Below are 244,253 nucleotides of genomic sequence, written 5' to 3'. Positions count from 1 at the left end.
AGCAAAGGAATTACTAGGTTAGGAATCACAGCCACATAATAGCATAGAATTTCCAGAACACTTTAACTATAAATGTGAATGGAATTTTTATTTCTAATGTGTGAAATTCTCCCCCAAGATTGAATTGTAATATTTTTTTCCAGAGCAGTATCTCCATAGAGATAAGACGCAAAAGATTTGTTGAGCTTAATTTAACATCTGTGACCAATTCACAGTTTTGCCAGCAGGTTATTTCATGTACCTATCTTCTTGCAACTCCTCCAGTGGTGACCAAGGTTTCTGTCATCTTTGGCAGTTTTCTGGATATGACATGAAATTTCATCACTTTAATTTGCAGTTTTCATGGTGACTGAATGATTTTATTTTTTATTGATATCTCTGAAGACAACATCTCTCGATCATTTATCTCTGGAAAATGGTTCTTGGCCTTCTTTTATTCTTATGTCTTAGATATCAGAATTTCACTAATATTTGATAGTGATATTTTTCACTCACCACTTTCTCCTCTTATTCTCCAGACATTGTTTTATTTCTGTAAAACAAATTGTCTTTTGTCTTCTAGCCTTGTTTCAATTCTCCCTTGACCTCATGCCCCAGCTACAGGTCACAACCTGTCTGAGATGGGCAGGTGGTGGAAAAGCCTACCACCATTAGAAGCATCGCTACCCATAGTCCCCCCACCTTGACTGCTCACAGAGCTTGAATAAGATGGGAGTCACCAATTCTATGCCTAACCCTAACCGTTAGGTTTTACTGTCTGCCCTGACATCCTCTCTGACATCCTCCTGACATCTTATCAGTCCCTGTCATTTGACCCACTAACGTAACCAAAGGATTCAACTTGCCATTCTCTGTGATGTGAACCCTTAAGATTTCAAAGTCTTTCCATCTACCATGAAGCTGAATTTTCTTACATATGTTGTCTCCTCCAATTAGAGTGTGTTCTTTTTGAGAGCAAGAGCTGTCCTCTGATTTAACACAGTGCCCAGATGTTTAAACGTAATAAGTGCTTTTAATGAGCATTTTTTTCATTCATTATTTTATTCACTTTTCTCTAGAGATAACCTTGGAACATACCTCCTTCCATTTTTTTCATGTGACCTTTAATATTCTATTATATGTGCATTTTGAGCTTATTATGTTGTATGTTATAAGATGCTGGTTTAAACCAATTTTCTTCAAGGCTTAATTTTACCAGCAATTCTTGCTAAATGTGGAGTTCCCCACCAGAAACATACATTTATGAATTTATCAAATTATCATTTTTTATTCATTTTGTTCGTTGTTTGTCTAATCTGCTCCCTTAATATACTTTTTCTGTTTTAACCAATATCAAATAATTTTGATTATTACTGTTGTATAATGTAGCTTAAAGGTTGGTAATGCTTCATTTTGAGGGGTAATTTTTTGTAGATTTTTTTTTGTTTGTCATTACTTTGTCCAACTCTGTAAGGTTTCTCCTTGTTACTTATTAGTCTAGCACTAAATAAGTAAATTAATTTGGGTAGTTTTGTAATTGTTATTTGGACACAGCATAATCATGAGCACGAGGATTTTTTTAACTTGTATTTCCTCTTTTCATTATCAACTTGAAAAGCAATAAACACGACCATTTCAATGTATAAAGAATAGAAAGGTTTGTATATGAAACTTTCTGTGAAGTACAATTTTTTTGAAGTATGTATTAAATTTCACTTAACAATGATATAAAACTTCTCTGCTTATGTGTTTCCTTCTTTCTTCAGTGTGCATTTAAAAATTTTTTATTAATACTATTGTTCTTTTTTTTTCACATCACTATCATTACCCACCAGCTTCTTCCCCCTACAAACCCCACCCTCAAAGAGATGAGCCATTCCTTTTAACTATAGTATAGTCAAGTCAAATCCTCAGATTGACCTTGCATGAAAATATACATCTCATTTTATAAACCTAGTTTATTCCTCCATGTTAAGAGTTGGCAGTGTATTTCACGATCTGTCTCCTAGTCATTGCTTTGATTATGGTTCTTAAATTTTTTAAAGTACTTTTCTTTTACATTATAGCAGTTATATAGATTGCCCTTATTTTTCTCACTGCATTATGGATCAGTTAATACATGTTTCCCAGGTTTCTTTGAATCAAACATTTTTATCATTTCTTACAATAGTTCATTACATATTCTTATCCCATTTACTTATCACTTCCCAAATAATAGGCACTCATTTCCAAGAACAGCTGAAAAAATTATATTTTATGAATGCAATGGACCATGTTGAAAGGGACAGAATTTTACAGAACAAATTCTGAATGAATGGGCAGAACCAGGAGAACAGTGTTGTAAAGGAAAACAACTGTTTGGATCAGTCCGAATTCCAAAAGACTGGTGATGAACCATATTTTGGCAGAGAAATGATGGATCAAAGGTATAGAATCAGACATGGCTAATGTGTACATTTGTTTTACTTGCCTATACTTATTTGTTACAAGGGGGAGAGGGCTTATAATGGGGAGTGATAGTAATATTTTGTTTTTAAAAGGGTTACTGGAACTTTTTTTTAATAGAAGAGGGCAGAAAGAAGCCTGTAAGAGAATACACAAGCAGGGCAATGTTGGAACTACCAAGTTAACTGAAGTGTGTAACAGCACCCTGTCAGGATGGCCTTCTAAAGAAACAAGTGGAAGAGTAGCACAGGATACGCAACTGTGGAGGGGGTTGAAATCTGCGCTGCTGGTGGGAGCTCTTGAATGGACGTGATCGTGGATCCACTTGAATATACTAAAACAAAACAAACCTGAAGCTGTATATGATGAAGAGTCACGGTATCATGTGTCAATCAATACATAGTTCTTACACATTTACTAAGAACTCCTGTTCTGGGTGCTGAGGATACAAAGATACTATCCTCATACTTACTGTAATTGGGGGAGGGAAGTAGAAAAGAGGAGAAATCAAAAAAAGAGGGAAAGGACTGATATGTGCAAAAATTTGTATAGCAATCTGTGTGTGATTGAAAAATGCAAACTAAGGTGACATTCATCAGCTGGGGAATGGTTAAACCAATTATGGCCTAATAATGTAATGCAGCGTTTTTGTGCTGTTAAGAAATTAGGAAGGAAGATTTGTATGAACCTATGCAGCTTGAAGTAAGCAAAACCAGGAGAACAATTTATACAATAACAACATTTTAAAGACAACTTTGAAAGACTTAGGGACTTTTACCAACACAATGACCAGCCATTATTTTAGAGAACATCCTGACAAAGGTGATATAATCTTAAGGGTACAGAATTAAGCATTTTTGGTTATGAGTAATGCAGGAATTGGTTTTGTTTCACTGTGTATGTTTTTATTTACATAGATTTTTTTTTTCCTCAAGGTCAGAGAGAAAATAGATATTTGCTAATTGAAAAAAATTTAAATTCTAATGGGGACAAGTACATGTATAGATACATTGTTCAGTCACTTTTTAGTTGTGTCTGACTCTTCACGACTCCCGTTTGGGGTTTTCTTAGCAAAAAATACTGGAGTAGTTTGCCATTTGCTTCTCCAACTCATTTTACGGATGAGGAAACTAAGGCGAACAAGGTTAAGTGACTTGCTCCAGGTCACACGGCTAGTTAGTGTCTAAGGACAGATTTGAACTCAGGAAGATGAGTGTCTTTGACTCCAGGCCTCGCACTATTACTGTGCCTTCTAGCTGCACCCACATAGGTATACATTGCATACTTAGATTCAAATTTGGGTAGTTTGGGGGAGTAGGCATCTGGTGGGGGAGGGAGATCAAGAAAGACAATGCAGAAGGAAAAGAAGAACTGATGGATCTAAGAAGGAAGTACATTTCAGGCATGGAGGACAGCCACTACGAAGGCATGTTCATACGGTACAATGGGAATATGATTAACAGTACAAGTTTACAAGGCATTGGAGAAACAAAACAACTCCTGCTTTCAAAGGGCTTTCCTGCCACTTCTAGTGAGAGCTGTAGCCACTTTGCTAAAATCTCTTGAGATGTCGAGGGTGCTCATTTGGATAGAGCTGTGATCTTACCTGTGTGGCTATGCAGTTTACAACCCTCTGCCCCAACGGTTTCTCATCTTTGGTGATTTGTGTCCGTGTTTTTCACATATATGTGCTAGAGCATCTACAACTAAGAGCCTTCTTATTCCAAAACCACATGAGTATCTCAGTAGTGGCAGAAAAAGGCCTTTGACAAAACATAACTCAATTATACTAAAAACCTACAAAGTATAGGTGTAGAAGGACGTTTTTAATATTAAAATTATCAAAAACCAAAAGCAAGCATTATATAATGGGGATACGCTAGAATTTTTTCAGTAAATTCAGGGGTAAAGCAAGTATGTTCACTGTCCCTGCTTTTTTTATATATTGTTCTGGAAATGCTAGCAACATCAGTAAAATAAGAGAAGGAATTAAAAGTCATAAAGATAGGTAAAGAGGAGATGTAATTATCTCTGTCTTGCTGCGATATTTGGAAAATTCTAGAGAACCAGAAAAGGTGCTAATTGAGACAATTAGTAGCTTTAGCAGAGTTGCAGATTACAAAATAAATAGGAAAAAATCAACAGCATTTCTTTATGATAATAAAATCCAAGAAGCAAAAATAGGGAAATCTCTTTCCAAATAACTGCAAAATAAAGTGTCTGAAGATCAGTCTGCAAAGCACACAAAAGACTTGCATAGATTCAACTACAAACTGGCCCTTAACGAAATAATCACTTGAATAGTTAGAATATTCAGTGCTCGTGGTGAATTGTGCCAATATAATCAAATTGACAATACTTATGAAGTTAAATTATAGTTTTAATGCTATGTTATCAATCTATCATAGGTATACTTTCTAGAACTGAATAAAATAATAGTTCACTTGAAAAATCAAAAGATCTATAATATCAAAGGATATGATGAAAAGATGTAAGGATGAAGGGGGGACAGCACTTTTAGACCTCAGACATCAATACCATCTAATACTGGTTTTTAAAAATAGATAAGACCAATGAAACAGATTAGGCAATGGAGAATAAAAAATAATCGAACTTAACCCAGTGTTTGATAAAGTGGAAAACAAATTACCTAGGAAAGAACTCTTTATTTGATTAAATAAATAAAAAAAAACTAACTTTTGGGAAAATTGGAAAACAGACTGGCAGAAATTAGACTGAGATCAACAAACATCATACCCTATATTCCACAATACATTCTAAATGGATAGGGGACCTTAATATTAAAGATCACACTTAAAAAATTTAGGAGATAAATAGATCATATATCTCTTACAGTTATGGGTAAGGAGATATATTCTTAACCAAGCAATTACATGATTTGTATAATTACAGTAAATACATGAAATATATAACTTCAGTTATATGAAACTAGCTCTGCACAGACAAAATTAATGCACCTATATGATGTTTGTTGTGGGCAGCTAGGTAGCACAGTGGATAGAGTGCTGGCCCTGGAGTCAGGAGGAGCTGAGTTCAAATCTGGCTTTAGGCACTTACTAGCTGTGTGACTGAGCAAGTCACTTAACACTGTTTGCCTCAGTTTCCTTATCTGTAAAATAAGGTCACAAAGAGACAATAACAAATATAATGTACCTAAGGAAGCAGTCAAATGGGAAAACATTTTTGTTTCAGATTTCCATGATAAGTATTTGGTATCCAAGATATATAAAAAATTTATATCTATACAATAATTGTGTATATACATACACATTATATATACATGTGTGTAGTATGTGTATATGTGCAAAAACACATAAAATACCAAGAACCATACCCCAATAGCTAAGTGTTCAAACAGTACTCAACACAAGAATTGGTAACAACCATTTTGGAAAGCTTTTTGAAATTATGCAAATAGAGTGACTAAAATGTTTGTGCATTTGACCTACATACAGACTCCATTATTGAGTTTCTTATACCCCGAAGAGGTCATTGATAGGAAGAAAGATACTTTTTGTGATAGCAAAGAATTGTCAATAAAGGTGATGAAAAAATGTAGAACGTGAATGTAATGGACTATCGTGCTGTAAGAAATGCTGTTCGATGTATACAGAGAAGCATGGAAAGACCTACACCAACTTTTTTTTTCTTCCCTCCCTTTTCCCACCCAGCCCTAGAGAGCTACTGTTAGACACAAATAGGTACATAGATATAGATATATACATGTATATACATACATATGTATATACATACACATGTATGTATGTATGTATATATATATATATAAGGTATATACATATATGTGTAAGATTATTCTATACATCTATTTATCAGTTCTTTCTCTGGATGCAGATAGCATCTTTCTTCATATGTCCTAGTCCTGTATTTATTGAATAAGTTCTAATGTATCCCCATTGCATATGATGCTTGCTTTTGATTTTTGATAGATAATTTTAATGTTAAAAAATGTCCCTCTGTGCCTATACTTTGTAGGTTTTTGGTATAATTGAGTGTTATATTTTGTCAAAGACTTTTTCTGCCACTGTTGAGATACTCATGTGGTTTTAGAATAATAAGAAGGCGCTTAGGGTATAGTTAGATTCTCTAGCACATGTATGCAAAAACCATGGACACGAATCACCACAGATAAGAAACCATTGGGACAGAGGGTTGTAAACTGCACAGATAAGATCACAGCTCCATCCAAATGAGCGCCCTCAACATCTCAGACATTTTAGCATAGTGGCTACAGCATGAGCTGATATTAGAAGTAGCAGAAAAGCCCTTTGAAAGCTTGAGTTGTTTTGCATCTCCAGTGCCTTGTAAACTTGTACTGTTAATCATATTCTCATTGTACCATATGAACATGCCTTTGTACTGGCTGTCCTGCATACCTGAAATGTACTTCCTTCTTAGCTTCTGCGTTGTCTTTCCTGATCTCCCTCCCCACCAGATGCCTACTCTTCCAGACTACCCTGTATTTGAATTTATTCACTGTAAGTATGCAGTATATACCTATGAGGGCAGCTAGGTGGTACAGCGAATAGAGTGCTGGGCCTGGAGTCACCACCACACATGCAAAATTTAGAAGTGAATGCAACAAAACTATAAAGAACAGGTATGCCTTGAAAAAAGAGATATGAAAAGACACTCCCAAACAACCCTTTTGGGAAGTCCTCAAGCATTGAACATTACACGTATTTTTAGACGTTTTCCATATATATATTGATCACTTATGCTGATGTTTTCATCTTTTTTTTTTGTCTTAAAAATATTTGTTAAATAAGATGGCTTTATGGGAGAGATACTGGGGGGAGCTATAGTGATGTAAAAAAAAAAAAGGCATCAATGAAAACCTTTTTTCAAGCATAAGGAAGTCCTGAAACCAAAAACACAAGAGCAAAACACAAACAGTAAGACACGTTTATTTTATGGACAGAACACTGGGCTTGGAGTAAGGAGACCCGAGTTTGTCAGACTGTCATTTCCCTTAATGTGGGCTAGGGTTTGGGGTAGGGGTGGGGGCCAGGTAGGGATGGCTGCACCTATGACTTAATAGAAATTGAAAGGCAGATTAATTATTAATTTAACAGAACTGTTTGGGGCACCAGAAGTGAAACGACAGGGTCACTCAGCCGACATGCGTAACAGACAAGACTTGAACCCAAGAGTTCAAGCTCCCCTCTCTCTACCCACTACACCCCTCTACCTCTCAAACTGGGGCTACAGGTTAGTTAACGGCGAACAGATTTTTAAAGGTGCATGTTCATCATGGTCGAATGCCCTTGTGCCGACAAAATAAGAAACATGAGTTTGGGGGCGGGCGGGTAGCGGGGTTCGGATGCGTCATCGAAGTGGCTGGAGCGCGCCCGGGCAGGTGGGTCCGAACGGCCCTATTGCTCCTTGAGTCAGTTTCAAAAGCAGCAGCGGCAGCCCTAGGATAGACAGCTAGGAGACTCCCGGGACTCATAATGCCTGCCAAGGTCTTAAACTGGAGCTTCATCACCAACCAGCGGATTCAGCAGCTGAAGAGTCAAGTTCGGGTGAGCCCGAGAGCTGCTCAGTGGTCATGTCCAAGGGCCTTTGCCCCTTGCCAGGCTGGTGATTTAAAATATCCTTTCCAGGAGGTGCGCCCTCCCCTTCAGCCTCCAGACTGGTCCCTCCGCCCCCACCAGCCTGGAGTCCTTTTTAGGCTTAGAACCACAGAATTTCAGAGGGCCTCAGGCCCATCTCTTTGATTTTACAGAGGAGGAAACTGAGGCCCAGAGAAGTCACTAGAGTGACTTCCCCAAAGTCATACAGCTGATTCGTGGTAATGACAGGAGCAGAACTTCTCTTCAAGTAGCATTTGCAGGATTTGGTTCTGGAAACTTTGGGTCTGGATTTGGACGTTGCTGGGCTTAGGGGTCTCTTTTTTTTGTTTTGTTTTGGTTCATTTTGTTGGTGGAGCTGGGGCTAAGGGTCATAGGATCATAGATCTACACCTGGAAAGGATCCCAGAGCTCATCCCGTTATTTTACAGTTGAAGTAGGGGACAAATAGCCAAAGAGACATTGGGCCAAGGTCACACAGGGAGAATCAGCTATGAAATTTGAACCCAGGCCTTCGATTTGCAAAGTCTTTGCAAACCTCAAAGCTCTTTACGTGAATGTTGTTGTTGTTATAATAATAATGGTTATTATTATTATTTAGTTCCTTAATGCTTACAAAGGGTTTTCACCAGTCCAGAACCTCACAATTGCCCTATGTGGTCAGTAGGGGAGGCCTTCTCTTTTTACAGGTGACAGAACCTGCAGTTCAGAAACATGAAGTTATTTGCTCGTGGTCACAAGGCTAGAAAGTGGCAGCCAGGAAACCTGATAACTAGTGGCATTTCCACCACAGTAGGATAAATTGGGGTGAGAGAGGGAGAGAGAGAGAGAGAAAGGGAGAGAGAGACAGAGAGTTGAATGTAGCTGACCTTACCTGACTCTAAAGCTGTGAACTACCTGAGGACAATCCAATTAAAGGACTATCAAAACCAGTTAATAAAAAAGAAAAAGGAGCCCACCATTTAGACCAGATATTGCTACTCCAGAACCTCCGTTGGCCTATTCTATGGACTTTCAGTTTTGCAAAACAACTTATGTAACAGCTTCCTCAGCCTGTACCTCCCATAAGTCTCCATCCCTGTTCAAATATATTTAACCCTGCCCCCTTCTTTTCCTCTCAGGCACTTGTACACTGGTGCTATGTGATAATCCCAAAGTGCAATTCCCTTGTTTCCAGTAAAGATCCTAGTTTTTGCTGTTTTAGTAGTCTTCTTTATTTCAGGTTGACTATATCTCTCTATATGTCTATATGGGTCTTCATGTAGTTATACACACACATATGTATATATCACTTTGCAAACCCTAAGTTGGTACATAGATGTTAGCTATCTTTATTGGTAGCTTCCACCCTCAGGTGAAATTAAGGTAAGCAGCGTCGCAGGGTGTGAGAGAAAACAAGGGACCTCGAATGAATCCCAGAACATCTGCTCTCCAAAGCAGGGTATTTTGTGTTATGTTGGACACGTCCCATTGAAGCCTCTAAGTCATCTTGTGTCCAGGAGTATAAAAAAGACATACATTTCAGATCTTGCCTGGGGACAAAAAAAAATTTACCTTATGGGGAATCTGCTTGTTTGATTTCTCTCTTGGTTAGCAGAAGAAGGAGCCAGACGTTCACAGAACATGCAACTTCAGGAACAGGGGGGTGTGAGAAGTGCCATCCCTTCCATTCCTAGCTTCTTCCTTCACTATCATTAACTAGAGGGTTGAATATTTACTACTTATGTGACTTTATATAGGTTCCATGGCATAATGGTTAGCACTGTGGAGTCTGAATCCAGCCATCCGAGTTCAAATGTCAGTGGAATCTTGATGTGCAGTTGCTTTGAGCAACTAGGTGGCACAGTAGATAGAGCTCTAGCCTTGGAGTCAGGAGGTCCTGAGTTCAAATCTGGCCTCAGACATTTACTAATTGTGTGACTCTAGACAAGTCACTTAACCCTGTTTGCCTCAGTTCCTCAGTTCTGTAAAATGAGTTGGAGAGGGAAATAGCAAACTACTCCAGTGTCATTGCTGAGAAAATCCCAAATGGAGTAATGGAGAATTGGACATGACTGAAATAACTCAACGACAACAAACTTATATGACCACTGATCTCCTTTTAGCTTCAGATCCCTGGCTTGTAAAGTACAGTGTTAGAGAGGGTGACTTCTACATTCCCTTTTGGTTTTAAATACTGTGACACTATGTTCAGGTAGCCCCTATCCTGAAAACAAACAAATAAAACCATCAGCATATGTGAAGTTATTTGCCAACCTTAAAGCACTACTGTATGTGAATGCCAGCTGTTGTTATGATTGTTAACTCTCTTCCCTCAATCCCTCTTCTGCCACCTTTTTGATCCCCCCCCAGCCCCACCTCCTCAGCTACCATCTAATCTTCCTTTCTTCACTGCCAACTTTTTCTTTTTAAGTTTTTAATTAGAACATTTCCAGGCAATGAAAAGACAGACAAAATTGTGAGATCTGTAGAGCCTTTTGAGAATATTCCAAGAAATGCACTTTTCCCACACATGAGTTGCAGTAAACTGCATCCCAAACTACAGTCCTTCAGAAATTTGTCAACCTGTACCAGCCAGTACAGAAATAAGAAATTCCCTTGGCATCATTCACTAGCAATCTGACCTCAATATAACATATACATTCTAGATTGTATTATTTTATTATTTTTTTCCTGGCTTTGTATCATAGCTATAGCAAACTCCTGTCCATGCGAAAGACAGTCCCAAATATTAGTTGGCCCCACTGTATTTGCTGTAAGAAACAGTGGCAGCTACTGGGGAAAACAAACCTCGCTGCCAGCTTCTTGAAAGGGGAGTCTAAATTTACAATATTGCTTCCTCTTCACCGCTTACAAGTTCCTTGTGAACGTGTGTTTGTATTTCTTGACAGAGTCTAGAAATCGCCATTTAGAATGATCAGATCTGTCTCAACCTGTTCAAGGCAATTAGGTGGTGCAGTAGATAGAGCCTGGAATCAGGAAAACCTGCATTCAGATTCCGCCTCAGACACTTATTGGTGATGTAACCCTGGACAAGTCACTTAACCTTCATTTGCCTCAGTTTCCTCATCTATAAAATGGGGATAATAAGCACCTACTTTGCAAGGTTGTTGTGAGGATCAACTGATATGATGTTTGTAGAGTGCTTAGCATGGTGCCTGTCACATAGTAGGCAACACATAAATGCTTATTCTATTCCCTTTATCTCCAAGTGTTCCCCCAGGCATTAAAATTCACATCTGTAGCTATGCTTTTGGACATCTTCATTTGGATGTCCTGCAAATACCACAAACACAACAGAACTGAAAAACTGAAAGTGGCATTTTCCCTGCCAAACCAGCTACTTCTCCTATCATCACCATCTCTTACTGTGACCACCATTGCCTACTCACCTAGGCTAGAAACATTCGCGTCTTTGATTTTTCCCATATCTCAGAAACTATCCAGCTATGTCCAGTTACCAAGTCTTGTTATTTCTACTCTTAAAGTGTCTCTTAAATTAACTGCCTCCTTTCTATTCCCACTGTTCACACCGTATTTTTACACCCTTGCACCTTTCACTTAGGTGGCAGGTTTCTTCCTTTCCAGTACATTCTGTGCACTGCTGCCTTATTAATCTTCTTAAAGTTAAGAGCTTATCAGATGACTCCCTTGCTCATTTGAAAAGGACTATTAGCTTGATCCATTTCCTCTTTGCCTCAGCACTTTTGGAGAAGCTTGGTACCTCCTTTGCTCATAGTGACAAGTAAGGAGAATAGGGTCTGTGGCCTCCTGAATTCAAAAGGGTCAGGGTACTCCCAGCATTCCAGAATTTGGGTTTATAGCCAGCACTGCATTGATGTCCTGAGGATCAAGAGTGACGCTCAGGAGTAACCTTCAGGACCCTAGTCCCACAGTAACTGAGACAATGACTCATCTAGCAGTGATGGCATAAACTCGGATGGGATGGAAGCTATGTAGGAACTGAGATAAGTTGAGCCTCCTCTACTTAGAGACTGAAGTGGTATAGATGACAGCATGTCTTCAAAGTGTTGGGGGGAAATGTTAGTGCTTTGTTCTTGTTATGTCTTATAATATATCTCCTTGGAAAAGCTAATTGTTGTTAAGTGGTTAAATGGAATTGGGGCACTAGTCAGCCCCCGATAATGGGGAAAATACAGAGGGTGGGAAATTGAACCAATGAAAGTAGAAAAGAGATGCTCCACAAGCCCTTTGGGTACCCTAGATATAGCCTTCCTGGCCTTGGGATAAAAAGGCCAGAACATAATACACCAAAGAGGAATATGTTGAATTGATTTACAAGTTCTTGTCAAGGTCTTGCTAGGATTTTGTTACTTCTTCCTCCTCTGCAACAGATCCTAGCATATAATTACCATTTTATAATGATCACTACATTTTTTGAGAAAATATATTCTTAGTTCTATGGAGCTGACTTTTTTTGTTTGTTTTTTTGGTGAGGTGATTGGGGTTAAGTGACTTGCCCACAGCTGCCCCATAGCTAGTAAGTGTCAAGTGTCTGAGGTCATATTTGAACTCAGGTCCTCCTGACTCCAAGGCTGGAGCTCTATGCATTGTGCCATCTAGCTGCCCCGATGGCTTTTTTCTGGAATAAGACTGGATGGTAAATTGGGGAATATATGTATTTTGAGTGGAAAAAAATATCACTGAATGGAAAACATTATTCCTATTGGCACAGTCTGATGTTTATTGACTACTGACAACGTAGTAGCTGACATGCAGACCACAGACTTTGGGGTAGGTCCTCTTTATTATGTATATGATGTTAAATCACTCTGGTGGAAATTTAAGGAAAAATAAGAAGAAGAAAAATGTTTACACTGCCTTGGAATTGCCTTTTGATCTCTTCAGACTTGGGATACATTTCATCCTTAAAACATCAAATTCTACTCATTCTTTCATATCATATCTCCTTTCTTCCCTAATTCTGCCTGCTAACCCACTGACAGATTCAATTGCATTGCACTTTTGACAACTGGCTATGTCAGCTATGTGTTTCTGCTCTGATTTTATTCTGAAAATATACTTATAATTGAATGGTTTCATGTTTCTTTTTTTTCCTTACTCCCTTTTCTTAACTGCTGCTTTGGTGGAAGTAGGTGTTCTTAGAGATGTAGCGATTAAGGGCTGCCTCCAGGACATGCATGTTTCCCCTTTTATATTGTCAGAAAAAAAGTGAACATTTCTCAGTATTAACCAAATTAGCTGTAAAGATCTCTGTGCCCTACTGAGCACAAAAATCATATAAATTAATTATGAAAAACACCTACTGGAAGAAGAGTGGGATTTATTACAATAGAACTATGCAGATAGGTGTTGACTTAGATTTTTAAAAAACTCATTCAGGACATAGAATTTGAGTTGAATATGAAAGAATGGTAGGAGTCTGAAGGATAACTAAAATACTTCAGTTAGGATGGTGACCTAGGAGGTCCTCGTCTAACCCAGACTTCCTAACAAATACTCCATCAGAGACTTAAAAGGGCACCAGATGAAGTAATGATTGGATATAAAACCAAAAGGAAGCACCGTCTGGTCCAGGGATTCATAAATTGACGGCCAGAATTCTGTGACCACTCTCCAGAATATGCTTAAAGGGGGCCTAAAACAAGCATGACCTCTATGATCCTACAGCCAGGGGGCCTAAAACAAGCATGACCTCTATAAACTGATCCTACAGCCAGTGAAATCTTGGCCCTGGCCTGTCCAAGCCACAGCAAAGGATAAAGCTAGTCCCCGCTGGGGCAATATTTAGGAAAATGGAGAGGCACAGTGCCCAGGCAGCCTGTCCGGAGAAATACCTCTAGGACGCCTGAAGCCAGCATGATCTTCATCTGATACCTGATTAGAATCTGTTAGGACTGCATAAGGAGACAAAGCCAACTTCAGATTGGTAATTATAGAAGAAGGAAATAGAGACAGGGCTGATGCCAGCACCCATACTGAGTCACCAGGAACCAGATGCCAGGGATTGTGGCAGATGGAAAGGCCTGTTCTCAGCCCCTCTATCCAGAAGTGTGCATCAAGGCCGGATTGCAGAAGGGAGAAGAATTAGGAGGGCCTCCCCATCACATCCAAGAGGGTGGGAAGGGCTGGAGTCTGGCTCGGGCACAAGACTTGCTAAAACTCAGAACATTCTGAGGTAGGTGAGGAAAGGCATTATTTGTACCAATATGGAGAAAATAGGAGGATCGATAGAGAGAGAGTTTCAATTCTCAGGGTAGAAAGGACAATGATAATAGATGGAAGAAAGAAAGGACTCTTCATTTTTTAAAATTGTGTTTCTATTTTCTCTCTGCCAAAGGAGAATGATTTTTGGACTAAAAGGCATAGAACAAAAATAGCAGAAAGTTGATACTCAAGGTAAGCAGAAAAGATAGTAAGACAGCACCTAGCTGCCCTTTAGGAGTTCACATTGCCTGGCCCAGATGAACTTCATCCCAGAGTGCTGAAAGAAATAGCAGAAATGATTGCTGAACAGTTATCCAGATATCTGCTGTAGAGCACACTGTTTTTCTGTTTTCTCTGTCTCTCTCTCTCTACGTCTCTGTCTCTGTCTCTGTCTCTTTCTGTCTCTGTGTCTGTCTCTGTCTGTCTCTCTCACTGCCAAAAACAGAGCAGCCAATCATTCCTTGAGTTTCCTTATGGATAATTTCATCCTCCAAAAGGTAGAGGAAACAAAAGGGGGAAGGTTGATGTAAAATCTGATGGTCACCATCAAAGGAAACCTGTTCCTTGGGTGGAAATGATGATGAAATAACTATTCCGTTTTAAGATTTGTGATAAAGAGGAAAGCCAGCAATAATCTGATATGATAGGACTGCTGCTTGGGGTGGATGGAGCAATGAGAATGGATGATGGAAAGGAAACAAATAAACAAACAAAAATGCTCTGTTCAACTTTTAATTTACTTCTATTTTCCCCGGCAAAGAGAATCTTTGGGCTCCAAAGCATAGAACAAAAGATAGCTAATAGGAAGCTAATATCAATTAAGTAAGGAGCTAGTTAAGAAAGGATAGCTTCTTACATTTGATGCATTCCAGGCACGAGGCCTACACAAACTATGTCCTTGGATATTGAAAGAACTGGCAAGTGTGATCAGGTAGCCTTGGCCAGTATTCTTTGAAAGATCACAGAGAACAAGAGTAGTCCCTCAGCATTAAAGAAGGGCTGAAGTCTTGATTTTCAGATATAAGAAGAGAATGGAGTCTGTACCTATAGGTCAATGAACTTGACCTTGGGACTAGAATATTTTATCAAAAGGAAATGGCAACCTCAAAGAGCCAGCATAATTCAGAAGCAAATGATGTCAGACTAACCTTCTTTTCATTTTTTGACATGGTTATTAGACGAGTATGATCAGGGAATGCTATCAATATAGTTTACTGAGATTTGCCCTAAGCATTTCACAAAGTCTGTCATGCTACATGCAAAAAGATGGTGAATGATGGTTTCCAGGAGTGGGGAACCTGCAGCCTCGAGGCCACATGTGGCCCTCTAGGTCCTCAAGCGCAACCCTTTGATCCCCTTAATAAACAAAATAAACAGCAATAATAAACAATAAAAAACAAACCCCTTTAATAAAAGGATTTGTTCTGTAAAACTTGGACTCAGACCAAGAGATTCACTTGAGGACCTAAAGGGCCACATGTGTCCTCAAGGGGCGGGTTCCCCACCCTTTAGACAATCAAATACAGTTAGGTAGATTTTTGGGAACTGGTTCAATGGCCAAACCCAAAGAGAATGTCAATTTAGGTGGTGTCTGGTGGAGTGCCCTAGAATTGTGTACTGAGACACCTATCTTGGATCCCATCAAAAAGATATACTAGGGGCAGCTAGGTGGCTTAGGGGATAGAGCATCAGCCCTGGAGTCAGGACGACCTGAGTCCAAATCTGGTCTCAGACCAGACACTTGACACTTACTAGCCATGTAACCCTGGGCAAGTCACTTAACCCCATTGCCTAGGGGAAAAAAAGGATATACTGAAACACCAAAAGAATCTCTTTAAAATATAGTTTCTCCTACATAAAGATGTTTGATCAGTTAAGGACTATCTTACTCATCTTTTAATATCTCTGAAAGAACTTTATACCTTCTACAATTATCCTGTACATAAAGGCAACCAACTGAAGAATGAACAAGGCATTCTAGAGTGTTAATAATTTTTAAAAATTCAATATAAACATGCTTTCTAAATACAAAAGTCCTGTCTCATATTTATTGTGTTTTTAAATAAAAGACTTCCAACATTCCATACAGATGCTTAAAAAAGAGTTTGGGAAAAGAAAATTTCACTCAAAAATAAATTCTCAAAATGTTATGTCTGTAGCCAACATCATTTTGCTTGATTTGCTCCCTTGTAATTTACTTATTAAAAGGGAGGATTCTAATGTGAGTGTATTTGGGTTGGGATGTGTGTGTGTGTGTGTGTGTGTGTGTGTGTAGGGGGAGAAGAGTCACTTCATTGGGAAGTGACAAGGATGCTTTTTAAAAAATAAGAAAGAAAGAAAAGAAAAGAACAAAGACACTGAAAGAGGAGAAGCTGAATGGAAAATTTGGAGTTTGAGGTTGAGTTCATCCTCTATCTTTGGCACTGCGTGAACTTTCCAGAATCAAGTGCTTTGTGAGATCTACTCTGTGCTCCTCTGCCCTTCCCCACAAAGACTATGGAATGTGGTGTCCATACTGCTGCTTGGGGCCTTAGGGGTGGTTGCTATGTAGATCAAACCCGGTTTGGTGATACGACCCAACCATCCCTCAGAGAAAACACATCTCTCCCTGACTCACACTCAGCCGATAAAACGGCAATTTTAGTTGCCCCACTCCTCCAAGATTTTGTCTAGTTTCCCTCAGAGACAGAGAGTTAAAGCAAGGAGGGGAATAGTCCCTGGGGTATGTAGTACTGCCCAGTATTGACTTCATTTATTCACAGCCCATTCCCTTCACCCTGTACTCCCTGTCCTTCCTTGCTAATATTTAGTCTTACTGTTATATAAGAAAAATAGCAGCCCCCTCCCAGAAGAGAAAGAAAAGAAGTGCGCATCAACAAAACATTTTAAGAGGGGGGAAGAAGACATATACAAAAGTTTTGGGTTTGTTAATGCTATGTCTTGGCTAAAGCAGGATAATGATGAAAATATGTTTTGATTTCTAGAACTATTTTTGAATTAGGAAAGCAATCTAAGAATAATTATGTCTTATTCTTTCAGCTACATCTCCCTTTGTATTATAAATTTTCTTTTTATAAGCAGACTCTCCTCTGTAATTCCTGCTGTCTACAAAAATGCCCCTGCTAATTCACTGGTTTATCTCTTTTTTCCCCCCCCTTTTTTTTTTTGATGAGGTAGTCAGGGTTAAGTGACCTGCCCCAGGTCACACAGCTAGTAGGTGTCAAGTCTCTGAGGTCGAATTTGAACTCAGGTCCTCCTGACTCCAGAGCCAGCCTATCCATTGCACCAGCTAGCTGCTCCTCCCTAGTTTATCTTTATGTGTTCCTCCACTCTGACTTCAACTCATCACCTATCTCACCCCCATCACATTTCAGATTTGTTTTTTAAGAGAATAAAAGCTTCAAATGTCTCCTCGTTCATGAATGTTGTGAGGCAAGCATGTAGATTTGTGAACAGTCAATGTGAAATGTATCATATCTGGACTCATGCCAGATAAAATTGTGATGATTCTAAGAGCAATAGGTCCCTGATATTAAATATATATATATATATATATGTATATATATATATATATATTAATCAACCAATCAGCAAATATTTATTAAGAGCTTCTTGTGTGCCACCAATGTGTGAGGTGTTGCAGACACGAGTACAGAGAATGAAACTCACAATATCCTCAGCGCGGTGGGCATGGTATGGTATTTAAAAAATATATTAGAATTTCATATACTGAGATTATTTGTGATTGAAGTGACCTATTTTCTGTGCTCCTTCTTTCCCTTCTTCTGGTAATAGCTTTTCTATTGACTGGGACTTGGCATTTGTGCTTCCGATCAGGTCCTTCCTCACTACTGTGACTTCTACCAGGGTCAGTCCCACAGCTGTTATCAGCTTCAACTCTTCTTTCCTAGGCAAAGCCTTGAGACTGTGGTCCTTGGCTGTTATCAGAACAGTAGCAGGACCGAGAGTCATCATAGTAACAGAAAAAGCAGCAGCTGAATGGACTTGGGCCATAGGAGATGGTCACATTAGGTAGAATGGAGCCAGAACCAGAGACCATGGAATATAGGGAAAGGCAGACTATGTATTGGAGGAACAAGGTCCAGCCAGAAGCAAACTTCAGCCCAGAAGTCTTTGTTGTCAACCCCTACCTAAAGCGTTCCAAATAGCCCAGAGACTCAGACCTGGTGGGTGAGATTGAGCTGCAATCTGGCCGGAAGGAGTTTATCTGAAGCCTTCCATACGTTCTATGTTCTGTTCAACAGCAAGAATGAGTGTCATTGAATGAAACTGCTGTAATTTTAAAACGACCAAAGTAAATGATCTCTTGGTGATGTTTCCTTTCTGGGTCCTTGGTTTTAGGCCAAAGAAGAAAGAATAATTGAACTGGAAACTGAAAATGCTGTTCTTCATCTGAAACTGGCTGAGGTAACTATATTTTCATATATATATTTGTGTGTGTACATGTGTATATGCATGTTTGTGTATGTGTGCATGTGTATATATGTATATGCATACATATACTCACATATACATATATATGTAGCACACTACTTTTAAATTAAAAAGAAAATGTTTCTCATCTTTAGATTTTACAGTATCTTTATTTCTCAGTATGTCCCTATATCCTTCTATACTTGAGAGCCAACACTCCTAAAAAAAAATTCAAGAAAGAGGGAAAAAAGAGTTGTGCAAATCTCACCAACATATCAGTCAAGTCCAACAGTATATGGCGATGTACCCTACCTACAGTTATCACCTCTGCAGAGAAAGAAAAAAGATACTTTCTCACATCTCTTCTTTGGGGGTCAAACATGATCATTAGGGTTGCCCACCATTGATTTAGCTTTTTGTTGTCATGCTCTCCATTTACATTGTTGTACTTGTATACATTGTTTTATTGACCCTTCCTATCAGTTATACAAGTCTTCTCATGTCTTTGCATTCTTCACGGTCATTGTTTCATATGGTGCAATGGTACTCCAGCACATACATGTGCCACCATCTTTTTAGCCATCCTCCAATAGACTGTTATCTACTTTGCCTCTTGTACTTTGCAATTTCAAAAAGTATTGCTATAAATATTTTGATGTATGTTGGACTGTTCTTAATCATATGCTTTTAATATTTTAATAATGCATCTTATTTATACCCAGACTTACTGATTTGATGTTAGACCAGTTTTTAACCTATCAGCTAATAGGTTGCAATTTGAGATGACCCTCAATCCTTATCTTATTTCTTACCCAGTGAATTGGTTAAAATATCAACTTTTAGAAAGTCATAGTTTAATCCTTTGTCCTATTTTTGTATTTATTCTTTTAAGAACTTGAGTCGTTCCCTGATAATAAGTTAGGTGCTATTATGAATGACAACCTGATATACTAGAGTGTTTGTATAGTACATTAGTACAAAAATTACCAAATGTTTCATTTTATGAATTTCCTGAAGGCTCTCAGGACCATTCCACATCATCTCTGTACATAAAACAAAAGGAAATCAATTCCCTAACTTTCCTCACAGAAAAGTTCCTCAAAGCCTGGAAGGGAGAGCATCAACAAAGAAATTACTCCAGACATTAGAAGATGCATGTTTACTCCAGTCTTATAGACTGCCACTGTTACTACAAAAATGTCTGCATGCCCCAGATTTAGCCTTTAATCTCTACCACATTCTCAGAATACTCATCACATTCTCATATGGGTCCCAGTTAGAACAGAACAAACCCAAATTGTATCTGAAATTCCCGACTCTACTTCCCATCACTTCTATTAACATTATCTGCTTTCTGCCACGGCCTCCACACCCACTGCAGAAAACAGTGTGAGCAGGACAGACATTCTGAATTCTCAGACCTCCGGTCATGAAACCTATGTGTCATCCTCAACTCTTCATGATCTCTCATCCCCCATGTTCAGACTGTTGCCAGGGCCCGTTGATTTCGCCTTTGCAACGTCTTTCAAATACACATCCTTCTCTCCTCTGACATTGCCACTACTCTGGTGCAGCCCCTTATCATCTCAGTAGGCTATTGCAATAGCCCACTGGTGGAGCTGCTGTCCCTAGCCTCTCTCTGCTCCAACTTATCCTCCAAAGTGATTTTTCTAAAACAAAGGTCCTTCTCCCTACTCAATAAACTGGTGGCTCCCTATCACCTGTGTGATCAAATATTAAATCCTCTGGGGTTCAAAGCACTTTATAACCCAGCCCCACCCTCCTTATCTTTCCAGTATTCTTATACCTTACACCCTCTCCTCCCCACATATTCTGCGATTTGATGACAATGGCCTTCTAGCTGTTCTTCACACACAATACTCTACCTCTCAGCTGCGGGCGTTGTCCCTGGCTGTCCCTCCTCCCTGGCACTCTCCCTCCTCATCTCTACCTCCTGGCATCCTGAGCTTTCTTCAAGTCTCAGCTAAAATCTCACATTGTACAGGAAGCCTTTTCCTATCCCTCTTGATTCTGGTTTCTTCCCCTTCTTGATTATTTCCAGTGTATCCTGTCTACATCTTGTTTGCACACAGTTGTTTGTGTATTGTCTCCCCCGTTAGACTGTGAGTGCCTAGAGAGCAGGGACTGTTTTTTACCTTTCTGGTATCCCTAGTGCTTAGCACAGTGCCTGGAACACAGTAAGGGCTTAACAATTGTTTATTGACTAGATGCCTGGTCGCAGATGCCACCTCGTTCCACCCATACCCAAACAAAAATTCCCCCTACTTATACAGTACCTGAGAAATGTTCAGTCTCAGATGAGGCAGAACTCCTCACCTCCCAGTGCAGCTTGTTCCACTTTGGGATGGCTTGGCCTGCTGAGCTCTTCCTTACATCAAGCTCAAGTCTACCTTGATGGAACTTCTCCCAAATGCTCCTAGTTCTGCCCTTGGATACTAAGTAGCACCACTCTAAAGGGGCTTCCAGACGACAGCTGTTATGTCCTTCCCGACCCTTCTCCAAGACAAATATCCTTAGTCCCTTTAACTCACCCTCATAAGGGCGTGGTCTTAAGACCTCTCATTATTCTAGCTGTCTTCCCTCAGTCTTAAAAATGTTCTCATGAAGATGTCTACTCCAGAAATGAACGTGATATTCTAAGCAGTCTAACCAGCATTATAATCACCTCCCCGGTACTGGACACTGAAGAATCACAGAATTTGAGAGTTGGGAGGGCCCTCAAGAGCTATCTAGTCCAACCCATACATTTTTTATATTAATTTATTTTGATTTATCAACAATCACTTCCATAAGCTTTTGAGTTTAAAGTTTTTCTTCTCCTTCCTCCCCACCATCCTCCCCAAGATGGAGCACAATCTGAGACAGGCTATACACATACATTCCTATTAAACATATTTTCACATTAGTGATGAGTCCAACACATACATGAAAGGAAACCCTACCGTAATATACCCACCAAGTGATTGTCCAGTTTCTGCCTGAAGATCTCCAATGTTGGGTTGGGGCTATCACCTATAGAGGTAGCCCATTCCACTTTTGGATAGCTATAGTTGTCAGCAAGATTTTCCTAATGTCAAGCCTAAATTGATCTCTTTGTAACTTCCACTCATTTAAATCCCTTCTTGCCCTTTGAAGCCAAACTCAAGTATTGCTTTTGCTACAGAGGCTTTTTCTATCCTGATCTTCCTCTTCTCTGGAGTTCCATTAGCATAGGCATTGCCACACTTGTTCTCATGCAGGGCAGCATTGTGTAATGGAAAGAGTACTAGATATGGAGTCAGAAGGTCTAGGTTTGAATCCTGACTCTGCCATTTAATGCCCATGTGACTTGGGCCAAGTCACATCATCATCACCATCTCTTCTTTTATATAGAGCTATAAATTTTGCAAAATACTTTACATAGTTTATCTCATCTGATCCTCACACTAACCCTGGGAAGTATGTGTAATTATTATTCCCATTTTATGGATGAGAACACTAAGGCAGAGAGAAGTTATATGTTTCCCAGGGCCACACAGCTAGGAAGTATTTGAGGCAGGATTTGAATTCAAGTCACCCTGATTTCAAGCCCAGCACTATTACCTATCTCTATAACTACCTCTGTAGACCTCAGCTTCCTCATTTGTAAAATGAGTTTGAAGCCTACAATAAATCCTCTAATTCTATGTTCTGTCTTTCTAGGGAAACTAAATTCTTTGAGCGCATCATATCTTTTTGTATTGCTTTAGCTATGGAATAAACAAGTTGAATTAAAGTTGCCCTTTAGTGTTCTTACAATATTAAAATTCTGTGATTCTACAATTATACTTCTATGCTATGATATACCTAGCATATCATAATCTCTAACACTTGTTAACTGGTTGAAAAAAGTCAAATCTCTCTAAATTGAGTCTTTTTTTATAATTTTCCTTCATTCAACTAATTCTTTACAATTATCAATATTCTTTCCAATCACATATGAATAGGTTCTCCAAAGAATTAATTAGTGACCCTTCTTAATCACTCCTTTACTTTCAGTATATTCTCAGTGATTACGCTGAGGTTTTTGGGGGTGTTCAGGAAGACTAGCACCTTAAGTGTAGGGCTCACTGAGCCCTTCTCAGGGCTATTCATCCACCTTTGGTGTCTACTTAGCACCAAACTCTTGCCTATGACTCGAAGAAGCTATAGAATACACAGCATCCACACCCCAGGTAAAACTTTCTTAGCAGACAGACTAAACCAGATTGAGGGTAACTGACAGGCCTCAGACCTATAGGTGAGCTAAGGGGCTGTGTACACCAAGCACGTATGAAGACTTCCCCCAGCAGGCAAATAAGAGCAACTCATTCCAATGGCCATGAAGGCAACTGAAGCAGGTGCTACAGAGTGCTTAAAGCTTGGCCAGACATGGAAGATGCCAAGGTTATCTACTGCACCCTCAGCCACTGCCAGTCATCTTGACTTTTGTCTTACCACCGGACTTAGATGATTTTGGAAGAGGGAGCGAGGCTGACAACTTGGTGTGACTTTGCCTCACTTAAATCTAATTCAAACACAAGGTAAAACATCAGTCTGTATGTCATTGGTCCTCTTTGAAAACAAAGGAAAAACAACAACAGTGACTATACATCCCATAGCTTAATATAACCACAGCCTTTTTATTGAAACAAGGCAGAAGTTCAGTCTGGTAGTTAAATAAATGAAATTTACTGTGTTTATTGGCTTTAGAATTCAGTAAGCATTTATTAATTGCTTTCATATGCAAAGGACTGTGCTAGGTAGAGTGCATCGAAAGGAATGCTCATGGTGATTTTGAGGAATGTAAAGTATAGCACGAGCGGAGAATAGATTCAATCCTCTATTTTTAAGGATGGAAAAAGATTACAGCTTTAGACAATGATAGTGAAACTGCAGAACTCTCTGACTTTCTATTCAGTGATTCAAAGAAATATAAATTGGCATCTACCAATATCGAATCTGTCACTCGGCTATTGAAGTGGACATTAAAAGAATAAGCTATAATGGTAGGTATCAGAATTCTCCCTCTACTTTGCTCTTTTTGATGGCATTCATTTCTCGAATATCAGATTGCTTTTGCTACCTTCAAGGTGTCAACTGAAATTAAATCTATGGCTTTAGGATGACCTTCAAAGTAAATGAATTGAATTAGATAAAATTACTATCTGGTTTATTTCATTCTTGTCACCAGAAGTGCCATTATTGCCCTGCCTATCTGCTGTTGTTCTGACACAGTGAAAGCGATGCCTTGAATTCTGAAACCTCTTCCTTCCAAGGACTTCATGTATTCTTTCACTTCTCATCACATCTGTGTGAGATAAGCATCATCCCTAATTCTTTTTGACAGATGGGGAATTAGGAAACAAGGCAGACGATTTACCTGTGGTCATGGAGATAGAGATCTGGGATAAAGACCTCTTGTCTAGTAGGCTTCCCATCTTAATTAAACTTGCAAGAGTCATATCAATTCATCCTGTATTGTATATAAATAACGTGTGAAGTAAATTCAATAACAAATGAAATTGTGTTTGGGAGCACAGGAAAGGATAAGAAACATATCAGCGGCTGGTTGAGCAGGAATAAACAAGATCCAGGCTGCTATTCATTAAGAGACTGCCATTTACATGGTACAGCTATCAACAGTGGAAAATATTTTTTTTCTTACAAATGTGGCAAATGCTGCAATAACTCTCTCTGAAAGAAACAATACAGGGAGGTCCAGATGTCCTACAGAATTTTGGAAACTGCTTTCTGCAGCTATTTTATTTTCTGGCCACTTTTACTGGAGTAATTAAAATGGTAAGCATATTTCCTTTTATAGATGCAGTTTTCTTTGGGAAATTCCAACTGTAGGACATTGGAAATTATATCTTCATTTCCATTTCCTCCCTGACCTTTCCTAATAGGGAGGGTTTTTTCCGCCTTTTTCTTAGAAAGTCATGTACAACAAAACTTGCCTATGGGAATATCCTTAGAACTTTTTTTTTTTTTACAAATGACACTAACCACTGCTTTTAGTGAGTAAAGTGAACACCTGTTTCAATGCCTCACTTAATCCTGAAATTCAGCTGTTGAAAAAATATTAGGTCTTTCATCACAGTTATCATGGAATCATGTATGATCTTACCATATGTGTGGGACATTTTTTATTATTATTTAATTATTTAAAAATTTTAAACTTAACACCAAACAAAATTGCATTGGGGACACCAAGTAAAACGGAAAAAAGAGGATTCTGTGTGAAAACATGAATATCTATTACATACCATTTGCTTTTTCCTTTATAAGTATTTAATAAATTCAACATGTAGCTTCCAAAGTTGACCCACTTGTGCATTAATCCTTCTGGTCTTCTTTCTGTTCTCTTCTGTACATTTTGAAAAAAAAAAAACAACTTCAATTAGCCTCCTTTTTGAAGGCTGCTCTATCACTATTTCTCCCTTTCTACCACCTCCTCCCCCCAGCACACCCATTTGAAATTGGAAAAAAAAAAGAAAATGAAAACCCTTTTAACAAATATACTTAATGGGGCAGCTAGGTGGTGCAGTGGATAGGGCACCAGCCCTGAAGTCAGGAGGACCTGAGCTCAAATTCGGCCTCAGACCAAGCACTTGACACTTACTAGCTGTGTGACCCTGGGCAAGTCACTTAACCCCAATTGCCTAAATATATATATATATATATATATATATATATATATATATATATATATATATATATATATATACATGTATATATATATGTATATATATGTATATATATATGTATGTATATATATATATGTACATATAAAATAAATAAACACATTTCTACACAGTTGCATCTTAAAATATGCAGCTTCTATTGCATCTTGAGACCATCACCTCTCTGTCAGGAGGTGGGTAAGGAGTTTTCATTATCATTCTTGTGGAATCATGCTTAGTTGTTGCATTGATTAGAGTTCTGCTCATTTTACTCTGAATCAGTTCATGCATCATTTGCAGGTTCTTCTGAAACCATGTGAGATTGCCATCTTGTTTGACAAAACCTTTAAGACCAGATGAATTTTGGTTGTGGTTTAACAGACCAGTTATCTCATGTTTCCATCAAAATATCTAAGAAATAAAAAAATAAAAAATCAGTTTAACACTCAATGATCATTCAAGTGGCATGCTTTATTCCACATACCTCTCACCCAGTACTAGTGTGACTGATTATGGTTTGGCACCAGTTTTTCTGGGGAAAGATCTGGGGCTTTCAGTGAACCATAACCTTGATATGGATAAACAGTATGAAATGGCGGCCCTCCCCCCAAAAAGCTAATGAAGCGTTGGGGCTACACTGACAAAGACAAAGCTTCATGGAGTTTCATGACGGCCCTGGTGTACTTTGTCCTGGTCATCCAAATCTGCAGTATTTTGTTCGGTTCAGGATGCCAGATTTAGGAAAGATATGGGTAAACTGAAGACAAGTCATTCTCCTTTGGATGCAAAGAAGAGCAGCCAGAATGGTGAGTGAACATATGGAGATCAGAGCTGGACATGTTTAGCTTGGAGAAGAGAATGCTGTAGGAGAACATGATAGCCATCTTCAAGTATTCAAAGGGCTGACATTTGCAAGGGGGAGAAGAGTTGTTTTGCTTGATCCCAGAGGAAAGAAAGAACTAGGAACAATGAAAGTTGCAGAGAGGAACGTTTGATCTTCTGTTAAAAAAAAGCTTTTGGGGGCAGTGAGGTGGTGCAGTGGATAGATGACCAGTCCTGGAGTCAGGAGGACCTGAGTTCAAATCTGCACTCAGACACTTCCTAGCTGTGCAACCATGGGCAAGTCACTTAACTCTGATTGTCTCCAAAAAGCCGAAAGCTTTCTAAGAATTAGAACTGTCCAAATTTGGGATGGGCTGCCTAGAGAGGGTGGCAGGTTCCTCCTCATTGGAGGGCTTCAGGCAGAGGCTAGCTGCCCCCTTATTGTCTAGGTTGTGGTGGAAATTCTTTCTCAGGTGTGGGTTGGACTAGATGACCATAGAGGTCCTGTTGAACTCTGAGTTTTGTCATTCTTTGCAGATATTATTTGCTGTACTAAAGAAAGTAACAATTATCATGGAAAAATTGAAATCTATCAACAACCACATAAAATTGCTCCAAATCACTAATAGTAAAAGTGATGAAAATCAAAACAACTCCCAGTTTTCACCACCCACCCAACAAATTGGTAAAGATATATACCCTATTGGCAGAGCTGTGAGTTGATCCAGTTATTGCCGACAATGTAGGTACTGTAAAGATAAAAGATGTCAATAAAATTTTATCTTTAAAAGACATTGGAAATAAACTTTAAAAAGATTTTTATGGAGCTATAAAAAAGGTGCTTGTCAGTATTGGGACAAGTGAAAATGTGAGAAGATAAACACACTAATGTACTTTTGGTGTAACTTTGAAGGGATCCATCAATTTGGAATCATGCAAGAAAACTTACTTCCTTAGAGATCCCATTACTGGGCATATACCCCAAAGGGAGTCAAAGTCACAAACCGGGTTCAGTATATACCAAAATGTCTGTGGCAGCACTCTTTATGGTAGTGAAGAGCTAGAAACAAAATGAGTGTCATTAAAAGTGGAAAATAAATAAATCTGTGGCATATAAATATAATGGGACATTACTTATGCTGCAAGAAATGATGAAAGTGAGGAATTCAGAGAAATCAGAGAAGACTTGTATAAATTAAAACAGAATGAAACAGAACTAAGAGAACAATAACCCCAATGACTAGAGCAATGTAAACTTTTTGTTAAAGTTGAACTCTCAGTAATGGAAAAACCAAAAAAGGTCTCAGAGAATAGAGAGTAAAACATGCCTCTTTACATAAGAGAGGTGGAAGACTACTAAAACTTCAGTGATTAATTATTTTTCTTTGTTAAAAGGGAAGGTTCACTCTTACTAGGGGGATAAGAAATGACTGAAGTAATGAGAAAAGTTTCAAAAATATATCTTAAAAGATCTTATGGAAGTGGCAAATTAAACATACGGATAATGCTTCTCAATTGCCTTTTTTTTCCCCCAAAAGCCCTATCCATTTTTCATTCATTTGAAATCTTCCCCTCTTTGAGACATCTTGGAAAACAATCTCTGTCTGCCTTTAAAATGGTCACTTCTAGGGTGCATTTTATGTGTGGGTATTTAGTCAGGACCAGTGGCTCTTTTCAGACTTGACTTTCTTAAGTGCCATTGATTTTCTCACATAAGGACACCATAAAATTTCAAAGGCTGTACTTTCAGTGTCATGGTGAATGAGAATAGATTGCCACAAAAATGCCAGTAGGTCTTTCTGATTTCATGTCTTTTTGTCCCCCTCTCAGTTTCATCTACACATGCTCTCAGCACTTAGTTGGGTCTCACATCAAGCTTTCTGCAATTTGAATAAATCACCTAGCAAGCATTAAGTACCTGCTATATCCTAGATGCTAGGGCTTTGAAAGTGAGGTAATCCTGGGGCAGCTAGGTGGCACAGTGGATAGAGCACTGGCCCTGGATTCAGGAGGACCTGAGTTCAAATCTGGCCTCAGACACATAACACTTACTAGCTGTGTGACTCTGGGCAAGTCACTTAACCCCCACTGCCTAGCCAAAAAAAAAAAGTGAGGTAATCCCTGCCCTCAAGCAGCTTATATTCTTCATATTTACCTGCCATTGTCTTAGCTATATTTAAGACAATACTGCTTATAATCTTCCATCATCTTCCTCAGTATTAAAGTCAGTTTATAATTGGATCTATATTTTACATATTCTGGTGAATTCCAACTAGATGAGAGACTTAAAGATTAAAAAGGAAAGAAAACAAAATAAAATTTTTGTCTCAATTGTGGATGAGAAGTGAATTTTTAAAAAATTAATCAAATGGAAAGAATTATCGAGGACAAGAATAATGTGCTTGATTACATTGGAATCCATTTCTTTATACCAAAACCCAAAATAATTAAAAGAAAAAGAAAAAAATGGATTGGGAAACTATGGGGAAAAGACAAACAAAAACTCGACACTTGAAATGTATAAATAATTGTTAAAAAGTCATAGTGCTAACTTCCAGCACTCAAAGGATAAACGGTCAATGGATAAGAATAGACAATTTTCAAAAGAGGACACACTAATTGTCAAAAATGTAGCACTGTACAATGGAAGAACACTGACTCTAGAATCACAAGTCTTAGGGTCAAATTCCACTTCTGACACTACCTATGTAACTTCAGGCAATTTAACCTTCTTGGGGCTTGGTTTCCTCATTTTTAAAAATGAGGTGTCTGACTGGATAATCTTTCCAGCCTTACAGCTATGATCCTAGAATTCTACTTGCAAAAAAATTCTACTTGCAAAAAAAAAAAAGTTTAACCTCACTAATACTCAAAGAGATGGAAATTAGAACAACTTGGAGGTATAACCTCACACCCACCAAATTGAAAAAAAAAATATTTAAAACAGCAAAAGTCAATGCTGGCAGAGCAATGGAGAAACAATTACACTGACTCTTTGCTGGTGGAATCTTTTTTTTGGTGATAAAAGAAATGATTTATTGGACCCCTATTTTATTTCAATCAGTATTAATCAATTCAGTGTGATTCCATAGGAGTAACGATTGTTAGCAATTATTAGTGATGTATTCATCTAGTAATACACATTTTAGTCAGTCTAGGCAACTAACACAAGCATAAGAATTACATATATCAATACATATTTTACATATCTTAGATAAATGAATAACTAGACAAGGTTGGATAGATTCTTTCTTATAGTAGGCTTTCAACTTTAAAACCTATAAAATTCACTGTTCACCACTTTTTTTACTCATTATAAAGTGCATTTGCCTAACCACAAGAATGCTGGTGACCAAACCCAGTGTGGGTGGGATGTCTTGACATGATATGGAAAGTCCCCCAACTTATTTTTGTACCTCTGGGTCACTTTGTCTTGCCCAACATGAGGAGGAAACCATCTTATGACCGCTCAGTAAGTAGAGATGGCCTTTACCTTGTCTGTCCTATGACCGCCCTTGCTGATGCATCACTTCTGGCCCTCTTGGAAGGTCAAAAGCAAGATCTATGAACCAACGAGACTTCATGTATTACTTTGCTTCTTGAGTGTCTATGTATCAAGCCATATACAAATAAGGCCCTGGGGACTAAGGGGCATCTCAGATAGTGAGGAAGATCCGAGGTTCCATTTATTGAAGGGGTATGGTCCCTTTAACAAATGGTTAATGGCTTGGAGTTCTGACTCAATGTTTTTTCCTGTAGATTGGATACTTTTGAACCCTATAGTGAGCAATTTGGCAGTAAGAAGTAAAATTTTTAAAGCAATATTTTATTTTATTCAATAATCTCATTATTGAGAATATCCCTTGAAAATGTTTTCCAAAGCAAAAAAAAAAAGTCTCTCTGCTTAAAAATTTGCATAGCAACATTATATACAATTGCAAAAAACAAAAACTGAAAACTGAAAACAACCTAAATGTCTGACTAAATAAATTGTAGTATATTAATAGAATAGAATAGAATAGTAGAATGCAATTAATACCAACAAGTATAATGACTAATATAGAAATATATTTAATATGATTATACACGTACAGCCTATATCAGATTGCTTGCCATCTTGGGGAGGAAAGAGAAGAGGGAAGGAGGGAGAAAAAAAAATTAGAACTCAAAATCTTATAAAAATGAATGTTGAGAACTAAAAATTAATTAAAATTTTAAAAATCAAATTTTAAAAAATCAAAAAGACCAGCAAGCATGAGGAATACAACAATGATCATCTGAAATAAGGCAAAATGAAAAAAAGCAGATCTAGAAGACTAGAACATATACAGCAATTACAAGCCTATGAAGGTAAGTAGATGAGAATGAATGGACAGAGAATTTGGTTGGGGACTTCAGGAGGTAACTAAAATCATGTTATGTTGCTTTAGGTGCTGAAGTTAATTTAAATATAAATAATCAGTAAGCTAGTTGAGTTTGTATTCATATTAAATGTTAAGTTAAAAATATTTTTTTAAATGCGCTTGTATTCTATTGCCTTGAGGTCTGGAACATTGCAGGGCGTTTTCAGTGAAATCTATGGGCACTCAAAAGAGACCTTAATTATCTATGGTGAAAAATAAAGTGGATGAAGAGCAGTTATTACAAATATTAATACTTGCCCATAGAGCTCATGGCTAGAATACATAGGCAGAGAGAATAAGCTAACACTTTTTTTTTTTTATGAAGCACCTTCTATGTGCCAGGAATTGTGGTAAATGCTTTACAAAAATTATCTTATTTGATTCTCACAACAACCCTGGGATGGGAACCTAATCCATCCCTAATTACGATCCCCATTTTACAGTTGAAGAAACTAAGGCAGACAGATATTATGTAATTTGCACAAGATCATATAGCTTGTAGATATCTGAAGTCACATTTGAACTCAGATCTTCTGACTCCAGGCCTATCCCTCTATCCGCTGCATCTCCTAGCTGTCTCTGAAATATGGCTTTGAAAGGGTATATGTTGCTTAAAGGAAATATGAGGTGAGGAAGGGATAGAGTAACATAAATTTTAAAGGTGTAGTCCTGTGAAATAATCAAGAAATCATATAGGCAATCATGATGAAGGCAATGTAGGTGAAAATCAACAAAGGTAAGAGTGATAGCATTATCTTTAGAATATACTACTGACCTAAAAAGAAAGAAGAAATAGGTGAGGAGTCTGGGAAATAGCTTGTCACAGAAGCTATATATGATCCAGCAGTGACGAGGAACTTCAGTTATTCAGACATCTGCTAAAGCTTTCTGCGAAAAGTCCACTGTAGCATCTCATTGTTATAAACTGTGTCTGTTTTAATATATATTTCTTTTGGTGAATGAAATAGATGTAAAGAAATAAATTCAATAGTGATTGTTCTTCCCTTTTTGCTCCATATGCACCTTCAGGATGTTTCTTGGTACAATACCTCTCATCATGACCTCCAGGTACTATGGTGAACCCTGAACTTTCTTCTTTTAAAGTCATAAATTTTAACCAGAACATTGTACAGAGTAACAACCACATTATGAGATGACTAACTTTGATAGACTTATCTCTTCTTAGCCGTGCAAGGATCTGAGACAACTACGAAAGACTCATGATGGAAAATGCTATCCATATCCAGAGAAAGAACTATGGAGTCTGAATGCAGATCAAAGCATACCATTTGCTCTCTCTTTTTTTTTTTCCATCTTTTTTTTGTTTGTTTCTTCTTTCTCATGGTTTCTCCCATTGGTTCTACTTCTTCTTGACAATATGACTAATGTAAAAATTGGTTTAATATGAATGTATATGAAGAGCCTATATCAAATTACATGCCATCTTGGGGAGGGGGGAGGGGAGAGATGGGGGAGAAAAATTAGAACTCAAAATCTTATGGAAGTGAATGTTGAAAACTAAAAATAAATTTATAAATTTATAAAAAAGGCATAACTTTTTAAAATGTTAACATCAGATTTTTTTTCTTTCTCTTAAAAGTATCATGGAATAATTAGGAGAAGCAACAGTCAGACTATGAAGCTTTCCTCTCTTTATAATGAACAACAAGAATTGAGAAGAAATACATACTCAAGCCTAACCCAGATCTACCAGGAAGTACAGGTAAAGAAGCTTAGTCACAAGCCAAGGGTGCTGTTTGCATGGTAGTTTTTATATGTAAATAATCTAAGTAAACAAATAAAAATATGTATATATTGTATTTTACGTACATATACATTTATATTTATACATACACACACATTTACATCATATCAGAAGAGACCACACTTACAAATTTAAGTGTGAACAAATAAATACAAGGTAGTTTGGGGAGGAAGGCACTGTCAGTGGGAGGGGGTATCAAGAAACTAAATTATTCCAAGAGACGAAAGAAAGGAGGCATGGAAAGGCATAGAGATAGTAGATGACATGCCGTGTATGAGGAACAGTAAGTCAGTCTGACTGGACCACAGAATGCTTGAAGGGGGATCGATGTATGATAAGTGTGGAAAGGTAGAATGGGGTGAGATTTTCAAGGACTTTAAATACCTAACAGAAGATTTTTTTTAAATTTTATCACAGAGTTAATAGGGAACCACTATGCTTCTCGGAACAAGAAAGTAATATAATCAGACTTGTACTTCAGGACTATCCCTTTAGCAGCCGTGTGGAAGGTGAAGTGGAGAAAGGAGAGACGAGGCAGAGGGGCCAATTAGAAGGCTAATTTGAAAGTTCAGGTGAAAGGTGATGAGGAGGTGAACTAGAGCGATTGGCCTTGAGAGTAGAGGGAAGCAGACGGGTGTGAGAGATGTTATAGATGCAGAATTGACAAGAACTTGGTTACTGATTGGATATGTGGGAATAAGGAATTGAGGATGACAGAGAATTTATGAACTTGGGTAACTGGTACCCTCCACAAAAAAGAGAGGCTTGGGAAACAGGAGGGCTTGGGAGGGAGAGGGGAAGATAAGCTCAGTTTCAGACATCATGAATCTGAGATGCCTACAGGACATGGTTTGAAACATCCAATAGGAAGTCATGAGGAGAGATTGGAGCTTAGGAGAGAAACTAGGGCTGAATATATACAGATCTGCAAATGTTTGTGTATGGGTGGTCACTGGAAGTTAATGAAGTCACTAAGAGAGTAAGTATAGAATAGAGAATAGTGTCCAGGATAGAGCCTTGGGACATACCAACAGTTAGGAAGTGCATTATGGATGATAATCGAGCAAAAGGAGACTGAAAAGGAACACGCAGGGAAGTAGAGAGAACCAAGACAGAATGGTGTCACAAAAGCCAGATAGAAAAGAATATAGGGGTGGGGTGGGAAAGGAAGGAGCATCACCACTGTCAAATGATACAAAAAGGTGTAGAAGGGTGACGACTGAAAAAAGGCCATGAGAATTGATCATTGAGAGATCATTGGGGGGGCAGCTAGGTGGAGCAGTGGATGGAGCCCCGGCGCTGAAGTCAGAAGGAGGTGAATTCAAATCCGACCTTGGAAACATAACACTCACTAGCTGTGTGACTCTGGGCAAGTTACTTAACCCCAACTACCTCACAAAAAAAAAATATTGGAACTTTGGAGAGAGAGTGTAAGAGTAGGGATTGGGAACAAAAGGAAGACTGTAAGAGGATGACCTTATTTGAAAGATAATTGCTACCATATTTTGGATTGGGTGGTGTATCTGGATAGACTGAATCTCAAAGAAGGAAAGGTTGCCGGGTGATGGTGGGAGAGGGAGGGTCTAGAAAACAAGGAGAACAAAAAGTATGCTGATTTTCCCTTCAGGACCAGTGTGTTCAGGAGGCATTAAGGAAGGTGCAAAAAAGTGTAGGCAGGAGTTCAATGTGAACTGAACCAGGTAACCAGGTTTCAATGAGTGCCAGAATATGGAGGTGAGCACAAGAAGAAAATGTGTGACGTGAAGGGAAGGTTGATAATGATAATCTAGAATGTACAACAGAAATGGGTTTTCAGAGCTGAAGAGGCCAGGCTAAGGTGAATGAGGCTGACAGACTGGAAAGTGATGGCAGGGGTGGGGGCGTGGTTTATGCTTTGGCAGCTAGGGATTCTTTTCATGCTTGGATTGGAAAAATAAGAGTTTGTGAGCCATAGGAATTTAGTCTCTTTTAACTGGGCTTTCACCCTCAAGGGTCCAGGGAATGACTCAGTGAGCTCTCTTAAAAGTGTAGGAGCACAGATACTCTGTACATCCTGGAAAGAGTGGTGGACAGAAGGGGGCCCGATGTCTGAAGATCAGGTCCTTAGTCGCATCCAAGAGGGGAAAGGTAAAGTACATGAGCAGGATCCAGGAGGATATATATAATCCTGAGCTATGTAATCTGAATCCAGGAGGCAAAAGGCAAGGAATGTGAGCTAAATTGAGCTTGAATTGTGAAATATAAAAGAGCCTTGTCTTTATGGCACTCAAAAGAAATATAATTGAAGCTAATTCATGTGTGTTAAATAACATTCCCTTCTTTAAAGCCTACTGATTGATACTAGTTGAAAAATTTGCTCAAATTTAGTATGCATGTCCCACATAGAGGACAACCTCCTTGCTTTGCAGCACTTACAGAATCAAGAGCAAAAGTTTGTAAAGTCACCCAGATCTAGTCTGCTTCTGAATAAAAAAGAAAAAAAGGAAAAGGCACTTAAGAAATAGAATAAATAGTTTCAGCAGCCAATTCTGGTGATATGCTCCCTCCAAAGGGATAATAATTTTCTAGGCTGATGTTAAATCTGTCTTGATTTTTAAGAAAAAATTAAATGCTAGAAAGATGGTTGCATTTAGATGTTTTATTAAAACCAAGGCTAGGACAGCATGTCATTTCATAGGAAAGGTTCCCTTCAAAATACTGACAGCTTCTGGGATAGTATCAGAATAAAAATTAGGTTTCCATATTGTTTTGCTGGCGATTCTCCAAGTAAAACTGTGCTAAGTTATTTTTAAATCTCTGGTTCAAGGTATTGTTTTTCTTTTTCATTGTAGCCAAACAATGTGTCCAGCGTCAAAACTCTGAAATGTAGTCATTGTTACGACAATAAAAACACCACCTGTAAATGTGATTAGTGGGCTGTCATGCTTAATAAGGCTATAAATTAATCAGATGGAAATGGTGTCTTTACTTTTTTTATGAGGTACTTTAGCATTTTAAAAGTGTACTTTAAGATTTTTAAGTTAAAATCTTTGAAATGAATCAAATTGGTTGGTCTCTAGTTATTTGTGGAGCAGCTCAAATAGAGAACAGGGAGAACAAGACATATTTATAAGCAGATAATTAGCCAGAGCTGAGTGGATCATAGGATTAATAAATCAAGAATTCTGGATTCTTACCCTGTTACGGATCAATTTCCATCATGTGTCTATGTCTTATGAACAGATTGTCCCCATAGTGATCTAGTTTTTGCCAAGGCAGACCAGGTAAAAGTGTAACTGGGTCAGCAAAAATCCATAAGTATTATTAGGAAAAAATAACCAAAGTGTGTAATTAAAATATTTGCTTTCTACACATCTACTGAATGTTGGTCAGTAAAGTTATCATCATAGATGATGCCTTGATTATGGTAAAAATACAATAAATATTAGAACAATAAATATATTTTATATCAAATTGCTATTCTGTCTTCCATAATAATTTCTAAGCTTTTTTCAGGCACATAATAATTCCTAAGCTCTCTTCAGGCACATAATAATTCCTAAGCCTATAGCTTTCTTCAGGGCACCCAGATTTTTTATCATACTTTCTTTTTCTCCTTTTCTCTGATTTAAATCCTCTATTCTTCTCATATTAATTTATTTTATGGCAGCATTTCTCAAACTTTTTGGCCTCAGGACCTCTTTACACTCTTAAAAAATTATTGAGGACCCCAGTACACTCTGAAACTGATTGAAGACCCCAAAGAGTTTTTGTTTATGTGAGTTATAGTTGTCAATATTTACCATGTTAGAAATTAAAACTGATAATTAAAAATATCTATCCATTCATTTACAAATAATATAAGTAACACATTTTAATATAAATAACATTCTCATAAAAATAGCTACTTTCCAGGAAAAGTTAGTTAAGAACGGTGGCATTGTTTAACATATTTTTGAACATCTCTTTAATGTCTAGCTTAATAAGACAATTGAATTCTCATATCTACTTCTGCATTCCATCCATTGTGATATGTTGTTTTGGTTGAAGTGTAGGAAGAAAATCCAGCCTCATGCAGCTATGTAATTGGAAAAGGGAAGAATATTTTAATAGGCAAATAATGTCTTAGTATTGTTATGAAAATAGTTCTCACTGTAGGCACTCCCAGGGCTCCATGGACCACACTTTAAGAACCACTGTTCTACAATGTATCCTCTTTTATCTGGTTTTCTCCTCCCCCTCATTTCTACTTCCATACCTCCTTCCAAATTATGTCACATAACTGGAATGGTAGACCATCCCTAGTGCACCAACATGTTTCTTCCATTATTCAAAATGTTCCTAAAATCCCACTTCTTTAACTCTTGACTGAAGCCTCCTTGACTTCTAGAGTTATAACACATTTTTAGACCTGACTGTATTTATCACTTTCATATGTGTGTGTGTGTATATATATCCTTTATGATTTTATATGTTTATATATATGATCCTTTATGTCTTAACTGCAGCACTGTGTTAGTGGTCTTGGATATAAATCTTCTAGGACAATAAGGACTTTTGTCTAAATGCTGGATAAAACCTAGACAGTCCATATAGTATTTAAATGTAATTTGATAATAAATAATGATAAATTACATTATTTTTTATTTGAACACTATCTAGAACAATAAATTATTCTAAAATAAATAATAAAAGTAATTAAAATCTTTTTAATCACCATAATGGTATTTACTTTTATTAATTCCTTTGTTGACTCAAAAAAATTAAGGTAATTTTTAAGGGTTCATCAATTGAACATAGCAATTTGCATTTATAGCATACCTTTTATTTCTGCCTCCCCACCCCAACACACACATAAAAATGTTTATGTTGATAAGTACAAATAATCTGATCTTTTCAGCCTGTGATCTCCACATTATAGATTAAGAAACAGACAAAATAACTGTAACATTTTACTGGATTTATGTGATCAAGGACCATCATTAATCTGTACCATAGAACAATGCATTCTCTTTCATACTATTTACTTATCTTCTCTATGTACATAGAATTTTTTTTTGTTTTGTATAGAGAAGAATTCATTCTGGATGTTTTTGTATAGAAAAGAATTTATTTTGTACAGATTTTTTTTTTTTTGCATAGAGAAGGATTTGTTTTGCTAAAACAAATCTCAAGGGCAAAAGAAAAACATGATGAATGAGATTTTGTTTGGTATGCTTTGTCCTTAAGAGATTTCTGTCAGGATTTTGAAAAAAAAAATTATTGTACTTAGAATTTTGCTATGTTTGAATTTACGGCAAATAGTTTTAACTTTATGAAAATTCCATTTTTTCTCATTCGTCCATCATAATTATGCATCTAAAAAGCAGATCTGGGTAATTGATAAGAAATTCTTTCCCTGTTTAATGACAGGGTGACAGAGAGGTTTGGAAGTGGTGCCAAATTTGTAAGGAAGTCAGTGGAGCCAGCAGAAAAATGCCATATGTTAATGTCTTTCCACTTTTATTTGGTATTTCATGTTCTAAGACACAGCACTTTAAGTAATTGTAGTTGAGTGGGTGTTGACTATTGAAAGGGAGGAAATTGTTTATCAGGAAAGTGACTATGGTGTAAAAAAGCACAGATAACATTTTTCTTTGAAAGTGTGGTTGACAGTAGCAATGGTATTAATTGTTAGGAATGTGTTCTTCTCATTTATAGACATTTAAACAAGAGCTAAAGGATTTCCAGTCTTTTTCTTATCTACTCATGAGAAATTTCCAACATCAGTACCAGGACTATCTTTCTCAGATAGTGGATGTTGTTCAAGGAACGCAGCTGGAAAATGAAAATCTGCAATGTAAGCCTTGCAAATACAAGTTGGGTTATTTGGGTTCAGAAAAATTTCTGTAGAGAATGTAATTTGATTAGCATGATTGTTTTCCTTTTGGACATGCTAATCTCAAAGGTATAAGCAGGTAGTACAAAAATCACATGTTCACGCCTGATTTCCAAAGTACTTGGCTCTAAACTTTGTACAAACTACAGATGGCACCTTCCCTCTCCCTGCCCCATCTCAACCCCCCAGCCATTGTTGATGGAGCTTAACTAGATGGGGTTTCAATAGGAATGTACTACTTGGCCACTTTGGTAAGTGGTAATTGCCACTAGGCAATTTTCTGGCATCTGAAAGTGGGATACTTAGTTTTCAATTTTAGGTTTTTATATCTATTTAATTTATTTGATAAATAAAATATTTAATAGTGTTCATTTCAGACGATGTCTTCCCTTTTCCCACCCTCCCAAAATATATGGTAAAGTAATACAAGGTGTTCTGATTTGCTGCTGTAAAAAGTAGTAAAAACTAACGAATGCATTGTATTTTGGAGAGACTCTTCCAAAGACTGTTTTTTACATTTTTAAATTGAGCTTATGTTTACAACTATGAGACACCTGAAGTACTTCCCAGTTAAAAAGGACGTTATTAATCATCTCTAGCCCAACCCCCTCATTTTGTTAAAATAGAGAAATGAAGTAGTTCCATCTGTTCTGAAAATGTTTCCATTATCAGCCAGTTTAGATGTGACCTGACCACTTCCAAAATCAGAACCTTTGGAAGATTGTCTTAGGGCATAAAAAAATAAAACTAAAGATCATATGAATCATTGGCCAGCATAGAATTAGGATTAGGGCAATGAGATTGGTTACAGAGCTGAGGTGCAGGGAACAACATGATTGATTGGAAGTTTGTTGATAGGGGTTACTAACAATTCCCTCCTTTCCTCCTCAGAGTAAAATGTAGGTACAAGATAAAAAAACAGACATCCCTGAAAGATATTAAAGATATTAGGACAAATTTCCTTGTATTCACAGATATTCCTCAAGGTCAATTAAATTCCTTGAAGCAAGAATAGATCAGTGATTAGCAGGAAAGCTGGATTTGAAATTTAACACATTATAGGCCAGCTGAATTTTGAACTAAGTTCAGAAGACAAAAAAACAAACAAACATGACTTAAGCAGTAATAGGACAAAAGCAATTACAGGACAAGCATTAATTAATAATCTTATCACTGGTAAACATTCCAGGTCTGTCCTGGTCAGGATAGACATTCCTAATCCAATGCCAGGATTTGAATAGCCTCCAGGCATTGAGGTTCTGGGGGAGGGGCAAAAAAAAATTTATTGCACCCTCTTCTACTTTGCATCTCACCTGATTTAAATTTTTTTTTCCTATTCACATGACCTGTAATTGCCATGATACTTTAAATTTGGTCCCAGAACTATTTTCTAAGACTAAAATTGTATCTTAGACCTGGCCTATTAAAAAAAAATTCCCAATTTTTTGACAAAAAGTAAAAGAATTCATGGTATGTGACCCTGGGCAAGTCCCTTCACCCTGTTTGCCTCAGTTTCCTCACCTGTAACATGAGCTGCAGAAGGAAATGGCAAACCACTCCAGGATCTTTGCCAAGAAAACTCCAGAGGGGGTCACGAAGAATAGGGCATGACTCAAATGAGAACAACAACAAGGAGAATTCATGAAGACTACTTGGTAAGGAAGTTAATTAATAATAATGTCATGGCTAAATCATGGTGTGGTTATAATGATTTTATTACCCTATGGCACTGGGCTTGGGAAAGATTATTTTACATTTTCCCCCCTGCCAAAATAAATATTCTGACTACTGACATATAGTCAAAACCCCTACTCGGTGAGAGTAGAAATTATATTGTCCCATATATAAGGATATTTAAGAATCTAAAGGTCAAATGATAATGGGAGAAATGCTAAAGTCTTTAAGTGCAATTTATCTACATGCGTATATAACCCTTAAAGACTGAACTGAACTGACTTTGTATTTCCTGTCTAAATTTTGCTTATAAAATTTTTTCAGTTTAATTTTATTTCCCTTTTTACCCTTGGGAACAATCACCCTTACCCTCACAAATTCAATAACTAAGATTAAATGTAACATTGGCTTTGAAGACCATTTTTTTTTCCCAGCCAGTCTGGCAAAGCTTTCCAGTTCAAGGTCCTTTTATTTGGACTTTCTATACTTGCCAATCAACTACTTTGTGTTGACACTGTCCCAAAACAACCTCTCAGTACATCATTGATTTAAAGTAAAATTTGAATTCAGCACACATTTGTTAAGCACCTTACTATGTGCAAACCACTCTATTAGAGTCTGGGGAAATATAGAGTTACAGCTTAGTATCGTATTGTATAATATAAGGAGTATTTAATTCAAAGAAGACTTGGATATGAACTCTGCTTCCACTATTTAACTACCTATGTGACCTTAATAAGTGTTTGTTGATTTATTAGCTCATCTTATTACTTCAATTAGACAGTTTTTTTGTAGAATTTAGTCAATGCATCTAAATAATGTTTTATCTGGGTAATGGAGATTGAACCTCTTTGGTGAAGAACACAATGAAAACTTTAGACTTGAACCTGTCAGACAATGAGAAAGAGTATGTCCCTGTGGTGGAGTTCCATGTCTATAGTTGTGTCCATATTTTAAAAATCTAGAACGATTCTTTTACTTTTCATTTAGAATAGAACTGTTGTAAATCTGTACCGTGCTTTGACTCTTTCAAACAAATGATGCTGAGTAAATATAAGGTATCGGCCTCAGCATCATCAATCATCGTCATTACCATTCTTCTTGTGTTACATGGCAATACTATTGGTGGGTGATAACGACTAGCTTAATAAAATGATCATTATGTTTTCTATTATGAAGTACATATACAAATTTTGAAAATGATACAGCTTAGCAATTAATCTAGCAAATTTTATTTTGATTCTTGAGACTGCTGTCAGAAGCCAAGGCCTCTGACCTTAGCATACCCGGAGAAAGTGGCAATGGTTCAGAAGTTATTGTCAAGGTCAGCTTTGACTGACCTTGGTTGAGAGACAGCATGGTACAGGACAGGGAAAAGAGTATCTAAGTTAGAGTCCTAAGAGCTACATTCAAATTCTGTCTCTGCCACTTAATATACCTGAGTGACCTTGGAGAAGTCACCTGATCTGGATTCAAGGACCTGTGAGGTCCCTTCTAGTTACAAGTCTATATGTCATCTATATGTCTGTGACATATGTTCACTGCAACTAAGTTCCTTTAGTACTCTCTGTGCCTAAGACTTTGAGCAGCTTGACAACAGAATCTGACATATGTCACCCTCCAGAAGAGCTCTTGCGGTAGAAATACACACACAAAGGGAGACCCCCCCCAGTGAGCTCCAACCTGTTCCTTGCACTCTTTTTCATTCTAGGACTCTCATGTCTTTATGTGTAATATGATTAGAGCCAATCTCACAAACACCAGCCATGAAAGCCCTACATTTCCTTTATACACACACACACACACACACACACGTGTGTATGCATGCACGTATGCAGGTATGCATGTAGATACATGCACGTGTGTGTACAGACACGTGAGTGCACATTAACACGTACATGTATGAGTGCATGCACTGCTGGTCATTGGAAGCTCCAATATGGGAAAGGGTTTTTACTACTTGAAGTGAATTACTACAATTCCTGCCTTCCTTACCCTATAGTTCAGATTTACTATCTTTCTTGCTATGCTAACTTTAAGCAAGTTGAGTGATGTAAGTTCTCAGTGTGATCATCCTTGGGTCAGTATGAATTTAGGTAGTATAATTAACCTTGAAAACAATTATTTCACCATGTTCTCTTTTTTTTTTTTGCTGTCTATATGTTTTCTACAGGTTAATGTGGAAAATAATGCTATTTTTATGAAAAAAGTTATATTGCAGATTTTTTAAAAATAGAATTTTATATAAAATGTCAAGGAAGGAAATAATTTAATGACAAGTTGTTTATATTGATGGAAAATATCTAAACTATGAAATTTAATAACATAGCATATTTAATAACATATTGCATATGGAACAGTAAGTATTTCTGCTCTGAGAAAATGCAGAACATTTTTAAGCTGCCCATAAAATTTCTGGTTTTCTCAGTACCAGGAAATGCAGAACATTATCTTCAGTTTTCTTATTATATATCATCATAACTTACGTAAAGTGGCACGGTGGATAGAGCACCAGGCCTGGAGTCGGGAAGGCCTGAGTTCATATTCAGCCTTAGACACTTGCTAGCTATGTGACCTTTGGCAAGTCTCTTAACCCTGTTTGCCTTAGTTCCTCATCTGTAAAATGAGCTGGACAAGGAAATAGCAAACCACTCCAGGATTTCTGCCAAGAAAACCCCAGGTCACAAAGAGTCTGAAATGACTGAACAAATAGCTTTTTAAAAACTTCAAATGATAGTTTCTTTTTTCGTCTTCAGACCCAAAGTATTGTTGTCTGCCTCCTTGCTCCATAACTGTCGTCCTTGAGCCCTTCTCAGGCCAACCCCCATTTCTGTAGAAACTCAATGTTTCTCCTAAATAGAAGATTGATATACTTTTACTGTTTTGACTGACTTGACTGCTCAATTCATTCAACCAACTAGACAACCATCACTTAGGTCTAGTTGACCCAGGAATTTCAGAAGAAATCGTATAACCCAGACATCCAAAGTGGCAAAAATATAGAAGACCACCACCACAAATGAATCAGGTAGAGTTCAGTTGGAGTTTAACCCAGCAGAGATGTAAGATCCACTTAGTTTGTGTGTGTGAGTATCTACAGGTTGGCTTTTATTTCAATGTTTAATTAAAAAATTTTTTTTTCAGTCTTTCAGGCAAAAGCCGTTGATCTTGAACAGTCTTTACAGGAAATAAATGAGCGTTATCAAGTTGAAAAACAGAAGAGAAAAGCACTTCACAACGATCTGGTGGTGGGCATCTGTGGTCAGTCGTTAGCTGCTTCACCAATATGACAGACAGTTAATATGACACCATAGTGGTTCAAAAACATCTGGAATTTCTAGTTCTCTTTCCCTTTCCTTGCTAGATTTTTCCAGCTGCTTTTCCTCAGGTTTATTTTTTAAAAGCTTCAGTGAGGTATTTTATTTATTTATTTGATCTGAAATTCTCTGAAATCTGGCACTATTGTTATTTACCATCCATTGCTTGTTATTTTTTGCCAAAAATGGGAATTTATTTAATGACTGAGTCTTAGCCACAAAGCATGGATTTAACACCTTTATGCCTTAGATTAGAAATGTCCCTTCAACATTTCGTTTGTGTATGCTTTACTTGTGCCAGGCTCTTTTTTTCTCCTATTTGCTTTTCTCTAAAATCATACCATCCTGCCTTTTCTGGAAACATCCTTTACTGGCCTTCTGCTGAGAATTCTGGATCAGTCTCTAAGGCAGGATATAGAACTATTTGTTTGTTGTTTTTTAGGTAGTTGGGGTTAAGTGACTTGCCCAGGGTCACACAGCTAGTAAGTGTCAAGTGTTTGGTGTGAGGCCGGATTTGAACTTAGGTACTCTTGACTTCAGGGCCAGTGCTCTATCCACTGTGCCACCTAGCTGCCCCGATATAGAACTATTTGGATCAAGAAATAGTTCAGTTTTTCTCATTCTTATTTGTGCTTCATTTACAAAAGGGACATTTTCTAAACTATATTATTCATCCTAGTAAGTTGACAACTTGCTGTTTTATTCAGGCCACTAACTGCAAGGTCAAGATTTGACAAGACTGAGTCAAAAAACAGTAAGCAAAAAATAACAACAAAGTAGTTGCTGCTATGTAGTAGCATCAAGGTTATAATCATTTAATAGAAAGTATATTGATGGGCACAGCTCTCCAGGTCTGCATCAGGGACTTAGTGACTTGCCTTGGTCTAAAGCAGCAGCAACTTACAAAGACATGAGAAGTCTTTCAGGTCTGAAGTGCTAGCCCATCATGCCCACAGCTGCCTTGTGAGAGATTCCTCATATCACCAGACCACCAAAAGTTGGCCTTGATGCATTTAACCAAATAGCTAAAGAATAATGCTACCTGTAGTCTTTCTCTGAGTCTCCTTGGATAATGAGTATGCATGCACCTTGAATCGCTAACATGAAGGAGTCTAGTCACCCCCTTGGGCTAAGCCCAAGGCTCCAGCAAAATGGCTGATGCTCAAGGCAGTTCCCTTCTGCCTTGGCAGAGTATAGAGTTCTTGCAGGGTATACCATACGATTACTTCTACTCTGCTCTTTTCTCCCATATGATCACATGCCATGACAAGGGAATACGAGGACCAGAATGCTTCATTTCTAGACAACTTCCCAAATACCACAAAAAATTATGTCAGGATATCATTTTTCTTGCCCCTTATTTCAAGGTAGTTTACTGCCCCCTCTTTTTTTTTTTTTCAAAAAAGAGCAAATAAATATTTCTCACTTAAACAACAGAGTTTATACGAATGAAGAAAGTACTCTGTTAGTACTCTATAAGAGTTCTAGAGAATATTCTATTAGTGTGTCAGTTCATCAGTCGTTAGACAAGGATCTCACATTTAATGCCAACAATTATTAATTCTAATCAATGGTCTAAAAAACGTCTTAGCATCTTTTGTCTGTTTTTCTGCCTCTCTGACATCCTCACTTCAGAAAAATGAGGCTTTATAGAACTTTGAGTCATTTTGTACTTTAATTCATTTCAGTCTGTGATGGCCAAAGTCATCACCTAGTGGCAAGTCTACTTGTGTCCAGCCTCTCCTTACTAAACTACCTAAACCACACTAAACCAGCTAGACTGGTCCTTAGAAAGGAGGCTCAGGAAAAAAAAAAAAAGGAGACTCAAACTGTCTTTAGGACCAGAACCTATGAAGGATTAGTGTTGAGGTTTCTCAAAAGATAATGGTAAAATACATGGTAGTGAGATCCAGGTTGCACTGCACCAGAGAATGGCATAAAGGACAGCGTCAACAAGATATATGACCAGTGAAAGTGAAGGGATGGAGTCGTAGCAAGATCAAGGATAAAACCATGAATGTGAATGAATGAATAAAGTATTTATTTAGTGTTTACCGTATGCAAAGTATTGTGTTAGATCTTGAGAATACAAATAGAAAAGCATGTCCCTCTTCTCAAGGAGCTCACATTCTAGTTGGGGGGGGGGACACCAATATGGTTTCAGATACAAATCAGGTGGAAAAGTCCCATGGTTCTTAGTGCACAGAAGCAAAGCAGACAGTAATGTTTCCTCTTTATTGTCATTCCCACTAATAAAAATCATATCATTTTTTGATGCTGAACAGGGTCGAAGACTGGTGGCAAGAACTTTCTTTTCTTGTTTCTCAGTAGCTGTAGCTATAGCACCTGCTGAAACAGTTCCCAGGCTGCATCTCCACAGGATGATGGCTAAAGGCACCGGGCTGGAAGCATTGACATTCTCAAGGCTTTCGGGTTCAAGGTCCTTGGCTACCTCCATCAGGGTCTGAGGGGGCAGTGGTAGTGATATGACTTGCTTGGCACGTGATGACTCTTATCTCTCCCTTAATGTGCTGAAGTTTGTCATTATGCATGTACAGTCAAGAATTCTAGAGCAAAGTCCCTGGCCCATTGAGTGTGCCACTTGTGGAGCATGAACAGGAGGTCATGGACAAAGATTCCATGGGATGAAACGGGTAGCAATTGACAATGTAGGAAGAGGGACCCACACTTTTCAGAACACAGATCCACTGAAATATTGAAGTATTGTTATTATTATAGTATGTGACACATAAAATGCCATAAGATCTATAACAGATCTAATGTTTGATCTTTCAGGAAAAACTGCCCAGAAATCTATGTCCTACTCCTTAATGCTTCCAAGGTTCATAATTTTGTTAGGATGCATACTTCTTTCACCAAGGCAGATTGTAACCCATCTCTGTCTCAGCAGATAGTCTTCCTGCATGATTATGTCTGAAAAAATGTATCATCCTTTGCTCAACCTGTTAATGAGGCTTTCTCCAGGCTTAGCTAGGCTGGCCGTTGTATGAAGAATGCAACATGCATTGACCAGCACTTAGAACTTGGTAGGGTCTGCATGCATTTTTAACATTCCTATTACAATATGATATCAGAGTTAGGATTTTAGTGGAAAACAATTTGTTTTTTTCTTGTTGAATATTTTCACTATCTGAATATTTTATTAGCTGAAAAATAAATGTGATCCTTATCTTTATATTGTTTACAACTTTAATAAGACAAAGCATATATGCCCATATTCAGGGAAGGGAGAAGTGGTGGAGAGGTGGGGAGGCATGGATGATCAGGGAAAGTTGAGCTGTTTATTTGCTTATTTCAAATCAGCAATATCCCCAAAAGAAACCTACTGAAGAAAAACAACACATTTGAAAAGAAAACAAAGGGCTAGCTCAGTCTCTCCCCTCCTTTGACTATTAGAAGGTATTTCTTTCATTGTAGGAGCTGAAAGGAAATATCAGGGTGCACTGCAGAATCCGCCCTTTGCTGCCTTTTGATACTGAATCTGGAGATCCAGCCTTCCAGAAAAGGTAATTTGTGTTTGCACCATGACTGTTATTTACTCATAAAATCGTGGAGACCCAAATGTACATGTACATAAATGTGATATATGAACATGCATGCAATAAAGATGGAGTATAATATTCTTTTTAAAACTAATAACATATGTTGTACATATATACACAAATTATATCTGGAAAATGTTGAAAATGTCTGGAAAATGTTGACCTATTCACACACACACATATATATATATAAATACACACACACATAGATATGAAAAATGTTGCCAACAGAGTATGTAGTGTTTCAGGTAACCCTCTAATCTTTTTCTCCTTTTACTGTAGATAGGTAGCTGACATCTGAGGCCTATGGAGATTAAGTGACCTTCCTGTGAGGTTATTGTCCCCAGTAGTTTCTTCTTCTCTTCGACAGACACAGGCGAGGCCTCAGAAGTGCAAAACTCTCAAGTGTGAATCTGTCCGAGACTAACCTGAGACCCGTTTTCGTTACCAACAGCTCCCTTGTGGTAACTTGACCAGCTCTGGCCACTCTGCCACGTATCTCCTGCCCTAGCCCAGGTGCACACAAACCACCTGGCATCTCCGTAGGGACGTGTAAGATGAAACACATCTCTCTTGGTTCAGTTCGTAGGTAGCAGAACTGAGGGAAATACATTCCCAACCTCAAGGAAGGATGGGGCTGGTGGGTGAGTTTTGCGGGAGTGTAGTCCCTTGACATGACTTGATCTCACACTGTCTCCTTCAGAAGCAAACAAATCACAAAGTACTTTTGGTTTAAAAAAAAAAAGAAAAGAAACAGAAGACACCTCTCTGCTGGGTTCTATAACTTCAGAGGCCGAGCTATTTCTGCATAGAGACATGGTTCAAACATTTATATAGTGCCAGGCACTGTGCTAAGTACTTTTAACACGCACACACACACACACACACGCACACACGCACACACGCACATGCACACACACACGCACACACAACACACACACACACACACGGTTGCTGGACAGTGACTCTGACATCGTCCAGAACCCTATCATAATTTCCTGATCCATGTCCCTTCTCTATAGCTCACTCTTGTACTCCGTCGACTGATCAGTACTTCTCAAGGTTCTGCTGATGGAATCAGGCAAACTGCTATTGGGTGAGGCTCTCCTTTCCCTCTTTTCCAATTCAATCTCTAATGCCATGTCCCTGTTACAGTGTGTGAACACCTGAACATACAGAGTCCCGCATTCTGAATATCGAGGGTCCTGTGACCTCTGGCACTGATGTACCTTTAGGATTCAGGAATGATGCAGAGGAAAAATATTCTCAGGGAGGTTTTAAATCTTGATTCTGCCACTTACTCCACGTATGATCTGACTCGAGTCACTTAAACGTTCTGGGTCTTAGTTTTCTCATCTGTCAGTTGAGAGGGTTGAACTTGAGGTTTCTGCAAAATCTTTGATGTGCGTAACCTCTGTCAAAATAGTCATAGTAACACTTTTTTTCTTGTTGTAAAGAGTTGAAAACAAACTGGGTTTTAATCGAATGGGAAATTGCTAGACAAACTGGTATATGAAAGTAATGAAATTTATTGTTCAGTAAAAAATAATGAAAAAGAGGAATTCAGAGATAAGTGGGAAAGTTTGCATGAATGGATGCAGAATGGAAAAATACAATAATGACTAAACCACCTAAATGAGAAGATCACTAAAAGGAAATCAAATTCTGGGTAATTAAAAACCCAACAACGTTCCTGGAAAACAGCCTCCCTCCTCTTAGCAGAGAAGCTGATGACCACGCAGACAGAATGTCATTGCCCAATAACTTCACTTGTCAGCTGTTTTTGCGTGACTTTGTTCAAAAGGGAGGTTCAATTTTGGAGGTAGGTCTTCAGAAATTATGTAAGATATAAGAACAAAATACACTTGTAGGCTATAGCCTACAAATAATTTTTAACAGTATTTTAAAATTTTGTGATTTTTGTCGCCCTAGGTCCCTATCACTTTCTGAAAAGGTGGTACATGCAACTGATGATGTGAGTTAAGTTTTATAACACAAGTTGATGGGAATTTGGTGGGAGGTGAGTAAGGAGGGAGGGAGGTCTTGGCATGTGGGAAAGACATCTGAAAATTAGGTTTTCAGGAAGGCCAAGGCCTTAGTCTTTCTCCCCCCCTCTCATCTAAGCCAACCCTTAGCACCAACCCTTACCTGACACTTAATAGGCATTTATTGTTTATTGATCAATTGATCTGCCAGCACAGAAATGATAACAACTGACATTTATGTAATGCTTTACAATAGAGTAGGAATACGATAGGAACAGCTTATAAATTAGCTAATAATTGCAGGGAAGTAATAAAAACCATATGAAACGGTAACATTTGATATCCAGATGGCCCATAGGCTTGGTTATCTGAATAAGCCTTAGGCTACTTTTGGAACCAATAGCACAGCTGGTTTGGGGAGGTACTTGGTTTGACTCACCCCTAACAACCCTAAAATGATCAGAACAACCTCCCATTGACCAGTATGGAAAATTTCTATGTTGTCCTTCTGCAGAGGGAGGAAAATAAAGAAGGTTAAGAATTTCTCTATGAACTGCTTCAGCTCCTATTGCCATTTTTGCTTATGAAATCATTTTGGGCAGGATGACAGACATTCAAAACAAAGCTTGAATGGATGTCATTCTTTCCTCCATAAATAGCAGGCTAGAATTTCTTTTTCTTTAACTTTCACTGTCAGCTTTTCTTCCCCCAAGTGCTCTTTGGGCCCAGCCTCTTAGGGTTCAACCTAATTTGGAAAATATCATTTTAGGATCCACTAAAGGAATACATTTGCATTGACTTTTAAAATCAACAGAACCCAAATTAATGATGGGAAATAGAAATCAGTTACTCTAGAGGCCTTGGTATTAAATTATTTTCAAATCAGTAAGTGATTTACTGGCAAATCTTTAAGCTCTGGTTGTCTGCCTTCTATCACCATTTTCTCTGGTACGAATACTCCAGGCATAATTTGAAAATGAAATTACTGCTTTGTTCTTCCTCAAATAATAATAATAATAATAATAATAATAATAATTATTATTATTATTATATTATTATTTTGCTTCCTTTGAATCTTGTTAGAAAATGAAGTCAATAAAGCTCTTTGCCTATTTAATACTGGTCCTGTTTTGTAGTTTAGTGTGGTGAAGTTTTCTGGTTGCTGTTTTTAGTCCAGAAAAGATTAATTCATGTTTATTATTGTTCTAGCCCCAAAGACCATGAACACATGGTTAGAAATTATTTGTAAGCTTTAAGGAATTTAACTTGGTCTTCTGACTCCTAAGTCTAATAATCCTTTCATATTTAGTCCATGGTTGTTTGTATAAATTATGTAGACAAATAAAGGCTGCCTTGTCATTGTTGTTATTGGGGGTGGGAAGATTTGAGGAATAAAGAAATGCGACGGGTATTTTCAAAAGATGTTTAGATAGGTTTTGAGACTTTTAAAATTATATACCTGTTGGTGGATAGAGCTCCGGCCTTGGAATCAGGAGGACCTGAATTCAAATCCGACCTCAGACACTTGACACTTACTAGCTGTGTGACCTTGTACAAGTCACTTAACCCCATTGCCTTACCAAAAAAGCAAAAAAAAAATAAATTTATACCTGCTGGTCTGATATTCAAGATACACAAGGAATCAACACAAATGTGTGAGCCATTCCATAATGGAAAAGTAGTCAAAGGATATGAACAAACAGCTCTCAAAAGAAGAACTATAAATTATTAACGCTCATATGAACTATCTCTCCAAAGCACTAATAAGGGAAGTGGAAATCAAAACAACTTTGTGGGTTCATCTCACACCTAGCAAATTGCCAAAGATGACAAAGATGGAAATGGTCAGTGTCAGAAGGGCTGCTAGAAGATAAGCACAATAATTCTGTTTTGGTGGGGCTTCTCCTTGGTCCAGTCATTCTACAAAGCAATTCAGAATTATGGCAAAAAGTGACTAAAATTTTAGTCCTCACTATTTAACTGCCAGTTTCTACTGTTCAGAGACAAAAAGAAAGGTTTCATTTATATCTAAATATTCATAGCAGCACTTTTTGTGACAGCAAAAAATTGGAAACCAAGTAGGTGCCCGTTGATGTGGTACATGAGTAGAATGGAATGATGCTTTGCTATAAGAAATGACAAATATAAAGAATTCAGAGAAACATTTGTATAAACTGATGCAGGGTGATGTACGCAAAACTAGGCAAACAATATCTACAATATCTAAAACAATGCAAACACAAAAACAAGGAAAAAATAAACTGAACATAATAATTTTAATCACCAAGATTCGATCGGAGAAGAGATGAGAAATAACACTTGCCTTCATTGCAGGAGTGAGTAAAGGCTGTGGATGTTCTTATCAATCAAATTTTTAAAAGCATATTTTATTGATTTTTTTTGTCTTACATTACATTCATTTCTGAGGAGTTCCCTCCCCTTTCTGTCCACTCAATAAGACTTCCCCTATAACAGTGATTTTTTATCAATCAAAAAAGCAATAAAACAATAAATAATAATTAAACAATAAGAGTAAATAAAATATAATTAAAGTATCAATAAAATAACATTTAAGGATTAAAACAAAAGCACAACTTCCATTACAACATTAAAGCAGATTAGAATTAGGCAAGCTGTGCTGAACCTAAACCCAAGCTAGCCCCAACCAGTCACTTCAGCTTTCTGGGGGATTGCCTTTCACCCCTCAGTCCTTTCTCAGGCCCAACACCTGGCTTTCACTTTACATTCCTCACCCTCCAACATCAATCCAATATTTAACCATTTCAACTTTATGGAGTTCTCTGCTTGTCAGTCTCTTGCCTCTTGCCTTATCACTGCTCTTCTTTTGCCAAACTTACCCTGAATTACTGCCGCTATCTGCCTCTTCTGCTCCTACTTACAAGCAGCCAAATGAAGCCGAAGCCCCACAACTGTACTTACTGGGTACATTAGTAATTCAGCCTTCATCAGGACCTTCACTGCAGCAAGGCAGTCCTTATATTTCTCCCCTATCCTGATTCCCTATCTTCTCACTGAAGCTACTCCAAACCTTTCCTTCCCTCCTCATAACTCCTGCTCACTTTTTTTTTCAGATGAAGACCTTTCCTCTTTATTGAAAGATTTGAGGACGTTCAACATGCTGCATCTTCTCCCAGTCTCTTCATCTCAAAGCACCTTTATATCACTCCTTCTCTCTGCTGCTTTCTCTCCATCTTTTGCAAAGAGGTAGCCTCCTCCTTGCCAAGTCCCTCCACATGTGCATTTGATCCTATCTGCTTCCTTCTTCTCTAGACAATTGCATCCTCAATCATTGCTCCATCCAGCTTCAACTTTTTCAAATAAAGTGTTTCCTTCTCTACTGCCTTCAACCATGCCATAGTCTCCTCCATCCTTAAAAAAAAAAAAAACCCAATCTTCACTAGACCCTATCATCTACTCAAGCTATTGTCCTCTATCTTTTCTCTTTCTCAGCTAAACTCCTTGAAAAAAAAATTCTTCTTCTATCACTCTTCAAAACTTTGCAATCTAGGTTTCAAGCTCATCACTCAACTCACACTGCTCTCTCCAAAGTTACTGATGATTTCTTTGTCCTGAATCTGATGATCTTTTCTCAGTCCCAATCCTTCTTAACTTATTTGCTGCATTTGACACTGTTGGCCACCTCTGCCTTCTTTTTACTCTCTCATCTTTGGGTTGTTGTGACACTACCCTATTGGTTCTCCTCCTACTTCTTCTAAGTTTCTTTTGCTGGCTTATCATTGGTATCAAATCTCCTAACTGTGGGTATTCCCCAAGGTTCTCTCCTGGGCCCCATTCTCTCCTCTATACCAGGGGTTCTTAAACTTTTTTTTTTGTGCCGTGGACCCTTCTGGCAGTCTGGGGAAGCCAGTGGACCCCTCCTCAGAATAATATTTGTAAATGCATAAAATAAAATACACAGGATTACAAAGGTAACAAACTATATTAAAATACTGCTATTAAGATATTTTTTAGAGTTCATTGACTCCAAATTAAGAATTTCTTTTCCATACTCTCTTGGTAATCTCATCAGCTTTCATGGATTTAGCTATCATCTCTATGTAGATAACTCCCAGACCTCTACGTCAAGCCCCAGTATCTCCCCTAAGCTTTAGTCCCAGATCACTAAATGCCTATTGGACATTTCAGACTGTGTGTCCTAGAGACATCTTATACTCAATGTGTCAAAAACTCAGCTGTTATTTCCCCCCCCCCCAAACCCTCCTCTCTTCTAAACTTCCCCTTATTTCTGGCAAAGGCACCACCATCTTTCCAGTGGTTCAGGTTTGCAGTCTCATCATTATCCTAACCCTCTCTCTCTCTCTCACCCCATACATCCAATCATTTGCCAAACCTTGCCATTTCTATGTTTGCAACATCTCTTGGATCAGCCTCTATTTCTCCACTCTCATACCACTTGAGTTCAGGCCGACATCATCTCTTTCCTAGATTATAACAATGGTCTCCTAATTGGTCACCTTTCTTCAATCTCACCACTCTAGTCCATCCTATCTACTGCTTACAAAATCATTTTCCTTATGTGTAGATCTAACCAGGGGACTCCCCCTCTCAAGCAACTCCACTGGCTCCCTATTACCTCTAGAATAAAATTTCAGCTACAGTTTGGCTTTTAAAGCTCTATACAACTTGGCCCTAACCTCTTTTTCCAGCCCCGATATAAAGTATTCCTACACTTGGTCCCCTTTCCTGAAATGACCTTCACTTTGTTCTATCTCTATCACCTTGTTTTGGTGCCTTTGTACCTTTTACATGTTTGGACTTAGCTTCTACCTTAACTTTATCTCATAGTACCTTTCTTCCTTTTATTTTTTGATGAGCAATTGGGGGTTAAGTGACTTGCCCAGGGTCACACAACTAGTGAGTATCAAGTGTCTGAGGCTAGACTTGAACTCAGCTCCTCCTGGCTCCAAGGCCAGAGCTCTATCCACTGTACCACCTAGCTGCCCCTCTTTCTTCCTTTTAGATGTGCTCAGGCACCATCCTCTTCATGAAACCTTTCCTGATTCCCCCAACTGTTAGTGCCCTCCCTCCCGAAATATCTTGTATTTAACTATTTTGTGTTTGTTTATTTATTTATTAGCTTTATATTTTCATGTTACCTGTATATATTTTCATTTGTCCTTGTTGTCTCTCATACTAGACCATTATTGTTTGTCCTTAGTTTTTGAAAAGAACAATGACCTCAGGAGGTGATGCCATGACTTGCAAGTGAATTGCATTTAAGTGAGGGAGGGGCTCTGCAAAGTCACCAGCCTCAGTTTCTCCTCTGCGGTCATCTTAGTCCAGTAGCAAGATATAGATCAGGATGACTGGAGGCGGCCCCAGATGCCTTGGCCTTTTTGAGCTAAGGTCTTTCCCAGATCTCAGTTGTAAACTCATTGTGAATAGGGATTGTTTCATTGATTTGTACCTGTAGCCACAGCACCTAATAGAGTATTTATCACAGAGTAGATGCTTAATAAATACATTTTGATTGATTAATAAATATACTTTATATTAGTAATAGAATTGTATAGCCCCTCCAAAATGAAGTGAGACACATATTTTGAAGCATATCCCTCAATAAAACTATTGTATTTCAGAGTAAGAAAGGACTTAAAATCATCTCATCTGGTGACTCAAAAACCCTTCAATGGAAGGTCATCAGTTATGGGGAATGCCCTGTCTTCTGAAGTAACCTATTCTTTTTTGTTTTCTTGACACTTCAATTCATCAAACATTTTTTTGGGCATTCACTACGTACCATGTACTGTGCTAGGTGCTGGGAGTACAAAGTCAAAAACACTTAAAATTAGTCTAAGGCTTTTTCCCTAGGATGAACTGAAATTTACTTACCTGAAACTTCAACTCATTGCTCCTAGTTCTGGTCTCTGGGGTTAAGCAGAACAAGTTTAATTTAATTTAATTAATTCTTCCGCACAAAAGACCTTCATGTGCTTAAATACAGTTCACACATGCTGCCCTTTCTCTAAATTAAGCATCCTCAGTTCCTTCAGCTGATTCTCATGGTCTTAAGTAGCTTCCACCTCTTGGTGTCACTTCCCACAACAATACTTCAGCTCATCTGTATCTTTCCTAATATTTGTTGCTCAGAAACAAACATATGAAACATAATAGCCTGGATGTTAGTTCATTTAAGAGAGTAAACCGAATTCTCCCCACACCACCACTACAGTAAACTTCCGTTTGTTTTTTTTTTTCAGATTGGGAGGCAGTATGGTGTAGGGGAAAGAGAAGTAGGAGTTATATCTAGAGACCTAGCTTTGGGTTTGGGTTCTAACACTTCCTAGTCCTGTGGCCAGAGGCAATCAACAGTAACCTGCTTATTATATTATTATATTATATTATTATATTCCTGATCCTTGGGTTACAGAATCTAAGGTGGTTGAAATCTCACAGGCTACTGAATGGCACCTATGCCTGAACAAGAATTCTTTCTATCACATGCCCAACAAGGGGTTGTCCAGCCTTTGCCTGAAAACCTCTAGAGAGAGAGAGAGAGGAAAAAAAAAAAGAAACCCTCTAGAGAAAGGGAACCCACCATTCCAAGCCTAATGGAGTAAACCTACTGTCCTCCCAAAATCTAAAGTACACGTGTAATAGTCAAAACATGTTTAACACTATCTAGCATTTATATAGTACTTTAAAAGTTTACAAAGAGCTTTACATATGTAAAATCACCTGATTCTCCCAACAACCCTGGGACATAGGTACTATTATTATTATTCCCATTTTACAGATGAGGAAATGAGGCCCAGAGAGGTTGAGTGACATGACTAGCCATCACACAACTAGTAAGGGTCATGGTGGGATTTGAATGCAGGTCTTCCTGATTTCAGGTTCAGCACTCTATCCACTATAACACCTAGCTGTACTTATTAAACACCTACTATGTGCAAGGCACTGTGCTGGGTGCTGGTGATGCCAAGACAAAAATTAAATAGTTCCCATCTTGAAGGAGGCTAATATTTAGTGGAATATGTATAGGGGGAGCAAAGAGGGAAGGAAATGGCAAACCATTCTACCATCTAGAAAACTCCAAAAGGGGTCACAAAGAATCAGACACAACTGAAAACTGACCAAATAACAACAACGTGTAAGGGGGAAGGAGAATGAGATATATACAAATATAAGTATATGCAGGGTAATTCCAAAGTGGACACTAGCAGCCCTAGGGATAAAGGCGTCATGATGGACTTGGCTCATTAGTCAACAAGTATTAAGCGCTTACCATGTTCCAGGCACTGTGCTAAATCTTCAGGTTACAAAGAAAGATAAAAATAGTCCCTGCCCTCAAGAAGCTCACAGTCCAGTGGGAGAGGTACGTAAGTAATTATAGCCAAGATACAGACAGAATAGATGGAAGGTAATGTCAGAGAGGAAGGAATTTGCTGGGAAAGGCATTTAGATACAGTACGATTCGAACTGAGTCTTGAAGGAAGCCAGAGATGAGGAGGTAGAATATTCCAGACATGGGGAACAGCATGGGGGACAGTACAATTGCATGAAGATAGGAGATTGAATGTCATATCCAAAAAACAGGCAGTAAGACAATGTAACTGAAGCTCAGAGTGCACAGAGGAAGAATGAAATAGAACACTAGGAAGGTAGAAAGTGGCCAGGTAACAAAGAGCTTTGAATGTCAGTCAAGCCAAGCAGGGAGTTGGGGTGGGGAAGGAAAGTGTAAGGCTGATGACAAGACTGCCTAAATGGGGCAGTGGTTAGAGTACTGGCCCTGGATTCAGGAGGACCTGAGTTCAAATCCGGCCTCAGATACATAATACTTACTTATTTGTATGACCCTGGGCAAGTCACTTAACCCCATTGCCTAGCCAAAAAAAAAAAAAAAGACTGCCACGCAGTGAAGGGAAGCATGGCATTTGGCAGTCACCAATGGGGATGGAGGTGGGGTCCGAGACAGGTATTTCCAGGGCTGAAAGGGTTAAGTCTTTCAGAATGTGGGAAGCTGTTGAGGCAAGACAACTGAGTAGAAGATGGCCAGGGAGGAAAGTGAAGTCAAACTAGATGGAATAGGATGAGAAAAAAGAGACTAAGAAATAGCTTGTTTTTTGTTCTTTTGACTTTATGGTCATTGACAGCAACCACCTACCTTCAGGGTACACACACACACACACACACACACACACACACACACACACACACACTTTTCATTGTCTTCAAATTCAGAGTTTTGAGGTTTACACATATCAAAATAAGTTAAAATTCCCTTTGATGTGGGAGAGTGGAGCGGAGAAGAATTCTCCAAAATGATAACAAATAGCACTCTGGTCCCATACAAATACATACTTACTTAAATCCTCCAAATTATTAAATCTACTGAAAAGACAAGTGATCTTTTCCTTGGCTGTGTAACTCTTGGCCCCTCTGTTGTGATTTTAATCCTAAATACCCTCAGGAAGTTTGCATCTGTGTTGGACATGTAAGATAATATTCAATTTCAATTTCTAAACTATTTGAGCTAATTTGAGATTTTTGGAGTCCAAGATCACATCTAGAAATAAAAACCACTCTCTGGTGGAGAATCTTACTATTAGGATAAGGGCTCAGGGGTCTGCTGTTTCTGGATTTGGGGCTTGTCTAATTTTTCCATCTATTTTCAATCCATTTGATAGCATAGATTTGGGAGAGCACATTTGGATTTCGGCATCCTTGAATAGAGTTACTGAATTTCATGTTAGTGAGAATTGTTGGCAGAACCTTGCTTAGCTCAGCCTTTTGAGCTGCACGTGTGCCAGGAGTCCTTTAGTCCTTTATGTCAAATAACCTGCTGTTTCCCATGACTTGAGGCCTTTCTAAAAGTCTCATCTCCTCTAAATAGACACGCCAGATTTTGATCTTGGGGATGTGGGTACTAGTGAGACTAGTCAGGTAACCCTTAGTAAATTGCTTAATCGCCTTTATTTTTTGGCTGAATTATAGAGTAAAAGGTTTGAGAATGTAGTCACCTTCTCTGAATTCCTTTGGGAATGGGGAGACTTTTGCAACTGCTTCATTCTTTTTCCAGATTTCCTCCTGACTTTCTTGACTTCTTTTTCCACCATGTCCCTTGGAGGTGCCTTCTTCCTTCCCTCCGACCTTTCTAGCTTCCTTTTATGTGTTGTCTTTGCCCATTAGAATGTAAGTTGCTTGAGGGCAGAGATTGCCTTTTTTGCTTCTAGGTGGATTCCCAGCATGTAGCACAGGGCCAGGCAGGCAATAAGTGCTTGTTGACTTGATTTGACTTGACTTGCTTCTTGCACAAAGATGTACCCATATCACAGCTCAAAAAGAATTATCCTGTCTGGTTACTCAGGGGTCTAGTCTAGCATCTGGAACATTTATTTTCCCAAAGCAAATTTTCCCAAGATCCAAACAATGTTCAAAATTTGAATATTGAAGGTAGCTAGGTGGCCAAGTGGGTAGAGGGCTGGGCCTGGAATCAAAAAGAGCTGACTTCAAATCCAACCTCGGATACTTACTAGCTGTGTGACCCTGAACAAGTCCCTTAGCCTCTGTTTGCCTCTGTTTCCTCATCTTTAAAATGGAGATGATAGTGGCACTTATCTCCCAGGATTTTTGTGAGGATCAAATGAGATAATAATTGTAAAACACTTAACATAGTACCTAGGGCGTAGTAGGTGCTATATAAAAGTTATCTGTTATTAATATATTCTGGGAAGTCAGGAAGAGAGGACAACCCAAGTGTGACTGGTACCTGTGAGAAAGGCTGTTATGTAACAAAAACATAACAGAGAAATTACATCAATTAGTTCCTTTCACCAAACCAATTCCCCTAAGATTGTGCTATAACATTTCCAACAATATATATTTTTCATAATTATACTTAATTGTGTATGTATGTATTATATGTGTATATGTATACGCATGTGGATGTATGTGTGTATATGTATATGTGTACATGTATGTATATACATGCGAGTATATACATGCATTCATAGATAGATGTGCCCTAAGTTTACTCCACGTAAGCACAGTTGGTGGCAGTGTAAATAACGCACTGCTAATAAACTCACAAACTTGCTTTTTTGAACAACCCTCCTAATTCCCTAAAGTGACACCACTGTCTCTTATTTCATTCTTTCATCATTATGAAAAATTTATGAAGAACTGATCTACACGTGGTACAATGTCTGGCTCTATATACATGGGATCTGGTCCCTATCATATAATCTAAGGCAAGCAGCTCTGAGGAGATGGGTAGATTTGGGTCAAGCAAAGGACCAGGTAGCACCCCTTTGGCCCTTAGGAGAAAGACAGGGAAGAATATGGAGGCAAGACTGGTCACCTAAAGCATAGTCTGAAGGTGGTAGCCAGGAGTTATGGAGGAAGGGAGGGATGGAACAGAGAGAAGAGCCAGACTGCTCAGAGAAGCTAGCAAGGGGAAAGTAGGAATGGCGTTACAAGCCTGGTGGACTTGAAAATTAAATAAAACCTAGTTTCCTGGTAGTGCATTAAAATTAAAGAAAATAAAATGAACAGCTTTGAAATGATGGAAAGAAGCAAGGTGTTAATTAACCCCAATTTCTAAGGAGAGGAGTTTGATTGACTCTGGGGTCCAGACCAGGGGTGGGGAAATTGCAGCCTTGAGGCCACATGTGGCCTTCTAGGTCCTTAGGTGGGGCCTTTTGACCGAATCTAAGTTTTACAGAACAAATCCTTTTATTAAGGGGATTTGTTCTGTGAAGTTTGGATTCAGTCAAAGGGCCTCACTTGAGGATCTAGAGGGTCCTGTGTGGCCTCAAGGCCACAGGTTCCCCACCCCTGGTCCAGACTGTGAAGATAGGAAAGTGAGGCTAGAGCAGGGGGTGATAGACTAGAAGAACAGGGAAGGCCTGAGGGGCTACAGGTAATCATGGGAGAGGTAAAAGGATATAGGAGATTATGAACAGAGGAATTCTGGATTAAGGAATGGAATGCTATAGCAGAGTGCCATAGTTGGGGTCAAGAAGGCCTGGGTTCAAATCCCATTTCTGACACTTGCCAGCTTGAGTTAGGAAAATATCTAAATAATTATTTTAAAAGAAATGTTTTCTTATTCAGTAAACTCTAAATAGAATAATACAGTAATATTGCTTACATGGGAAAGGAAAACTCAAGCTGATCTTACATCATTCAAGTTTTACTGAGTCTAAAAAACCTGGCATCCAGAAATAAATAGCTAAAATAATCAATAGTGGGACAATGAGGGCAGGAGGGGTCGGGTGGGGTGGGGAAGATAGAATCTAAAAGGCCAAGAGGAGTAAAGAGAGAAAAAGAAGGGACTCTCGAAAAAGAGATGAAATGAATATGCCTCTATCAATTGATAAGCTAAAATGTTAAAAACAGCAACATTAAATCATGCATTCATTCGACATTGAGCAAGTGCTGAATGGTTTCAGGAAGACAGGTTAGCTTACAGTCTGGCTGAGGAGATCAGACCATAGATACACATCTAACCACCAGGGGGGAATTGGTGAGTGAGGCTGGGTCCCTGCAGCCCAGGTGCTGACAGCTTCCATCATTGGCTACCTTGATAAAAGTTGGTGCCCACAAAGTCCTCTAGCTCATTACATTTCATGAAAGAAGCTCTCCCTCCCTCCCTGCTTGGGTTAGGCCTTACAGGGAACCACTGCCTAAATCTTCTCAGGCTATATAGCAGCTGCTGCTTCTCTCCACCACAGCATACAGTTGTTCAGGCTTGCAGTCTAGAGGTATATCCCTGCGGGTTCTGACTACCACTTGCCTCAATGTTTAGCACAATGTCTGGCACAGGAGGGACACTTTGTAATATTTGAAGAGTGAGAAGCAGCATAGTAACATGAACACAATGGCACACAGTGGTCTTGTGTTGCAGAGAGACAGAGACAGAGAGAAAAGCTTCACCAGACATTTCAGGAGGCAAGTCCAGAGATGGAGACTAGAGGAACCAAAACATCTTGGATTCTCCTCCTGCTTAGTGTCTCCACCTATTCCAACCACTAAGAAAGGTGTGGCTGGGACAGACTGGAGCTGAAATCTGGGAAAACCAGGCAAAGTACTTTTAACTCCACCTCCCCCCCCCATTTCCCCTCTATCTGTAGTCAGAAGATGTTTGCTCCAAGACTGTTCTCTGTTCTTCAATTTGTTCCGAATCTCTGATTTGCTTAGTGTGTTTTAAAAGCTAGCTTACCCTTGATATAATAAATGAATGGGGGGGAAGCATTTATTAAATTTTTACTGTATGCAAAGTACTATAGGATACAAATATGCAGTAATTTTTCAATTGTGACAACTCTTCGTGGTCCCATTTGGGATTTTCTTGGCAAAGATACTAGAGGAGTTTGCCATTTCCTTCTCCATCTCATTTGACAGATGAGGAAACTGAGGCAAACAGAGTGAAGTGACTTTCCCAGAGTCACCTAGCTAATATCTGAGGTCAGATTTGGACTTAGGAAATTGAGTCTTCCTGACTCTGTTCACTGTGTGACTTAGCTGCCCCCAGGGATACAAATAGAAAAGCAAAAAAAAAAAAATCCTTGATCCCAAGGAGTTTACATTCTAATGGGGAGCCAACACATGCTGGAGATTTCAGAAACACTTACAGAAGGTTTAGAAAGCCCTAAAATATTTTTAAGCCTCCTGAAAATAATCTATAATCACCCAAAGAAGTTTGGCCCCTATGAGATTGTAAGTTCCTTGAGGGCAGGAACTGTCTTTTGCCTCTTTTTGTATCCTCAGCACTTGGCACATAGTAAGTGCTAAATAAATGTTTATTGAATTGCATATCTACATAGGAAATGCCGAGTGGATGAAGTATATTTATTGCCCAGATTACAATATGCATTTGGATGAAAGGCCTATAGAGCTTGTCCATCAGTATGTCTTGTACACACAGGTCAGATGAACTAAGAGTTTGGCTGAGAACAGAATCGGAACAGGAGACCTTGCTGGATTGCCTTTGGGGAACTGCAGAGCCCCTTTGATGGCCCCGAGGTTCCCAGGAAATCGAAGGCCTATTGTTTTTAACATTGACATTCTACTGGTGTTGATGTATGGCATGATGACGCGAAATATAGCAATCTCGAACAATTAAAAATATCAGAGGACCATGGGAAAACACATTGCTGTTATGAACAGGCTGCTATGTATAACCAGTGAGGAACTTTGAAGGAGAACAGGAGTAAAGCAAGGAACTGCGTGATGGGACAAAAACATGGGCCGATAACATAGTAGAGGAGAAATGACAGATGGACTGCCAGAGTTCTCCTGGTACTCTTTGTTGCTTCATTGGGGCTGTCTAGGTAAACCATCATGTCTTCAACAATGGGGATAACTTTTTCTCTTCTTTACCAGTGTTATGACTTTAATGTTTGCACAGACATTTCTAGAACTGTCAGATAATAGTGTCAAGGGGTGAAAGTGAGAATCTTTGTTTTGCGTCTGTTTTTTTGGAGAAAGCCAGTGTTTCCCTATTAAAGATAATGCTACCTTTCGGTTGTTAGTATATACTAGCATGTTAAAAAATGGCCCTTTTATGCCTATAGTTCATAGGGCTTTTAGCATAAATGAGTGTTATGGTTTGTTAAAAGTTTTTTCTACGTTCATTGACACACTTGTGGTTTTGGTTGTTTTTGTTTTAATATGATTATGTTAATTGTTTTCATAATGTTGTACCACTCTTACCTTCCTGGCTAAATTCAGTTTGGTAAATTGACAGATAGATAATTATCCTCATTTGTTTGTTTGGTTTCTTGCTATTTAAATTTTTTAAAAAATTAAAATTTTAATTTATATATTTATATTTTATATTATGTATATATATTTATAGACTATATTTTTATATAATTTTATTTATTTGAATTTTTTTCAAGATATTCATTAGTGATATTGTATTATGATTCTTTTTCTTTGCTTTATCCCTGAAAGGTATTTATTTCTTGAGAACTGCTTTAGATTGATCAATTTTTGTTCAGAACAGAAGGAGCCCATGGATAATGAGGGTTTGAAAATTAGTATGGAGAGAGAGGATATTATAGAGAAGAAGTCACTAATTTGAATAGAGAAAGAATAGGATCCTGGTTTAAGGTGGAGAGGATAATATTACAAAGAAGGAAAAGATTCCTACATCATTCTCACAGTTCCATTTACAACTGGATTTCTTTACATAGATAGATTTCATTAAAAGTACAGCTTTTTCTTTTTTACAAGGTTTTTTTTTGAGTTCTGTTTGCATTCCCGCAGTCATTTCAGATACTCTTTGAAATCCTGTAGAAATGGTCACAAATAGGATGAGATTCCAAATAGCTTTGGGACTTTTTGGAATCAAGCTTTTTTTTTTTTAACGTTCTGAATATGATGTCTCCTGAGCTTTTGGGTAAGACATTATGAATTTTAGCATTTTAAATTTGTTTTTCTTTGTTGTTAAAAACCCAGGCATCTGATGACAACAGCTGGACACTTTTGGGTTTGAATTCCTGTGTAATTCATGCCAAAGCCCTGGGCTTACATTTTGGCATCTTTTTAAAGGAATACTACCACAATCAGGAGACCATTAAAATGAAAATATGCCACAGGGAGGGAGTAGAGGGTTAGTGGTTAAGAGTCCAGGCCTGGGAGCCAGAAATTTTGGGATCTATTCTTGTAACTAGGATAGGATTTTTTTTTGTAAATTACTCTGTGTTTTTGCCCTTCTCTTCTCACGTCAGATAGCTATCAGAAAAATAATTTAGGATCGTAGATCTAGAGCTAAAAGGAACTTTAGAGGTCATCTAGTCCAGCCCCTCTCATTTTACAGATGGGGAAACTGAGTGCTTAGGGAGGTAAAATAGCTTGCCCCAAGATCACATGGGTAGTTGTGTCTGGGGACACTATGATCTGAGAGGACCCTGTCCCTGTACCATGCTGGAATATATTGAAATTATATAGTGAAACCTCAATGATTAAATCTCTTGGGAATGAAGCTCCTCTATAGGAAGCCAACTCTTTAAAAAAAAAGTGGAAGGGGAAGATTCTTTTAAAGTATATGAAACAGAGTGACCTGTATTGCACCTGTATGATGAATGTACCTCCATTGTCCAATCTGTCTGTACCATGCCTCTAAAAGTAAAAACAGCCAAGACTAGGCAGAACTGTAACATCTTGAGAAATATGTTTTTCACATCCCTAGCTTCCTTCCCCTCTCCCCTACAGAAATACCTATGTCACATAGTTATTTATACCCAGTGATTGGCTGATAACACTTTACCCAAAATTGTCACAAGAGCTCATTGCCTTGGCATTTGAATTTTAAACGCTTTGTCTCTAATTATGGAACAAAATTATATAAATCCAACTTAAGGGAAGATGGAGGAAAAGGAGAGATGATGACAAAGTACTCTTTGGAGAATTTGAGGAGGACAGTGGTTTCATGCCGGGGTTGGGGACATTGTCAGAGAAGGTGCTATGCACCTGATAGCACCTGAGCTTTGTCTTGAAGGAAGAGAAAGAATCTGAAAGGAAGAATTAACGAGGGAATGCTCTTTAGGTATGAAGGATGATCTGCACAAAACCGGCAAGGTAAAAGATGGCAGAATGAGACCAGGGAATAGTTAGTGGCCCAGTTTAACTGGAACAGAAGGAAGTGTGAAGAGGAAGAGGCTGGAATGGAGGTAGGTTGGAGCCTGATTGTGAAGGAGATAAGAGGCCAGGCTGAGGTGTTTGTATTTTATACCACAGGCAGGAGGGGACCACTGAAGTTTTGGAGCAGAGGCATGACCTGGTCAGAGCAGTTCCTTGGGAAAACTCTTTTTTCTAGGTGTGGGAAGAATGGATTTGGGAGAGGAGAGAGATTGCAGACAGGGAGGCCAAGAAGGAAGCTGTTGCAATAGTTCAGATGAGAGACGGAGAAGGCATGAATCAGGATGCTGGCTGTGAGTGGTGAAGAGACAGATGTGAGAGATTTGCTGAGGACTTTGGTGGCAAGAGAATGGGAGGAGCCTCTCACAAAAGCGGAAAGCAAAAACACTGGAATGTGGGCAGATGTTGAATCCCAAATATTTATTTTTTCTAAGAAAAAGGTCTGGTCAATTTATTTGACATTTAGGAGTTGAGATATTTGAAGGCAGTGTTCTAGCATTTCCCAATTACTGTCGACAAAAATAAAAGTGTTCGCTTTTGGGCTAATCACTATTGCCATTTAAAAATTTCTTTAAACTGTCTGACTCTTCTCAAATATGTTTTTCCATTAGTCTGTGTTTTGCTTCACATTCCACCCAGTAGATTTCCTTTCTCCTAGCCTAATTGGAGGTTAACTACTGCACATCTGTTATTCAAAGTTACCTATGCCTCTACCTATCATACCCTAAGAACAACACTGCTGAAGAAGAGAACAAAATTTGAAAGAGATTTAAACTTCCTTCTATCCTGACACAGTGTCCAAAAACTCAGTGTGATTTTAGCTTTGATAGATTAAAAATTTCACGAAAACTTTTGGAATGTTGTATAAAAATAGTACCTGAGATTCCGCTAGTTATCCTTAAGCCAAGAAGACATGCAAAATTAAAAATGGTCCTCATCCTAGCATGTCCCTCAGTTAAGCTTTAGGAAGCTTAGAAGTGGTCAGTGCTATTAGATTAAAATTCTGGTCCACTTAACTCATTTCTCTCTTGCATTTTAGTGGGTCCTCTAATATATTTTGAACTAGTTACATATTCTTTTTTTTCCATTGTGCCATAGGTATATTCCTAGTATGGCCTTACCTTTTGTTTTTAATGTTCTTTTCTGTTAGGAAACAGTCCTGGTGAGATGCAGTCGTCCTGGTCACACTTTGTTCAATAAGACATTTCAATTTGAAAGGTAGGTGACACGCAGAATGGCTTGTTAAGTAGTACTGTGCAGCAGGAGAGCAGGAGTTAGCCTGGGACTGTAGAATAAATTGTATTGGAGTGTTGACTTTGCAAGTAGAAATAAGAGGGTCCAGGTTCTCAGAACTGGAAAGGGATTTACAAGCCATTTAGTCCAACCTCTACCTAAGAATCCCCTCTACAATATCCCCAACAAAAGGTCATCCATCTCTGTTGGAAGATCTGGAGTAAGAGAGACCTAGTGACCTAGTACATTGAGTTATTACTTATTTTGACTGGTTGCACACTTTTTTTGTCTCAGAGAGTCAACAAGATATAGCGGAGAGAACACTTGGCTTTAAAAAGATGTGTGGTAATTAAAAAGGTTGAGAGACATAATTTCTGGGTAATTTGATCATTTTATTAATAATGCCAGCATTTTAATAAAAGGGTGGTCATTTCACTGTCTCTCTCTTAGACCAAAGACAATCACGGCAGCAGTCCCATGGCTTACATGTCCTTTTGGAAGAGGCATGGCAATCAACTCTGATTGGTTAAGAATTAATGAGAGAATGAATATTACAATGAGGGACTGAGAGTGACATCAGGGTACCCTTGGACAAAGACTCTCTAGCCCCAGACCACCCCCAGCTATGGGCAATTTAGATAAAAGGATCTGTCTCCACCCAATTTAGATAAAAAGGGTCTGACTCCACTCAAGCTTGATTGAATGGAATTTACCTTAGACTAGAGATTCTTTGTAAAAGTGGGTGGGATTGGATAGAGGAGGTTAGCTCAACCTTCAGAGATTGAGGTCTTAAAATGAGGATAGAAAAACTCTGAATCTCCCCAAATCATTAGTTATTAATAATCATTTCTTTCATTCGTGAGTTCAAATCCTGCCTCTTATGCTTATTAGCTGTATGATTGTGGGAAAGTCACTTAACCTGCCTCAGCTTCTTTTTTCTTTGAATGGGAATAATAATAAAATCAGGGGTACCTTCTTACAGAGATACTATGAAGTTCAAATGAGATGATGTATGTAAAAAACTTTGCAAATTTTAACAGTTTCAGGTAAACAAGGATATGCTTGCTGGAGCCACCTCAAACCAGCTAAGAAGAGCCAATTGGCAAATGTTCCAAATCAGAGTCTGATTTATTGTTTTGATGATTATCTAGACTTAAGAAAATGATGAGGAAAATGTTAGTAATGAAGATTAAACTTAAAAATGTGACATGCACACTTTTTTTGAGGGGTAAGGAGAGCTGGTTGTTAAATATTTATTAGCACACTCCTACATGCAAATGTCAGCTGTAGTTATTATTGGACATTATGCAGAGTCCAAATATTTATAGATGTGCATTTACATAATGGTAAAAACTTACACAAAGATCAGTGTTTTATGAATTTAATCATTTTAAATGCACTAAAGAAGCAAGTGCAGTTCTCAGGTACAGCCTTAACCAGATTAAAATGCAACTGGCAAATGTTTAACAAAATAAATAAAAATATTACACACCATAGTGGAAAGTCCCAGAGATCTTTGCTTGGCCTTGCGTTCTTTAAAGTTGCAACCAGTAACTTCTGTTGTTTTGCAAATGACCCAAATCTGGAAGGGATAGCTTACGAACTGGAAGACAGAATTAGGATCCAAAAAGATCGTAATGGGATGGAACATGTAGCTGTATCCAATAAGATGAAATTTAATAGGAAATCCTGTAAAGTCTTAAACTTGGTTCAAAATCCCAACTTCACAAGTACATGATGGAAGAGGCTTGTTTAGACAGGATGTCATAGTCACGTAGCAGTTTATCTGAAAAAGATCTGGGTGTTTTGACAATCTGCAGACTCCAATGTGAGTCAATAATATGATATGGAAGCCAAAAAAGCTGATTTGCTCTGGGGCTACATGAAGAAAAGCACAGTTACCAGCGATGAGGACATGATGGTTCTGCAGTTACTCTACCTTGGTCAGACCATATCTGGGTACCATATTTAGGAAGGATATTGATAAGCTGGGGAGTGTCTAGAAGAGGTCAACCAAGCTGGTAAAGAGCCTTGTGAAAAGCAATTGAAGGAACCTGGGAATCTCAGTTTCTAAATAAAAGAAGATTCAGGGGGATATAATGGATATCTGTTTCTTGTATTTGAAGTACCATTATGTAGAAGATGGATTAGGCTTGTTCTACGTGGCCCCAGAAGGTAGAACACATAAATGTGGGCACACATTGCAAAAAGACAAATTGAAGCAGTATGACAGAGTGGAGTGCTGGACTTGGAAAAGAATGCCTTTCAATGTTCAAATGTCTCTGACTCTTATTAGCTGTGTAACCCTGGGACAAGTCATTTAACCTCTTGGTGTCCAAGGAAACTTTCAAAGACTCTAAGTTGCGAAGTAGTTGCTGGCATACATCTATAGAAGTACTTTTCTAACCAGAGGTGTCCCACATCAATAAAATTGGGTCAAGACCAAAAAAGAAAAAAAAAAGACTTCCTAACATTTATAGCTATCCAAAAATAGAATGAGCTGCCTTAGACGGTCGGGTGTTCTCCGCTTGTCCAGTATATTGGAGAAAGAATTTTTGGGAGGGTATATGTTGAACTAGTTGACTTCTAAGGATCCATCCAATACTGCCTTCTGTGATGCCATGAATGCCATCCCAAAGGATTCACCTGTCAATTGGCAAGCTTTGGGAAGCCATTGAGCTGGGAAGTAGCATGAGCACCGGCCTTTAGGAAGACTGATCTGGTAGTGGAGTATGAAATCATATTGGAGGCAAAGAGATTAGTGAGAAGGCTAATTATGGGATGAGAGGTAATGAAATCCTTCACTAAAGATGACCAATCAATCAATGAGCATTTATGAAATACGTACTATGTGCCTGGCAACTAGGCAGCATAGTGGATAGAATGCTGGGCCTGGAATCAGGAAGACTTCTTTTCCTGAGTTCAAATTTGGCCTCAGACACTCACTAACCATGTGACCCTGGGTAAGTCACTTATCCCTGTTTGTCTGAGTTTCCTCATCTGCTAAATGAGCTGAAGAAGGAAATGGCAAACCGTTCCAGTATCTCTGCCAAGAAAACCCCAGATGGGGTCACAAAAGGTTGGATACTACTGAAAACGACTGAACAACAAAAATGTGCCTGGCCCTATGCTGTTCTAGGCAAAACAATCTCTCCTGTCAGGAAGATTACATTCTATCTGGTGAGACAAGTCCATATATAAATATATACAGAATACAAAGCGGTTGTTTGGGAGGGAGGGCACTAAGAAGTCAGGAAAGATCAGGAAGGTCATGTCTCTTAGAGAAAGTAAGGGATTCTGTGTGGAAGAGGTGAGGAGTGGGTGCATTCCAGGCATGGGGAACTGAAGGTATGAGCACTGTGGGAATGTAGAAAATGGGGGCAGATTCAATAGAAATTTCAGAAGAATGTTTTGGTGACTAATTAGTTGGGTGGGGTCAGGAAGTCAGATGATTCCAAGATTTTGACCCTGGGTGACTGGGAGACTGCCAGCACCATCATCCAAACTAGAGAAGTCAGGAGTAGCAGACTGAGGGTGAGTGAATATGGGAAGCGGGACGTGATTGAAAAGGAAAGGGTGTGTCATTGTCACCATCCTGCTCTGCTCCCAAGGTGACTCAGCCAGGATTGAGGGTACTTAGTCACTCACGGCCAGACAGCCCAACCACCCAACCAGTTCATGGTTTTTCAACCAAATAAGTAAAATTTAGAGTTAAATTTTTTTTTTAATTTCAATTTTGGAAATAAGGTTGAGCTACTAGTGAAACATTCAAATGAGATGGAAATGTGTTAGTTGTACTCAGGAGAGAAATGAGGCTAGAAATAAAGATTTATAGTCATTTTCATAAAAATTCATCTCAAGTCACCAGGACTAGGTGAGATTGTCGGAGGAGAGTATATAGAGAAAAGAAAGAATTTCAAGGACAAAACCTTAGGGAATGCCTGAATATTGGAGGTGGGAAGAAAGAAAACACATTAGTAGGAGACCTAGAATAGTGAAGTCTGGGCCATCGGTTCCTAACCTCTCTTTGCATAACACCTTAATGTCAAATTTTTTTGCACTCCCCCTCTCCCCATGACAGTACTGTTGCATGTTCACTAGACAATACTACCCCCATATTCCATTAGCTTCCTATATTCTCCTCCCTTTCTTAGCCAAATTCCTAGAAAACGTTGCCTATGTTTATTGAATGTATTTCCTCTCTATTCACTCCTCAGCCCTTTTCCTCCTACTTCATCTCCACTGAAATGTCTTTCTCCAAAGTTAACTAGTGATCTCTTGTTTGAAACATCTGACAACCTTTTCTCAGTCCTCATGCTTTTCAACCTAGCTGTTGGATTTAGCATGTCTCCTCCTGGACACTCTCTCCTCTCTGGGTTTTTGTAACATTCCTCCCTCTTGATTCTCCTCCTGTCTGATTGATTGTTCTCAGTCTCCTTAGCTAGTTTGTCATCCAGATAACACACCCTAACAGAGGATGTATGCCAAGGATCTGTTCTAGACACCTGGCTCTTCTCTCTCTTAGTCACCTCATCCATTCCTATGGATTTAATTATCACCTCTATGTATACAACATCAGTCTATCCCCAAGCTTTATCCCCACATCATCAAATGCCTATTGAACATTTCAAAATGGATGTCCTGGAGACATCTTAAACTCAGAGACATCTCAACTCCAAAAACAGAACTCTCCCTCCCCCCATCTACCCCTCTTCCAATTTTTTTTTCCATTTCTGTCATTCTTTCAGTCTCTATCGTTCATAATTTTAACCTTATCCTTGACTCCTCACTCTACCTCATGCTCACATATCAAATCAGTTGACAAATCTGGCCATTTTCCCTTTGATAACATTTCTTGCCTCTAATCCCTTCTTTCTGCTCATACAGCCACCATCTCAGTTCAGGCCCATCACCTCTCACCTAGATTACTTCAACAGCCTTCTAATTGGTTTCTGCTTGCTCCACAGAGCTGCCAAAATAAGTTTTCCAGCCTCCTTGCATATTACACCCCCTCTGGTCTCTGAGATCCAGTCAAACTGGTCTTTTCTTTGTTCCTCCCATCTCCGATCTCCATGCCTTTGCACTGGCTGCCCCCACACTTGAAATGCATTCCTTCCTCATCTCTACCTCACAGAGTTTTTTTCATAAGTACCTTGTATCTGTGCTCTTTATATTGATGCTGCATATAAATATATACATATATATACACACATATTTGTTGTCTGTCTCAATACAATGTAATAATAATAATAGCTAACATTATCTTAGAGCTTACCATATGCCAGAAGCTGTGCTTAAAACTTTATAATTATCATCTCATTTGATCCTTACAACAATCCTGGGAGGTAGGTGCTATTATGATCCCCATTTTATGGATGAAGAAACTGAGGTTAAGTGACTTGCCCAGGGTCACACAGCTAGTAAGTATCAAGTGTCTGGTCTGAGACTGGATTTGAACTCAAGTCCTCTTGACTCCAGGCCTGGTGCTCTATCCACTTTACTACCTAGCTGCCCTGTAGAATACACTTTCAAGAAGTTTGACCCCTGGAAAGGAAGGAGAGAGAGAGAGAATCATAGCTAGAGGGAATGGCTTGATATATTCAAAGGTATTTTTAAGATGGGGAGAATTGAACTTCTAGACAATTCAGTATAACAAATACTTTATGAAAGCAATTGTGGAAGGCATCACAGGGTTATAAAGATGAGTAAAGTGCATTACATACTGCTAAGGAGCTTACTGTGGAAGCCAGTGGAAAGAGAATGAATGAATGAATGAAATGAATGAATGAATGAATGAATGAAGAGTTCCAGCATGATCTAGCTTAATCTCACTGAACTTTATGAGAGCATGCTTTTTTCTCCCGTATCCATGATAGATTTCGTCTTGTTAAACTGATTAGCCAAAATCACTTTAAGTGAATGAGTATCCATTGCCTCATTTTCAATCAGTTAATGGTGCCAACTAGCCTTCTTGAAATGTAGTCCACAGACCTTGAGACTTGACTCAATCAATCCATGTTTTTTAACTTATGCAACCGGCTGAATAATGCTTGTTTGTTGGCTCGTTGGCCTACTTAGCTGATTCGTTTCTGAGCCAGGCGGCTTAGAAGTACTCACATAAAGTCTTTGCTCAACTTCCAACACTACTCGCAGCAGCAAACTGAACCAGCCAACCCTTCAGAGCAGCTTTTACTATTCATAAACTCAAACGAATGTTGCATGTTTCCCAAATGGAGCTCTGTGTTTCCCAGACATTTCCAGGATCCAGCACTTAGGCAAGAGTTTTGGGTTTTACCCAAAGCTTGTTACTCTGCAGATATTAGATGGTCTATGCTTTGTCCCCTTGTACCTGTTTTCACATTTTATACATCAGAGGGACGAGGCAGGATGAAAATAATCTTTTTTTTCTTCTTCTAAAAAACAGTTGTAAAAAGGAGTGTTTGGATCCTCTACCAATATTTCTTTTTCATCTGCTTTACAGAGTATAATTCAGTCTGCCTCCAAAGTTAATAAACTGTGTATGCACTTTTTACCCAGCAATATCACTGTTAGGCCTTCAGCTCCAAAGGCAGGGTTGAGGAACCTTTGGCCTCGAGGCCACATGTGGCCCTCTAGGTCCTCCAGCGTGGCCTTTTGACTGAATCTAAATTGGATTCAGTCAAAAGGCTGCACTCGAGGACCTAGAGGGCCACTTGTGGCTTCCAGGCTGCAGGTTGCCTACCCCTGTCAAAGGGATCAAAGAAGGACCCGAGTTCAAATCCAACCTCAGACACATGACACTTACTAGCTGTGGCAAGTCACTTAACCCAAACTGCCTCACCAAAAAGCAAAAAAAAAAAAAAAGGAATCAAAGAAAGAGCAGAAGGACCTATATATGCAAACATATTTATCAAAGCTACTTTTGTTGTGGCAAAGAACTGAAAACTAAAAGGGTAGCCATCAGTTGAGGGATGGCCGAGCAAATTATAGCATACGGATTTATTAGAATACTATTGTGCCATAAAAAATGACAAAACAGATAGTTTCAGAGAAACCTGGGATCTGAACTGATACTGAGTGAAGTGAGAAGCAGTAGGAGAATAATTCATACAATAACAAACTACTTTGAAAGACTCTGATCAATGCAATGACCACCTACAATTCCAGAGGACCAATGAAGAAGCAGGCTACCCATTTCCTGATATAGAAATGATAGGTTCAAGCCACAAGATGAGACAGACATTTTTGGACACAAACCAGTGGGGGAATTTATTTTGCTTGGCTGTACATATTTGTTACAAGGATTTTGTTTTTCTTTTTTCTTTTCCGGTGGGGAGGTGGGGGTGGGATGGAGACAAAATAAATGTTTGTTTAGAGCAGGGGTGGGGAACCTTCGGCCTCACGGCCTCAGTAGAAGGATTTGTTCTATAAAGTTTGGACTCAGTCAAAGGGGTGAACCTACAAGACCACATGTGCCTCGAGGCCACAGGTTCGCCACCTCTGATTTAGAGGAAGATGAAAAATAAAATAACTTTTTTTTTTAAGATTGATACAGTCTTACAGAAGACTAGAAATGAGCCTTGTTTGGAAAACTCTGATAGCACTAGGAGGCATCCCTGCAAATTATTAGTAAGAAGAACTCCCATTTATAGACTGTTTCAGGGTTTGACAAACACTTTCTTAGTAACAGTCCTGTGAAGTAAGTAACACATGTTGTTATTGTTAGAGATTAAATGACATATTATAGAACCCTAGCATTTTTGTGCCAGAGGGGATATTGGTGACCATCTAGTCCAAACTCTTAATTTTACAGATGAAACTGAGGGCAAGAGAGGTTAAATGCTATTAATTAAATGATTAAATTTAATAAGTTAAATGATGTTAATCAGTGTGGTGAGTAAAATGACACGGAGGCAGACTGAGGCAGAGCAGTTTATGAACAGTGACACTTACGGAACGGGTCAGACCGTTCCCCCTCAGTTGGGTCAGCAACCACAGTGGAACTGAAAAGAACATCTTTACTGAGAACCTATTGAAACCCAAAAGAGTGCAGGGAGAGTTTGGGGCAGTGGAAAAGGTTTACAATTAGCTGCAGCTGGGGAAAGTGGGCTGGCCTTCAGCTATGGCTTGTCAAGTCTCTGTCTAACAATTAAGAAATTGCTTTATGAGCCTCACTTAGCTCTAGTAATCTTGGCCAGAAAATCAGGACCACCCCAATCATATCTTCCCCCCAGTACACACACACACACACACACACACACACACACACACACACACACACACACACACACACACACACACACACACACACACACACACACACACACACTTCTCCCTTGTGAAGGAGATGAGACCCAGAAAAGTCAAATTATCCACAATCAGCACCAGAGCCGAGACTACCATCTATGTAGGGCAAATCCACCTTTGCTCTGTGTATCACCCAATAAGATCTAAAGTAGAAATGAGGCTCACAGATTGGAGGGAACAGGAGAAACAGCTTGACGGTGACTGAATAAAGAAGGAAAGACCCAGTGTACATAGAGTGCAATTTAAAGTACCCCAACGATGCCATGATCCCATGTGTTCAAGGTGCTTCTCAGCAAGGAGGCAAAGAGTTAAAATAAAAATCCGCCTGAGAATGCTGCTTTGGGGCAATGTTTTTTCAGCATTTAGTCACAACTCATTTTTATAAACACTGGAGCATATGGTTCTTATGAACTCAAAACACTATTTTTTTTAGCAACTTTTTATGGCTCTAATAAATGTCAAAATATTTGATTTCTCTTCAGAAAGAAAATTCCGGCTTTCAGCATTTTATTCCTTTAAAAAAAAGTTTATCAATGAATCAGGAGGAAAAGCGATTCAGGAATGCAATTAATGTTAATATAGGAGAAATAATATCAAAGGAAAGTTAGCCTTTAGGTGGACAAAAGAATGTTGTAAAACTCGGTGATAATAGCCATTCCAGACATGAGAGATGTTAGAGGCAGCTCGGTGGCACAGTAGATAGAATAATGGAAATGGAGTCATAAAGACCTAAGCTTGAATTCTGAGCTACTTGGTCTCAGTTTCCCTATCTGTAAAATGAAGGAATTGGGCTCAGTAGCCTCTAAGCTACCTTGTAGCTCTAAATTAGCGATCCTGAATTCCATTTGGCTCTGTGTGTTTTACATATCTGAAGGTTCAAGTGTTCTGAATATGATTGTTTAGGAATCTTCATTAATAATAATAGCAACAAGCATTTATATAGTACCTTAAGGTTTGCAACGTGTTTTACAAATATTTTCTTATTTATTCTCACAACAACCTTGAGAAATAAGTGTTACTATTATCCTCATTTTACAGATTCAGAAATTGAGGTAGACAGAGGTTCAATGGCTTGCCTGGGGTCACACAGCTAGTAAGTGTCTGAGGCACGATTTGAACCACGTGTGGCCTCGAGGCTGCAGGTTCCCGACCTCTAAACATTCCAAGTCTGTTCTCCCATCAGTACATAACAGAGTCCAAGGGAAAAGTGGGTTCAAGCTTAGAAAGGACAAGGGGTAAAGGACTAACTCCCAGCTTCTAGTTGCTGTAAGTTCTTCTCCTCCCATCCCCTTGAAGAATATTCAAGAAATAACCATTAGGTATGTTGCAGCTTACTGCTAGGCTCCTCATAGACTCTTGAAGCTGCATTTCCTCCCTGTGTCTAATGTAGCCTTGGTTTCTGATGAAGCTACTGTTGCCAGCTACTGCTGTCCCAGGGATGTTACAAAGATCGTTCAAAGGATTGGAGGGATCAGGGTGGTTCATCTGTTCCCCTGACCCCCTAGAAGATTCCCTTTCAGGAGCTTGGATGGAGAAGCTATCACCTCTCCACCACCAGATGCTCAAATATTCCAGTTCCAAATTGATCAGTTGTTTTCTACAAAATGTATAGGATATGACTGAATTTCTTCAGCCAATCCTAACATACTCCTTGTGTTGTTTCACTTATCTGAATTCCTAAAATATTGCAAGAATTACTAAAACAGCCTTCATTCCTAAATTGATCAAGGACTTTTAAAAATACCTAGTCAAAATGCCTTTGAATGATTGACTCAATAGAGATGTCTAAGATTTCTTTACAACTAGTTTCTACTTCTGATTGATTGGTTTGATTAAGATAAGTCAGGACTCAGGACAGCTAGGTGCCTCAGCGGATAAAGCTCCAGGCCTGGAGTCAGGAGGACCTGAGTTCAAATTTAGCCTCAGACACTTACTTAGCTGTGTGACCCTGGGCAAGTCATTTAATTCCATTGACTCAAAAAAAAATTAAGTCAGGAGTCACTGTGATTATTGAGGTAGAGGTAAATATTTATCAGTTGTTAAACCATTTATTAATTTCTAGACTTAAGAAAGTGATGGAGAAAATGTTAATAATTCCAATTAACTTAAAAATGGATCATGAATATTTGCCCCCTTCCAGAGAGCTGCTTGTTAAATATTTACCAGTTATTAAACCATTTATTAATTGTCTGGACTTAAGAAAGTGATGGAGAAAATGTTGACAATGTAGATTAACTTAAAATGGATCATGAGTACTCCCCCCCTTCCAGAGAGCTAGTTGTTAAACATTTACCAGTTGTTAAACCAATTGTTGATTGTCTAGATTTAAGAAAGTGTTAATAATGCAGATTAAACATTTACTGGTTGTTAAATAATTTTTCACTGGGGACACTTCTCTTACATCGCATTCTGAATTCACACACTGATGAGATTCTCGCTTCTAGCAAGTGAGAAGGGGAAGGAATGTGTGGAAAGTACATGACATTTGTAATAACCCCACAGTCATGGCTGGCTTTCTTTGAGAAGAGTAGGCAAAGGGACTCCATTAACACCTCCTCACTCTCCAGATTATTATTTTTAGTCCTGGTCTCTCCACTAACTAGCTCTCTGACGTCAGGCAAATGATTGGACCCCTCTCTGTGTTTCAGTTTTCTTATTTGGCAAATGAGGAGGTTGAATCGATTAAACCCTAAGGTCCCTTCCAACTCTAACATTCTCTGATTCTCTAATTCCCTGATTTTCAGTCGATAGCCAATCAGATTTCTGGGAACTACCCACACACACTACATCGTCCTGGTCTGCTCCAATTCAGCAGATCGAACTCTGTGTTTTCCCGGGTGTTTAGGAGAGATGACTTAGGTCACAGCTGAGGGCAAGACTAAATCAGGCTATGGGGAAAGATCAGCCAAAGCAGGGGGAGATATCATGAGAGAAGCTCTCCTCAGGGACTGAGGCTGCTACCTTTAGATGTCAAATTCCTCAGTGAAGGTAATGATTTTCATGCCTTGTCCCTATAACTTTATTCTCAAACAACCCCCATGCTCATTCCTGATTATGATCTATAGGGTCTTTAGTCCTGAAACAACTCCAAAGGATGTTAGGCTTTTTCTTGATGTTCGAATGAGAGGACTTGAAATGTTTAGTTTTATTTTTCAGGCCTTCTCCTTGCCATAAATTATTTTCAGAGGTATCACTCCACTTTTCAGACAAATATTTTAAAGGAGCAAAGTACATCACTGGAAACCAGTTATTGTTTTCTCTTGGTTTTAAAAATGAAATAACTGATTGATAGAAATACAAAGTTGGCACATAAGATTATAGATTCAGAACTGGAAGAGATCTCCGAGAACAGTTAGTCAACTCTCTCATTTTACTCATCAGGAAACCCAGGCCTAGGGAGGTTACTTGACCAGGGTCATACAGGTAGTAAGTGTTAACAATAGGATTTGATGCTATCCAAATCCAAAGAAAGAACTATGGAGTTTGAATGCAGATCGAAGCATAATATTTGCCGTTTTTTTTTCGTCTGTTATGTTTTGTTTCCTCTTTCTTGTGGTTCCTCCTATTAATTCTAATTCTTCCTTACAATATGACTAATGTGAAAATATGTTTAATAGAAAAGTACATGTAAAACCTACATCAGATTGTGCTCTGTCTTGGGGAGAGAGGTGGGGAGGGAGGGGGAAAAAATTTTTAAACCCCAAAGCTTATGGAAATGATTGTTGATTAATCAAAATAAATTAATGAAAAAAAACCAATAGATTTGAAACCAGTTCCTTTACTCCAAAGCTGATGCTGTAAACCGAATATTATGGTAGCCACAAAAATAGTGACTATTAATGAAGAGCCTGCTCTGTGCAAAGCACTGGTCTAGGAGTAACATTTGTATGTAACATTATACCAGCCTTCCTAGATTCACAATATAACAGAGGGAATAGAACACAAACACAGCTAAATGGGTGATACATAGTAATATAACAAATGCATCAGAGATTTATAAATCAAAGTGCTCTGTGAGATCTGAGTGGGAAATCATTAACAATAGGGGAGAACAGATCAACTCAAACATTAAGTGCCAATTGGGTACTAGGCACTGGAGAGAAAAAGAAAAAACAAAGAGTCCATGTTGGTAAGATACTACCACTAGCTAATATGCTACTAGGGAGAAACAATGTGTTCACAAACAAGCATAATAAATTTAGGAAAGATAAAACACCAATAGCTGGGGGAATCAGGGAAGACCTCATGGAGGAGGTAGCATCTGACTTAAGCTTTGAAAGATGATAAAGATCATGAGAGGCAAACTTCCTTTTCTCTTCTTCTCTTGATTTCCCATCACCCAGATGCCTTCTGCTTCTGTCTCCTCCTTGACTCAGTCTTGTGTAGTGAGATAGCCCTTCTCCTTGCTAAGGCAAACACCTTTACATGCACATGCAATCCCGTTCTATCCTGTCTTCTCCAGGAGATTTCCCCCTACCATCCCCACTCTCTCAATGACTCTATAAGAACATAATAAATAATATAATCATATATTGTTTTCATTGGAGAAAGATTCCATGAGATAAAGGAGCTATTTAATGTTTTTATTGTAGCCTTATTATGTAGTGCTATTGATGTACATCAATATGTAAGATATTTTGGCTCAATTACCTCCTTGAGTTAGAAGTCACATTTAGTTTTAAGGAGACATGAACATGGGTTGTTATTCATTATTATTAGATAATGAATTGTTATTAATATTATTATTATTCACCTGATCCTCATAAGACTTGAACTAAAGGCCCTTCATCTTCCTGGTTGTCTTCCTCTGAATGCCTTCCAATTTATCAATGTTCTTCCTAAAACTTGGTGCCAAGAACTGAAGACAAGACCCCAAATATAGCCCAACCAGTGCTACTTTTTCACCTCCTTATTCCCAGGCACAACACCACTTCTAAGACAACCCCAAATCAGATTAGCTTAGCTATCATATCACACGATTGACTCTCATTGAACAGGAAATCTATAAAGCTCTCAATCTTTTTAGGCAAACGATGTCTAGAATTTCCTCCTCCCACATAACGAGCTCCATTTTAGTTGGAGGTACTTGTGGACATTTAGGGATGGTAGTAGTACAGGTGAATGTGAAGCTAAGAAGAGATGTCAAAACTGAAGACACAGATGAGAAAATTATCGACAAAGGCATTGTTGAAGCTACACTAGCGAATAAGATTGTAAAAAGAGAGAATGTAGAGAGAGAAGATGCACAAGGAGAAGGCTCAGGGACTGAGCCCCATTAAGGACCTGGGAAGAGCATGAGGAGCTATCAATGGCGACAGAGGAAGAATGGTCAGAGAAATTAGAAGAGAACCTCGACTAGAGTATAGAGCATCACAAGCTAAGAAAGGAGAGAATCAAAGAGAAGTCAGAGGATGAGGACTGGGGAAAAAGAAGATCATGGGGTTTCAATTGAATTGAGTAAGTGTTAGTTTGCTAAATAAGTGCCTACTGTGTTTCAGGTACTGTAATAGGGGCTGGGAATGCAAAGACCGAAATGAAAAAGTCTGACTTTAAGGTGCTGAACCTTGCATAGCACTAAGAGACTGAGGGGAGGAGGGGGAGCATTTGATGCTTAAGAGAACATTAAGTGGTTTGCTTTGAGAACAGTTTTGGAGGAGGGGTCCAAGCCAGGGATCAAGGAGAGAGTATGTCATCAGGAAACAGAGGCATCATGTCTGAGCAATTTTTCAAGAAGCTTCATGGTGAGGTACAGGACATAGAGCAATGACTAGATGGTGAAGGTTGGGGGGTTTTTGTTGGCTTTTTCAGGATTTTAGGTAAGCTTAAAGGAATGAGAGAATCAAGGGTATTGGCAAAGGAATTATCCTCAGTGAGTCATAGAGATCTCTTCTGTAACCGGAGGGAGATGATTCAGAGCTTTGAAGAATGGAGGAGAGGAGTTGAGAGGGTTTTATGTGGGAGGGCCTCAATCTCTTAGAGAAGAAGACCAGACCTCCTTTAAGTGTGTGTGTTAGTGGAGGGGAGGGGTGGCTATACTCTTGGTGATGAGAGATGTAAAGAAAGGATTTGCAATGCTCTCAGGATTAGATAAGGGTAGAATAGCTGTTGTTCAGTCTTTTCAGTTGTGTCTGACTCCTTGTGACCCTAATGGGGTTTTCTTGTCAGAAATACTAGAGTGGTTTGCCATTAAAGAGTAGAATAGAAGGTTTATGAAATGGCAATGACAATGGAGCAGCTAGGTGGCACAGTGAAGAGTCAGGAAGATTCATCTTCATGAGTTCAAATCTGGTCACAGACACTAGCTATGTGACCTTGGGCAAGTCACTTCACCCTGTTTGCCTCAGTTTCTCATCTGTAAAATGAGCTGGAGAAGGAAATGGTAAGCTACTCCAGCATCTCTGCCAAGAAAGGGGTCAGGAAGAGTCAGACATGACTGAAAAACAACTAAACAACAAAGTTTAATTTGGGAGATTTTGCTATATGTGCTTACTGAGATTTTCTTTGTTTTACAGGTAGTGAGGAGATTGTTTGTTTGCTTTTAACAGGTTGGCTTCCTGCCTTTGGCATGACTCCCTCATTACTGGTATAGACTAGTCTGTGTATTTCTGGAGATTAATTGAATGCAGAGAAGTCTTCCCAGCGTTTTCTTCATTTTGCACCCCTGTCCCAGGATATTAAAATTGGTTGGCCCTCTGAGATTCATCTAATCCACCCTCCTCATTTTACAGATGGTGAAACTGAGGCCAGGGAAAGTAAAGACCTGCTTAGTAGGATGGCTTCACCTAAGGACTCCCGAATCTTCAGATTTAACCACAGTGGTGGTATGGTAAATAGAGCGTTTTGGAAAAAAGAAAAGTCTTGGGAAAGTTTAGTTTCAGCTGAAGTGAAAACTCAGATTTCAGGAAACTATACGAAATTCTGAAATCAAAACAGCATTTGACTAATGAGAGAATCCATTGGTGTTGACAGTACAGGGTTTTTGGCAGGCTGTCCCTTAGTGTTAATTTTATTGTTTGGCAACATTCTATGCCTCTTTGTTCAGTGAACAGTGCTCATTGGGTTCTGCTTCCAAGCTTACCTTGTTTATAAACTTAAGAGCCACATTTAGACACTAGGTATCTGTAGTATGAATTGAAGATCTGCTAATTGACTTTGTGCCTAGGGGGAACAAAGCTTTTAATATATCCAATCATAAAAGAACAAATGCTTATGTTGAACTGTTGTTTAGGATAGAATTTTTACATTTTCTTGTAAAAAGAATTGTATCGTTGCTGTAACAAGGTCACAGAGCCTAGCACGTAGTAGCCCTTATAGGGCCTTAAAACCCGCTTTATGACACGACTTAACCTGGACCACAAAAAGGCTCATTTAGTTGTAAGATAAATACAGTGTTTTAAAGCTTTACGAGCAGTATCTTTCTCCTTATATTCTATCGTACATTTTGGTTTAAGGAGACAGGGAGAAATAGTCACGCCCTCATTCTCTATTCTTTGGCCTCAGTTAACTTGACACAGTCACAAACCTCATTTCTCTTTTACTTTGAAAGAACATCGAACCTTAATTTTGATGAGTAGTTCAAATGGCACTGGTCACGGGAAATACGCCAGTGATTTTTTTTTTCCTTTCAATCTTAAGTTTGTGTTGCTAAAGAAATCTGTCTTCTTTTTTTCTTTCACTAAAACGCCATTTCTTCTTTTCCCATCAGAGTTTATAGTCCTTTGGAGTCTCAGAAGATAGTGTTTGGAGATGTGTGCCCCCTGCTTACATCTCTCTTAGATGGGTAAGTTAAGAAAAAAAACAATTTTTATGTCAGTGCTAACATTTGTAATTAATTTTCTGAAGGAATTTTCTGCTTTTCTGCTTGTGTAAACAAGAAAATACAATAATAGTTTTATTGTGTGGTAGTGTAGGCATACCCAGGAAAAAAAAAAGGTTGCCCAGGTTAATATCATTTCCCCAAAATGTCATTAACACATTATAACCCCCTCCACACACACATAAAAGTGCGAAACCCCATCTGCAATGTTATTCAGTCAATCATCTTTTAGAACCAAATTCTAGTGGAATATTATTTCACCTGACATCATGTTTTCAAAGAACCAATTAACACAATAGATTACACAGGGCTATACTTATATTAACAGGAGTTTTTGTTTGCTTTTAAACAAAAATTGCAGGTGAACTCTAAAACATTTCTCATATGGGGAGCATAGTTGAAAATGCTGACCGAAGAGCCTTGTAACTGAGTTAAGTAGTGAATATGGCAAGAGTTTGTTTGGGACTTTTCTTTGTATTGTATTGTTTACCACAATAAGTAGGATTATGATTGTTTCTGTGATGTCGTCTGCTCTTCTCTCCTGTACTTACTTTATGTTTCAGAACGTTTAAAAAAATGTAGCAGGAGCAATCTGTCAGTAACATTAGCTTCAGAAAGGGAATGTCTCCCTCTGGGAATCAGTCTTCTGTTCATCACAGACAGAGCTCCTGTTCACTTCAATAGGAGTTTTCAGTGCTACGTAGGAGTGAAATCTGGACTAATTTTGATCTCTTGTAGCCCAATGCAGAGGTGAGGAACCTGCAGCCCTGAGACCACATGTGGCCTTCTAGGTCCTTGCGTGCAGCTTTTTGACTGAGTCCAAGTTTTATAGAACAAATCCTTTTATTAAGGGGATTTGTTCTGTGAAGTTTGGTTTCTGTCAAAGGGCCACACTTGAGGACCTAGAGGGTCACATGTGGCTTTGAGGCTGCAGGTTCTCCACCCTTGGCCCAGTGGTTATGAGTCAGTCATGAGGGAGAGGAAATTCACTGAACAATAATTTGTAGATTGTCCTTATTCATTTAATAGACACACACATAGGAGGCATAGACTTTCCACATCAGTTTTGTAAGACTGTGTAAAATTCAGTTTTGCAGGTTGCATTCACTTTCCCAAAGAGAGATTATTTATATTGAAAATTATCAAACAAAAACTTATGTGCAATCGGTAGCAAAAGAGTAGACCCTTTTGTTAAAGGCTCTATATGTATCCACAGTATACTAAGCATCTAATGAACACATAACCTGTCACAAGGTATAGGTTGTAATATTTTTTAGACTACATCTGTGATTTCACTGGCATTCCCAGAGAAGGGTATCTGCCAGTGAGGAAACTCCCTCTACCAATTCAGAGGGAATAGTTGTTCTGCAACTGATAATCTTAGAAAGTTATCTGGGGGCACCAAGGGTCTTTGTCTTGGGCAGGACTTGAGGCTAGGACTTTCAGGCTTCAAGGCCAGTTCTCTATCCACTACACTATGCTGCTTCTTTAACATGGCATGATGGGATATGGCATGACACGACAGGACCTAGCACACAGCCCAACACCACATGGCATGCCATACCAAGCATGCAGAATCAACATGAATGGCCCACACAAAGCATTCTTTCTCATGATGTCTTGGAGCTTCTGTTTGACCTTTTCTTCCTGAATGCTGAGATTTCCACATTCATTTAGGAAATATTCTTCAGTTGAAAACTTATCATTGTCAGCCATCATATAAGCAGAAGCAGATTCCAGAGAAGAGAAAGAAAGGCTCATGGGTCAAAGCCATCTGTCTCAGAGTTGCTTTTTCTTTACAAATATGAAACAGATGACATTATTTTGAGCTTCTATTTCTCCCTATGGAGCTGCTTTTTTAAAAAAAAAATTATGAGCTCCAAAATAGTCTGAAACATCCCTATAAGAAAAAACATTTTGAATGCCAATGATCTCCTGTGGATACTATTCCAAAAGCCAAAAGAATGCAGATGGATGGGCATAGGAAGGGAGGGGGTAGAGGAATGAAGGGCTTTTTGGTCGTGTGTGTGTGTGGTTTTTTTCTTTCCTTTTTCCACAGATACTGACATCTTTAGACTTGTCATTTGGGAAAATGAAAACAGGGGCAACAGGAATTGTCATCGATTTTTTGATTAGTTTTCATCGGAGGTTTAAGAGTTTATCCAGGAGATCGATGATGCTGCCTGGAATTGCTAATGACTTTTGGAACATTCTCCCTATGTGAATCAGAGGTTTCAATTAATCCAAATTGCACTTTCACTCTCTCTGTCTGTGTCATTTATCTCAGAACAAACAAACAAGCGAACCCTAGAATAACAGCTTTTTATTGCTATGATGCATCTGCCAGGTAACAGAAAAATTTGAGCTGGGGTCCAGCGATATTTTAAATTTTCACAGGGGCTGTGCACCAAGTAAGCCTTAGCACTGATCTCTAAACTTTTTTCAATTTATAAACCAAACTGTGAATTTAAAATTTCTAGAAAAAATACTGCTACATGGGGCAGCTAGGTGGTGGGGTGCATAGAGCACCGGCTCTGGAGTCAGGAGGACCTAAGTTCAAATCCAGCCTCAGACCAAACACTTGACACTTACTTGCTGTGTGACCCTGGGCAAGTCACTTAACCCCAACTGCCTAAAAAAAAAAATACTGCTACAAAGAAACATTGTTTTATATCCTAAACTTCTCCCAAATGTTAAAGATCTGCAAGTTTTCCTCCCTATTGATGGCATACACACTCTATGCTTTATCAGAGAACTCAGAATAACATAATTAAAAGAAACTTTAATAATGCATGTGGTCCTTGAGGCAAGATTGTCTTCAAACCATTACAGGTCAATGACACTTCTTTTCTTGGAGCCTCAGTTTCCAAATCTGTAAAACGACAGGAATTAGGTGAGGTGGTCTGCATGGCATCTGAGAGTTCTAAAAGTCTATGATCCTAGTGCAGCTTACTACTCTAATAGTACTATCTTCCATTTACATATTGTCCTAAGAATGCTTTAAATACATTAGGTTATTTGAACCTCAGATCAGCCTTATTAGGTATGCAGTCCAAGTATCATTATTCCTATATATAGATTTGGAAACTGAGGCTCAGAGCAACATACTCACAGTCATATAGCTAGTAAATGGCAGAGCTGAAAAAAGAAAAGTGCTGTTTAAAACAGTTGGTGAATATTAGTTTCCATGGATATGGAAAGCATGGATTATTGTTAGAAAAAATGTAAGTGCTCTAACAATCATTGGGAATTGTGGTCTTGGTCAGTCCTGGTACTTTTTGGGTTACCAGCGTGATGCTAATGATTTCTAAAACTATTTTTAAATCAAAATAAAATCTATAGACATTCACAAGGTAGAATATACATGTGCACTGTTGAGGGCTTGCACTGATGGGTTTGAGGGTTTAGGCCAGGCTGGGTTTTTCTAGTTGCCTGTCCATTATCTGAGAGCTACCTAGGTCAGAACATGGGCTCTCCGACCCCTCCCAGACGCTGTCTTTCCCTTGAGAAGATGAAGGACTTTCAACAAGCCTTGAAAAATAACCAGAAGTGAAGAGATGATTCCGGGGGGACTCTCCCCAGTTACTGTTACCATGAGAAAAATTATTGTTGATACTTGGCTTTTTCCACTCTGGGTTCTGTTTCCACAAACGGGGTATGATAACCCTAACCCTCAGATCAATAAACAGAGCTTGTTCTTAACTTGCTACCCCTTGGTCCGCGTGATCTCTTTCTCTCTCATACCTCACCGGCAATTAAACACAGTCATGGATGCAGGCGTCCGCGACAGTGCACTGGGTAGCCGGATTTCTTAAGAGCAAACTCTGCCATTTAATAATGATACAGTCGGTACTTATTGAAGAACAGCCATTTGGTTGGCTGTGGGATATGGGACTGCCTTCATGACTCCAAGTGCAATGGATTTGGGTTCCAATGACTAGATTTCTGGCCCTGTGCAAGCTCCTCCACCTCTTCATTTCAACTGTATCCTCTAAAATATGGCTAGCTCCTGGTTAGTGTATAATGGATTCCTTGAAGTGGTTGCATTATTAAAATTTGCACCATTCAAAGATGAAATTATTTAAAATGTGGTCTTTGGCTCAAGCTCAATGGCAATATGCAACATGAATTCAAATAATGTGACCACTCCAGAGAGGGATTTGCTATCCACATTTATCAAGACTTAGCACGATGGGTGGGTACCTCATAGGGTGCTTGTGAGGAAATTGATCTGTGTACCCTGAAGTGCTCTATAAACATGACTTGTTGTTTACATTACTACTACTAAAAAGGTTCTTCTGAGATTTGTACCAGTTCCCTAGAAAAGGGAGGGAATTGTATTAATATATTCAAATAACCCCCAAAACACCAAGGAAGGGGAAAAGAACTAATGAGGTATATGAAGCATATATGCAAGAGAGTAAGAGATTTTCTCAAATGATTTTCTAGCAAAACTCTAAAACATCATAAAATTTTAGATTTAGAGCTAGAAGAGACCTCAGAGATTTTAAAGATCAATGTCTTCATTTTATTTTAAATTTTTAAAAAAATTCTGAACTTAAAAAAAGAGAGCATTCCCATACACAGAGCAGAGCACAGAAAGAGGATTCTTTATGAAATCGCAACTCTCCACTTCATAGTCCTCGCTTTTAAAAAAGCATACAATAAATTCTATGCTTTGCTTTCATAATTATCTTGCTTGTCTGTGCTTCTTTCTGAATATTTTCTTTTGTATATTTAAAAATATTACAATAACTTTTTTTAGCATTAATTTTGCTAATCCCCCACCCCTAATTAATGGAGAGGAAGAAAGAAAGAAGGAAAAAAAACAACCCTGGAACAAATAAACAAAGTTAAACAAAATGAATGCATACACTCTGCCCAGAAATTAATGTTTTTGTAGCTGGAGGTAAATAGCATACATCATCATTATCATCATCATCAACATCGTCCATAGGTCCTCTTATCCAAAGGCAACAAGTGGCTGTTATAATAGTAATGAGACTACCTCCTTTACATAACTGATTATATTTTATTTCTCCATACTTTCCCCTATTAGGCTAATAGCGGTTGAGGGATTTCTGCGTTGTTAATCCATCAAGATATTGTGAAATGACTGTGATTCCTATTCCCCTCCGAGCATAGTATGTAGGATCTCCCCAAACAGTACTTAAATTCATTGAGCACACAGGAACTGGTTTCATTTTGGTCTTTGTATCCCAGCAGCCACAGTGCCTGGACATGACATTTCTGTCTTGCAGCAACTTCTGCAACTTATACTCCTAGCAATGGACCTATAGGACAAAGAAGTTAAATGATTTGCCCAGGGACACACCAACCAATCTGTGTCACAGGAAGCACTTGAACCCAGGTCTTCCTGGCTTCAAGTCCAGTTCTCCATTGGCTACACTCTGCTGTCTCTATAACACACTATACCATGTATATAACATGACATGACAGAGCGCAGCACACCACAACACAGCGTGACATTAGCTCATTTGACATCATATATTAGCTAGGTTTGTAAATTGAAAAAAGTTTAGAGATCAGTCCTAAGGCTTACTTGATCTATAGCTCATACGAAAATCTAAAATACCACTGGACCCCAGCTCAAATTTTTCTGTTCAACCCAGCAGACTGATTATAGCGATGAAAAGTGCTAAACATTGTTATTCTGGGGAAAGGTTTGTTTGATTGATTGTTTTGAAATGAATGACCCAGATGGGGACAGTGAAAGTGTGATCTGGATTAATTGAAACCTCTGATACACAGGGGGAAAGTGTTTCAAAAACCATTAGCATTTCTTTGTAGCATTAATCTCCACGATGAAATCTTCACTCCAAAGAAAACTAATCATCAAGGGGAGGTAGGGGCATGGAGAGAATCAATTTATCTATTACCCTTGTTTTCCCTTTCCCAAATGACAAGCCTAAAAATGTGCATATCCATGGAAAAAGATTTTTAAAAAGGCAAAACCAAAAACAACCCACCAACATTTTTGATTTGTAGGTATAATGTTTGTATTATGACTTATGGACAGACGGGGAGTGGAAAGAGCCATACCATGCTAGGACCACATTCAGAAAGTGATCCTGTTTCACCATCAGAAGCTGACCAGGAGATGGGAATCATTCCCAGAGCAGCTGGAGAGCTTTTCAGGTACTGCTATAGAGGTAGTTATGGAGAATCAGGAGCAAGAATTCATAGAACCCAAAAGGAAAGTAGAGTGTGGACGGTTGCTAATCTCTGAACATGAGGATAAAATCTCCTTTTTTTATGAAATGATATGCTTGACAATTTACAGCACGTATTTTGCAAATGCAATGTGCAAGGTATGCAGACCTGTTTCTGGAGGTTGTCGCCTCTGTTTTTTCCAGAATTTCATTTGTGTCTCTTCTTCCATGCATTGTAAGCTAGTCACATCTTATGTAGGAGGGCTCTTTCTTAGTCAATTCTCCTGACGGAGGTCAAGCTAAAGAGATCAGGTATTTCCACTCGACCTCTGTCCTTCTGCAACCTTTAGGCAGGGCAAAGGTTGGGGGATACTGTTTTTTTCTTTGCCTTCCTCTCCTTAGTAGGAAATGTATTGTCTTTTTCTTTTTCAGAAATGCAGCCAATTCCATATGTTGAAAATAAATTCTTATCTTTCAAGACATTCATTTTACTAAAATCAAGAATCTAAGCCCCTGTATACATAACTTGTCCTCAATATCAACAAGTTACTGGCAGAGCCACAAAGAGCTTACAGCCTTGGACATTCCGTTCCTTTGACCCAGCCCATGTATGCACACTGCCTTTATTCCCTTAGCACTCTCATACTCTATTAGCACTATATTAATTTGTATATTTACACCTTCCCTTGTTCATTTTCCTAAATCTATTTCTTGATGGTCTGCCATATATTCTCTCTATATATTCTAACTAGACTATAAACTCCATGAGAGCAAGTGCTTTGTCTTTCATTTATTTTGTCTTTCCTTGTAGAGCACCTCAAATGCTATGCTCTATACGTGCCAAATGACTGTGGCTCATCGGAGTACTTCTGGGAAACTCTCTCTCTCTCTCTCTCTCTCTCTCTCTCTCTCTCTCTCTCTCTCTCTGTCTGTCTGTCTGTCTGTCTCTCTCTGTTTCTTGTTTTGTTGCTTGAAGGACATAAATAGTGGGAAGCAAACATTCCCCACTGTCATTAGGTATGAGATGACCTGGTAGATAAGCTGTGTAAGTAATTCTTTCTCAGTTTGAACAAGGAGGCAAATGGTGAAAGGTCTCTGTGTGTCATTCAAATCTATCACATTTTTTCCTGTCAGTTGTATCCTCCTTTGATTTAGAATCCAAACAACATTGCTGATTGAAAATATGCCAGAGGCATATCAGTGTATGTGTGCTCATTACATGTGGAAAGGAGACACTGGGCACAGCCAGAAAGGGATAGGAGAACATTATACCAGGTCCTCTGAAGAGGGTCATAGAGGAAATTTCGGCTCTATCTTACTATTGCCAGATATTCTTCTGCATTTTTATGTAGTAAATTCTCAATTATTAAACTTAGGGAGAGGATCAGTTCCCATAGATAACATAAATGGAGCTTTCCTCCCTGCTACAGGAGCTTTTTGGGCTTGGAAAGCAGAGAGATCAAATAGCAGGGAGCCTGGGTAGTCTCCAGGCAGTATCCAGGCTGGGAGTTGCAGTGAATTATTATCTTCTTCTGCATTCTTTGATGTCTGTTCTCTTCTTATCTTGCAGCCCTGGGGTTCTCAAAAGGCAAAACAGTATTCTCTTGACTGAGAGGAGAGCCAAGACTAAGTATCAGGTTATGTAAAAAGAGTTTAGGATGAGCCTAAAAATTTGATAGGACTGTATTGGTAGTGGGGAATTAGCATAACCTTAGGTTGTCTTAGTAGAACTTTGTTTGAACTGCTGCTTTCCACTGAACACATTACATCTTGTGTTGTACTTACAAATATTGTGTCTTATCTCTCCATTAGATTATAAACTTCTTGAGGGCAGACCCTATCATTTCATCTTGATGTGCCAAATACCTACCTATAACACAGGGTACATGCTTATAGCCAATTCGCATATGCCAACTAGTAATGCAGAAAAACCAATTAGATTTGTACTTCTCAATGGATACAATCAAACTGTATTGTTTATAATTTTATTAATTAATGTGCAAATGATAAAACATTAGCCCTTCTAAGAACAGACTACCCACCGGCTTCTTGGAGATCCCAGTGAGTGTCTCATACAGGTATTCATGCCAAAGTTGCCTCTCTGCCCAGCCAGACGTCTCCCTATCTCTCTCTCCAACCTGGTCATTGGGCAAGTCTCCATCAATCAGCATTGTCTTGAAGAGAACGTGGCTTCTTGAATCTTAAGTATAAGAGTCTTACCTCGTTATGATCTAGGAGTAGACTAATAGTGAGGGCTTCCTGTTGGTTTTCTTCTAGTTCTAGCTACAGGTGTTTCTAGTTGGTTTACCACATCATTTGATTAGTAGTTCATTACATAAGCTACCGATAAAGATTTTTCATTGATGGTCTGCCCTATCATAGGGTCCACATATGCTTGTCAGTTGTTTATGACATATATGAGCATACCATACTAGTGCTTCTCTTATTATTGAAATACAACTTATAGGAAAATAATTTACTCAAAACAACTCATTACAGAGTAAAGGTTTAAAACAAAAGAGACACTTTTGCTAAGTTGACAAATGTATTACTACTATCTTACTAAGATAATAAAATGTATTTTCACTACACAAACATTGTGTCTTGTCCATAATGGGTGATTAATAAGTGTTTATTAAATAAAATAGAATTAATGAAAACATTAATTAATCACAACTGGCTCTTTAATATTGTATAGAACAGATTCTCAGTCCAGGTTCTGTAATACTTAGGATGCCATTTTTTATCTTAAGGGATGACAGAAAATTCTCAAAAACTTCTCAGAAAGAAGGTACCTCCCTAACCCCTACCCCTTTCATCTCTCTTTTCTATGTAATTTACGCCCATTACAATGTAAGTTCCTTGGGGGCAGAAACTGTCTTTCAGCTTGTATTCCAAGTGTTTAATACAGTGCCTAGTAAGTGCTAGTATGCAATAGGAAGAATGTAGTAAATGATTAATAAAATCAAAGCAAAAGTGATTTTAATTTACTTTTAACTTTCATAATAAACATTCCATTTATTACGTATAGAGGAAAGAGAATCAACAACATCAAACCAACCACAGTGGTTTCCCAGAAAGAATGCCAAAGAAATTTGAGAATCCCTAGTACAGAGGAATATATCCATTTAATTGGCTCAATTTTGTTATTTTTCAACCCATTTTTGTAATGCCATTTGCAGTCAATCATAGTATAATTATAGCTTTATGAGGGGAAAATGGTGAAAATCTTTACAGAGTAGTTTAGCTGTTGCCTTACAGATAGCTTTGTATATGGCAGTAAGTAAAGCCCATAAAAGCTATTTTCCAAAGTTCACTTTCTTTTCATCTTAATGAGTTCCTTTTCCTCATAAATCCTTTTTATAAAGATACCACTTTTTCCCTTTTTATACTGCAATATACTTGATTTAATTGTAGTTTCAGTAGCTAATAAATAACTCAGCTCCAGCAGCAGTTCACTTGAAAAAGATGTATTTCAGAAAAACTATATGATCATTTTCATTTTGCCTTCCTCTAGAACCCCATGAATTTATGTGATGAATAAATTAGTATGGCAAGGGCAAGGTACAAGGTAGTATATCATTTCATCTTCTAAGCAAAAGAATTTAAACTATTCTCACTTTTGAACTTGCTAAATATGTATCCTTCATAAGATGTCTTGACTAGAAAATATAAAGTAAATGAGATTCTCTTTCAGCAGGGGCCCTCTTCTTACCTCTATTCATTCATTCATTCAACACATTGTTGAAATGTTTATGTTGATGATTAAATTCACAATAGAAAAGAAAATACAGTTATCCCTTCCACATCGTGACATGGTTTCCATATATCACGAATCAGCATAAGAAATTCAATGGGAATTTTTTGGGAGTTTTGAGGAAGTTGCAGATAAAGAAGGCCAGCAGAAGACAAAGAGCCTGTGGTCAAATACTTAACCCAAATTTTACAATAAGGTACTGTAAGCACCTGATAAAAGAAAAACAAAAAAATCACACTTCTTCTCTGATATGAAGGGAGAGACAAAAACTTTTACATGGGTTTTCCAGATCAGGAAGGTGCCAGGCCCCTAATTCCTGTGATGTGGAAAGGATAGCTGTTCAAAATTAGTTTGAAATTTCTGACTGAAGGATTACATAAAACTTTGACAAGAAATAAAACAATTCATCTAAGTTTGGGCCATAATACTTAAAACAAGTTCTAGTCATTTAAAAAAGATAGACTTCTTCACTGTATTAAAAAGTTTTTCCATATCAAAGCATCAATGAAGCAAACGCTCCAGTCTGCCTTATCTTTAGTACCTTTAACATTTTACCTAGGGTGGAAGATAGGGGCAGGCAGTGGCTAGGGCAACTGTATAGAAATTTATCTAGTGTTAATAATGCAGGAAGGCTACGTAAAATTAAGAGGTATTAAAGAGATAATCACAAGAATTTATTAAGCCGCTATTATGTGCCAAGCACTCTGCTGCTCACTGGGGATAGAAAAGCAAAAAGTCAAATAGTTCTCGACCTCAAGGAACTAACAGGAGAGGTAACACATATACATATGATACATACCTGCGTGTCAATGTGTCTATATATGCATACACATATATAGACACCTGTGTGATTAGGTATGCATAAAATAGACTGTACCTGGGGAGAGGGGAGGAGCAGAGAAGGCTTTATGCAGAAGGCAGCTCCTAAGGTAAGCCTTGAAGAGAGCTAGGGATGTTAAGAGGCAAAGGTGAGGAAGGAGTACATTCCAAATAGATAAATTTTTAAGCTGGGATAATAATTGAAGAAAAAAAGATAAGTAAAAATTATATCTTCTCTCTAAATCACAGGAGATGACATAACTTAATGTAACAAAACAACTATATTTTATCAAGCAAGATTTTCCTTTTAACAGTTTTTTCTCGGGGGAGTGGGGAATGGCAAAGAAATTTTACACTCACCAGTACAGAGGAATATGTCCATTTAATTGGTTCAATTTTTGCTGTTCCTTGACTCATTTTTGTGGTGCCATTTGCTACCACTTTGCTCTAGTAGCAGAGAACATTTGAATGGCAAGTATGAATAGAAGTCTGAAGACCTTGGTTATTTCTTTAATTTTATCACTCAGCAAATCTAAACCTCCCGTTGCTTATTTCTCTATCTCAAAGGGAAAGGTTTTTTTTTTAATAAAAAGTACTCTATATTATATGTAAGGTATGCTACAGAGAAGGCCAAATCTCACTGCTCTCTAATGACTCTTTTTCCTGTTACTTTCTGTAACTTGCTTTCCCTTTCATTCCCCACCCTCCACCATGTTTTCCCTTTTATCTATCATATTAGTCATCAGAAGATACTAAGTGTCTATATAAAATCCTTTGTTGAAAAAGAGATGAGGGGCAGCCAGGTGGTGCAGTGGATAGAGCACTGGCTCTGAAGTCAGGAGTACTTGAGTTCAAATCCAGCCTCAGACCAGACACTTGACCCCCAATTGCCAAGAAAGAAAGAAAGAAAGAAAGAAAGAAAGATAGTTATTTGCTCTATAATTTAAAGACCATGTTTGTGTTCTTGTTGTGTTTCTATTCTTGATGTTAGCATAAACATTGTAAGCTCACTGACTTTAATAATCTAAGTGATTTCTGGAATTATAATCATTTTGTAGTGAAAGTTATCATTTTAAGGACAGCTTGCTGACATTGAGGGGGTACCTTTCAGTCCATTTTATTATGTTGTCTTTTTTTTCCCCTCCCTTCTCTCTTCCTTTTCTCCTTCTCCTCCTCCCCCAACCCAGACTTCTTTCAGAAAATCCAACCATAAACCCCAGGGTTGAGGTTTCTGTAGTTGAAATATATAATAATGAACTCTTTGACCTTCTGACCAAGGACAGCTCTGGAATATTTGGTGTAAAGCGTGATGTAATCACAACCAAGGAAGGAAAGAGTAATGTACCTCTGTTGACCTATGAGTGAGTACATCATATAACCTCTTCTTGGAAATGTTTCTTCTTCTACCAGGTAAGAAAGACACATATGACACAGTGAGGGTGAGAAAAATGCTATCCTAGACATCCAGATCAGCCATGTCAAGCTTTTCATCAATGGGGAGACAGGTACCTTAGCAAGATCATTATCATTCCCCAATCTACTATCTAACCTACTGCCATGTCATCATCGTCAAAAAGGTCGAAGTGCATAGCTTCCAAAGTCAGCTATGTTTGGGATACTTAAGATATGATTCACTTTCAGTGGAAAGTATTTGTTTTTCTTAGATGACTATACAAGTTATTATAAACTTTTCTGGTCTTTATAAGTCACTTGATACATGACGCCTTCTTTAAGTGACACAACAAATTTGTAGCTGGTTTTATCTTATAAACATGTTTACAAATAGATTTATGTAAATTGAACAGATGTAAAAAGAATCTTATTTTAAATGAACTTAGAGGACCTTCTTATCTGAAAAGATTTCTATGGTAATTCCTAGGTGCCTCAAGGGGTAGAGCACTGGATCTAGAATCAGGAAGACCTGAGTTAAAATACAGCCTCTGATACTTATTAGCTGTGTAACTTTGGCCAATCACAGCTGCTGTCTGCCTCAGTTTCCTCCTTTATAAAATATGAATAATAATAGCACTTATCTCCCAGAGTTGTTACAAAGATAAAATGAGAATAACATTTATAAACCACATTGCAAACTTTAAAAAGGCATAGAAATGCTGGCTGTTACTATTATTATCAATAAAAATAATAAAGAATTATTTTATTGAGCAAATAGTCACTTACGATTTATATGTCTTATTAATCTAAATTTTCACCTAATAGATTTGCCTAAAACAGGAGCACACCAATATTTGAAATCCAGAGAGAGAAGGAAATTTTAAAATGTAGAAAGACACAGCATTATATTTTATATATTTTCTCAAACAGATGAGCAGGAGCAGCAAAGATTTCCTACTGTTAACTTTGTCTATAACCCTGCTCACAGTTGGGGCTCTAAAGTCCTCTTCCAGGACTGTGTCTGTTTAGCCCTGTGTCCCACTTGGGTTACTACATTTTGCATCTCTGACTGCTAAAGGCAACAATAAGTGCCAGAAAAAAAGCTATTACTGGGGGAAAAAAAAGTGAAGTAGACTAGAGAAAGAAAGGAAGAGAGAGAGAGAGAGAGACAGAGAGAGAGAATGTGAGCCAAGATCAATGAGATATGAATTGACAGGCCGCCCAGACTGCTAAGACAGTTGGTCCAATCTAAGCTGTATATCCGTCATTCTCTGTAGGGCTTCAATACATTTCTGTTAATCTTTCATGTGAATGAAAACTACTTTTAAAGAAGTATAAAAAGACGAGAAGGCCCATTTGAAAGTCGTAGTTATGTGCAAACCACCAAGGAAAATCCAGAATATCCAGCTTATATCCTCAAGCTGATTGTTAAGTGTATACCACAGAGCAAGCAAAATCCTTTTGGCTTCATTTCTAATGTATTTTGCGTCTGGGTTTTCAGTCTTATTCCTTAAACAAACTAAGTAAGTATCTCAGCTGAGTTTATATAATGGAATTCTGGGGGTTTTTTGTTTTTTGTTTTTTTAGGCAATTGGGGTTAAGTGACTTGCCCAGGGTCACACAGCTAGTAAGTGTCAAGTGTTTGGTCTGAAGCTGGATTTGAACTCAGGTACTCCTGACTTCAGGGCCGGTGCTCTATCCACTGCACCACCTAGCTGCTCTTATATAATGGAATTCTGTCAAGCCATATTATTATGCATGAGAAGTTGGAAATTGGGGTACATAGGATGATCTCCCTGCCTTGCCCAAACTTAGAAGGGTGGGTTAACTGTAGAATACTTCTTGTTTTCTTTAAAAAAAAAAGCTGTTACCTAATGATGATTCATTCTCCAGGCATGTAGAATGTCCTGCTGAATTTATGAAGCTTATCAATAAAAGTTTGCAGCTCAGAGTGAAACACCCCACACTAGTTCATGCTGATTCCTCGCGTTCTCACTTGGTGGTTACGGTTACTCTCACAATAGCTGTCCCTTTTGATAGCTTTGGTAAGTAGAATGAAGTATTTCTAAAATAATTCCTATTTCATTGTTTCCCCTAGCATATAGTAGGCACTTAACAAATGTTTATTAAATAAGATTGAATTGAAAGATGAAAAGTTTGTTCTTATCCCCCATGACAGTGGTCTCTCTTGTATTGCAGTCTCAGATCTCCTGGAGTCTTAAAAGGCTTTTGACTCATCCCAGCATGGCTTTACTGTGTGACCTGCTGTGGTATCTCTGTGCCCTACCTCCTGATGTACTAAGGACTCTACTCAAGGCTTACCCAGCTTTTTTTTAAAATCTTGCTTCAAAACCAGACAAGGAAGGAGGAGACCTAGCTGAGAGCTTGCTGTGGGGAGGAGGAGGAGAGCCTATGACACTTGCTAGGATGATACAGCTTAAGGGAAATGGTTCCATGCGTTTCTCTGTATACAGAAAGACTGTCCCCATTCAACTGTTATGACAAGAGATTATATAGCTGGACATCAAAAGGCGTAGGGAATAACTACTACAGATAGTCAATAAGGATTTACTAAATGCTTACTATGTGCCAGGCACTGTGCTAAGAGCTAGAGATACAAAGAAAGGCCCCAAATAGTCCATGTTCTAAAAGAATTCACAATCCAATGGGGAGACAACATGGAAACAACTATGTACAAACAACACACACACACACACACACACACACACACACACACTCTAAATTGGAGATGATCAACAGAGGAAAAGCAATAACATCAGGGTTACCAAGAAAGGCTTTTTCTAACTAGGACTTAAAGGAATACAGGGAAGCGAGGAGATGAAGATAAGGAGGAAGAGAATTCCAGGTGTGGGAGACGGAGAAAATGCAGAGTCTAATTCCTCTACCATATGACAATACTTCAAATACTTGGAATATAATTATTTCCTCCACACAAGTCTTCTTCAGGCAAACAATCCCCAGTTCCTTTCGTCCAATCCTTATATGACATGAACACAATGTCTTATGATCCTGTTTGCACACCTCAGAACTGTCTTTCAATTTCCTTACCCATTAGGGGGTATTGGTTCTCTATTAGTCATTTTTATTCTGCCCTTTCCAGTCCATAGATTACTTTAGCGATGCAAAATAAGTTATAAAATCATAGCTTTAGAGCTGGAGGATGCTTGTAGACCATGTAGTTTAACTCATATTTTTGCAGATGAGGAACTGAGGCACAGAGATGCTATGCTGCCCAGGGTCCCACTGGTAGTAGGGAGCAGAGGTAGAATTTGAACCCAGGTCTTCCTCTAGCCCACTTTTGTTGGAAAAGTTCACTTCTAACATCTCACTGAACAGGCTCTTCCTTCTGTTGTCCATTATCACTGTTCCATTCATTCCAAGTAGGTGTCCTATAACTTCTTTGATCTTTCTTCCCCACTCTCCTCCTTCTTATTTTCCCTAAAAATGAACACAGCTACCAATGTAATTTTAGAAAGACTCACTCTTTTTGGTCATCTAGCTTTCTTCACCAGCTGCATCTGTTTCTGAACTTTAGTATTCTTGGAACTATTTTTGCATGGCTGTGCTACACTTTTGTATTCACTCTTCATTACCTTTCCTCTCATCCATCTTTTCTTTACAATGTCTTGTTTAAAAAATGAAGTTGGGTAATAAGCTCTCTTTGCATCCTATTTGTGTTCTTTAGACAGCTCTTCTTTTTCCTTCCACTCCTAATTCTTTCTTAGGAGTTTCTCACCCCTTCTGGACTGTACATTTTTAGTCCAGAGACTCCTTCTTCTACTTTATCTGGACTCTTTAAAACTCTAGTATCCTAAATTTTCTGATGCATATCAATCTACTTCTCTCCAACTTTCCCATCATTTCTGCCATGGCTGTTCCTTCCTTTTGGTATGAATTGTTAGAAAACTTTTTTTTTGTGAGCCCAAATCGGTTCCTTTACCAGTTCATCTCATTGTTCCTATTTCTGTCCTCCAGTGCCAAGCAGGACTAGTCTAATCCCAGGCCATTTTTGGACTGGTACAGAATTGAGATTTCATTAGTATAGGGAATTCTTGCCATGGAAATGTCCCCTAATGAACATCAGAAGCTCATTTACAATTTACAGTCTTAGAGAGTTGCCTATGGGACTGAAAGGTTAAGGGACTTGCCTGGGATCACAGCCCGGATGGGCCAAAGGTAAGATGTGAACTCAGATCTTCTTGACTCTAGGTCCAATCCTCTACTACATCACACTGTTTCAAATCCCACCTTATAATAAAAGTAAAATCAATATGTCAGCTATATGTTTTTTAGACAGAAAGTTCCCATGAGGTTCATACATTGCAAAGCATATTAAAAATTGCTGGTGCTGTCTGTCCTTTAGTCTTTTTTAGGTAGAAAAAGAACATAAGGAGATGGAGGTCAAACCTCGTGTGATAGAGACCCTGGATTGATAGATCTAGTATGGAAGGGAGACTTCCTATCTAGATCAGAAAAAGAGTATTAATATAATTTTCCCTCTGTGCCACTGGATGCTTACCAAAACTAAGATATCTATAAATTTAAATAATAAACTATTTTAATAAATCTATAATAAAACTATAAATCTAAATAGTTAGATATCTAACTAGATAAATAGATAGGGGACAGAGAGTTTCCAAATCAAAAGAAAGAATCAAAGCTATCTATAGTCATATAAAAGAATGCTCTAAATCAATATTGATTAGAAAAATGCAAATTTAAAAACTCTGAGGTGCTGTCTCACATCTATCAGGTTAGCTAATATGACAAAAAAAAGGGAAAATGACAGATGTTGGAGAGGATGTAGAAAAATTGAAACACTAATGCATTGTTGATGGAATTGTGAACCAACCCAGTGATTCTGGAGAGCAATTTGGAACTATGCCCAAAGGGCTAAAAAACTGTGCTTACCCTTTGACCTAGGAATATCATTACTAGATCTGTATTGCAAAGAGATCAAAGAAAAAGGAAAAAGACCTCTCTGTATAAAAATATTTACAGCAGCTCTTTTTGTGGTAGCAAAAAATTGGAAATTGAAGGGATGCCCAGCAATTGGAGAATGGATGAACAAGTTGTGGTATATGAATGTAATGGAAAAACTATTGTGCTGTAAGAAATGATGAACAGGATACTTTCAGAAACACCTGGGAAGATTTATGTGAACTGATGCAAGGTGAAGTGAGTAGAATCAGGAGAATATTGTGCACAGTAACAGCAGTATCATACAATGATTGATTGTGAATGACTTAAATGCTCTTAGCAGTACAATAATCCAAGCCAGTTCCAAAGGACTTATGATCAAAAATACTATCCATCTCCAGAGAAAGAACTGATGGCATCTGCGCAGATTGAAGCATACTTTTTTATTTTTTTATTTTTCTTGGGGAGGGGATTGGTCTCTGTTTTCTTTTGTAACCATGGCTAATGTGGAAATATTTTTTGCATGATTGCACATTTACAGTCTATATCAAATTGCATGCCTTCTCAAGGAGGGAGTAGGGGAGGGAGAGAATTTGGAACTCAAAATTTAAGAAAAACAAATGTTTAAAAATTTTTTACATTAATTTGAGAAAAAAATAAAAAGGAACACCAGTTTCTTGAATGGTAGAGTCAAAACTGAGTTACAAGGGGTTGAGAAGTGAGTGGAATGTGAAAATGGCAAATAGGTGTAGTTGGCACTTTCTAAGAGTTAAGGTCCCAAAAGGAGAGATATAGGACAACCACTACTAGAACTATTTCCAAAAATGACCAGGGAAAAAGGAAAAGAACCTATATGTCCTAAAATGTTTTTAGCAGCTCTCTTTGTGGTGGCAAAGAACTAGAAGTTGCAGAGATGCCCATCAATTGAGGAACGGCTGAATAAGTTGTGGTATATGACTGTGATGGAATACTACTGTGCTATAAGAAATGATGAACTCAATGATCTTAGAAAAACATGGAAAGACTTGCATGAAATAATGAAGGGTGAAATGAGCAGAACCAAGAAAATGTTGTATACAATAATAGCAATATTGTTTTAAGAATGACTTTGGTTTTTTTTGTTTTTGCTTAGGCAATGGGGTTAAGTGACTTGCCCAGGGTCACAAAGCTAGTAAGTATTATGTGTCTGAGGCTAGATTTGAACTCAGGTCCTCCTGAATTCAGAGCCGGTGTTCTATCCACTGCACCACCTAGCTGCCCCTAAGAATGACTTTGAGCAACTAAGTCATTTTGACTATTATAAACATCCAAATATAACATCCAAAGGATATATGAAGAAAAATATTATCTGCATCCAGGGAAAGAACTGACAAATAGAAGTATGTATGAAATAATTTTACATATATATATATGATATATATATATATATATATACACACACACACACACACACACACATACATATACACACATATATCTATGTGTATACACACACACACTTACTTATTCAGAATCTCCCTTATTCTTGTTATTGTCCCTTCTGTCCTAGAGGAAGGTTGACACATGTCCAGTTGATCCAGTCACGACAGTGCATAGTGGCAAACCATTTCCTGGAGCCAGAACACCTGGGATTGAGTTCTGGTTTTACCACTTACCAGTTTTTGTGATCTTGAGCAATGCAAACTCTTCAAGCTTCCATTTCCTTATCTATAAGAACAGGCATACTGGGCAGGGTCAAGAAGACAGAGTATAGAGAAGAGGTACAGTGAGTACTCCCCCAAAACTCTTCCAGACAGATCTAGGTAATGAACCAGACTGAGTTCTGATTGGAAAATCCAAGAAAAAAAAATCACAGTGAGTCATTTATCCAGCCCAGGCTGGTATAGGGAGATAGAGAAGTCTATAGACTCTGGGTATGGGGTGTAGCCAGGAGCTACTGGTACTTTCTAGTACCCCAGTACAACATGAAGTTCCTAACCCATACAGAGCACTATGACTTCATACAAGGTGTAGGAAGGTGCTGACTGGCAGCTTTGTCACCTACTACCCAGTTCTAGGTCATAGATCTAGGGAACTTGCATCTCAAAGTAATAGTCCAGGTAAGCATTTATCAGGAGCAGCTACATGGTACAGTACATAGAGCACTGGGCCTCGAGTCAGGAAGACCTGAGTTCAAATCCAGTCTCAGACACTTACTAGCTCTGTGATCTTGGGCAAGCCACTTAACCCTGTTTGCCTCAGTTTCCTCATCTGTAAAATGAGCTGGAGAAGAAAATCAGAAAACCACTCCAGTATCTTTGCCAAGATGGGCTCATGAAGAATCAGACACAACTGAAAATGAGTGAACAACAACGAAATGAAATTATCATGGGCCATAGGATATTTATTGACTGAGAAGCAAGTTCAGAATCAAACAGCAGCTGTGCGACTCCCAAGGAATGTAGCAGGGTCTAGTTCAAGCTCACATTCGACCCAGCAGGAATCCTGCAAAGGAACAATCAGGGCAAGAAGCAGATTAAAGTGAAGCCTATAGTTCTTTCACTCTGAAACAGCAGAGTAGTGTCAGAGTCTTCCTGTAGTGGTCTGCTGTGGCTCATACCCAAACCCATGTCAGGAATTTGCAGAGCTCAGGCTAGGGGCAAGGAGGAGAAGTGATCAATCTTATTCCTGGATCAGACCATGATGAGAGCACTGAAACAGGACACAAACCTGGAAGAAAATAATTCTAAAACATCTACAACCAAGTCTCAAAGAAAAACACAGCTTGGACACACATTTAAGAAGAATTCCTGGAAGAAGTAAACCAAGAGTTTTCTTTTTAGTTAAAAATGCTTTAATAAATTAAATTAGAGGGCAGAGTAAATGCAGTGATTTGCTTCAGCTGTCCCCCAAACCCCTCCAAATACCTATAAAAAATGGCTCTAAACAAATTCTAAAGCAGCAGAATCTACAAAAAGAGTGAAGCAAATTTCCAGCCCAAGACAACCTTGGATGATTGATTGGAAAGGTATATCACGCCAGGCTGGAAGAGGAGCGTGGCTCGAAGTGGGCACGCAGGTTGCAGTGAACCTGGAGCAGACCTCAGAAGACAGAATCTTGGGCAGCTGTGGTGGTTTCCAGACTTCTCAACCCACGAACACCAAAGACAACTTAGAAGGTCAGTGGGAAGAGTCTGTTTCTGTGGTGCAGTGCTGACAGAGAGGCGCGGGGTCTCAGCTCTATTCCCTGAGCATGGCCCAGGGAGGGGGCTGCATCCTGAGCTTCCAGCCCACAGACTGAGGGGGAATCTAGTGGCTGATCAGAGGGGTATCGCAGGGGTCTCTTTGCCAGTGCCGAGGCAGGAATATCTTGCTTTGCCCGTGCTTGGATATGGGTCACAGTTCTGAGGGGCGGTCCTGGGGTGAGGAGGAGTGCTGGCACAGTGGAGTTTGTAGTGGCTGTAGAGAGGAAATCCTCCTCTCTACAGGAAAGGAGCAAACACCTAGCCCCTTATCATACCACCTTGGAAGAACTGAAAATTTACAGGTCCCTAGAAGTATCTCTGAAAACAGCTGTACAAACCCCTGAAGCTTGGGGCAGTACATTCTCCACATTGGAAGCAAACTCTTACCTTAACAAAGAGTTTAAAACTCAGGTAATTGGCCGGTATCATGAGCAAGCAGTGCAAAAAGAGTCAGACTATATTATCTTACTTTGGTGACAAAGAAGATCAAAACATACAACCAGAAGAAGACAACAAAGTCAAAGCTCCTACATCCAAAGCTTTCAAGAAAAATATGAATCAGTCCCAGGCCTTGGAAGAGCTCAAAAGGGATTTTGAGAAGCAAGTAAGGGGAGTAGAGGAAAAACTGGGAAGAGAAATGAAAGTGATGCAAGAAAATAATGAAAAACAAGTCAACAGGGGCAGCTAGGTGGCGCAGTGGATAGAGCACTGGCCCTGAAGTCAGGAGGACCTGAGTTCAAATCTGGCCTCAGACCAAACACTTGACACTTACTAGCTGTGTGACCCTGGGCAAGTCACTTAACCCCAATTGCCTAAAAAACAAAACAACAACAACAACCAAAAAAAAAACAAGTCAACAGCTTGCTAAAGGAGACCCAAAAAATACTGAAGAAAATAACACCTTAAAAAAAAGCCTAACCCAAATGGCAAAAGAGGTCCAAAAAGCCAATGAGGAGAAAATGCCCTAAAAAGAAAAATTGGCCAAATGGAAAAGGAAGTCCAAAAGATTACTGGAGAAAATACTTCCTTAAAAATTAGAATAGAGCAATTGGAAGACAGTGACTTTATGAGAAATCAAGACACTGTAAAACAAATCCAAAAGAATGAAAAATTAGAAAACAATATGAAATATCTCATTGGAAAAAAACTGACCTGGAAAATAGATCCAGGAGAGAGAATTTAAAAATTATTGGACTATCTGAAAGCCATGATCAAAAAAAGACCTAGATCATCTTTCAAGAAATTATCAAGGAAAACTGCCCTGATATTTAGAACCAGAGGGCAAAATAGAAATTGAAAGAATCCACGATCTCTCCTGAAAGAGAGGAAAACTCCTAGGAATATTGTAGCCAAATTCCAGAGTTCCCAGGTCAAGGAGAAAATATTACAGCTGCCAGAAAGAAACAATTCAAGTATGTGGAAACACAATCAGGATAACACAAGATTTAGCAGCTTCTACATTAAAGGACGCAGGGCATGGAATATAATATTCCGGAGGGCAAAGGAGATAGGATTACAACCAAGAATCACCTACCCAGCAAAACTGAGTATAATCCTTCAGGGGAAAAATGGTCATTCAGTGAAATAGAGGACTTTCAAGCATTCTGATGAAAAGACCAGAGCTGAATAGAAAATTTGACTTTCAAATACAAGACTCAAGTGGAACATGAAGAGGTAAACAGGAAAGAGAAATCATAAGAGACTTATTAAGTTGAACTGTTTTACATTCCTGCATGGAAAGATGATATTTATAACTCATGAGACTTTGTCAGTATTAGGGTAGTTGGAGGAAAAAATATATGTATGTAGATGATAGATAGATAGATAGATAGATAGATAGATAGATAGATGATAGATGATAGATAGTAGATAGAGGGCACAGGTGAGTTGAAGATTAAGGGGTCATATCTGGAGAATAAAATTAAGGGTGAGAGAGGATTATATTGGAGAAGAAAAGGGAGAGGTAGAATGGGGTAAATTATCTCACAAAAAAAACAGAAAAGAAAAGCTCTTACAGTGGAGGGGAAACAGGGAAGGTGAGAGGGAATGAGTGAATCTTATTCTCATAGGATTTGGCTTAAGGAGGGAATAACATACACATTCAATTGGGTATGGAAATCTGTCTTACCCTACAGGAAAATAGGGGGAGAAGGGGACAAGAGAGCAGGGGGATGATAGAGAGGAGGGCAGATTGGGAAAGGGGTAATCAGAAGCAAATACTTCTGCAGAGGGACAGAGTCAAAAGAAAGAATAGAATAAATGGGAGGGCAGGATAGGATTAAGGGAAATAGAGTTAGTTTTTCACAACATGTCTACTATGCAAGTGTTTTGCATAACTGCGCATGTATAACCTATATTGAGTTGCTTGCCTTTTCAATGAGGGTGGGTGGGGAGGGAGGAAGGTAGAAAATTTGGAACCCAAAGTTTTAAAAACATATATTTAAAAAAATGTTTTCATATGCAACTGGGAAATAAGAAATGCAGGAAATGGGGTACAGAAGTCTATCCTGCCCTACAGGAAAATAGAAGGGGAAGGGGATAAGAGAAGGGGGGGAAAGATAGAAGAGAGGGCAGACTAGGGAAGGGGTATTCAGAATGCATGCCATCTTGGCGTGGGGGAAGGGGGGAGATGGGGTGAAAATTTGGAACTCAAAATCTTGTGGAAGTAAATGTTGAAAACTAAAAATAAATAAATTTACATTTAAAAAAAATAAATGAGTAAAAAATTTTAAAAAATGAATTAGAGTGCTAGAGAAAAACTTGGAAAAGAAATGAGAATTATGGGGGGGGGGAGATAATTAAAAAGGGAATTCACAGCTTAGTACAAGAGGTACAAAACTTTGTTCAAGCACCAAATTCCCTGAATGTTAGAATGGACCAAATAGAAGAAAATGACTTCATGAGACAATAAGAAATATTAAAACAAAATCAAAAGACTGAAAAAGTAGAAGAAAATGTAAGATATCTTTTAACAAAAATAACTAACATTGAAAGCAGATAGAGCAGAAAAAAAAATTTAAGAATCACTGGATTACCTAAAAGCTATGACCAAAGCCTGGGTATCATATTTCAAGAAATCTTTAAAAAAAAAAACCAAACCCAAAAACTCAATGCTCAAATCTCTTAAAACCAGAGAGCAAAGAAGAAATAGAATCCTCCAATTCCTCCTGAAAGAATCCCCCAAAGGAAAACTCTCATGAACATTATAGCCAAAATCTATAATTTCCAGGTCAAAGAAAAAATACTAAAGGCATCCAGAAGAAAAAAATTCAAGTAGCGAGGAGCCCATCAGAATTTCACATGATTTAAGAGCCACACCTACAAAAGAGTGGAGAGCTTGGGATGTTGTGGAGCAATGATCCAGAAGGCAAAAGATGCAGGCTTATAGTAAAAAATAACTTACTCAGCAAAACTAAGTATAATCCTACTATGAAAAAAAATGAATCTTTAATGAAATAGAGGACTTTTGGTCATTCCTGATAAAAAGATTTAAGCTCCATAGAAACCTTGAAGTTCAAATAGGAGTTGAGAAACATAAACAAGGTAAACACAAATGAACACACATAAAGGACTAAACAAAGATAAATTGTTTACCTTCTAATACGGGGAGATAATACGTGTGTTCCTTCTGTACTCTATTTTTTCTATCAACAAAAATCTTCTTTCTCTCCCTCCCTTCTCCCAGTTGAGAATGGAAGAAAAACAACCCCCCTGTTAGAAACATGTGTAGTCAAGAAAAAACTAATTTTTATATTGGTCACATCCAAAAGAAATGTGTGTGATGTGCATATACATATATATATATATATATGCACACACACACACACACACATGCACATATATATATATATATATATATACATACATGCTACTAATTTATCATTGTATAATAATATTCCCTCATGTATATACCATAATTATTCAGCCACTTCCCAATTTATAGGCACTCCCTCAGATTTCAATTCTTTGACACTTCAAAAAGAGCTGTGAATATTTTTATACATCCTTAGAGTTGGTTTTGTTTAGGACTAATCCCTCCCTTAATCTATCTTCATCCTAATTCCTTCTTCCTTCTCTTTTCTCCTTTTCTCTTTTGAATGAATGAGCATATTGATCTTTGCACTAGGGACATCAATGGGTTTTTGTGAGGAAAGTGGTTTGTAAACTATGTAAAGTGCTATAAAAACATGCATTTTTAATGCCTTCCAGCTTCTTTTAGGGCTTTGTTCTATTATTTCCCTTTGGTCTCCAGCATCAACAATCTCTCCAATTCATGTTCTGTCTACAAATATACTACCTGATGTCTTTAAAAACAAACAAAAGCCTTTGACTCACCTACTTTACCTAAATCTTTTTACTGCCAAGATTCTCAAGAGTCATCTGCCTTGCGGGCAGCTAGGTGGCAGTGGATAGAGCACTGGCCCTGGATTGAGGAGGACCTGAGTTCAGACACATAACACTTACTAGCTGTGTGACCCTGGGCAAGTCACTTAACCCCATTGCCTCGCAAAAACAAAAACAAAAACAAAAAAGAGTCATCTGCCTCACCACCCCCACAGAATCTCCAAAGTATAAGGGAGCTCAGAGGCCAACTAGTCCAACCTATACTTGAACAAGAATATTTTCTCATAACCAGCAAGAAGTCATCCAGCCTTTGCTAGTAGAACCTTAGACCTCCCAAGGCAGCCCATTCCAATTTTTAGCAAATCTAATTGTTAGGAATATTTTATTTTATCTAATTTTTTAAACCTTATTTTTTCAATTGACACTTTCCTTCTTATCCCATCACTTTCCATTGAAAAAGAAAAAAATAAAAATCTTTAAAAAAAAATTTTGTATTTTATTTTTATTTTCCCCCAGTTACATGTAAAAACAATTTTAATGAAAAACAGAATTCTTATAACAAATATTCATAGTCAAACAAAATCAATTCTCACATTGGTACATATGTGTGTGTGTGTGTGTGTGTGTGTGTGCCCGCGCGCGTGTGTATGTATGTATGCTAAGTCTATTACCAATCAGTAGGCAGGTAATATGTTTCATCATGGGATTTTGGTTGGTCATTGCATTGATCAGAGTTCTTAAGTCTTTCAAAGTTGTCTTTACAATGTTGTTATTCTATAAATTATTCTCATTTTTCTCATTCTAATTTTTATAAAAGTCTTCCCAGGTTTCTCTGAAATCCCTCCCTTTATCATTTCTTTCAGAACAGTAGTATTATTCCATTACGTTCATATACCATAATTTGTTTAGCAGTTCCCCAGTTGATTGGCACCTCCTTGCTTTTTCTTTCTTTGCTACCCCCCCAAAAAAGGTGCTTTAACCATTTTTGCACGTTTTGTATGATTTTTCTGACACCAAACCTATACCTGCTTCTCTGCAACGTCTACCCATGATTCCTAGTTCTGCTCTCAAAGGCCAAGAACAAGTCTAATCTCTCTTCCATACAACGGCCTCTTACACTCTGACCTCCTGTCTTCTCTTAACCACAGCACTGAAACTTCTCTGGAAAGTAGTCACCATTGACCTCTTAGTCATCAAATCCAGTGTTCTTTCTCAGCCCAGATCCTTAACTTCCACAGTATTCAGTGTGTTTTTAGCCATTAGCCACTGCTTTCTTTTTGGCTTCCACAAGACTATTCTTCTGCTTCTCACCCTGCTTCTCTGTCCTCTTTACTGACTAAATGTACATATTTCTCAAGATTCTACCCAGATATATCGCTGTCCAGCTCAAGAAGCTTCAGTGGCTTTCAGGATAAAATACTGTCTTCTCAGTTTGGCATTTACCACCTCTCACAACCTGGATCCACCCTTTCTGTACATACTGATTTCACACGAATTACCCTTCCCATTCTGCATTCTATTTAAACTGGTCCATTTGCCAAACCCCATATACAACATTCCATCTTCTGCTCTGCACATGGAATAATTTCCCTCGTGACTTCCACCTTTTGGAATTCCTAGCTTCTTTTAGGGCTCATCTCAGGTGTCACCTCCTACACAAGGCCTCACCTGAAGCTCCCCAGATAGTGCTTTCCTTCTTCCCATATCCAAATTATATTTACCTTGCATATATTTTATATAGACTTATACTATTGAGTGAATGTGGCCATTCTTGTTTTTGTGGCCTTCATGCCTTGCGCTTGATAAGTACTTAATAAATGTTAAATTGAATTTAATTAAGTTGTTTGTATAGAGAAGCAGGGCACACCCAACAGGTAATGAAAATGGGTGGCCTGTGGAAAGGCCAAAAACCTATGACTAAACAAATGGGAGAAGGCCTGACAAAACCACTGCCAGGGACTATGTTTTCCATTAAAAAAAAAAATGTTGCTGGTAAGTGAAAAGTGCTCCTGTTGCTGGGGTTTCTTGTGATTGTATTTATTTTTTTTCCCTGTCTGTGTATTTATCTTTAATAAATACCAAAAATATCATCACATTTACAGAGATAGTTAAACAAATACTTGAAAATGAATTGCATAACCTTGAAAAACTTGAAGAATATCATAGTTATTCAACTCAGCAAACCACTATTAAGAACCTACCATGGTCAGGACCCAGTGTTAGGCCCTAGTAGAGTGGTTACCACCTTTAAGAACAGGACAAAAGGAAATGTCCATTGCCACCTAAAGAATTTAAGTTTGACGTAAAGAAAGTCAAGGCTTGTTGCATTAGGTTATCAAAGAGAGGCTGTGAAATCCCTTTTTCTTGGGGCCTATAAACATTAGGGTAGATTTTTTTCTGCCTAGAATAGTTTTTCTGGTGTTAATGAAAATGGAAACATTTGCTCATACTGTAACTTAACCCCTCTGGAAAACATTGTTAATTTGTCTTGAGACAAGTATTGGCAATTAGAGATTAGTTTAACATCCAACAGACAAATGATGATCCCCTCTTCCTTTTTTTGTTTTTGGCATCATTGCCAAAAGAAATCACTAATTATCACTCTGCAGTTTTTCCAGTCCCTATATAAGACATGAAGTGAACGACAACAGTTTTGTAGACCCATGAATATGTTGAATCTGTTGGCCTCTGAGCTGAAGGTTCCACATCAACAGCCCTTGTATCATCTTTTTACCTCACCCAATACCAGTGGTTTCCCCCTAATTTATAGCAGATCAACAATTAAGTCAAAAGCTGTGTGAAGAGATGCTATGCACAACTCAGAAAGTAAAGACAAGTGAAAAGGCCGGCTTCTGTCCCCGAGGTCTTTCTCCAGCACCGATCCCCCTGGACCCCACAGAGCAACAGAAGCAGGTCCAAGCCAAGTTACAACTTGTGGACTTGGCTGGCAGTGAATGTATTGGTAAGTTGACTCTTCCAGAAGTGATAACCTTGGCATGATAGCACTTCACTTGAACCTGTTTGCAGAATAGAGAGCTTGGAAAAAATGTGAGAAAGACCTGATAAAAGTTTGAGACCCTTTGCAGATAGCTTTTTTTTTTTTAAATCTTCATTACATCCCAACAGGCCAAATTTTTTTCTTTTTCTTTTCCTTTTCTTTTTACAACTCTAGTCTCCTGTCCCAAATAATGTTTTGAAAATTATTATAAAGGAGCACTTGACCAAGAGTTTTAGCTGCTAACTGTTTAGCTTGTTACAGGACTAAAGTTAATGGTATCAATATATATATAATATTTATATATGTATATATAAATGTATATGTACAAATGTATAAATAAAACTACATTGAGGGGGCAGGTAGGTGTTGCAGTAGGTAGAGTACCAGCCCTGGAGTCAGGAGGACCTGAGTTCAAATCTGGCCTCAGACACATAACACTTACTAGCTGTGTGACCCTGGGCAAGTCACTTAACCCCACTGCCTAGCCAAAAAAAACCCAAATCAAACAAACAAAAAGCCACATGGAGAAAGATATTTCCTGTGAAATCTTTATTCTGCTTTTTTTTTCTGACATAGTTATTCAATTATATTCTTCGTGATACTTAGCAAAAACAAACAAAACCAAACCAAATCCCAAAAACTAAATTCGAAAGGCAAGTAAGAATCAAGTGTGGCTTTGGTTTTCCTTAGGTATGTCTGGAGTGACAGGGACGATCCTGAGGGAGACCTCGTTTATAAATCGAAGCTTAGCAGCCCTGGCTGATGTTCTGGGAGCCCTGTCAGAGCACCGTGGTCACATTCCTTACCGTAACAGCAAACTCACCCACCTCCTCCAAGATTCCATTGGTAACTTTCTTTCCCTTCTCCCTTCTCCTGTTTTCATGTTCTGTACCATAAGGATATTCTGGAAGTACTCAGTCTAGTCTCTGCCTACCATATAAGGCCAAAGTCATATTTTCATCATGCTTAGTGATGACACAGTGAGCCTGGTTCTACTTATCCCCCTTGGAATGCTCTCCCCAATTCCATTAGGATCATTAGAGTTGCAGTAACTAGAAAGAAATGTGAGATGTGCAAATTTAGAGACATCTCTGCTCCAAATGTTCATACGGACTCTTTGTGCCTGCCCTGTGGTAGAGCCTTCTGAGCTCACGTTGGTCTGATCAGACGCAGTCAGGGATGCTGTCTGTCATAATGATGTCATTTTGTCTTCTTCAGCTATGAAGGACAGCGACCAACCAGGATCACAGATTTAGAGCTGAAAGAGGACCTTGGGGTCATCTAATCTAACTTTCTAAGTTTGAGATGAGGAAATTGAGCCCTAGAGAGGTTAATTGTTTTACCCACAGTCATAAATTTAGTAAGCCATAGAACTGGACTTTGAACTCAGGTCCTCTGACCCCAATCCAACTTTCTATCTACCATACTAGTTCTCTCTCTCTCTCTCTCTCTCTCTCTCTCTCTGTCTGCCTTGCACAACTTAGCACTTAATTTTTAGCCATCTTATATTGCTTACTAATTGTTTTGTGTGTGGATTTATTGTACCCTAAAATGGATTGTAGGACCTTAAAGACAGAGACTGTGTCTTCTGTGTTATCCATAGTGCTAGGCACATAATGGAAACTTAACGACTGATTACTGATTGAATTGCAGGTAAGAAGGATGAGTCTTCCATACTTAGGGAGCATGTGGCACCAATCTGTGGCATCCAAAGCAATTGTTGACTCCACTCTACCAATCTCAGCCTACACGAGTTTTACTCCTCCTCTTCTCTCTCTTCTTTTCTCCATCCTTTTGACCTATTCTTTTCCCCTCTCCTCTCTCTTTTTGTATTCATTGGCCTCTGCATTCATGAGGCCTGCCCTGAAGAGTTGTATGCATAATTCAGGGCATTGCTTTATAGCCCTTCCTCCACCCTCATTCCCACCCCAGTGGGAACCCCAGTGGGACCCCCCTGTGGTCCAGCAGCTAGCTTCCATGAAAAGAAACACATTCAAGGGCAAGACAAAAAAAGAAAAACACATAAAATGAATGAGTACTCATGAAAGTGCTTTGAAGCTAAAAATGCTATGAAACATGATGGGGTTATTGCTGTTCTCATCATTATTAGTAGTCATATTCTTCAAATGCTCAACATGGACTTATAGATAAAGGCTCACCAGAAGTAAGGAAGATACAGGAGAGAAAGAAGGATGGAGAAAGAAGTCAGATCTCTTAATCCGCTTTCTTCTGGCCATCAGTCATCATTTTGTGTGCCTTGATAATAGGAGCCTCTATGAGACACCTGAGAGGTAGGGGAACAGATAGGAAGGGTCTTCTGTAGAATGCATTATGTTACTGATCCAGAAGATGGAAGAAAGTGAAGAATCAGAAAGTTGGTTTTCTTCCTCTATGTGTATGTATTTACTTTTTCTTTTATTAAAAGGGGGTGATGCGAAGTTATTGGTGATGCTCTGTGTGTCCCCTTGCCAGAAGTATTTGGCAGAAACACTGCAGTCCCTGGGGTTTGGAAGCCGAGCACGGCAAGTTCAGAGAGTCCAAGCCAAGAGAAGAAATCTGCTTGTGTCAGGCAAATCCAAATGAGAGAGGAGATTCTAACGGATTAAAAATATTAATGAGTTCCTCATCCTGAAATGTATCTTCTTGTCTGAGAGCCATAATTTAAAGTGTAAGCTGCCAGAAAAAAAATAAACTCTTTTTCATTTGGACTTCATAAACATAGTTTTATTCCAAGAGAGGAGTAATAAACATTGACAAGAGCTCCCAAACAGTATCAGTAACAAATCATCAAAGAAACCATAAGCTTCGGAATTTGAGATGGGGGTAGGGGTGAGAGGCCTAAATGACATATTTTATCAGACCGATCTTTTTCGAGAACACCACGGAGCAACTGATAGAACAGGGAAGGGAAGGGCACTGCAATTGTGAAAATAAAACCTATAGCATTCAACCAAGCTGAAGGGGGTAGCAGTGGGGGTGGCGGTGGGGAACCACTGTGCCAGGGATTACCAGGCCTGCTTCTGCAGCAGAGTTTTCCAGCTGTGTCAAACAGTGCCCCAACATTCATTTTAATTCCCTTAAAAATTAAAATCATAAATCCAACACTTTTATGGAGAGAAGCTTGTTACCAAATCAAATTCAAGGGGTTGCAACTCCAAAAAGACTGACCTTCCTCAGGGTTTGCGAATGTCGTGATTGGTATCAGATGTGGCTGACTATATTTGACCCTGGACTTTCACAGAGGAGCTAGGTTTAGAAAGGGTGAGGTTGTCCACATCTTCAGCCCTTGAGGAGGAGGGAACGGAGGCCAAAGAGCCATTCTGAGCACCATTCCACTTTCAGAGAGGGGCATGTCCTCTCTTAGAAACTCAGGCTGGCTCAAGTTGCCATTGTCCATGCTGGACAGCCATCCCATGGGAAAAGAAGGGGTCTGCACTAGAGGCCAGGAGCATCACTTAATTTTTCACGAGCAATTTAATGTTGGCTCTGAAAATGGGAGGCTTTGTCATGGGGTAACAAAGAGATGTTTCACGTGGTGGTGCCTTGGTAGCATGAATGGTTTATGGATGTACCAGAAAAGAAATATCCTCCGGTTTCCCTCATTCCCATGTGATAGGATGAGGAGAGTTTTCTTCTCTAGTCCCTAGTTAGCATAGACTAAACAACTCTTTGGTTGGTGCCCTGTGTGCCAAGCCAAGACTCCCAATTGGTCCCCAGCCATGCCACATAATGATAGGACTGTGAGATATGTCCCCTTAATCACCATATGCATAATGATCCAGAAGGAGATGAAGCATTTCCTCACCATTTTAAAACACATGGAGCAGCCACCATTGGGGGTGCCCTTATCCTCTTGCCTCCCTGCTCCCCACCTCCTCTCCTGCCCCCGCCACCCCTGGCAGTGCCAGAACCCAATCTGGGTTACTTAACTGCTCACATGGCTTTGATGAAGTGGGAGTCACCACGTCCTCATATCACTTGTCTGTTCAGGGAGATGGAGGGCCAGCAAGCTTTGCCATCATCCCTGTTTCTGTCTCCTAAGGCCTTCAAGCCTTACCTGTAGGACCCTCCTCTCCCCTATCTGACCTAATGACACAACCTAAGGACCCCTGTGCCTTTCCAGCCACCCTGCAGATGAACTTTCTTTTAGGTATTATCTATCCCAATTAGTGTGTAAGCTCTGAGAGTAAAGGCTGTCTTGGTTTTTTTTTTCTATTTGCATCCCCAGGCCTTTGGCACATAGCAAACACTTAATAAATGCTTTTTCATTCATTCCTCAATTCATGTTCCCATAGGCCTGGGGAATAGTAGCAGTTCCTGGCAGGCTATAATAAAATCTGATTTCACTATCTGCACAGTAATTAAACATGTATTAATTGAGCCCAGTACAATACGTACAGAACATTGTTCTGCTGTCTAGTCTTCAAAGTGTTCAGAGAGACGCAAGGGAGATATGATCATCTGAGGAGCCTTCACCTTCCCTGACAATGGAAACAGAATACTCTAGAAATCTTGTGAGTAGAAGAGGGCAGAGAAAGACAGAAGACACCCCAACTATTTGGTGCACTTAATATCCTCCAAGGAAGAAATGAAAGACAAGAAGACATAGAACCAGAAACATGCTGTTTTTCTTAAGTAATGCTGCTTACCTTTCTGACCCTAATCCACATCTCCTTGCTTACCCTATAAGGTCAGAGAGCCACAGCTCTGCTTTGAAGACCAAATATGGAAAGAAAGACTGTACAGTGTTTTAGAGATAAACATTAAACACTGTTATCTTTAGATTAACCTTACTGGAGCCTGGGATTGAGCCTCTTTGCATCCCAAATATGTCGAAAGCCAGTAATGCCAGATCTAGGCACTGGCCTTGAGAATCTGTGGAAGTTGAACTACTCCGCTCCCCATCTAAAAGTAAATAAATAAAAATAGTCATTCCTATGATGAAAAGAGGGATAGGAATGAGCACCAGATTTGTGGTTTCATTTGTATGGAGAACTCCAAATGAAGAAGTTCCCTCTATTAATACAGGCTGGTACTTCTTTTCAATTTATACTCAGAGAGTCGTCCTGAGGGTGGACAGATTAAATGACTTGTCCAGAGTCACACAGCCAGTACGTGTCAGAGGAAGCACTTGGACTCATTTTCAGCCCTTCTATTCACCCTGCTGCCTCTGCTAAAGACAGACTTATTAAAAAAGCATCCTGAAAAAGATAATCATTCCTAGAAGGTGGATGACAATGGATCAGCAATCAGTTCCTGTCCTTTGCCTGGCATAACGTGGCTTGACACCAGACCATACAGAATTCCTGACTCCTAGAAGAGAGAAGAAAAGAGATAAAAGAATATAAAAAAACCATTCATTGCTCCTCTGTCCACACAAAGTTTAAGGAGTCATTATGGCTCACTACTGTTCTCTCTTCCAGGAAAGGACAGAACTTAGTGAGAGAAAGAGAACTCCACTCTCAAGGCCAACCAAAAGCCATTCACCAAGCTTTTATTAAGCCAATACAATAAGCCAGGCACCGTGCTAAACACTGGAAATACAAAGAAAGACAAAAGACAGTCCCTGCTCTCAAGGAGCTCACAGTCTAATGGGGAAAACAACATGCAAACAATTAGTACCAACACGATGCATACAAAATCAATTGGGGATAATATCAAAGGGAAGGGACTAGGATTAAGGAGGACTGGGAAGGTTTCTTGTAGAAGGTAGGACATTAGCAGAGACTTGAAGGAAGCCAGAGAAGCCAGGAGACGGAGATGAAGAGGGAGAGAGGTCCAGGCATGGACATTCCTGGACAACCAGTGAAAACGCTTGGAGTTTAGAAGAGAGAGAAAGGGAGAGGGCACAGGATATAATAATATTATTATGTAATATAATTATTATATTACATAATAATATAAATAATAACAGGACATAATAATAGAGGGCAAACCTCTATTCCTCTATTTATTTTCATGGGAAAAAAAAGATAGAAAAAGGCTAAGAAAGAACAATACCAAGGGGCTACTCCCCTCCTGGTTGTCTAGAAAGTAGGAAAACAAAATTAGGAGAGAAACTACAGAAATTCTGATTCTCGAAGCTCCACCTACTACTTCTGATCAGGTAAAACTACATGGTGTTACTCATGTTTCTCCTTGTTAGCATCCAAGGCAATGATTTTTTTTTAAATGGATACCTTTTGTTTTTATATCATACCTTTCCAAATATATCCTGCCCTCTCCTCTAGCCAGAATATCATTCCTTGCAAAAACAAACAAAAAAGGATAAAAAAAGAGAAAACAGCAAGTCAGAAAAGCTAACACAAACATCAAGTCTGACAGTATATACAGAACTCACACCTATAAGTCCCTGCCTCTTCAAAGAAAGGCAATAGGCACATTTTTCCATCTCTTCTCTGGGTCATTATAACTATACAGCAGCCATTTTTAGGTATTTGGTATTTCCATTTCTATTGTCATAGTCATCGTGTATATTGTTTTCCTGGTTCTGCTTACTTTGTTCTGCATCAGTTGACATGTAAGTCTTCTCATATTTTTCTGAATTCTTCATATTAATTTTTTCCCCTTAAAGTCCAGTAATTCCCCACTATATTCATGTATTCCAACTTGTTTAGCCATTCCAGTGTGCAAATTTGTTGTGCTTAATTATGCTTATCTGTCACCAGGGAAGGTCAGTTTTTCTTTTTAAATTTGGGGTGCTGGTATGGGGAAAGGGATGAATGATAATTTTTTTAACAAAAGAAAAGAAAGAACTAAGAAGGTCATTGAAGTATTTTTTAAAGCTAGATGAGAATAAAAGGAGATTTAGAGGCAGACATGGATAAGCTATACAACTTTAAAATAAAAATACTGAATTCATTATATGTTTTAAAAAATAAGGGCAAGCTATTTGTAATGGAGATTAGTGGTTTCATGTACAAGCCTCTTTTTTGTTCCATGAATATGGAAATGTTTGTGTTAATTGGTGTTTGCCAAGTATAGAATAACAAAAATAAAAATTATTCTTAAAAATATGTTTAGTCATTTCCCAATCAATGGGTATCTACTCCCAGTTCTTTGGAACCACAAAAAAAAATTCTGCTATGAATATTTTGGTGTACGTGGGAAGTTTCTTCTGTCTTTGGCCTCCTTTGAGCATTTGTGGGTCTCTGAGTCAAAAAATATGTACATCTGTGGTTGATTAAGGGAATAAATTAGGTGCACAATATACAGTAGTAAATGACCATAGATTCAAAGTTATCGAGGCAAGAGCTTACTATTTGAGAAAAACTGCTGGGAAAACTAGGAAACAGTCTGGCAAAAACTAAGCATAGAACAACACCTCACACTATATATCAAGATAAGGTCAAATTGGGTACATGATTTAGACGTAAAGGGTGATATCATAAGCAAATTAGAGGAGCATGGAAATGTTTACCTGTCAGATCTATGGAGAAGGAAAGAGTTTGTGACTAAACAAGAGATGGAGAGGATGACAGCAGATCATTTTGATTACATGAAATTTAAAAGGTTTTGCACAAACAAAACCAATGTAGCTAAAATTAGAAGGAAAGCAGGAAACTGGGGTACATTTTTTTCAGCAAGTTTCTCTGATAAAGATTTTATTTCTCAAATATATAGGCAAATGGGCCAAATTTATGAAAATAAGAGCCTTTCCAAATTGGTAAATGGTCAAGTGATATAAACAGGCAATTTTTAGAAGAAGAAATTTTAAGATGTTAATTAGAAAAATTCAGATTAAGATAACTGAGGTGCCACCTCACACCTATAAATTGGCTAACATGACAGGAAAGGAAAATGAAAAATGCTGGAGGGGAAATGGATAAATAGGACACTAATGCACTATTGGTGGAGTTGTGAGCTGGTCCAGCCATTCTGGAGAACAATTTGGAACTATACCCAAAGGATTGTAAAACTGTGCATACTCTTTGACCTAGCAATACTACTTATTGTTCAGCAGTGTCCACTCTTTGTAACCCCATAGCATGCCAATACTGCCCATGGGGTTTTCTTGGTAAAGATACCGGAATGGTTTGCTATTTTCTTCTCCACGGTATTAAGGGAAACAGAGGTTAAGTGACTTGCCCAGGGCCAACAGCTAGTGTCTGAAGCCAGATTTGAACTCAGGTCTTCTTGACTCCAGGCCCAGTGTTCTATCCCTGAGCCACCTAGCTGCAAAGAAATAAAACAAAAGGGGAAAGGATCTATTTGTACAAAAATATTTATAGCAGCTCTTTCTGTGGTGGCAAAAACTTGGAAATTGAGGGGATTCCCATCACTTGGGGAATGACTGAACAAGTTGTAGTATGTAATTGTGATAGAATACTATTGTGCTATAAGAAATAACAAAGGGGAAAATCTGGGAAGACTTACATGAACTGAAGCAAAGTGAAATTAGTAGAATCAGAAGAATATTATACACAGTAATAACAATATCATAATGATAATCAATTGTGAAAGACTTAGCTACTCTGATCAATACAGTGATTGATGACCATTCCAAGGGATTTATGGTGAAAAATGCTACCCACTTCCAGAGAGAGAACTGATGAACTCTTAGTGCAGATTGAAGCATTTTTTTTTCACTTTAATTTTCTTTGCATGACGTCAGATGTATTGTACTGGTTGCTTTCTCAAGTAGGAGAGGAGCTGTGGGGAGGGAGAAAAATTAAAGCTGAAAATTAAAAAAAACCCAACAAACAAAAAATATGGATATTTTCATCCCTTTTTAAAAAAGCTTAATTCCAAATTGCTTTCCAGAATGGTAAACTAATTCTTAACTCCACAAACAGGGTGTTAGTGTGCCTGACTTCCTATAGCCTTTCCAACATTGAATATTTCCATCTTCTGTTCATCTTTAGGGCAATATATCTTTTATCTTCTAAATTTAGATTCCTGGAGGTGGTGTCCCTTTTCCAAGGAGGAAGTCAGTTTTCAATTAAGTGAATGCTGTTCTATTAATGAACAGAAAGCTTCCTCTTTGGTCCACTCTGTATGAATCATTGGAGACTATATTGTTGAATCAAGGGGATCCTTTCCTATTAGTGAATAGAAAGCTGCTCCTTAAATGGGTGACCTGTTGGGGGACACTCTTGCATTAGCTGGAGACAAGTGAGAGAGGGGCAGGTTATTCTACACCATCACCACTCCCATTTAAATAGACTAAACATTTCAGTCATTAACTATGATATGGCCAAGGATTCTTAAACTGAGGGAATCTTAATAACAGTCTCCTCTATTAGTGGTTTACTGTTTTTTGGTTATCTAGACTTAAGAAAATAATGGAGAAAGTATTAATAATACAGATTAAACTTACTAATATGTTTTGCATTTTAAGAAAGCTAAACATTAAGAAATTTAACATTTAAGAAAGTTAAAGGGGCAGCTAGGTGGTTCAGTGGATACAGCACTAGCCCCGGAGTCAGGAGGACCTGAGTTCAAATACGTCCTCAGATACTTGATACTTACTAGCTGTGTGACTCTGGGCAAGTCACTTAACCCCAATTGCCTCACAAAAAAATTTTTTTTAAACATTTATTAGCATACCCCTGGTAATAGGTGTAAAGATCTTCCTGTAAAGGGAAAAGCTGCATTATTTCTGGAGGAAGTAGCTTCTCGAGTTCCAAGGAATGATATTATCATCATGCAAGAGGTCTTCTCACAACATACAAAGGAAGAAGAGAGTTATGGTGATGACTCTTTACTGAGGGACACTGAGGCAGCTGTTAGTTCTGGAGCATATATCCAGGATGCAATGGAGAACTGCCCAGGAATTCTCAAATTTGATAACCATTATCCACTTCTAGTGATTCCTATGAGAAACTATAATATAAGGAACTTGAAAGTATTGCTAATGATCATGAACTCATAAGAAAAATAAAAACAAACAACGAAAAACTAAAAACTTTGAGGGCACAGGTGGTGTTTTAATCACTATTTCTGATTAAAGATTAAAGATACAGAAGAGAAAGGCAAATTGAGTAGGAGAGGAGCTAAAAAACAAAATGCTATCTTTGAATGGGAATTTGAATTTCTGGACCACCAACTAAAATAATGGAATAACAGGATCTTAGCAAGGAATAGAATACTTAACAAGGAAAGCATACTTACCTTGAAGCTTTTTAATCTCATCAAGAAGTCTTTAAACTGATAATGGGGACAAGGAGGGAGGAAACTGCCAACTTTGATCTCAGCTTGGTGAGTGGCAGAAGAGGGATGGAAGATGATATCCCAGAAGAAAGTCAGTAATAACACCTGTGACCTCTGATATTTATATGTAAATGCATAAAACATGGGTAATTAACAGGGTGAGCTAGAAATCCTAAGGAAAAGAAGCAAAATTAACTTTATCACTAACAGCGTGGATGAAAGATGAAGAATGGCTAATATGCATGACAGAGTTAGAATCTAAAACCATCACAGCAGTCTATAATGATGGGTCAGCTCGATAAGATGAAATTTAATGTGGATAAATGTAAAATTCTATACTTGGGTTCAAAAATCAACTTCAAAAAAACAGCCTAGAGGAGGCATGACAAGTTGCTTCTCTGAAAAAAGATCTGAGGATTTTGGTGAATCACAAGCTCAATATAAGTCAACAGTGATATGGCAGCCCGAAAACTGATGCTATCCTAGCCTGCATTGAGAAGTATAGTATCCAGGACTAAAGACATTGTAGTTCGATTTTGCCATGCCCTACTCTGACCACATCTACAGTACTGCAGTCAGTTTTGGACTTTTTTAGGAAAAGCAAAATTAGAGAATTCTTTTAAAAAAAAAGGGGGGGTGGGAGGAATGATGATATGATGAGAAGACTTATGTGTTTATTAATAAGCACTTATTAAATGCCTACTACATGGCAAACACTCTGAGACAAAGTTAAAAACAAAATAATCCCTGCCCTCAGTGAGCTTATATTCTGTTAGGGAAAGCCATATGTATCATATATACAAAAATAAGTACAAATTATTTGGAAGGAGGAAGCACCTATTGGGAATAGAGAAGATAGAGATATTGGGTGAACTCTACCTCCAGAACTTCTCTGAGCCTCTATAGTACTTCTCAGATATCTCCAGCCATGCCACTGCCCAGGTATGCCTACCTCCCTGCTCAGCCTTTGTTAGTCCTATTTGTGGACTGACTTCCACCATTAGAAAGTTAGCTCCTTATGGGCAAGGACTGTCTGGCAAGTAAACCAACCTGGCTGGATCAAAGAGTACTTGAAGGAATGTGATAAATAAAAAAGTGAGAAATGTTTGAGCCAAGTTTTAAAGGTTTTTAAATGACCCCTGCCTCCAAAAAGGAGTTTGTATTTCAATTTAATGGTAAGAAGGACCCACTAGAGTTTTCTGAGTATGGGAATGATACAGTCAGACCTATGCTTTTAGGAAAATCACTCTGGTATTGTGTGGAGGTTGGATTAGAAAGGAGAGAGACCAGTTAGAAAGCCATTATGATAGTCTAAGTGATGAGGTCTTGAACTATGGTGGCTATGTAAGTGCAAGAGGGAGATAGATCTGAGAGATTTTGTAGAGGTAGAAATGGAAAGATCTGGCAACTGATTGGGGGATGAGGGAGAGGGAAGAATCGTGGATGGCACAGAGATTATATACAGATGGCCAAATGGATAGTACTGCCCTCTACAGAAATAGGGAACTTTGGAAGGTGGAAAAAGTTTGTAAAAGAAAGATGAAGATGAAGAAAGGAAAAGTTCTATTTTGGACACATTGAATTTGAAATGACTATAAGACATTCAGTTCAAAATGTCTAATAGGCAATGTGATGCCAGGGTTGGAGAGATTAGGGGATGATTCATAGAGCTGGGAGTCATTATCATAAATAAGAGAATTAAAACCTTGGGAGCTGATGAGGAACAAGAGAGCATATAGATAGATAAGAGGGCCCAGGGCAGAGTCCTGGGGTATGCCCACAGTTAGGAGATGTTGATATGGATGATAATCCAGCAAGGGTGAATGACAGGTTCTCAGATGGGTAGGAGGAGACTCAATGTCATAAAAATCTAGATAGAAAGAGTAAACAGGAAGAGGAGAAAATCAATAGTGTCACATGCTATATGGAGGTCAGGAAGAATAAGGAGTGAGCAAAGGTCATCAGTTTAGCAATCTGGATTAATTGGTAACTTTGGAGAGAAGAGTTTCAATCGAGTGGTGAGGTCAGAAGCAGCTTGCAAAAGATTCAGAAATGAGTGAAAGGAAAGGAGATAGGGGCAACAGGAATACAGTTGGGTTTTTTCCCCTTAAGAGTTTGGCTGTGAAAAGAAGACAAGATATCTGGTGATAATATAGCACTCCCTTTGGAATACTTGATGGAGGGGCCCTTCCTGTCAACCATGAAGACTTGTAATTGGCTCCTGAGCCAGAACTCCATGGATAAGTTACTAAAGGGGCAATCCCTACTCCTCCAGTCTCTCCTTCCTGCTGCCCTTGATGAGAAACAATGATTCTCTGAGTCCCTAAGAACCCAAGGTATACTGGCCAACTGGCAGTTGTGGAAACAATGTCAAAGGTGATGACAGAGACAGAGGCAAAAGGAGGGAGAGGGAAAGCATCACTGACAGAGAGACACCCCTGGAAAGAAAAAAAATCTATTTGAAATTGTTTGAGCTGTACTCATTGGAAGCTAAATGTAAACTAGTTAATGAGCAGCCCTGTTGCAAAAGCTCCATAAAGGGTTGATAGTAGCTTCTCAACTAATTGAAATTATTCTACGAATCTGTTTCTTAGTAGTTCCCTACCTTTGCTGGAAGAAAACTGCCTGTTCTATTACTTATTTATCTTTCTACTGTGGGTATGTTCTATATTCTACCATCCTTCTTACTGGGGGAAACCCCTTAAGACTAGAACCATCAGGAATGTGTGGTAGGGGTATAATTAGGGCACTGGGAGTCTAGTTCTCTTCTTCAAAAGATACACAATCCCAAAGAAATGAACCTAGGCCAAACCAAGAGGGCAGGATAAGGACAGAGAATCACCAATTCACCAGAAAGTGCCAGATAGAATAGCTTGAGGGAGTGATAGGTGGTCAAGCAAGGAGAACTTAAGGATGGGAGAGATCTTGATGTGTTTGTAGGCAGTAGGGAAGGAAGCAATAGGTAGGAAGAAATTTGAGAGAGACAGAGACGAGGGAGGGAGGGAAGGGGGAGGAGAGAGAGAGAGAACAAAGACAATGAGAGAGAGAATATGATTATGGAGCAATCTGTTGAAGGAGATGAGAGAGTATAGGGTCAAGGGCATGTGTAGAGGTGTTGACTTTGGCAAAGAGAGAATGGGAAATGATATCAAGAAGTTTTGAAATGCAGAACAGGAGAAACTTACAGTGGGAGGGAACCTAACAGTGAACGGCTTTTATTTTTGCAGTAAAATATGAGGGAGGTTGAGGGACACAAGAAGTTTTGAAACAGCTACTATGGGGAATGCAACAGAAAATCAATTACATGGGAGTAAAAGGATTGCCTTTCTTCAATGAGGGTCTAGATGATTTCAGATACATAAATTTGTAGTCAATCCAGTTCCCCAAATTAACTTCCTCCAATTCCGTTCAGAACAGAGTAAACAGAGAAGACAAATGGTAGGAGTAATCCATAGCATAGTATTGGACTTCTTAACTATAGCAGCCAGTATTGTGAAAGAAGTAAAGAGAGGCCAGAGGAGGCAGAGATTGCTTGGGAAAGCATAGAGGATTGGAGGTCATGGTAAGGTTGAAGAAAAGGTTTAGAAGGAGGGAAGCATAGGGAGAGATAGAGTGATGGGAGGTTATGATAAGACAATGAATATCAGAATTCTTGATAGTGGAAGTAGAAAACTTGTAGGTAACAGTAAGATCAAGGGAATAACCCTTGGGTTGCTGAGTCAGAGTGAAGGAGGTCATGAGAATTGAGAAGACCAAAGACTTGGAGAGCCTGGGTGTTTGAGGGGACATCAACATGTATGTTGAGGTCCCTTGGTACTGAAATGGGAGATGTTGGCATGGGGAAGGAGATTGGGAGCTAGCCAATGAACTTCTTCAGAAAGGAGGAAGAATGGCCTAAGAAGCAATGGATAGCTGCCACCAGGATCTGGATCGCGCAATGAGTTGATAAGTTTAGATAGACCAGACTTCAAAGGTATAGAAGTTACTGAGTGATGGCGGTAGATCAAGAGTCTAGAAGTGAGTGAAAGTGAGGAATATTCTAAGTCTCTGTCTTGTGGGACCCCATGTACTGGGGTTATAGAGAAGTCACAGCCCATTCTAGAGGGGATAGGAGTCTCTTCAGGAGGGAGTCAGATCTCCATGAATGCCAGAAAATAGCAAGAGCACGAGAAGCTTAAAATGGAGAGAAGTGTATTAATCATGTAACAGGAATTTCATAGGGTACAAAGGAAAGGTTAGGCAGAATTGGAGTGAGACATGAGAAGAATAAGGTTGAAGGAATAGGATTGGAATGAGAGTTGGGTAGAGGGGTGGTTTACTATTAAGCAGCTCAAGATTCAATATCCCAGGAATTGGAAGAGTTTGAAGTGGTGGTAGTTTGCTGGCCATAGGGGATGAGAACTTCAGAGAACAGAATGCTCCCTGCCTTGCCCCCTGGCTTTGCCTCTGGGTGGTACAGGCTCCTCCTGGCTTCATGGCATTCATAATAGCTATCTTCAAATATTTTAAGAATTGTCATATGGAAGAAGGATTATATCTGTCCTACTTGGCTCCAGAAAGCAAAACTAGAAGCAAGAGCATAGTCGCACAGAGGCAGATCAGCACTTGATGTGAGAGGGGAAAAACCAAAAAGCCAACCTTCTTAATAATTAGAACTCTCCCAAAGTGGAACGAGCTGACAGGAGAGAGGGGGACTTTCCTCTCCCTCGATGGAGTCTGTCAGAGTCTGGAAGAGGTTATCAAAGGCTCCTTGGTCAGCTCAGGGTTGGCTTAGCATGGTCTCCGAGATCCCTTCAAGCTCTGGGATCCTGGGATTCTGGGCAGAGGAGTTGCTGAGAAAAGGAATGTGAGTGGGTGGGGGTAGGATGGGTTGACACACATGCACATCTGCACACGTCTGTATTTGGAGACCCAGAGGGTAAAAATCCCTACCCTACTTAACACAACCACAAGCTGTCACAGGTTGAGATGTTGCACAACAATCCATCTACATTTTTTAAAGTGTAGGTTAGAAGAGAACAAAACAAAGCAGAAATAGGAGAGAGAGCCTACACAACTGAAGGCTCGCTCCTTTCCATTAGGGCTGTCCAAGAATCACAAGAACATGAGAGCTGGAAGGGACCTCAGCAGCCATACTGGAAAAGGCATCCACCACCATAACACGTTGGACAAGTGGCCATCCAGCCTTGGCCTAGAGACCTCCAAGTAGATGGAACCCACTACCTGCCCAGGCAGCGCATTCCACCTTTGGACAGCTCTCACTGTCTCTCCTTACATCAAGCCTTAACTTATTCCAGTAGGTTCCACTCATTACTTCTGGTTCTTCCCTCAGAGGCCAAACAGAACACGTTTATAATAGCCCTTCAGATACCTGAACACATTTATTTTGTCTCTCCCCTTCCCCCACCCAAATCTTTTCTTCTCTAAGATAAACATCCCCATTCTCGCTCTTCACATGACATAGATTCTAGGCGTTTCCCTACCTGTCCACATTCTTTCACCTGCCCTCCTTTATAAACAGAAGCACACATCCCTGATCATACACTGTCAATGCCTTACTATTATCTGCTGAATAATGTCCAGACTCACCCTGACATTCACGCCCTCCACAATCAAGCTCTGGTTTCATGAAGTCCAAAGTCTGAGATTCTGTGCTACCTTTCTGAGGCATCATAGGTCTAGAGCTGGAAGGTGACTTTAGAAACATCTGAGTTATCTTGATTGGTAGGTGAATGGGTAAGACTCATGTTACCCACAATTACTTAGCTGGCCTTAGATCACGTATTCTATCTAATCTACCATGAAATTAAGGCTCCTACCTAGTAGGAGCATCTTGCCACCTGTGGACCTGACTATCCCTCCACTCTTGCCATAATCCCTCACCACTCACCATCTCTTTCTTTTATTCTCACTCGGGAAACAAAAAAATGCTACTACTGCTACCAGAAAGGACTGGACAGTGAATTTCCCAGTGGTTTCACTCACAATCCCTGATGCCTCAGACCAAAACGTCCTGCCTTGGCTCCCCCCTCCCTGTGTGTTGTATCTCCCATGAGAATGTAATCTCCTAGAGGCCAGAGATGCTCTCTTTTTTGTATTTGTATCCAGGATCCAGGACAGCACCTGGTACATAAGAGCTTGTTCACTCCTCTAGTCTAATCTCATTTTACACATAAGCAAACTGAGCCCACAAGGATTAAATTACTTATCGCAGGTCATGCTTATCACACTACTCTTCAAATACCCTTTGCTTTAACCAAACTGAACTTTAAAATATAAAAAGGGGTTTGAGAGATCAGATCTTTAGAGCTAGAAAGGACATCTACTATTCTTCTCATTTTCATCCTCCTCTTGTACAGATGAGGACACTAGGACATAGGGAAGTTAAGTAATTTGCCTAAGATTACACAAGTAGCCAGCATCAGAGATAGGATTTGAACTCAGATCCTCTCACTCTACAGCCAATATGATTTCAGCTGTATTACCCTTCCTTAAATCTCAGAGGTCTTTTCAATCAATCAACCATAAGTGCTTATCAGGGGCAGCTATATGGCGCAGTGGGTAGAACCCTGAGTCTGGAGTCAGGAAGACCTGAGTTCAAATGTGACCTCAGACACTTACTAGCTAGGTGACCCTGGGCAAAGCACTTAATCCTGTTTGCCTCAGTTTCCTCATCTGTAAGATGAGCTGGAGGGTAGCTAGGTGGAAGAGTAGATAGAGTGATGGCTCTGGATTCAGGAAGACTCATCTTCCTGAGTTCAAATTTGGCCTCAGACACTTACTAGCTAGGTGACCCTGGGCAAGGCACTTAACACTGTTTGACTCAGTTTCCTCATCTATCAAATGAGCTGGAGAAAGAAATGGTGAACCACTTCAGTATGTTTGCCAAGAAAACCCCAAATGGGGTCATGAAGAGTCAAACACGACTGAAATGGCTGAACAATGACAATAACAATAGCATATGCCAGGCACTGTAGTAGGTACTGGGGATGCAAAAAACACAGCCCCTGATAATGGAATTTACAGATCAGGGCTCCCTACCAAGGAACTTAAGGAACTTGAATTCTAATGGAGCAGACAATAGATGAGTAACTATCTACCCACAAAATATATGCGGTGTAAATGACAGGTAATCTCAGAGGAAAGGCATTGGGGAAAGGAAAGGAGGAAAACATCTTGAAGAAAGTGGGATTTGAGCAGAGTCTAGTTCAATTCCTATCAAATCATTAATTCCCCCCTCCAAAAAGTGATTATATAGCCAATATTTGAAGACTTCCAGTGACGTGGAACTCACCACCTCATCAGCTGGAGCTCTTGGCGACATAGTTCTGGGGAGGGATGTCATAGCCAAGACCCTGGCTTATCCAAGAACAGAAGAAAGATTATTAGGCAAAGCTCATTTCTAGGTCTTCTTGGTTTGGAAGGACTTGTGGCTTTGTCTCTCTAGGGCAATAGCAAAGCCTCAGTGGCTAACTGTATTCCTCCAGTCAGTTGAAGCAACAGAGATGAGAGTCAGCAGCTCAGTTTCAAACAAGCTGTTGACAGTCATTTGGCATAATTCTCCATATCTGCCAATGGGCCTTCAGCTTAAAGAAGGTCAAAAATCTGAATCACCCCTTAGGAACGAGTGTTTTTTTCTGGGTCAGCTGGCGGTCACTGGCTGTCTTCTGTCTGCTAAACACACGGGGAGTTTTTCTTGACCACATCCATACCACTTGGCAGCTAGCCTGCTCTGAACCGGCCTGGTTCACATTAGAGACAATTTGGCACTATCATTTGGCTTTTCCTGGAAGCACCAGTACCGTACGCCTGCCCCTGGGTGCCCTGGAGGACAAAAAAAAATGCCTACGTGGACACTGCTGTATCTTTCTGAGGAATCTCACTCTGGGGAATGGATAGCTAAGGGTCACTAGTGGACAGATTTATTTGGTACTAGTGTTCATAAGCCATTTTCTAGCCCCCTCTCTCAGTATACCTAAAAACTCTTGGTTTTCCCTTAACAGACCATGAGTTCTTTCTTGAAAAAGCTGACTTCCAATCACAAGCTTTTGGATCTCTTGTTCCAAATCTGTTACTTGTTGCTCAATTTCATTCATTTGATTTTTTTTTATCTCTAGTTGTCTATTTACAAAATGAGATATTTTGTAACACTTGAATACAATGTGTCCAAACAATAATTCCCCATCACTGTCGCCTTGGCAGCTCTGGCTGAAATTTTCTAAAATTTCACATATAGTCTCCTGTCATTTTTATGAAGGTAGTTTACCTTGAGAATGTGCTTCAACAAGAGTTCACTGTTAGTGGATAGAGCACCAGCCCTGGAGTCAGGAGGACCTGACTTCAGATATACAACATTCACTAGCTGTGTGACTCTGGGCAAGTCACTTAACCCCAATTGCTTCACCTCACTGCTTTTTTGGTTTATTTGAGAGGGGTGGGGAAGGGAGAGAATTTGGATTTCAAGATCTGTTATGCCTCTGAGCCTCTGTGGGATATTGGGCAAATCACTTAATCTCTCTGAGACTCAGTTTCTTTATCAATTAACAATCAATTTCCTTAGTCAATTAACATTTATTAAGACAACTACTGTGTGCCAGGCACTGTGCTAAATGTTAGGGATATAAAGAAAGGCAAAAGATAGTCCTTGCCCTCAAGATTTACAATCTGCTGGGGGAGACACCATGCAAACAACTATGTACAAATGAGATAGGGAAAGAATGACTATGGGATAGTCTCAGAAGGAAGTCACTAAGATTAAACAGAACTAGAAAGGCTTCTGCAGAAGGTAGAATTTTAGCTGAGATTTGAGGGAAACCAGAAGGCAGAGATGAGGAGGAAAAGAATTCCAGGAATGGGAACAGCAGGGAAAGTAGCCAGAGTCAAGAGATGGTATATCTTGTGTGAGGGTCAATAGATAAAAAAGTATGTGTTGGGGTGTAGGGGATAAGAAGATGGTAAGGTGGGGGGAGGGAGCAGATTATGAGGGTCTTTGAATGCCAAACAGAGGACTTTATATTTGATCCTGAAGGTTATAGGAGCCACTGGATTTTACTGAGTGTGTTTAGGGGACAGAAGTTGGGGTAGGAGGTGGGGGCAGGGGAGGAGGTTGGACTAGAAAGTTCCAGTCTCTGATCTGACACTTAAACCCCTGTGATCTTGGGTAAGTCACTAAATTTCCATGAGCCTCAGATTCCTCATCTGAAAAGTGAAGGGGTGGACTTTATGGTCTTAGAGATGCCTTCCAGTCCTAGCTTTACAATAAAAAAAATAAATAAAAATTTAAAAATAGTTCCCTGGCAGGCAAATATTAGACTCAAATGTAGAACCAGTGACTGACCACCGTGATGCACCACCACTGCCCTCTGACGGTACAACTGAGGAATGCGCCTTCTGCCCAGCTCTGCATGAAAACAGTGAGGCCGAAGAAATCAGAATCCCAACATTTCAGGGCTGGACTGGACCGTGTTATAGATCGTTTGGCTCATTCCTCCTATTTTGCGGAATAAGAAAACTGACCTCCAGTGACACGTCCAGTCACATACGTATAAGGCAGAGTTGGACTAGAATTGAGATTTCCTGCCTTGACACAGAGTGTATCACTTCTTACTTGGTTGTTTCCACCAGGACAGTGGTTGAGGACAAGCACCCGTGCTGTTCTGTAAGTACGTACTTGAGGTTCTCTTTTTGCCAAGATAAGCTAATGAGTCTGTACCTGTGTGTTGACTCATCTCATTTACAAGGAGCTGTGCATGGCTCTCTAACAGTGAATCATGGGCCTTGGAGGCAAGAGGAGCCCAGGCCTAAAGTTCTCATGCCACCCCCCTCCCCAATCAAAGTACTGAATCCTCACATGGGTGCCCTAATTGGGCCTCGTCTCCTTAGTCATTGCTCCCATTTGGGAATACTTTCCCATCTCTCACCCCTCCTTACAGCTGTCACGATTCCTGCCTCTTCTTCAGGTCTTCACTCCCTCAGGGCCAGGCTTACCTTCCCACCCATCCCCACCAGTTACAGAAATTCCTCTCTCCAAGGTTTTGTGGGTTCGTTTGTTTGGTCTGTATTTGTAATTTCGTACATGTAGCAGGGAGACGAATACTTGAAATAGTGTATTTGTCACGTGAGGGGATCAAAGGGGTGGAAAGGGGGAGAGCAGTCAAACATACATCCCCCAGGTTGGGAATGTACATCTGTAATACATCTGTAATTTATAATCTTGGAGCCAAATGAAGATACTGAGGAGTTCAGTGACTTATCCACAGTCATTCACACAGTGTATATCAGAGGCAGGACTTTCTAACTGGAAAGTTTACCTATATCCACTAAGCCAGGCTGCTTCTGCAAGATGACCATTCACTTAGTGTGTTGGCCTTTTCTCAATCTGCACATTTCCTGGATTCTCTGCCCCTTTTGACACTGTTGACCACCTCCTTTCTCTGGATCCCCTCTGTGCTCCCTAGGCCTCTCTCCTACATATATGACCAATCATTCTCAATCACCTTTGCTGGATCTTAGTGGAAAAGTGGTGCTAATCCCTCAAGGCTTTCTCCTCAATCTTCTTCATGTTCTTTCTCTTGGTGACTTCATTCATCAAGTCCCCACAGGCTCTTATCATTCCTACATAGATCGCTCCCAAATCTACATGTCCAGCTTTGTCTCTCCTGAGCTCTAGATCCACATCTCCAGATGCCTGCTGAATATGGAATTGGATGCCAATTATCTTCCACCATTAAATTAACCCCTCCTCAAACGCCACTCGGATACAAAGCCGAGGAGATGGATTCAGATTTTCCCTTTCCTTTGCCACAACTATTCAATCAGTTGCCAGGTATTGAAGATTCAACCTCCACAGCACGGTGTTTGCTAGTTCTTAGCAAAATATATGGCACATAGTAGGTGCTTAATAAACATTTAATATTGCTCCATCTCTTCTCTCCCTTCATATGTACAAGTACCCTATTTCAAGAACTCATCTTCTTCTAGAGGGGCTACCAAAATCATCTCCTGCTTGAATTCCCTGCTTCCTGTCTCCCACCTCTCCATCCCATCCTCCATACAACTGCCAAAATCATTCTCCTAAAGCACAGCTCTTACCATGTCATTACCCAGTTCAAGATTCTCCAATGGCTCCCTATTTTCTCTGGGAAAAAAGCAAAATCGGTTTGGCATTTAAAGCCCCTTATCGTCTGACTCCAGCTTACCTTTGCAGACTTACTTACCATGAATCTCTTTTTACAAAAATGAAATCACAGATTGACTTATCTCCACTTTGGCCAAACCGTACTGTTTGCTGTTCTCCAAACTTAGCAATCCATCTCCTGCCCCTGACCCCATCATTACAAAGTTGGTTTCTCTACACGTGTGGAATGCATCTTATCCTCCCCTCCGCCTCTTAGAGTCTTAACTTAAAATTATTTGTTGACAGAGGTGATGTCACTGCGCAGAATGAAATCTACTTTTTTGGACAATGTATGAATTTGTTTTGTTTCAATGCTTGTCATGGATTTTTATTATTAATAATAATAATTAACTCAAAGGGGGAGATGTAAGTGAATGTTAATGGTGTTTGCCAAGTACAAAATAACCAAACATTTTTAAAAATCTGTAGCTTCTTTCAAGGCTTGACCTGGCTTCCACCTCTTATGAGAAGTCTTTCTTGGTCACCCTCAGGGCTAGTACTCTTTAACTTCCCAAATTTTATACACACACACACACACACATATATATATATGAAATTTTCCCCTCTGTAAATGTTGTATTTCTCCAGTAGAATGTAGGTTACTTGAGGGAAAAGGTGGTTTCATTTTGTCTTTGTTTCCTGTTCCTTTAAATTAAATTTTACTCTTCTAATTAACAGAAATCTATTTTCTCTCCCTTTCAACCCTTACCCTAACTGGGGCATACTTTCTTAACAGCCCTCTGGCATCAGGCATGGTCTCGTGTTTATCAGAATACTTACAGCTTTCAACATTCTTCATTTTTATGGTGTTATTGTATAAATTGTTCTCCTGGTTTTTCTCGTTTCAGGTTTCATCAGTTTAAGTCTTCAAAATTGTTTATTTTTATAACACTGTCATAATATAAATTATTCTCCTAGTTTTGCTCACTTCGCTTTGCATCAATTCATACAAGCCATACAACCAGTCATCACCAATTCCTTGTACAAATAAAATCAGTCTGGGGGAGTGGATCTGGACCAGTGATTTCATTCTGGCAATGATTTTCAGGTGAGGGCACCTACTCTATAAAATTGCAGCCTTAGATTCTATGCCTCCAGTATTGAGAAATGTAGTGATTTGCCCATGGTCACACAGCCATTATTGTCAGAGATGGGACTGGAACATGGGTCTTTCTAAGTCTGAGGCCAGCTAACCATCCACTCTATAACATTGGTTCTACCTCCCTCCATATAGTGCAATTTTCCCAAAAGGTGTCTTCATTTTAAAAGCTTTTCTTCTTTAAAAGCTTGTAAACTCCTGTACCGTACTGGGCTGCCTTGGCTCACAAGGTAATTCATGAACTAGACAAGGAGCCTGGGCACATAAACCAAAATGATTAGGTGGTTCCAGTGCAAGGACATTCGGAAAAGCACTGACCGGTTTCACTGTTCTAATGCCCATCCATTTAGTCATGAGGGATCGCTAAGAGGCACATTTGAGAAAACTTTCCTGCATTTTAGTCCTCCTTTATTTAGTGTTACCATTATCCTCTATTTCAAGCTCTGCCCTTGCTTCCTGCAAAACTTCATTATCACACTATTCTCTTTCATTTTTTCACGGCGACTTGAGAGCTTGCCCATGTCTGATTAAATCATCCTTACATGCATCAACTGATCAAAATCAGCCAAACTGGTTCTCCTACTACCAGTCTTTTGGCCCACAGCTTCATAAAGTATCTGGAAAGGGACTGGCGTGGTATGTGAGTTCACTGATATAAACTTCCTTTTCCAATGCAGATGAATTCAGCATACAACATCAGAAAGTTGCCTAGTTGGGAGAAGCTAAGTAACACGCGCAGTCACCGAGCCCCTCTGTGTTGGGGGTGGGACCCGAGTGCAAGTCTTCTTGACCTGTCATCTACTCTGCCATACTGGGTCTTGGCTTCAAAGAAATGGCCCATTGTGTTATACCAATTTTCTTCTTTTTTTTCTGGTGAGGCAGTTGGGGTTAAGTGACTTGCCCAGAGTCACACAGCTAGTAAGTGTTATGTGTCTGAGACTGGATTTGAACTCAGGTCCTCCTGATTCCAGGGCCAGTGCTCTATGTTATACCAATTTGAACATCTCATTCTTATTGACTGGAATAAGAGTAAGAACCTTATCTAGGTAGCCTTCCCTTTCCTCTCATCCCTACTTCACAGCAACATTTCCACTACCCTTTAAAGTTTAGAAAGCACTTTCCTCGCAATCACTCCATAAGCTACGTAGTACACGTACAGACAGACACTAGCTGTGTGACCATGGGCAAGTGACTTAACCTCTTATTTGCCTCAGTTTTCCCATCTGTAAAAATGGGGATAATAGTACCTACCTCCTCCCAGGGTGGTTGTGATGATCAAATTCAATAATTCTGAAGTGCTTAGCACAGTGTCTGACACATAGTATATAGCACATAAATATTAGCCATTATTATTATTATTGCAAGTATTCATTTCATTTCAGAGAGAAGCAGCAGCTGAGGTCGTACAGCTAGGGCTACAGCCCTTAACTTGAACTCTGACATTTAGGGATTTGAACTCAAAACTCAAACCCTGAACTCCAAGCCTGACACTTTGTCCATAATATAATGACTCTGCAAGGTAGTAGGGATAGGTAAATGGAAAGTACTTCAGTGTTTATTATGTGGCAGACTATGTGCTAAGCCCTGGGGACACGGTAATCATAAGTTAGCATTAAGGTTTGGAAAGCACTTTTACAAACAAAGTATTTTGCTAATTTAAAATTAATTCAAAAAGAGGGTTGGCTTCTGAGATTGCACAACATGGCCCATACCTATTACCTCAAAAATATTTGGCAAAATGCTAAGGTACATGGAGAGAAGGATGTTTTCAGCAAGTCAGAAAATCTGGGGATGGATGGATGCCTATGCGTCACAACTTGCTAAGTAGTTGATGGACTTATCTCACCCAGTTACTGCTGTCCCCATAAGTACCCTTGACCACTAAATGAGACTGATGACCATTCCCAGCCACCTTTACCTTTGTCCAAACCTGGTAAACCCTGCTGGCAAATGGAACAAAGCCAGACACAAGGCTTTCTCCCAAAGTCTTTATGTGGCATCTGGAGCCTGACCTCATGCTCTGAAACGAAGCTTAATCCCTTTTCCTGCTTCCCTTTCGACAAAAAGAATCAAGCAGACATTTTTCACTTCTTTATTACATGTGCATGGTATATACAAAGATTCCTTTCACAGAAAGGAGAAGCGATACTTTCCAGTACAGAGAACTCTGTGAAGATAGCACAGCAGTATAAGCCATCCAGAACACTGTGTATTAAATGTCTGCCCTGCCCACCCCCCACCCCCCACAAAAGCTTTAATATGAACAATGTGAACCAGGTATAATCAAGATACGAAATATAGCACTAATAAAGATAATAATGTCCCATGGTTACAAAAACCTTGCATAAGAATGGTTTCACAGTGATTCAATATTAATACTTTAGGGATATAAAATATAGATCAATTCTGTCTAAACAAAAATGAGTACTATCTTCCTTGTCCAAAGTACAAGTGGGGTGACAATATCTCTGTGGTGATGTGGAGGGAGGGGACAACAGCCCAAGGGGAACTACAAATAAATTAAAAAATATACATGGACCACCAGCATTTTGAAATCCCTGCTATATAACTCAAAGTAAAGCATTCCCCCCCAACAGAGCTCTACTTAAAAGCAAGCAGAAGGGGCCACTCTGAAGACAAAGCAGAAGTCATGTTGCTCCTGCCCTTTGAAGGAGCCCTGAATAGAAAACCACCTTCTTTCCGTGTCCTTTCAGGAAAGAACACAAATAAATGCAAACCTCCACTTTCCCATCAGGTGATGCAGACAGGCCTGTCTATTAAAATGATCCATGTCTTTGAAAGGCCTACACAGCAAATAACCAAATGATGACAAGTTGATGGATGACATCGGGAGAATGGCCACCTGTAATCGAGTCTGACTCACTCTCAGAGGAGAGCCTGTAGGGAAGTCGGAGAGAGAATGTTTTCTTTTTTGTCACGAACTGGGGAGGCAGAAGGGGTACAACCCTTTGAAGCTACTGGGAGACTGAAGGAGTACAATAATAAATAGTAGGAGAATCCCTGGGACTCTATATGCACACATGCACAGTTCTAATGCCTCAGGATTGATGGTGCCATATTGCACCCCAAAGTAGACTATCATCTTCCTCCAGCCTGACAGACCTTCACCCCATTCCTGCCCACGTATAAGATGAACTGTGTGTTATTGCCTAGTTAGCTAATTCCTTGATAGTGACTATAATTCAGGGAAGCAAATTCATCATTCGTACTCATATCTGACCATTGAAGTTTTCCAAGAAATTCTACTACATGAATAATTGGAAGCCCCAGCAGATGACTGTCAACAAACTACTTGACCTAGAGATAAACTCATTTAAATTAAGAATTGCTGAATTGGGAGTAGGTAGGTATTGGAGTGAAAAGAAGGCAGTGACAAGATGGGAAATTACTCAGTTTGTCTATACATGTACTGGAGCCAGCAATGGTGGCTGTAGAAAGGCCAGTTTCCCCAGCTTGAGGAGTCTGTGTTCAGATTCTAAACTCATTCGGTGTTCTACCACAAAGCAGGGGCTGTGGCAAAACCAGCTGGTGAATGGCAGCTGGAATTTCCCAAGAGCCCTCTATTAACTTCTTAATAACATACTGGCCACTGACTACAAAGGTGGAAATTCCACAGGCCTGCCCCCATTTCACAGACCATCAGGATGTTGTATATCTTATTTCAACAAATCTGCTGGAAGGGAGAGAGAGAGGGAGGGAGGCAAGGAAGAAGGGAAGGATGGAGGAAGAGAGGAAAGAATGGAGAAAAGAAAGAAGAAAGGGAAAAAAGAAAAGTCAGTTATTAGAGTGATGGATGCACAGAATGGCCTAATTACTAACAAAGTTGCATAGGCTTCTCTAAGAACTATTCTGCTGAGGAGACTCAGTAGAATGGCTAGTTGATCTCATTTACTTGTTATCACTTTAAAAGACTCAGAAAACCCTGGAAGGTTAACTTTATGGTCAAGAACTACACTGGTTTCTTGTCCAATAATCTCTCAAGGTCCTCAAATGCGAAAAAACAAGTTTGGTTGCAATCATGTCACCTGACAGGTGTTGGTGGAATAGAAGGCGATCATTGGATGCTGGACTCTGCCTGTCTGTCTTTGCATTGACATACATGGTTGAAGGAACTTTCAGATTTCATAATGCATGCTAGACTTCTACAAAATTGAGAAATTTGTGATCAGCTAGAGTTTCAAAAAAGTCATTTGAAATGGAACCAGTAAGCTTGAATGGCCCCCTGCAACAAACACTATGATGCATGCTATTAAGCAACAGCCAAGTCTGATTTGGGACCCTTCCTGTGCAGGGTAACCAACCTTCCCACTCTCTTGAAAACAGGATCCACACAAACAAAACATACACTCCTGAAGTCAAAGTTGTGTTATGATTTAAACGCATAATTGCAGGACCCTTTCCATTCAAGCACAGCTGACCTTCTACAGTCATTAAATGGAAAATCTTCAGTGGTACAGAAGCTACCCAGCTGGCTAGCCTCAGTGAGTTAGGGGCACAGAGATGAAGCTCTGACATCCCAGGGCTCTTCATTCTGAGCCTAATACTCATCATTGTTGACACATTTCTTGCCTTATGCTGCTCCCTTCCACTCCCCTTCACTTTCCAAAGACTAAATATCCTCAAAGGACAAAAGTTCTTGATTTTCCTAAGAAACCTTTCTTCCCCCCTTGGTTGGTCATAAGGCAAGAAGAAAGAGAGAAATTAAGAAAGAGGCCACTCAGGCTCTGTTACCAGTGGGAACCTAGAGTTTGGTTTCAGTATATATCTGGAAGGACTAGAACACCATTGCAACTGAATCCAAAGCACCTATTGTGGTCCAGGAGAACATAAGCTCCTAATGGGCAAGTACTGTTTCAGTTTTTGTCTACAGCCCCGGTGCCTAGTACAATGTCTTGCATGTCATAGGTGTTTAATGAATAATTGTTGATTTGAACCGCCCAGTTACCTTCAAGACCTGTCTAAAAAACATTAATATACCACACACAAAGGGCATTTAAAGTTCAGATGGAGATTTGCTCCTTTCCTGGAACCTTGTAGAAGATACTGATGAATGCTGACACCAGATGGAGGGTTTGTGTATGCCTGGAGGCTGCCCAAGGAATTGGAATAAACTGTTGGGGCAGTGTCTAGGTCAGGGAGGGACTGGTGCCAAAATTTGCTCTGTGAATCATGTACACTCTGGTTGTCTTGGCGAAGGTGAGCACCATGTCACGCTCTCCCTCAGTGAGGAAGATGATTTATTTTTACAGTTATTCATAAGACCTGAGGTGACCTCTTCTCTTTTCACTCATAGGCTACCATACCACAAACCACCTCCACACTGTGGCAACTTGGCTTAGACTACAAATTCTTCTGGGACCTGGTCTTCTCCCAGAAGATCCAGGGAGAGGCAGTTCATAGATCTCTTCCCATAGAGGGCAGACTTGGTCTTACAGTCGGCTGTGGAGTATACACAGCCATAAGTAGCCAGCTTGTCCTCTAGGGCACAGCCAAAAGTGTAGCTGTGAGACGTGGGAGAAGAAAGATTGGCGCCCAGGGGTGGATGCCGCTGCTGGTAGAGGCGGACGTCGTCCAGGCTCTGGCTGTGCTGGTCTGAGCCCTCCCTGGCTTTGATCTCTCTGAGCTGCAGGATTAGGGGGAAAAAAAAAACACAACACAGGGGGAGGGGGGGTCATGAGTCAGTTCTTCAGATTCAAAAATCACTTAATGATAAAGATGAAAAGGGGTTGCTATCATGACAAGTATAGGTGGTTTCTCTCCACCAATTCACTCTAAATATTTTCTCAATTAGAAAGCTACTGTTAAGAAATGATTCTGTGTTCATTTGTGTGTAATTTAATTCAGTTTATGTGTTTCATCTTCTCCTCTCCAAAACTGATGAATAATAATTAAGTACAACACACCATAGGAAATCCCAAATTCAGCCTTACCTAAAGGCTTCCAGTTTTGAAATGCCCTTCATTGGACACGTACATCCTGGGAACTAGTTATTATACCCTACTGTGCTGAACTGAGAGATCTCAGAAAACTGGGTTTGGAAACCCTGGTGGATCAGATCCTGAGGAATATTGGACATGGTTATGTAGTATTTGCTGGGCCAGCTATTCCTGGTACCATATTCTATCCTTGTGACCAGGATCTTAGTCCTGAGATTACTGACTAAGAAATATTATAATTTCCCCAGATACTACATCTCCCATCTCCTCAACCAGATTTCTGAGGGCAAGAAAGAAAAATAATGATAATCATGGTTAAGATTTATAGAGTGCTTTAACACGTGCAAAGTACTTTCTCATTTGGTCCTCACAACAACCCTGGGAGGTGGGAGTTATTAATACCCCCATTTTCCAGATAAGGAAACTGAGGCATAGGAAGTTAAGTGATTTGCCCAGAAGTTTCTGAGGAAGGATTTGAACTCAGATCTTCCTGCCTCCAAATCCAATATTCTATTCACTGTGCCACCATGTTTCATGTATGTCCCTCAGCACTTAGCACTGTCCCCACTGTATTTAGAGGATTTTCAACAAAAGGCTTCTGAATGATGAGGATGATGATTCTGAAAAGAAGGCCTCCCCTTGAGATCTTCAATAGTAAGGGCATATGGTTGTCTAAACCTCTCACATTCTACAGAAAAGTTTATCAAGGGTCACAGAGATAATAAGTGGCTGACATGTGATTTAAACCCATGTCTTCCTGACTCTAAGTCAGATGCCCTATACACAATGCTATACTGCTTCCTACTACTACATGTGCTAGCTACTTAGGTGGCTAAGTTTTGCTAAATGTCAAAGTTTAGGGATGTATGTTCCAGGATCCAATGAGCCACATTTGGTTGGTTAGGGTATGTGCTAGAATTCAGGACTTTGCACCTTGTGACTCTTTGAGGCTTCTAAAATAAACAAAAACAAAAAAAATTTTAAAAGACCTCTTCCTCTAGAGGTACCCACATGGCCTGAGAAGCCTAATATACAGCTGGTGGTTGGTTTAAAAGATGTGACTTTTCATTATCTGTGGAGCAGGGGAAAGCTCCTAATGGTAGAAGACCATTTTCTGGTCCATTTGAATTAGCAATTTCTTCTGTCTGGCCAGAATTCAAAACTAGAAGCAACTAGAAGTAGATTTAAGCTTCCTGTGAAGGAAAATTTCTCTAACAATTAGAGCTGGCCTTGAGAAGTAGTGGGCTTCCATTAGTGATGCTTTCAAGTAAAAGTCTGTAGATATCTTCAGTCTCAGGGAAATTCCCTCCTTCTGTAAGAAGTCTTTCCTGATCCCCTCATCTGCTGGTGTCTTCCCTCTGTCGATTACCTCCAGTTTTTCCTGTCTATAGCTTGTTTGTGCACAGCTGTTTGCTTGTCCCCACACTTAGACTGTGAGCGTCTCTAGAGATAAGTTTTTCCCTTCCCTTAGTACCACCAGCACTTAGCAGTGCCTGCACATAGCTGGTGTTTAGTAAATGCTGGTTGACTGATTTAACCTGTCAGGTAGCAGAGAGGGAGAAGACTCACTGTCCCAACACAGGTTAGACTAGATGGTCCCTCAGATCTCATTCAAGTCAATGACCCTGTGATCTTGGTCTGCCAAGCAGTTGCTTCTCCAAATTCAAAGCACACCTACTTCATGCCAAGCAGTATACTTGGTGCTGGGGAACAACACAGGCATGGTCTCTGCCCATGGGAACCTGAGTAACAAACTTGTTAAAACAGGAAACAAAAGTTAAAAACAAAAACAAAACCAAAAAAACCCCAGTCAACAATCATGGCCCCCAAATACCAAAATAAAGTCAAAATGGGTTCAGGACTTAGATAGAAAGGCTGATGCCATAAGTAAACTGGGAGAACAAGGAATAGTTTACCTATCAGATCTATGGAGAACAGAAGAATTCATGACCAAACAGGAAGTAGAGAACATTATGAAAAGCAAAATGGATAATTTTGATTACATTAAATTGAAAAGTTTTTGCACAAACAAAGCCAATGCAACTAAGATTAGAAGGAAGGTAGAAAATTGGGAAAGAATTTTTACAACCAGTCTTTCTGATAAAGACCTCATTTCTAAAATATATAGAGAATTAAGACAAATTTATAAGAACACAAGCTATTTCCCAATTGATAAATGGTCAAAGGATATGAACAGACAGTTCTCAGATGAAGAAATTAAAGCCATTTTTCTCATGTGAAAAAATGCTCTAAATCGTTATTGATTAGAGAAATGCAAATCATAACAACCCTGAGGTACCACATCACACCTATCAGATTGGCCAACATGATAAAACAGGAAAATGATAAATGTTGGAGAAGATGTGGGAAAAATTGGAAGACTAATGCATTGTTGGTGGAGTTGTGGCCAAAACAAAGAACAGGGCTAACCAATCTGAAAAGTATCAGAACAAGATGAGTCCTAATCGAGCTGCATGGGGGACAACAGAACTTATCACTATTGTCAGCAGAGACCTACTCAGTGAAGTGGGTAAAGCACGAGGGCACACAGTTAGGAAGACCTGAGTTCATATCCTGCCCTAGATACTTCCTAGTAGCCTGATGCTGGGCAAGTCATTTACCTTCTTGAGCCTCTGAAAATAGTAGCAATAACAGCACCTACCTCCAGAGTTGTTGTAAAGACTTAACATATCTTATAAAGCACTATATGAATATTAACCATTATTGTTGTTACTAGGATGAGCTTCTTAAGGGCAGAGACTGGTTTTTGTTTTGATATGTTCTGATATTCTACCACTGTGCCTGGCACATGGTAGTGACCTGGATGGAGTCTACAAAAAGTCATCAGTTCCCACTCAAGGCTATTTATGAATCAGGTAAAGAAAAGTGACCAGCCCCTGTAAAATGAGCTGGAGAAGAAAATGGCAAACCACTCTAGGATCTTTGCCCCCCCAAAAAAACCCAAATAGGGTCATGAAGTCAGACATGACTGAAACAACTGAACAACAACAACTACATCTGTAATCTTGGTGGGTATCTGTGTGTATTTAGGGGCTAGCGTGCAGAGAACTAGCGAGGTATGAACACCAGACTCCTTAAAGACGGGCTGACGTCAGAGCGGACAAAGCACTGTGCCTGGAACCAGGAAGACTTCAGTTCAAATCCAGCCTCAGACATTTAAACGGCTGTGTGATCCTAGACGAGGCACTTAACCTCTGTTCGCCTCAATTTCTTCATCTGTAAAATGGGGATAATAACAGCACCTACCTCGCAGGGTGGCTGTGAGGATCAAACAAGATCTTTGTAAAGTGTTCAGCACGGCACCTGGCACATAGTAGGGACTATATAAGTTATGATTGTTGTTGCTAATGACGTTATTGAAGTATTTGGGGTGGAGAGGAGAAAGTTGGGCTGCTAAATAACATGCAAACCCTTCTTATGGGGGCATAGGAATGCCCAGCAGTGTTAATCTGCCTATGTTGGTGGAAAAGATGGACCATGATACCTGTATCTACTGGAGATGATGGACACGAGGTTCATCACTTGTGTGGGCAGGATGTGAGGAGATTCTTAGAAAGTTTAAAAAAAAAAGACCAAAGACGTGCAATTGTCATACAAGTCACCCTCTTGTACCTGGTTAAGGGCTTCAACACTCTGACCCCTCATCTTGACCAGTGTTATCTGCACCACAGCAAAGGGTTCCTGGTGAGAGGCTGTAAGAAAAGAAGAGAAGTCAGTAGGGTCGGTCAATCATAGGTTTCTAGCCTCATCTGCTCATTCTGCAGCTGCCTTCCACTTTTGCTCCAGCTCAGAACTCTTCATCTTCCGTTCCCATCTACCCTGGTCAATGGGCTCCAGGGATCAAAGCTAAGGTTCTGAAACCTTCACATAAACCTTTCAAGGGCTACAAACTGGCCCACTAATGATAACACTCTCCACAACCTTCACTCATCCTGCCTTGCTGCATGCATTAGGCAACGAGCTGTTTGAGGCTACTTGGAATTTCTTTGCTGATACCTACTTATTTCTGCCTTGTCAAAGAGGCCAAAGCAAAGATGAGGAAGACTGCTCACAAAACAGCTTACAAATCTTCAATATTTCAAGAATTATTTCTCATATGTATCCATATTTGTCAATATTTCAAGAAGTAATTATCATAAAACCACATTGAACACAACTTTTTCTTGACGATTCAGAAGATTTGTTAAGGCTAGCAATGCTTCAGTGGTAAGAGAACTAGTCTTCAAGTCGGGTAATGTTGATCAGAATCCTAACTCAGACATTTGTTAGCTGTGCAACCAATGGTTAAGTCACCAAGCTTCCATGAGCCTCATTTTTCTCACCTACAAAACGGCGGCAACAGTCTTTGCACCACTTCCACTTACTGTACATGGCAATTTAAGGTTCATGGCAACCTAAGAATTAGAGCTGGAGGGTATCCTCAATGCTCTTTAGTCCAATACCCTCATTTTACAGATGAGAAAAGAAGAGATTAAGTGTCCAAAGTCACACAGGAAGTTAAGTGGAAGAGCTTGACTTGAGACTTGAACCCAGGTCCTCAAGTCCAGATTTAGCATTTCCTCCTTATATCACAAAAAACAAACAGACAAGCAAAAGACTTTGTAATATTTAAAGCAGTATAAAAATACAAGGAGTTATCACTTTGCCATGCCTCAGCCTCATCACAATGGCCATTCTGGGAAGGTAAAAGAGATTATGCTGAAACATTGAATCTATTGTTGTAATTGTCATCATTATCACTAACAGTTACATAGTGTTTACTATGTGCCCAATACTGTGCTAATCAATTTACAAACATGTCATTGGAGCCTCACAACAATAATAGCACAAGTAGGTGCTATTATTATCTCCATTTTACAGTTGAGGAAACTGAGGCGAAGAGAGGTTAAGTGATTTGCCACAGATCACACAGCTGCAAGTGTGTGGGGTCAAATTTGAGCTCAGGTCTTCTTGTCTCCAGGCTTAGGGTTCTATACATTGTGCTACCTAGCTATGCCTGACTCCATGACATTTCCATGGAGGAAAAAAAAAAACCCTACTAATATCAGCCAATGTATTTGCTATTCTTTTCTCTCATAAAAGCAGAACACACATATGTACACAAAGATTAATTCAGTTAAAAGAGATTTTTGGTTGTGTGAATTCTGAACAAACAGAACTCTGTTATATGTCATCTCAGAAAGGTGGATGTACCAAAGCTCAACCATGGTGCTATTTGCTTCCTAGTGACTTTTTTCCCCAGATGATTAGGCTGATTTAGAAGTAAAAGAAAGTCAAATCCTTTTGTTTTAACATTATGAGGAAATGGAGACTCAGAGAAGTTAGATGACTGACTTAATGTCTCATAAATAGGCTGGAAGGAGAAGAGGCATGCTTTGAATCAAGGTACTGTGCCAACAAGTTCGGCCTTCTTTCCATGAGAACATTCAGAAATATACTGTCCTCACCTTTACAGCCATGCAACCCACCAGTCAATGGAGCTGCTGACACTCCTTTGGTTGCCTTGTCCAATCGGTTATTCTCCAATGGATCATCTATTGTCACCGCCTCTGGCCCATCTACCATCACCTCCACCTCTGCAGTAACAAGAAGCCAAAGGAAAGGTATCTGAGATCCCTGGCTCTCAGGACCAGAAAACTGGCTTAGCTCTCCCCAGACCAAGTGTACTCTCTCTTAAAAGGAGGCCAGAACTTGCCCATTCCCGGTCCTCGGGTCCCCCCACCCACTCCCCATCCTCAGTTCTCCCTTTACTGCTGCTATCTATGCCAGAACTGCTGTGGCTGGTGGTAGAGCTGCTGGACTTTTCTTTACCGTGGCCCAGCTCCATGCCAAAGGGCTCATCCACAGACATCTCCACGGATACACGGTGTCTGGAGTCAGCCTCGATGCCAGAAGTGTGGGAGCTGCCGTGGCTATCCGTTGAGTGGTGGGAGAGCCGGTGGTGGTTCCGACCACTGCCTCTGCTGCTCCCACTCCCATGAGAGTGTTTGTCTGACTGGTCGAGGTCCATCTCCAGAGTGTCACTGATGTACGACTCTCGGTAACGCTTCTTCTCTAATGAGGTAAACAAAAATAAACAGTAAACGAAAGAGGAACAAAGGAATGCAGAAGGATCACCTGAGGGACAAAGGAGTGCAGTGGACAAAGATCAGAAATTTCTAGGTTTGGGTCCTGCTTCTGATGCCTACTGCCTGTGTGACCCTGGACAAATTATTTAACTTCTAAATACTCTAGACTGCTCTAAGACTCCCAAGTTTCAGAGACGATAGAAAGGATCACACAACAGAAAATGGACAATTTTCATTTCATAAAACTGAAAAGCTTTTGCACAAATAAAATTAATAGTTATAATTATAAGGGAGTTAGATGGGGAGAAGATCTTTCCAAAAACTTTCTTTGACAGAGCACTGACATCCAAGATATATACAGAGTCGATTCAAATTTAAGAACAAAGACCATTCCCTAATAGATCAAGTATATGGACAAGCTGGGAGAAAACCAGTAGCCATATGAAAAACATCTCTAAATCACTTATATTAATAAGAGAAATGCAAACTAAACTATGAGGTTGCACACCTCACACCCACCAAATTGACAAAACCTATACCCATAGTCCAAGTTGACAAAAAAGGAAAATGATAATTGTTCAAAGGATTATGGAAAACAGGCACATTAATATAATACAGTGGTGCTGTGAACTGGTCCAGCCATTCTGGAAGTCCACTGGAACCAATCAAGTCACCAAACTGTGTATTGTGTATACTTTTTGACCCATGACATCAATACGAGGCATCAAAGAAAGAGGAAAAGTATACAAATAGTGGTAAGGAGCTGGAAACTAGGCAGATGCCTATCAAATGTGGAATAATTGAACCAATTATGGTTTTTTAACGTCATGGTAATAGGTAATACTGTTATGCCATTAAGAAACACAAAAGTAAATGTTACATGAACTTACACAGAGTAAAGTATAACCAGAACATTTTTTTTACAATAACTTCAATATTGTAAAAACAAAAATCCTTAAAAGACTTAAGGACTTACAAGCTCTGATCAATGCAATAGTAGCCATGATTCCATGGGACCTGTGAAAAAGCCTGCTATAGTGCAGAATGAGGAAGACATTTTTAGATGGGGGTCAATGTGGCGATTTGTTTGGCTTGATTATTTCTCTCTAATGCAAGGGTTTTATTTTTCCTTCAAATTTGGAAGGGGGAGTTACAAAGAAAGAAGGAAAGACAGTGATGTGGTTAACTAAAAATAGAAAGTCAACAGGAAACACTGACAAGCAGGACAGGCTTGGAAATATGGAGAACATACGCACTTTAAGAGAAAAGCAAGCAGTTCATTATACAGATTCAAGCTTCGTTTGTGGCATTCTTTTTCTGTTCTATTTGGTATGTAGAAGTGTTTACCTTATTTGGTACTGATTAAGTTCAGAAATTTTTTTTAAAAAATAGGTGAAAAAAATGAAGGTGGCAGCCTGTACTGGTGGAGGGAGTTTCCTCACCTGGAAATACTATAAACCAATGAAATCTACTGAAAGTAGGTTCCTCATTGGTCCAATCCCCATCTCTGTCCCTCGTTGGGGCATAAGGATGAAAAAAAACCCCCAGAATAAAACTGTTATCATTTCCTGGGATCCAAGAAGACAGAACACAGGGCATCCAAGATGGTGACACACACAGATCTTTTCTACAGAAATTATCATCCTGCTATCATGGCTTACTACGAGGCTGCCAAAGAGGGCACTCCCTCCTCCCCTTCACCACACCCACTCTGGCAGCAAGGGAAGAAATTTCCCTTCAAACACTCCCACATGTGGCTTATAGTTTGGGGAGACTGAAACAAATCAAAGTTCTAAGTCCAATCTTCCTCCTCTTTCAGCTCAAGGTGAATCCAATCATAAAATGCTAATTCCAATTAATTACCATCATTATCAGTTGCCTTTTGAAAGGCTACTCTCCAGAGAAGCACAAGACAAATCTTGGTAAAATTCTTTCCTCAACCCAGTTTACAGAAGGAGAAATTGAGGATGGGGGTCTAAGACCAGTTTCTCTCTGTAATAGCAAAAGAGCCAAGGGCTGGCTGGGAAGACCAGGACAGATGGAGGCATTCGGAATTCTTGGCAACCGGATCTGAGGTACTGCAGAGCTCAGCTAAATGGATTCATTACAGATGAAAGGAATGTGTAGGCTTTGCCCATTCATCACACTGTAAGCCATCTCCCTAGTTCCAGCTCCTCCTCATACAGACAACAGCTCTAGCTCAGGAATGCTGGCCCTCACAAACTGGGTGAGAGTCCTTTGGACTCAATTTGACTGTAACATTCAGGGTAATGGAAGAGGCATAAACTTAAGCTTGGTAGTCAGGTGAAGGCCTTGAATACTCTGAGACAAAAGGGAATTTAAGTGAATCCAACAGATGTTATCTGGAAGGGGAACCAATTTAGAATTTCAGTTTCTGTAGGTGTTAGAAATAGAGGTGGCACAGTAGATAGAGTTGGATCTGGAGGCAGGAAGACCTGAGTTCAAATTCGGCCTCAGACACTTGATAGCTGTGTGACTCTGAGCAAGTCATCTAACCCGGTTTGCCTCAGTTTCCTCACCTGTAAAATGAGTCAGAGAGGGAAACAGCAAACCACTCCAGTATCTTTGCCAAGAAAACTCCAAAAGGGGCCACAAAGAGTCAAAAATGCCTAAATGATTAAATGACTGAAAATCACTAAACAACAAGTCTCTTAAAATAGTTGGAAGAATGGGGCAGCTAGGTGGTGCAATGGATAGAGCACTAGCCCTGAAGTCAGGATGACCTGAGTTCAAATCTGGCCTCAGACGCTAACACTTACCAGCTGTGTGATCCTAGGCAAGTCACTTATCCCCGATTGCCTCACCCCCCAAAAAAAAATAATTGGAAGAATTTGAGGTGGGGTGGGGGCAGAAATAAGACAGGAAGATTTGCTGGCCTAGTCTCCAGTTATTTTTTCATCAACCCTACATCTGATGAAGGGAATGCAATAGGAACCTGTTTCTAGGAAAGTGCTACTATTAAAAATGGGGGCAATGATAAAGATTTGAGAAAAGATAAACTCCTCATCCCTCTCCCAAACAAGAAAGTACACCCAGGAAAAAGGGAGAACAGCACATTCTTGAAAGAAACATATTTCTACCATCTGGCCACAGGCTCCATGTGGGATAATTCTTTGATCCAAACATTTGGAATAGAGCTTTTGCACACATATCTCCTGGCCCTTTTCCTTACTGAACTCTCAAACTTAAACAGGCCACCAAGCCAAAGAGACACGAGAAAGCTTTCTTCACAGGGACCCAAATGCTTTGTTCTCCTCCTCGTTCACAGCCTACCTTCTGCTTCTTCCAGCTGCCGGATCTGTTTCAGCACTGGCTGGACATGCAGGTAGAGCCGATGGCTGGTACTGAGTAACAGGAGTAAGTGCCGGGAGCGGAACGGACAGCCAGTATAGTAGACCAGTTTCCGAGCAGAAGGCAAACCATCTGGCTGGATCTCAAATTTTTCCCCTGAGTAAAACACAAAGTTGGCCTTCTTGGAATCAAAGGGACATGATGCTCTAAAAGGCTCCTAGGCTTGGGAGCTATTCTCTTCCCTCCAATCCACAGCTTGACAGGCCAGGCCCACTGCTCATCCTGGTGGTCACCGGATGGGACAAGGACTCAGGATGGATGATGAGTTCATGGCCATGACAGGTCTTATGACAAAGGGCAGAGGAGAAGAAGGGGGCATGGCACATGCATAAGTGGCAATTTTCACACTAGGTATAATACCACGCCAAGTCACGGTAAGAATCTGGAATAGACGTCAGACACAGAGGACCCTTAAAAGAAACTGAAAGTTTCAGGCCCCACTCAGGAGGCCAAAGTGAGCAGCAATGTGGAACAATGTCAAGAACTCTGAATTTGGAGGCAGAGGACCTGAGTGTGAATCTCAGCCTGGCTATTTTCTGTCTTGGAGAGGCTGGGCAAATCACTTTAGCTTCTCTGGACCTCAATTTCCTGATCTATCAAAAAAAAAAAAGAGGGGGTTGGACAGTCTAACTTCTAAGGTCTACTCTGTCTCTGAGTCTATGAGGATGAAAGCACACATTTCCTCCTACATCTCTGTGAATCCACCGCTCCACTCCTCTCAACACTACATAACCCTCCTCACAACATCATCAACATGTGTGTATCTCCCTCTGTCTCTCTCTCTCTATATACATCATATATGTAACACACACACACACACACACACATGTAGATAGATAGAAAGATATATCTATATCTAGATATATAGTGCTTCTATAGGCCAGGGATCATAATGCCTTGCATAGTGTCTAGACACATGGTGTACATATTTAGTAAATGTCTGAATGTTTTCATGATCATATATATTTGCACAGTCTTCTGGCTCAATGCTCCACATTTACATCATGTCACTGGTGTGCCTCTATACTCACAAGAAATGCCAGCTTTCCAACATGTGACCAGGGGAAGTCATAGAGAAGCTGCCGAGAATGGTTTACTTCCTGTAAAATAACAAACATAACCTGGTGTGGGGTTGGCCAGAATCCGGGATGAGCCCAGAAGTGGGGGATGGAGTCTGGATTGCCTTTGGGCAAGGGGTGGTGGTGGTGGTGAAGAATGTTAACAATGCACATGGCCTAGTAGTTTTGCCTTCAGGGTAGGGTTGGGAGGGTGAGGAAGAAAAGGTCTGTGTGCGAAGATGAGGAGCTAAAGCTTCTTCCATTACCTGATAAATGTGCATTCCTTTTAGGGTCAGACCCAGGACAATTGTTGGTCGATCTTCCTTCTTATCCTAAAAGGACACAAAAAGTCAGCAGGGTCAAAAGTTGTGTGTGTGCCTAGCTATGCACACACAAGCTATATTCCTAGCAAATCAAGAGGATGCCACAGGGTCAGCTGACATTTGAACGTAGCGGATGACTCTCACTGAGAGATGGTGGTTAGATGTGTCTGTGTACGTGTCTGTTTCTGTGTATGGGGGGAAATGGGGTGGGGAGGCGGTGTCGTTTCTCACTTCTGAATGTTTGAGGTCATTTGCCTACTGACAAGGTGTTATCTGTGATTAGCAAAGGTCATAACTGCCTTTTCCTAGACAAAATCCAGGTCTCTGCCTGACCTATGAGGCAAAACATTGCTTCCCACATTCCTCAAGCAGGGAGATTCACTTAGGAAGTTCTCCTAAAACAAACTAAATAAAGCCTCACTGTACCACTGGCTATCGCCCCATCTGATGAGGAGGCATTGCTGTACCTGGAGTTCGGCAACTGGATAGACTACAGACAGAGGCTACAAACTTCTTCAGGAAATCGAAAGCAAAGCTCCATGTTTCAGTGGGAAAGTGAGCCCCTGCCATGTGTCTATTTGAGAAACATTATTTGGAAACCTCAACATGATTTTAATAGAAACAATGGACTACATGGGAGTTAGGTCCTCAGGCTATACCACAAATGCCCATTTAATTCAGAATACACCTGAGGCATGGTGCTGTGTCAATAACACCTTTCAACTGTATTGAGTGTAGCGTCTATGGAACAAAGCCTTACAGTCATCAGCACCCCCTTTTCCTCTTTCCACTCCCAATCCTATCGGAGAGCAGGACTCCCACAGAGGGGGAGAGTAAAGTCTATCTTAATCATTTACTCTTTATATGTTTGGACCTGGGAAACAATGGGGCTGGGGAGGGGGAGAGGGGATCCAGAATACCATTGCCCAACTGCTCTTTTATAGGACAGGGTATGTGCAGGGGAAATAAATGGGAGATTGTAGAACCTGCTGAACAATTCTATCTACTGAGCGTTTTTGTACCTGATGCTCATCTCTTTCTCTTCTGCAGCCCCTCTATGTCTGTTTCCTCCCTTCCAGGCAAAGTTGCACCCAAAGCCTGAGATGAAACTTGGGAATGTGTGTAGGTACACATGCCCTTGCTTCCCCCAATCAAGCCAGCTTACAGCTCAAGCACAGGTGCTCATGCCCTCCAGCTTAATTCCTGTTGTTCGGGTCTTTTTCCCTGAGAGGGCCTAGGTATGGTAGTACTGACCCCTGCTATTGGCCTTGTCATGGGGGGAAAAAAGGGGGTTTGTCCTTGTAAGGCATAACATTGATTATCCTGGTATGAAGGGCATGGTTCTAGTCTGTACAACAAAGGGCCTCTGACCTTAAATTCTAGGCCAAGCTGAGCTTACTGAACCCTACCTGTTCTAAGGAAAACTAGGCCAGCCTTCACTAAACCTATCCAACGTGGACATAATCTGAGTGAGCAGACTTTCAAAAACTTATCTTAATAGGATGATCTAGTTTACACATCCTGCTCATGTCTTCACATAAGGACATAACCATTTCAATACACACTAACACAACTGCCACATCCGGCCTGGGAACAGGCCAGGACTATGGGTACAAACACCACAAAGGGATCCATCTGGGCAGCCTCCCTAAGAAACAGGCCAGCTCCACAAATCCACCCACAGGAAAAGCAAGAACCAACAGGTTGATCTGCAGCCTCTTTCCTAAGTCTGTAGGGTGCCTGTGGCTATTCACACAACCAACATGCCCAGGTCTTCCAAACAATAATTGCCAAGGCTCTAGCCTCTTATAAATGATTACATCACCCAGCCTAATTTAAGGAGCATAAATACCACTACAACCCCCCAATCTGCTTTTATCACACGCACATTGATGGGAAGGCCCTTGGCAGACAGGACTACCCAGGAAACAGAAGTGCACCGACAAGGCAAACACAGGCTGTGATTAAATCACCCAAAAGCCACCCTGGGCTTGCCTCTGGGCTCCCTGGATAGAAACTATATTATATCCTTGAAAATAGATCCTAGGCATTCCTTCCTCATAGGTGGACTCCTCACCTCTTAAAAGAACTCCTATAGTCAAATAAGGGGGAAAAGATATTGGTGGAGAGAAAGCACAGGCTGGGGATGGGGAGGAGAGGCATGACAGATGAGAGGTTAAACTAACATTAGGCTTGAAGCCAAACGTGAAATTTATTTTCCCCAACCATCCCTCAGATAACTTGATACCTTCCCCTCGTGAATGTTATCAGGGTAAAATGAGATACGAGTGGGGATTCAGGGAAATGAAGAAACAAGCTGTGGGTACCTTCTGGCCACTACTAGACAAACAGCTCTTGTCCCCCCCAGGGATTGACATGATAGAAGAAAACTGCTGGGGACTGTCTACAGAATCAACAAAAACTCAGTAAGATTCTCAGTCTGCCCTAGATCCAAAGGCCTTACAGATGTACAGGTAAAGATTTTCCTAAGTTGGTACCTCCCTTACCGGCAAAAAATTAGTCTCTGTGCCCAGGAAGGTCCCTTCTCATACACATTCCCTTAGTCCTTTTGTCCTAATGCTAACTCTGTCCTGGAACTCTATGTATCTCCCCCCACATCTCTTTACCTCCATTTAAGGCCATGGTAGGGTCTAAATCTTTGGGACTCTTTTGTTGTAAAACTTTTTAAGAATCACAATGGAATTTTCCCATCATCTTTTATGATTCTGCCAGAGAAGCATTCCAGCCAAACTCTGGCTCATGACAGACAATAATTATTAAGTCCTGTCACTTTTCTGAGCCTTAGTTTCACCACCTGTAAAATGGGGAGACTGGACTAGTTAATTTCTACAGAGCACTATTTAAGATTTAGAAAGCACCTTATTCAATCAAATCATCTCATTTGACCAATGTCTGATTGAATTTGAAAATGGAATTTTTTAGTGGAAACCAAATGCGTGTTGTTTTTTCCCCCCAAAGAGTACCTACGCAGCATTTTAGACCCCATCCCCAAGAAGCGGGAAGACTTCACCACCACCGACAGACAGGAACTAACAGCCCCATCTCTTGTATAAACATTGTGGCTTCTTGGTAGAAGAGACACATAAAAAAGGAGTGTAGCTCATCAGGGTTAACCCCTGATTCACTTGCAGATGATGGATTAAAGATGGTCTTCCCATGTTCTGCCCAACCTTTTGTAACTTGAAAAAATGAACAGGCACATCTTCCAGCAGACAGGACTCCTTGATGAACTTCAACACGGCCTCTCTGGTGGTCATCCCCTGCTGCTCTCGGTGAATCTCTGGAGCGTGTTTTAGGATGTAGTCCCTCCCTCTCTTTGTGATAATCTACAGAAAGAAGGCCAAATCAGCAGCTCTCTTCCCTTCCCTGCCCACCCCACTTGACTTGCCTAATTCCATCCTTCCCTTTAAGACCCAGGATCTCAGAATTTAGTGCTGCAAAGGACCTCTGAGATCAGCTCAGCTAATTCTGACATTTTATTGATAAGAAATCCAATGTGACTTACTTTCAAATGAATAGGCACTGAAAAGCAAGGCTGGAATTTGAATCCAGGTCTTAGTCAAAATCCATTCATCTCTCTAGCCCAGGTACTGTTAACTATGTGATTGTTTTTAAAAATCTAATTTAAAATGAAAATGAAATCTCAATTAAAATTTAATTTAAAATGAAATCTAAATCTTAATTTTAAATTCTTATTATTTATTTATTTGTTTGTTTGTTTTTAGCAGTTATGTGGCTTCTGACTATGGCCTAATACTTTTGTGAGTTTCAGTTTTCAGGTTCATAAAACAGGGAGAATGGATTAGATGATCTCTAAAGTCCTTTCTAGTACTAACATTCTATGATTCCTGTCCCACCCCCTCCAGGAAGCCTCGCTTTGATTTCTCATCCATATCATTTATTTGTTACTGAAAATCAAGCATGCTACTTACTACTGTCTGTCTGTCTCTTCTATGCATTCCCTAACTAAACAAGGCAGCTACTTGAGGACAGAGACAGGATCTTATAAAATATGTTTGTATCAGCTTTACTCAGTTTCCAGTCAACTGTGAGTGTCAGGCACTGTTGACCAGCTAGATAGCGATTTCTCCATGGGTATTGTCTGGAAGGGGCAGAGAAGGGACGAGAATCTGACTACAAGCCTGGAACCCTTCCCATTAAACCCTCTACAATGTCCTCCATTTATTTAAATCAAAGAAGAGGAAGGAAAAAAGGCATGAGGGTAGATGTTGAAAAATATAGGAATAAGGAACGTGTAGACTCCATAGAAACCTTATACTTATATCATGAATTCTTTGAGAAAAGCATCATCTTGGTCCTGTGACAGCTGGAAGGGTGCTCAGAGACCACATAGACCAACCTCCTCATTCTTACAGATGAAGAAACAGAAGCCCAGGAAGGCTGTGACTTGCCCAAAGTCACAATGTTGGGTAAGATTTGAATACAGGTCCTCTGACAATAGTGCTCTTTTTAAAATGGACAGAGGACTCAATTTAAAGAAAAAAAATAGGAAAAACAACGAAGCCAGAAGCTCAAGATATTTCTCCTATTGTCCAACATTTTGCCTTTGTCCTTAGCCTCTTCTCTTTATCCCCTTTGCACCTGCAAGTGGATGTTACAGAGCAAAAGGTTAGCAAAGGTGGAGTAATTGTGAGAGAAGCCACATAAGGAAACGTGGCAGGGAAATTTTATCATCTCCTGGGCAGCAGGCCTCCCTAAGCTACCTTATAAATAGAAAGGAAAATCTTACCCACTGAGGGAAGTAGGAATGAGGTTCAAAATATTTCCCCACATGTGTGCTCTCTCTGTAGTTGCCCAAGTCTGCTTGCAGCCCATAGGCAGCCAACAGGAAGTAGACTTCCTCCTTGTGGGTACACTGGGACCTCAGCACCTGCTCCTTGAGGTGGTGGTAGTACAGACGTCTTGCGACCTTGTCACTAGAACATGAGAGGAGAAAACAGCTGAGTGTGATGAAGTCCAAGTGCCAAGGAAGCCCCATAGCTGAGGTTGGGCCATAGGCCACCATGTCGTGGGTAGAGGGTAACCCAAAGGGCAGCTCTGCTCTGAACCTGGATAGCAGGAACCCAGGCCATTCTTGCACGTGCCTGTGTACACGTGTATACACACACACCACACACACACACACACACACACACACACACACCAGGATCTGGATCATTTTTATTTCTCTACTCTGAACTGATTCAGTACAATGAGCATAGCAGACATTAAGACAGTGCAGCAAAGTAGAAAGAAGGCTGGTTTTTAGAATGGGAAGGCTCAAGTTTGAATCCTGACTATACCATTTACTAATAGTATGACACTGGACAAGTTCTCTGGGACTCTGCACCTCCTCATAATGTAAGGTTGGACTCAGTGGCCCAGGAGGTTCCTTCCGGTTCTAGATCTACGATTCCCAAGAACATCAGCCATGTTGTCATTCTTCCAACTGTAGCTACTTATAATGAAATATTTACTTTGGATTATTACCAATTGCATAATCATCATAATAAATTATAGTAACAACTATAACAGCTCATGTTTATAACTTCCCTATCACCATCCTTGTAGTCACTCAGGTTCACAACCTCCCTCACCCTGGATATGCAGTCACAGCCGCCAATTCTCACGGATGTGGCCTGCATTTCATCTCTCACTAGCCTTCCCCCCACCTCTATTTACATGGCCAACACACCGATTCATGCCACCTTTCATTTAGACGCCTGCAATGGCCTCCTAATTGATTTCCCTAACACAAGTCTCTCTTGTCTCTAATCTATCCTCCCCATGGTTACTCAGGTGATCTTTCTTAAGCATGGTTGGACTGACCATGTCATGTTCCTGATCTGCCTCTGTTACCTCTAGAAGTGGATACAAACTTTTATTTTGGCATTTGAAGCTTGTTCACAACTTGGCTCCAACCTGTCTTTATAGCTTTCTTTCACCTTACTCCGCTTTGTATATACTGCTGAGTTCAGCTGTTCCTCACAAGTGCCATGCCATTTACTTCCTCCATGCCTCTGCACTGACCGTCCTGTCCCCCACACTAAGGATGCTTTCCCTCCCCACTTCTGCAGAGTTTCCTTCAAAATTCAGCTTAAACATTATCTCCATGAAGTTTTTCTCAGCTCCACATGTGCTCATGCCTCCTCTGGCCCAATTACTTTGCATTTATTTTGTATATTCTGAGACTCAGCCAACACTGTTAATAATAATAAAATAACAACAAAAATTTAAATATCACGCTAAGGTTCTTGTCTGAGGTCACACAACTAAGGAGTGGACCTGGGATTCAAACTTGGACCTCTTGATTCCGAACTCAGTGATCGGACTCTATTAAGGTTCCCCCACCCCTCTCCCCCAAGGGGCCCACAGAAAACACCCTTTTGGGAAAAGCCTGCATTCAGTGGCTTTTCCTAATGCCCTTTGGAATTTGTTCACGTAACCAGTTACTTTCCTGTCCACCAGGTAAGTCTTAGTTTTCCTTTAACCAATCAGTCAAGCTACTCTCCCTAATCTTTACTTCCTCACTATCTAAAAGCTACTTACTTGCAGACAATAAACGGGTTCAATTCCTCCCTATCCTTAAAAGAACCTTTGAACCTTATTATCCCCTCAAGCTACCATCCCATATCTCTCCTTCCAAATTCCTAGGTGAAAAGACAAAATAAAAACATACAAAAAATCCCCAACTTATGTCTACTCCTTGCCCCTTGCATCCTGACCATATCACCAGCACCCAGCAGACACTTAACAAATGGACATATTGACTGATTGGTTTAACCTTTAGTCTCCTGTAATTAATTAACATTACATATCTAAGAGGTGCCCATATAGGTCAGAATACGCTTCATAATTTTTGCCTCGAGTACCATTGCCACTGCACTTTAGATTTGAGGGTGGCAGCTTACTGTTAAAGGTGGCAAGTGGGCTGATTTTAACTAGCACCCAAGGTCAGCCGCCACCTGTCACCCTCTTCCCTTCTTAGCTCTTGTGAGTCTCTGCCCACTCAAAGTGGGCAGAGCAGCCACCCTACTCTCCAAACCCCTCTGGAAAGCCAAAAGTCTGGTGTGCTCAAAGTCCTCTACACTATGTCCCTCCAACCTACCTTTCCTATCTTACTTCACACTAATTTATTAACCAACTCTATATTTCAGACAAACTAGAGAACAGCTAATTATTCCTCAACTTGACCTTTGATAATTGGGTGCCTTCACACAGGCCATCTTTCCTCTGTCCATCCTTACTGTCCACGTAAGGACCCATTAGCACAGGTCTCCCTTTTCCCCCAGCTGAAAGTGGTCTCTCCCTCTCCAGTTTCCTCCTAAGTTTGTATCTTTCCTCTGCAGCTGCCACAGTATAAATTATATTCTCTTTGAGAACACAACTTATTCCTTGTATTCAACTGTAAGCTCCATCAGGAAGGAGGCTTTACTACGGTCCATTTCTGCATTCCTGGCAAAGGGGAATTCTGCTGCACTGAATTGAGGGTACCTCAGAATCATGCTAGTTTTCTTTTTTCCTTTGTCCCATCTTCTTGTCACACCAGAAGAGGAGGGGTTAGAACCACAGCTGGCCACTTTTAAAAGTTTTCCAACCATGGCTTTCTAGGGTGTTGCTGTTGTCTTTAATGGTTCTCTTCCTGGTCAGAAAGGTTTGAAGTGGGACAACTGTGTGAGGAGAAACCAGTCGAGGGCAGCTTCACCAGGACAGGAGAAAGGCAGTGGGTGGGGATGGTGGGTCTGGCTGGTTTCAAACTCACCAAAATGCTTCCAGCTTTTGGATAATATTCACAGAATGCCCTGGATGATAGCATTAAAAAAGCCCTTTTGTTCCACTAGGAAGAAACTGGGAGGTTCAGCTAGAATGCTGTCCTTATTCCATGTGAATGGAACCCACTCAAATGTATAATCCCTTCAGGCTAAGCCTTCTTAAACCTGACTCTCTACAGGGGAGGAGCCAAAGGCAAACGTCTGTGGCTGTGGGCAGCGACGCAGAGAACACGCAGCGCCACTTTGGACAGGAAAAAAAGCCACTTCCACCCAACATCACTGAGGCGTGTTTTCTGGTTGGTTTGTCTGGTTTCATCTTAAACAAAACTGAAACACGTAGTAAGTTTACTTAGGTTTTGGGGCTTAGTCGTGTATTAATCAAGCACCATCAATTTCCAGTTAAATGGAACTGAATGAAACCAAAACCCAGTAACCAAGTGAAATATTTTCTCCTCGTCAGAGTAAACTCCAGTTTTAAAGATACATAGACATCTTCCACTTCACCTCCATAGAATCCCAGCTTCTCACTCTTACTCTAAAGTCCTTTAAAATGAATACATAAATGGGTATCACATTATTTGCTTTCTCAAAATTAAAAAGAATGTTAAAATAAACCAATAAAAATGAATATATAAATAATGAGTACCTTATAATTCTCCCATTTTCCACATAGTATTGTACTCTGAAGAAGGCAACAAAAGGAGGGTTGGACTTCTCATTTCCCTGTAAGGATGGTTATAGAAGAAATACAAATGAATTACCCAATAGCTTTCATACTCTGGATATCACCATCTGAACACCACACTCCTCCCACCCTTTATATTTTCTGTGAATTTATTTCGTGCTCTTATACTTTGCCTAAACTATTGTCTCAACTAGTTTCCTTCCCTTCACCTAAACCTAAATTTCAAGTCAATTTTTTTGTACTTAAACAGATCTCCCTCCCTCTTTCTCTCTCTCTCTCTCTCTCTCTCACACACACACACACACACACACACGCAGCATAAAATAATCACCAAAAAATTTTGAAAAATCCATGGCAGACTGAATGACAAAAATAATTATAAAATGTGGAATCGTTTAAACTTAGATATGCCCCCCACACACATAGCAAGTTCATAATGAATACTTGTTGACTGCACATGAAGCTAGAACTATAGGTGTGACTATGGAAGCAGTGTAAGAATTTAAGTAGTCAGGTCTTCTGAGTTGGTACAATGTGATGTTATTTCTTGTTCAGTCGTTTTCAATCCTGTCCAATTCTTTGTGACCCCTTTTGGGGTTTTTTTGGTAGAGATACTGGAATCTGAATGGTTTGCCATTTCCTTCTCTGGCTCATTTGACAGATGAAGAAACTGAGGCAAACAGAGTTTGCCCAGGGTCACACAGTTAGTAAGTATCTGAGGGCAGATTTGATTTGATGTCAGGGAGATGAACCTTCCCAACTTCAGGCCCAGCACTCTATCCACTGTACCACCTAGCTACCCACAATATAATATTGGCCAAAACTTAAACTGCCCCCTGAGAAAACCACTTTCTCAGCACTCCCCAGCTCCTAGTGGTTCCCCCCGAAATTACCTGTATATACTTCACATATTCTTATTTTGACTCCTTGAAAGCAGGAACTGGGTTTCTGTTGTTGTTTGGTCTCTGTGCCCCTAACACATAGGAGAGTATCTAGCACATACTTTATGCTTAATAAATGCTTACTGGATGATTCTCCCAAGAAGACCTAGATCTCAAACCTTCCACCAATAGCTTATTCCTGGGTTCTGCTTGAACCTTTTGGTTCCCAAGTTCCAGTCACCTTGAACTTACTTTATATATCTCTTTCTTCCAGTCCTTCAGAAAGTATTTGCTGAGCTTTTGCTCTAGGTCCATGAATACGTATTCATTGTCTGCAAAGTTAACAAAAACAGTTGTCAGTGCTATCAAAGCATCTCCTGGTATACTGTGGCTGGTTGGGAACTTTCACTGTAGAGTTGAATAAGAACATGATTATTATAGAGTTGGTCAGAGAGGTCTAACTATCCACACTGGAAAAACAAAAAGAATAGAAACTCATACTCCCCAGACTGTGCTATGCAGCTAGATAAGTAGCCCAGTAGGTAGCCTGCTTCCCCATCCCCATCCCCACACAGAAACATACATACAGATATCTTGAACAGACATTGTAGATAAACAATGAGCTAGGGTCAAGAGATCAGGATGGATGACATTTGGGAAAATCATGCAATGCCTTCAAATATCTTAAATTGCCCAATACCTCATATTTTTTTACACTGATATTTTCTTGTGGATGCTAACTTACCAATTTTGAGAAAGCCACAACTTTGGTAGAAACAAAATTACCAGTAAGTAAAGTGGCAAAGCACCTACTGGGTTTAAGCAGTATTAGACTTGCCCTCGGGAAGCATTAAAATAAATATGGGAAATGGAAGTGAGTTGGTCATATAACAAAAACTAAAGACAACAGATGGAAGGTCTGGCTTGTATGGAGGGCTCAGGAACGATATCTATGTCAGTAGGGGGAATGCCCCAAATAAGAAAATGTCACAGATCCAAAGTCAGCCGGGGTGATGACCATAAACTCTACCAAAATGTCCCTTAAGTGAGGAAAGTAATGTTAATACTGTTTTCATTTTTTTAATTTCTTTTTTAATGGTTTTTAAGACTCAGATTAAAAACAGTGGTCATATAAGAAAGATGACTCGAGTTTTGCCCCTGACCACTAAGCAGAGCACTGGTCACTATGCAGACCACTAACAAATCACATGACCTCTTCTAAGCCTCAGTTTCTCATCTGTAACAGAAAAGGGGTGGACTGGATCACTTCAAAGTTCCCATCCAGTTCTAAAATTCTGATTCTTGACTCTTATGACTACAAAGTGACTCATTTCAAAATATCTACAATGCTATGTAAGATGACCAATTCACAAGTGGACCAACCTGAATAATATGAACACAAAAACCCTTGCATGATTATAACAGCTTTTTCTCACATTTACCTATACAGTGCTTTAATTTTACAAAGGTGTATCCCTCTCAACCTCTCAATGGCATATACATACATACACACACACACACGTGGGACCAGGCTTTAAAAATGCACGTTCCTTCTATCAGTAGGGGGACCATTTAGCAAGTTACCTCAACAGCAAATCTGACTGCTACCGATGTCCATTTTTTTCTTCCCTATTCTTTCCACAAAACTCTTTCCCCTGTTGCCATACTGTTTTCCCTATAACCTCCATCCTTCTCCTACTCTTTTCCCCCCCTTTCTGCTTGAAGGATGTTAAAGGTTAAAAGAGAGAAAATTCATAAAAATTATTGACGAAACGCCATACCTTCTAAGAGTCCACTCAAGGCATCAAATCTATATGACCTTGGGCAGGCCATTCCGTGGGCCTCAGTTCTCATCTATAATGGTCTCTAACATCTATGCTTCTAAGTCACAGGAGAGGAAAGAAATTTGTAATTCAGTCAGTCACGACTGTTTTGAAGTTTGCTTTCCAACTTCTTCAGAAAGAATGCCCAAGAACAGTCTCAGGCCTCAGAAGTATGGAACTGTCTGTATTCTAATAATTAGGCCCTGGAATATCAAGCTGTGTTTTCCTATCCACTCCTTCCTTGTGAAAGAGGGAATATACAGCAACAAGGCTTGCGGGAAAAAAAAAAAAAGACTTGAAAAGAGGGGCAGAAACAAGCATCCTAAGAAGGCAGGCTCTCAAAGGCATCCTTGAAGGAGTGAAAATGCAAATTCAGCTCATTATCTGCCAATGTTTTTTCCCCACTTTAGTGGAGAATTGGGGAAAACAAAACAAAATAAAACAAAACAAGATTGACCCAGCTGCCTGGAAAACTCAAGTAGGGGCTGTGTGGGAAGACTCTCTCCAGTTTGAAGGCCTCTGGACCATTAGGCAGGACCAACTTCATTTAATTGGTCAGAGAATGCCTGAATGCCTCTTTCACAGCTCTGGCCTTCCCATTTTCAGTTCAGCTGCTGGGCAAGGAGCCTTCCTGCACCAATCCACCCACCCACACACACGCCCCAAGCCTCTCAGGGGAGGAATGTAGCCCTACATTCCAGCTTTAATGAAATTAATATTATTGGAATGCCAGCCTTCTGTGAAATCCCTCAAGCCTATAAAAATAAAGAATCCCATTTCACCTCCCCCCAGGTATTTTTTACTGGGAAGCTGAGAGATTTCAGGTAATTCCTTACCTCAGGTGAATTCTGGCACAAGTGATGAGGCACAAAGGCAAGTGGACTTACTATTACTCCCAGAATTAGAAAGAATGTCTTGCTTCAAAAGCAAAATGTATCTGTCAAAAGATCAGTCAAAGTAACCTACAAACTGAGTCAACTATCTGTGTTTCTCCAAAGCTCAAGAGGTAGAGTCAATAAACTCGAGGGTGCTCATTACCTAGCTTATGTCCCCGTCCACCCCTACTGGCAGGCAGGCATCAGGCTCTCACATTGCCTACATCCATAATTGATTATAGCTGCTGGGCCAATAGAGGTCAACACCCGACACACCAAGCCATAGTCACTGGGAGATCTGGAACAACTACTACATGTAGCCATTATGGCTTCATCTCCAACTGCATGCTGAAAGCTCAGCGGACTCTACAGAGGTGTGAGTAACTGGAAAGGATGAAGAGTGGACAACAGTGGTCATGATGGAGGGCGGGACAGAGGGGAAAAACAGATGACATATGACATACGATAAGTGGAATTGAAAGACCTTCATCCAGCATTGGCAGTGACACTTACTGTGGGCCTCAGCCTGTCTCCTCACAGTAAAGGGATAAAGGGGAAGAGGATGCAGATCTTTTATATTCAAGTGTTCTGGACGACTCTGGCAGTCTGGTGAAGCCTATGGACTCCTCAGAAAGTCTTCAAATGCATTAAAAAAATACATAATACTACAAAGGAAACTAATGATATTTCAATAGTTAAGAACTCTCTGACATAGCTGAGTAGCAGCATGGATAAAGTATTGGTCTTAGAAGATACAACAGTCAGACAGATGGATTTGGAGTCAAATGTCACTTACCAATCTGTGACACAGTTTCCTTACCTGTAAAATGAGGGGATCAGACCAGAGCTATGTTTCTATGACCTGGGTTTGAGTTCTAGTTTTGACACTTACAGAGTAGGTAAGTCATTTCATGTCACAGTGACTCAGTTTCCCTTGTGAAATGGGGATAATTTTTTCGATCCTTCCCTCTTAGGAAAAAGATACTTTATAAAGCATAAAGCACTAGAGAAAAGAGTTACTGTCATAAATATGACCTCTGCCTTATATATGATGATTAGTTTTATCCCTCAAGCATTTCCTATATCCTTTTCCAGGTTGAAGAAGGCCAGTTCACAGAGTCATGATTGTAGAATTTTAGAACTAGAGATGACCTAGGGACTAATTATCTAGTCCAATTCTAATCCCCTCATCTTACAGTTGAATCAAAAGAGATTTGGCAGCATGAAGTATATAATGCAGAAAAAAAAATATTTCAATTCTTTACAGTGATATGATTTCAAGGGTTCTAAGAAGATCTTGTCTCTAACTACATCTCATCCTCAAAAACTTGCTGATGACCAAAATATAAGACAAGGAATTTATTCCTTACCAGACAAATGGGTAAATCATTAAAAAAAAAACCTTGCTATCTGCCTCAGTTTCCCCATCTGTAAAATGGGGATAATAATAGCACCTACTTCCCAGGATTGCTATGAGGATAAAATGAGATAACAGAACTTTGTAAACTGTAAAATGAGATATAAATGCCTCCTTTTTTAAACTTTTTTTAGGGGGCACGGTGGAGTTAAGGGTTTATACCTCCTTGAAATGTAAATATCTCTTCTGGGAAAGGTATCAAAGGTCTTTGCAGCTACATATTAGTAGGAATAACTGAGAGCTTATTCTTATGTCAGGCTTTGATAAAGAAGAGGAATAGGAAAAGAATACATGAAGGGCAATAAAGCAGGGGTAGAAAAAGGAAACCGGTGGTGACGTTGATCTAATTCACCTCTGCCTAGGCAGGGTCAGCCCATCTTAGAACACCAAGGACCTGAGGTCCTAAAAATATCTTTCTGAAAGTCTCGCAAGTTTACTTTGATTGACCTTATCTGTCACAAACACCTCATGCTATACGAAGATAGTGTCCTGAGGCCTTTGGCAATAGAGAGCATCCCTGAAAACTTGTACAAAACTGGAATTTCATTACTCTCTGGGAAGGCCAGAGATCCCAGTCTAAATCCTTGTTAAAAGTATTTTGTAAATAATACAAAAATATTATGTAAATGTGAGATATAACAACAAGACTAGCTCAGCCACAAATTAGTGTGATATGGGACAAGATGCAATCTTTATATATAAGAAATATTAGACCTAGAAAATGATAGAACGGGACAAAGTGTCCCTCCAATTTATAAAGCATAAAGCTTAAGATCTGTTCCAGCTTTGACATTTTATTTTTCTCTTTTTAAAAGATAATTTAATCAAATCAATCAAAATGCATTTATGAGTGCCAGGGAGTTCACTATTTAAAGTTTAAGGCCTCTGATTTCCTGTTTTGCTGTGCTCTACCTAACTCATCCCAGTAAGGAGCTCTATCAAATTAAAGTCAACTGGCTGAAGTTGGTTTTCTGGCCTGTTGGACCTTAGTTTCTGCAGTGATAGGAAAGGCACTGGGAGCCAGGAAATCCAGCACATTCCATAGGTTCTCTCGGCTGATCTTGCCTCTTCCTTTTGAAGAAGAGAGGTAGTCCTAGACAGAGTGTAGGCGGACAGCCAGGCTACTTTTCCTAAAGAGGAGCAACCTGCTTTCCCCTCATTGTTCAGCAGAGCTCAGAGGGCTGGGAAGCACCACATGGAACCTCACATGTCCTCCGTGTAGGAGGAGGTGGCATTAACTGACTGGCTGGCACTAATATGAAAATCCTCCCACCTGGGAACTTCCTTTGCAGAGCAAACACACCTTCTTTAAGAAAATATCAGCTGCTGATAAACCTAACAATCCCCCCTTTGTATGCTCTTCTGGCCTAACTCCCACCCCTCCTAATGCTGTCAGGTATGTTTGCCTGTTTTCAGTGCTGAACAAAGTCAACCGCTACCTTTACAAAGGAGTACGAGGTGATCACTCCCTCCATTCCTGCAATCCATCCCTCCTTCTCAAGGAAGGTTATCTTTGGAATGGCTAAGCCCCAGGCCTGGAATGTTCTTCCCTCCTTATCTTTGTCACTTGGGAAGCTCTGGATTCTTTAAGAAGCAGCTGAAGTGCCATCTCCCATGTAAAACCTTTCCTGATTTCCCTAGTTCTACTATGCTCTCCCCTGAAAAAACTATCTTGTCTTCATTTTGCATATATTCAGTATATGTACGTGCTTTTTCCCCTTTCTGCATAGCTGGGTATTGAGCCATGCAAGCTAAAACTTAACCTGCTGATTGCCCAAAATGATCATTTGAAAGAAGAGGGTACTTCAATAGCAAAGATGCCATGGCCATGGCAAAGTCAGCTACGCCATGTCCAAGAGCCACATAATGAAACACTGACTATACGGGCTTGAAGCCTAGTAGGATCCAATTAACCTATAATGGAAGATTTAGTCCTGCTCCCCAAAACCAGCTTTCTTCTCTCAGTCTGCCTGCCTTTGAAATTGCAAGTCCTCTGTCTGCTAGGGAGCTGTATAATGAAAAGTTCTCCACTACTGTGTGCAAGGGACTGGGTCTACAGAAACAAAACCAGTCACTGTGCCCAGGGATGTGGTGTGGGGGTGGGAATACAATAGGCATACAGATACAAAGCTAGTACAACTGATCAGGGAAGAGACCATGAATTGGGGGAATGAGAATAGACTTCCTAGAGGTTAAGCCTCAATCCCATGGCCACTGCCAACAGATTGATTCCTGTCCATGAAGCTCAAAATGGCTCTCCTCTGCCACTCGGTGCTTCAACCTCATTCCCTGGGCTCAGGAACCCATAAAGGATTTAGGATCCTCCTCCTCCTCCTATAAGATTCCAAAACATTTTAAGGCCAGGCTTTCTTCTAGAAACAGTTTCTGAAAGTTTTTTTTAAAGCACTTTTCTCACAACTACTCTTTGAGCTAGGTAGTATATAATTACCCCTATTTTATAGATGAAGAAAGTAAGGTTCAGAAAAGTTCAATGACTTGTTAGTGGTCATACACCTAGGAAACGTCTACTCAGATGTTGTGAGTACAGTGCCATTTCCACAATACAGGTATGGATATATTTCTGCACAACAATCCTGCAGGCTTCTTGAGAACATCCTTGAATGACCTTGTGCTAGTATCTTAACTTCTGTGCCTCGGTTTCCTCTTCTGTATAATGAGGGAGTTGAACTAGATAAGACCTCTAAGGTGCCTTCCAGCTCTAAATAAAAATCCTATTAACAAGGACAACATCTTGGATTTTTCAGTATTCTCCTCAGAAACCAGTATGGTGACTTGCATTAAGGGCTCAAGAAATTTGATTAATTAATGCAGCTGTTTCACAACACAAATCTCTTGGCAAAATAGCCATACTCATACATGCAGCCTGCATTCACTAAGAGTCTGTGGCCTGAAACACAAAGGCACATAAGGATTTTTAAATCTACTCCTGGTTTTCTTTTTTAATTGCTTTTTTTTAAGGCCAACACTGTACATTCTCAGATCATCATATGTCAGAAGAAAGTGGTGCCACCACTTTGTATTCTATGACCTGTCAGATGATGATGCAGCTTAGCTTTTTTTCCCTCCCCTCTCCTCAAGAATTTGTTTTTCCCAAATTCATCACCACTCACATTGGCTTTGTGGTGAATGTCATTACTGAAAAGGTCAAAAACAAACTCCTCAGAGCAAACACCCCTTTGGTGAAAATTGTATACTTATTAAAAATCAAACTGCATAAAGACCCTGGGGAATTCTGTTTATCTAGAGAACAGGTACAACAAGAATGTGGCAACCTTTCTCCCCTCCTAATATGACTCAATTTCCATTAAGAGAAATGATCTTGAAGAACAAGGGCTTAAACCCTTGGGGCCATCTGCAAAGAATTGTTCACTTGCAGTTCATTACAGCAAAGCCTAGTGTCTTTGAAAGAACTTTCAGGTATTTCTTCATTTTTTGTGGCTGAGATGAGGATAAAAAAAAAAGACCACCACAAAAACATGCACATGGTTAATCTTTGATGGGAACTGCCCCTCACCATCTCCAGCAAATAGTCTATCCTTGTCATTCCCTTTCACAGGCCTTTCAAAAACCACACATCACGTACACCCTAGGGGGCCACTACTGCCTTAGTCTCTAACAAACACAAGGTAGCCTAGTCAGGTCACAAATCAATAAAGTGAAGGGAATATGGTGGGTGGCACAGAAGACTGATGGGCAATGAGATAAGGGAGAGGTAAGTTAATGGAAACAGGGAAGGGTAGAGAGAGAGGGGATTTTGGGGGAAGTTTCTGCCCTTACTATAATTAGTTTAAAAGGGACCATGGGGCAAAACAATCCCAGATATCTCTTTGATCAGTAAGATTCAAAACTCTAGAACCAGTATAGGTTTTAGCTTGCATGGTTCACTACCCAGCTATGCAGAAAGAGTAAGGCCATATATGAGTAACACTGGAATGAGATTCACTAAATGAGTTAGTTACCATTTCTGGCTTGTTTGTTTTTTTAGTGTATCCCCTCCTCCTCACCATCACACTTTCGAATAGATTATACTTTTTTTTACACTCAGAGAGAAACTAATAAAATTATAACTGAGAAAACAGCTTCCAACTTCCTAAAGAATCATTCAGCAAAGGAAAGAAGGGAGGGCTTAGCTGTTTTTTAAGCTGTATTAACAAGGACTGAAGTCTTTTACATGAAAGCAAAACTTGGAATGGGTTATCTTTTAAACCTTAACTAGTTAAATGTCACTGGACAAAGCAGCAGGCATGTCATTAGATGACCCACCTAGAAGAGATGACCACTAATGGTACCCTAACCAATGAAAATCCACCCTAAGATAGGGCTCAAAAACAGATGATTAATTAATTTTGATCATTTCACAGAGGAGGAAACCTGGGGCCCAGAGTATGTAAGGCCATATAGCTAGTTTATGACAGAGACAGGTTTAGACTCCCTGTCTTATGCTCTTAATAATAAAGCATGTTGAGATTTTTCTTCTAACTTCTATTCTCATACAACACAGGAAACTATCAGAGACAGGCAGGTTCAACACTAACAACTCACATGTAATATATTGAGTGCTTTAATATTTGCAAAGATCTTTCCTCAGAATAATCCTGTGAGATAGAGAGAGTTAATATTCTTTATACCCTTCTACACAAAGAAATAGAGGCTGTGATAGGCTAAAAAATTTGCCCATGATCATAATGCATGTTACATCTAAGGCAGGATTTGACCCTGGTTTACTGACTTTAAGTTCCAAGTTGCCTCCACAATGCCACACTTTCAACAAACTTATCATCCTAACATTCAGAAATGTTGAAATGTGGCTGCCCTGAGACAGTGAGCTCCCTTCCCTGGAAGACGTCAGGTAGAGCCTGGATGATCACATGTCCTGTTACAGCGGGTGGACACTGTTGAATAAGGGCTGGACCACATGGCCACCACTAAGGGCCCTTCAGCTCTCAAATTCTGTGATTTTGAGTCTTCCATAAATATGTGGATCACTAGAAAGGTTTCCTTCAAATGGTAAACTATAGAAGCATTTTCACCTCCGCTAAGAATAGCTAACACCTGGTCATCTTGCCCCTAAGAGCCTGGGTTCTCAAAGGCTCTAGCAGGGGAAGACAAGTAAGTCTTACCAAACAGGAGAAACTACAAGCATGTACTTGACAACAGACTGTTGGGTCAATGGAAGACCAGCCTCGATGAGAAGAGAGGATCATACCATGAAAGCTGAATGTCAAACGATGTATAATTTCGGTCTAGTAACCCTTAATGGGATGAGATCTGACATGGTAGAGTAAACAGCCATGTATCAATGATCTTTCAAAGTCAAAAGTGTTTACTATGTGCCAGTCACCATACTCAATGCTGGGACACAAATACAAATTAGAGACAGTACCTACCCTCATGGAATTGATATTCTATTTGTGGAGGGAGCTACATATGAATGGATAAGGTAAGACAGGTTAGATACAAAAATTAATAAAAAATGGTTACAGAGTGGGGCACTGATGACTAATGAATGAAGTTTCCAAGAAGCAGGTGAGGATGGAGAATATCCTGGGATGATGAGGACACCCAGACATGATGCAGGACAGATGCCATGCAAAGACACAAAAGAGGGAATTAGAATAGTATGAGGGGAATACTAAGTTAAGTTGGCCAGTTTGGATGGAAAGTAAAATGTTTGAAGGGGAAGTAATCCTAAATCAGACTGGTCTAGCAGAGTTTCTAGACAGCCCTACAAAATGAGAGCTCAGAGAATCTTAGCTCAACTAAGATGGGAATTCCTGCTCTTTGTTACTCAGAAGGAAAAAGAATTGGAGAATGAACCCAGACAGCACACTGTTACCACCACACTGTATCTTGATGGTTATAGACACAGCCATTCAAGGGTGGTGGTCAGAAGCTGGGACCCCAGAACACATTGACTGTATTGATTCTGCAGTTCAGGGACTGCCCTCAGTGTACCCTTACTACTTACAGGCATAAGCATGGGACACTGCAGACAATACAGGCATGCAAAGGGCCTGTGGGATCACAGCTGAACAAACGCTGAAGGGGAAGGAAGGGAGCCCTGCCTTTTATGTATGCGTCAATACTTACTTCGAACAACACTCAGGCCAAAGAAGTGGGGTTCTTTAATGCTCAACAAGTCACACACCTGCTGGAAAAGCTCTCTTCCTGTGGCTTTTACCTACATGAGGAAAGAAAAAAAAGAAAAACTTGGAATGAGAGAGCTCTGTGGGTCACAGACCTTGCTACCAAAGTGTACTCCAGGAAAAAGAAAAAGATGATCGAGTTCTGATGTCAGTATAGGCAAATAAACCATCTCAGCAGTGTGTCCTTGTCTGCCAGGTTGTCCTTCTGTGGACATGATTCTTTTACTGCAAGGTGAGATGATAATAACTTTGATCTAGCATTTTGCAAATCCTTCCTGTTTTATATGCATTTTCTTATCTGATCCTCCCAACTACCTTGTGGGATTTTAAATGTAATACTATACCATATATACTATAGCATATACATATATACACACAAACGTACTAGAATACTATTTTTTTATGGATTAAGAAACTGCATTTCAGACACTGATTGATCCACTTAGGTCTATCCAATGAGAATCTGAGGTGCAGTTTAAACCCAGGTTTTCCTGACTTGAAGTCTGTACCCTAGCCATTAGATTGTAAAGAGGTTTCTATGGCATAGGAGAGAAAGCCCTGAGGAGATGAGGCAGGAGTTCAGCCTGGAGAGGAAAGAAGTCTGCTGAAGGATAAAATATGCCACATTTTTTTTTCCACTTTATTTTTCTTGTTCTTGTTTTGGGGCCACATAGTTAATACGGAATTATATTTTGCATGACTTTACATAAATAACTGATCATATTGCTTGCCTTCTCAATGGGTGGGAGAGGGGCTGGAAGGAGGAAGAAAATTTGGAACTCAAAGTTTTTTTTAATGAAATAAATAAATGGTTGTATTAATAAGAAAATAAATTAAGATGAAATGAATGAATGAATAAATAAATGAATCAATGAGTAAATACATAAATAAAGATGAAATAAGTTTCTTTACAGCCCTCCCCTCGGATCCAAGTTGAGAAGTCTTAACTGATTGAGTGTGAGAATGTGTTCCTACTGCTGTTGACCTTTCCCAGACTGCCTGACAAGTGAGTCGGAAGAAGATTCTACTCTGAAACAGGAGAGCCGTGTGCACCAGCACTGTATTCTGGCTGCTTCCCACAGATCCAGAGAAGGGAGAGATGGTGGAGCACCAAAACCCCCAGAGGAGACAGAATAAGCAACTTAGGGAATAGGACGTGAGAGCTTAAGGGCAAGAATCAGTTCGAGGTCTCTGAAAACTACTTCTGACATTTAGTGATGGACCCTGCGAAAATCTGCTTATGACAGACTGTAGACTCGCTCTCCCTTCCCACCCCAAGCCAGTACCACCCCTATTTCACTCTAAAAATTTGGTTATCCTTCTCCACTAAAAAAACACGTGGGCCAAAACCCCACATGTTAATTGTTTCTCTCTCATGCTCCAAATTTATTCTTTAAAATGTGGGTTTTTTTTATAGTTCCCTTTTCTATTAGCTATTGTCAATTGTCAGTCCCTAGACATTTTTGAATGAGTGCCAATCCTTGGTAGAACACTATACTAATTCTCTGTCTGGAAAATCAATCTTTATTTTCCTTCAGCCTAGATTATTTCCACTGGGGTCATTCATCAGAACAACAGATATGCACACACCTCTGAATTACTCCATTATTATTGTACCAGAAGCCAGAATCTTCAGGAGGAATTTTCTACCTACAAAGAACCCCAATGTCACTCTGGGCTTTGGTTATGTAATAAAAAAGATTCATTCCCATTATCCTGTGGATAGCCTTGGTAGGTCCAAAATCAAGTCCCCTATATGGCTTCCTCACCCTGCATTAAAACCAGAGGCAGTGATTAAGAACTATTGGCTCCTATGCTGCAGATTAGATGATATGGAGTGGTTAAAGGTTACAATATGGAACTACGTCTCTACCATGATACAACCAGTGAGAGGAAACCCTATTAACAGGATGAACGCTCTTGGACAGCACTTCAGAGCTGGAAGAGACTTGAAGAGACTGTCTAGTCCACTTGGTCATTTCAGAGACAAAGCAGGTCGAAACACTATACGCAAAGAATTTTAAAACCAGGATAAGCCTGAGTCATCATCTAGCACATGTTGCTAACACAAATATGGACCTTTAAACAAAGAAATGTATCCTTATGCAGATAAGGGAATCCCAAAGGATTTAAACTAAGAAGTGTCTAACAAGTGGTATTTGATGTCAGGTTGTTATTCAACTCTGTCCAAAAGGTAAGATGATAAATCATCTATTCCAAAAGCTATTGTGCTGAGCAAATCTCCTATTTTAATGATCACTTTCTCCAAATTTTGCTCTCTTCTTTAAATGATACCATCCTTGGGTAACATCACCCAGGCCAATTTCTGCTTTTTAGGGATTCTCTTCTAGACTCCCTCATCATATTGGATGGAGGGAAAGACATAAGGGCAGTGAATTAAAATGAGAGTAGAATTGTTCTTGGAATGAGACCTCAACTCAGGGAGGGTCATTCCTGTCTGAACACATCAGGCAACTGCTATTTCCATTAAAAACCAACCAACCAACCAACATCAGCTATTCCCCCACCTCCCCCTGCTGCCACCAAACATTTCCAAACACCCAGACAGGTGTTGTTGACACAGTAGACGTCTTTCTCACAGTTAGTAACAGCTTCACTGGAATTTCACCCAACAAGTCACAGGCAACTCTCTCACTCCCTAACTCCCTACTTATAGTAAAAGAATTATGGATGGTACAGAATACAATAAAAAAGGAACTAGGTCTGTCAAACAAGGTGAAGAAAATCCAGCAGATTCTGTTTATCAGCCTTCTTCATCACCAAAAACTGAGTTAAGGAAAAGTAAATATAGTCTTATGCACATGTGTAATTCCAACCAAACAGCCCTCTAAGCTCAGAAAGCAGCTATGGACCATACTTTTTGTGAATCACAGAGAGCTAGTCTCTCTTGGGTCACTAAATAATGGGTGACGTTGACAATTTTTAGAAGGGCCTGGTCTCCTTTAACAAATCAGCTGATGAGACTCGTTCACACAGAAGCAGGGGCCCAACATTACTAAGTCACAAGTTCACAGTTCCTTTGTACAATCTTCTCGTTTTGTTCTTTTCCCCAAGTTGGAATACTTGTTTGTTGATCATTAACAATAAAAAAATTTTCTTTTTAAAGTTACGGGGCAGCCACACTAAATTATCAAGAGAAATGGTGATTCATTAAAAAAAAAATTATCAGATTTGGAGTCAGGGAAGTCAGGATTAAATCTAGTTTTTGGTGCTTGCGTATTAGCTGTGTTGAATAATCCAGAAAGTCACCTAATCTCAACAAAGCTCAGTTTACTCATCAGTAAAATGGGGTGGGGGAATACAGCTAAGTGGCACAGTGGTTAACCAGCCCTAGAGTAAGAAGCACCTGAGTTCAAATCCGACCTCAGATACATACTAGCTGCATGACCCTGTTTGCCTCAGTTTCCTCATTTGTAAAATGAGCTGGAGAAGGAAATGACAGACCACGGCAGTTTATTTTTTTGAGGCAACTAAGTGGCACAGTGCATAGAGTACAGGCCCTGGAGTCAGGAGGTCCTGAATTCAAATCCAGCCTCAGATATTACTAGTTGTGTGACTCAGGGCAAGTCACGTAACCCTGTTAGCCTCGGTTTCCTCATCTGTAAAAAATGAGCTGAAAAAGGAAATAGCAAACCACTCTAGTATCTTTGCCAAGAAAACCCCAAATAGGATCACTGTGCAGGAGAGATGGATACAACTGAAACCACTCAACAACAACAAATAACAACACCCAAAAAAGGGGTGGTAGTGGTGATATTTACCTCACGAGGCATTGTCAGGATAAAATGATAACAATGCAGCCTTAGGATTTTTTTCTTTCTTTTATATTACTCTACTAGTAGTATTTCAGTTTAACAAACATTTAAGCCACTTCCCTTTTAGCTACTGAGAGGAAAGGAGAGGCAACTTAGTTAAGACACATCCCTTATTAAGGGAACTGTATACAAGACTGTATAGAGAAAGGGGAGCAGTGATCCCTAAAAGCCAAAATGCAGGTCATGCTAGGCCAACCTCATTTCCTTCTTTTTTTTTTTTGACGAGGCAATTAAACTGGGAGATAGGGAAATGCTATAGGGACAGTTTGTTTAGATTTCAGCAAAACATTCCTACAAGTTTCTTATGCTGTACCTTTGGACAAGACTACAAAAAGTACAGTTAGCTGGATTCAGAAATAGTTTAATGACTGGTTAAAAAAAAAGTAGCATTAAAGACTCAAGCTTCAACCTGGAAGTTTGCTCTGTTCTTATGCATAAAAATGCTCAAGGATTTTTAACCATGTCTTTGATCACTACGTAGAAGGCAAGTTTGTCAAAGCTGCAGTTGACACAAAGATGGGAAAAGAAACTGACACATTACATAGAATGAGAAAAAGATCTCAGCATCTAGAATAATGGGTCAAAGATGAAACTTAACAATCAGTTGATAAATATGTATTAAGCCAACTACTACCTGCCTAGCACTGTGATAAGCATTGGGGGATACAAAGAAAGGTAAAGGACAGACCTTGATCTCCCAATCTAATGGGGAAGACAACATGCAGATAACTATGTACAAACAAGTCATAGTTAGGATACATTGAAAATCATCAAAAGAGGGAAGGAGCTAGAATTAAAGGAAAGATTTCCTGTGGAAACAGGATTTTAGCTGGGACTTGAAGAAAAGCCAAGGATGCCAATAGGGGGAGATGAAGAGAGAAGAGCATCCCAGGCATGTTGGACACTGGATAAAAATGCTCAGTCAGGAGATGGGGGGTTGTGTGTGAGGTACAACAAGGAGGTCAGTGTCACTGTATCATAGTGGATGAGGAAGCAGAGACTGTAAACTGTAATTAGACTGGAAAGGTGTGTGCAGGTAGGGGTAGAGAAAGTTATAAAGGGAATGAACCTTAAAGAATTTTATATCTGATCCAGGAAGAAAAAGGGAGGCACTGGAGTTGACTGAGAATGGGGGTGACATGGCCAGACCTGTTCTTCAGGGAGATCACTTTAACAGCTGAGTGGAAGACGGAATGGAGTGGAAAGAAACTTGTGGCAGGCAGACCAATCAGAAGGCTATTGCAATAATCCAAGAGTGGAATTATCGAGGACTATACCAAGATGGCGGCAGTGTGAGTGTAGAGCAGATGATGTATGTGAGAGACGTTATAAAGGCATTTGCAACAGATTGGATTGGATATGGGGATAAATGTAAAGTTGTGAAACTTATTTTTTGAACCCAAGTATACTATATGGGAGGCATGGCTAGACAGCAGTTTTATAAAAAAAAAAAGACCTCCTATAAAAAAACCCCAACAGTGTGACATAGAAAACAAAAAAAGACAATGCTAGGCTAGAATGGTTAGGAAAGATAAAGGGTCCAGAATGAAAGAGGCAATAATTCTACAGTACTCTGACCAGGTCAGACTCCAGCTGAATTACTGTGTTCACTTCTGGGAACTACATTTTAGGGAGTACAAAGACAAGTTAGAGCATGTCCGGACGGGGGTGACCCAGAAGGAAAGAGAACTGGAGAACACACCACAATTGGAGAGGATTAGTTAGGAAATGGGAAGACTCAGAGACAGCATGATACTCATGTTCAGGACCTGATGGTAGAGATCAGACTGGCTGTGTTTGGCCCCAGACCGAAGAACTAGGAATAGGTGGTTAAAGTTTTAGGAAGGCACATTTAGACACCTGGAATAGTCAAAAGGTAGCATGAGAGGTAGTGGGTCTTCTCTATGAATGACTGCTTGCCAGTAATATTAGATAGCCAATTCTTGTTCAGGTATGTGTTGGACTGGATGCACTCTGAAATCCCTGCCATCTCTGTGTTTTCTGCCTTCACAAAGCCTACTAAGAGGCCATGGCAAATATACAAATCACTAGACCATATCTTATATACAGGTACAAAAACAAAACAAAACAAAAAACATACTAAGCAAAATGGAAGAAGAGGAAAATGTGGATCATGACCAAGAATGTTAGGGCCAATAGTTGAAAGCTTCAAGAAGAGGTAAGCTCTGAGTTGTACTTTAAAAAAGAGAGAGAGGAATTCAACAGACAGGGAAGACATTATTGTCAAAGAGAATAATAAAACAAAGGGAGCAAAATGGAATGTGAACAAAGCACATTCAATAGGTAGTGTCATAGCATTGAGGGAAGCAATAGGAGATAAGGCTGGAAAAGCAGAATGCTGCCAACCAAGTAATATGAATGTTACTGAGTGAGATTGGTGAGCAGGAGCAGAGAAATAAGAAGGTTAGCTCAGCAGTGGTATGGACAGATTGGAATTCTCCCCTAGCTATAGTTATAACAGGAATCTCTTCTCCTAATTTTTTTTAATGATGTGACCTTTATATTCAGGTTGTATATGTATCCATTTCATTGGTGTTACGTATTGCAAAATACCGGTCTGATCCTAATTTCTGCCTTTTCAGTTTTTCTAGCAGCTCTTGAGAAAAGGGGTAGTCAGTCCTTCCAACGGTAATTTCTTTATATTCTTGGGTTTTTCCAACAGTGCGCTGCTGTTTTCAAATGCTTCTGTTTCTTGATTAGGTAGTCTGTTCCACTGAACTATTTCTCCAAATAATTTAATGATTACTGCTTTCTGATATAGTCTGAGGTCAGGCAATGCATCCCTCTAAAGGGCAGATTGTAGCAGGAAGATGACTGGAGTCAGGACGACCTATTAAAAGGCTACTATTTTTTTTAAAAAAGGCTACTGAAGAGGTCTGTACTCAGCACTAGAAAGCTAGAAGAGGTGACAAGGTGATGAAGTAACTTTGGGGGGGAGGGGGAATTGGATTTGGTAAATAATTGGAAGAAAAGCCAAAGACAGACATAGTTTCTCACTGTTGGTTTGTCTAAGCAAAGAAAAGATAGTATCTGATAAAGGGCATCAGCCTCCTTTATACCCCTTTGAAGGGTACCGATTATATCCCTGCAGGGCCTAGTGTGTAGACCTATCTCAGTCTCCTTAGCTCCTTAATTATTAACCACACTGTTAATTCATTAAAGGAATGTAGACCATAGTTCCTCTGCTAAAAGAATCCCCTCAAAAGGTGAAAGACATTTTCCTCAGGATACTCTGCTCCACCTAGAAATACGCCATGTTTTTTGTTTATTTGTTTTATTAATACTGTGCTGTTTCCATCTTAAATATTCTACATTACAAACTAGGTATTCTGCCACCTTAGAAGAAAAAAAGCTTGTATGGGATCTGGGATCTGAGAACAGGAGCAGACCTTGAGTTTAAACAATGAGGACCTGAACTCAGTGCTAAGCAAGATTCACATCACACTAAAGACCCTAGAGGAAGATGAAACCTATTCAGAGTAGAGGAGATGCTCAACAAATCTCAGAAGACCCAATCAATCAGTCAGCTAGTCAACTAACATTTATTAAGCACCTGTTATATGCAGGCATTGTGCTGAGCTCTGGGGATACAAGAAAAGCGAAAAAACAGTTGCTGCTATCAAGAAGTTCACAGGTGAATGAAGGTGACAACACATAAACAGCTATGTACAAATAAGAAGGAAAAACTCTGTGTGTGTGTGTGTGTGTGTGTGTGTGTGTGTTGGGGTTGTCTCAGAGAGAAGGCACTAAGATTAAGGAGGACTGGGAAAGGCTTCTTGCAGAAGGTAGGACCTTGGGCAGTAGGTGGCACAGTGAATAGTGCACTGGCCTTGAAGTCGGGAGGACCTGAGTTCAAATCCTCAGATGCATAACACTTACTAGCACTGTGTGACTCTGAGCAAGTCACTTAACCCCAACTACCTCACAAAACAAACAAACAAACAAAATCTAGGTGGTAAAGAAGGTGGGACCTTAGCTGAGACATAAAGGATGCCAAGGAAACCAGAAGGCACATATGAGGAAGAACATTCCCAACATGGGAGCAGCCAGTGAGAATGCTCAGAATACAGAGATGGAATGCTGTGTTGGAGGAACAGAACCAAGGATGGCGATGTAATTGGAGCCCACACTGCATGCAGATTGGTTGAAGGAAATGAGACTATATGTCCTGAAAAAGAGAAAACTCGGGATGGGATATGAAAGCCTTCTGCCAATATCTAAAGATCTGTTAAGTAGAAGGAACAGCCTTATTTTGCCTCACAGCCCTGGGGCAGAACTCTTGAACAGCTTTAGCTCCACCCAAAAGAGCTGATAGAACATTGGGCAATAATTCTTTGGTCTCATATTTCTAACAAGATAGTGGTGTTCAGGTTTTTGAAGAGGGTGACCAATGGAAGAATAATTAGATTTGTTCAGCTTGCTTCATGGGGGCGTGGGAGGGGTTGGAGGCAGAACTAGGAGATGGTAGAAGTTACAAAGAAGTACCAAAAAAAAAAAAGTTACAAAGAAGCAAGCTGAGGCTTGATGTAATCAAATCATCCAGATGAATGCAAAAAAGTAAAATGGGCTGCCTTGGGATCTCCCTGGAATGGCAATGGGGAAAGGGTATAACAGACTGAAGTTTATTTAATAAATCATCAAAAACATATTTTTAAAGTGTACAAAACTTATCTAATGGTTTTTACTTACCTTTTAGTCTCCATGATGGAAATGGAGCGGTTTCACCCACCTCTCCCTAATCAGCAACCCTAAATCACAACAGTGGCAGTGCTCAGGACACTGCTGATGTTAAAATCCACTCTTAATCAGTGTCTACCGGCCCCCCTTTGGGCTTTTCCTCTCTGTGGTTCCAGTTATCTATGAGGAAGCTCTTGCCCACCCCTGCAAGGTGAGGAACTAACCTGGAAGCGAATGTCTTAATTCCATTCAGTAGCATTGCTCCTCCTCTACCCCTGCTGGCTTCCCAAACAATGGACTTTACCTGTTATCAATGGCCATGTTACTCACTCTCACTACCTTCCTCTCTACCTTCAAAGGGCTCAAAAGTCTTTGGACCCAAGCTTCTTCACCTGGATCAACAATATTTCTTGTTCTTCCATAGTCTAACTACCCACCTGGAACAAGCTATTGTTGACCAACTAAACCGTCAGTATCTGCTGGGATTCCTACTGATCAACTAAACTCCTGATGTTGGCTTCTTCCAAAGTCCCTCTGGAATCACTAAGCTTCAGCAACATACTGAGGCAGCAAATAAAAACCTCATTAGTCAATCAACAATCAGTCAACACGCATTTAAGTGCTTACTGGGTGCCAGAGCACTGAAGATACAAAAGGGGGGGAAAGGAGGCAAAAACGTAATTCCTTCTCTCAAAGAGTTCACAGTCTAATTTGAGAGACAACATGTATCTTCAGCCATGGTCAATGGGTGGATTTGTTTTGCTTGGCTATTCTTATGTATCACAAGGGACAATCAGTTGGCTGTTGATTTTTTTTTTTGGTGGCAGAGGAAGGAGTGAGAAAGAAAAGTTAGTAATAATGACTTTAGAAAAAAAGAGAATTGAGGGTGGTTCAAAGAGAAAGACAAGATGAACAGCTTTGGAAATAATCTACTGAATTTATAATACATTGAAGTAATGGATGTTCATGACTTCAGGACCATCCTCTTTCTTCTGATCTTTGTATATGGAAATGCTCATATACGCTGGTAGTTGTTATTGTTTGTCCTTCATTCTTGAAGACTCATGGCAACAGGAAGGTGATGCTATGATTCGCAAGTGAATTGGATTTAAGTGAGGCAGGGCTGTGCAAAGTCACCAGCCTCACTTTCTCCTCTAGAGCCATCTGGGTCCAGTGGTAAGATTTAGATCAGAATGAGTGGAGATGGTCCAGGATGCAGTAGGAGACCTTGGCCTTTTTAAGCTAAGGTCTTCCCCAGGTCTCCGTATGTCTAAGGCAAAGCCCATTCAAGTGACTAAGAGCAGGTAAGAAATGAGACAAAGAATATGGCCTCTTTTACCTAGTTAAAAAAAAAAATCAATCTGGGAGGGGAAGACCCTCAGGGTTTCTGGCCAAAAGAGAAACAGCTGCTATTTACATTTACTCAGAGCCAATCAGGGCCCAAACAATGACCATTAAGTGGGACTTGGGCTGGGACCTATTGTTGGCCAATCAATGAGAGCCAGAGTGAATTGGGTTTAAGGCAAGGTCCTTAAAAAAGAAATCTAGACTGTAAACCCCAGATATCTTGTTAGGTTTCAAAGATCAAACTTTACATTTCTTTGGGCAGAGCATACACAGGTAAGGGTATGATTCCCGCTGGTATGTGTCAAGTTCACAGTAACAACAAACAAAATTTTTTTAAACCTCTCTAGGGCTCCTACGGAAACATCAGCTTTATTTTGAAGGAGCTCTGTCCTTGCCCAAAGCGTCAAATGTCCAGGTACTCACCTAAACTTGGGGATCTGTCCCTGGATATCCTAGAAGGTAAGAAGGATTATTTACTCCTCACAAGGACAGTTCAGAACAAGGTGCCAAGCAACCTTATTTTACTTTTGGTCTGGATCTGTGATTTTACTGGTAATTCTGTTGTGCACATACTCTTGGTATCTATGTCAAAGGAAGGACTTAAGCCCATGTCTCCCTGACCATGACCAGCTATGTATCCATTACTCTCCAGACCCAGGAGTGACAACAGCTAACTTTCAGATGGTATTTTACAGTTTTTTAAACACTATGTCATTTGAGTCTAACAATTTTATGAGTTAACTACCATGATAATGATATCCCCATTTTACAGATAGGGAAAGTGAGGTTTAGAGGCATCAAGGGATTTGACCCATGGCAGCATAACCAGTATGTATCAGAGAGAGGATCTGGACTTGTGTCTGTCCATGTCCTACACTGTTTCTACCACAACACACTGGCAAAGGAAAACCAGTCCCACTTGTTAAAACTCTTGAAGACTGACAGCTTGGAATGCCTGATAAGAAATTAAGAAGCTGCTCCCAAGTTCTCCCCAAGTCTATTCAGACCCACCTTTATGCCAACACCCATCCCTGGAGACACTGCTTTGAATCTTCTGAAACTACTCAAGGAAAGCTATCACCCCATGGCCATTAGGAAAGATCTCCAGACCACAAAGAGGAAACTTTACTTTTTGTTTCTTTTGGGGTAGAGGTCTGAGTACCTCACCTTGCTCTCCCTCAATTAAGTGTTTCCCCTCTCCCCCATTTATTTCCTCCCTACACAAAATAATTTTATAGACTCTTTGCCCACTCCAACCCTCTAAATACAGCCAGGATGGATGAGGAAGCTTCCTTTTCATTGGGAATTAGGATTGTTCCCCTACAGTTGCCCAACATATGCTTTTCTCCTCCTAAGTAAATCTTCCACTAGGCCAGGAGACAGAATAGGGTATTTGTGTGCCCTAGGCAAGGTTTGAAAGTTGTGCTTTCTGTAATACCATCCACTGGAAGTTTTAAAACTCTGCTATAACGTGTGAATTAGCTTAGCTCATGAAATACATAGCACTCTCTGGCATTCAACCATGAGCATTCATTAAAGGAATATTAGAAAGCATCCCTTGTCATACCTACCGGAAGCTTACATCTGAGGCAGCTAGCCACCTTACCCCTCCCTCTTCCTCTCCCTAAGTCTGGCTGGAGCCATTTTTCTAAAGGCAAGATCAGTTTCTTGGCCAAAGTTGTGAAGGTGAGGAGTGAATCTGAAATTGGTGTGTGTAGATTCAGGTGTGAAATTGTTTCCTCCTCTAAATGTGAGGAATTCAATGGGAAGACTTCTCTTTTCCTGCTCTACTCTAACACACGGGAAAAGCAAAGTTAGAAAGGCAAACTTAGCCTAGGTCGGGGACACTTGAATAACAGGATTAGAGATGGAAAGCTGGTTGGGTATGTTATTACTGTTAGAAAGAGAATCATTGTTCAGAGTTGAGGTAAATACTGAGGGTTCCTTCTTGACAATTAAGAAGCTCTTGCTTGAAAAACAATTCAAATTTTTTCCCCAACAATAGTACTATTTGAAAGAGGTTTCTGAAACCAGTACGAACCTGTGTGAGGAATGTTTTAATATGAACATTTTTTTTCTTTTGCTCTTTACTGGCTTTATAATGTTGAAGCCACATTAGGCATTGGCTTTTAATCAGTAGGTAAGAGAACATGAGGTCAGTCAGCTAAAATGTTAAAGGTCAATTATGCTAGGAATCTGCATTCTTCAGCCCAAACAATCCTGGTAAATCTGAAGAAAACTTTGGATGTGTGTTGCACAGATGTAGATGCTTGTCTTTCTCCTCTGACATCCTTCCAACTGAGCAGGGGTTGGAGGGGTGGGGGAGGTCAGGGTACATAGGAATGCTGTATTAATTGTCTGAGTCTGCAAACCTACTTTTGCAAACCTAGCTGCTTGCTTTTGTTATCCCTTTAACAACACCCTTCACCCACTCCACTGTCAAATAAATCTTCCTAGAGTGAAGATTTAACCGTGTCACACATCCCTCCCCATTCCTATTTGTAAACTCTCTATTACCTACATGATGAAATATAAAATCCTCTATTTGACATTCAAAGTTCTTTACAAACTGGTCCCATTGTATCTTTCTAGTCTTCTTAGATCCTAACTGTAGGCCCCACCCCAAATGCCATATATTCTGTGATCCGGTGACATTGGCCTCCTCGCTATTCTTTGAATAAGACATTCCATTTCCCAGCTCTGGATACTTTCAATGACTGTCTCCCATACTGGGAATGCTCTCCTTCCTTATTTCTGCCTCCTGGCTTCCTTTAAGTCCCAGGTAAAAGTCTACCTTCTACAAAAAACCCTTAATGCTAGCAGCCTTCACTGTGTTAATCATCTCCTCAACAAATGCTTATTGACTGCTAACTGGAAACTACTACTCCATATTCTCTGTGCACCTTGAGTGTTGGACCATCCACCAAAAGGGACACGGACACATCTCACTGACATGGATATTTATAACTCTATTCCGTAATTCAACAAAATGTGGTTGGAAAGTTGTTGTTGTTTTTTTTGTCACTAATCAAGAAACTCTGTCTCCAAAGAACTAACTAGATCTTTTAAGATAGGGGTTAAATTAGGGAGAAAAAAAAAGGAAGAGTGGCAAAGAAGTAGCAGAAGATAGGGGGGGAAAGGAAAAACAACAACATAGTTCTATCACTCAAACATAGCCACCTTCGATATTTCAATAGCCAGAAAGAAGAGAAATACAGGGAATCACCAACTTTAGGTTATGTCAAAAAGTTACTTTGGAGGGAGAGTACAGATTTGTGATTTCATTGATGGGAAATTCTCAGTACTGAACCCACAGTCTCTATAAGGGCAGACCAGCCACCAGTCTTGGGTCCTGATATACTAAGTGATTTGCCCAGGGTCACACAGCCAAGCCAGTATATATTAAAGGTCTCCCTGACTCTGAAGACAGTTTTCTATCCAATGGTACAACACTGCTTCTCTAAAAATTCTTAAAAGTCTGTCAACTAGACCTTGAAACATGTTTTCCCAGAAGAATAATTTCATACATGATAAAAAACCTCCAAGGTAAATCTATAAAAACTTCTTTAATCTAAAATGTACTTTTATTTACAGCAGTAGGAACTGAAACGGTGATTTCCAGGTGAGGAAACTCCCTCTATTAATTCAGGTCAGTATCTTCTCTGAAAATTATTGTAAGCACCAATCTTAAAACCTTTTGGTCTCAGGACCCCTTTATACTCTTAAAATTTTTACAGTCATACCCCAAAGAGCTTTTATTAATGTAGGCTATATCTACAGATATTTACTGTACTGGAATTTCAAACTGATATTTTTAAAATATTTATTAATTTGTTTCAAAATAAGAATAACAAACCTATTACATGTTAACATAAGTAACATTTTTATGAATAACTAAATTTTCCAAAACAAAAATAATGGTGAAAAGAGCAGCACTGTTTTATATATTTTTACAAATCTCTTTAATGTCAGGCTTAACAAAAGACAGCTGGATTCCCATATCTGCATCTATATTCAACCTGCTCAATATGTCATTTTGGTCAAAGTATATTAAGAAAATCTGGCTTCAAACAAATAGGTAGTTGGGAAAAGGAGTACCTTAATAATTAAATAAATAATATCTTGGCATTATTATAAAAGTGATTTTGACCTTGGGGACTCACCCCCTCCCCCAAAAAAGGTCCTTGGACCACACTTTGAAGTGCTGTCTTTACAGAGTGGCCTAGAGCCTTGAGGGGTTAATTGACCTGCTCAGGGTCATTCATCAAATACATGCTGGAGGAGAGGCTTGGATCTCAAATGTTTCTGGTTTTGAAACCAGCTCTCATCTACTATCCAACACTGCTGTGTAAATGATAATACAGAACTTAGCAATATTTATGTAACTTTTTAAAATAAATTCTTATTTTTATTATGAACTTAAACATCAACATGACCATCTCAAGATGCAATGAACAAAAAGAGATCGTACATGAAATCATGAATTTGTACATTCGGGGCTATAGGCATAAATGAAAGTGATGTAAAAACAAAGATTATCAATACAAATAAAATTCTAAAAAGCTATAAATGGATCCTAATAATGAGATTTTGGGTACTCAAAGATTACTTGATTGGAGATATAGGAAATGAAAGCTGACAGTGCTTGAGAGTCAGGAAGGAAGAGGAAAAAGAAATGCCAAGCTTTGGCGATGGATCTCATGGCTGTAAGACCACTTCTCTGGAATGCTAGGGCACAGATGGCATGTTACTCCCATAAAGACACACAAAACAAACACAAAGAACAGAATGAAGCAATTCAAGCCATAATGTGCAAGATGGGGAGGAAGAAAAGAAAAAGTTAAAGGAGAGGAGAAAAACATCTGGAGTTATAGACCCTTTGGGTAGTCTAATGAAACTTCTGAACTGCTCAGAATAATATTTTTAGTGGAAAAAAATAAAACGTGTAATTTTTTTTCCCCACGAAAGTTCATGAACCCCAGGTTAAGAACTCTTGATCTAGAGGAAGTCAGAAGTGTGATGAGTTGCCTACACATGCCATGAGTATGAGTTGAAGGAACTCGGGATGTTTATAGCCTGAATAACAGAAAACTTGGGGTGGGGTGGGGGCAGCGCACCATCATAGTGTTTTAAAGGCTGTGATGTTCTATATGGCCATAGATGATGCAGTACCAACACTAATTACCAATTACAGTTATACCAAAGTAGAAAGGGCTGCCTTGGGAGGCAGGAAGCTGCCTTTCTCTGGAGGGCTTGAAGCAATGGTCTCTGAACTCTGCTCCAATGCTGAGATTCTGAGGATAACCACAGCTCCAAAAACTAAGCAAATATGTCAGGTGTGACACAAGCCTGTGTTGCTTTCCTTAGGGAGCACAGGCATTCACTGACAACCAGCTGCTTTTGGATAGCTCTGTTTCTCCTGATCGCCCCATCTCAGGGTCAGGTCAGTGGCCCCAGTACCTATTTTTAATAGATAACCATTTTGAAGACTGGAGAGAAATTTAAAAATTGCCCCAAAGTAGATCAGTTACAGAGGATACATTAAGAGAGCTTTAATCCTGTGCGTCTCCCAGGGGTAGCCAGCAAGAGGCAAACCCCAGATACTGCCAGAAGCTAAGAGTCAATTAACTAAAGAGCTTAACTTTTCTTGCGACGTTACAATTTGAACATTTTCTGCCCTTTTGTCTCATTCCCTTCAGCTGCCAGAATTCAAGCCGCCTGTTTCAGCCCCTGTCCCAAACCAAGTGGAGGAAACTGGAAAGACTCACCCCAATGCTTAACCTGAGTTGATCTCGGTTGGGCAGCAGGACACAGACATTCCTGTACTCCAGGGTCATCTTGCCTTCGGGTAACTGCTTGTTCATGGGAGAGCCAGGGTAAGCATTTCACACTCACTTCCGCCACTGGGAAACTCTCTTCAGGAGTGAAGCCAGGCTCCCTTCATGTCACCTGCCTGCCAGGAGATAAAATACTTCAGTGTCAAGTTCATGGGAATGGGGAAGGGGTGGGTGGGACTGCAGAGCAGCTGGACAGCTTGCATGTAACACAGGATGTTTTTTGCCTCATTCTAATAAGAGAGATAAACCTTGTCCTTTCAAAGGTTGCATTCACTGAAATCATCATTAAATTATTCTAGCATTAGTCAGCCCTTTCTTTGTTTAGCAGAAATGGTACATTAGACCAACTAAATGTGGGAGGGCAAATTATACCTCTCAAAAATTCATACATGACTAGAAGATTCATTTTTTTTCCTCCTGGCTTAGACCATGGAAATGCAGAGGTTGTGAACTGCAGGCCCTTTCCCAGGGGGCAAGGTTCAAGTTTATAAATAGCTTTAAAATATGAAACCTAGATCAGCATGCAACAAACATATCACACTCCCAGTGACACAAAGCCATTTAGTGCTCACAAGAGTGAGAAGGCAGCAGGTAGCAGCTGACTGCACTTGCTTGCATGCTCTATAGACATGGGAGACCAATGAATCACCCAGTTAAGACACCTAACAATAGGAAACCGGAACCCCCTCCCTTTTTCTTCCCCCCATCCCCAGCTTTCCTTTCCAGAGCCATATAGTGGTTCAAAGGAATTTTTGAATTCGAATATTTGCTAACTCTCTCTTCTATTCCTTGGAGAAAGGGATATTTAAGAGAAATGAGTCCTCTCAATGTTAAAAAGTGGTGAATACGAGAACAGACAACTTGAAAGTTGAGTGGGTCAATTCAAAAGTAAAATGAAATTTAAGTAAAAAAAAATTGAAAATGCAGAGAACAAAAAGAAATCCAAAGCAATGCAATTATAATGATTAATCTTGGCCTCAAAGAGATTTTAGAATACACCTTCCTCCTTTCTTTGCAGAAGTAGGGGGACAATGACTGTGGAATATACAAGGGTGTCCCAAAAAATCTTAGTGCAGTTTAAAGTTTCACTACCTTACGCACTAAGACTTTTAGGACACCTTATACCACTGAATTTGGTTAATGTGTTTAGTTTTGGTGAACTGCTCATTCCCTACCTCCCCCTCCTTTTTTCTTGCTTATAAAAGATGATCCTAGATGGGGAATAGATTGAGACATGAAAAGCAAAATATAGTGATACAATTAAAAAATAAAGATGCCAAGAATGAAAAAAAAGTACATTAAATTCTTGAGAAAAATCGTCAGTAGGGTCCCAGACTGATACAAAGAATATATACAAAAAAAAATTACAAAGAATATAGACCTCTCTCATTACTTGAACCTTGAAAATTGAAGAAGGAAGGAAGGAAGTCAGGCAGGCAGGCAAAGAGATGGGGAATGCAACACCCAGCACACCACCAGCAATGCAGTTGATGATGATAATGGTAATAATAATAATGATAATCCAGTTAATTTGGTTACTCAAAGGGGGGAAATGACAGGAAGCCTCCTCAGAGGAGGCACCATAGGAAGGCCATTTAGCATAGAGCAGAATGTGAGAAATCACTCCAGGCTTGCAATCTCTGATGATCACTCTGCTTAGGACTCCATTAAATCTCTTAAACTTTGATTCCCTCTGTGAAGAATCGGTTGGTTCCACATTTGAGACTTAGAAGATAGGATATTTGGAAGACAGTCCTTTACAGATGTCTGTCTATTAAAGGGGCATGAGCCCCGCAGGAGTTGAATAAACCTTGGGGACAAAAACAAAAAAGTGCTTTGGGATTATTAGGTTTTTCAGGGTCCTATAAATAGAAAATGGCTCCTAATTTTGCCCTCAGCAAGAGGAAGCAAGGGCGATAGTAGTATAACCAACACAGCATCAGGAGGCCTGAGGCCAAGCTTTTAAATAAACACTTGGTTTTGTGAGAGGGTGAGCCATTTCTTGCTGAGTCTTGGAATCCTCCTCAGTAACTCAGGGATAATAATGCCTTCATTACTAACCTCAAAGGGTTTTTTGTAAGGAAGGTACTTTGAAACCTTAAAAAAATTCTTGTAAGTAATAATTATTCCCTAACTATGGTTTCTCACCCTTTTTGAAAAAGAGAAAAGGGCTTTTCTCTTTGTGTACTTAGCTATGGTTTCCCTTTATCAATTCTTAGGAAATTCACTTCCCAGCTTCCCCTTCAAAATCTTTGACAAACTTTGCTTTAGAAGACCGAGAATGTAAATACAGACAATGCAATCTCCTTTATGAACGGTGGCCAAGTTAGACTTTTCCTTTACTAGTTCATCCTTTACTCATTTTCACCTTCCTTTCCTCTATATGTAAATAGTTTTGATCCTCTTTCTCAAGACTTGACTAGGTCAGCAAGGAAGAAAGTAAAGGACAGTAATCTCTCTTCCAGCACGATGGATCCCAGAATATAAATCACTCTGTGCATCCAAGGGGTTCAGCCCCCACCAAATAGCTTCCCTTTTCTGGGAAGGCAAAAGACCCACAACACCTGATGCTAAGTAATTTGTTAATTAAACATTTAATATCACACAGGAACAGTTGTGACAATTCTATAGCAAGTCTGCCTGGAAGAAAAAAAAAGGTGAACACTGTAGAGATTTTGCCAAGCACTATAATAAAAATTAAAATCTAGATTTGGAAAAACTTAAAATCTCTGATCCATACAATGACCAATTCTAATTTCAAAACACTAAGGATGAAGTATGCCAACCACCTCAGATGGACTTGGAGTGCAGAATAAAACATACTTCTGGGAAGTGACCAATTCGATAATTTATTTTGCCAGACTGCTATTTCATTACAAGGGTTCTGTTCTCACTCCCCTCTCCCAATTTTGTGCACAGGATTGGAAGAGGAATAAAAACTGATTTTTGTTCATTGAAAAAAATTAAATTAAAAAATATTTAATAGACAAAGTTTAGAAAGTCACCTTTTTTTGGGGGGGAAGTGAGGCAATTGGGGTTAAGTGACTTGCTGGGGGTCACACAGCTAGGGAGTGTCAAGTGTCAGGTGGGATTTGAACTTAGGTCCTCCATTGACTTCAGGACTAGTTCTCTATTCACTACGCCATCTAGCTGCCCCAGAAAGTCACTTTTTAAGTAAGGGTTGTAGAGAACATGAAAAATAATGTTTCCAAATTTTCCAAAGAAATTCAAAATTTGACAGTTTTTCTGTTAGGATAAGGATGAGTCAAGCCTTTGTTCACTTTGTACCATAGATGTCTCATTTTTTAAGCTGGGGTAAGGACAGTGAATTATTTGCTCATTCAGGGTATGGCCGTAACAAAAATAGTTACATCAACAGTCATTTGGCAAATGTAAAGTTTCTATCAATACTGAGAAACTCCAGATGCCTATCGTTACAAAGGTCCAATATCATCTGTCTAAATCCCTTCTTAAAAAACAAAAACACAAAAACAAAAACAAACAAATAAAAAAAGAACCAACGAAGGACTCCTAGGATCTAATCATAAACTTTGGTAATTCTAGTCTGAAAGGATTTTAAAGATACTAGACACAGACATACCCACCAAGTCCTATTTCAATGCTTCACCACAGCATGGAGGTGACCTTGGATTTTGAAAAGCTGCTTCTATCACATGGACAAGGCTTCAGCTATCATTTGGCACACAGACTAGGTCTCCTTTCCAAGGTCCAGACTAGCTAAGAGGTCCTCATTGAGGGGAGTTAAATGGCAAAAAATGGACCAGAGGATGCTAAGAATAACACTTTCCAGAGTGTCTATAAACTTCAATATGGCTGTCCCTGGGGGCCCAGATGCCAGCTGTCATGAATTCTTTATATGGCTCCCTTTATTAAAATTGGGTGTGTGGGGGGAGAGAGGGGGTGATTCAGAATAATCATCACCAACCAAAATACCTAATCTTTCATTTACATTGAGTTTTTATGAGAATGACCTACATATAGGCATTGAGGGCATACTCCATGAAGGTATCTCTATGGCAAAGACAGGCTTTAACAAATTGTATTACATGATAGACCACATCTCGTTTCCATCACTCACTTGAATGAAAGATGTGAAAGATATAAGATATGACTATACTGATTATTTCCTGATTACTAAAAAAATTTGCTTCATTAGAGCAAAACATTCTTTCCAAAGCTCTCTTCCAACAAGATGTATCTCATCCAAACACTAAAAAAAAAAGTCTTTCAAAGAATCTTGGAAGAAAAAAAAAGACTTTCTGATCACAAATTCAGGTTAGGCATAAGGCAGGGAGGGAGGTGTACTATTGCCAAAGGTGGACCCCACTGTCTTAGTTGATATCTGGTGAAGAGTCCAAATTGAAGAGAATGGTGAGGTCCTCCAGTTTGAGGATGACATTAATGCTGATTTTATTAAGCCCCAGAACATTGTAAATTTCCTAAAAGGTATCTATATTGCTATCCACACTGAAAAAACCAAACAACTGAAGAATGCTCACTTCCCAAACAATATAAAATACCGTTAGAATAACTTACAGAGTTTGTCCATTGCTATATACATTTGGCACAGAAGAACGATCTGGAATTAAACAAGAGGCAGCCAGTGAGCTGAGTTGCCTTCAGGGAACTGAAAAATTCCTTTAATGACCTACAAATGGTCCCAGAAACAAAGGTCAATTTTTTTAAACAAAATTATTCCATCAATGTTGCAGTATGGCTGTGAATTATGGAACCCTACAGACCCTGAAATCAGCACTACACAGAAAGCAATAAATAGGCCCATGGTAGGCACGAGCAGGTTACAATGAATAACCACCAAAAAAAAAAAAGAATCTTCAAAGATGAACTGAGTAAAGGTTACCATTAGGGAAATGTATGACTGAAAAAAGACTAGATGGTCATTTGGCCAAAATCAGGGATAAGAAGTGGACAGCTCCCAATTGCCCTATTGGTATCTTCATGATATCAGGGAAAAGCTCATAAGACTTCAGCATGTTGAGGATTTTTTTTTAAATGGGGAGATAATTAAGGGAAAGACAGAGGTTTTGTTATTATGATGTGGGGGAGGGGCATGAAGAGAAGCACTGCAATTTAATTTTTTTAAATGTACAGAAGGACATGCAGAGGAAAACAGACAAGCAAGACAGTTTTAAAAACTACTACATTATATACTTCTAAAAAACAAGCTGTACACAGAGATTCACAATTTCATATACCTCTGAGCTTTGTATATGTCAATGTTTGTGTTTAGTGTTAAGTTGAGAATAACAACAAAAAAAACCCTAAAATTTAACATATATATAAAATTCTTCTCTTTAAGCTTCAATACAAGACCTTCTAGGAAGCTTTCCCCAATTCGTTTATTCCCTTATTACTTCAAAATATAACCTCTCTCCTCAAACATTCCTAGAATACTTTATCTACACATCTACCTCTCCTTCACCCTATTCCACTCTATCTCATGCCATTATTTTGGTATATACGGAACTCCAATCCTCTCCAAGAATGTAAGCTCCTTAAGGCCAGGAACTGTCATTTTTCATCTCTGCATGCAGCTAGCATACTGAAATAGCAGTTTTTAACATATCGGTTGAATTGAATACCTCTAAAAGATTCCCTCTGCATCCACAGATAATTCTCTTATGCAGGAAATATAATATATCTCATATTTTTCCTACAATCTCTTGGTAGGAAAAGCAGGATGAACATTTACCACATTTAAAGCTCCCACTGGGACAATTCTGTACAAACCTCCCAGCACACTGACTGCTCAACAGATCGATCACTCTCTCCCTTTCTTTCCTTTCTTCTCCCCCTATCCCTCTTTGTTTAAATATAGGCAGGCATTTAGTAAATAAGATGATCCATATCAAATGTTGGTTGCCTTTTAAAAGGGGTGTGGCCAAATCCATACCCCTCCTTTGTGGCATGTTTACGTGAAACTGTTGACTGACTTGCTGGTGACAGGTAAAGTGGGAGAGTAAGCTCAAGGGGTGAGGTGGGGCAGAACAGTTTTCATGCCAAAGAAAATGAGCTTAAAGGACATTTTGGGGGGTAGCCAATCCTGTGGCATAGTTTCTTTTTCTATACAGTTATCACTTCTCACTTGGAATTTGTCTCTATTTTAAGATTCTGAGTTGTGAATTCCTTGAGAGCTGGAACCAGTTTTTGCCTTTCTTTATATTCCCAGGGCCTGGTACATAGCAGGCACTTAAATGCTTTTTTTCTTTCTTTCTTTCTTGGGCATAGAGATCATTTAGTCTAACTCCATTTTATTTGTTGGGGAGAAAACTGAAGCCTCTACTTAACTTAAATGAAGTTAAGTGATTCACCCAAAAAGTTACACTGGTAGTAAATTAACAGAGCTCAGATTGAAATGCTAGTTGCTCCACATTAGTTACAATTCTATTTGGGAGAAAAAAAGTAATTATAATTGCTCTCTTTTAAATATACCCTAAAATCTAAATAGGCTCTTATGTACTCTAACAGAATGATTTGTTTTATGTGGTTTCTAGATTATTAATGTAACTCTAAAAAAAATTAAAAATGAGGACAGGTGGCAAAAGGTGTCCAAAGCACATAGCAGATGACTTGGGAGGGGTGGGGTAGGGTGAGGATCTTCAGTTAAATATCCTGAGTACCTAAATCAACTTTTGATCCTCTGATACCCTCTACAGCATGAAGCAAGGATTCTACTTGAGATACTTACAAGGTTAAGTAATTCTATACAGAGGAGAGGGAGGTCCTTTAGTATTTTAAACCCTCTGAGTACTCACTCAAATTTGTAAAATCCATTTTGATAGGCACTGAGTAGCAAAATGGGTGAGAAATACAATCCCATGCTCCAAAGTGATATGCAGCCTAAAGAAAGTCCCACAAATCGTTAGCCTCAAAGTGTCCAGTTGCCTGCTTACACTGGGCGCCCTGGACAGCCTGCCAAGAAAACCAAACAACCAGGAGGAATGCCTTCTACAAGATTACATACACACAGCCCTACAGCCCAAATGCCATGCTTTTGTTTACTGTGGATTCAAGCCTTTTAGCCTCAATTAAAGCCCCAAGTGTCCAACAAATGGAGCACAGAAGGATTAATAAAAGCCCGAGTCAATCATCAGTCTTAGGGTGCTGCTGACTTTTTGTCCTCCCCTTAAGTGACTCAAAGTTTTAGCTTCCACAGTGGCATACAGTTCAAGAAGTAATTGCCCTGTCTTAACGAAGCAAAAACAGAAACCTCATGTATTCCTTATTTTAAAACAAAACCAAACCTGTAATCGTGGCTAAAATTAGGACAAAGTCCTGGGAATGCAGGTAGCTTAGGCAATCTAAATTTCATGCTATTAAAAGCACAGACATACACAGACATCACAATAGCTTTAAAAAAGTAGACTTACAGACACGCGTATCTGGGTTGCTCCAATAAAGAGACAAAAACTTTCTCCTTAGAGAAAAAAAACCGTAAAAAAATATGTTGCAGAAGCCATATACCTGTTTAAATAACCCCTGGGTGGACTTCTGCCCCCAGAGCAACCCAGGAGACACATTCTTCTCACAATCCTCGACTTTGAACCTTAGTCACACCAAACTGATTTGATGACTAGAGTTGGTGGGAGACGACAAGGTCAGTGACCTTAATGAAAGTGAGATCCTTTTACTCTGCAAGTCCACAGACTGGTTTTGTACAATGACTACTTTGGGAATGAGTCATTATGACAAATTTTCCAAGTTAAGGCTCAAGTAAGAATTCTATCTTTTAAAAAAAAAAAGCTTCATCCATCTCCACGTTGGGAGTGTCTTCTAGAAAAGGGGTAGGAAATAATTTCAGATACTTTTAAATATACCCTGAAGTCTAACTATGTTCTCATGTGTTATAATGGAATGATTCATTTTATGAAGTTTCTGGACTACTAATTTAATCAAAAAGTAATAAATGAGGACAGGTGGCAAAAGCATCCCAAACGCATACCAGATGACATTGGGGGAAGGAGGAGGTGAAGCTTCAAAGTTAAACATCCTGACTGAGTGCCTACATCAACTCTTGATTCCATGATATCCATAATGGCATGAAACAAATATTAAAAATAATTAAGAAGACACTTCTTAAGTACCCCTTCAGTTGGCCCTCTTCGTTCTAAACATTTTCCAGATGACTCCTGGAATATGGTTGCCCAAAGTTGTTTACCATGACTTGCAAGTGAATTAGATTTAAGTGAGGCAGGGCTGTGCAGAGACATCAGCCTCACTCTCCTCCAGAGTCACAGGAGTCCACTAGCAGATATATGTTGGGGTGACTGGCATGACCCTGGATGCAGGAGAAGACCAATGCCTTTTTATGCTAAGGTCTTTCCCAGGTCTGTTTGTCTGATACAATGCCCATTCAGTGATTAAAGACTAGGTAAGAATGGAGGCAAAAGATGGCCTGGTTTGCCTTCTCAAAAGAATCAGTCTGGGAAGAGGAGACCCCCAGGGTTTCTGGCCAGAACAAAAACAACTGCTGTTTACACTCACCCAGAACCATCAAAACCCAAAAAATAAGCAAGTGAAGCTTGGGCTGGGACCTATTATTGGCCAATCAGTGAGAGCCAGACCTATTTTGGTTTAAAGGCATAGTCAAGTAGCTCCATTTGAATCCCAATGGACTTTACCAAAGCCTGGCTTACCAGAGCTATACTTCAAGAAATCATGAATGGGGGCAACTAGGTGACATAGTAGATAGAACTCTGGCCTTGGAGTCAGGAGGACCTGGGTTCAAACCCCACCTCAGACACTTAACACTAGCTGTGTGACCCTGGGCAAGTCACTTAATCCCCAGTTGCCTCATCAAAAAAGAAAGAAATCATGAATGAAAACTACCTGAGACAAAACAGCTAACTGTTCCAATTTATCAAAAGGAAAAAAAAAAGACAGAATAAACAAATAAGGAAGAAAGAAAAAAAAACAGCCCTAAGTGGCATGTTATACTGAACGGACTAGGTCTGTCTGGAGATGTAGTTGCAAACCTTCTCAGAATATAAATATGCATCTGTTTTGGATTATCTCAGGGTGACAGACAGGAAAGCTGGGCAGTGTAGGGAGGCACTGAGGTTGAGGAGCAAAGGATGCTATTTTGTGTGTTTGGCAAGGGTGCCTCAGAGCAGGCAGTGTGGGGCAGTGGAAAGAACACTGATTAATTACTTTGTAGGAGGAGGATCCAGGTTCAGATCCAGCAATATGGCTTAGTGCCCAGTGAGCTACACTTGAGCATCAGGACAACCTGGATTTAAATCCCACTTGTATACCAGCTGGGTGAGGATGGGAGTAGGTCACCACAATTTTTTCATCTGTAAAATGGGAAAGTTGGAGTATTGGAGTAGATGATCTAAGAAGTCCCTGCTTTTAGCTCCAAATCTATGATCTCATGAAAAGGGCTGTTAAAAAAGAAAAGAAATGGGCTAAGTATAATGGAATGAGATATGTGAGGTTAGGGAATAGTGGAAAAAGGGAAGTCCCAAGGTAAGAAGGAACTCTGTGTAGTAGACAGAATACTACAGTACCTGGAATTAGAAGCCTAATTCTAGGTCCTGTTCTAACAAGACAGGTGACCTTGGATAAATTGCTTCTGTTTGATGTTGGTTTTTTTCATCTGTGAAATTAAGGAGTATTCTGTAGATCATTTTTAAGGTGCCTTAAAGGGTAGAAGAAATGGGAGAGTTATGGGAGACAAGAGAAGAGGCCTAGGGAGAGTTAAAGGTAAATTAAACCATCAAGAGGAAATATTAGATTTAAAATTTCAAATTTTTTTTAAACTGTAAACCAAAGTATAATTAAAGATCTGAAAACATCACACGTTTAAAAAAATTTGGAAACAGCAGTAAGACACTTCTTGGAACTATAAATCTAGAGGATAACCTATGAAGCAAAGCATTCACCTGGCCTCTCTACCAGGTGGTCAGACTGGATTTGGGAAGAAGCCTGGAAATGCTGAGAATCCGTGTTTTTTTCTTGCTGACCTTGTGGTACAAATGGATCTATAACCAGATTACATTTTATTTACATATCTTACACAATACTTTTAGTTTCTCATAGCTTAGAATCACTCATTTAGAGGTGGACAGGATATTAGAAACCACTCAGTCCAATACCCTCATTTTAGAGTTGAGGGAACTGAAACTTAGTTTAAATAACTTAATAATAATAAGGTCATAGAGGTTGTTAAGAATTAGAGGCAGGATATGAACCCAAGTCTTCCTTCCTTCAGGTCCAAGAGCAACTCTCAACCTGTCCTAACTAAGCTATTTTATACTTCTGAAATATTGAGGGGACGGAGGGAGAGAGGGAGAGAGACAGAGAGAAAAGAAAGAATTTATATCGCTCTACTAGAATGTAGGACTACTAGGTGGGAGCCGTATATACAGCACTGGGCCTGAAGCACACTCATCAAAAATCTGGCCTCTGACACTTACTAGCTGTGTGACCCTGGGCAAGTCACTTAACCCTATTTGCCTCAGTTACTTCATCTGTAAAATGAGCTAGAGAAGGAAATAGCAAACCACTCTGGTGTCTCTGCCAAGAAAACCCCAAATGGGGTATAGAAGAGTAGGCCAAATGACCAAACAATTAAAACTTACTTTCCCTAAGGTGAGAACTATGTCTTACTCAGCCTTGAGACTCCAAATTGCTCTCCACATAGCAGATATTTAAAGGAGGTAGGTAGGACACTGGTAGAGGCAGAATGTGTGTGGGACCAGATACCGACAACCTCAGTTCAAGTATTTATTAAGTACTTAATAAGCATAGTAGGTGCTTAATAAAATCTAAGCTGAGGAACTTACATTCCACAAGAGGCATGTACATAAGCAATTATTAAGTTCATAAAATAATTTCCAGGGGGCAAGTACGCTAAGAACTGGAGGAAGGAAAGATGAGAGTCTAAATGATATAAGGCTGTCAGGAAAACAATATACATGAGGATTACAACAGCACAAAAGAAAAGAACAGAAAACAAAACAAAAACCTGAAGCTAAATCGTGTTTGTGACCAATCTTCATCCTTCAGGTGAGATAAGGAAAAGTACACCCCTTCTTTTATTGGAGAGAAGAGGTACTAAAGGTGTGGAGTAGTACATACACTGACACTGGGGGCTTATGTGTCGGTTGGTTTTGTTTAACTATATTTTTTCTTTATTACAAGAGAAGGACTATAATGACAGAGAGAAAGGAGAGGGTTATATCCAAAAATGACTGGAATGTAAAAGCAAATGGCACCAATAAAACTTTTTTTAAAAAGTGATGTAAGGTTGGCAACCTCCAGATGTACAGGACATTTCAAAATGCCATACCTTCAAGACCACCACCCTCAGGGTACTTCAACCTCCCTCTCCTCCCACCCCCCACTGATGGCTGGCCAATGAAAAGAGTTTGTGTGTGTGTGTGTGTGTGTGTGTGTGTGTGTGTGTGTGTGTGTGTGTGTATTTATATAGTATTTAGCTGACAACTTCCCAAAAGTCCACGAGAACTTCAGAACTGGACATAAGTTGTTTTTTTTTTAACTGTCCAGGTTTACCTATTTGTTTTATGTCCTGAGGTAAGCCTCTTAAACCTCTGGTCCCTCCAATTCTTCACCCTAGAAATCCTCCACCCCCATATCCAACTAAATCACCCACCCAGCAGCTAACACAGTGGATGTTTTAAAGATTAGATTTTCAAAGAACAAAGGAAACAAACACTTATAAAAGCGCTCAGGTACTATGTGAACATTGCTGTTACATTCCTATTCCGTAAATGTTGCTGTTACATTCCTATTCTAAGTCATACCTGCTTTGCTCACAAAAGCCCTGACCTCCAATGGCCCCCCCCCAGTGGACTCAGAAAAGGCAGGAACGGTTCTTTGGACATAAGGAAAGTGCTGGCTTTCTTTATAGTTAAATCCATTCATCACCCACTGATGAATGAGCATCAACCAGATATTAAGCTTTATGAGAGGGCTGTTGTTGTTGACTCTTTGTGACCCCATTTGGGGTCTTCTTGGCAAAGATACTAGAGTGGTTTCACATTTCCTTTTCTAGTTCATTTTACAGATGAAGAAACTGAGGGAAACAGGATGAAGTGACTTGCTTGGGGTCACACAGCTAATTAAGTGTCTGAGGCCAGATTTGAACTCATGAAGATAAGTCTTCCTGACTCTAGGCCTGGCACTCTATCCACTGCACCACTTAGCTGCTCCTGGGAGGGCTGACTCTCTTTTAACTAATCTTGCAAATCTATTATACCAACACATACCTAACAGCATGGGCTTAATCAACAAGTTGATGCAAATCAAAATCAATTTAACAAACATCAAAAGTCTACAAGACTGCACTACATACTGGAGTAAACACAAATATTAGGTAGGCAAGTAGATACCCTCCCCTCATAACTTACAGTCTAGTAGAGGGATCTGGCACATAGTAATAACTCTCATGCACAATAAATAAACGCATCAGAGAGACGCAAAACCAAGGACAAGAAAGGGAAGGGAAGATCACTGGGAGAAGACAAGGTAGTGTTTGGAGTTGAGTTGTAAAGGAATTTGTTGGGTGAGGGAGTCAGGACACCAATTACGCACTGCAGGGAATATAGTGACACATATTGGGAGAGGGAAGATAGCACCCCCAAAAAAGGAGAGAGTACTACTTGGGTCCAAGGTTCGTATTTGAGCTGGTATTAATTTAAATGCAAAAGGAAATGAGTTAAAAAAAAAAACCAACAACAACCAACCTTCTATCCAAGAGCATTCGCACAGCAAAAACCTTCTCTGGCCCAAGTGGATGATTTGGAGACACAATTTAAACTAAAAGGACCTTGGTTTTTTTCCCCTATGATGGCCAGCTCTCTCCTTGGTTGCCAGAGCCACCCCAAAACAAATGCCCATTGATATTCTACAGAGGTTCACAGCCTCATCTCCAAAACAGAACCAGTCCTTGGACTGCTCAGATTTTTTAAAAAAAAAATCAATCCCTTTCAGAATTCATTCACTCAGAGAGCTGATTCTGATTTAAATATTTGTCTTTTCTTCTACAGAAAATTTTACCTACATCTATTAATCCCATGTTCTTCCAAGACCAAATCATAAGAGATGGATAATTCAATTTAAGAAGGATTTATTAAATTTGCCTGCATGTAAGCAACCATGGGTACAAACACAGAAACAAAATGGTACTTCTTGTACCTGTATAGCTGGCATAGGGAGTTTTCACAGACAGCAAGCTCAAAATGAAAAGTGAGTGACACTATGGTCAAGAAAGCTAATTTGGGGGCTTCGAGAGGTCCAGAAGTAGGGAGACAGATGCAGCACTGTGCCTTAGTCAGGCTGCATTATGAACAGCACCATGCTCTATCCAAACACCATACTTTAAGAAGAATGTTGGTCAACTATCAGGTTAACAAAGCACTGAGATTATGCCATATGAGGATAAATTGGAAGAAATGTGGATGTTTAGCCCAAAGAAGAGATTTAGGGAGAATAGTATAGCTATCTTCAGTATTTGAAGGACAATTTTGTGAAAACAGAGATTAACTTGTTCTTCTTGGATTCAGAAAGCAGAAGCAGGGGCAATGAGTGGAATCTGCAAAGGGACTTGACAGGAGGGCAATTGAGTGGTTCATTTGATAGAGTGCTAGATCTGGAATCAGGAAGACCCAAGTTCAAATCTAGCCTCAGACACTTACCAGCTGTGTGGCTCCAGGTAAGTCATTTAAACTCAGACTTGCCTCAGTTTCCCCATCTGTAGAATAGGGATATTAATAGCACCTACACTTCCCAGAACTGTTACGAGGATCAACTGATATCATGTTTGTAAAGTGTTTTGCAAACCATAAAGCACTATGTAAATGCTAGGCATTATATAAGGAAAAACTTCCTTGCCATTAGAGCTATCCATAAAACAGAATGAGGCTGCCTTGGGAGGGAGTGGGTTCCCTCTCCTTAGAGGTCTTCAAGTAAAGTTGGAAGATCCTTCTAGGTATGTTAGATATGAGGGGATTCTTGTTCAAGTCTGGGTTGGACTAGATGACGTGGTTCTGTGGGGCACATGCCCAGACACTATAGGACAGGGTATTTTGTTCTAGTCTTACAAGAAGTCAATGATGGACTCTTTAGAATTGTTAGCTCCCGGCTTCTTAGAACACGAAATGGCCAGATGTAAGGGCAGTCATTCCAATTTTAACAATATTGTACAGTGTCATGGGTATGAAGCTAGGGAGTTAGGTCATATATACTAAGGCATCAGATCCTTTTTCCCCACTTCTACATATCAGTTTCTCCAGGGAGAATAAGAAAAATAGTATCATCTTCCCCTATCATCAGGGTGTTGTGAGAACAAATGAGCTCATGCCTATAAAGTGCTTTGAGATCTTTAGATGAAAGGCACTTTTTAAGTAGGAAACACCTTATCATTATTTATTATTACTACCCTGTTCACACCTCAGATTAAAATCCAACAGTGGGATATTTTCATAATCAGATGGTAAGAACCACATGGTTATTAAAGCATAGACAGAAAGACTACAGCCGCTTATAAGGAAGCATCTGGGAAGAAAGCTGAGAGCCATTGTCATTTGTTAGGACTATATGAGAAGGCTTGCAACGAGACCAGGGTAGATAGGGAAGGTTAAAGGTACAGGAGGATTAGTGCTTCATTTCATGTCTCAGGATTAATGTTGAAATTCTAGGCAATGTGCAGAGGGAGTTGGAGGGAACTGTGCATCTAAGTAAGCCTTTCTTGCCTTCTTGCCTTAGGGAGGTAGAGAGTTCCCTCTTATTACTAGAGGTCTTCAATAGGCTTAAAAAGTCCACTCCAGAAAGCAAGCCCAATAACACCTGCTTGTTTCTGAAGTTGTTCAAACACAAACCTGTATTTTCCTTCCATGATGAGGAAGGAGGAAAAAAGGAGAAGAAAGCAAGACATGGTAAAATACTTATGGTGCTATCAACACAGCCAGACTAATTTTCTTTCGGTCACATAACATATATTCATTAGGGTCTCTTACACACAGTCAAAGTTAGTCTTGGGCGCTATGGGGACACAGCAAATTGTTTAATCTGCCCAAGGAGATCAGTAGGGAGGACTCCTTTACAAATATCTCCATTACAAGACAACGGGGGAAAGCTCCAGGAGAGAGGAGATACAAAGAAACTCAGAAGTATAGAGGGGGAATCAATCATTCCTCCAAGGGTGATCAAAGATGGACGAGAGCTGGACCTTAAAACAAAGGAAAATTTTCAATAGGTGAAGACTGTGGGTCCAAAGGCAGGAAGAAAACAGCATGAGCAAAGAGTGAAAGGTATTTTAAAGCTCAGTTCACATGCTAAAAAGGGCAAGAAATCCAGATTAGCTTCAATATAGGATTTCTGTTGGTGAATTCCAGGTAGGCCTGCCTGGGAAAGACCAGGCTTTGAAGGGTCGAGAACACCAAAATAAGGTTTTTCAGAAGTGGTGTTTGAGGAAGATTTATCTGGGATCAGGATTCGGAATAGGCTGAGGTAGAGGACAGATTTGCAAAGAAGGATATGAGTAAAAAAAATAAAAATTTTAGAAGAGGATATAAGTTAGGAGGGATAGAATTGTTTTTTGGGGGGCAGCTAGGTGGTGAAGTGAATAGAACACTGGGCCTGGAGTCAGGAGGATGTGAGTTCGAATCCAGCCTCAGACCAGACACTTGACAGTAGCTGTGTGACCCTAGGCAAGTCACTTAACCCCGATTGTCTTAAAAAAAATAAAAATGAAGGGAAAATTTTAAAAATCATTTATTTTTAGTTTTCAACATTCACTTTTGAGATTTTGAGTTCTAAATTTCCCCTCCATCTTCTGTCCCCTTCCCAAGACGGCGTGCAGTCTGATATAGGCTACACATGTATGATCATATTAAACAAATTTCCACATTAGTCATGTTGTGAAAGAAGAATCAGAACAAAAGGGGAAAACCACGAGAAAGAAAAAACAAAACAGAACAACAAAAAGAAATAGTATGCTTCAATCTGCATTCAGACTCCATAGTTCTTTCTCTGGATGTGTATAGAATTTGCCATCATGAAGTCTTTTGGAATTGTCTTGGATCATTGCATCATTGAGAAGAGCTAAGTCTATCAAAGTTGGTCATCGCACAATGTTGCTGTTGCTGCATACAGTGTCCTGGTTCTGCTTGCTTCATTCAGCATCAGTTCACACAAATCTTTCCAGGTTTTTCTGGAATCCATCTGCTCACCATTTCTTATGGAATAATAGTATTCCATTACATTCATATACCACCACTTGTTCAGCCATTACTCAACTGATAGGCATCTCCTCAATTTCCACAGAATTGTATTTTTTTTTAAGAACAAGAAGGGACCTTAGAGATTGATCTAGTCTAGTCCTCTCATCAGGAAAATAAGGAAATTGAAGTTCAAAGAACTTGTATGAGTTTTTTGTTGTTCAGTTATTTCAGTGAGCCCATTTGGGGTTTTCTTGGCAAAGATACTGGAGTGGTTTGCCATTTCCTTCTCCAACTCATTTAACAGATGAGGAAACTGACGTTAAACAGGGTTAAGTGGCTTGCCCAGGGTCACACAGATAGTAATTTGTCTGAGGCCAGATCTGAACTCAGGAAGATGAGTCTTCCCGACTTCAGGCCTAGCACTCTATCCACTCAGCCACCTAGCTGCCTCATATGAGCTACACAAGGTAATATAGTTATATCAGGTTTGGGGATTTTTAGCACAAAACCACTCACTGTATCATCATGCCTTTAATACTATTCAAGGAGGTAAAGACTTTCAGTGAATGAAAATGGTAGAAGGAGGAATGGAAAGAGATGAATTCCAAAGACACAGAGAGAAATCAACAGACAAATGCTGACCACAAGGTTCTGAACCTGGATGTTTGGAAGAATAATACTACAATTAAATGAAATGTGGAACTAAGTCAAAAGGAAGAGGACTTGATTTATTTTCTTTAGTTTTTGGAGGGAAGATGAGTTTTAAATAACAGGCATGATTAGCTTGAGGTACCCACTGGCCATCCAGTTGTAAATGGCCAGTCAGCAGTTAGAATTCTGAACTAAAGCTCTGGAGATAGAGCAGGCCTAGGCATACAGATGTGGCAATTTTCTAAAACTAGCAAATGATCCCTGACAGTATTGGACCACAGAACCTTGGAGAACATCTACATTTAGGTAATAAGGATCACCTAAAAGACAAAGAGACAGAAAAGGGATGACTGAAATAAGATGAGAATCAGGAAAGTTTTGTGGAACTAATCGATACATTTGTTAAGCACTTACTATATATGTCAGGTACTGCAAATACAAAGGGGAAAAAGAAAAGGCAAAGACCAATTCCTCACCCTCAAGAAGCTTGCATCTTAAGCTAGAGGAGTAGAGTTTCAAGAAAAGGGTGTGATAGACAGCATCAGATGCTAGAGGCCAAAGATCAAGGCTGAGAAAAGACCAGCTGAATTTGTTGACTAGGAGATCAATGATAACCACCTTCAAGATCCATATAACAAGGAGATGTCACATGCAAGAAGAAGTACTCCTAGTATTCCTAGGCCTTGGTAAGCAGAACCAGGAGCAATGAAGAGTTGTTAAAGAGGCCGTTTTTTAGGTATAATAGAAGGAAAATCTTTCCGATAATTAGCTCTCCAAAATGGAATGGGCTGCCTTGGAAGGTAGTGAGCTTCTCCTTCACTCGAGGTCTTCAAGCAAAGGTTGGCTGATCACTTGGGTTTGAAGCACTGGGGGTTCTTGTTCAGATGCAGTTTGGACTAGGTGCCTGAGATTTTGTAGGTAAAGGAGATTAAGAAGGCAGTGAGGTGATTAAGTGCAAACTACTTGAAAAGATTGGCAATAAAAAGAAAAGCATATGGGTCAAGTAGTTGGCAGACAGAATCAAGGAAAAGAATTGTTTTTAAAGACAGAGACTGGAGCATGTTTTGTACATAAGTTAATAAGCACTGAGGTGTTTGATAGGGGATAGGGAGGTGAGGAGATAATTAATGGCACAAAATCCTAAAAAGGGCTAGGAGAGCATAATAGTAGCTCCCATTTTTATGGCATTTTATACCCTTAACAAGTCACATTCTTCACAACATTTCTGTAAAGATTATGTAGTGGTAAAAATTACCATGCACATTTTTTACAGATGAGAAAACTGAAGCTCTGAAGAGCACAGGAGTTGAGTTGCCCTAAATCACAAAAGCTAGTAAGGGTTAAAAACAAGGAATCCATCCCAAGTCTTCTAACTCGAAGCCCACAGCTATTGCTACTACTCTGGCTGCCTTGATGGGGCTGGCTACCCAGGTGGACCATCTTCTTCTAGGACTCTTCTTCACAGAACCCCTCAATGTAAAATGATAACCAATTCCTGCAGCTTGACATGTGCTTCACTCCCCCCACCCAACAACTCTTCCATTCTAAGTCAGACTCAACGTCTTCCCCCAAGACGTAAACTACCTATGCCTTCTTTGTGCCTTTGCTCCTGATATTCCCAAGACTTATTCTACCCTCTAAAGGAACAACATTCCCCTCTCGTTAGACTTAAAAGGTATAAAGGACCTTAGTTCCTCTAGTCTGATGCCTTCATTTTAAAGCTGAGGAAACTGAGACCCAGAGAAGAGATTAACCAGGGTCACGTGCAAATATCAGAGCTGAGATGTGAACCCTGAGCCCAAGTTTGATACTCTTTCCATCACACTCCCCAGCCTGTTAAGGTAGCCAGGTAGTAGTGGATAGAGTTTTAGTCCTAGAATCAGGAAGACCTGAGGTCAAAATACGACCTTAGACACTTAATGCTGTTTTATCCTAGGCAAGTTACTTATCTCCTCTTGTCTGCTTCAGTTGCCCATCTGTAAAATGGGGATAAAAACAGCATTTATCTACTAGGGTTGTGGTAAGGATCAAATTAAATATTTGTAAGGTGCTTTGCTTAGCACAGTGCCAGGTACACAGTAGCAGTTGTATAAATGCCAATTCCTTTCTCTTCCTCACTTGTTTTTTGTCCAATTATCCTAAGCCTACTCATTTTCCAAGTCCTTGCTCCACCATGAGGTCTTCTCAGACAACTCCTACTCATTGTAATGTTTCCATCCTCTGTACTTCTCTAGCATCTTTTGCTTGAACAGCACATTTTGTGTATAACATAAGCCGCCTTGTATTATTAGTTACTATTTCCTATACTCAATCTCCTATCCCCAGCCAGACCAAACTCCAAAATGAACTCTTAGTTAAGATTTGATATATAGTATGACCTCACACATCTCTCATAGGGAAGATGGAAAGAGACGAATTAGATAATATTAAAATCAGATTTACATTTGTTTGTATTGGTGACTTGACTAAAGGCATAGATCAAATTTACACATGAGAGGGGTTCTAAAACTGGGAGTTAACTCAGTGGAAAACAGAATTAGCATCTAAAAAGGATCTGACAGGCCCAAGACACTGAGTTGAATTGAATAAGATAAAATTCAGTAGGAACAAATGTAATAAAACAAATTTTATACTTGGTTCCTAAAAATCAACTTCACAAGTATAAGACGGGGGAGACAATAGCTACTTGGAAAACAATTATCTGGGTATTTTAGTGGAACAGAATTGTATAAATCAGCAATGAGATATGGCACCCAAAAAGCTCATGTGATCTTGGTCTTAAGCATCAAGAAATAGGAAGTATAAGGAGGTGATTGTTTCACTGTTTTACACCCTCATCAAACCTCACTTCTGTGGCTTAAAAAGGACCCTGATTAACAGAAGAGTATTCAGGAGAACAATCATGATGGTATAGGGAGGGCCTTGAATTGATGTCAGAAGATCAGCTGTGGATTCATCCCTGAGAAAAGAAAACTCAGGGAGACATGATAACTGCCTTTAAGGATATGAAGGGCTGGCATGCACAGGAAACTTGTTCTGTCTGGCCCCAGAGGTCAGAGAACAAGGAGTATCAGAGAAGTCAAGTCAGGCTTGATGTTGGGAAAAACTGTCTAAAAATTGGAGCTGCCCCAAAGGGAAAGGACTGCTTTAAGAGATGGGCTCCCCCTCTTGGAGGTCTTCTAGCAGAGGTGAATGACCACTTGTCAGGTATGTTATGGTGGGAATTTCTTTCATGAATGGGTTGGATTAGAGTGGCAGCTTCTGAGGAACCATCCAACTCTCAAATTTTGTGAAAGGTAGAGACTAATCCCTTACATTCTCCATAGGACCTCATACACATGTTGTTTCTTCCATGGAACTATTGTCTCATTGATGGGGGTATCCTCTTCAATGAGGTCCATCCCCTAAGATCTCTTCTCCTTTTCCTGGATAAATTCCTCAAGAAAGCAATCCACGCAGTGGCCTCACTTTCTCTCTTTTATTTTTATTTACTTATTTACTTGTTTTTTTGGCCATTGTGACACTTTTATTGACAAAAATAATCCAGCAGACAATATTCACAGATGGCAACCACGGCGACCACCCTTTCTGCAAGTACTGTCAGAGGGATTGGAGTGACATCCTCAATCTGCCCGATCTTCATTCCAGAACATGCCAGGGCTCTCAGGGCAGATTGTGTGCCAGGGCCAGGGGTCTTGGTCCTATTTCCCCCTGTGGCCCAAAGTTTGATTTGAAGGGCAGTGATACCTAGTTCTTTACATCTCTGGACAACATCCTGAGCGGCCAACATAGCAGCACAGGGAGAAGATTTGTCTCTGTCAGCCTTGACCTTCATCCCACCAATCACTCAGCATACAGTTTCTTTGCCAGAGAGATCAGTCACAGGGACAAAGGTGTCGTTGAAGGAAGCAAAGATATGGCAGACACCAAACACATTCTCCCCCTCTGCAACTTGAGGTCCAAGGCTGATGACCTGCTCTTCCTTCTTTTCCTTCCCCTCGCGAGGTGTCATTTCTGCTCTTCCACTTAGGCCACCCAACACCGGAAAAGCCACTTTCTCTCTTTTAAAATTTCTATGCTATGGCTTGCATCCTTATTCACTCAACTGAAACAGCTCTCTCCAATGTTACAAATGATTGCTTCACTGCTAAATCTCATGGACTTTTCTTCAGCCTCATCCTTCTTCACCTCTCTGCAGACTTTGAGACTGTTGATTCCTCTACTCCTCTGCTGTAGACTCTCTTCTCTCTAGGTTTTTGTGACATTGATCTCTCTTGCTTCTTTTCCTCCTACCTGTCTGAACCACAGTGTCCTTTGCTGGATCTTCTCCCAAGTATTATGCCTACTGAACATTACTGTCCCCTAAGACTTTGTCCCCCTTAATTCTAGCGCCATCCCTCTGTTTATTATCTCAAATTTATCTGGTATATACATTTGCACATAGTTGTTTGCCCAGCTTTCAGATAGAGCTTAAAAAACAATTAAGTAAAACCTGAAGTCTGAGGCATCATCCCCTCTGGACTAGAACCTGATGATAATAATAAGCTGTGGGGCAGCTAGGTGGCGCAGTGGACAGAGCACCAGCCCTGGAGTCAGGAGGACCAGAGTTCAAATCCAGCCTCAGATACATGATACTTACTAGCTGTGTGTGATCCTAGGCAAGTCACTTAACCCCAATTACCTCACCCCACCCCCACAAAAAAAAAAGAAAAGAAGACCATGAATTATTGTTACCTATGTTGTCGTGTTTTTTTTGTTTATTTTGTTAAACACTTCCCAATTACATTTTAATCTGGTTCAGGCCCACAGTTGGAGTTTTGCTGGCCAGAAGAGGCCCAACCTTTGCTGTAGAAGGCAAGATTTTCACTGACATTTCCCCCATTATCAAAGTTCCTGACCCAAACCAAAATGATACATACACAGTATTTCAAACTAGGTTAACTTAATAACATTTAATGGAGACCCTCAGAAGACAAGCTTTAATGAATAGCTAATTATGCTGCATAATTAGCATACTAATGCTCAAACTGGTATTTAATCAATATTGGATTTAATCAATATTGGAAGATGATTTGGTTTACATTTAGCCATACCTCTCAGACAGGACAATGCTATAAATGGGATATAAAAAGGATGTTTTGTTGGGGGTTGGAAGTGATAGGAAAATTTACATCCAGGATATATAATTTTTAAATTATCCTAATGACTCAATGTTTATATGAAAGTATGCCTATGTTTTATTTTAAACATCCCCATACAACTTAATACATGACACTAATTTGATAAATAAGGGAAAAGTTCATAAAGGAAGCAAACTTCAATTCAGACCCTATCCAAATGATTAGAAATTTAGGATTCAGCAGGAATTGACACAACTTTATCATAAACAAATGTACCTTTATAATTTAAAAAACAAACAACTTAATAACTTAGGGAAAAAAGGTCAGGAGGTGTTCTCTACTGTGTGGATTGGTTGGGCAGAAATTAAAAAAATTTTAGAGACCCCAGCTAATCAATTTGCTCTAAGAGATGCAAAGCACAGATAACACACTGAATTCAGGTTTAAGTTTCATTCTCAAAAGCCCAGTGTGAGGCTTCTGCTGCATCAAGATACCATTCTCTGGGGAGGGGATGGTGTTCTAAATAAATAAAACAAACCAACTCCCCTAACTCCCACGACATTCCAAACTGCAGGGCTGCTCTGGCCTGCTGAAATAACTCCCTGACTGGAAGCTACCATAATAAGTATGCTTATTCCCATAAAGCTGATTAGTGTCATTTTCCTCAGCAAATACAGACTGGCAATACCACACAGTTTGGTTTATGTTACTATCTAGGATGCCTAGGACATGAGCAGCAATCTGCACGGAAGACGCAGCAGCCTTCCTTGTTTTATGTAAGTGCTGTTTATGCCAGAGACAGAATGAGGAATGGTGCATAGTCTAAAGACAGAGTCTAGCCCAAACACTGCACACTGGGTGCTGTCCACATGACCTGTTCTGAGAACACGTTCCGGGGGAAATGCTTATTTTTGCCCCAGTGCTTTTTTTAGGAAGCATTACTGAGCTTGCAGCCTCCTTTATTTGCTTCTGTTATCTGGAATAGTCTCCTTGGGGCAACTTTTAAATGAAATTTTCTGCCCTTCCCCCTCCCAGTCTGGTGAGGAGCCTCAAGGGATGAAGATACTACAGACAGGAGCTGTCAGATCATTCTCAGTACCTGACATGCCAGGTACCACGTTTATTCTAGTTTTCTTTTTGATGTTGTATACACATTTGTGTTGCCTACTATGTTTTTTTTTTTACAAATACTTAATATCCCTGCCTCCCACCCTCATCCCCAATTGAACAAAAAGAAAAGAAAATTAAATGCATAGGCCAGTAAAACAAACTTCCACAATGCCCAACTTCAAAAACGTGCATGTCATTGTGCATTTTAAGTCCATCACCTCTCTGGCAAGAGGTGGGTAGAATGCTTTGGTTGAAATCAGAGTTTACCATTGCACTGATCAAAGAGTAAAGTCTTTCAAAGTTGTTTTTCTTTATATCATTATTACATAAATTGTTCTCCCACTCATGCTCATTTAACTCTTCATCATTTCATAGGCCTTTCCAGTTTCCTCTGAAACCATCCATTTCATCATTTCTTGTAGCTATTCCCCATTAGATAGGCACTTCACTTAGTCTCCAGTTTGGACCTACTACAAAAAGAACTGCTATACATAATTTTATACATATGACTTTTTTCTAGTAGTGTCTACTATGTTTGGCAAGCCATTGTGCCCTTGTCTGGACAATCTGAGTACTGTGTTCAATGCAGCACACCATATTTTAGGAAGAACATGTAGCCAACCAGCTTAGGCTCTGATGAAGAATTTGAATAACTCAGTTCCTTTGTGGTATACCCGGATCTCCTAACTTCTAGTTCAATTCTCTTTCTCCCTATAATATCCTGTCTCTGGATCCCAGATACTTTCTGCTAAGGAGACAGATCTCATTTGGCCAGCCTGGGCAAATTCCCATTAGCAGAAGAAGATGCTTCCCTTTGAAGTAGCCTGCCATCTCTCTCACGTATGTATGGGAATGAATGAGAGCTTCTACCATCTTTGAACTCCTTAGGCTTTGAGAAAGGTGCTCCAGAAATAAACATATTATTATCTTGAATATTTCATTTCAAAAATACTTCAATACAGAACAAGTCCTGTTCCTAGTTCTCAACAGGAGGATCCTTAATAGAAAAGGCTAAATGATCATCAACGTAAATATTACTTACCTCATGCCACCTTCTATCCCTGAAAGCCTCCAACAAGTCCCATTCCCTATAGGCTCAAGACTAAACTTCTCAGTCTGCCTCACCATACTGTGGTCCTTACATAAAACCTCTGTTCTACCCAAGCATATCTTGTCTTCTCAACAACCTATGATCATGCCTCCATTTGAGCCTCTGACTATGTGATTCCCCTTGCCTGGAGTACCTTCTTCTAACAAGTACACTTCCCCCCAAGGGCTACCCAACTATCAGGACCCAGTTTCAATCCTATCTCATTCATAAAGCCTTCTCCAAATACTCTCATTCATTCATGTTACCCTGAACTACAGTGCTTATGGTATAGCAGTGATTCCTAAGGGATTTATGATGTCTGTCCAAGGGGTTTGAGCTAAAAATTCTTTAATGGTGTCTTAAGCAGTAAATAATTGCCCACTTGAGTTAAAAATATTTTCCTCTGTGACAACAAACATGTGCATGTTTGAAGCAACACAGCCTTGTTTCTGTAGTTACTCGAAACCATCATGATAGTGTACATAACTTTTGGTGTTTGATGTTGCACAGTGATTACATCAAATTCTGAATGCAATGTGTTCTTGAAGTTTCTAAACCTATCAAATTGTTTCCAAACCACCACAAGGGTTTGGATATTCCAGCACAAAACCCAACAGATTGTCAGATATATTCAGATACCCTCTTTTGTGTTTTGTACATGGCACCAGAGTAGCTCCCTTATTCCCCTATGTTACCCTGTAATGGTACCACATCAGCTGTGTAATCATATAATCAAGACGTCACACACAAATGTTAGGCTGTTTGAAAAACATGATTGCTGGGCGTGCCCAGCCATCAAACATCTTGAAACCATCACAGATTTGCAAAAACAAACCATTTCTTTCTGCAGGACATAATTTGTTCTGCACAAAACAGCCCTTATATTCCCTTTCATTGTAGTATTAAAGCTATTTTCTAACCCTCTCTCTACTTATGTTATTATTATTATATCTGTCCAATTTCCAAATGAAGTAGTTGGTAACACTAGTCAGTTATTCAACAGTTTCTATGAGAATGCAGTTGGTGTTAGCATTGGAAGAGAAGAAAGTCACATCTGAAGAGACTATTTCCTTTCAAAGGTTAGTTTACATACACAAATTATAAAAAATGAAGCAATATATGCAACTGAACTTTAAATACACTGATCATTTAATAGAATACTGGCTATTAGCCAGCAGAAAGATAAATATTTTAAACTGTAGCTATTCATTTTCATTTTAAATATATATTTCCAATCTTTCTGCAAGAGAGCTTATAAAATTCCCCTATCATTTTCTGCCCATCTTTCTATGAGCAAGCAGTTTCTCTTTATTCTTGTTTGAAATCAAAATTAAAAAAAAACAAAACAAACAACTTGATGCAGAACCAGATTTAAGACTATGTTCATTTGCTGTTGAGCCCAATATGACAAATCTTTGTTCAAATAAAAATGTCCAACATAAATATTAAGTTTATGTGATTATATTAAAGATCTTCCAAGTTGCAACTTATTTCATTAAAATCTTATTCATAATTCATAAAATTTTAAAAATCAAAAAATTTAATATGAAGTCTTACAAATTAACAAGCATGAGATCTTGCTAGATTATTTCTTTTAATTTTCAAATAGTGTCTCATATAAAATATTCATCATTATTTCATCATTATATTTAGAGTTTTCATAATTATAGGTAGAATAAAATGTCAGATTTTATAATTACAGAGTAATATAAATTTTAGTTGGAAGATTTTGGGGCAAAAGTTTTCATTGTAGTTATTATAAGCACTTACTAAATAAATGTAAAAGAGTATTATAAAGTAGTATACTAAATTACTCTGGGAATCGGCAACATTTTCTTTTTGTTGAAAGGGGCTCCAGGAACAAAAAAAGTTGGGAATCACTGACATAAAGGATACTAGATTTAAAGCTGGGAAACCCCAGAAGACATTCAGTTCAAATCCCCTCACTTTACAAGCAAGGAAATGGAGGCACAGAGAGATTAAGTATTTTGCCCAAGTTCACCCAGGTAGCAAGCAAGCAGGGCTAGGATCTGAACCAAGATCCCAAACCAGAACTCTTTCCACTATACAAATAGTCCTTCATTGCTATTGAAATGTTTATGTTGAGGACTGGAAAATCCTCACAATGTAGAGGAAGGCAGGTGTAGAGGAAGGGTGATTGAGAGAGAGGTCCCAGAGACAATGCAATTTTAATAAATTAAAATTCAAGGAAGCAGAGTAAGAACCAGAATACCAGCATGCCTACTTTTGCACTCCCAACTTCTATAGCATTAACCCATTCTACCCAAGTCATCTCATGCTTTAGGAGTGTGCTGATACATAGAAATCCCTTAGCCTCCTCCGTATGGTACCACATCAGCTGTGCAATCATGTAATTAAGGTGAGGTTAATGCTGACTGTCCACTCTCCCCTCCTATGATTTAGTTGACCCTAGAGTCAGTTAAAACCACTCCTAAGAATATAATGCTCACAGATTTTGCCCTAGAAACCAGACATCTGGGAAGAATATAATAGAGCAAGGGCTGAGAACCATTTTGAGTCTTCAGGAGCATACCATGTAAAATATGGAGAATGGTTGCTATACCCACCAACAATTCAATAAACATTTTATTAATACCTATGTACAGAGCTCTGTTCCAGGCCACAAAAAAAGGAATTAAATGCAGTGCTTTCTCTCATGCATCTTATAACCTTGTAGAAAAAGTAGGACATATACAGAAGTAACTCTATGAAAAAGACCAGAAGTGCCTGGAGTAATTCCCTAGAACTCTCCAGCACCATCCCTACCCCACCCAAATCAAGCAATCAAAACAGAAATGCTTCTGTTCTCTGCATTGGGTCAATCACTTCCTTATTTACATTGGCATTGCCAAGACCAAACGGAAATGTCATAGTAGTCCACGACAAGGATCCTTCTGGAGGGAATACATTTACTTATCCTTTAAAATGTGACTCAGGCTTCCTGGAATAATCTTAGGTTTTTACCTGTTCAAAGCTATAATAATCTGTATCCTTAGAATTTTGAGCCTAGTCTTTCAGAGCAAGATTCTACACTGAAAAATTTCATCCAGATCAGATTTTACTCTACCTTCATTTCTGAATATACCTTTCCTCCTTTCCCTTTCTCTCCCCAGGAAGCTTTCCTTCATAATAAAAAATGAGAGAGGGGAAAACAAGGTAACACATCTGATAGTATATGCAACATTCAAACCCATTTTCTCATCTCTTCTGAGGGGTCAAGCTTAGTCATTATAATTACACACTGTTCAGTTTCTTTCTCTTTTTTTGCTCTTCCTATTTATATTACTGTAATCATTATATACATACATATATACACATGTGTGCATGTGCATATATACATATCACATGCATACACACATATACATTTACAAATATGTAAAATTACCTATACATGTCTATTATGTATACATATATAATCTCGTATATGTGTATGTGTGTATATGCATGTATATATGCAAGTACATATATATAATATCTCCTTGATTCTGTTTACTTTGCTTAACATCAGTTCATAAGTTTCCCCCCCATGTCTCTCTGAACTTTTCATAGCCTTCATTTATCACAGCGCACTAATATTTCATTACATCCATGAACCATGATGTATTTATCCACATCCTATTGAATGGCATCTATTTGCTTTTCCTTTTTTTTCCCTACCACATAAAATACAAAGATGATTATTTTAGTGGAATCTCTTCCGTTCTTGAAAAGTTCCCAATGTTATTGTTAAATCTTTAGGAAAGAGCTTAAGTAGTTCTTTTCTCCAAGAAACATAAAATTGTAAGGATTTTGTGAATTATTCTGTTGTTTCAGCATAGTATTAAATAATAACTTTAATGAACTTCACAGTTAATTACCCAACTGACAGTTCTCCTGGGAATTAAATCATAGTAGTCACAATTTATTGCTCCTCAATATTTTCTTGGTCACTTTACTACTAAATAGGGACCATTTCTTTCCCTAATGACCTTTCCTAACAATGGAGAAAGTCTCAGATGCATGTTCAGCTCCTGGAATCTGGGGTCAGACCCCAAAAGCTAGCTCCCTTTCATGTTTTGAGCAGACTAAGCCATTCTCTTGGTTCCTTCTCATCCACCATACCACAGACAGACAAAACAGCCCTGTGACCTTGGCTGGGTCAATTCACTTTGCTATACCTCAAGCAAGTAAAGGCGGCAAAAGAGTAGAGGTCTTTGAAAAGACTGGCAAAATTTAAAGCCATCAAAAGTCTGGACAATCTAATATTTGGTTCAGTAAAGCACATTTACATATCAAGGAACTATGACTACTCTGGTTAGCCAGATGTGTGTGTGTGTGTGTGTGTGTGTGTGTGTGTGTGTGTGAGAGAGAGAGAGAGAGACAGAGAGAGAGAGAGAGACAGAGAGAGAGAGAGACAGAGAGAGAGAGAGACAGAGAGAGACAGAGAGACAGAGACAGAGAAGAGAGGACAGGGGAGGGGGAAAGGGGAAAGGGGAGGGAGGGAGGGAGGAAGGGGGAGAGGGAAAGAGAGAGAGAGAGAGAGAGAGAGAGAGAGAGAGAGAGAGAGAGAGAGAGAGAGAGAGAGAGAGAGAGAGAGGAGGCATTCCAGGTTTTTAATATTAACATAGTCCACAGCCTACAAGATGGGGTGGTAGGAGCTCTTCAGTTTCATAGCCAACAAGTCTAGGGTGAGGAAAGCTCAATACCAGAGGATATTATTTGCAAAATTTCATATTAACATCCTTTATTTTACAAATTTTGTTGAATATAAAAAACATTTCAGTGAAATAATTTACAACTTGAAAAGTGTTTAATGTAATCACATACTTAATTTGAATTTTAGAGAAAGGAGATTGTAGAAAGTTGAAGCCTAATTACTGAATTTAGATTAAAATGCAGTATAAGAGTCAAACAAACATTGCCTCCATGGTCAGTGGACCTGGGTTCAAACCCTAACCTCTGATATGTGACCATGGACAACTAAGTCCCTTAGGTTCACTGAGTGTCAGTTTTCTCAATTGCAAAATGAAGGGATTGTATCATGTGGCCTCTGATGGAGGGCCCCCCAGCTCTAGATATAGGATCCTATGACAATCCAGACCGGTCTTCTCCATCTTCACACTGGGTCAGTCTCTTCAGAGTTCCTTTCTCCACTATCATCCCTCAGAAGTGATGAGGAACAGAAGAGATGATAAACAGAAGAAAAACCGATAAGCTCTGGCGTTGTTCAGCAAAACCAGAGGGCTCCAGGCCAACAAGAAGTCCACAGGCAAGCTTCTAAGTGATACAGTCTGTGATAGGGCTGGTGTCTTTTTCATAGCAACACTGGATGATGAAGACTAGGTACAATTTCATGCTTGGAGCTGGCAGAGGTCATCACAGATTTTAATGACCAAGCCACCCATCATATCAAGTGAAATCAGAACCTACCATGAACTATACTCATTGCCCACAAGATCAGTTTTGATGTCAATATCTAACCCTTCTGATTCCAAAGTCATTCTTTACCCTCCAATAACACACTGGCTTTGTATGAACTATTATGGCATGTAGTTCACCAGTAGAGGATTTTGAATAAATGTCAAGCACCTTAGGTCAGGCCCTGTGTGACTTGAGGAATAGTAAGAAATACTCTACCCCAGAAAAAGCTTACTCAGGGGCAGCTAGGTGGTGCAGTGGATAGAGCTCCAGCCTTGGAATTCAAATCTGACCTTAGACACTTGACACTTACTAGCTGGGTGACCCTGGGCAAGTCACTTAACCCCGATTACCTCACCAAAAAAGGTGGGGGGGAAGCTTACTCAAATGGCTGGACAAATTATGATATGAATACAGTGTAATACTACAATGGGGAAAGTTTCAGAGAAACTAGAACCAGGAGAACAATTGATAATATAACTGCAACATTGTAAAGACAAATGACTTTGAAAGACTTAAGAACTCTGATGAATAATCAACCATGGATGACTCATGCTACAGCATGCTTTAGGAAGACAGCTACACATTTTTGGACATTGCCACTATGGAAATTTGTATTTGTTACAAGAGCTTTGTTTTCTTGAGGTAGGGTTTGGGGACAGAAAACAAATACGAGTTGATTGAAAAGAATTTTTTAAAAGCTCACTTAGTGGACATGACCTATATTTGCAATTCCTATATTATTCACTCTTTGGGGAAAGTTTAGCAGGTTCTGAATTTGCCTGATTGGTTAAACTAGACATCCTATAAATGGGCCTTAAGACAGATGAGTTTTGCAAAAAAGAAGTAGAAAAAAGAAAAAAGTTCAAAGTAGTGAAAGGGAGGGTCTACTTCACAATTTTGCTGAGGGCTGATACACTCCCCTCATCCTGCCTACTGCCACAAAGCACATTAATTTTTAAATGCCAGATCATATCCATATAGCTCAGTTTTAAAAATTCCAGGATGACCTAAGACCAAAGACTTAAGTTGCTTATCACATGAGGAAAGCAGTATTCTCCCTGTCCCCAGCCCATCCCCTCTCTTTTAGAAATATTTAGAAAGCATTTTTAAATTTACTAATCTGGGCTAATCTGAAAGAGAAACCCTTATTAGTCTTTATCAATTCCAAAACAATGTCCTGTTCCCCTCTCTCAGATCAGTCCAGGAGAGACATGAACAAGGGCCTGGGACCCTTAACTGATCTATCGAAGAGGAGTAGCCTTTTTCCCAATGACCTGCAGAGAGTAGGGCAGTGATTCTCAAGTGTGTTCGGGGTCCCCAGAAATCCTTTTGGGGACCAGAGAGAACTGCTGGATTAAGGTATGGATCAGAGGGAAATCTCTGTGATGTGGTGGGACTGGGTTGGGAGAGAATTCTTGAAGGGCCCAGCGCCCCAGTCATTATACAGCAGGAGTTCTTAACTTGAGATCCCTGAATGTGCTTGTTTTGTTTTTAAATATCCTGAAAATTGTGTTTCAATGTAATCAGTTTCCTTTGTAATTCTATGTATGCTATTTTATACATTTAAAAACATTATCCTGAAAAAGGGTCACGGGTTTCACCAAACTGTGAAAAGGTTCCCAGACTCAATAAAGATTAAGTAAGAACCCTTGTCAAGGAGACATTGAGTGGTTTTCCAGGAAAAGATTCTCTAAGATTAGGTAACTCTTGCTGTGGATTGATGAAACAAAATGTTAACTTTTACCTTACCTTGAGTTATATAACTGTTTTGTCATATTGTGAAATTTCCATGATCAAGAATTCTCTAATTGCTACTTTCAAAATGTCTCCTGCTGGAGATCAGTTCAAGGGCATTAAGGGAATCTTATTATATTGACATATTGGGCTCTTTCAAGCCTAACGATGCTTGAATTTAGAGTGATGATAAATTAATAAAAATTGTATCTGACAGGCTTTTGCCTATAATACCAAATACAGTATTTTTTTTCCTCCATTAAGTGATTAAGAAATAAGCTATTTCTTAAGAAAGGGTCACCAAACCAGCTTACAATTTGCAAGACCCCCTTCTCTCCAGGTCACTGCATTATTAGATCAAGGTTTTAGTCATATTTACCCAACTCTTACCAAACTCTTCTGAACAGGTCCCATAAATATGTTTATGTTTTTCCTATCCTCCTCCTCTTCCCAGCAAATAGGGAACACTACTAGGAGCCATGGGGCTTGCAAAGATACTGCTGGCACCAGGAGAATTTGAGGAGGTTTATTTCCCTCTGAAGTACTAGGGAACCTTTCTCCATAGTCAACGGGCTGCTAGAACACAATCTATAAACATCTACTAGGAGTTCATATCTCCTAGAACATAGGACCTTACAGCTGTGATGAGACCCGGAAGGTAATCTTGTCTGATGCCTTCACTTTACAGATAAGGAAACTGAGGCCCAGAGAGATTAAGGGTCACACATCAAACCAGTGCCTAAACTAATACAGCTAAATATGGGAAGATTACAGGGCCTCTCAGACCCCAAGAGAGGAAGATAGCTGTTATCTACCCATGCAGAAGCAAATAAGTTAGCACCATTTTAGAAATCTCTAGCACCTAGTTTCAGAAATATGGTACACTCCTACAGTACTTTGTACTTGGTAGGCACTTAGCAGAATGGCTGTCCCATGACTGTATACCTGTATTGATCATTATTCATTCAAAAACAACAAATACCAGAACATCTGATGTTTCCAGTGCTTTAAGTACGCCATCCCCTTAACTCAGCTCTTAATCACCTCTCCCCAGGACTACAGTAACAAATAGCCTCCCCACTGATCTCTCTGTCCTGGAATCTTTCAGCTCTCCACCCTATTCCTCACATTTCTGCCATATTGAAAACCCTATCCATGTCAGTTGCCTGCTCATGAACTTCCTTGCTCTCACCTTACTCCTGGGATAAAATAACAAACTCCTTACAATCTAGCTCCAGCCAGCTTTCCAGGTTTATTATATACATTACCTCATCAACAAGACTTTATCAAGTACTTTACTATGTGCCAGGCACTGTGCTCTGTGCTAGAGACAGAAAATAAAGGCAACAACAGTCCTTGCCCTTGGGAAGTTATGTTCTAATGAGGGAAACGACACGTACAAATCATTTATATACATATATATGTGTATGTGTGTGTACATGCATATGTACACACACATACACACATACATGCATGCACATACACACACATATACACAAATTCATACATATATACACAAAGGGGAGGCTGGTTCCTTCTGAGAAAGTATAGACACAGATTGATATAGAGATACAGACATAAATATATACCCAAGATACACACAAAGTTGAAACCTTAGAGAAGGCACTTTTCTCCATATATTCTACTTGCTGTCTACTCCCTGTGGTAGACATCCAACATTCCCTCTCCTACCTCTGCACCTCTGCCCAGACTTTTCCCCCATGCCAGTTAATTCCCTCCTTATCTCTGCCTTACAGCATCCTTAGCCTCCTTCAAGGTTTTGAGGGAAGGAGTTATTTGGAATTTTCTGCCTTTGTAATCTTTAGTTCCTGAGCACCTAGAAGCTTAATAAATGCATCTCATTTGATCTCTGTAACAGTTTGGTGAGATAGATACAAGTATCATGCTTTTTTTTTTTTAAACCGTTGTAGAAACAGGCTCAGACAAGTTGGATGACTTGTGCAGGGCGACAGGGTTTTGTTTTTCAGTCAGTTGTTTAGTCATGTCTGATTCTATGTGATCCCATGGACTAAGTCCATGGGGTTTTCTTGGCAAAGATATTGGAGTGGTTCAAGACAAGTGATGAACTCAAAGTGCAGATGAGGCATACGTTTTTGGACATGGCAATATTGGGATTCATTTTGCTTGAAAATGTGTATTTGCTACAAGGTTGGGTTTTTTTTTTGTCCTTTCAATGGTGGGGGCATGGAATAGGGGGAGAGAGGGATAAAGGATTATCAAAATGGAGAGAGAGAAAGAGAAAGAAAAGAGAGGTAAAAGAAGGACAGAGACAAAGGGAAGAGAGGAGAGAGAAAAAAGAGATAGGAGGGAAGAGGAGGGAGGGAGGAAGACACACACACACACACACACACACACACACACACACACGCAGAGGTAAGATTAGGAGAGGAGAGAGTAGGAGAGGGAAAATAGGAGAGTGAGCAAAAGTAAGAAAAAGAGAAGGTCACTGAAAACATTTTTCAAAACGCACAGAGGTGAGCAGAAGGAAACCAAGCCAGGAAGCTTTGATGGTAACCCATTTAATATATTACATAAGAAGAAAAGCATACAGTGCAATAAATATTTGCTATTTCACGTATAATTGTTTTTGTTCTTTGCATATGGGACTGCTAGTCTTACTTGGTGTATGAAAACTTCAGAACAAAAAAAAAATAAACCAATGACACAAAGATGGATGTAATTTACTTGCCTGTTTCACGATGGGTTAGTTTTCCTGGCCTTGAGCTGCTAACTTCAAAAGGAGATTCTATTCTGCAGCAAAGCTATGAAACCAGTAATGAGGTTCATAGTAGGTTAAAGAAGGAATCCCTTCTTTAATGTAATATGACCCCATTTACAACTCATTCAACAAGCATTAATGAACCATCTACTATGAGCCAGGCACTATGTTAAGCCCTGAAGACACAAACAATGGCAAAAGACAATCCTTGTTCTCAAGGAGCTCACAGTCTAACAGGGGAAACACCAGTGTATAATTTAAGATATATCCAGTGTAATTGAAGCTAATCTCAGGTAGAAGGCATAATAGTCATTAAGGGGAAATCAGTAAAGACTTCTTATAGCAGGTAGGAGTTCAGCTGAGACTTCAAGGAAGTCAGAGAAGTCAATAGTTGGAGATGAGGAGGGAGAGAATTCCAGGCTTGGGGGACAGTGGGAATGCAAAGAGCCTGGAGATGGAATGAATGGTTCAAGGACAATCTAGGTCAATGTCACTGGATCACCGAGTAAGGGGGAGGAGTTTTGTAAGGTGTAAGAAGACTGGAAGAACACAGAGTGGGTGAGCTTTAAAAAGGTTAGGGAAAGCTTTAAAAAACAAAAAGAGAATTTTATATTTGGTCCTAGAAACAATAAGGAGCCACTGGATATGACTGTGGAAAGTGACATGGTCAGATGTGTGCTTTAGAAAGATCAATTTGACGACTGAGTGACGATAAACTGAAGTGGGGAAACACGTGAGGCAAAGAGAACAACAGAGAGCTACTGCAATAGTCCAGGCATAGGTGATGAGGGCCTGGGCCAGGTGGCGGCAGCATCACAGGAGAGGAGGGGGTGTCTATCAGAGATGTATCCAAGGCAGAAACTAAAGGACTTGCTATTAGATTGTATAAATTGGTAAGAGAAAGTGAGGAGTTGAGGATATCAGTGGATAGGGCACTGGAACTGGATTCAGGAGGACCCGAGTTCAAATCTGCCCTCAGACACATAATACTTACTAGTTGTGTGACCTTGGGCAAATCACTTAACCCCACTACCTAGCCAAAAAAAAAAAGCTGCACATAATCAAGATTCAGAGTTTCATAGAAAATACTCCTCTTTTTGTTCTCAGAACATGGAAATGATTGTTTTTGTTGATGCCTATTAAACTAATAATGATGAAAATTTAAATGAAAAAATGCTAGTTGAACTTAAATCCAATGCTTTAGACTGTTTGGACATATTAACATTTACTAATTATTCCTTATAAAAAACCCAGGGAGAAACAGACCTTTCATCAATTTTTTTTTTAAACAGAGAAGACTTGGGAAAGAGTCCAAGTAACATGAAATCAGAAAATCTCTGAATGGGAAGGGCCTCCTAACCAGAAGCACGTACTAGTGCCCTGACAAGGGGTCATCCTGCCTCAGCCTGAGACTTACTTCCCTGATATCAAATTCCCAAAACATTCCATCTAATTCTTAGGAAGGTGTTTTTGTTTTTGTGTTTCCCGTGGATTGAGCCTCTATCTGCCTCTCTGTTGTTTCTACCCACTGTTAAAACATCACAGCCTTTAAAATACTTGAGAAAGCTGTCAATCCTCCCTCCCCCCTGTCCCATCTGTCCCTTCCCCCTCTCCCCCCCAACTCCTAGCCTTTATTGCTCCAGGCTAAATGACATAGCTCCATTTTCTTCAATGAATCCTTGCATGGACCTGTCCTCCTTTGTCCAGCATGTTCAGTGGAGAAAGACAGGACTGGTCCTCAGAGAATTCTCTTAAAATAGGCTCCGTGAGACCAGTAACTAAAGGAGTAGGAAAAACAAAAACTCTAGGGAGTAAGGATCTTGAAGACAAGAGTCATGAAAAATCATTTCCTACCTAAGAAATTCTTTTATGGGGCTGGTTGACACCCTGGCCCTATTATCAGCACTCTGGGCTGGTAAGAAAGTAGTTCTCATTTATTAAGTGACTACTATTGCCAGGCACCTAGAGATGCAAAGGCAAAAAATGAGTGGCCATGTCTGCCTGGCAGTCACAGACCGGGAGGGTACTGGGACTCAATTCTATTGGAAAGGGGCCACCTTGGTGGGATGGGGGAGTGGTAAAGGTCACACTGGGGCCACTAGGGGAAGGACCAAGAGTCCTGAGAGAAGAAATAAAGTCCACTGCTAACTATAGGCAAGGGCCAGTGCAATCAATGTGGAATTTAGGACACCTGACATAATCAAAATGAGTCACAGGCAATTAGGTCTTGAATCAAGAATAAACGGGGGATTCTGGGAAAAGAAAGAGTAAAGGAGAGCCCTAGACAAAAAGGTGCCATGCCCTGCTGCTCTCAAATCATAGGATTTGTGATTATAGGCTTATAAATCATATTTAGAGCTGGAAGGGATTTTAGCAGTCATTTAATCCAACCCTCTCATTTTGCAGGTGAAGAAACTGAGGCCCAGAGAGGTTAATTTAATGCTCAAGGTCACAAAGGACCAGAATTTAAACCTCGATCCTCTAACTCCAAATCCAAGTGCTTTTTTACTACTAGACTACTACTGGGAAAATCAAAGGAATTAGTGTTAATACAGCATTCCTAAGTTTCCCATGGGATTTTAATAAGACTCCTGATCATTTTAATAGCAACCAGTCAGTATAAAAGATAACTCCAAGCACCTTGTGTTCAGCTGCCCCGGATGTTTTTGTTACAGAATCTTTAATGGGACAGCATATAGTGTAGTAATAACAACCCTAGATGTGGCATCCTGAAGACCTGGGTTCTGCTGTGTATTTACCATGACCAAGAAGCTTCACCCTGGCTCATTACAGCATAGAATTTGAGGCAGAATAGATCTTAGCCCTCCTTGTTTCTACTCTAGCAGGAGAAGAGCTGAGGAAAGTACCTCCCCTCCCATTGTGCAGAGGTGGGGAGGTTTGGGGTGTGGAATACTGCCCACACTACACTTGATTAATGTAGTGGTCATGCAGAACTGCTTTTATTCCCCTTTTTGAAAAAAAAAATTGTACTATTACAAAGGATGACTTGTTGAATGGCAGGGAGGGTAACGTTCAGAATAATGAAGGTGATAGAAAAACAAAAGACATCAATAAACACTTCGGAAAGAAAAAAAAAGACTAGGTCTACCAACACCAATTCAAGACACATTAACTGTGTGACACAGGGGAAATGATCTAAAGTTGCAGTTTACTTGAGTCTGACTCCTTGTGACCCGATTTGGGGTTTTCTTGGCAAAGATCCTAGATTGTTTGTCATTTCCTTCTCTAGCTTTTTTTTTTTTTACAGACTGAAGAATCTGAGGCAAACAGGGTGAAGCGACTTGCCCAAGGTCACCCAGCTAGTAAGTGTCTAAGGCCAGATTTGAATTCAAGGAGATGAGTTTTCCTGACTCCAGGCCCAACATGCTATTCACTTCCACACAGACTATAAATAAAGACTTCCAAGAAGACTTCAAACTTGCTAATCTTTAAGAAACACTTATCAAGTGTCTATTGTATACTAAGTACGAAAAGATTAAATAAGTCTAGTGGCCCCTACCCCCATGGATTAAATAAAAGTCTAGGAAGGGGTTAGGACATCTGTAGATGGCTGAGAGACAGAAACCAAGTAAGCTTTGAGGAGTGAGGGGTGATCTTCAAGTAGGGTGATCAGAGGACCCATAGTATTTTAACTGAGATTTCAAGATACAAAGAATTTCACTGGCAGACACAGGCTAAGAGGATATTACAGGCATAGGAAATTGCATAAGTAATGCATGAAAATAGGAAATTAAGTGGTCCCATTTGAGTGGAAAAGTCTCTGATAAATCTGAATGCCTAGTTAAGGAGTATTGAAATTACCCATAAAACATGGAGTTGTAAACAAGAGCGAATAAGCTGGCAAAGTTTGTATGAAGGACTGGGGAGGGGAGAAAAAATGGAAAGGACCGCAAAAGGGTCATTGTGAATTTTTGTTTTATTTTATTTTATACTAGGATGGCAGCAGTAAGAAGAGAACCACTGAGGAGGTCAAAGGGACAAGGTTTGACAGCTGATCAGGTGTGAGAGAAAGGGTTCTGTCAAGACCAAAGAATATGAAGGATTACTAAGTGTTCTGCCACCCTAACAGCAGTAACAGCCAGTAATAATATGCCATAAGGAAATACAGCATGATTCAAAGGGGCTATAAAGCAACTTGAGGAGTCAAGGGCTGATCTTGAATTGCCACTGTCACTGACTCATTCAGCCACCTTAGGCAAGGGTTTGGGTTCAACCCAGGCCTGATTCAGCCTCAGTGATCCAGTGAACTGGGGAGAACTTGGGTCAGTGTCACCGTGGTCCCTATCTATAATCAGAACTGAGCAGTGTTTGGTGGGAGCCATCTGTTTTGGTATGGGTTTTTTGGAAGGAGCAAGTAGAGAAAGGTTAGATGCTGCTCACCCTGGCCTTAACCTTTGTGGAACCATCAGACTTCCAGTGCTATGTGGAAATGATTCTACCAATAGCTTATATTTGTACAGCTGAAGCCTTAGAATCGACCTCCAAGACCCTACCTGACCCTTTACTAGCTGAGTGTCCACAGGGAAATCTCTCTCAGCCTCAGTTTTCTCATCTGTAAAAAAGGGATGATCCTAATTGCACTACTTCACATGTTTCTTGTGAAGGAAGAGTTTTGTTCTGGGGAGGCAAAGGGGAAAAGGAAACAGTCCCTCCCTCAAAGAGTTTAGATTCTAAGTGAGAGATATGAGTATATACAGAATATATGTAAAATACACCACTTAGGTAGCTGAATGGCACAGTGGATAAAGCACAGGATTTGGAGTTAGTTAAGACTCGAGTTCAAATCATGCCTCAGACATTTATTAACTGTGTAAACCCTGAGAAAGTCACTCAACCTTCCTCTGCCTTGCTTTCCTGAACATTAAAGTGGAGATAATAATAGCACCTGTCTATCTGTCGTAGGGTTGTTTTGAGGATCTGATGAGTTAACACAGGTAAAATGAATTGTGAATTTTAAACTGCTACATAAATGCTAGCTGTAATTATTACTACTATTAATAAAATAAATACAAGGTAGCAGCTGGGGAGACCAGAAAAACTTGATGAAGACTGTGCCATTTGACCTGAGTCTTGAAGGAGACAGAGGTGAGGAGGAAATCTATTCCAGGCATGGAGGACAGGCAAAGCACAAGTCTGTGTGGCTGAAATGCCGAGTCTAAGGAAACGTTAGAAGGCTAGAATGGTAGGAAGATAGAAAGGTGGAGAAAGACTTTAAATGTCAAACAGAATTTATATTTGAGCCTTGGGGCAATATGGGACAACAGCAGCATGTTGTGTGGTGGGTGTGTGGGTCTACTTTAAGAAAATCACTTTGGTAACAGTGTGGAGGATTAACTGTAAGGAGAAATTTGAGGCAGGAAGGTCAAGTGAAACGAGGTTATTGCTATTAAGCCAGGAGAGAGGTAAGGAGAGCTCGAACTAGGGAGTTGTCTGTGTGAGTACTGGGGAGGGGACATATGCCAGATTTTTTGTAGAGACAGAGGACAAGATTCGATAATTGACTAGACACGTACGGTGAGAGAGAACAAGAAATCAGTCTTAATTTCTGAGTAAAAATGAAGTTTTTCAAAAGATCTGGGGAGTTGAGAATCTCAGAAGCTCCCCCTGTCCCCAAACTGGCTGTGTCTCAGGACTGACTGAACAAGTTTCAACATCACCACTGGGCTGCCTCTGAGCCTCAGAAATTCAGTGAGTCACATAGCCTTTCCATTCATTTCACTCCTTCAACGTTCTTAGAGCTAAGTCATGCCAGGTACTCAGGGGAATTTTCTTTTCCTGTTCCCCCTTCTCCACCCCATTCAGCTCTAATTCTGTGTATCCAATGGCAAGGATAGAGCAAGTCAAAAAGTCTCTTATGAGCTTGAAGGGACCCACTAAATCACTTAGGACAAAAGTCTCTTTGCAGATGGATAAATTGAAGACCAGAAATCCTACCTTCTTCCAAATTTCCCTCTTACTAATAGGGGCACCGACATGTTCCCATTCACCCAGACCTGAAACCTTAATGTCATCCTCTACTCCTCATTCTCACTCACCGGATAATACCAATCATTTGCTAAGTCTTGTTTCTACCTTCACATCATCTGTGGTACGTAACGCCTTTTTCCCCTCACAAAGCCTTCCACCCTACATCAGGTTCTCATCATCTCTCACCTGCACTACTGCAGTAGTTTTACCAACAGTCTCCATACAAAAAGTCTCTCCTGACTCTCCAGGACTTCAGCATTTAAAGCTCTTCACAGCCAGATCTCTTCCCTATCTTCTTGGATCCCTCTCCATAGACCCCAAGATCCAGCCACCCTACTCTACTTGTTATTTTGTGTCATCTGTCTCTTTCCTCTGGCTGTCCCCCATCTCTGGAATACTTTCCTTCATCACTTCCACCTCTTTGAATCCTTCCATAGGAGGCTTTTCCTGGGCTACCACTATAAAGCTACCTTCCATACACTCTGAATGTATCTTAGCAGTACCTATTAATTTACACTGTCTCCCTCATTAGAACACAAGCTTTTTCGAGGGCAGGGATTATTTTTGCCTTCCTTTATAATCCCAGCATTTAGCATACAGTAAACAAATTCTTGCAGACTGATTGGTGGTGGCAGTAATAGTGACTAGTAGAGTCAACATTGGAACTAAGGTCCTCTAATTTCAAATTCAGTGCTCTGTCCACCACAGCACCAACAGAAGACTGACAGAAAGTCTAAACGTAAACCACAGTGCACTCTGTGTCCAGAGCCCTGGATGGTGCCCTTAGCTTACAGAATGACCCTGGATGAATCACTTAACTTCTGAGAGGTAGCTTGGCACAGGGGGAAAACCCTGGAATTAGGCCAGCTACATAGGTTGAATCCCAGTTCTGATATTTACTGTCTGTCGGTTAAATCACTTAACTGGTTTCCTTAGAAAATCATGAGGATCAAATGAAAATATTTGTAAAGAGGCACATATTAGCTCTTATCATTCTCTCCCATAAAAATGGCCTCAAGAAGCATTCCCAAGATAAATAGGACTCATACAAAACATTCCAAGAAAGGAAACAACCCAAATGTATTCCAACAAACAGGCAGGTCTCCTTATCTGTGTACACAACAGGCACAGATCCACCTCTCAAACACAAAGCCTCAAGATCACCTACCTACAAGCACAGGCAAAGCCAGAATGGCCTCTGACTGACTTTTACTGTATTTAAATGAAAAAGACTGGTGGTTTGGCAATCTGGGATGATTCATCAATAGTACTCTATTTCTTTAAAAGAAAAAAGTTTTTCTTGATTTTCCTAGCTGTCCCACCCCCAAGTTGGATTCCGCTGGGTGAGTTGTAAGCTCAGGTCAATTCCTCTTTTGTTTCCAGGCACCTGTGTTAATTCTTCATTCTAGGACCTAAGAGGAGGGAGTAGTGCGGGGGGGGGGCAGATTAAATAATAACGAAGGGTCAAAAGAAAGGTTTGGAAGCTTTAATTTAATGTCAAACAACAGCCCTGCAGGTTTTAAAGGGCCTTCAGGTAGATCGCCAAAGCTATCTGTTGCTTCACTTAATCTTTTGAAGACTTTTCCTCGTTAGTAATTTTTAAGCTTACTCATCAAAAATTCCTCCAGCTTACTTTTTCGATTCACCCACAGATTCAACCTCCCTTCTTTTAGTTGAATTATTTTTCAAGGAAGAAAGGGAGAACGCTTAAAAGACCTTAACCAAGATCTTAGTTGGAGAATTATTTAAAGCAAAGTTTCTTCTCACTCTCAACTTCAGAAAAATCCATAACAGCCCGTATTTTATGCCTCTGTATACAAGTCTGAGTAATTCACCACTACGGTAAATAGACTTAACTTTAGTTTGTTAGGAGGGCATTATCCAAGATTGTCTATGGGCCATATTTTAGGTTCCATAAGAATTGACTTGAGGGGATGGGGCGGAGACCAGTTCCAGACACTCACTGCTGGGAAATGGGATCCTCAAAGATTTTTCCTCACTTCTACCACAGACAAGGATCAACCCCCAAATTTAGAGTCGGTAAGAGCAAATTCGAAATAGTGCGGATGAGTTTCTTCCTGCGAACGAGATTAACCTTTAAAAAAAAAACCGAAAATTTTCTAAGGGCTAACACTCTTCTAGGCGGAGAGTTTCTAGACACCCCTGAGAAGAGCAGTGGAAGCTTGTTATCATCTGCAAAAAAATACTGAAGATCGAAATATCCTATCCCCTGCAATTCTAATCCAAGCACAAGTTGAGCCATCAGCTACCATGATCTGCACAGGGAAAAGCAGATCAAGTGCAGGTAGTGACTTCTTCCTAGAGAAAAACTCTAGAAAGTTTGCGCTAAGGTGGGGGCTCTCAGCAAACCCTTAGAGGTTATCGCCCAGGGAGAAGAAACGTAGTGACCCCAAAGGAGTACAGCAACCTCATCCCTCACGTTATAACGAACACCCTAGTAATCTATATCTTGGCTATAAATAATAAAGTACCAGTGGGAGAGAACGCATAAGGGCTAGGGCTTCTGAGGGCTAACTCTTCCACTGATGGTGAGGGCTTTAGGGACAACGCCTTCAGCTTGGCTCTCCTTTCTCCTGCCGGGTCGAGACTGAGGTAAATAGGTACCCAGCGCCAACAGATAAGTGCAAGCCCCACCAAATGCTAAGGACGAACCTCAGAGATGACATCCCGGAGAAGCTCAAGGCCAAAGATAATATACACACACAGAGGCATCGGCGGCAATAGCACAAACGTCTTGGGAGGGAGAACTTGTTGCAATCGCCGGCCCGCAGCTAGTGTCCACGGCTAGCCCTTTAATACTTACACCTGGCAGCTCCCCCGGGAACGCTAGGCTGGAACTCCGGCTTGGTTCTCACAGCCCCAGCTCAAGAGCTGGGGACCCGAGCGGGCTTGGCTCCCAAGCAGGCGGACTTTGGCGAGCCCCAGTCGGCTAGCAATCCTCTCCTAGCTTAGGTGCACCCGGGCTCCTCCAGCTCGGCTCACCAGCTAGGCAATCATTCACGCGAACAAGTTACCGGGCCCTCCCCGCGGCGAAGGGAGGGGAAGGAGAGAGGGGCGGGGGCTGGGCAGCGGCGTTACAGAAGAAAGTTCAAAAGAAGAATCCTACTCACCTCTAGTCCAGAGTCTCCCGGGTCCTTCCCTAAGTGTTCCAGCAGGTGGGGGGTCTGCAAAGAAAACGACTAGAGGGACTGGCTGGTTGGCAGTCTTTTCGGAGGAATGAACGCCTAAGCATCTTCCCCTCACCTCCCCCGAGCTGGTTGGACTCTCCCACCCCCGGCAGATTGTTGTAAACACACAGCGAATAGGGCTTTGTTGCCTTCTCAATGGAACCACGTGGAGAGGCGGGTCCCGCTCCTAGTAATTCCTGAGAGAGTGACTCAATCCAGCCGCTCGCGATTGGCCCTGGCGGGTGGAGCGTGAGGGTCTCGCTCCTTCCTCGGATTGGGGGTTGGATGAACCCGTTGTGTGGAGCTCCGGAGGGGGTGTGCTAGGATAGAGGGGGTTTAAAATCGCTCTGGTCTGTGCGGGTTCCCTCTGCCTATTGTTCGGCTCCCTTTCCTGGGCTAAACTGTAGAAAGTGCACGGTAGCGAAGACAGAAATCCTCAACTGTCTGGGAAAAAGCGCATCACTTGGGGTACTGTAAAACTGTTCTACCAAGTTGATAATCTCTGTAAAGTGATTTACAAACCTTAGACTATAGAAATGTGAGCTATTATCACTGAGTATGTCTAATTCTGCAGAAGCAGAACTCACCATTTTAATTTCCTCCACCGTCAATGTACCCGGCCCTATAAATTGCAGTACTCCACCCTGGCACTTCGTATTTACTTTGTATTTTGTGTGTACGTCTATAAGTCACTTGGGTATATGTGTGTGTACATATACGTATCTATACATACATATACGAATATGTATACATGCAAATACCAGTCTGGAGGTGCTGTCAAACATAAGAGACACAACATACAAATGCAAAGGAAATCACTCCTCCATTTGAGCTTTTCAAGTCAACAGGTATTAATTTTGTGTTTACTGCGTGCCAGGCAATGGGCCAAGGGCAGGGAATGCGAAGAAAGGTCAATACTGTCAAAGCCATTACTCTCAAAGAACTCAGGACCTAATGGGGGAAATCAGTGTACAAACTACGTTCAAACAACGTAAATGGAGGATGGAACATGGAACAAATCTCGGGGAATTTTGAGTTACATTGTGGTTCAGTCCTGTCTGACTCTGACTTCATTTGGTTTTTTTTTTTGGTGGGGGGTGTTGGGGTTTTTTTAGTAAAAATGCTGGAATGGTTTGCCATATCCTTCAGCTTATTTTACAGAGTTTGTAAACAGAAGTAAACAGGGTTAAGTGACTTGCCCAGGGTCACACAACTAGTAAGTGTCTGAGGCCAGATTTAGCTGCTCCCAAGTTTGAGTATATTTTGTATTTTATCTTTTACATGTTGATTCCCCAAGTAGATCGTAGAGACTGTTTTGTTTCAGTCTTGGTATTATTCCCAACTCCTGGAACAGTGCCCCGAAAATAATAAGCAGGTATGAAAAAAGCTTAAATCTACCTTTAATGGTAGTTCCATTTGTGAACATTTATTAATTGCCTAGTACGGGCAAGGGCCTGGTATAAGCACTCCTGGGATACAAAGACCAAAAACAAACAAACAAAAAAAAATCGATCTCTGCCCTCAAGGAGCATACATTCTATTGACTGAGTTCAGCAAATATGTGCAATATAATTTCAAGACAGGGGGTGTACTAGTACTAGGGGGAGGGCGTGATCAGAAAAAGCCACTAGTGCCGGGAAGCAAGGAATTCTTCCCGGTGGGAGGTGAAAAGGGAATGTATTCCAGACAATGGGGGGGGGGTAGATGCCAAGGGGAAGATGGAGCAGCCCGTACAGGGAAAAACTAATGTGCCTGTTGGACTGAACAGAGGATGTGTGCAGTGAAGTACTGTAATCAGAATTAAGAATGGAAAGATAGGTGGGAGCCAGACCCAGGAAGACTTTAAAAGCCAGAATCATCTGCAAACTGAGATCTGAATGGTTGGATTAGAATATTAGATGGTCTCTTTATTGCAGTTCAAAATCTATGAATTTTAGGTAACAAGACAAAATGATGTTCTGCCAAAGGGTGATCTAGAAACGTTATGGAACAATTTCAGTGAGTTTAATTTAGAGCAGAGTAATTTTATGAGCACTTTAAAGGAAAATGGTTTTCTAAAAAAAACAACAAAAAAAACCCTATTAGTGGGGGTGGGGATTTAAATGCACTTAGGATCAGGCTTTCTTAACCACTGCAACAAAGCAATTCACTTGCAAATAGATACTTGGTATCTAGAATTTTACCGGAGCACTCACAAGCCTTTTAATGCAAACAATCTCTGAATACCAGCCAATTTACAATGCATTTCCAACAGATTTGTGTGCAGTTATAACAAAGTTACTTCACTTGGTTAGTGCTTACATTTTACAAAGTGTTTTCATATACTTTAAGGTGGCTGCCGGCAATGTCACTTAATACTTGTATGACCTTGGACAAGTCACTCAGTTTTGGGGAGGCTTCAGTTTCCATATCTGTAAAAGGAAGGCATTGGACTAAGCGATGGCACTATTCTGTTTAATCACCCAAACAACCCTGGGAGCAAGAGTTCTTAACTTTTCCTATGTGTCATAGACCCCTTTGTTCTGGAGAAGCCTATGGACCCCTTCTCAGAATGTTTATTGCCTATACTCATAATTGAATTAAAATTTTTGTTAGAGGTTAGTGAAAATAAAGGTACATTTTTCCACCCTGCAGGTTCATCCCTCCCCATGAAGTCTAGGGCTTTCTGGCCCTCAGGTTAAGAATGCCTGACTATAAAAGAGGTCATGCAAGTATTATTTTTTACATTTCACAGATGAGCTGTGAAATGACCTTTAGAATGCATTTACTAATGCTATTTCATGCATTCATTAATGGGGATGCTGACGCTCAGGGTGATCAATTCATTTAACAATCATTTATTAAGCACCTACTAAATGCCACATAGTGTACTAGGTGCAGAGAAGGCAAACCAAATAGGATCATATTTGTAAATGGTTTTATAAACCTTAAAACAGTATATAAAGGCTAACTATTGCTATTAATATAAATATAGTATATAACCATGTAACACTTTGATTTTCCTCAGTGACACCTTCAAGAAGAAAGTGATAATGACATTCACAATTTAGAATTGGGACTAATAGCACAGACAGACTTATCCTTAGATATCTGTAGCTCAATCTTTCTAGCTTCTAAGACAGAGTTAAAACAGCTGGTTGACAAATGTCTTAGCCTGGGTAGCCAAAGACCATGTAATCAAAGGAAATGTACTTTTAACACAGTTCTTCAAAGATGACTACTGGATAAAGAAGTAGTGGGAATAATAATCACCTTTTATGCAAGGTGTGGTGGACACAGGGTTGGACCCTCTTCCCTTCCCTCTCAGGGCCATACCTAAGGGAAGCCCAACCCTTTTCAGCCGTCAGGATAGGGAGCTGAGTCAAGAGCCAGGCCTGAATGGAGCAGTGCTGGTTCTTGAGCCAGGAGTTCATTCCTCCCCAATGTTAGACAAACTTCAGAGAGTGCAGCTGGAGAGGAGGGCATTTTTCACATCCCCTGAGTTCTCAATTTCTGCCTGGGAAACATGAAGCATTCTCTTAGTTACCTCTTCAGATCCAAATGCCAAGGGGAAAAGTAGTAGCTTTCTGGCCTTTTGTATGTAGAGGTCAGGAAAGGGATCTGGGGCCATGTTCCCTCTAAGCACTACTGCTAGGAGACAAGGTGTCAGCTTTCGCAGATTTCTTGAAAATCTGAGTATGCTGCTTAGACTGGGAAGCAGAAGGCCTGGCTCCTAGCCCTGGTTCTACCAGCTGGGGCAGAGGCTAATGTGATTATGCCCCTCCCCACCTCACCCCCACCAGTGCCTAGTTGAAGCCTCAGTTTTTTTGGTTTTTTGTTTTTGTTTTTTTGGTGAGGCAATCAGGGTTAAGTGAATGGCCCAGGGTCACAGCTAGTAAGTGTTAAGTGTCTGAAGCTGGATTTAAACTCAGGTCCTCCTGGCTCCAAGGCCAGAGTTCTATCCACTGCACCACCTAGCTGCTCTTAGAGTTTGTTTTTGTTGTTCTTATTGGTCCTTCATTTTCCAAGAGGACCACTCGAATCATATGTATGCATTGGATTTAAGTGAGGCACAAAAGCCGTCAGCCTCATTCTCACTTCCAGTCATTAAAGTCCAACCGGCAAGACAAAAGTCAAGACTATTGGGGAGGGCCAGAGATGCAGTGTCTTTGATGTCTGAACAAGTTCTAAGCTTTCCACAGTGCCTGCTTCAGCCTCTTTCATGGCCATAGGAATATCTGCCCATTCTGCCAGGAGTCTTCACATGCTTGAGGTAGACACCCCCCCACACACTCACATTCATTCACTGATGGACCTAAGGCCTGTCAGTTACCCATAACCTGGTTTAGCCATCTGCTGAGATGATTTTACCAGGGTCTAGACTATAGCTTCTTAGAGCCACAGGTGAGAGTTGGGTGAAGGTGGACACCAAGGGTGGATGAGTGGCCCTGAAGAGGACTCCACAAGCCCTGACACTAGAGGTACTAGTCCTTCTTCAACATCTCATAGAAGAAAAAACCCAAAAAACTTCATAATTGAAAAAAGTAAAATTCAATAAAAAAATTTTTTTTAACCTTTGTCAGAGACAATCTATGGTGTTCTGAAGAAAAGGCTGCCATGTTGGAGATCCATCATCTCTCCCTTAGTTTATCTTCTATGATACCCACTAGGGCAAGTTCATCAGTCAAATCCTTCATTAAGATACTGTACACAAGTCTATTGATGGAACAGTCACAATAGTCTCCTAGGAATACCCAGGTTCTGATTTCTAATCAAACTGCAGCCACAATGAAATGAGCCTGTTCATGGTTCAATTTCTGCATTTCTAACAGAGTTAATTCAGTGAATTCAAGGAAATACTCAGATTCCATTCAAAATATTAATAGGTTCCTTTGAAGTATTCTACAATGCCACAGATAAGAACAAGCAAACTCCTGTTATCTCCAGGGCTTAGCACAGTGCCTGTCACATAGTAGGAACTTGATTAATGCTCCTTGACTTGACTTGAGTCAAGAAGACCTGTCCATCTCAGGCACTTACTAGCTGAATGATTCAATGGATGTTGTATAACCTCTCTGAACTTCAATCTTCTCAATTATAAAATGAGTGGGTTGGACTCTCACTTTCCACAGCTGCTGTTCCAAAGCTTTTCTTTCCTCAAACCCCACACACTCTCACATGTTCCCTAATAATCGAGTCCATTTTCTGAAAACGTCCATCTTCTCCCTTCTTCCTCATCTCATATCACCCAGACACCTTCAACTAATATGTCTTTTACTTTGGTCTCACATGAAGAAATGGCCCTTCTCCTTACCAACGCAAACCCTTCTGCATGTACCCTTGATCCTATACTCTCTTGTCTTCTTCAGCAAATAGCCCCCACTGAAATCTCTACTCTTTCTTTTATCTTCGTTCTTTCCCTGTCTATTGGCTGCTTCTCTGCTTCTGACAAATACAACTATGTCTCTCCATCCTCAAACAACAAACAAAAAATCTCACTTAATCTTTCCATCCCCACTTTTATCCTGTGTCTCTCTTCCCTTTAATGGCTAAACTCTGAGAAAGTCATCTACAATCAGTACTTCCACTTCCTTCCTAATCACTCTATTAGCTCTTCAGTCTGACTTCCGACCTCATGATTCGACTGACATTACTCTCTCTAAAGTTACCAATAATATCTTAATTGCCAAATCTAATTGCCTTTTCTCAGTCTTCGTTCTTCTTAACTTTTCTGCAGTCTTGGACGCTATCAGTTACCGTCTCCTTTTAGATACTCTCTCCTCTGTAAGTTTTCGCGACACTGCTCTTTCCTAGTTTTCCTCCTACCTGTCTGATGGTTCTTTTTTTTTCTTTTCTTTTTTTTACGAGAGGCAGTTGGGGTTAAGTGACTTGCCCAGAGTCACACAGCTAGTGAGTGTTGTGTGTCTGAGATCACATTTGAACTCAGGTCCTCCTGACTCCAGGGCCGGTGCTCTAACCACTGCGCCACCTAGCTGCCCTTGATAGTTCCTTGTTAGGCTAGTCTTCTTTGCTGGATCTTCATCCAAATGTCCTGGGCCCTCTTCTCTTCACCCTCTTTACCACTTCACTTGGTGATCTCATTAGTTTGCAAAAATTCGTCATCTGTACACAGATCCCTCTAACTAGCCCTAGTCTCTCTACTGAGTTCCAGCCATCTGCAGTTGCCTCCCAGACATTTCAAACTGGAGGTCTTGTAGGCATCTCAAAGTCAACATATCCAAAATAGAACCCATTACCTTCCCACCTAAAGTCCTCTCCATTCTATCTTCTCTGTCTCTCTGAAAGGCAGCACTCTTTTACCAAACTGTCACCTTGCCATCATCTTCAGCTCCTTGCTCTCGTTTTGTCTGATCTCGTCATTTTGACCTTTACATCACCTCTTGTATTTGTCTCTCTCACCTACATTTGCCTTTCTCTCCTCTGCTTCTCACTCTCTGGACTTTTCCGCCTCAAGTTGCCTCTACTCCTTCAGCCTCCTCCCCTGATTGGTGAGTTCCTGCCTAGAGCCTCCATTTGAAGAAGTGCCTAGGCCAGGCATGCTCAATTCTCTCACAGCTCTGCTTCTGACTTTCAGAACGTTTACATCTGTTTCCTCAGCCTGAAATGTTCTGCCCACTCATCTCTACTTCTTGTTTTCCCTGGTTTCCTTCAAGACAGCTCAAATGTCATCTTCTTCTGCAAGAAGTCTTTCTTCTTTGGCTTTATTGTGGTCCAGGGGTGCTGGGAACCCCAGAATTCAAAGGCAGATGACACAGGTCCTGCCTCAAAACAATTCCACTCAAGCCTTCTTTCAGTCAGAGACAGGGTTTTTTAAAATTCTGCTTGTGGTGGGCGAGATTTTAAGATTCCGAGTAATTTAATGGAGGCAAGATGGACCTTTTATACAGAAAGATTTGTGGGAAGATCTAGATATGAGCTAGGCGTGGCTATGTAGTCTGGGGTGACTGGGAGTTAACAGAGAAGGGGTCCAAATTAAGGGTGGGAAGTAGCTGGAGTGATCTGGAGGTAAAAGACAATGAAGGGCTGGGCTAGGTTAGAGGTAAAGGAGAATTGGAGATTGTGGCAGTCAAAGCCACAATGCAAGGACAGTTGACAGGATTATTAACTAAGAAGGGTGGGTGCCCCAGGTGAACTCCAGGGACCTGGGGCATGTGAGAAAGTCCAGGCCTTTTAGGGGTCCATCATTAGTGCCCCATCAGCTTGAGTATGATTTTTTCACATATTTGTCATAATAAATTTTTCCTGACTCTTTGTAACCCCACTTGTGGTTTTCTTGGCAAAGATTCTGAAGTAGTTTGCCATTTCCTTCTCCAGTTCCTTCGACAGATGAAGAAACTAAGAAAGCCAGGTTAAGTGACTTGCCCAGGGTCACACAGCTAGTCAGTGTCTGAGACCAGATTTGAACTTAAGGAGATGAGTCTTCCTGACTGCAATCTAGGTGCCCTATCCACTGTGTCATGTAGCTGCTCCCTGAGAGTGGTACCAGTATGAAATACTGCATGAAGTTTCAGATGAAGTCATTGTTATTAGTTTTATTTATATATTTAGAACTATATATATACATATATATATACACATTTATATGGTTATTTAGTTTTACCTTGTTATGAGAGACCGTTCATAAAGTGGAAATGATCTTTAAGTCGATATAATGTTAAAACACATCAATAAAACTAAGAGGGAAAAAAATAAAGCATCACTCATTGTGATACTCCTCTGTATAGTTCAAAGAGGCTAAGGTTAAATGGTTTAACTCCTGACAAAAATTTACCTTTCTCTCTTCTTTGTAGAAGTGAGGACTGTGGAATACTGCATGTACCATGACAAGAGATGAATAAAGGAGGAAGGAAGGATTTATTTGGAAATGAAAGTTATGTAAAAAACAGAAGGTATCAGTTTAAAAAAAAAGATTTTTACAAATGGCTTAACTACCTCCAATTGAAGCCAAATCAACAGACGTGTAGTCAGTGCCTACTTTATGCCAGTCAGTATGCTAAGCCCTGGAGATTTTAAGACAAAAACCAAAATAGTCCCTGTCCTGAAAGAGCATACAGTGTGTTGGTTGGCTCCCTTAGTCAGTTGTTTCATGCCCTGGGTTCTATCAAGTAAACAGAGACAGCTCAAGTTATTGGTGATGGTGGCGTGTAGTGTCTAAGAAAGAGGATGTCCAGTAGAGAATAGGGCAGCAGAGAAACTAAAGAACAGCAATATTGCCCATGTCAACTTAAGAAAAACCATTTCTGACCTCCCTTCCTAGACCATTTTCCCCATGAGATAGAGCAAGTTTCAATAACTCTTATGAATGCTTCTAAATCCAAAGCATTTGGAATCTGAGCTCAGCCATGGAGTTTCCCCCTCCCTGCCCCGATTTTTGTTAACTGTATTAAAGAGAATGTTTGCAAGAGAAATAATTTTGTAAAGTTCAAAAATGAGAAGGGAAATTGGGTTTGGAAGAAGGGAAGGAGGCAGGCAGGACTTCTTCTCTGAGAACTGTTTTTCTAAGCCTTAAGGTTGGTTCAGAGCCAGTCATGAGAGTGTGACTCAGAAACCAGAAATCTCAAGCATTCTTACTCTATCATTTAGTCAACAGGCAGAGCAGGGAATCAATAGGAAATCAAAGAATAGATTGTCCATTCATTCCAGGCAAGGCTGCTGATCTCTGGGGACAGAATACAGAAGACATGGGAGGAATCTGAGAGGGAATTTAAAAAAAAAAGTGGTGGGAGGAAGAGAAGAAAGCCAGTAACAGTTGGCTAGTTTAATAAATGAGACTTTTCAGTTTCAAGTCTGATTTCAAATTCGTTAAATGATTCCTTCATAATCCCAGACTGGTCAAATAGTGACTTATATGGTTAAGGAAAAAATGGCTTTTTTTTTCCCTAGCTTCATCAGCCAGAAGAGACATTTCAAAAGAAATTTTAAAGTGTCCCTGGAATTTTTGCCTAAAGTATGTTTGAACTTCCAATTAAAAATGTATCTTGGGAGGAAGACTGTTTGGACACTAAGTGAAAAATCATGGCTTTTTACAAGATTTTGTGCTTTTACTTGCTTTGTTTCACAGGGGAAAGAACTCATCTTTAACTGTAGGTCCTAAAAACAGGGTGGCCATGATTTTTGGATTCATTGAACTTTTGTTACTTACCTGTACCTGATAAAGTTTTGATAAAACTTGGTAACTGCCTTCATGAAGTGTTAACTTAGCAGAAGTAGATGACACTGTTCACTAATGACTGTGGGGAGATAGCAAGCGGTGTAGAGGGCTGGCCTCGAAGTTGGGTCCTAGGTCCTAGTGTTACCTCTTACACATACTAGCTGTGTGACCCATGGAAAGTCATTTATCAGTGTCCTAGACAACTCTAAGATTACAAATTACAAGTGAGTTTCTCCTTTGGAAGGAGTTCCCACTGGAATCACAGGTCTGATAAAAAAAATTGTTCACATGAAGGGCACAAATTGTGATAACATTTACTGATTTCATTCATATGGAATTAAAATTATGCTGCCTCATACTTAAAATTTGAGATGCTCCTAAGAAAGAATTAAAGTCGTGTGAGGTTTGGGGGAGGGGTGGGAATTGATTAACCAGTAGTGACAGTATGATACAGCTGCTAGGACCCCAGCCAAGTCAAGAATCTACTTGCCTAGGTTGTTGATTGCTTGTCCTTCATTCACAGAGAGGACCGTGACATCAGGAAGGTGATGCCATGACTTGCAAGTCAATTAGATTTCAGTGAGGGAGAGCTGTGTAAAGTCACCAGCTTCACGTTCTCCTCTGGAGCCATCTGGGTCCTGTGGCAAGATTTACATCAGGATGATTGAAAATGGCCTTGGACCTAGTGGGAGACCTTGATCTTTTTAAGCTGTCTTTCTCAGTTCTCACTTTGATTGAGGCAACACCCATTCAGGGATTCCTAGGTAAGAAATGAGACAAAGAATGGCCTCTTTAAACTAAAAAAAAAAATCAATCTGGGAGGGGAAGACCCTCAGGGTTTCTGTCCAAAACAGAAATAAATTATTATTTACATTTACTCTGAGCCATCAGGGCCCAAACAATGACCACTAAGTATGTCTTAGGCTGGGACTTATTGTTGGCCAATCAACAAGAGCAAGAGTGAGTTGGGTTTAAGGCATGGTCTTTGAGAAAGAAATCTAGCCTCTGAACCCTAAGATACCTAGCTAGGTTTCAGCCATCAAAATTTCCATTCCTTTGAGCAGAATACATACAGGTAAGGGTATGATACCCTATGTGGATAGAAGGAGAGGAAGGAGGGAAGGGAAGAAGGAAGGAAGGAAGGAAAGGAAGAAGGAACAAAGGAAGGAAGGAAGGAGCTTCGTTGCCCAACTGGGACTGGCCAGTTGGGTCCCCGGTGGGGTAGCTTGGACTACTTGCAGATTGTTGTTTGTCCTGCGTTCTTGAAGAAGACCATGGCATCAGGAAGGTGATGCCATGACATAAGTGCATTGGATTTAAGTGAGGGAGGGTTGTACAAAGTCACCAGCCTCACTCTCTCCTCTGGAGCCATCTGGGCCCAGCAGCAAGATATCGATCAGTACAACTGGAGATGGCTCCCACTTGTTCAGGAATAGGATCTCAGATATCAGACCTGACCTGGAGTCAGGTGCATGTTTGATATTCAGTGCATCTTCTGTCTGTCACCCCCTAGCATCTTGGCATGAAGGAATTGGCACTGTGTATAAGTTCACTCAGCAGGTAGTTGCTGACTGGGAAGCCCAACCTGATCTACTTTCTTTCATGGTGTTTGAAAAAGAACAAACTGCGGGCAGCTAGGTGGTGCAGTGGATAGAGCACTGGCCCCGGAGTCAGGAGGACCTGAGTTCAAATCCAGCCTCAGACATATAACACTCACTAGCTGTGTGACTCTGGCAAGTCACTTAACCCCAATTGCTTCACCCAAAAAAAAAAATCTCTAAGAACCTTTTCCAAAAAAAAAAAAAAGAACAAACTGTCTCTGCTCTTCTCCATCATAGCTCTTGAGGCAACTGGTCAATGGGTATTTCCCTGTTCTATAGAAAGCAAATTCCTACCTCCTCATTCTCTAATTCCTATCTCTCTGTGCAAATTCTGAGTAGATCTCTCACTGAGATAACAATGAACATTTTTATTAAAAAGAATTTTTTTGTGGTGCAGTGGATAGAGCTCCAGCCTTGGAGTCAGGAGGACCTGAGTTCAAATGGGCTCAGACACTTACACTTATTAGCTGTGTGACCCTGGGCAAGTCACTTAACCCCACTGCCTAGGCAAAAAGGAAAAAAAAGAGGAATTATCTTTCCCTTCCCCCTCCTCCCCCGACTCCTCTCTTCTGCACATTCCTATTTTTGTCATGGATACCTCTATCCTTCAGGAATCTAGGTTTTCAACCTTGGACTCATCCTTGATTTTTCTCTTCTCCCAATGCTCACATCCAATCAGTGTCCAAGTCTTAATGACTCTACGACATACGTCAGTTTCCTTCTCTCTTGCCTCATGTAGTTTTCATTTATGATTTCTTGAAATATAGCTCTGGGAAAACTAGATTCTGTTAAAGCCCATTGGGATTCAAATGGAGCTACATGACTACACCTTTAAACCCAAATCACCCTGGCTCTCACTGATTGGCCAAAAATAGGAACCAGCCCAAGCCTCACTTGCTTATTGTTTGGACTTTGATGCCTCAGAGTGAGTGTAAGTAGCAATTGTTTCTGTTCTGGCCTGAAATTCTGAGGATCTTCCCCTCCTAGACTGATTCTTTTATGAAAGTAAACCAGGCCATCTTTTGCCTCAATTGAACACACTTAGACAACCACTCTAGTTTAGGCCTCCAACACTTCCTGCCTGGTCTATTGCCCTAACCTCTTAAATCAAAGCTCACTGCTTCCAGTTCCTAATTCATCCTCCACATAGTGCCAAAGTGATATTTCTAAAGCATAGATGTCTGACCCTCCTTTGCTTAAGAGGTTCCAGTGAATTGAAATACAATTCGAGAAGTTTAAAAATACCAACTCCTCCTTTGGCAATTAAAGCCCACCACAATCTGTCTCTAAGCTTAAAGGAACATCACTCCCTTTCATGAACTCTACATTCCAGTCAAACTGACCTCCTAGCTCTTCTGGTGTATTACATTCCAGCTAAACTACTTCAGCCTGTCCCTGAGGGCCAAGCTCCTCATTTCCACCTGGCTCAATCCCTAATTCGTTTTTAAGCTCTGCTCAAGTACCATCTCTTATACTAGCCATCTTGATCTCCTCAGTGGCTAGTGCCTCCCCTTCCTCCAATTTATTTATATTTTTTATTTCTATCTGTGTACATTTCATTTCACTCAATGAAGGTAAGCATCTTGAAGGGTAGATGCTATTATATATGCCTAGCACTCAGACACTTAACAACAGCTCATTCAATGAATAAATGAATCACACTTATCTAGCACTTTCAGGCTTGCAAATTGCTTTAAATTTATTACCACATTTGATATTTTCAGTGGAGTTAATTTCAGCTGGCCAGTAAGATAGTTGAAATCTTTTTTTTTTACTTTCAATCAGAAAATACCAGTCAATAAAATTGATGACAGAAAAAAAACCCAATTTTATAACAGACCTAAAATAGTATACTTTATCCTTTAAGTTTTAGTTACTTTACAGTAACTATATTTTCCACAGCCCAAATTGGGACTGGAGTCTATCTGATGACATCTTTTGCATATCCTAATTACAAGGAAATATAGCTCACATTTATGCTTCTTCTTGTTTAGTTGTTTTTTCAGTTGTGTCCGACTCTTCATGGCCCCTTTTGAGGTTTTCTTGGCAAAGATACTGGAGTGGTTTGCCATTTCTTTCTCCAGCTCTTTTGACAGATGAGGGAACTGAGGCAAACAGGGTGAAGTGACTTGCCCAGGGTCACACAAGTGTCTGAGGCCACATTTGAACTCAGGTCTTCCTGACTCCAGATTTGGCATTCTGCAGAGCCACCTAGCTGTCCTTCACATTTACACAAAGTGCTTGAAAGTTCACAGAGTGCTTTTGCATACATTATCCAGCTTAATCCTCAAAACAACCCTATGAGACAGACACTATTATTATCCTCATTTTACAGATAAGAAAACTGAGGCCAAGAGAGGTTATTTTGTCCAACTACCTAGATGGGATTTGAACCTAGGGAGGTCTCCCTGATTCCAAATCCAGTGCTCTTTCCAATATTCCACATTAACTCTTAAATGCTTTTTTTTCCCCCCTTGAAATTGAGAATATCCTGAAAAATCCAGCATGCATTGTTAGCCCTGGTTATAATTTTTCCTAACTAATGACAACTGGCTACTTTCAAATTCATAGGTCTTTGCTTTCCTGGGGTTTACTGGGACTCAAATGTTGTAAATGAATTAATTAAAAAGCATTTGTTAAGTACTTACTATGTGCAAAACACTATGCTAAATTCTGTGGGTAGAAATAGAAAAGTAGAGACAGTTTGAGCGAGTAAGCACATATTGGTGGTTTTTGGTGGAAGAAAGTCAGATGGAAAGGCATAAGATGTCCTTTGAGTGCAGTGGCAAAATAAATGGTAATCCATCTTCTTTAATGTAATTTCTATCGATAGAATCATATTTTTTCTAATGTTGAATCATTTTCCAATACCAAGAGCTTTGGTGCTGAGAACTATCTTTTTTAGGTCCTCATTAGTTGTAGCTGCCTAGGAGGTAGGGGTTAAATGATGGGGGGGAAAGGGAGCTGCTGTTCCTTGGGAGACTCTTGGATATACCTGTCTGTTAGGGGACATAGGTCCCTTTCCCATGAGGACTGCTTTTCTTGAAGAACTGATGTCTGTGAGCGGAGCTGGAAGCAAAGCTGGTGACCTGGAGGCCACTGCTTTTTCCAGGGTTCTTGAGCCCTGGGTCTTAGGTTGTCTCCATCCAAGTCTGTTGCTTCAGCTGGGGCTGGCTTGCCCACCCCACCGTGGCATGTGGTGGTTGAGGGAATTTTCTTCGATAAAAAGCAATCTTTCTTTCTTCCTGTTTGTAGGATGTTTTCGGAGTCAACTTTGGATCCTGGGGACTGGGACACTATGATGCTCTAGTCTGGTTTCTGTCTAAACTGTTCCTCCCAGCCAAGGAAGGAAAGCAGTTGACATTTTTAGGGGAGGTACTGATGGTATCAGGCAGTGACTGTGGTGAGAAGCAGCCACCACAATAGATGAGAAGCAAGTGTCAAACCACCAGGCATTGTAAATAAACATCTTTTGATTCTGGGCCTTCTTTCTTTCAATGTGAGGCCTGTTCTGGATCTCCAGAGACAGATACAGAGCCCCAGACTTCTTAAATTTAACTACAATGTTTATGGATGATTTACAAACCCCTGATGGGATACGTATTTTACAAGGATATCTTTCCAGCCTTGTTTTGCCAACCACACAGTTGTCCTCACCCCCCAGACTTAAAGCTGCCCTGTGCAGAACTATAGGCTTGGGGTCCAAATGCCAACAACTTTGTTTTATACTCAGGAAGGTAAAGAGATCTGAAGTATTTTTTTAAAAAACATTTTTTAAATTAAATTTTTACTTTTTTCAATAAACAAAAATCCATTTTCTCTCCCTCATATCCTCTCCACATTGAAAAAGATAAGTCTTGTAACAAGTAGGTGTAATCAAGCAAAAAAAAATCAGCATGGTCTGATGCTGAGTGAAGTGAGCAGAACCAAGAGAAAGTTGTACACAATAACAGCCATGCTGTGCGATGACTAATATTGATAAACTTAACCCTTCTCAGCAATACAGATATCGAAGACATCTCCAGAGGCCTCGTGATAGAAAATGCTATCCACATCCAAAGAAAGAACTATGGAAGTTGAATTGCTATCATTGTTTTCTTCTGTTGAGTTTTGTTTCCTCTTTCTAATGGTTCCTTCTATTTGTTTTAATTTTTACTTATAACTTCATTAATGTGAAAATATGTTTAATAAGAATGTAAATGTATAGCCTATATGAGATTGTGCGCTGTCTTGGGGAGGGTGGTAGGGAAGAAGCGGGAGAGAATTTTTAACTTTTTTTTTTAAATTTAAAGCATATGGAAGTGATTGTTGATAAATCAAAATAAATTAATAAAATTTAAAAAAAATCAGCCTTGGCATGTCCACAAAGTATATGTCTCATTGTATACTCTTAGTGTATCACCTTTCTGTTAGGAGGTACGTAGTCTTCTGGAGTCATGGTTGGTCATTGCATTGATCAAAGTTCTTAAATTTTTCTAAATTATTTATTTCTGTTGTTGAGTTGTTTTTCGGTCCTGTCCCACTTTTCATGACCTTATTTAAGGTTTGCTTGGCAAAGATACTGTAGTGGTTTGCTATTTTCTTCTCCAGCTCATTTGACAGATGAGAAAACTGATGCAAATAGAGTTAAGTGACTTGCCCAGGGTCATACAGCTAGGAAGCATCTGAGGCCATATTCGAGCTCAGGAAGATGAGTCTTTCTGACTCCCAGCACTTTATCTACTGTACCACCTAGCTACCTCTATTTATTTCTATAAATTTCTATTTATATAAAATTTTTCTCCTTGTTATGCTTACTTCACTCTATATCAGTTCATATAAGTTTTGTATCTCAGGCCTTTTGCAAATGCTACAATCTAGGGTAACCAGAGTCCAGGCAATTTTTGAATATACCAGTCAGGGATGGTCAGATAAAAATGCACACAGAGGTACACAGAATTCCTTTGTTGTCTGGAGCCAAATTCATGGATTCATTAGTCATTTTAGTTATCTCTGTCTTCCTCTTCCCCCTCCTCCTTCCAGGGAAAGGGGTCTAGTCTGATCAGAACAGCATCAGCTCCTAAGGGCCAGGTAGACCAAATTATTACTCCTTGGAAAACTTAATCAGGCAAGGCAACACTTTTATTGGTTATTATATGAAGGACTCTTCTCATTTCCTTCACTTTCAATTTATTCAACACAAGAAGAAGGTCCCAAATGGGAGTTTGAGGTTGGAGAGTGTCCATTGTTGCCCTGGAAATGGAAGAGCAGCAGTCTATGCTACAGACATCTCAGACAGCTGCTACTGAATCTCCCTTGCTACCTACCATCTGTGTGTGGTGGCAGCATCTGTCGGGATGCATGTATTCCTAACTGTGTAATGCCTCCAATGTGGTTATGACCTGCCCCATCACAAAAGCCTTGGAAAAAAGAGTAATGCTTAGCATGATAAGACCGTTCAGTAGGAAGATTTATGAGAAGCACTCAATAAAGGGAAGCATTTATGACTTCCAACCACTGTTTTCCCTGATGATTATGTATCTCCCTTTCCCTTCCTTCTACTGCTTTGCTTCTATGATGTCTCTTTGTACTTGATGCAAGGCAGGGTGGGAAGAAGAGTTTGGGAAGGACAAGAAGAGTGCTTGCTTAGCATGTAGCTATCAGGAAGATAAATTGTACCTCAGGGCACCACGAGGTTTCTACTTTATTGAAGGATTGGACATTGCTGGAGATGAGGATGGCAGGGAAGGAGGACTGTCCTCCTCCCCCAACCCCACCACCATTGTAATGGTGCTCCTGATATTCTCTGAATTTTGGCCCCCTGGGGCAAAACCCTCATGTCCAGCCTATCCTCCACAGGGTTCAGTGCCATGCCTTACCCTAAGCTCTAGTGTTCCTTACCTCAATTTAAGAAAAACTGATTTTTCCCTCCTGTGTCCTTCTTTTGTTTTGGTCATGTGTGTCTGATTTCCAGTATTCCCGATCCTGTTTGCTTCTTTTAATTTTTTTAATTAAAAAGAATATATTTCCTCTCTCTCCTGATACTTCCAACTTAAAAAAAAGAGAAAGAAAAAACAAAATTCTCATAATAAATATGTGTAGTCAAACAAAACAAATTCTCATTCTGATGTTGGCTTTGTCAAAAATGTGTGTCTCATTCTATGATGAAAAATACTTCCCTGACCTCCTGAGAGGGAGATTATTTAATTCATCATTTCCCTGTCAGGAGGTCAGAGGAGTGTTTTTCATCCTCAGTCCTCTGTAATCATTGCATTGACCAGAGTTTGTAAGTATTCCAAAGT

At 39.8% G+C, this 244,253-nt stretch overlaps 2 protein-coding genes and 1 pseudogene across 2 annotated transcripts; 1 reads left to right on the top strand and 2 right to left on the bottom strand.

Annotated features, from left to right (window-relative positions):
• Positions 1–7,916: 7,916 nt before the first annotated feature.
• Positions 7,917–112,273, top strand: KIF25 (kinesin family member 25). The gene is made up of 15 exons (XM_020970432.2): positions 7,917–8,072; positions 18,588–18,653; positions 32,189–32,311; positions 38,033–38,171; positions 43,029–43,132; positions 46,640–46,728; positions 48,697–48,739; positions 65,533–65,600; positions 81,607–81,681; positions 87,727–87,876; positions 93,654–93,827; positions 95,752–95,903; positions 109,137–109,328; positions 110,055–110,210; positions 111,790–112,273. Exons 1-15 carry the CDS (start codon positions 7,917–7,919, stop codon positions 111,945–111,947), a joined length of 1,845 nt encoding a protein of 614 aa, XP_020826091.2. The 3' UTR covers positions 111,948–112,273.
• A 21,596-nt stretch (positions 112,274–133,869) lies between these two features.
• FRMD1 (FERM domain containing 1) lies at positions 133,870–227,361 on the bottom strand. Its single transcript, XM_020970414.2, has 15 exons — positions 227,164–227,361; positions 183,881–184,065; positions 168,176–168,266; positions 158,202–158,281; positions 157,030–157,106; positions 153,362–153,548; positions 151,782–151,937; positions 148,534–148,599; positions 148,241–148,309; position 147,943; positions 147,132–147,305; positions 143,581–143,823; positions 143,217–143,345; positions 141,382–141,461; positions 133,870–137,435 (listed from the first exon to the last, which is right to left on the bottom strand). The coding sequence occupies exons 2-15, from the start codon at positions 183,974–183,976 to the stop codon at positions 137,148–137,150; spliced, it is 1,737 nt and encodes a 578-aa protein (XP_020826073.1). The 5' UTR covers positions 183,977–184,065; positions 227,164–227,361; the 3' UTR covers positions 133,870–137,147.
• Positions 204,387–204,841, bottom strand: LOC110196932 (small ribosomal subunit protein uS11 pseudogene; annotated as a pseudogene).
• Positions 227,362–244,253: the final 16,892 nt, after the last annotated feature.

The sequence above is a fragment of the Phascolarctos cinereus genome, unplaced genomic scaffold, assembly GCF_003287225.1.
Source record: "Phascolarctos cinereus isolate Bilbo 61053 unplaced genomic scaffold, phaCin_HiC Scaffold_5;HRSCAF=322, whole genome shotgun sequence".
NCBI lineage: Eukaryota > Metazoa > Chordata > Mammalia > Diprotodontia > Phascolarctidae > Phascolarctos > Phascolarctos cinereus.
This window is presented reverse-complemented; position numbering and strand designations above follow the sequence as displayed.

Bases quoted from the DNA above. Each gene is read 5' to 3' on its own strand.
- KIF25 (XM_020970432.2), top strand. From the start codon at position 7,917: ATGCCTGCCAAGGTCTTAAACTGGAGCTTCATCACCAACCAGCGGATT. The intron at 46,729-48,696 runs GTAATTTGTGTT...TTGTCGCCCTAG, and splicing joins GATCCAGCCTTCCAGAAAAG to GTCCCTATCACTTTCTGAAA. The intron at 109,329-110,054 runs GTAAGTTGACTC...GGTTTTCCTTAG, and splicing joins GGCTGGCAGTGAATGTATTG to GTATGTCTGGAGTGACAGGG.
- FRMD1 (XM_020970414.2), bottom strand. From the start codon at position 183,976: ATGAACAAGCAGTTACCCGAAGGCAAGATGACCCTGGAGTACAGGAAT. The intron at 168,267-183,880 runs GTGAGTCTTTCC...TTCCTCATGTAG, and splicing joins AACTCAGGTTAAGCATTGGG to GTAAAAGCCACAGGAAGAGA. The intron at 137,436-141,381 runs GTACAAGAGGGT...CTAATCCTGCAG, and splicing joins GTGTTGAAGCCCTTAACCAG to CTCAGAGAGATCAAAGCCAG.